This window comes from Anguilla rostrata, chromosome 1 (genome assembly GCF_018555375.3).
Source record: "Anguilla rostrata isolate EN2019 chromosome 1, ASM1855537v3, whole genome shotgun sequence".
Lineage (NCBI taxonomy): Eukaryota > Metazoa > Chordata > Actinopteri > Anguilliformes > Anguillidae > Anguilla > Anguilla rostrata.
In genome coordinates this window covers 55,699,736-55,988,093 of record NC_057933.1, presented here as the reverse complement: position 1 = coordinate 55,988,093, position 288,358 = coordinate 55,699,736, and the positions used below count along the sequence as shown (strand labels likewise).

Here is a 288,358-nt window from a genome sequence, read left to right as displayed (position 1 = left end):
CGGTGCTCCTGTGGGGCAGGCTGCACATCATTCTCTCCCATTTTATGTGAATACAAGCCACAAGGAGCTCGTCCTCTCTCAGCCTCACACTGTCTCTCACACTGTCTCTACACTGTCTCTCTCCTTTTGTCTGTCTCAGTCTCACTGCTACACTGTCTCTCACATGTCTCTCTCCTGTCGTCTGTCCAGTCTCACTGTCTCTCACACTGTCTCTCCCTCTGTCTCTCACACTGTCTCTCACACTGTCTCTCTCCCTCTGTCTGTCTGTCTCAGTCTCACACTGTCTCTCACACTGTCTCTCTCCCTCTGTCTGTCTGTCTCAGTCTCACACTGTCTCTCACACTGTCTCTCACACTGTCTCTCTCCCTCTGTCTGTCTGTCTGTCTGTCTCTGACCCTCCCTCTGTCTTTCTCTGTCTGTCTGTCTCAGTCCATTTCTCTTTCTGTCTGTCTCTCTCACTCTCTCTTTCTCTCACTATCTCTCTCTATCTCTCCCTCTCTGTGCATCTGTGTCAGTAATCAGTGTTTAATTAATGGATATCACGGCGTCACAGGCTGACAGGCCTTCTCGCTGACGCACGGCAGGGACGCGCACACAGAGAGCGGTTGCTCTCGCCATCCCTTCCTCTCCCTGGGTAGACATGTTGGGTGGGCTTGTTAGTGCTTAATTAATAAAACAGATTGAGAATGGCGTCTGGCGTGCAGAGAGCAGACGCTGGACACACTGGTCTGAGGCAGAGGAAAGGGACATCATGGGAGTCTGTGACACGACAATGTCCTAGACAGAGGGCTGTCGGACCAGAGCACCCACCATCCATTCACCACGCACCACACCTGTGAATTAGCCAGTAACGTCTTCTGAATGTGAATCACGTGACTCAATGCAGACTGGATCAAGATATCTGACTGGATGGAGCAGGCATCATACGATAATAACAATAATCATAAAAAATAATGCCACAACAGTGTTGAGAATTATTATTGGTGTTAATATTACCATTAAAGTATAGAATAATTAATGCAAAATGCCACAACATGCAGATGATGTTACCAAACAGAGTATAGAATAATGGTACTTTTGAAATAATATTTAAGTCAAGTAAAGATTTTGAAATCATATTTAACCCATTTCTTTAAAAAAAAAAGCTTAATTGCCTAAAAACTGTGAGATCAACCATTGCTCATCTTCATACACTCTCAAGTGTTCTGAATGTGTAGATAAAGAGGAAGAGTCCATAAATGTAAAATAGAGTTGTGTTGTAAAATGTGTTTATGGGCTCCATCCAAAAGATTGTCCTCTATCACAAAACTCCTGGCTTTTTTCCTGGAACAGCCAAACAGGGCCCAATCAGATGCTGACAGTAAAGTAAAGCATTGATAAGGAGGGAAAGGATGACCCTGGATGTCCATTAACCCTGAGGATCACTGGGGAGGGTCAGGGGGCACGACTCTGAGTGGCTTGTCCCAGAACGGCTTGTAGAGCCACAAAGTGCACCCTTACAGACCTGGGAAGCCCCACCCCCAAACCTGCTGACTCCTCCTTCCCCAGCAAACATGGCACTGTATCCTGAGGAATCTCGCACAGACAAACAGACACACACGCACGCACACATACACACACATACACACACACCTACACATATCTGCACTGACAGACACATGGACACACGCACACACCTACACACATCCACACAGACAGACGCATGCACACACACACACACATACGCACACACACACGTTCGTATTGCTATACTTGTGAGGACTTCCCATTGATTTTCATTCATTCAGTAACCTCTAACCCTAACCCTAACCCCAACCACTACATGCCTAACCTTAACCCTAACCTTAACCTAATTGTAACCTTAACCCTAACCCTAAGTCCTAACCCTAAAACATCCTCTTGAACTTGTGGGGACCAGCAAAAGGTCCCCACCTTGCGTAATTTTCCTCATCTTTCTATCCTTGTGGGGAAATTGGTACTCACAAAGATAGTAATACATGCCCACACACACACACACACACGCATACACGTGCATACACACTCACACACTAGGTCTATTCAATATGAGTGATAATGACACAACTTCCTTAAAGACGGATGACTCACGGATTCAGCAGCAGGAGAGCTGGGCTCTTCCTCTCCTGTGAAATCCCCAGTCACAGAAGCAGCCTTTCCCAGAGTGCATTCCTCTGCTCCCTCTAACATGGGGGACGGGTGTTTGTGTGAAGGAGAGTAATTGGAAGCCAGGATCGCCTCTTAGCCGTAAAGTGCCCACTCTCTCGGCTCCATAGGCAGGAGGAGGCTCTGCCATTTCTCACGGGCCCTGAGAACGCCCATGCCGGCCAGCCTGCCCGTGGCCGTGGAGCGGCCCGCGTGGGGGATCGCGATGAGAGACAGGGATTAACTGTGGCTCCTGGCTTCAGATTCCCATGGCTGTGGTATGTAGGCCCAGGCTTTGGGCTGTCTGCTGGGTTAAGCCCCCCGTCCACCCATTCACTTGCAGATATACACACCGCTGCGTGCAGGCCCTCCTCACCCACACATTAACAGGAGCCGCAGAAACACGTGGATGGCACGCAGAAAAATGTTTTCTAAAAGTCTGATAACTGGCAGAACTGGTTGCATCTTTCTCTTCTCTTGTATAATGATCTGGTGACACCCATTCCACATATAATCTCATAAACTACATTAAGAATTAGTTACCAGTTTTTACCATTTGGGAACTGACCCATTCATGAAAACGAATAAGTTCTCTGCTACAGTGATCAGAAGTTTTCACTAAAATAGTGTCTCTATCCATTTGTAGCTGAGGGCCACAATGAGACAATGGTGCTGGAAAGGGTTTACACTCATATGCTAAAAGGTAAATGCAAAAAAAAAACAAATCAATCAGATTTTTCCTTTTACTCAATAGTAAAGTTTAAAAAATAGGAAAATCTCACAGAAAAAAACATAAAATAATCTTTATAGCTGCTCTAACATTACTGTGTCATGCAGATTCCCTGAACAAACACTCAATGGCGGGTCAAGGGGTCATCTACTGGCTGATGTATGACGGCATAAAGTTTTAATCCCTTGCTAGCCTGCACTTGGAAGTGGGCACTGTTGGGGGCGGGGTGAGGGGGCTAAAAGAAAGAGGGACTCTAAACAGTTCTGCTCCCAGGGACGACAGCAGACTGGGGCCCTAGACTTTATCAAGCAGAACGCAGTCAGCCCGGCATCGCCGCGGCCCTGCGGGGCTCTCCACGCCAGGAGCCGGCCAATGAGAGATAAGCCCAGAGAGTGTCTGAGATGTCTTCAGCGTTCCGCGCTCTGATCCCAGCCCCCGGTCCCAAACCCCCCCCAGCAGATACGGCCCACTAAAGATACGGCCGGCGTCGTAACAAAAACATGAAAGGGAGGCCGGCGGATATCCTATTCGGGGGGGTCGAGGCAAGCAGGGCCTGCTGGGATAGGCCTCTCAGTGACGCCCCTCCAAAACTGCAGACAGTCAGACGCTGAGAGGGGGGACCGCAGGGGGGACCTCCTCCAGCAGGGTGACCGTGATCCCACGTTTTCCATCGCCGTGGTGACCCTTCAGTTTCACTGTGATCACCAATCGCATTACCGCACCGCCCTTCTGAATCTCAGAGTCTCTGAATCTCGGAGAGGACCAACGCAGCTCAAGACCAGGCTTGACATAGGGCTGGGTGCTCTCTAGACATAAGAAAAAATGGCGAGAGTAGATGGGCGGAATGGCTCATTCTCATCATTAGATATTCTTATAACCTTATGTGCCCTAATCACCCTCTCACTTGGTTCCAGACACTTTGGCTTGGATTTACATCTAGAAAAAAATGACTGAATTACTTCACGAACACAATAAAACAACATACCACTAGTTCCAATCCCAACTCGGCTGAAGGGTGTGACCTCACCAAGTTGTGTAGAGAATGAGAGTTGTTGAAAAGCAAAGAACTGACAAAAAATTATGTTCTACTCAGTGGCAGTTGATGTGAAGCCTTTGAATCTAACACGCGATTCCTAAGGTATTGATTGTAAGTGCACATTAACATACTTTTAGTTGAGCCCAGCAGAACAGAGGTTTTGTTTTGCAGCACAGGAGAGATATTGTACATGGTTACATGCTCAGCCAGAGAGCTGAGTTCTTTCAACAAAACCACTTTTGTGGATGCTTTTCATGCGAAAGTGGATGAGTTTTCATGTGAAATCAAACCGCACACAGGAGACTGCTATCCAAAGGCGCCTGGTTGCTACCCTCTGCCAGGGAGGTGATGAGTTATATTTTATTTCACAATCCCATTCAAAGTACCCAGAAAAGATTCTGTGTGTGTTGGTTTATTTTTAAGTTTGCGTCTTTCGACAGAACTTAATGAACTGCATCTCCGAGTGAAACAGAGAAAATGAGAGAGAGAGACAGCAGGCCCTGGGAAAGGCCTGGAAGTTGGACTGTGGAGCACATGAGGACAGCTCCCTGTGACTGGGTGAGTCCACATTATTCTCTGATTGGTCTGTGAAAGCTGTCTTGTCTGTATTTTGGTTTTGTTCTCACACATGATTCGCACACACACACACACACGCACATGCACACACACACACACACACATGTTCACACACACACTGCATGCACTGCACACACACACACACACACACACACACAGGATTTAATTAGATGCACAATTACCAGGGCCTCAATTGCCCCAGCATATAAGAGCACAAAAAGCACAAAGGATGTCCCCGTCATTCTCTGCATTATAACAAGAAAGGTTTCTGAAGGTTTTTCTTGTAAAGTGCTCTTGGTGGATTTTACAATGTTCTGATATGGCAAATAAATACCTCTTCGTAAGTTATTCCATTTAAATGTAGAAATATAAAGTTCCATTAGATCCACTCAAATGTTTTTTTCTGGTTCCACAGATATAACAAGTTCTGGGTCTATGTCCGGTTAAGATATCTCAGAGCAGTGGTTCCCAAAGTTTGTTCCAGTAGATCTACCATTCTGTAGGTTTTCTCTCCAAACCTAACAAAGCACACCTCATTCAACAGCTAGAGATCTTTTAGAGCTGCTAATTAGTAGAATCAGGTGTGCCAGTTCCGGTTGAAATGAAAACCTACAGGACGGTAGATCTCCAGGCATAAGGTTAGGAAGCACTTCTACAGATATTATCTGATACTTTGGCTTGTATGCACTAAAGTAAGCATTATTGTTTCCATTTTCAAAGTGAGTAACTTGGAGAAGATCCTTGAAATCAACAATCAGCATTGGTGATTGCCTATAGGACCCACTTTCTGTTTCTGTCTTCAGAATGATGGTTTAATAAACACATGAATAGTTGTTAGTCCTAATAATGATGGTAGTTGTACTTTTTGGAGAGTTTATTTGAGAATTTCCAGCATCATCACTTACATAAAATTTAGCCACTGAAAGATGTGAAAGTTGATCTAACTGTGGATTGTGCTATTGATGTAAAACTTGTTTACTTCCACACAAGTCATGATGAAACAATTAAGTTGTCAAATTTAGCCTCCTACGGAGGTTGCATTAATACAGGAGTCAAGCAAAAAATATCAAATCATTCTAGGTGAGCAAAGCTTTCATCTATTTTCTCTTTTTTTAAATACAGACAGGGTGCGAAGTAAAGTTTATTAAAACATCTTGCATTTTCCTCAAGCATTTTCTGACATACAAAATTAATAACAAGGCTAAGGTCCAGTATTTCATTTTTCCAGTGGCACAAATTCATACAGCTTCAGAAAGTTGATGTGTGCTGCTTGCCTAATGGAAATGAGCATCGTCCATATATAAATAGGAAAGTCAGTCAACTATATTAAAATACAGGATCTTAGCCTTTTACTTTATGATAATTTCTTCATTTAATCATAATTGCCTGAACAACAGACATTCACCCATAGCGGAAAGAGGGCTAGTATGGTGTGAGAACTGGTTCACTGGGGCCTAGTTGTGGCCTTCAGTGAAAGAAGAGTGATTGACAGGGAAGACCTCTCTGTTGGCAGGCAGCAGATGAACTCCAGGTTCGGGATGCCTGTCACTCACAGTGCAGGGCGAAGCCCCGCCCACAGAGATCAGGCTGAGGGGGAAATTATGGGGAGGTTGTGAGGAGTCAATCTCATTACAGATGAAAATGCAGCTGCTATTGATTTGCGGAGATGGCATTGATTTCACCCCCCCTTGCTGTCTCTCTCTCTCTCTCTGAGTCCACAGTAGATGCCCAGGCCTATTGTTCGCTAACTACAGTAGCGACATCCATTACCCTGACCTGTGAGTGCCGGAGCAGTGACACCCCCCCTTCCACACACCGCACCCTCCGCCGCCCCCCAACTTCACCCCCTAACACAGTCGCATTCCCTGTGACAGCTGTCAGACTAATGGGACCTGCCTTACGTTCTAATTACCGTATTAACCAAATAAAGGCATCCCTTTTGTCCTCTGCTGTATAAAAGGGGCAGGGGCAGCAGGAGACATGCTGGTTAATACAACCTCCCTACACACGCCCCGCCCCCTTTCCCCCTCCTCTCCAAAATTCCCCTCTGCCAGCACACTTCCAGTGGGGCTTTCATGCAGTAGGTTACAAATAACAAACAAACAAACAGAAAGTAAGGGGAAGTGCGGACACCTCGTCCCTGTGTGGGGTCTCCTAATTCCTACAGGCTCTCCCTGCAGGGGTCTTTTCAATAGAGGCGTCCCAAATATGTTGTTCTTTCACCCGCCGAAAACATTGTGCACAATGCCTTCACCTGCCAACACCTCCCCAGTGTGATCCATCTTATGTGTGGCCATCGAGGGCTTTGTCTCAAACTGCTCTCTGTCTTCCTCCTGCCGCTTCCCTTGTTGTAAGTGATCATATGCAGACTGCAGCAAGGATGGCAGTTTGCTGGAATTCCTTCAGTTTTAAGCAATTCACAGGCTCACACTGTCTCTATATGTCCATCTGAACTCAGAAAATACGATAATAATATTCCTGTATAATAATAAATAATTATATTCTTCTTCTTCTTTTTCTTCTTCTTCTTCTTCTTCTTATATTCTTCTTTTTTCTTTTCCTTCTTCATCTTATTATTATTATTAGTAGTAGTAGTTTGGTGGTAGTAGTAGTATTAGTAGTAGTCACAGTAGCAGTAGTAGCAGCAGCACTAGTAATAGCAGTAGTAGAAGTAGTAATATAGTAGTAGTAGTAGTAGTAGCAGCAGCAGCAGTGGTAGTAGTAATAGTAGTAGTAGTAGTAGTAGTAGTAATAGTGGGATTATTTCTGTTACTTTGCTCTCATTCTCACTGATTTTGCTGCTACTTTGTCTCAGAGGAGAGAGGACAGGGTATGGGGGATGAGAGGAGCCCCACCTCGTTAGCCCCATCCATCCCAACCTCCTCTTCAATTAGCTTTTTACCCCCCTTGCCTGTCAAGACACTAGCATCTGAAATTCAGTTACCCCCCAGCCCGGGCCAGAACCGCGGCCCTGGATCGCCACCGCTAATGACAGCCAGCTGAAGGCACACTCCCGAGGCCCCAATCAAATTTGCAGCCCGGTAACCGGATTAGGCCGAGCAAGGAGGGCTTTTATATCTCTGGCTCTCCCTCTCCCTCTCTCCCTCTCGCTCGCGCTCTCCTCTCTGGCCCGCGTCATGTGCCGGGATGAGTGATGGACAAAGCGAGCGCTGTCAGCGTGGCCAAGGGCTCGGGGACAGAAGGGGGCGGGGCCCCGTGCCCGGCCGCGGTCCCCAGTCGGCGGAGTCGGCCGCTGAGTGAATTGCGGCGGGTGACAATGTTTTGTTTGCAGGCTGGCACTGTGTCTATGGGGATGTAGAATTAAAAGAGGGTTCGGGGAGGGGGATGGGGAAGGTGGGGGGGTGAGGGGTGGGGAAGGTAGGGGGTGAGGGGCCGGGGGGAGGACGACCGTCGGCAGGCAAAGAGCGAAAAGTCACTTAGCTCATTCCCGCGAGGGTGGCTGTCCCCCGCTCCCTTTCTTTGTGGCTCAACACTGAACAAAAGGCATATCCCTCACCCCTGTGGTAGCGCTTCAGGAAATATGGGAGATGTCATGGGCACAAAGGGCCCCTGAAGTGAGCAGCAGCAGGACTACAATACCCACCGCTGCCCCCCACTGACTGGCACATGGATGTGCAGCTAGATTTTTGACTCCCAGCATGCAAGATTAAAAAGCACAGTTCAGATCAGCTCATTAAATGATGCTAAATGTCTATATAACAAGTGTGCTTGACAGTGTAATTTGCTGTATCAGAGCTTTACCAGGTAAAAATTTTACCATTGTACTTTCAGCCAATACACCTCTGTGAAGCACACACTGTTTTGCTCACAACTTCAACGCTACACAGTTAATTCAACTCTTTTTTGGAATGCCCAATCATATCTTTAGGTTTATGACAGTGTTATAATGTCATTTGTCAGTTCGGGAGAACACAGACAGGCATTCTGTTGTTTAAACAGCAGTTGTTTTGAACCTGCACGTCCAAAAGGCCCAAACAGCACCGCCGGTCCCATAACCTCACCAGCATATCTGGCCTCTGTCTGTCTGTCTGTCTGTCTGTCTACCAGAAGATGCAGGTGTGTCTGCCAGATCAAAGCCTGCAGCAGACACAGCCATCACCCTGTGAGCACAGTTTGAGAAACATGGACTGCTGTTTCAGATGGCATCAGTGTGTGTCTCAGCACCTCAAAACAGGCCAGGTGAGGCCTCATCCCCAGCCTGGCACACACTCAGCAGTGTGTAGGACACAGGAGGGCACAGCGCTGCCTCTGAGAGTGCAGCATAAGCTACAGAGGTCAAGGCCCAGAGGTGGGAGGGCACTGACATTGCATAGAGGTCAGCTTCTGCTCCCTTGGTCTCCTGTGCACTCCAGGACTGTACATTGCAGTAGGACACAGCATCCATTGGCATCAGTATTGTCCTTGGTCACGCCCATCGTGAATATTAAGACGGTGCATCACATTGTGTCAGTGAGCGTGTCTTTGTGCGTTAGCCTCACGCCGCCCCTGGGCTGACAGCAGGCTCGTCGGCACACTTGTCGCCTCCATGTTGTCCACAGCATCATTCCCAGCCCAATATAGCCGCCGTTGATCGGTCGTGGGAATTGGCAGGAATAACTTGCCCTATCACACGTTCACACAAGACTCTGTCATCTTCCTCAACCAGCACCTTTGCACCACTGCGATAACCAAGCCGGGCCTGTCAGGTCTAAGCCCCCTCCAGCCCCCTCCCCCAATCTGCTCTCCTCACTGATGACATCAGCACCACTCCTCACAGTATGTTACACACACCGTAACAGTGGCCAAAAACATTTCAAAAGCTTTCAATGCTGCAGGTTTTTTAAACTACTCGTCTGGCATTCTGCATTCAAACTGATGAAATATCAGAGAAAATACTGAATATTTCTTTCATGAAGTTAGAAATTCAAAATAGAAAGAAGCATTTTTATTCTTTTTTTTAATTAAAATTTTATTTTATTAAACTATGTCAGATAGCCTTGAGAAAACTAATATAATTTAAGAATGATGCAACATGCAGGGGTTCAGTGAATATAATTGTTTCATTTTAATAATAAACTTGATTTCCACAATCATTGCGGGAAAAGGCTTTGAAAAGCCTCTCCTCTTTGCTGCTGATATGCAGATGCCTGTAAAACTCTTTACCCACAGATCGCTCGTCTTGACCCCAGTAAAAACGAGCAGAATTATCAGCCAGAGGCTCCTGTTGATAAACACTTGAGCAGTTGTCATGTCAAAGCCTAGACCCTCAGACAGACTGAAGACAAGCTAATCCCAGAGCAGGCAAGCTCTCTCTCTCTCTCTCTCTCTCTCTCTCTCTCTCTCCATAGTGATAAGCTGTTAGAAAAGGAGAATCAGGCCTGCAGTTACTTTACACACGAGAGAATCTTGAATGGCAATAACTGAACTGAACTGCTGAAAAACAAGGAGTGATAAATGAGGGATTGGCTGGTGTCACCTGGTGACTGTGCCTTGGAGCCCAAACGGGTCAAAAGAGATTACTGGCCACTGTTCTGATCGTGTCCCTTCTGCCGTTGCTGTGACTGGTGAAACGCTGCCATCAACATAAAGTGGGGTGTCCGGTCCTGTGGTCTTTCAAACTCCAGGGCTTCCCAAACATAGTTTGTTACACGCTATGCCATTATAGTCACGATTCTAAAAAATTTAAATTTTCAGTCAAAATTTCCAATTATTCATTACTGAGTCAAGTCTGAGAATATTTTTGCTAAGCACCCAGTTCAGTTACAGTGGGAGTGTAGCCCACTTGGGTTCTACTCTTTGCAACAAAGCCTCACTACTACCCGAAGAATGCCACTCCCTTGTCCAGTGCCACGGCCTCCAGACCCTCCCGCATGATCCCAGAGAGTGATATTGCTAGGATTAGAAGGATAGCTTGAAACCAGACCCTCTCACACAATCTCAGAGAGAGATACCTGAGGATTAGGAGCTAGTCCCGATGCGGATATCTGTTTTCTCTCTTCCTCTGTGTCTCTCACAGCCCCCTACCCCTCTGCCCTCAGGTAGACACTTAAGCACCCATGATTCACTCCGTGGTGATAAATACAGAGGGGCTTTAGCTTGGTGTAAACACGTCCTCAGTACCACAGGGTGTTACCGCCCGTTCGGGAGTAAAGAAAATGACGTGTGTTGACAGTGGGATTATTTCACCTGCTTCTTTATAGCTTGCTTGTGGCTCTGAAGACAAACGCCCCAGATATCTGAAGGCAATATCTCCCCAGTCTCAGGGCTTACGAGGGCACCGAATGAAAGCTCTCCTCTTTGCATGTTGACATGTTTCGATGATGCCTTTGAGATGTCTATATATTAGTTGGTGAAATGTACACACTGTATGGCTGTATGTTATTCTCTGAAATGTATATAGCATACCTTGGAATCTACTGTAAGTCATTTTGAATGGCACTCATTTTTGTGAGCAGAATAATATTCATGCAAATGAAATAAATCAATCCACCTGATCATGTCTCAATTGATTAGAGCCCCAAAAGACAAATAAACACCTGCACGTACATGGATGTACATGTTCAAACTTCACTACCCACAAGCTTAAATTATTACATATGAACCTACATGAAGCTATTTATCTTCTTTAATACAGACACACACACACACACACACTTTTCCAGCTCCAGACTTACAGGTGAAACCTTCACCCAGAGACTGCAGAAGACAGACTGGACTTCCTGTGACCAGCAGATCTCTGTCATTTCAGCAGCTCTGCGGCCTGTGAACCAGCAGCCCTGAGCCCCCAACCCCACAGCTTGTCCTGTGAAGGCTCCAGGATCAGGGGAGCACAGGTAGGCCGAGGCCTGCAGATCTCCAGCAAGCCTGACCTGGCCTTTGCAAAGCCTGGGGGGATCAAGGCAAGGCTACTGCTGGACGCCCTCCTGAACTCAATCACTCTGCTGTGAACCCGGTCTGCACTGAGGGGTCACAGAGTGCACTCTCACTTCCCTGCCCCATGCCCACATTATCTACCCACAGTGTGACGTTACATTTCAGTATTCTTCTGCTCAGCACACACCATCATACACAATGATCTTACAGCCAAAATATGTCCTGTGACTATGTTAACTTTGTCTACATTAACTACTGGTTGGTTTATTCTTCACATGAGTAGACTGGCAAACTATTGGCCATTGCTGGCTTCACCAGATTGTATTTATCTAGGCAAGGATGACAGCTTCAACAAAGCCATTATCTATAGTTAGCTGGGGATATGATAGCTGGCAAAAGTACCTTATCCAAGGATACAACAATAGTACCCCAAAAGGGATTAGAATTTGCAACTTATTCAGTTCAACTCCTTAATATACTACACTGCCACTCATTGCATGAACATATGTCAATCATGCTATCAAAACTGAATACAATTACATGTGGACATATGCGACAGAAAGCATTGCTTTTTATCACGAATACTTTAGAAAACTCTGCTCCAAACAGAAAACTGTAAAAGTAAATGTAAATAAAAATCAATATTAAATAACATAAGATGCTGAAACTACAAATGCAATTGTCTATATTATTACAAGATTGACTTAAAAATCTCTGTAGACCAAAATGTACTTTTTTGGTAATTTTCTAGTATAAGCTCAGACAGCCAACCAACAGGCACCGTAGATATACATTCACATCAGCCAATGGACACGCTCACATTCACCTACACATTCCTAATCATCCTTAAACACCAGCACAACACAGAGCGTGCCAAAGAGTTGTCTGGTCTGTCTGTCCGCCCGCTGATTGCTGACAGAAACATACGTGGCCCTCATCATTCTCACACTCTCCTTCGTAGAGTGATTACAGTTTTTTTTGGGGGGGGGTAGGGGTAGTGAGTGCAGGGCCGTGTGAACTCAGGACGATCTCGGAATGTGGCCTGGACCTTGCTACCCCCCGCCCCCTTCCCTGTAGTGGCTAGTCTTCACAATGCCTCTGTGCGCTGTCTCCTGATAGGTGAATGGAGATATCTGGGGCCAGTTTGACATGCTGGGGATTTGCGCTGGATTAGAGCTTTACCATTTGTTGATTTCGTGAATGGCTTATTAAGGAGCTAATGGAGGCCTGAAGATGTCTCCTCGCCGCCGTGGCTCCGAAGGGATGCTGCTATCACCGTGACGATAGTCAGCCCTGAGAGCCGCCCCCCCCTCCCCCTCCCCCTCCGCAGAAGAGCTCCTGGGATCTGGAATCAGGGCGGCTCTGTGGCCTTCTGCCTGCTATAGCAGCACTTACTGCAGCTTTTAAATAACATTTATTCTTTCTGGCCATGATTTATGCTTACTGCATCCCTTCTCCCCAGAGAGATACGATCACATTATATACATGTAGACATACATTTAGAAATATCTTTTATTTTGGTGTTAAAGTTCAGAAAATATTTGAGGTTTATGTTTATTTGAGTACATGTTCGAATACGTTTTTTGGAAAAAGAGTTAATTTTCTGGCGTGTTCATTCTCGGACTCTAAGCCGGGTCTGCGTTGCGTGACTGGGGCGGGCTTGTTTTTTACTGTTTTTCGCTGTGGCCCACGCCATGTGTGCTGTGTCACTGAGCGCCCACAGCTATCAGCAGCCAATGCATTACTGCTGCAGACAGGTTGTCACCTCAGCATTATTCCCACAGAGCGTTACCAGGGCTTCAGAACAGATAGTTGCCGGTTCCGTTGTGACCAATAGGTGTCAGGTATATGCCTCCAGGGCATGAGAGCAAAATATTCCCAGAAGACTATTTCCCTCAGATTTATGGGTGTTTGGGTATGATGTACACACATTTGTTCCTGGTGAACATAAAGCAACACTGATGAAATGCTACAGTGTTACAGGTCTGGGAATACCTGAACTAGACTGAGCTGATCATAAACCCCCTCCTTTGAACATCTGTCATTATTAGCAGTTATTTCTTTAATGTTTTTGAATCAGGTGAGGGAGGTGAGATATCCCCCCTTTCTCCTCTCATCCACAGACGCAGCTGTGAACACCAGTAACTGGCTACAAGTCATGTGTAATTAACAGGAGTGATCCAGGAAACACATTATGGCTGCCTCTCTCTCCCTGATGGTTATCAGAGCAGGAGCTAAAGTTGATTAGCTTTCTGCACCCGCTCTCACAACACCCCTTCCTTTAAACGTGCAAACCTAATCAGGACAGCACAGTATGAAGTACACTTTAATTACTTTTTATTTTGAGAGATTAAAGTTATCATCAATGGGCTGCTTCCTCACCATATGTCATACTATAAGCACAAGAACAGTTGTTAGTAGTCGAGATGGATGCTCCATTCTTCTGGATGAAAAAAAGCAGCTGTTTGGTCTGCTTCACCCTCTGAAAATAAGGTTTATGGTTATGATTATGTTTGTGATAGCGAATGAGGCTAACACCGTTAAGCAACTGAGGTTCCAACTACCCTTCTGGCCCAGGGCACAGCAGCCTTTTTTGGAATTCTCCCCCACACTGAGTTTCTGTTGGCACACCTTTGCCACGTGCTGGTTGGATGACTGAAGCTCTACACTGAAGCAATGATTTGTGGGATTGAATCCCAGGTACCAGAACATAACCAATGGAGTACAGTTCATCATCCCCACCCCTGCAAGTCCACAGGACACCCCTTCCCTTCCACCATAAAACTTTAATCTGAGGCCTGAGTAAAGTTTTATATCCTCCCCCACAAAGCCCCCCCCCTTACAGTGCATCTCTAGTCTCTTCCTAACAATGCCTGTGCAACACAGAGCATCACAGATGCTCAAAGGTAAGGATGACACCAAGACACTTGAGGCGGCTTATGTTCTCATGCTCTACGTGCCCTCTCCAAAAATGGCAGGCTTTTAAAAGGCTTTTATTCATCCTGTACCTCACACTCTCTGAGCTCTCTCTTCATCTCCATCGCCACCTACCCGAGGCACCAACAGCCATCTTAAGATACGCTTTTCTCTTTCTTGTGTTTCCTTTAGAAAATGCATGTGTCCATGGCTTTACACTGTAAGTAAAAAGAAGAACAACAGAACTGGAGTTTGGGGAGAGGGAGTGGCAATAACAATTAGTGTAAGTCGAGGTGCAGGTTCTGACGTGCTCTCCTCTTAACCCGTCCAGACTGAGCGACTGGATACCCGGGGCTCCAAACGACGACGGCACAGCCCCCCGCGTCACTGGGCTTACCCGCTAAAGCCGCCCAAATCCCCCGACTGAAACGACAAGAGCGCTTCTCAAAGAGCGGTGAACGGGAGAGCCGCGTTCCTGCGTTAGCTCGGTCTTCAGCGCTCGGGGCCCCCCGGCAAAGCTTGGGAGGAACCGCAGTCGGGCGATAATTATAACCTCGCTCTCGCTCAACGGTCGTCTGCCATTGTCAGAGGAGTTCTGCAGTTACGTGCCGCTTCACGGTTAGGCGGTTGGGGGTTGGCTGGTGTCTCTGTTTAATTGAGTGTCACTGGCTGACAGAAATGCTCTCAGCTATTGGATTGGGAGTGGCGTGTCATAATCTGTAAATTAAAAAATCAATTGATGCAATAATCAATTGAAATAATAATCATTACATCAAAAATGATGGACTACCTAGCACCTTTTATTATTATAATCATAAAGAGCTTTACAAAGAAAAGGAAGATTTACCTGAACCACCCACATTCCACAGTACCTACCTGGATATTGCAAGGCAGTCATTTTTGAAGAAATTCTCACCATATATTAGCTGAGGTGGAGAGTTAGGGAATTATTGAACTGTAGGATGAGAAAGTGACATGGTAAACAGAGCCAGGTTGGGAATTTATGAGTACTACAGAAGGCCCGAACGCTCTCATTTTTAGTTTGGATTTAATTAAATACCATTTTTGCAGTGGTCTATTCCTGTGATGGGACGGTTTAAGGGTTTTAATGGTTGTTGGAATCCATAATTTAGTTTTACATCATATGGGAGATGCATTCTGTTTCTTTACAGACAAAATACTGTGTCCATATTGAGCTGCGGGCACTGGCTTCCCCAAGACAAGTGCTTTGTTTTGAACTTGACAATTCTTCCTCCATTAGTCCCGGGCCATACTTAGCAAATCAGTCAGCGGGGCGAATGATCTCCTCTCCAACAGAATATTAATGTTAAGTATTGACATTGGCCACATAAATCCAATTTCCTCCTCGTGACGTATTGCTCTGTGCTCTGAGGTACAATTCTCTGTTTTCTCTCAGCCACAAAGAAGCTCAGGATTTCTGCAGCACTTTGTGTTACTGCTTTGAAAGAATGCTGTGATTATAGGCAGCAATAAACTGATGTACATCAAACTGAAACTAACCCCTGAATTCCCGACTGCAGTATGTACTGTATACTGTCAGCCTGCGAATCCATGTATTGATCTGCCAGCTCGCCTGAAATAGATCAGTTCATCTGCCCATTTATCTCCCTAGCTGTCTGTCTGTATGGGCAGATGGGGTGGAATGAGGCAATGGGGTTAGACAGAGTGGGACAGGGTATGGGCAGATGGGGTGGAATGAGGCAATGGGGTTAGACAGAGTGGGACAGGGTATGGGCAGATGGGGTGGAAGTAAGGAATGGGGTTAGACAGAGTGGGACAGGGTATGGGCAGATGGGGTGGAATGAAGAAATGGGGTTAGACAGAGTGGGACAGGGTATGAGCATATGGGGTAGAATGAAGGAATGGGGTTAGACAGAGTTGGACAGGGTATGGGCAGATGGGGTGGAATGAAGGAATGGGGTTAGACAGAGTGGGACAGGGTATGGGCAGATGTGGTGGAATGAAGGAATGGGGTTAGACAGAGTGGGACAGGGTATGGGCAGATGGGGTGGAATTAAGGAATGGGGTTAGACAGAGTGGGACAGGGTATGGGCAGATGGGGTGGAATGAAGGAATGGGGTTAGACAGAGTGGGACAGGGTATGGGCAGATGGGGTGGAATGAAGGAATGGGGTTAGACAGAGTGGGACAGGGTATGGGCAGATGGGGTGGAATGAAGGAATGGGGTTAGACAGAGTGGGACAGGGTATGGGCAGATGGGGTGGAATGGGGGAATGGGGTTAGACAGAGTGGGACAGGGTATGGGCAGATGGGGTGGAATGGGGGAATGGGGTTAGACAGAGTAGGACAGTGGGGACAAAGTGGGACAGGAAGGGAACTGGGGCTGACAGGAATGCAGAGTGCTGGACCACGTAACTCTTGGGGTTTCAGTCGCATCTGCCAATGATCAGGTTCTTCTGTGCTGTGTGTACGTGTGTATATGTGTATGTGTGGGGGTGGGGGGGAAGTAATTTGGAAGCCCAGACTGCACTGCGCTTTAATGAAGAAGCATCCAAAGAATTTTTATTAGTTTAATATAATGATAATAATAATAATAATAATAATAATAACAACAACAATAATAATAATAAAACAATAATAATGACAATAACAACAACAACAACAACAATAATAATAATAATAATAATAATACAAAAATAAATAAATAAATAAATAAATAAATAAATAAATAAATAAATAAATAACATAATGCACATGTGACAGCAATGTAACAATCAACACTGTATGTGATTATTTTCACTTCATGTGCAACTGTTTCTCAGGCAGCTACAGGCTACAAAATACATCACAACTAACACTGCGTTTGTCTTGGTTTATTTTGGTTTTTTTCTTTATATCCAAATATTTTAACAATTACTATTTCCGCAATGGATGTGTGTGTCATTTGTAACTTCTACAACAATATATCTTGAATGTATCTGTATGTGTCTGCAACCCAAATGGTCAAAATATAATACAGATACAATCACCTGCTATGTAGGCCTCCTCTCTCTTTTTTCATTGTAGTTTACAGCTGTTGCCATGCATGCATCTCTCTCTCTCTCTCTTTCACTCACTGACCCATGGGAGCTCTGATGACATCACCAACCCAGTCCTTCTCAGGCCTGTAATCTTAGTGACTCCCTTCTCTGCCCTCTGTGTTGTTGTTCTTTCTCAGCAGGCAGCTGGTGTCCAACTGATTCTGAAGCTCCGCCCCCCTGGTACATTTTCTGATGATGTGGGCTCAGACCGCAGGCTGGGTCTGGTGCTTCTCAGCTGAGCTGTTTGTGGAGCCAGGCTGGAGATTAAACTGACTGCAGTTCTCCGTTATTTCTACTCTACTTTTTTCTTCTGTGAAACTTTTCCTAGCTTCCTCGACTGCTTCATCCTCCTGTCCTCTTTCCCCTCTTGTGCTTCCTCTTTGCTTTTCAGGCATGAACCTCCTCTCTGCACCTTATCATGGTTGTGAGGACTCTGGTAATTTGGTTGTCTTTTGATCGGTGGCTGGGGGGGTGGGGGGGGGTGGGGGTTGACTGGGTTGAACAGACGCTCCATACCACCATCGCCAGCAGGGGGATCTGTCTTTCTTTTCTGAAGTGCACAGTGACTCAATGGAAACAGCATGAGTATGATGGCATGGGGCCCGTGAGTCAGGATCTCAGGTCCAGTAGATACAGATGGGGGGGGGGGGGGGAGGGGTGTAGGTGAAGTGAATGCAGTGCCCCATACCCACTGCCATTGGCATGGTGCCATGTCAGTGTTGATGCTGGGGCTGGGGCTGGGGCTGGGGGGGGTTCATCAGTGCCTGGAAGGAAACAGAGCAGAACACAGCGCAAGGAGAAAACTTTCAATTGGTGAACTGATGAAAGCACTATTACCACAAAATTACATTCCAGTCCCCATATTATGAGTCAATGTATTGTGGAACAAAACAGCCATATGGCCGTTTTATCACACACACACACACAGACACACACACACGCACACACACACATGCACACACACACACACACACACCCACACACACACACACACACAAACACAAACACATGCACACACACATATATAGTGTCCAGTGATTTTGTCATATCCTTGCAGCTATATTTAGGCGTGTGGTATGTATTGCTGCACCACATGTAAATGCATAGTTGCTGTAAAGAGTCAGATATACATATACATAGTCAGTCACACATAAACAAGGCCATTCATCCATTTATGTTTCTCATTTGCATGCAGTTAAAAGGTGGTGGTGCGCATGTGAATGTGTGTGGAAGGAGGTAGGTACTTCCCTGGGGAAGAGGTCCCGAAAGCCTTGTTAGCAAAATCTAATATGCGTGTGCTGTATTTACCAGCTTTGTGCTGAGCAGCAGAGTTAGCCTCCCCTCCAACAAAACTGCCCCCCATTGCTCCTGTCTCCCAATGCATAACTCCATTAATGCTCCATTAGTGAAATTAGTGCTATAATTGTGAGGAAGATGGAGAGAACTCAGTCCTCTTAAAGGTACAGAGAGAGAGAAAAAGGGAGAGAGATGAATGGATGGATGAATCTGCCCCTGCCAGGGCCAAGTGGCATTCCTCTTGGTCTAATGGCCAATGGACCGTCATCCTATTTCTGAAGATTAGAGGGTATATATTAATGGTGAGAGCTGGGGGGGGGGGGGCAAAGTGGGAGGGGGAGAGGGCAGAGGAGTGGATCTGCCTGAAAAACCCCAGTCCTGACCTTTTTGTTTAAAGTGTTTTAAAGTAGCTGGCAGAAAATGTGCTCTTCTTGATAAGCTGCAAATTACTGAAAGCTAGCTTAGAGTAATCCCCACTTGTAGGGGCTGGGATCGTTGCTTTAGCAACCTAATAGACTCCTGTGTTCTGAATCCCAGCTCACTTCCTGCCACTTCTGCTCTTCCAGCAGTGTTACATTTCACAACGGCGCAGTACGACTCTCTCTCTCTCTCTCTCTCTCTCTCTCTCTCTCTCTCTCTCTCTCTTTCTCACTTTATTTCTGGCTCATTCTCTTCCCCTTTTTCTCACTCTCTCCCTTTCACTTTCTGTCATAAAATTTTTCACTGGATCTCTTCCCACAGCCTTCTCTCACTAGCACATTCATTCCCACTGTCTTTTAGCTTGTAATTCCTGAAAGCGCTTGTAAACACAGTGATGAACAGGTTTGCTTGATGCTGGACAGCTGCGTGTAGCACGCAGCTCTTTGTTTATGTACTTACAAATTTACTGGAGCAGTTAATGATTTTTAAAATACACATTTCTCAGGGGTTGACAGATTCAGAGATAGTGATCTACAGTGCCAACACTCTTTGGCTCCTCCCTCACTTCACTCTGGGAACTTAATAATGAGAACTGTTGTGAAACTTTCTGCCATGGTCATCATGGTCATTTACTGATTGATTAATTGATCTCCAGGCCTATAAATTGATTGCAGCATCTGTTCTGTCACTATACCTATCACCAACCATGTCAGCTCCATCTCCTGCCTCTGATAGTCTCACAACAGTGCAGATAGAATATAGCAAAGTTAGAAATGTACACTATGCTTTGTCACTCTCTGCAGGTAGAATAAGTGTTTGGCAGGTGAACAGTGGTTCTTGTTCTGTGAAACGTATCTGTTCATGCAATCTCCATGCACCAGAACATTCAGTCAAAGAGGGAGGGGGGGAGGGGGGAGCTTAGGGAGCATCTAAAAACTTATTAGAAATCAGGTGTGTTGACTGTCACCAGAGGCCTTTTGATTCTGCGGAAAGGAAAGAGAGAAGCGCTTACTCAAGTCCCATCCTTGCATTAAGTCCTAATCCGGCACTGGAAGCCATGTCTCGTGAGTAACTGTAACATGAGAAACAAACACATGAGTAGGAGCTGAAATGACTCCATGTCTACCAGTGGCATGTAATGCTAAAACAGCGGGTCTCGGTGCAGTGATACGCATCATAATGTGGAATTGAACCTGACCGTTCCAGTTCTGAATGTGGCCCAGAGGAATGGGCTCAGTCAGTAGGGCATGCCTCGTCTCACTGCACAGCAGTTACTCCTTCTGTTAATCAGGACCCAGCAGGCAGGTTTAGTTGCACTTTAAGTTGCAATGAGCGCCCAGGCCAGCTGGTGAGGAATCAGCAAAAGTGAAATTAGAGGATAAAAATTGGTTTTAAAATGTATAAATAGTGTGGGGCCACTGAGCTAACGCATGCTGTGTTTGCGTGGTGCATCCGTGTGAGAAATTCTGGGTGGGAAGCAGGGGCGGGAGCGTGCCAGTCAGCCCACACTCCCTGCCTCCGCAACAAGTTGCCAGTATTTGGGGTGGGGTGGGGTGGAGGGTGGTCCTGCCGGTGGTGGAGGTGGAGGGGGAGGGGGAGGGTGGGGGGTCCTGCCAGACTGATTTCCTCAGCTCCTTCCTGAAGGAGACACGGACGGCACGACTGGGCGTGAAATACGGCTGCGTCTTCCTGCCGCCGCGGGGGCACACGGGCTAAAAATAGGGCGTTGGGAGCTACGGGTTTACTCTGTAAACACCCCAGCCGGCTCGCTGCACCTCCGCGGTGCGGGCAGCGTGTTTTCTCTCGCAACACGCCGCATCCACGAATTGTGGCCCAAGCAGGCGGATAAATAACATCCAAAACGGGGCCGGGCCGTAGGATCCGGGAGGTGATGACAGAGAGAACGGGCGAGTGCTCAGACCGTTAGATAGATGGCCTAATTGTTTTTGCTTTTCCCCCTCAGAGTTTAGTTCTAGTTAATTGTTTATTTATATTAAGGTAAAAAAAAGTAACCCCCCTGCTCCTCAATGTCTTCTTGGAATTTTCCCCTATTTTCTTTGTGTGTTTGGGAAGGGAACTCACACATCCCACCATCCCAACATCGCAAACATCAAATGTATCGGCTCAAACACAAGACACTGCTTTGCCAAGAAGCAGAAACAACAAAGTCTATTGACGGGATGGATTGCTTTGATAAAAATAGAATTGTATTTTATTTAATTTTTTTGGGAGGGGGGAGGGTCACTTCACTTCTGACACCTTGCACCACACACAGCCTTTCTGCATATAATCCCACCTGAAACCCTAGGCTACGTGGCCCCCGTGGCCTGTATCCGGTTTTAGCCCCCTGCCCTGTACCATGTACCAAGGCCATGCCTTAAAGCTCCACATTAACAGCAAGGTGGCTATTGATGAGCACATAAAAGGATTATCCCAACACGGGGGTCACCGCATTCAGACACCGGTGATATGCTCCACGCCTCGCCCATAGTGAGGTATTAACCGCTCTGTAGTTCGATAGGGCTCCATTAGTTCCCCCCACCTCGCATTGTCCCAATTAAACATGCAGCGATAGCTGGCGAGGGTGGGGTGATTATTTCAGAGCACGCTCCCCGATCGCTCAGCAGGTGGTTAAACCGCGCAGGTGATTGATTGATCACCGTGGAGTGGGGCCCACGGCCAGCTCTTCAGCCCGCCGCGGGCGAAGTATTGATTCTCGATTAATCTCGCAGGAGTGCAGTCAGCTCCTTCCAAAACGCTGAAGCGAAAAAATGTTGGGGGGCTGGGATTTACTTTAAAAAGCATGGGTTTAGTTTAGAAATGCTTAACACAATTATTTATCAGTATAATTTTGTGCCAAATACCTTTTGAGCGCTTGGTATGAGAAATGATTACATCACGAATGCGTTGGTGACAGATAAATGCTGAAATGCACGGCCTGTTTAAAACCGCATTAGAACTAGACTTTCTATCATATTTCACACGACAGGAAAAAAAAGCATTTCGTGTCCACACTGAGCATCACAATATTTGAATGCGTGCTTCAGGGTAAAAATGCGTGCCCTTCCCAGTGAGAGCAGCGAGCGCTGGGGGAGACCTGCTGTGCCAGGCCCCCGGCCCTCACACTCCATGGATCTCTCCTCTCATTGCCGATAAATTCACCTGCGTGCATTCCTGGAGATTGGCGTTGGCGTGAGATTAGTGGTGTTTATAATGCATGGGGCCGGCCAATGCGAGAATGCAGCATTCATCCACACGTCTGACACACACGGTGGAATTCCTGCAGACGCGCATCCCTTGCAGCCTCCCGTGCTCATATTTCCCTGCTGACATAAAGCAGCAGGAACCTGGAGGAACTGTGGCCCTCACCATCCGTCAGCTAGGACAGACTCCCAGACAGCCAGCTGTGCCAGTGTGGTGGACCTGGGGCACTTGAATCCTCAACGTAGAATGCTGCTGTCGTCCACCCTTGGCGGTGAAGCAGTGTCCATGTCTAATGTCTTTAAAAATTGAATAGGTATTGTTTGTTAATTATTTTCTTTCTTTTTTTTTCGCTTTTATTTTGTAAAATGGCAAATGGATATTGACAGAACTTTCTAATTCAATCCTGGTAAATGACTACAAACAGGATTACTGGAGGAGATGGTTGGGTGGTGGGGGGTGCTGTTCTAGCCACTATCTCATCACTGAAGCAGAGATTGTCCAATGACATAGTTTAGCTGATACCATCTCTCTCATGTGCTTGGACAGCAATGTTCTAAAACTTTTCATTTAATATGAGCATGCAAAAAATATATAACACAAGGCCTTGCAAAATAACCCAGACCCTTACACAATTCTCAATTTCTGTCACTCTCCTTCATGAGACTTATTTGGGAATTACTATTTGTTAGAAATACGCCTGACTCTGTAAGAAACAAAGTGACAAGGTATATACTTTAAACAAACATTAAATAACAAATAATTAAACAATAAACAATAATTAAACAAAAAGGGAGATATGTTGATTACATAAGTATTCAACCCCTGTGCTCTAGAAGTTTATAAATGAATGCATGTGCAATCACCGTAAGAGCCATATAGTGAGTAGATTAACCTCTGGCTGTGTGCCAAAGTGATTATCATGATTTCAGGATAAAAACGTCTATTTTTAGGAAAATGGTTGGTCAGCAAGTGAATCTGAAGGAAGGGCACACAAATAAAAATGAACAAGCTTTCTCAACAAGTCAGGATTCAGGTTATCGCAGCATAGACTTGGATACAGAAAATTTCAAAATGTCTGGATATCCCAGCGAGCGCTTGTTGGCTGCATTTACACCCATTACCTGCTTGAAGGCATCCTGCAACTCGAGCAATAGAACTGTTGGAGGTAAGCCACTGTGTCTCTGTTGTGTAGCACAGCCACTGTCTCTGTTGTGTAGCATAGCCACTGTGCATCTGTTGTGTAGCATAGCCACTGTGCATCTGTTGTGTAGCATAGCCACTGTGCATTTATTGTGTAGCACAGCCACTGTGTCTTTGTTGTGTAGCACAGCCACTGTCTCTGTTGTGTAGCATAGCCACTGTGTCTCTGTTGTGTAGCACAGCCACTGTATATGTACTGTGTCGCATAGCCAATGTGAATATGTTGTGCAGCATAGTCAATATGCATCTGTTGTGTAACACCAACAGAGACACAGTCCATCCCCTGACAGCCAGGGCCATGTCACAACTGTGACAGCTCCAGTGATTGACATAATCACACATCACACATCTAATTACACAGAAAAATAAATATGACAAGTTTTTTTTTGTTTTTTTTTTAATGTGTTATGCTTTAGGGGAATTAGAGTTTGAAATGTAAGCAGTATGCATTTTTCTGTCTAACAGCAATATTATAATTTTTTTTAAACATGCCAGTTAGCCAGTTTAGTTCGAGAAATGGGTCCACTTCTAAATTACCATTGCTTTTTCTTTTTTCAGTTTAATCTCTGAATCGTCTCTTTTTCCTAAGACTTTGCCTGTCGCTCTCATTCAATGCCCAAAATGTTGTCGAATGGCTTCGTTCCCAATGTCCAGTTATAGGCAGGGGGTGTAGTGGGACTAGGATAGATACAATTCTTTCATGGGGCTATAATCAAATAACTCAATCCCTATAAAAGCAATTGTAAGGTTATTATCCTCTTAGGTCCTGCATGTTTCTGAGTGGCACTCTGAGAGGACAAAGTAGTGGGTCTAATCTCATATGTAGCTTTCTTAGTCATCAGTTTTCCCACTGTGTCCATGCGGAGTGTCATTGTAGTCCCTGGGCCACACAGTGGCAGCGGACAGCGTGACCCGTGGACGCTGGGAGCTGTGGTGAGCAGCTCCGGAACAGGACCAGTAATCACTCATTGGCACCAATCAGCAGGACCCCAGGGTCATGTTTAACTCCTGCCAGGGTACTGGCAGTGTAGCTATGACAGATGAGTTGGAGGTTAGATATGGCAATCTGCGCCAGCACCTGATAGAGTGGTTGAGGAATGAAAATGTTCGATTTTTATTATTTGGGTCTGCCCAGAGCCTCTTAAATCATGTAAAATGTTCACTGAAAAAAGGTATGTTGCAGCCGTGAATGTCTGTACATTTATAATTTAAAGAGGAACAAATGTTTTCTTGGAACAGCTATTTTTTCCCCACACAGCTCAGCTCCAATCCCCGACCGGCATCTCTGCACCTCCTCCCCTGTCCACTGCCTTCAAAAATCTGGCACTGTTGGTTGCATTGATGGCAGTGCTCAACCATCTTTGCTTCCCAAGGGCAGTAGCTGTCACAGGGCCACTGCAGACGATTAATGTCAGAGTGTCAGACTAAATAAACCGGGAGTGGGTCGCTTATTTGCGCAGCGTTAACAGCTGATCACAAAACCAAGGAGCAATGAGCAGCCAGAGCTGCCACCCAATGAGCAGGTAGACGAGGGTGATGACCGATTCCCACAAGCTCAAGAATTTGCCGGAAAAATATACACTGGGCACACAGACAATTTCCCACCGCCACTCCAAGCCTCCGTTCCACACACACCCTGAAAATGGCCTGGGCTGTATTGATCTTCCAACATAGGATTATACAGTCTGGCTCTATAGGCTTATAGAGCTTTTAATTCCCTCACAAAATAGATAGACTGACTTTGGCTCTATACATATCTGGATCAATGCAAATCTGCTTATGCCGAAAACCCGTTCAATTTTAAACGAATTCCATCAGCCATAAGTAAAAGTTTCTCGGGGTAATGTGATTACATTCCCCCTCCGACCGAGTTTCTTCTCTTTGAGCAGCGAAATGTTTTTTTTTTTTTTTTTTGCGCCAGTCACAATCTCCCTCTGTCTGTCTGAGTCCGTGCAAAGGGTGGGGGTTTTGGGGGGAATCTGACAGAAATGGCACCTACGGAACGGCATCGCCGCCGGACGCTCTCCTTCATCCCCCCCGCCGTCACCTCCCATCTCTGCGAGGGATGAGATGGTTTCCCTCCAGCCCGGCAAATCACTTTTGTTTCTGCGCCACTTCTGAAAATTTAATTTAATTCCTGAAGTAACATCAAAATGCAGACGGCCCCTCCGTAAAAGCCTCCGGTGATGGAATCAGCACCCTCAGCTTCTTCCGGTGACTTCTACGACTTCTACGTCCTTAAACTGCTCCGAGGCCACAGGAACTCGCCTCTGTTCCTTAAGTGGCGCGGAGTCCGCTCTGCTAACTCAGAACATTCCCCTTGAAGGGAATCAGGCATGAATGCGCAAAAATCAGGATTATAAAGGAACATTTCGGCACCCTTACATTAGATATCCAGCATATGGGCCCCGGCCATAACGAGGGAAATCCCAGCAATCACCATGGTTCATGGTTCAATCACCTTCCTGTTCACCATGGCCTCTCATTCACCATGGCTTCCTGTTCACCATGGCCTCTCATTCACCATGGCTTCCTGTTCACCATGGCCTCTCAGTCACCATGGCTTCCTGTTCACCATGGCCTCTCATTCACCATGGATTCCTATTCACCATGGCCTCTCATTCACCATGGATTCCTAATCACCATGGCCTCTCATTCACCATGGATTCCTGTTCACCATGGCCTCTCATTCACCATGGATTCTTGTTCACCATGGCCTCCCGTTCATCATGGCCTACTGGCCACCATGGCCTGCCATTCACTGCAGCCTGCCAAGACATACACATAGCCAGAGAATGCTGCCCCTGCTGACTTGACAAAGCAAAATAAACAGGTCCCATGGAAAAGGGCTGCTGGCTATACAGCTTTCCCAGCAGCTAGGACAGGACAGAGAGGGAGAGCAGTTATGAAGACTCAGCCATCACCTGAGCCTCTTCGTTATGTCTGTTGTTCTGGGACGAGGGTGTGTATGGCTGTTTATGTGTTCTCCGTTCTGTCCAACACTTTTTTTTTCCTATGAGTAGAATGATACACAGATGTTCTCTAACTCAGTTGTGGAGCATGTCATTTTGACCTGAGCCCAATAAAACCCGACCAGAACTCGACAGTTCAGGCCCGTTCAGGTCCTAATTCTGTTATTTTATATTGAGCTTGGTACGGGTTGGGCCCTTTCTGTTTTTTACATGAAGCAGTGTAAAACATCAGTGTTTGAACATCAGTGTTTCAACTAGGTAGACTGAGTTTTAGGGCTTGTTGTTCTGCACCCATATCAGATTTTAAAAAATAAGATTGGACCAGCAAAGGCAGTCTCAGCAGTGTCAGTAGAGGTAGTACAGTAATAGCAACACTACTGATAGCAATAGCAACACCTGAGATACTATTAGCAGTTGTGCTAACTCATATTCAGCAGGTCCTCAGCAAAATGGAGTAAAATGATTTCATTTGTATTTCATTTTATTAATATCTTCAGATTTGTAGTGGATTACACATCCTTAGTATTATCATGGTTATTGTAATTCATTACACTAGATATACAAAATAAGCATATGATACAGATCTATAGCATTGGTGTCAGAGGCTAGCCCTGGATAGACCTAGCGTCTGCTGGTTTTGGGGGGGTTCTTGGCACCTTTTGTTCATGTAAGTCTATGATTGGTTACGAATTCACAACTGATTAAATGAGAACCACAAAACCCTGCAGACACTGCAGCCCCATGGGAATTTTGTTTGACACCCCTGATCTATAGTATACAATGTCTCATTTTAGTCATGATTCCAGGTACTAGTGTGTCACTTACATGACTGTTCAACTATCAGCACCTCAGAGACATGGATCCAATCCAGTCTTCACATCATCACCCCCCAGAGGTGGAGGGGCCTAACTGCACCAAGTTCTCATACCCTTACTGCATGGGATCTGATTGGCTGAGTTGCTACTTGAACACTAGTCTGACATCGCTCAACAGTTATTTGTGAAATACACAGGTTGATTGCTGATGTTAAAGTTGAAAAGATGAAAAGATTTTTTATAATAATGACATTTCTGAACTCTTGTTTCTTCATGTACTCATATTGTACAAACTATATTCTAAGTTGCTCTGGATAAAGTTAATGATAAATGAATGAAATATTCAATGAAAACTTGCCTTTTGTTGGTTTATGTGAATATATGTAAGACCTCTAATACAAATTTAATGTAATGATGTACTTTATCATAACCTATTGCTCTAAATGTTTTCCTGCAGCATGTTACAAAATGGGAAGTATAAATACTCATATTCTGTATTTGTGTTCACATGTAAGTATCCTTTTAAGCAAACAGCTGGCAACTAGCAATGTCAAATACAACTTTTTACAGTTTAAATTAAAAATTCAATCCAACGTGACCAACACTAAAAATAACCCTGACAGTCAGCAACTCCAGAATTGAGAAGCACTTCTGTGGAGCCTTTCCCTGGAAATCCCTATGATCTTTACATTTACAGCATGAAGCAGAGGAAACCTGGGACCTCTCTGTTTTTCTTTCCAGCTTGAATCTCAGAGGCTCAACTGGACTCTTTTACCATGAGTGAGAGATTAGTCACATCCAAGCTTTTCATCAGCCAGTGGTCTCACTGAAAGCTACCTGAAACACTAGCTTTGTCTCAGCTCTCCTTGCTCTCTGACTGCTTAATATAGAACATACTGTCAAGTCATTCAGGAGAGACAGATAAACACACACTCTGCCAAACTGCCTTGAGTGTGGAACAGGGAGTGACAATCCCATACAAAGACTGGAATAAAATGCAAATAATTCCCACACTGGCACACCAGCCTGAAAAAGCCTCTTTAATTAAAAAAATTATTTAATGTGCGAAATTAGAGATATTTTGCAGAGAAAGACACACTACATGTTTAACTCATGAGGATGGCAGAATTCTTGCTGCAGGATCCAGATTTAATGTGTGAGCATGAGTATGTGTGTGTGTGTGTGTGTGCACGTGTGTGTGTGTGTATGTATGTGTATGTGAACATGTGTGCGTGTGTATGTGTGTGTGTGTGTGTGTGATTGTGTATAGCCTATGTATATGTGAATAAGAATGTGTGTATGGGTGCGTGTGTCTGCAGTTTGGATTATTTATTTGTCTTTGGTCTGTGTGCCACAGCCAGCCCAAAACACTGAGAGACATCTACCCCCCACTCCCCCAAGCATCTATGAACTGCAACAGTTCAGAGTGAGAGAACCAGAGAGAGCTGAGCTTAATATTCCAGTTGGATAAATCTCTTAGTGCATTAATACCAATACCAAAAATGTATTGGCTGTCTGCAAATTATATTATTTATATAATGTAATATATTTTGGTAAGAAAATAGAAATTCTGAGTACTAAGTGCACTCAGTGTCCTGGCTTTGCCCACATCGTTGCTGAGTAAATGATGTTTTTAATATTTGCCGTGGTCATGGGTGGGCTGGTCGATGATGTCGCGGCTGAAGCAGACAATGGTGCGTTGAAGGTTCTCCTTGGTGCTGAGAGGCAAATTGCGTCTCCTCAAAGCGCAGTGCTATTCAACAAATACATTAAGCCCCATTCCTCGCCGGAGGAGAGTGTGTCAGCAAGCCTTTGCCAAAAGCCTCCTGGCAAACCCAAGGAGGTGAAGCTAAGGTGAGCCACGGCCATTTTTGTTATTGTTACTGTTCAGGCAGTCCAGGAAAAAAAGAGGGAAACTTCACAGACGGCACTTCGTGCCAGGGTGTTCTCAGCCCATGGCTCGGGGAGACGCAGCGCTCTTTCACCAGAGGGCATGAACCTCCAGGTCCGAGCGCACGCTCGCCTGAGCCAACTCCCGAGAACCCGCTGTGATGCGTTCAGTCACGTGACGCGGTCTGGGAAACAGACCAGACCGCAGCCTTCCAGGAACAGGACCAGCATTCCCCGCTCCTCGCGAAAGCCAAACTAAACGAACAGCCACGGCTTCCTAGCCTCCAGACCGTGACCTCCCGTTCCGAAGGTGGGGCCGCTGGGGCTGCGACTGCGGCCCGCTCCCTGGACGCGGTGCGATCGGGCGTACCCCCGAGCAGCTCCGTCCGTCTGGGGAATTATCGGCGATGAAGCGGGGCATTGATTTCACCAGCTGTTTGGGTAAATGAAGGCCGGGGCGTGGCGCGGCACTGTGCGGGCGGGGGCGTGGTGATGGATGACCCGCTCCAACCTCGTTATTAACGTCTCGCTCAGGAAATCAGCCTCCCCCCCCAACCCACCCGCCAGTACCCGACTAGCATGCATCCGTCTTCCTCCAGTCGATGATAAAATAGCCATTGGGCTGAAAATGCGGGAAAGAGCTAATGGAGAGCGCGAAGCACAGCCAGGGACAATAATGCAGCGCTGTCCTTTAAATCTAACCCAGGGAAAGCATTCAGCTGGACGAGCCAAGTGTTCATCAAACGGCCTCCTTTCAGACTGCCCTTAAACCCAGTCCAAGAAAAATGTACCAACTTCTAATTCCAGCCCCAGAACATGTTGCGTATACAATAATACTGTATATGAAAAATAAAATACTCATTCAGGATAAGCAGTAGAGAGATGACCGTCGAACACACACAACTTATATTCATACAGTAAATGCTTTATGTGGCCAAGTAGAGTCTATTAGAATGGAATGGGTTTTATTTTTACAGTGCCAGTCTCAAATTTGTACATACATGCATATGTCCATGGGTGTGTGTGCATGTTGAATAATCATATTATGAAGTATGTTCATGCTCATTCATATATTACGTTCATGTTTATTTGGTACATTAAATAAAATATTTATAAAAGTGAAATGATATTATTATTTTCTGCTGCTGCACCAGCCTCCTGAAACACAGAAAGTAAAGATGCATATTGTACGAAGGCACATTCCCTGATCTTTATCTTTTTCACTCTTAATTTGCGGTTTGGATCCCTGCCTTCTGCAGGGCTGACGGAGCACGCTGCAGCCCTGCTGAAGGGAGTAATCTCAGCCAATGAAGGTGAACGTCTTAATTAGTCTTAATTACTCTTAACGGGCCAGCGACAATCCACCTTCCTTAAGCACTGTGAAAGCTCCTTATTCTAATTTAAAGAGCCTGTCACTGGGCAAATCTTCAGAAGCAATTAGACAAAGTATTGAATTTGAATTTAACAGAAATCAGCTATGAGTAATAGTAATGGATCAGGGTCTCCGGTGTTGATTATGGAGGCAATGATCCTGGCAGGTGAAGATGAATTGAAAGCCTGAAACAAGGCCGCTGCAAGGCGCTCTTCATGCCATAGCGCAGCCCTAGTCAAAATTCTCCTTGCATATGAGAAATACTGATATATTTACTGGCATATCTACTGAAATACTGGCATGGAGCCAGCGACATGGATTTTCAGAATACCAATGCCTCAGAAAAGGTTTTTTTTTTGTTTTATTTGATTGTGCTCCATTTCACATTATTTTCCATTTAGACCACACTTTCAAAAATTAAAAAAACCCCTGGGATGTATGATGCTAGATTTCAGACACAGGTCAGGACAAAAGTCATAAATCCTCTTTATTCATATGCACATGATTTTCTTGTTTGTTGACCTCCAGACTTTGCGTTAATTAACCCACGCTAATGATATTCAATAGCACAACCACTGCTGGCTGCTTATTACATTGATTCCAGTTCAAGCAAACATCTCACTCTCCCTCAACGATTTAGCAGTCAGTTCAGCACAATGATCCACACAATATAGTGTTTAATGCTTCATTTTTCTTCAGAAATTAATACATATTTTCTGTATCATGGAGCCAAGAAAAAGAAAAAAGATACAGGGCAGCCTTACTCTCTCTCTCTGTTATCAATATCTCCACCATACAAATGCAAAAAATGAACAAAAAGATAAGCATTGGCAGTAAATAAATATAATACATATATTTAAAAAAGCCTCCTATTCCGGGAACAGCAGTAATGCGTTTTGCTTTATCATTTGTCGTAAATGACAATGTTAAGTGCAACAATGCACAGAGACGCTTTTGTCAAGAGGGAGGGGCAGAGAAAGCAAGAGGGAGAGAAGGAGAGAGAGAGAGAGGGGAGAGGGGGGGTGGAGGGGGACGGTCAAGCAACTCTGCTTGGAATTCCTATGCCACTGCCATCCCCCCTTGGACAGCAAACTAAATAAAGATGTTTACTGACAGGCTAATGAACAAATGGGCCCTCTTGATTTAACCTTGATGAATGGTTCAGCCAGGTGTTTTCAATAATGACAATAAGCACTGCAAGCCACAGGCCCACTGATACAGGAATAATGCATTATTCGGCCATTAGAGGCTGGGTACGAGAGACCACTTATGCGCTGGCCTATCAATAATGCTGTGTCCCAGTCTACATTTAGGCCCGGGGAATTAGTCATACTGATATTCTATTTAATAAAAAAATCACAAGAAGACGCATAAAGAATCTCATTACATTTTAACAGGGTTACAGTAACCCAGGAGGACCGCAAGTTTAATTTTCATAAGAGCATCCATTCTTCAATTATGTCAAGCAGGGAAAATGTAAATGGCAAACGGAATGCTAACAATATCTCTACAAGCACATTGGCAGATAGGAGCCTGCAGGCTCAGAGACAGAGAACGACAGAGAGAGAGAGAGAGAGAGAGAGAGAGAGCAGTGTGTGTGTGGTTGTGGGTGCAGTGTGTTCATGTGTTTGCTTGTTTGTGTGTATGTGCATTCATGTCTTCCTGTGTGTGTTCATGTGTTTGCTTGTTTGTGTGTATGTGCATTCATGTCTTCCTGTGTGTGTATATGCACGTATGATCCTGCTAATACGTGAGTTAGAAATGTGTGGCAACAATGGCTGGATAAAAATCAGCATTTGGTACTTTGATAGGAAATGTCAAGGTGTATTCATGTAATACATATTTATAATTCACCTTTTCTTCCATAGCATGCAGATTACTCAAAGGAACATATGGTGATGTATAAATCAATTTATGAAATTCGAATTTCTTTGCTCTATAGAAGGACACAGAGAAGGGCTCCACCAGGGCTGGAAACCAAGGGGTGGTTAGCAAAGTTCTGAGCAGTGCATTCTGGGATTGTAGGCTACAGTGGCACCACTGTGCCATGGTGAATGTTTCCCTTTCTATTCTCTGAACATATGTACCAATCACACCTTCTTAGACTTGGTAAATTACTTTGAAACATTCTGCTTTTTAGAGCCCTTCCACATTATAATCTCACTGTGAAACTTTCCTTTTAGACACTTTTACTTGCAAGTTTATAAAAATCAACCATTTCTTTGGCTGATATTTTCAATATACCATGACTATTAACTACTAGTTGCATTTCTGCTTTAAATTAATTTAGCATCACGTGTGTACTTTTCCTATGTCCCCTGATAGAAATGGAAAGACATGCTGCTTGCGCTGTAACTTCTTGAATGCCCATGATCGTGTCAGCTCAGAATCCACCCCTTTGGGTGTGATTGACAGGTGTCCATCTGCACCATTAGGAGCCGACCCCCAGCCCACTCCAGGCCCGGCGCAGACAGCTTCCCACAGAAGCGTACGCAGCGGTATTGGCATGTGGCTATCAGCGCCTGGCTGCCAGGCCTCCTGTAATAACAAACTGCTAATTGAAAGCTTTGCTCAGAGTGGCTGTTAGCGGGGAGCCGGGCGCTGAAAGATTACTGCGCCACTCCGTGTTGCCTAGGTGTTGAAAGCGTCTATTACGCCCGTTCATCTCTACCTGCAAGGAGTGTGAGAGAAAACCTTGGCTTTTTAAAATGGTTATTTACGTAGCCTGGGGACTGGGGGTGCATGCGAGGCTGGGGAGGAAGATTTTGGCTGAGGGAGGCTGCTTACTCTGGTGAAAGAAAAATTGTGGGCGCTTTCAGTCTGTCAAGCATATGCATAAACAGACATGCACACAGACACACACCAGCAGTGCATATATGTTAGCATACACCCAACAGTTAGCATACACCCGCACGCAAACACACGTATGCATAAGCACAGGCATGCTCTCACTGATACATAGGACTGTATACAGTAGGTCTGTTTATTAAGTGGCCAGAGGGAGTGGTGTGTTAAGAATATGATGCTTCAATACAACAGGCAGTCTGAAGAGAAGCAGACTTTAAGAAACTATTTATAAATTATTCATTTATGCTGCTACTGGTTATTTATATTGACAAACATATATGGGTCTTGTTATCATGCCTTTGCACATGTGAAACAGAGGTCATTCAGTCTTTTTGATTACCATGTATTTATACAAACTCTAATCCTCACTTTGTGTATCTCTGATTATAGTTTAGTTGTAAAATGTTATGGTAGTGAGGGTTAAATGAATGTTACTTATATGCAGAAATCATATAAAACTATTACTAAAATAAGTGAAGCGGTATTGATAATTATTATCCTCCCATTTTAGTCACATTATTGGCTGAAATGTTTCTTTAGCCTGTAATTTCAGTTCATACTGAATTATTAGCCCAAGCCACTAAAACCTTTTTAACTCGTTTTCCATCCAAAATGTTCACAACACGGACATGCGGAAGAAGAAAAAGCAAGAATTCAAATAACAGACAACAAAATGCATTTATAAAAAATACTATACAATATTTCACATATAGGCTATATTTTGTCCATTTAGCAGGCATCCTTTTAGCAGCATTCATTTCAAACAGAATTTTACAAATGGAGATTTTTTACTGGTTTCATTATCTAATTATGAAGAGGTGGACAACATTCCCTTTACCATTCAATGACGACAAAAATAAACATCTTGACTGTTGGTTTTGGGAATTCTCTCAGGGAAGCATGTCGAGCACTACAAAGCATGTCTAGTTACTCAAGTAAATGATCCCAAAAGTTGTTAAAAAGGGTATGTAAGACATTGAGAGGCCCCTCTATGTCTGTCTGTGCCTGTGGAAAACTCCAATCTGAGCCCAGTTCAGAATACTCTTCCTGCCTTCTGGCAAAACCCATATAATCTTTTAATACTTATTGAGGCATGAAGATTAAAACATTCAAGTGTTGACAGGTGATCGAAGAAAAAAACCTTGCTCGAGTGTGTAAGCGGTCCTAGAGAAGTCACACACCACGGGTTCCTCATTCCGGCCCCTTAGACACAGCCCCAGTCCCTCTATGCTAATTAAAATAATTGGCTTTCCAGATTGTTCCGATTGTCTATCGGGTACCTCAGTCAGTAAGAGGCTTAGCTGAAATATTTCTCATAATTAGTCAGTTACCCAGGAAGAGGTGTAACTGTGTATTATGATGTGGACCCTAATCGGATACCTCTGCTTCTCTCTACTTTTTTATTTTACAAAGTGTGTGCAGGACAAATTTAAATAATGTTTGCTTGTATGAATTAGATATTACTGCTAATAAATTATCAGTATCCAATTATTTACAGAGCCTTTACTTTACTCTGTCCAATGCAGTTATGAATACAAATTTACAGATGGTCATTTTCTCATAAAATGAAACAGCACCATTTCTCAACAAAACATATACAATGAATCTGAGAAAGGTCAGAGGTCAGGAAAGTTGTAGACAAGCTCTGTCCTTGCACAAACTAGCCGAAACTACCCTTCCACACAGGCTCATCCCCCCAGTCAGATCATCCCACCAATCACAACACAACCTGATTATCCCACACAGGCACCTCATCAGGCAAAACCAATCACCTCTCTTCCAACCTGGTCTCACAATGCATTTGTATCTATTAAACAAATTTCTAGGACCCTAAAATGCATACTTATTCTGCACCACAGACCAGCTTTGCGTGTGGGGAGGGCCATTTAGGAGGCAGTGTTTGTTGTGGATGGACTGCGGGTTTGAAGCCCGTTTGAGACACCTCTGCTGTGCACTGAAATGTTTATTTTATCCTAAAAAGGTTTTTAAGAATGAAATATATCAGTAATAATAAATTGTACATATTTGTATACACATGCAATGATTGTCCACAACATAGATCTGGTCATAATTAGGTCCACTGATCACATGTTCAGTTGGTGAGCCAGAAGAAGTACTGAAACATCAGCATCTGTAGAGGGAGGTTATACGCACAGAGAGGCTGGGGTTGGCATCACTGGGGAGGAGGCTAGAAGACTGCTGGAGACTGTGTCTGCTGCTTTCAGGTCAAAGTAGGTTGCAAAGTCATCAGCAGTGAGAGAAGAAGGAGGTGGGGGAAGAGTGAGTTGAGGTGAGAGGAGAACAACAGTTAATGTGGGTTACAGCTGTGATGCTTGAGTCTTATTTAAGATTGGACTCCCGCTACATTCACATTGCTAATACAACGAGTACAGGTTGCCTCTCCTGCTCTTTCTCTCTCTCTATTTATCCCTTCAGGTCCCTCTATCCCTCCATCTCTTTCTCATTCAGTGTGTGTGATTTGAATGACAGGCTTTTCCAAACCACCATTAGTAAGACAGGAGCAGCTGGCAGCAGGGGTTTAAGCATGGTGCTCTTTGTTTTCCAGTTGAAAAGAATAACTTCATCATATTTGGGGTAATCAAATTATGGGTTTGGTGTCTCCCAGCTGGGATGGTGTGAATGGAACTGGAGAACTTTCATCAAGAGCAGCACCAGAGCTGTCTATGCATGTTTTGCTTTATAATATGAGCTGTCATTGCTTTTCAGACTTATGGACTTTCATCCAATTTCATTAGCCAGGAGGTAAGAACAATATTTCAGCTTTTACAACATCTGAATACACTATTTTGATTTTTTTGTCTTTTGATCAGTATGTTCAGATCTTGCAAAAAAAGTCAGATTAATTAAATTTTAGATTGTGTTTAGAAAAGAGTTATGGAAGCATATGTAATGTAAAATGTTTTTCAATTGTAGTGTCACAGTTTGTGTGTGGCCCTTACCAAATTAAAATGATATTATTTTGGAAGAATGAACTTCAGACTCACTGGAATACATATTAAGCACCTTGTATGTCTTTACAAATATGCACAATATATTGTTACTGATTTATTTAATTCTTAAAAACATATATTTAAGTTCTTATTCTGTGTAAAATGTAAAGCTTCCATTTTCACAAATTAAACTAGTTTGAACCGGATAGCCAAAGCGCACAGCAGAGGTGTCTCAAACTGGCTTCATACCTGCAGTCTCCCATCCACCACAAACATTCCCTCCTTCATGGCCTTCCCCACATGCAATGCCGCTCTGTTTAATCACAGTGTTGTGTAAAGCCCTGTTTCTGTGGGCGGACCTGACTGCAGCCCTTCCACAGGCATTTCCAGGTCCTGCTTCTTATTCCAGCCCTTCAGCGGTGGATGTACTGACACCATTACTGTCAACTCAACAGGTTGTCCCTTCATCAGCTTCTCACACTGAGGAGCAACGGCAGGGTAACCTGGGCCCCAGTTACATCACTTCAAAGGCCCCTGCACCACAAAATCAACTCTGGGAAGGCCTAGACATCCAACGCATTTATCCTTCTTTTGTCGGCTCACCTTTCTTTATGGTGTCCAAGCACATCTATCTTGGATTTAAAATAATAGGTCACAGCAGAGAGTAACATTAAAAGGCAGCACATTAGTAATAATTAGGAATATAGAAAGGAAATTAAATTTTTGTTCATTATGTTATTTATATATGCTTTTCTACATAGACGCACACTTTTTATTTGTAGCTGCTTTAAGAGGAAGGCCAGGAACCTCATATTCCCAATGAGATACAGGCTAACAGACTGCTTGCTGTATTTGTAAAGATGCTCCGTGTCTCCTGTTAACTATAAATGCAGACGGCCATCTTGATCCTGAGTCACATGATGTTTTTCCAGGGGAAGCTGGTGACCCTGTGACCCCTCAGTGGCAGAGTCCGCCATGACCTCGTCCTTGACCTTTAGTCATCCATTAAGCCCCGGGGTTTGCAAGATTTAAGTTCGGGTTTCCACTTTCTTAATGGATTACGTGAGACATCAAAAATGTTTTAATACATTTTTAACAGATATCCCATTTCTTAGACTGCAATATTGTTTGCAGAGTATTTGCATCCTAATTATCCATGCTGAGAAACTTATGATTCAACATGCAGTCGGAAGACAATGTTATTTAAGAGCTCTATTTTGAAATTCTCACAGCATTGAATTCTGTAACAATGCTGCGAACACCATTTGAACAATGGCAAAAAGAATATCTCTGTAAGGAAAGTTTGGGAAAAGGAAAACTGTCCATATGCACCCCTCTCACTCTCTCTCTTCATTTAACAAAAGTAGCCTCCACACTTCACCGCTATTTCTCCCCACTTTTGCCCTGGTAAGAGTTGCAGTTGTGCTGTATGAATGAGTGCAGTGGCATAAGCACATCATATGACTGCATGCTGTGCACATTGGGGTAATCATGTGGAACAGATGATCACAGGGCAGGACACTGGAGCGCAAGGCCAAAGGAAACTATCTTTCTGCACCGTGTTAAGCCAATCATGTCCTCTCTGCTCGCTTTCTCTCTCTCTCTCTCTCTCTCTTTCTCTCTCCCCCTCACATTCTTTCCCTTTTTCTTTTTAAATTTTCTTTCATTCCTTTTTCTGTGTCTGTCTTTTTCCCATCTCCTTCTCACACTCAGTCAAGCTGCCCCTCTCTGATTCATTCCCCCTCTCTGATTCATCCCTCTTTTTCTCCTTCTCCTTAATCTCCATGTCTTCTCCAACCGGCCACTCTCTCATTTTTTCCGGATCTCTCAGCTATTCTCTCATTCTTTTTCCTTTAATCGTTCTATTGCTTGCTGGAAAAGGACTTGGACCAGACTGGCCAACCCCCAACCTCCAACAAACACACACACACAAACACACACACACACGCACACACCCACGCACACACACACACGCACACACACACACACACACACGCATGCACACTTTCACAGCTGACTTTATTATGACCCCACAAAGAGTAAGTTTGGTGAAGAGATTACAGCATAGAAGCAGAGTTGTGAAAACACTGTGTGCTGGTGAATGTGTCAGCCTTGGGCCCACCTGTTGCTGTGAAAATGAAACCCACAGTAAGGTGTGTAATAATGATGAACTCCGGCAGGTCACTGTCCCCACAAGGTTGTTAACGTGGCAAGGTTGTTAAGACTGTTATACGCCAGCCAGGATGTTGTTTCCGCGGCGATATACCCTGAAGATAGCAACTCATCACTGATTGGCACGGTAAAATACCTCATTAGGCTAATGGCTTTATCTGCACTCCAAGGCCAGTCGAACCACTAATTACACGATTAAGCACTGAAAGGCACTGGATGCTATCTCTGGTGTACGAAGGAAATAAAGAAAAAAGAATCGGGCTGGTAGACCAAGTTGTTTATTTTCGCAGTGATGGGGTCATCCACAGATCTCCATCACCTCACCTGAATGGCCAGAATTTAGTGTTTTGGTTTCAGAGTTAATAACAGTGCCGCGATACTCATCGGGGACTGGCGGTAAAAGGACTCCCTGTCGCCTTCGTCCTATCTCTCCATCAGTAATTACACCAAGATGGGGCAGGTGTGGACGACGGTGCTTTGTTCCCGAGAGCCGTGAGGAGCCCAGGGGCCGGGGGAGGATCTGGCAGCGACGGGGGCCGTCGGGAAGAGGCATTACCTGGAATTACACCTGCCAGGACCTTGAGCAAGCAGGTGTGTCTGTTATACTGTTACAATAACTGCTGGCCTTCCCCTCAGAGCTGGTGTCAGGGCTCTGTGTACATTACAGTCGGTCTTTCTTGCCTCTCGTGTTTTGGCACTTGTACAAATGTATGTCTTTTAAATGTGAGTCAGTTAGATTTTTTTTAGTGTGTGTAGCATGCCTTTTGGCTGTTCAGATTTTCCACAAATATATTTTTTGCTCTTTGAGATCTTCTGATGTGTAAAGCTCCAGTGGTGGAGGGCCACAACGTCTGAAGGTTTTGCGATTTTTTTCAAATCAGCTACCAGTGAAGGCCCTGGGAAGGTATGGTGACTCTTCAGCCAATCAGTGGCTTAAATGAATCATTTAGAGATGGAAGGTTTCATCCTCCTCTGGTGAGTTGTGTGCCTGCGGTCGCCCTGTGCAGCTGTGTTCTTCTCAGACACAATGGCCGCCCAGCTGACAGCAGGCTGAAAAGGCTGGGGTCACATGCCTCAGGGGGAGCGCCCTGCGTATCTGTGCTCTCTTGCATTGAGAAAGGACATTGTAGTGATTATAGACACGGACAAAAATGTCAACAAAATTTTTTTTTTTAACTTGGGTGAAAAATGATTGCTTCCCTGGTTGACCTTGATGCTGTGTGAAATGTGTATTTTTGGGAGGACCTCTCGGGCAGTTTGATTGCCATGGGAACAGTCCTGCCTCCAGATGGTGAACCCTGACAGCTCCTCTTACAGCAGCACGGTGACACGGAAACAGGTCACACCTCACAGGGGCAGCGCATGTTTACACAGGGCCTGTCACCCACCTGTCCGCTAGCACCTCTCACTGCTCTGTGTGTGCGTGTGTGTATAGGTGTGTGTGTGTGTGCATAGGTGTGTGTGTGTGTGTGTGTATAGGTGTGTGTGTGCGCGTGTGCATAGGTGTGTGTGTGTGTGCATAGGTGTGTATGTGTGCATGTTTGCGCATGTCGTGTGTGTGTGTGTGTGTGTGTGAGTGTATGTGCATGTGTGTGCATGTTGTGTGTGTGTGTGTCTGTGTTGTGTGTGATGTGTGGGTGTCCTGCTCCAGATGGTGAACCTGAGTCTCTTACGCATGCCGGTGTGAAGGTCAATGTGGTGCTGTGTTGTGGCCTGTTGTCGTAGTTCATGCTCTGTGTGTGTGTGTGTGTGTGGTGTGTGTAGGTGTGTGGGTGGTGTATAGGTGTGTGTGTGTGCATGTGCGCGTGCACGTGTGGGTGTGTGTATAGGTGTGTGTGTGTGTGTGCATAGGTGTGTATGTGTGCATGTTTGCGCATGTCGTGTGTGTGTGTATGTGTGTGAGTGTGTGTGTGTGTGGGTGGCTGTGTGTGTGTGTGTGCATGTTCGCGCATGTCGTGTGTGTGTGTGGTTGGGTGGCCGTGTGAGTATGAGAGAGTAAAGGTGTGTGTGATAGTGTTCTAGCATGTGAATGAGTGCGTTTGAGAATCTGTTTCTGTTTCAGTTTGTGTGTGTGCTGCCTGCTACAGTATATGCTCAGGCAGCAATCTTTCAACTTCCATTGGGTACACTTCAGTACCTTCTCCAATCAGGATTTTACAAGCAGGCTGTGCAAGTGGTCAGGACAGCGGTGTGTAGTAGAGGCAGTGGAATAAATCAGTTAGTACCCCACTACTCAGACCTGAGATGTACACAGACCACCCCCACCCCACATCCCCCCCCATCCCTCACTTCAGGGTGAGTGACAGGCTGAGCTGCGACAGTCGCCCCCTCCAAAACCCAGAGCTGGCAGCAGGGTAGCTCTCTTGCCCTGATTGATGTTGTGTTTCGGGAGATAAATGGCCATTCCCTGGCCCCATGAGAGGGCTAATTGAATTGGTTTCCAGAGAATGCTAATGGAGCGTAATGTTGAGATTACTGATACCTTAAGAATAAGTGATCATTGACAGCATGTGTTTCTTGCCAGTAATAAACATGTCACAGAAATGGGAAGCCAGTTGGTGCATAATTAATACATCCCCCAACAAACCCAAAACCACAGCCCCCCCCTCCTCCCCCCCAACACACACACACACTCAGTCGCTTACTCTAATGCAGTTAGTTTTATGTCCTGCTAAGTAAATGAGTGTGAATTTAGCTGCAATAAAACTGTCTTTCTATAGCGAAGATCAGGGAGGAAGGACTACAATGTGCCTCTTGTTTTTATTGCATCACTGGATTATATCAGTGCAGTTAAGTGACTTGAGCATCACCAGAATTACAATAATGCATTCCTAATCATCATAATTCATATATTTAATGTTAATTTGTTACCCACTTCCTTGCTGAAATTGAAACTTGTTACAGGAATTCTTTGTTACGTAAACTGATGGACCCAATAAGTCCCCCAAATGCACTCTAAGTGCCCAAACCCCCTCCCTTCGTCAAGTGCCCAAACCCCCTCCCTTCGTCAAGTCCCCATCCGTCTCTCTGCCAGTCCTATGCTAGTGCCCTGAAGCTCCAGATGTGCGCCCCCCCCCCCCCCCAGCAGCCCCACTGCCACCCCCACGCACCATCTGGGATTTGCTCATATGGAAGCTGTTTGCAGGGTGACTTGGGATCCCTTCATATTTCTGAAAGGTTTTTACACAAATATCAGTTAGTGATTCACACTCTGGTTTCCCTCTGCCATGCACATGTGAGTCTTCTCAGCCGGACACGTGCACTGAACCTTTATCCCCTTTTCTCTTTATCCTTTAAATCCAGTTCATTGTGCACTTCCACCTTGTAGCGGCCAATCCCCCACCTGGGCACCTGCACATCACTCTGGAAAAACTACACCTAGACGGTAGACCTTCCACTACTCAGCAACTGGAGTCAGCTCCAAGACTGAATTCTTTTCAGGTTTCCAGTGGAAAAGAGGGACACAGAGCGCAGTATTAAACCCCTCATAAGGCTGATAGGTTTGCACTTGGTTTGGCCAACAGATCGTTTTCCCTGGGTTGGCTTTATCCCTGGGACGGTTGCCTGTGGCCCTGGTGGAGGACCAGCGGCTCTCCCGGGTTTACGGTCCGGCCTCCAGGACTCCGGGGTGTCGCCGGCCTTCGGCGAGCCGGCGGCTGCTCGCTCCGGCTGTGCCGAGCCCCGCCGTTTGTTTGGTGAAAAAACAAATTCCCTCAGTGTGGCCGCAAGCTGTGCTAACAGCGGGAGTGTTTCCCATGGCACCCAACTCAAGCGATTCTGACCCACGCCCCGTCCAGGTCGCCCACATTTAGGTCCCGCCCAGTGCCGTGAATCAGCGCTGAAAAAAGCACCACCGACAGCGTGGCACGGTGGCGGATGCAGACGGTTGGGGTGGCGGGGCAAGGAGAGGCTGGGTGAGCAATGTTGGAAGCTGACTCACCCGCCGGCGTGATGAACTCTTTTGTTTTCTAGGACAAACATTTGCTCCCATGGTTTTCTCTGGTGTGCCAGAAGGCCCTGCGGGTGCGGTGCTATAAGATCGCCAAGATCCGCCACCTCACCAAGAATGGCCTCTCGCTGCTGGGCGGCTCATTCGGTTAAGGCACCACGCTGTGGTGCAAGGATGAGCCCCGCGGTCTCGGGTTGAATCCAATGCCAACTGTGGTCGGTAGCTCCATGTCCAATTTGTGATTGTGTCACCCAGGGTTTGGGAGGGTTCAGTCGGTTAGGGGTCCACGTTTTGTCACTCTTTAGCCACCCCCACATGGTTGATTGGGTGCCCGTGGAATACATCTCAATCTGCATATAAAAAGGTCTTCATCTCACTCCACTCTACGAAAGTGTAGCTGTAGGCTACGGTGAGACAAGAAGCAGACTGGCAATACTATGTGCTTCGGAGGAGAACTGGATGTCTGAACTCTCCCGAATCCACTGTGGGGTTCATGCATGAATGCGGCTGTGACTGCAGATAGTTGGGCATTCCAAATTAGGGTGGAAATTGGAAAATGTTCAGCCCCATGTGGGTTTATAAATAAATGTATTGTATTTACAATTTAATTTTGTCGCCATTGGACAGCTGCATATATCCAGCTCATACCCTAATTTGGAATGTCCAATAATCTGTGTACACTCACAAACCCCATTGATATCCGTGGTTCTCCGAAACTACTTCTTTTCACACCACAGACTGCAGCTAAGCTCACATTGAGTGGAGTCAGGGGATCAACGATTCAACACTGCTTGGTGCCTTAACTGAATGAGCCATCTGATCGAATATACTTAAAATGTATTAATAAATACAAAATTTTAAAAAGAAAAAAAAAATTAATCTCAAAAAACAAGATTATGAAAAAGTTTGTAATGTAAGAATTCTATAAAAATTTGGAGCACCAGTTAAAATTCTATGACAATTTCCCCTCACATTCCAACTGTACGAGTATATTTTGCTGACAGTGGCAGTAGTTTTCTGAGCTTAGGGAAGGTAAAAGGATTCTTGCCGAGACAGATTTTCTCGAGCTGCATCTGCACTGTGTGCATCACAGTTCTGTACTGTAGGTCTGTTTTAATTGGGGGATGGACGGGATGACTGATTTCTAGTGAGCGCCTCGGTTCATAGATCTCTCATTTGGTTCTTCAGAAAACATTTGCTCATTTTTCACCAAAGAAACCAGCCAGCCATCTCCGTTTGGAGCACACCATCCATCCATCCGGTGCAATATTTTTTCCTATGGATGCACATCCCTCCCAGGCTAGGCTCAACAGAGAAGACATCTCTCCGCTCCATTAGAAAACAAACACAGCATTCCCCCTCCCAGACCCACGGGGACGACTCCCGGAAAGAAAGAAAAAACGCTGACCCATTCCGAGCGTCTGTTTGTGGAGATGGTGCGAAGCTGTCATGATGTCACCACCAGAATACAGCTCTCACTCTCTCTCTCAGTCCCCCAACCCCTGTTGCCATCCAATTCAAACAGATGAGATCAGAGCATCTTCCTGGTGTTCCTGTGCCACCACGACTGGCTCCCATCCCTCTGTCTTCAGCTGTATGACTGTACACTGGCGGATTTATGGGTCCCTGACAGAAAGAAAGCAAGTGAGAAAGAACGAGAGCATGAGAGAGAGAAACGAAACAAGAGGGGGCTTGGAATTCTATATCCTTGGAGTGAGAGAGGTGACCACCCCACTTTTCTCTGACTGTAATGCTGTGTCCCACAGAGAGACACCCCTGCATGGGGGACTGTCCATCAGACACTGCCGGGTATCTCACTGTGAGTATCTGCTGTGGATGATGCCAATTGGGAGGTCAACTCACATCTCTCCTAACACCATTTCTTCATTCCAGAATTGGTGACCTGCCTGCTAAAGAAACAAATAAATAAAATTAATTGAATAAATAAATAATAATAAAGTTCAATAAAGAAATAAATAAAAGCTCCTTTGTTAAAAGCGCTATACAAATAAAAATTGATTGATTGATTGAAATGAAATAGGTAATGCATTGAATTAGAATCCTTTCTATCTATAGTGTAGAAAGATATCACCACAATATATACATGAACATAAATATACATAATACTTAATACTAACTTCTTTTTTATTATTTTATTTATTTCTTTAAATGTAATGCATGGCATGGTTTCCTGACTAAGCCAAAGTGCAAATAGAGAAAATTGTATAACAGGACTAAAGAACTCTAAAAAGTGCCCTTATTGCCTGCATTGAACGTGGCATTGAGCTTCTCACAGTGCTGCAGTGATCCCTACAGGTCAGGCTGTGTTCAACAGCAGTCTAACACCATGCACCAGAAAATTATTATGACATGAAAGACACAAGCAAAAATAGTTTTGAATATTGCTTCAATTCAAGGCACTCATTATTATTAGGCTATTTTTAAAATAGTTTATTATAATGTCATATAATAATAATTATTATTTTTAAAAGTAATATACAGACCAGGACAAAGATGTGTCTCATCTCAGTTTTAGAAGCACCAGGCATCATTTGCGTAGATATGGCTTTGCTACCTTTTAAATGAATTCCTAAAAAGAACAATGAGATTTATTTGAGTCCTTTTCTTGGTGGTTAACTTTCAGGAATTGGTTGAAAATTCTTTAAGCTTCTGTTTAATACTAACAGTTCTGCTGCAAATTTGAAGAAAACTCACAAATCCAAACAACACTTAAATCAAATCAAAGAAAATGTGAGAAATTGCATTACCAGATTGCAGCAAGATGTAGACTATTTGACCTTCTTCAGACTGTATAAAACAAGAAAATATTTACTTTTTAGTTGAAATAATTTGGGGAAAGTACTCAAGCAAAATGTAGCTTGTGAGATTTTAAAAATGCAATGCATTTTTGGATTTATTAATTGATTTCATTAGTAGGCCTCTACTGAAAACATATAAGCCGCGTTTCCACCGCAGGAACTATACCCCGGAACTAGGAACCTTTTGAGGAACTCAGTGCGTTTCCACCGCAGGAACTAGGGTCTAAATTTAGTTCTGGGGGCTTTGTTTTACCCCCCAAAAGGTTCCTGCTCGGGGGGTAGTACTTTCCGAAAGTACAGGAACCTTTTGGGTGGAGCTTGCAGCGCTGAACATTTCTGATTGGTCGAGTACTCGCAGCATTTGTGTTGTATTTATTTTCCGCCATTACCCGCCATGTTTGAAAATATGCAGCGGCAAACCAATTTATTTTCATAATAACTTCAAATCAAACTTGTATGTTATGCGGCGCAGTAGCCTACTTTTGGTTATAGCCTGTCAACGTTGGAATTATAACGTGTGCTCTTCTGTTCTTTTCTTGCTTTAGTATTCGTTTTATAAAATGCTAAGCATTCGTGCTGGGACAGCATATTACGTAGGCTACCAAAACATTCAAACGGATTAATTCGGTTGCTGAATATTTTCTTCCGGATTTTCTTTGTTAGCCCGTTGTAATTGACTCAAAACGTTTGATACAGTTATGTGAGGTATGCGGTAGTTCTGCATAATTAACACTGGTGATACAGTACAAGCAAACTGGAAATCACCATCCGCACTTTTTATCCGGGTAAAATAACAGGTTAATTCTAGTAATCTTCCCTTTAGCTTTTTCAGACTGCCGTAATTTTACTCAATTTTACTGCCATTTTTCAATTCCACGAAAAGACCAGGAAGACTATGGACTAATTTATGGTGTATGGTTCGCAACTGGAGGGCACACTTCGCTGCTCGGCTAGCAGTAACTTCGAAGGAAAGCAAACGGTGGCTGTACCACTACTAATTTACATTTTCACGCAAGTCCGAGTTTTCGTTCTATTCTTGTCATTTTGCCATTAGCCTATATGCAATTGACGACGAGAAAGTAACCAAACAGCAAATTGTTTACAACGTGTGCATGTTTTCTGCTGTTGTTGCCAGTTATACATATAAATGTGAATGCATTCTGTCGCTTCGGATGTCAAGACATGAAAGCGAATGTTCGCATAAAAACATAATGAATGTGTTTGAGAGGATATATGAAAATCAATAAATACAAAAGTAACCATATATAGTCATTGTTGGTAACCCGTTGTATAAGTGGGCTAATTTGCCTAATCTTCGCGGTACTTTAGACCCCGGTGGAAACGCAGACAACCATTGGCTGAAGGAACCTTTTAGTTCCTGGTAAAGTAGTTCCTGGGACTGAAAGTTCCGGGTAATTTTGGTGGAAACGCGGCTATATATATTTCCAGTCAAACAAGCCCTGTTGTGTGTAAACATTTAACCCTGGACATTGAGTTTGTTAAATAATAATTTGGCTACAAAGGTCCTTACGAACAAGAGGCTCACCAAAGTTGTATTGGTTTTTCATGCCAAAAACGTGTCCTTCCAAACACGCCTTAAAATTTAAATGAAAGCACTTTCATTTGTGGATAAACAGCACCACCTGCAGGAGACAGTCACACATGAAATAATTCTTCATTGTGCAAGTGCACCAGCAAAAGCATCAACCCACCTATCCATCATCTAAACTGCTTGTTCGGTCACGGGGGGGGATGAAACTGGAGTACCTGGAGAAAACTCACACAAACACAGGGAAAACATACAAACTTCACACAGAAAGGACTGTGTTACCCACTGCACCACCGTGCCCCACCAAACACATAATTCATAAAATAGCCTACTTCATTTGCAGGGGCAAATTCACTGACCAAACTTAGCTCAGGGAATAGAATATTTTCTGGAGTTTTTAATTCACTTTTCCAAACTTAAATATCAAATTTTCTTTTGTTCACTTTATTTTGAGTGCAGTGATGTCATTGCCTGCACCATAGGAAACAGTCTAATATTACATACATAGAATGCCTGCCAAATTTGATTGGCTGATTCCAAGCTTGACAAGTTTATGCTAAAAAAAAAAGGTTTCTGGAGAAACATGTACCATAAACTCAGTATTAGGCTATTCTCATTATTGAACTATTTTGTATTATGGTTTCTTTCTTGATTTCTTGTCCCGAATTCTGTATTACTGCACACTACCATGTTAATTAGCGCATTCGCTGCATATTCTGTAGGTAGAAATCTGCTCCTGATACCGGTGAGGGGACATTTTAAATGCCGCCTATATGTGAAGACAACAGAACTCTTCATTTCTAGCGTGCCATTAGAGTAGCCAAACTACTTATTAGCCAGTAGGCCAAATATAATCCAGCTCGCCAAGAGGCCAAAAATCTGACACCGCAGAATAACCTAGTGTCTGATCCAGATTACGTTGAGAGCAAAAAGAGGGAAAAAATGTACCGCCAATTTTCACTTTCTAGTTCTTATTAACTTATATGAATTGGTCTTTCAGAAGCTGGTGACATTGAGGGCAGAATAACAGCTGGGGGGTGGTTACTTGCATCAGGACTTAATGAACTTCCAGCATGTCTTTCAAAAGGTTGATGTGTGATATACCTGTAACTCTGTACCTCTACACTCCATATACTTGTACTGTCTTGCAGAGGGGACTCCGTTGACTGAAATATAGCTGCATGAGCCTGGTGCCACAAGCATCACGAACGTGCAGAATGGCAAGTAGCTGCAGGTAATTCTCTATTCTAGGCTTGCACATCTGCACCATCCCAACAGAAACAGAGAGGGGGACAATGCTGGCTTTCCCTTACCACTCTTCCCCACAATGACACATGCACCGCCACAAAATAAAACCAGAACTGGATTTTTATTCAAAAAAGCTTCTCTCAACCAAAGCAATCCTGGTCATTATGCACTGAGATGTATATATATATTTATACAAGTAAATAAATGCTTGCATTTATACACACTGAGGAAGAAAAAAAAAAATACACTCAAGTCCACTGAATTGTTTACACACACATTTAGACAACAAAGCTTTGGTGTGTGTTCTTGTGTTCTGTGTTTTCTTTATTTAGTTTTTCTTTTTTTTGCTAATCAAACTATGAGAGCCTGTGTTATATTTTAAATGGAAGACAATTACCTTCTCAATCAATATCTGATCCCCCCACTGTTTCTGAGGAGCTGCATAACTCAAAACTTCCACCAAGAATAAAGATAAATGTGGCTTTTCACAGATCACCGGACCATTGGTAATGATTGGCAGAAAGAGTCCGGAGATGGCTCTTTTTGATTTGCTGCTGTGTCCTACGCATATTGACGTGGTCTAGTGTTGCCGTGACTCCCCCCATGTTCAGTTGGCAGGCTGGGGGGGCCCCTCGGGGATTAGTGAGGTGAAGAAGGTGGTGATGAAGGACCAGGTCGAGGCCAGAAATCCGGGGTACTGGGGGCCCCCGTTGGCAGGGTCTCCGGGGCCTTCCTCTCCACCGTCGCCTTCGTCTTCCTCTAGCCCCTCGTCCATGATGTGCTCCTGAAAGGGTGCAATGCAAACTGATCCATTTAAACGAGCTCTTTAAATTATCTCTGGGATTATTCTAATTTTCTGCTATATTCAAGAGCTCTGAATCCTGTGCTGTTATTCATCTAAATGTGAGGATTGTCATTGTGCTGTAGCCTGGAAAGAGTGAAAATGAAAGCCAGCACCTCCAGTCTGGGAACAAGGGTCAAGGGTCAATGTTCAGAGAGTCCACATGGGTGGGTGAATAGAGGGAGAGAGTAGAATCTGATATCTGACTATTTAAAATTTAAGGAATCACCATTTCCTGGACGTCGTCATGACGATCTGCCTCATGGTCATCCTCGTTTCCCTCTGCTCCCCCAAGGTTCTGGAGATCTGGGCGGAAGGGGAACCAGCCGACCTGGTGTCTGCGGGGGAGGGACCGAGAGAGGAAGGGGGACGGGGCGGGGGATGAGGGGAGACAAAGAGAAATAGAGAAAATGAGAGAGATTGAGGGAGGAGAGCAGTCATTTACTGCACTATAGTAGCAGCACTTCTGAACAGACACCTCCCAGAGGGAAAAATGCACAGTAAACCTGCATTTGAGCCCGAATGGCTGCCCGTGTGTGTAAGCGCAGACCGTATGTGGGATGGGGGAGCTCTGAAGGAGCGCAGCACTCACAGGTACACCAGCAGCATGGCGCCGATCACCATGACGAAGCGGCTGAAGGAGGAGTAGAAGTAGACGATGCTGAGCAGGATGGCGGCGCGCGACACCGTGTATATCCAGTCCAGCCAATCGCGATTCAGCTCATCCTCGTTCAGCAGGGCGCCACCCTGGGCATTCATCTGGATGTTGGGGTTGGCAGGGTGCTCTTCGGGAGCGGGGGCAGGGGCAGGGGCAGGGGCTGGGGCTGGGGCTGGCGCGGGGGCGGGGTTAGGACCCACGGGGGGCGGGTCGTTGGGCTGGGCTGGTTGCTGATGTGACAGGGAGGGCACAGGGGGCAGGAAAGCAGTGGGGGGGATGGTGGGGCTGGGAGTCTGGGAGGAGGCCACTGCTGCATGGCTGTGTGGAGAGAGAGAAAGAGAGAGAGGGAGAGAGAAAGAGGGAGGAGGGAGGAGAGGGGGATAGAGTAAAGGGGAGAAAAAGAAAGGTAGCAAGAACAAGAGAGAACAAATGAGTAACGTATAACCCTGAGCTGCTTCAACCACTTCAAAGACGGTGTTCAAAAAAACAAAGTTGCCCCTCTCTTTTACCGGCCCTCTCTCTGTGTGCTGCAGTGTCAAAAGTGCAACACTGAGACGTCCCGACTCCCCTCATCAGTGGAATAAACATCTACAGTTACACTCCTAAAATAGAAACACAAGTTTCGTTTCACAACACATTACTGACCACTGACCACACAGAGACCCTGCTCAACACAAATCAGTCAGCAGAGAAACAGGGGGAATGTGAATAATAGATTAGATGAGAACCAAAAAGACCTGCAGTGGAACTCCGGAAGGCTCTTCAAGCTAAACCATTACATCAGAACAGTCAAGTAAACGTGTACTAGAAGTCAATGTGGCTTGGAAAAATGTTTTCTGAAGAATGTTCTTAAAATATATGATTACAGGGCTCTAGGCTAACATTTTTTCCAATGAGCACCAAGGTACAAAATTTAGAAGCACACTAATGGACTCCAATTAGTAGATGTGCTCTTGAATTATTTTTCCAGTTAGCAGACATCGATTTCCAGGAGCAAATGCTCCTAAAAAGGGAGCCCTGCAGAGCGCTGTATTACTTCTCTAATTATAGCACTATAAATATTCTGGTGTTGGCCTGGAGTGGTGGGAGCGCAGCGCTGGCTGTTGTACGGTACAAACGGCACGCGCTGTCAGCGAGAGCAGTGTTTGGTGTGAGTGGGAATGACTGTCTGTAATGAAACCGCTCGTATCCCTCTAAATCCTCTCCTCCCCTGGCGCTCGTCAGGAGCACGCCATCCAGGCCCCGGCAGCCGCTAACGCTACGCGTCCGTGTGCAAATGACTGGCTGCTGAATGGAAGGGCTCTGGACAGGCTGAGTGGGATTAGGCCGCAGAGTGCGGGTCTTATGAATAACAGTTCTGTGAGTGTTCGTGCACGTGGAGCCGTGCGGAGCGAGCGTCTGAGAGGGACTCACTACTGCATGTAGTAGTGCCGCGCGTACGCCTGCTGCCACCACAGCACCTGCATGGGGTTGTACGCGGGGTAGGCCGGGAAGCCCGCGGGCATCCCCTGCTGCACAGGAAACTGGTCCCCTAAGTGCCTGCACAAGACACACAGACGCACATCAGAGTCTAATGCATATAACACTTCCCAACATAAATCTTGCGACATGCCCATCAAATCCTGAGGCACGCCGGTCATAGAGAAGATAAAATCATTTGATCTCGGGACAGGACTCACCCTTGCATGAAGTTTGGGTAGGCGGGGCTGTGGGCGTGGCCACCACGATGTCTCAGCCCATCAGGGTTCCCCACTGAGGAGGCAGGCGTACTGTCTGTGGTAGGCGTGGCCGAGGAGGAGGATGCGGGGCTGTCAGAACTCTGGGTGAGAGGACAGAAGGACCAATCAGAGGCCTTTGCAGGCACTCAGAGGATTCAGCAGAACAATGTAGAGGCATGTGGTCACCAGTACAGGGCTTAAGTGCAGCTCCTACAGCAGAGGGCATCGGGTGTCCAAGCACTTCAATGAGTTTTCTAGGTTTCATTGGTCACATGGGTCAAATGCCATGTACATAATGCTGTGACATTTCCCACAATGCACTGCAACAAAATGTATCTTGAGGCAATAACCAGCTAACATGTTATTTTGGGTTTAGGTTGAGAAAATAAAGCACATACACATTTTTAAAACAATACCCTCCCCTTCAGCACAATTTTATCCTTAAAAGCAGTGCATCTCTCTTGCGTTTCCCTAAAGAGAGTGGCCGCTGTTAGTTATGATACAGCTGATGTTTTTGCGGGTCAGTGGGTGATACTCACAGGAGTCTCAGGGTCAGAGGTTGTGTGCGTCCGTGTGCCAGTAGGGGGGCAGGGGGATGCAGGGGGACTTCGAGAGGCACACACGAGGTGGACCATGTGATACTCATCTTGCTGCAGGATGAGAAAAGAAAATACCTTGACTGAACATAGAAGGATTCAAAATTAGGACTTATGCCTGCATATATCTGCTAATTTAAATTTACCACTTCTGAGAGAAACATCACTCTCCCACTATAACATTGCACTGGTATTTTATCCTCATTAGGAGTTCATTCAATCAAACTTTTAACCAAGGAAGCACAAAAAATTCATGCAGCATTCTGAATTCAGTCATTTTTATTTTGAGATTGACACCATTATGATGCTTTATTGGATAACAAAAATGATTAAAATCAATTTGTAAAGGGAACACAGTGGCTTAGTGACAGCACCTTAAGTCATTATGTAGAGGGAGATATGCACATGCCTTCTAGCGCTAATGGTCAACAGACGAATGGTGCGAATCCATCGTCACATCTAACCATGTTCTTGTGTCAATGCTGTCGGTGCAAATCATGGGGCCCACCTGAGAGAAGCTGCTGGAGTTCAGTGACAATGCAAGCCTCATGATGCTTACTCTGCCAGAAGTGCTATTGTACCAGAGAGCGAGTGGAACAGGTCTATACACATCTGCCTTTCCTGCCAAATCATGCTCTTAAAGGGGAACACCCCCTGTGCAAAATCAAACTCTGATACACTTTAGTACGTTTAACGCTTGATAGCAAAGGTTGTGAAAAATAATGTTGGTGGGTACTTACAACTCATCTGATGAGATACTGGCATCTATTGGTGTGTAATCTTATGAAATCCCAGAATATCTGTGTGTAATCTGATAAAATCCTAGTATCTCTGTGCATAATTTGATGAGATCCTGGTATCTCTGTGTGTAATCTAATAAAATCCTAGAATCTATGAGTGCAATTTGATGAGATCCTAGCATCTGTGTGCAATCTTGTGAAATCCCAAAATCTCTGTGTGTAATTTGATGAGATCCTAGTATCTCTGTGTAATTTGATGAGTTCCTAGTATCCGTGTACAAAAAGATACTAAGAATGAGATTCTGGTACCACCCCATGTGTACAATAAGATGTATTAACCTCTATGACTCATCAGTAGGATAAAATACCTTTCTCAGGATGTCTCTCAGTTGCAGGTGATCCAGGAGAAGCCGTCCAGAGTACACCAACCTCTGATCCTTTGACAACTACAGAACAAATGCAAACACACATTCTTATTGACCATGTGACACATGCCTCTAATACTGTATTTAAACACAAGTTTAAACAGGCACTGGGAAAAAAGCAGGTTTGTGGCAAACAGAACGGGGGAAGTGGTCATAGTAATAACAATCAGTTTCATCCACAGAGGAAACAGTTCCAGCTAAGTAAAGCAGTGGCCCACCCTGCCATGGCAACACACCCTACTGCTCCAACAAGTTTCCCCTCTCCAGGGAAATTCATTTCAGAGGGTCTTTTAATTGGAGGCTATTCAGAATGTGTGCTTGAGTCTCGGTCCTCCATGACATGGAAACGGCATCATTACCAAACTGCCAATGACATCACTCCAACCGAAGCGGCTTCCCTGCCACAAGGATGACAGCAATGGTGATGATGATGGTGGCGGTGGTTATTATTAATATTATTATGATTGTGATGATGACAGTAGAGCTGGGAGTGAAGAAGGAAATGATGATAATGACACCCTGAGAACAGAGGTACTGTGCGAGAGCCATGCTTCCTAAAATACACTCTGTCCCTTTCTCACCCAACTGCTTCCACATACAGCACTGTGACACAGGAATCTGTGGAATTTTATGAGGAGCCTGAAAGGAATGGATTTCAAGTTTTCGTGGTAGAAATACTGTTCCTTTTGGACAACATGGTTCGTAACAAATCGTGAACTTTCCCTCCCTCATGACCAGAGAAGGTCTGAAAGACAGGGAGTCTTGCATCTGGAACTATGGAAATTGCAGCCACCGCACCACCCTGTAGCTACATCTCAAACAGGAGAGATCTAGTGGTGCTGGGATAGTTCTCTGAAGGGAAAAAAACCAGGCTGCTGCTGGATGTGGTGTTGGTGGACCAATAGGAAGACTTCTTTCTGGACCAAGCAGAAAAGCAGGGATGGGGACACTGCCATGGAAGGCATTCATGATAAAGGTTAAACCATGGTCCTGCCTCACTAAGACCACAAAAGATCTCATGGCATTCAGTACAAAGAGTAGGATGACGCCCAGTGCCCCAAACCAGTACTTTCAATCTGACCATGTAGTCATTCCTTAAGTTTAACCGACTGATTAAATATGCCTCCCTCTTTACTTCAGCTCATTCGTGGTCAGTGCAAAATGGATGTTGTTCACCAAGGGTGAGCGTACACACAAGGCTGCTTCCGGTGAGTTATTCTTTCCCTCCCACCAATGTGAAGTGGTGAGAGTTTTTTTGAATTGTGGTTTGTAAATGTGGTTGATATTACCATAACTCACCACACTGAAAGCTTACCTGGCAGGAGGATCTGCCCAAAAAAATGTCCAATAATTGCTTAACTGCAGCATCTGATGTGCACAGATTATTTAAGCGGGATAAGCCCATACAAAAACGAACTCACTCTGACTGAAGCTTTGCAATCACTCGCTATTGGGTGTGAAACTAGAACACATTCCAGTCAGGACCATTTTGCAGTCATAGCCATCCATTATTCAAGTGGTTTTATTTTTCAGTTCTTCTAGTTATATTCAGTTTGATTTCTCACTGATAAGCTTTTCCCAGGCACAGCTGACATACAGCTCAGGCATATCAATGACAGATATTGCAATACGGAGACACTGGAACTCTGGAAACAAGGCATGCCATTAAAACTTAATCCAGCTGTTAATATTAAACAAAACAAGATTCCTTCTTTAATCTTGAGTAATGATCATTTGCTGCAGTTTTACTCCCCCAGGAACACCATCATACTGTACCTCTCTCATTCCTGCTAGCTAAAAAAACAGGTATTCATTAAACTGCTTTTCATTTTACAGCACACCCAATGCAAAATGGAGTTACATAAGGCCGTTCATCTGCCTAGCCTGCTGTACTGTTTTGTGTCACGTACAGCTGGGATGCACTACACTGTGCTGGCCTGTACAGCCATGCAGACAGACATACATACGCAGTAATGCACACATACAGACATCCAGGCACAGGTTGATTGATATAACCACAGGCATACAGCTAGCTTTCTCTCTCCCTCACACATACACTCACACACACACACACACATGCACATGCACATGCACACACACACACACACACACACACACTCCCAGCTGAGATATTTTGCTGACCAGACACTCCAGCACAGCTTCTCTGATCCAGGATTAGCCTCCTCCTTTTCTGAGCTTCTGGGTCATTTCAGCTGCGGCTCTTATGGAACCGCTGTGTGTAAACCTCTTTCGCACCTCCATAGCTGCACACACCCTACACCAATTCATTCTCACAGCCCAAACCCATGGCACCACTCCTACTCACCGGCTTGCTGGGATACACATTAGAGAGGTGCGTTTTTAACTTCCCGACTGTCCAGTTGAGGAAACAGTTTATAGTCTGATCATCGTACTTCTGGTTGGGTGCCTTGATGATGAGGATGACAGGGCTGTCAACTGCACCTTGGTCCATGTTTCATAGTAAGAGCCCCCACCTTCAACAGTGGGACAGGGCAGTTCTTTTTAGCTGCACTCGCTTCTCTGTGGCCTTTATTCTGGTAGATTCCTTCAAATACTCTCCAAAGTCAGTGCCACCAAGAGACCTGGGCCAACAAGGGGGATCCACACTGAGAGGGAACTGACTGAGTTTCTCCTTGAAGAACAGAGTTCTCTCATTGGTTGAAGCACATGGGGCACAAGAAAGTCTCTTGAGAATGGTTTCCGTTTGGAGGAGTGCTGTCTGCTATCTAGCTGGGGTAATCAGAGACAGAGGGAGTCATGAGGGCAATTCTGGGATAAACACAGCTCCATAACATTGAGCAATATAGCACCAGTACACTCAAATAAAACCCACAATATTCAGCAAAACAACTGTGGTTATTTGGGGGCTGTTTCACAGGACAGAACATTTGGACTGTCTATATTTATCTGAAAGGTTAACTATTCTGAATAGTTTCCCCTAGTTTGCGAGACAAATTGGTTAGTAAATTCTCTGGTGAGTAGCAATGATCAATACATTAGTGCATCTGTATTTTATTTTCAAAGCAATCCCAGTTTTATGATGCGTCCTATGTACTGGTAACGTTAGAACAGTACTTAACTTGCGTATTAGAAAACCAGCATTCAGTTCGTAACGTTAGCAAATCACTTAGCTAGACTAGCCCCGTGTCCCTTTATACTGAATGTTAACCAACCCATTTTCCTGGTAGTTTTCTAGTTACCTGTCAACTGCATATTTCCCACTGATTCCTATTTTGGAAGCTAGATTATGTTAGCAGGAAAACCAAGATTGTAGCGTTAACGTTAAATCTTCTCTAATAAAACATACATCTTTAATGAGTCATGGCCTAGACACGAGTATTAATTTGGAAAAGTATCAAACACATGCCTTGTCTTGTTAGATGCCATAGCTTGTAGTATGATCAAATTATCAAAACAGCAACAGCACGCCACAGACAGCCACTGTAAAATGCAGCTTCTGCAGGTCTCCTTTTTAACTCTTTAACTTAAGCTAGCTAGTATTAGTTTTAACCCGCGTGAAATTAATGTAAGGGGCTAGTACCAGCTCACTGATCAACAACAAGCTGAAGGAATTTTTATCAGGCAATTTGTTGGCAATGGCTGCGTAGCTAGCCAGTTACTTCAGCTAAGAGTGGGATCAAATTTAACTATCTTGCATACCGAGTTTCTTCATAAGATATTTTTTATCCTGGGAATATAACTGTCCCACATACGTTTACCTTTCTACTGTAATTAGTCAGCTTAGCTAGTAATGCCTGGCAGGAAAGCTGTGGTCAATACACCACAAAGACTAGCAGCGAGTTAGCAAGCTAACGTTAGCTAGCAAGCTGTATGGTGCAAATAAATACAAATAAGAACGCCAATCTGTGGTTGGTCAAACAGTACACTGCCACTTACCAGTATAGACCACCACTATCAATGCTCACCTGTCAGGTTGTAAACTTTCGCTTGATTTTCATTATTGCTCCTTGACAGCCAGGTCCACTCCCCGACTTGTTATCGTACAAGATGGAGCCAGGCGTAGCACCGGATACAACGTCACCCTGTCCGATTCACAGTCCATAATCAGCTGTTGGAGGAAAACAAACTACCGAAACACCAATTATGCTTCAAAACCTCTCAACTTATTTAAATTTCTGCCATAACCAGCGTTTTCTTCTCTAGAAGCGTATTGCGCGTAGAAACAGAAGCCGCTTTGCCAACCCTACGAAAACGCACTGCGCATTCTCCCTAATGAACTAAATTCACCTTTGCGTTGTGACGTCCCAAGACGGGGAATGATGCAAAAACTAACATTTGTTACCCTGGATTGCGCGATGGTACAGTAATAGCTGCAACTGACTTCTCAAACATCAGCGTACTGGGAGTATATGAATATACGTAAATTATGTTTTCCTTAGAGCTGGTACATAGATGTTCTTCTGACCGATTTGTGACATATTTAGCGTGCTAAATGCCGACAAAAGCACCGTTTTACAAATGTTTCACATTTCTGTTCTATCACAAAATATTAGGCTACATATCACAACGAAGGCACAACGCAGACATGTTTAAATCTATTAGCCTCATCATAATTTAGAAATTGAATACACCTTTAACCCTAATAATTTAAATAAGAGCAATTTATATTTTAAATGTAAAATATATTTACAAAGATCAAGGTAGTACCCCAGGGGCCTCTGTTGGGAGGGCTGAATTGGGGCCATAGTATTTACTCTAATGGGCTCTTTGTTAAACAGCATCCTCATGATTGTGACATTGTGTGTTGTGATTGCATAATCTGTTGTACGATGCAATTATCTAGTCTGTTTATCATCACCAAGAGCCTATACTTGTTGTGACTCATAAACACAGGGGTGTCTCACTATGTTTCGGCTGTGCAATGCTATACTTTTATATTTTGCACATTTGTAGATCATGTACTCCAAAACAAATACTTCCAAAACAAAGACCTGTAATCAATCTGTGATTTTCCTGACGTCTTCTTATAAGGGGATGTGGCCATGTGGCAATCAGTGCAAAGGGTGGGACTCTATCACAATGTCACTGAATGCAGCTGTGGTAGAAGATAAAACGGCGCACACACAGGATGAAAGGCTGGCTTATTGGTACCCAGTGGCTTCAGTTTCAGGAAGATGGCTGCAGAGTGGAAATGCATTTCCTGTTCAGGCCTGGTTTCTGTGACTCTGAATGCCATGGAAATGTGGCCTGAACCCTTGATTTGACATCATCCAGCAAGTGAAAAAACATTCTAACTGACATAGACTCAGAGCTCTCTTTAATTACATGGATCTGGAATGAGTGTATACAAATAATCAATTTCTTACCTTCTTCTCACAACAGCATCAATCTCACAACACTGAGACAACAAACAGCATGCTACAGATGTGCTTTCCTTTATAAATGGAAGACTTACGTTAGGCCTGTCACTGAACAAGATCCAAACAAAAATCACATTAACAGCAGCAGAGGAAGCACATATTACAAACCACAGGAAACCACAGTAATACACATAAAAACAATCACATCTTCACCTTAGCACTGGGTCTCAAGTGAATAACATCAGGTGTGTAGCCAGTATGGATCCTGTCTGACACCTGAATGACCCTTCAAGAGAGTCATCTGTGACCTGGCAGGTTTCATAAACATGCAAGCAGTGGTTTTCACAACAACAGCATGAGAAAGCCTCAGCCAATGTTCACAGTGGACACAACAACAATAAAGTTTAATTCGGACTGTCAGTCTGCCAATTCCCCCTCTCAAGACCTCCAAATACATTTAAGGTGAGCAGAATGTGATGTGTGCTGTGATTACAGGACAATGAGCCAAAGTCAGAGTTTGCGCAAGACCTCTCTGGTCAGCCTCTTGCTGTACTTGTTGATCTTGCGGTGCCCGGGCATCCAGCCCAGCAGGAAGCGGTGGAAGTCTGTCCAGGCATAGGCAAACATCTCGCGCCATTCCGCCTCCAGCTCATCAACATTCACCTGGTCACCCACCGCACCCCTCAGCTCCAGGAAGTAGTAGTCCAGGAGGTCGGGCACTTGTTTCTCACATTCCTTTTCCTCCAAGCAGCTTCCCAAGAAGTAGACAAGATCCTTCATACCACAGCCTCCGCCCACATACTGGAAGTCCACTGCCGCGACCTCTGACCCCTGCCTGGAGAAGCAAAAGTTAGCCAGCTTGGCGTCGCCATGGACGATGGTCTTGAAACGGCAGCTGTTGAGTATCTGGTCAATTTTGCCTGCTGCAGCTTTCAGATCTTGGTCTGCCATGGCCTCCAGCTCATCTGGGCGTGTCTCCAGGTGCCAGTAGGTCCCTATTGGCCAGAGTCCCTCTGGGGCGATGCCAAGGAAGCGGGCATGGAAGTGGGCTAGCCAGCGTAGACACGCTTTCATCTCCTTGATACCAACTTTGGTCCTCCGTTGGTCGAAACCCGCCACGTCCAGGTCCTCCAGGACGATCAGCTGCTCATCCCCAAAGGAACGGGCAGCCAAACAGACAGGCACCCGGCACCCACTGTCGGTGGAGTAGTTCTGATACCAGTGAGTCTCCACCTGGTAGGACCTCACCTTGCGCAGGTGAGACAGGTCTGTGTTCCAGCCTCCAGGGTGTGCGGACTTCTGGGGAAACACCACATGCTTGACAATGACTGAGGGGCGGTCGCAGCCTTCCAAGTGAACCCTAACAATCTCCCCATAGCCACTCCAAAGGGTCTGAATTTTGTCACCAATAAGCAAAGCCTCTGCTCCCGTGGCTTCCAAAATCAGGTCTTGATATTCTTGTTTCATTCCTGGTTAAGATGGCTTCTCTCTTTATTAAAAAAACACAAACACACAAAAGGAAAAGCATGAAAAATTGTTTGCACTTGCACTGGTGTTTATTTCCCTCTGCAATAACCCCATACTCTATTCACTAAGTACAATGCCTTCCTTCAATATTTGTCCAGTTCATTCATAACTTAAAAGCTATTTATATAGGCACAATGACATAAACGCCTAATCGACTGAAATAAAGCCACCACGTACATGGTCACGAGCGCTCGAAAGCCATTAAGGGTTTCAAGACACTGGATCGTTATTTTCCTACAAAATAATCTAACATTATTGTTTTTATCAGAAACCATGACCTTTCAAATCCACTCCAGGACACGTAAAACCCCTGACAAGACATTGCGGCACTCAGGTTTCCGTGTATGTTTGTCATTTCTGGCTATAATTCTGTCAATAAATAATAGCGATATATTAACTAGCACGTTTTAAAGAAAATATTCGTTTTTACCTTTGTGTCTTAGCTGAATTATAAACGCGTGAACGTCCGTGCAGTTTAAAATTTGGTGAGAGACTAACCGAAACACTTCCTGTTACTCATATGCGCAGCATCATGGGAAATGTAGTATACTTTCTGTGGAACGCTGCAGGCTATGTAATGCTCTCATACGCTGAAATAATCATAATAATAATCACAGTAATGATAGGTTATTGTTGTTATTATTGCTATTTTAAAATTTGTTATTAATAATAAATTACATTCATAATTCAAAATTATGTGTTTTATATTCGATCTTCAAATCAACTGCAGGGTATTCAATGTGTTAATTTGTTCATTAGTGTGTGTGTATGTGTGCATGCCTGTATGCACTCATGTTTGAGGCACAGGGCAGGCAATGTTAGCCTGGGGTCTTGTTAGCCAGTAGACACTGGTTAAATGTGTCCATCAATGTTTAAATCAAACCTACGCCAATATGCCAGTTACTAAGAGTCCAAAGCCACACAAAAGACATCAAAAAGGACACCCATTCCCTCAGTGCCTCACTTTTAACATCATAGATTGGAGTAGGCTAATGACCTTAGGTAGAACTGTCCACAGGACTTACCTGCACCATTATTCCAGCACAGATACCTTACTGATCCAGGCTTTCAAGAACATTATAAGGACTGATACTTATGATGACTCCAAAAAAACGTATCCACCAAGTTCACTAGATCAAAATTTGCTTGGGATGTGATGGTTACTTCAGGTCTACCAAAATGACTTAATTACAAACTAAGTGGCCATGGCTTTTTCGCGCATGCAGTTTCATTCTGCATCCACATGGTGAATTTCATCGCACAGTCCAATAAAAATACATTCTTTTTTATTTCCGTGACTCACTTGATTGGAGTAGATTTGAATGTACTCTTCACCCTGTTAATTGATATGAATTGCTTGCATTTCCCTTACAGTGAGATGTAGCCTAAACTTCCTGGTGATTTTTCTGAAGAGAGAACATGTCTCCACTGTAATAAAACACCACAGTGCGCATTTGTGGACTTGGAGGATTGGCAAATGTAAGCTTGAGGTAGAAGTTGTCCCTAAGTACTGAGATATGTCCAGATACTCTACCCAATTCCTAAATCTTAACCATTAGGATGATAATTGCAAAACCTGCTTTGGATCAGTGCTCACAGGCATCTATCGATACAGTTGATACTATTTGTTTTTCAACAGGAAAATCTGGAGGGAAATCGGTACAGAAGCAAGGTAAAGGAGAGCTAATGGCATCACACATTAAGCATGCTGGGCATGCAGGCATTTCTGTTGCTCATTTACTCACCTTTATGATATGCCTTTTGCTTTGTTTTGGAATGATGTGTGGATTAATGTTGCACTGATATGTGAAAGCCTGCCCTCACAGACGTGTCCATAGGTGTAGTTGGACATTATGAATGAATGATAAATAATTTGCTCATTTAATCTTTCCCCTTTCCACAAGAAATAGGAAGTTACTGCAGCCCACGATAACCATAAAAGTAAGCACTGGTCTATTTGTTCTTAGTTATTATTTTTAGCTATAGAATCATGTGTAAATTCATTTCAGGAACAGCACAGTACACAGCAAACTCACAACAATGAAGTTTCATGAAAAGAATATATGTTGCTCTTAAATAATTACTTACAAAGACAAGTGAAATATATATATATATATATATATATATATATATATATACATATATATAGTACATACATAAATATATATGTATATACACACACATATACATATATATATATATATATACACACATACACAACAGAACACCTTCAGGTCAGAAATAGACTTGACTGTACACCATGCATTCCAAAATACAGTACATATTCGAGGCCATTGCAACACTGGAGTCAAATTCAGCGGTCTCTTCTCTTAGGCAGAATGCAGTAAAAACAAACAAATACATACATAGCTTTCTTCCCTTTAAATCATTTTAACAAAATTAAATTTGATTTTGGCTCTTGCTACATTGTGACAAATTTTCTATATATAAATTAAATTTCAACAAAAATAATATTAATACAAAATGAAGTTGTCTGAAAATCTCTATACAAATCTCACTAGTTTACAGTATTACATTTAGTGAGGCCATGTTTCAGAATGTTCACTCATATTCCAAGTGTGTATTTTCTGACATGATGACCGCAAGCTCCTATATTCTTTTTCATTGTTTTCATTTGATCTAAAAATATGCAGCCAGCATCATGTCTTCTCTCCTCTTAAAGGTACAGGTCCTCCCCAGAGTCCCATCTTCATTGATCCGTTGTGCCTCCTGGTGGTGGGCAGTGGTACTGCAGTCCCCCATGAGTGAGCAAGGAGTGCCTGAGGGTGGGGAATGCAGTTTCCCGCCAGCTCATGCCATCAGCAGGAGCAGAAGTGAAGGGGGAGGAGCCCAGACAGGCACTCAGGAAGCCTCGTACTCTAGAGACATCCCAATAATGCAGCGGCCATGTTAACAGCATTGCAGTCCAAGTCTGCCGCGCTGCATGCAGATTCCCTTTGGTCTCAACATCCTTCATTGTCTGTGACTGGTCTGTGAGCTGCTCCCACACCCCCTCCCCTCTCCTCTCACAAGTACCCCCGCTAACTACCCCGCTCCTCCCGCCTCGGGGCAGTTAATGTCACCGCCCCGGGCACAAGGTGGGTTTGATGCAGCGACCCTGGAACAGGACCAGGTTTGCGGGACAGTGGCAGCCGGCCACGCAGGGTTTATGGCACGGTCCAATCTCGTTCCAGTTGTCGCAGGTTTTGGTGCAGCCCGGTCCGCACGTGTCATACACTGCACCATGCCTGCACTGGGTGGCTGGAGGGAGGGCGGGGGGGAAGCAAAGGAAAATTGGGTCAGACTTCTTCAGCCCATATGCCTTACTGTGCATCACAGTGATCTCTCATAAATAGACTTTTATAGCAATAAAGACCAGCACTAAGAACATTATGTGTGATATTTAAGAAAATGTATATCAGATTCATTTGTACAGTGTAGTGGCTGAGTCTGCTTTGCAATATACAGTGTGCTAGCACCTACAATTTTCTGGTACTCTGGTACTTAACCAGGTTACCTGCAGTTGGTGGTGTTTGGCAATACAGCCCTACTGGCTGCTTTGAACGAGAGCAACCGGCAAGTGATTTCACGTGATGTAATATTGCAATTATGTGATGATTGATATTGGTAAACATTTCCAGTAAAAAATTAAAGAGATTGACCATTTTACCCTTCCCAATTTCACTGCAATCAGAACATGTAATTGAATACAAAAATTCATAGATTACATAGTGAAGTAATATTGTGTAAAGAAGTCTTTCAAATGACAAAATCCAAAGTGGACTAGTTGGGAAAAACATGATATCTATGTTATCAAAAACCAGACACCAACCCTTTGTTCAGTAATGCTTTCAATAAATAGTGTTCATATAAAGTGTTGTGATTGGCTACATCTATGTATTTTAATTGGTCAGGTGAGCTGTCCCTCACCCACGCAGGTCTGTTCTGGCCTCCAGTGCACTAGCGCCCCCTCCCGCTCACAGGCCCGGCTGTAGGCAATGAAGGACTCACAGTAGCAGTTCTTGTGAATGGGACACTCACACATGTCTGTGACACAAGACCTGAGGGGACAAACAGCGAGAGAGAACTCAAACACTGAGAGACGCACCAACCACAGACACTAAGACATGGATTAACCACAGACAGTACCACCTTCCCAACAGCAGAGCTGCAAGCAGGCCAACTCACTACATCTTTAATTTCACTGAATATACACTGATTGAGTCTATGCAATCTGGGATAAATGGGATGCATAAACATAGACTCAAATATGGCAGGCTAACTGCCATAGTAACTTGTATCTTCCTGAAATTAGATGGAGTATGTAAATAAGGAGCAAATATCAGCCGAGGCTCTCACAACAATTTTCCAGTGTAGCACTGTCTCCATCTAGTGGCATCATTTAAAATTACGAGAAAGTTTCATTCCGGGTAGTACAGCTGCTCCAGACAGTGCAAAGCTGTCACTGGAATGTCTAGTCAAAGGCAAAAATGTTCACCCAGTAACATCACTGAGCCAGGAGACTAGTATTCTTGTATACACGCGAATGCACATGTATGCACACGCACACGCGCACACACACACACACACATAACCTTTATTTTTATATGAATTACAACAGGCAATATGTCTCCTATAACTTCAGTCCTCTCTCTCTCTCTGTGGGGGTTAGGGATGTTTCCCATCTGGACTATAAAGCTGTTGAAGCTAAGGCATCATCACTCATCTGGAGATTTTCCTTCCTGCTCTGATTACATCAGCTACACTCTCCTCCTCAAACCCACGCACTGACCTGAACATTACGCTTTCATCCTTTCATCTAGTCTATCGTTTTCAGGCCCAATTTCTCTTTTCTCCATCCCATTTTTCTTTCTTGCTGTCACTGTGTGTCTGGTCAGTGGAGAGGGCATTTGCTGTCTCTTTTGTAGTAAACTTTTCCCCTCCGGGGAATCACTGCACTTTTACCCCTGATCGTTGCCCTTGTTTGCAATGTGAGTTGCTATGGAAAGAGTGTCTGCGAAATGCCAGTAAACCAAAGGTAGTAATTATGGGTATGAATGTGCTTGAGAGAAATAGAGTGTGTGAGAGTGAGAGCGAGAGAGAGAATGAGTGAGAGAGGGAAAGAGAGAGAGAGAGAATGAGTGAGAGAGGGAGAGAGAGAGACTAGGGAGGAGATGGTTCTCATTCTGTTTCAGCCAGCAGAGACAGATGCACTGTTAATGATTTTCACAACCCCCACCCAATTTATGGCGGTGCTTTCATTTGATCACATTCCCTGATCCTGCTCCAGGGCCGGCCGTCCGTCCCTTTCCCAGAGCTGCGGAAAATGCAGGGAATTCTTACGCGTGTCATTCTGATGGAGCGTCAGTGGTGTGCTCCCCCCCCCGTTCACAACACCCCGCCATCTGGCTGTTGTTGCTTTACGCGGTAAAGTGGGTTAGGGCGACGCCCAGCTTTTTCGTAAAGGGCCGGGAGGAATGCAGCCGGAATGTTCTGGTAGCAGGTAGGGGACGGTCAGACGACCCGGGACTGAACCGAAAAGAGCGCTGGGAGGCGGACAGGCCGTGTTCTCATCTGATGACTAACATTCCTTGAATCCTGCTGTGATGTCACGCTAAAACAATGATCCCACTGCTGACATTTACCAAAATATTACATTGGCAGTGTAATGCATATTTAATAGACCACAAACCTGTTGATTCGCACCATGACCTCATTTGTCTGTGGGAGTTTCAACAACAGCCCACCATGCTAGAATAATGCTGCAGGTATGTTATATCATATGTTTCTGGGTTTCGGTTTTGCACTATGCAATCACATTTTTTTCTATGGAATTTTCCCATTGTCTTTGTGTTGGCCATTGAGGCTTTATAGAATTATAGTTTAGGAAACACACTCACAGTCTCTCTCTCTCACACACACACACACACAGATACACAGACACAAGCACACACACACATGCACACACACACACAGATACACAGACACAAGCACACACACACATGCACACACACACGCACAGATAAACAGATACACACACACACACACACACACACACACACACACCTGTAGAAGGAGGTGAAGTCCACGACGGAGTGGCACTTGTGGAACTCCCAGGACTTGAGCTTGTGGCACTCCCGGTGGGCGCGGAACTTGACCTTGACGGAGCCGGGGCAGAGGATGGAGGGCGGCTTCCTGCGCGGCAGACCGCACACCTCGTTGCTCTCCACCCGCCACGTCTCGGCCAGCTCGTCCACGTCGAACTTGAAGAGGCCGTCGCGGCCGATGGCGTCATCCCGCTTGTGGCCGTTGTAGTTGCCGCACAGGCCGCACAGCTTGCCCCTCAGACGGGGCGCGGCCACCACCTCCACAAAACTGTCCCCGTCCCACGTGATCTCCAGCCCTGCAGCCACACACACAGGCACAGCTAAGCACAGGCTCCCTAAACACCCAGGATTTAAACACTGAGTACCGTATACATAACACAAACCCATTAACACTGAGAACCCAACACTGAGCACTCCTAAAGACCATGACACTGAACACTAAACCCTGAGCACCTAACCCTGAGTACAGTATGTAATACTGACCCATTAACACTGAGAACCCAACACTAAACACTATATACTTTGCACTCAACACTGAGTAATGAACACTAGAGTATTTCCAAATACTGAGCACCTAACACTTCTGTCTGTGGGAATTCGTTGTTTCTGCATATAGCCAGGAATTATGCATCTGTATTGGATTTAAGAGAAATGAAGACTATTGGGGACAAATGCACAAAAAAACTGCAGACATGTCAGGACTTGTTCTACGGTCAGGGAGTGAGAATTCCACATTGGCCCACCCTGCCACACCCAGGCCTAGCCTAAAGCCCCACCCCATCCCGCCCCACCCTAAAGCCCCGCCCTAAAGCCCAGCTCACCCGCGCTGGTGCTGAGCTTCAGCAGGTAGCCGTCCAGGTCGATGTGCACGCCGAGGCCGTGGTAGGGCAGGGCGATGCGGCTGCCGTTCTGCCGGACGGTCAGGTGCTGGTGCAGGCTGAAGCTGTGGCCAGCGGTCAGCAGCTCCACAGACTTGGTCCAGGAGAAAGAGCGCGTTCGCCGCGCATCGTTCTTCACCAGCACCTGGAAGCTGGCCGCGGGGGAGCAGTCTTTGGTGAGCACATACTGGCACGTGCCCTGGAAGTTAAAGGTGCGCCCGTCGAATGTGTTGTAGTGCGGGTCCCCAAAAACAGTGCACACCCCAGGTTCTGGTGGAGAAGGAGAGACACGGTCAGGACAGGTCAACACGCACACACACACAAGCACATGCAAACACACACATGCGTGGACACACATGCACGCACACACACAGGCACACACAGGCAGGCGCACACACACACACACACGCACATGCAAGCAAAACATATGAGGGCATTCGCTCACTCATTGCCTCATTCAAAAACAAAAAAACTCAAAGCTTAACAACAACACTCACACAGGTATTTTAATGTCAGCACTCACACTGGTGTTATCCTGTCACACAATCTGCACCTTGAGCCAAAACCTCACACACAACACCCCTGCCCACCCACTCACTTTCTGTGCTCAGTGATTGGAAGGGCTTTGGGTGATTGACAGGGCTTTATAGACTACAGCTCTACAGCTTGAAGAGCCAGCAGTAATTCCTTCTTTAGCAACTGCGATGGGATTCTCCTTCTGAATATCCAAGGTACTCCTTGCCCTCGGCAACAGATTCAAGCTGAGCTTGGCCACCCAAAATCCTCACCCCAACGATTTTGTGTAAAAATGCATCTGATCCAGGATCAGTTTCTACAAGCTGCCAAATACACCTTGGGTGTGGTGCGTGAGGGAGGAACAATAACATGCTAATTTAAAAATGAAAATACATAACTTACTCACTTTCAGTGCAAACAGGGCAGCAGCCAGTGCGGTTGAGTATTTTGTTCTGCAAGGAACAGACAGACAGACAGACAGATAGTCAGACAAGAGGAAGAGCATTCAAACTGCATCTGTGAAACTAGAGATGGTCAACAGACAGGGGAGTTGTTTCAACTTCCCTTAGAGGTGTACATCAGAGAGCCTTTTTACCCCCCACATTACCAACCCCCAGGCCAGCATTACACCCCAGCTCCCCCCCCCATCCCTCCACAGAATACAAAGGGCTCTCATTGTTTGAAGTTCTCCCCTCCAGAGATTGCGAGATTGCTTCCCAGGGTCTAAAACACAAGCTACTTTTCTTCCGTCACTCAAAACATATTTCTTTTGTCAGAATCATAAAGGTACAAGGACAGGGGTGGAAAGGGGGTCTGGTTTGGATCCTGTCAGTCTCCTAACTGGAAGGACAACATGAGAAACGGTGACATCACTGCTAAAAAAACACTTTAAACACTTAGCAGGAAAGATATAAATATTAATGACGCAGTGTATGACTCACACCATGGTCTCGGTTTTGGTGACAACCCATAAATCTAAAATGAGATAGTGTTCTTTCTTTCTAAAGAGGCATATAACAGCTGAACTATTTGCATGGAAGAAAGTAACACATTTAATTGAGTCGAGGTTAAGGACAGATTTGAACTAAATTCAGGCCATGGCGGATGAGTGAGGAAAGTGAAGAGGAAAGGCAGCGAGCCCTTATCTGTAGGCCACTCACCGAGGGACAGCTTGTGATGGGCACACACTGTTTCTGGTGGCACTCCACGTTGCCATTGACGCAGGCGCACAGCGTGCAGTTCACCGATGACCACATTTCCCCTTCCTGTCACACAGACAGACAGTGTTATCTCTCCACAGCTTACTCACATGCAACCCACACAGTATTAACCTCTCCTCAACTTATTCATTAGCAGCATACAGACACTAAATGTACTCATAAGGAATATACAGACAGCATCTGCAACCTATTCATGAGAAGCACATAGGTACTGTTATCTCCATCATGTTGCTTTGTATACATCCACACATTTTAAAAACATTATAGGGGAGACTGTGGTGCAGTCCATAGTGTGGTGTTAAATAAGAAGCTTTGTTGCACAGAAATGACCACATACATGGATATACACGTAAACATGAAGCATGAAAAAGTGAATAATGTTAATAAGAAGCATGCACATGCAGAAGCATGTCAGTTTGAGCAGACGTAAGTCTGGAGTCTGGGTCCTCCTCTCACCCTGTAGATCTTGTTCCTGACTCGACAGTACTTGATGTCCTCCACCTTAATGTATGACAGACACTCATCACAGCACTGCTCCCTGTCGCCGTGGCAACTTCCAGGCCTTGAGCACCTCTTCTTACACACCACGGTGGAATCCTGGGTAATGGAGGAAAAGAAGAAGGGTGAGAGGTGTGTTCATGGTGCTGGGAACAGGGATTCTGCGCCACTTGTTCATATGCAGCCATTTTGCCATTGTAGGACAAATTAAGCATATTCTGCACAGCACAAAGCCTGACAGATATACCCTCTGAGCAGAAGGATTACACATTTCACAAAAAAAGTTACACAAAAAAACTGGCGATAACTGATGTGCCATGCTGGAGGGGTCACAATACAGAAGATATCCTGTGAAAAAGAACTAACCAACCAGAGCCAATCCACAGTTTACATGCAAAGAAATGGGCCAATCAAACGGAGGCGTGTACAGAGTAAGGCTGTGAAGCAGAAAGGCTGTTATTGACGTGCGAAGGGAGCCTGGCGCCGAAGGCCCTTTTGATGGCCTCCCGACTGTGTCTCACCTTGCAGGTGCACGAGGTGCAGTTGTCGTACTTGAAAGAAGTTCCGTTCTCATAAACCTCGCTGTGAAACAGGCAGCTTCCCAACGACAGATCAAACACCTTCCTCTGGCCTGTCACAAAACCCAAAATAAAACACAAGCGTGTGATTGACATACATAGGATTCCTCGTTCCGTAAAGGCGAGGGTTACTTTCAAGAGCGCCTCTTAGTTTTGAGGGGGTTCTTGTCAGCTTGTTAGGTGAGTAACTCCTGTCCCGTTTATTGTGCTCTTAAGACCGCTTTTACTGAAAGATTCTCAAGAAGCCCTGTCTCCATAAAGGCCACAGCTGCATAAAAGGTCAGGACTGTGGGAACCTGCGAAATCTGGAGAGGACCCCCTTGCCCTTTGTGCAGAATGCTGAGTTCTCGTAGCTGGGATGAATGCCTCATGCTTCAGTCTGTAAAGGTGCTCACCACAAGTACAGGCTGGGCTCTATGGTGACAGGCTCAAACTTTGGCTGTGTAGATACTGATGACCAGGGAATCCAAAGTGGGAGAATACAACTGGCCCTAACCTGCCAGGGGTAGGGTGAGTGTAGGCCAGCCAGGGGTCCTCAAGGTACCACTGCATCTCCCAGTGACCCAGCAGGAGAATTCAGCTCACCAGCTATCAGCAGTGAGAGATGCACCTCTCCACCTCTGCGCTAACTCTCTCCTGCAGCAATATGTGAAATCTATGGTATTCCACTGGCTTGCAAGCGAGTGAGTTGGTGGCATGCATGCACTATAGCCACAGAATGCCTGGTGTGCGGGTGTGGCTGGTAAACAGGTAACTTGAACTTGTATCATTAAAATACATGAAGGAACACAGCTTAGAGGGGCAAAGTCACAGAGGCAGGTAGAGGGTTGCCAGGGTTACCTAGGCACTTGGGGCAGCACTGTCCGGGTGGGGTGTGGCTCAGGAAGGAGGGGCAGGAGAGCACAGGGCAAACCTCCTTCATGCACAGTGTTCTGCCTCCCTGAAACACACACAATGGCTTTTTTAAACATGAGAGAGAGAGAGAGAGAGAGAGGAACAGTGAGAGAGAGAGAGAGCAAGAACAAGAGAGAGAGGGAGAGAGTGAGAGAGAGTGTGAGATAGAGAGAGAGAGGGAGGGAGGTAGAGAGAGAGAGAGAGAGAGAATCAAAGTTAAGAATGTAATCAAGAACTCCAGGTGTTAACCAAAGTGGATCCATGAGTCATCCCTGCATAAATAGAATGTTTGAGGTTTAGAGTGACACAGTAGACAGGCCGTCAGCACAGTGTAGCCTGAGCCTGTGTTTATAATACAATTTTCATGTGTCTGACAGTCACCACAGTGCAGTTTGCAACACAAGCCACCTCCCCTAGATTTATGTTGGGAGATACACAAGCACTTAATGTCCTTGGCAGCTTTAACCGAAAAATACCATAACACTGTGCTACCAGAAAGCTGTGAGTAAGACCAGTCCGTTTGTTAGTTTTAGCTCTGCCACAAGTTTAACTCCAGCAGCGAGGTCACTGTGTTCCAGGCACCGGCTCCACTGACGAGAACCCCTCAGGTCCACCAGTGGATACCAGCAAACGCTAACAGTGACGATAACACAGCTTTCCTCCTCCAGTAGATCTCACTGGTTGACATACACAGAGATTACAATAAAATTGCTTTGAAAGCTTGGTCATAAAAGGATGGTGCGGTCAGTGAAGGAGATACAGATGGAGATGGAGAGAGTGGGGAGCAGACAGAGAAAAATGTGTATTCTGCAATGTTCTCACAATGTTTCTGCCATGTAGTGGCAGTGTTGTAACACTGACAAACCATTCCAGGAACACAGAGAGAATATTCTGTGTTAGCTGGGGTGAGATTTTGACATGGCGATGGGTAGCTACAGTTGGGAGAGGGCTGGTAGAAGGGAAGGGATTATGGAGGGTGATGGACAGACAGGTGGGGAGGTGCATGAGAAAGATGCACGGCAGGATTTTTTTCATTGTGTGACGGCGAACTGGCATAACCAGCCCACTTCCGCCCCTCCCCTTCTTTTGACAAACAGATAAGACCTGCCGGACAACACCGTCAAATAAAAAAGTTGTCCCACTAATAGAGCACACAAAGTGCACGCCTGGAATGCGTGTTTTTGGGGGTTTGTAAAGGGCAATGCTTGCCACATGAGTGCTAGATGGTAGAATTGGTGTGAGCCAGTGTGAGCGTTAACATCTGCATTGCACACAATCTGGAAGTGTTCGGGGGACGCGTCCAGCCACGGGAAGTAAGGGTGGGGGGGGGAGACTTTATTAGAGACAGCCAGGCTCACTTGATTTATGACATTAAGAGATTCCACTTCATTATTCTCGTAATGATTAATACAAAATAAGGCAATACATTAAAGTGATCATAGGATGACTGGGAAACTAAGGAATTCCTTTGAGTTTTACAGATATAGTGCAGTCCATAAGTATTTGGACAGTGACAGCATTTTTGTTTTTTCGCATCTATTCATTTGATTTGAAACAAAACAATGAATGAAGGGCTGCATTTCCTGCATGGTTTACCCGGATGTAAATACCCGCAAATGAAAGCAGACAGTCTGCACTTTAACCCCATATTCAATTGTTTTAATTTCAAATCCAATGTGTTGGAGCACAGTGCCAAAACAACAAAAAGTGTATCACTGTATCAAATACTTATGGACTACACTGCATGCTCTTCATTAAAGCTTTCCTTTCTGAAGAGCAAAGAGGAAACTGTGTGTGTAGGAGTAAGAAGTGGGAACTGTGTGTGAAAGAGTAAGAGTAGGAACTGTGTGAAGGAATAGGAGATATCAGTGGCACTGATTTAAATATAACTCCAACCAGCACCTGTCTTAGCCAGAGAAAATACAGGAAACGGGAGATTAATGTCATTAATGGCAAAGTGTCTAATATGAATGTGAGTGACATAGGCAGAATAATCCAGCACCAACCCAGCACTCACTGGAAAACCTAGAAAAAAATGCAGTGAAACCAGAAGACTGCAGACATTAGTCCCAGGAGTGATCTTGCTGTCAAAGATTATCCCTGTAACCAGCCCGTCATTTATCTATAGCATATAAATAATAATTTAATAAAGAATATTGTAATACTGAAACCTAAAACAACATCAGCACTTTGGAGGGGAAGGAAATGTTTTTTAACTGGAGGTTTTTTATGTTGTTGTTGTTCTTCTTCTTCTTCATTATAGTAATAATAATAACAGTAGTGGTAGTAGTAGTAGTAGCAGCAGTTAGTTTGTGCAGCACACTGCATATTATTAATAAGAGTGCTTTGTACAGATGAGGGGGTGGAGGGGGGCATGTCTGGGTGGAGGGTGCTTTTTTCTGGCCAGTTTGGCACAGAGAAGACCCTTCCTTTATAACCTGAGAGAGCCAGGTACTGCCAGTCAAGTGTTGGAGTGCATGGCCATGACACAAGCCTGGACTACATTCAGGATCTGGGACCAGGCCGTCTAGACAGCCTTCTGTCCCCGCAAATCCACTCGAAACACCCCTGGGAGGCTGCTGATGTCATTAATATATTTATTTGCCAACTGTAAATGATATTTTTTGGGGTGGGTGGGAGTAGGGGAATTTGTGAAGGGTGGTGTTAGGAAAAGTTGCGGTCTGCAGGAAAGCTTATTAGGTGTTTGGCCTACAGGGCCCTTCTGTGATTTAGACCAAGCCTTTCCTTCATGGCTCAAAGAAGCACGTCATGCAATGTTGCTGAAAGCTGTTGGTTCAGCACTGGCAATATCACAGCTGACATAGGTTTTTCCCCTATTCCTGACTGGTTTTGGGGAGAGGAAAGAGAGGAATGGCTGAATGGCTGTAGCAAGGTCATCAAGCGAAGCAGGACACACGAGAACACTCTGAGAGATGATTGGTCGAGACTTGTTTGATGGGAGATGATTTGCTGGTTCTCTGATGTGGGTGGGAGGGGCACAGGATGATACTCACTGTACATGAGCATCTGATACATGGCTGTCCTTCAGGATGAAACTCCTCCCTCTCTTTGTACAATCGGCCTTCGAAGATGCAGCCTAGAACAAGAGCAGCAGAAGGTCACTGGCTACATCCTCCATTCAGCCTGGAGCTTGAGTTACTGCAACACTCTGTCCGGACCCCACCCTCATCCAACATGCAAAACGCCAACAAAAAGTTGGGTTGGTGTCAGACATTTTTTAGCTCAAATAGAGACGCCAGAAACCTTTTTTTGCATTGTAATCTTAAATGTATCAGGGTATGTGCTCTGCCAGTCTAAATTATGAAAATACTGTAAATTATATAAATAATTACATAATATTGAGATGCTACTAAGCTTATTTTTTTCAAAAACAAATGACACATATCGGGGATTCACATGGGCTTAATTTCCCACACTCACCAGGGCAGGAGGGGCAGCATTTTTTGGGGTGAATCTTTGGGTTCTTACAGTGGACCACACACTGTACCTCCGCTTCAGTGATGACACCTTCCTGTGAAAACAGGAAATGGGAAATAGGAAATTATTTGTGGTCAGCGTGACCGAGATCATGATCTATATGTCCATGTGCTGAGCAGCTGAGGAACTGCAGGCCAATCCCACACATATGAAGCACACAGAAAACTCATTTTGCTTCTGGAATTATTCCTGCTTGTGAGATCACAATCCCACGTATTTCCACTCAATCTCTTCTCCGTTTGCCGTTTTATCTTTCTGAATTAGGTGATAATTTACGACTGCTTATTAAAGTAGAGCGGCGTGTATTAATCGTAGAGGAGCTTTATAGATGACAGTCCTCAGCACTGTTGGTTTGTGGGTCCAGCACCAAATGTGCACCTGCACACCATTCCCTCACATCCAAGCAGATGGGAAGACGTGACCCTCGGGCTCCCATCCCTCTGGCTCTTGTCTCGACGACATCAAGCCATAAATCAACTGGTGATTTCACTCTCACTCCCCATCTCTTCCTCTCTTCGCCAACTCCGTCTTTTCATCTTTCCCCCTTCACCTCATTTCCTTAGCTCTCCTCTCTGACAGCATTGATTAGTGGCGAAAAGGAAAAATTGGCTGGAGACCTGAGGGTTGTGGGTTCATGACCCATGCGGATGAACACATTGGAGAAGCATTTAAGGACCTGCTTATTGAATTAGGTAAATATCCAGCTGCGCAAGCAGTCGTGCATGGAACTGCATCCTCTGGAAATCACGAAAACTATCAGCAGGTGCTTCTTTCTACCACGGGTGAGATAAAGAGGGAGAGAGAGAGAGAGGGAGAGAGAGAATGAGTGAGAGAGAATGACTTGTAATAACAGGTTCGAGGTGGCGTACCTGGCACCTGCGGGTGGTGCAGGGTTTGGTGGTGGTGCTCCATGTGGTGGAGCTGTTGTAGGCCTTTCCATCCAGATGGCAGCCTGCAGATACACAAAGAGGACCAGTTAGCACTGCAAACACATCTTATTCTAATGCTCCCTTGAAAAACAAATTGTCCGTGTGTATGTATGCAACTGGGTTCATCACTTGGATACCTACAGGCTAATTCATCACGAGAGTAAGTTAGAAAGTTGACTGATTGCCTGTGTATCTGTGAATGTGTAGATTCATGGCTTGGGATTGCTGTTCAGAACAGGTCCCTGTATGAAGAGTAACAGCACCAGGCACAGTCCCAAAGTGATTAATGAACTGGGCAAGCGAGGAGGGATGAACTTCACTGACATTGACACTGACCCTCCTCCTAGACAACTTCCCTTGTTCACAAACAAACTCAGCCACACATGGTCTTGCTCAGGCACATTTTCTTGTTTGTATTAAGAAACTTCAGTGATCCTAACCATGACAAAGTGTTGCAAATCTGTTGGAAATTTGTTTGCATGGGCTTTGGCTCGCTTCCCCGAGCATCACATGAGCTGGCTTGCTTCCTACTGAATCTGCAGTAACTCTGTGAGCTCTACAGTACACAGTGCAACTGAAGCTACTGAAGTTTCTCTGCTCATATCAGAACAGCCGTTTAGCAAACAGAGTGAGCTCTGCGGCTTTGTTTATCATTGTTTAACCCTGATTTAACCAGGAGAGTCAACTCATAACTCATTTCTCCTTTCCTGAGATGACCTGGGGAATCAATGGAGTCGGTATCGATCATAGTGAGTCAGAACTCAGTTAAGTGCATCATTTCAGCGACGGTAACATGGGCTGCACAGTGTCCCATCATTACACAGAGACACTGGGTTTAACTGCACAAGAGGAAGAATGCCCCCAACAATACTGACTAAAAAACAGCACTTCCAACAGCAACCTGGTTTCCCAAACTCTCCCAGCCAAGCACGGACCAGGTCCAGCCCTGCTCAGTTTCAGATATTTGGCAGGAGGTGGATCAGGGTGTTATAGCAGCTGGTATCAACAGCTGAGACACGACACTTTCTCCCTGAAGTAAAACACCACACAGACATCTGATGTGAAAAGCTGATATATAATAAGTCATCCAGGAGAAACTGGTGCGGGGGGACCCCTTAGTGCAGTTATTTCATTTCCAGGAGCTTTTTATTTTATAACCAGGTATTTACCAAGAAATTACCCAGTAACAATCCTCATTGCAGAAACTGCGGGTCGTTATTTTTACCTTGCTGGTATGCAGTAATTACCAGCTGTGTTCAGCTATGAAATCACCTGCATTACTACCATATCATATAGTAACTTCAACACAAAATTCTAGTTGTAATTCTGAGTGTATGTCTTTGTATAATCACACAACTTTGTAGCAAGTATATGCCTTAGTGTGATTTGTTGTTGTAGTTCCAAGTGGGTAAATTTGGTACAGTGAAAAAGCACTGCTGTACTCCAAAAGCAGCCAACCAGGAATCAGGAAAGTAGTAACAATGCCCACAAACAGAACATGTTGGGGAAAGAATGCTGGTGGAGACTTTCTGAGTAGTTCTCACATTTTCAGTAAACTCTGGATCGTAAAAAAAGAGAAGAAGCCGCAAACAAAGGCCGGGGCCCCCTCCAGGGCCAACCCCGGCTGAAGCATAACACCCCCTCCCCACGCTCACCCCCCCACGTTCTGCAGCCCAGATCCTGGGCTGAACCGAGTGAGGCGCTCGTAAAAAACGCTCTATTTCCGTACCCCGCAAAGAGGCAGCTGCTCGCAGCCACGAAACAGCGCTTCAGGAATAACCATCCAGATCTGCACTCGCTGATACTGGAGGAGCCCCAGAACCACAAGGTCTGGCGCCAGAGCATCCGAAGGCAGGCTGCTCCGCACCCCAGCACGGGCCTCACTGGTCTGGATTATGGAGCAGAATGAGTGATTACGCCTAAACTGCGCCTTAGCATGCCCCGCTTAACACTGAAAAAGTGTGTGGTACGCAAGAGAGACAGTGCCTTCAGGCCACTTTATTACAGAGGATCTTAAATAGGCCCCGCTGACAATGTTTCATGCTCTCGTCCAATGGCAGTGCAGCCCATAACCAAGTCACAGGCTGTCCTAAAGTAAGGCAAATATTGGACCTGCAGCCTCTTTCAACTGCAACCTCACTGGCTTAGTCCAAGTTCATAAATGAGCACCGTACCCCCCATGGATCATCAGCAAAAAGCCAAACGCCAATAACCCCAGCACAGCGTGGATGCGTGGGGCATTGGTAATGACATTATTTTCCCACAGGGTGGCAGTAGTGGTAAAAATGCCATTCATTCCCAAGCGATGGTAATATGGAACTGATACAATTTAAGCCAAACACACAGAAACATGCAAAACCCTCACAGTTATGGTTTTGTTCTGCTTCATCAGTCTGATCTCTTAAGTAACCTTCAGGGAGTAAAACGTCTTGGTGGAGGCAAATTATTTGCAATTCATTTATTTTTCTGAATATATTCACATTGCTTATATTCTTCATATTACGCAGTAACATGGCTTTGTGCCCATTGAAGCATTTTAAGTCCTGGGCTTCATACAACAGCCCTCCCCTACCTGCCATTTGAACCAGTGACCTTCTGCAAACACGTCCAGCTACCTGAGCGTGCCCACCTGAGCATGCCCACCCGGTCTCTGAGTCTCACCTTTGCATCGCTCACAGCAGGCTCCGGTCTGCTTGACCACCAGCGCGCAGTCTTCCGCCACCAGGGGGCACTTCTCCTGCTTGCAGTCTGCTTTCTTGTCCTGAATGAGGGGGAGACAGGACAGTGAGAGTTTGTAGGGAGGGTAGAGATGATTCTATTTGTGGACAGACTCAACACCACAAATCATATGACATCAGCAGTTACACTTTTTGAAAATGTAGGAATAAACCAAGTGTTTCCCACACATCTAGGCTACGTCCAGATTGTGACATGGTGTATTTATAAAGATTAAAAATATAATCTAAAGTGCATCTCCATAATGTGTTTCAGAAATGTTACAGCACTGGGGCCTGTATCACGAATCAGGTATACTGAGTTAGCTAGATAACTGCAGTGAGTAAAACCTAGGACCCTCCAAAATCTGGAACATGGACTGAAGTAAAAAGAGCTGTTCCAGGTTTTTACTCAGAGCAGTTATTCAGCTAACTGAGTAATCCTGCTTTGTGAAATAGGCCCCAGGTTCACAAGCAGAGAAATGATGGAGGAATGCCATGTTACTCATCATCTGTTCCACAAGCCAAACCCATGTTTTAATGAAACAATTCACAGAACAATTCACACGCACATGCAGTCAGCTGCAAACACTCATACTTGCAGCTGAATGCATGTATGTGTGCAAAGCGTGAATTTCAGTTTAACACTGTAACCCCCAATAGTTCAGCAACTTAATGTGTTCAAATATTCACAGGTGTTTACCTGAACAACTCCTTCTAACATTCTTTAATCAAGCTATGGTGGCTTATGCAAAGCTGAGTCTACTCAGTTCATGTAATAGGAATGCTTCAAGTACAGTGAACCATTATATATATAAGTCTTAACAAATCATTAACAAATGCCTTTTCTAAAGTAGCCACTACTGATTGCTGAATTCATACTAAGATCTCATAAATTGTGAATTTTGAATGGTCATGAAACATCAATATAATTTGGCTGTGTTTGTGTCACCAGTATTAAAATCACTTGTAAGGGATGAGTGCAGCCAGTGTTAATATTGTTGAGATAAGTCATTATATTTCCTAATGTCAGTTGTGTATAAAGATTGCTAATCTGCATTAACTAAACCATCATTAAACATATACAGCATACTGGTTGCTTCATTTTTTTATGATTTACTTTACAGTATTAAATGTCTGACAGGAAAGCAATCCCCTACCCGTGATGTAAAATATGAGTATATGAAATGCTATTTTGTTGTTTTGCTGGTTTTTGATGAGGTGGAAAAAAACAGATATTTCACCAAAATGCTATCAAAAGTTTGGCAGTCGTTGCTCTCCTCATCCATCCTTCACACAGACTAGTGTGGAAACCAGCAGAAGACCGACACAGTCCATATTCCCAGTGGGACAGTTCATTACAGGATTCTAAAGGATTTACAGTAGTCCTGTAGACATTTTTTACAGTGGGAGGGTTCACCCCTTGTGACCCCAAAAACCAAAGGATAAGACATTCGTGGAAAGACCCAAGGGCTTACAGGAGGTGTCTGGGAAAGTGCCTAATATGGCAACTATCCAGGCCTATAGATGAGACACGTATTTTACAACCTCTTTTGGGCCAACTCACCCCACTTGAGTGCACTAAAATCAGTGGATACAGTGCGATCACAGCGTGTTTAGCTGTGCTATGAATATGGCCTTTTGACCTCACGTCTATGGTGCGGTTAAACAAAGACAACCCAAGAAGTGAGTCCCCCACCATAGAACAACGTTGGCGGTACAGAGCAGACCGTAGGGTCTGGCCTGGTGTCCTGGGAAAGCTAGGGAATGACACTGGAGCTGCTACACCTGTGTGATGCAGACATGGCATTTCAAGCAGCCTGGACACAGATCTAGGAAGCGCAGAGGTAAAACAGGAACAGCGCTCGTACCCGACCATTCACAAAAACCTCAGCACCCTCAGGATGTTTACGCCACAAATCCTAACACAGCTGCGTGCTTCCGAGATGTTCGGCCACCGCAGTCACAAACACACCGGGTTTAAAGAAAACAGAACAGCGAGAAGCCGCTTCCACAGCCACACACGTGCTGCCACGAGGTTTCTGATGACATCATAAAGGCATTTGGAGCGTGAGCAATAACACTTCTCCAAAAATGCCGCAGAACTTAGCAGAGCAGGAAAGAAGGGCCCGTCTGCATCTCTCCACACACGTCTCTACCCCTCGCCCTCCTGCGCCCGGGGCAGACAGCTCAGGCCGAGCCCAGAGTGCCATCGACCGCCCTGACTGAGGGAGAGGCAGAGCTGTGGATGATAATCGGATACTTCAGTTGTGGGGCCACACCAGGAGCTCTCCCGTCTCACAGATCTCACCAAGGTCACGGCCAGGGCCCGACCGACGGACGACCGGATGGATGGGTACGTGACGAGACGGGGGGGGGGGGAGTATTGTCTTTCAGCGGGGGGTTAAGCGGCCAGCCCATCGATCCCGCCGTAGAAAGGCTGGCTGCGGTCAATAGAGAGAATTCATTATCAGCGGCAGAGGCAGCCGAGAGCAGTTCTGTCAGTGTCAGGAATCTCTCTGCAGCTGATAATGGCACCGCTCTGGGCTAATGGGTCGGGGAAGCGGAGCGCTGGAGCGCGGGAATGATGCTGTCACTCCATCCCGGATTCCTGACAGTGATGATCCTGGAGGTGACCTCTACCGGATCGCTGCTTAACATCCTGCCCGCACGTCACTCCGTGCTCCCCGCGGCAACACCGCGTCAATCTAACGAGGAGTCGACGGCAGGTGATAAAGGGGGCTGCCAGGTGATATGAGAGGTATGGGTGAGGCCAGCCGGATAGGTGACAGGTAGAACATACAGGACTGCAGCAACCAGACAGCTGTACCAACATTACAGCTCTGATCACAGAATGCACTTTCACAGAGGCACAGGGCCAAGTGATGCTGTATTAAGACAGTGGACGGAAGAACACAGTGAAAACACAGAGGGTCCACTGATCACCCAGAGAACATCCAGGACATACTTATTCCAGAAAAACGGTCAGGCAGGATGCACCACTCATTGACCGGTAAGGTTCACACAGACAACTGCTTGGTACATATGTCACTGTCTCTGCGGACAAACATTCAGTTTTACTGTAGAATTTTACCAGAAAATATTAAAACGAGATATATAACAGTACTACAAATATTAAATAAGGACTGCCAGACATAAAGTGTTTATCATTTCAAAAATAATAAAATGAGCCAGTTGCCTCAGTGCCAGCTGGAAGACAATGTGTCACTCCAATCGTGTGATGACTGATATGGTAACCTCATCACAAGACTGACATAGCAACATCATTCTGTCCTGCTGTTGCCTGAATTCTTTGAAAGTTAGAGAGCCATTACCATTATCTCAAAGTAGCACATCACAGTCTTCAAAATATCAGCTAAGAAATTTCTCTGCTGAAGAAGACAGAACTGTACCAAAACAATTTCTGCAAGATCAATTATGCTACCATTAACAAGGGTTCAAAACCAAGAAATGAGGAAAGCCACTAATCCTCTGTTCTACTGACATTTATTGCATGGTATGATAGAAAACATTACCTTGAGACCATAACCCCACAGGGAAAAATAACTGTAAAAATGAATTCTGCCAGATGATCAGAAACTCACAAAATCCTAATCTGAACAGGATGTGGCGAAATAAAGGTGCCATATGTAATGTTTACATTTTGAATACATATCATCACTAGATGGCGACAGTTTAGCCTTTTCTCTCCTCCATTCTTCCCTTTTCTATTTCTGTCGATTCAATCAGGGTTACTATAAAGGACAGTCTCCCTGTGGAAATGAACCCGTGCCTCTGTAGCGCTTCTGTGGTACATGCCAAAATAAGGCTATGAACACACAGAGACAAACTGAGGCATGAATTTAAAAAACACAAAAATGTACTACCCTGGGGCAGAAGCCATAGAAAACAAAACAATACATACAGCGGACAGGCAAAATAGCAACAAGAATGGAACACGTATATTACTGCACTGTCATCTCCCATTTCTACCCTATCATCTACTGCTGTTATCCAGCCTCTCACTTCCTCCAAACCTTGCAAAGTACAACATGCAGTCAAGCAGATTTTATATAAAAACTTGAGCCCAAGTTCATATGAATGCTAGTGCGCTTTTAAACATACATGCATGAGATGCTTTGAAACTTTTTCCCTGTATAATAAAAAATGAAATAAAATTTCAAAATGACTGGCAGGAACTTCTGGTAGTAAGAAATATTTTAGTTCTTTGGAAAAAGCGCATATGTCAACGAGGCAGTTACAAATTTCTGAGTTTTGTCCTTGGGACACAGACAGAAAGAAGAACTTTAAAAGGGCACTCAGCAGTAAGATCCACTTACTCTCAGAGTCCTTAACCTCTGACCCCTCACCGTCACCTCCATAACCTCCATAGTGGGCCAAAAAACAAACAGGTCACGACCCCTGCAGCCCAAATCTCTGGGATCTTTGGTTGCTCGCCAGAATGCTCCTCGAAAACGCCTGATCCAGGAATCTGGAACGAGAGACGCCAGTGTCCTGACCATCTCTGGCAGGATGAAGGAGATAATCCTGAGTGGACATTCGGAGAGCCGGCCCCCTCCATTAAAGTAATCCTGCCGGTCCAGGGGCCAACGCAAAAGCCCTCGCAGAACTCGGACTGCAACGCGCTCTAATGCCACGAGTGTTCTGTCGCCAGGAAACTCTCGCGCATGCAAATACCGCCAACCCAATGCCAGCCCTCCTGCACCCCTCCCCCACCCCCTGACGGACCGCACGGTGTAGGCAGTCAACGACAGATAGGGGACCTTTCTTTGGCACCGTCTCAGAATCAAAATCAGCTTCAACTTCCGCTGCTCCACCACCACAATTTTTAAAACAAATCTGTATCTTTCTAATAGATCGGGAGGAATGTGTGTGCACTAATTTAAAAATAAAATAAAACACATGCCAGATCAAAATGAACAGGTTGCCTGAAGGAAAAAGTGAACTGTCCAGATTAAAATTCACTTGCCAAATATCCTTAGAAACGTGTTGAAACAGAAGATGAAAGCAGATCCTGTTTAGCTATTGTTTATGCAACATAAGTAAAGTTGCTCAATTGGGACCAATCTCTAAGCTTCTTTTTTTGTGAAGGATGGGCCTTTCATTTTCAGTATGCTTGCAAACTGATAAGTAGAGACAGGAGTTCTCATTTCTGTTATGGCAGATCACTAAAACAAAACACAACAGGTGTTTTGTGAGACTTATCTGCTGCCACTGCAGAAAGTCAAACGAGGTGGTAGACATTAAGCGGGTGGAAAAACAAAACAGAATCACTACTCTACCATCTCAGTTTCCGACAGATGAGACCATTACAGAGGGAGGATGACGGCAAATGAGTGACATTGGCTGCTGGGTGGTAGGCCCGGTTGCTGCCACGAAAACATGGCAACGTATGAACACAAAATGAATGTATTTCCTTCAACACACTCTGGTATTTTGGCACAAAATGCGAGTACAGACCAACTGTGACCTTTCTGAAGCCTTGCACTTGGCAGATCAAAACCGACGTTAGTAAATGAGACCAGGAAAGAGAGGATGCACCACGTGAGGTATAGGAAAATATAAAAGCGCATATTTTTCTGGATAAATCCAATGATTCTCGTAACATTGCCTTCATATCCTGTATATCATAACGATGTAAATGTAAATTAAGTGACTGAATAGTTTGCGCGTAGCTTACAATCATTTAGACACATGGCCACAACATGAAATATTTTAACAGACTGCGTACTGAAGACAGCTATAGTTAATCGCACTAAAAGTGCCAGGCGATAACTATCACCACCGCTGTTCGCTGAGCATATGATTTACACCACATTTTGGGAATATCATGCATTGTAACATTCACTCATGAGTTCAGTGTACATTCGGGATACAGGCCAACCACATAACTACTCCAAAGAATCTTTTAATCCCCTCTAAAGATTCAACTCTAAAATTCGTAAAAATTGCATGATTTAATCACTTCTTAAAAAACATCTCACCGTTTACAACACCTTTGCAAATTGACTGGACACTTGCAGTCATTGCTGAGACTAGGAGTTTTAAAGTACAGTCGATAGCCTACAGCTACGAGTGATCACACAATGAAATCTGGGTGCTGTGTCGTTCTTTTGAAGCGCTGCCGTGGGGTTAAAAAAGAAAGTAACCCTCCATTTGTACTCCGTGTGTATAACTTGTAGCCGGCGGACATGGTCTTTTAGTCTACCCCGTGACCGCGGACACAGTTAACGCGCAGCAACAGTGAGATTATTTTCTGATTTAACTATCTGCAACGGCGCTGAAAAGAAGTTAATCACACCCATCAGCTGTGGAGTAGAAGCAATCTGGACGAGGGTCTCAGTAGCCTGTCCTAACAATGCATTCAGTATTCATTTGAATAGCAAAACTTAAAGTCGTCAATGCGTAAACACAAGCATCTATATCTGTATGTCTCCAATGACTGATAAAAGTAGCCTGTCTCACCAAACACACGCAGGTGATGCAGGGGTTGTCTGTAATGTTGGGTATGTGCAACACCTCCCCTTCGTTTTCGCAGCTGGCTTCGGTACCTGCGGGGGGAAAAAACAATATTAAAAAAAAAAAATCAGTGAGCTCTTTAATGTAACTATCTCTTCTGATTACGCTATATAGCCTACTGTATCCTCAATATGATACAGTGAGATATCAAATGAAGCGCCTCTATCAGACGGTTCGTATTCTGACAAGGATTATCGGTCTTTTGTAAATTGATTCAGCAGTAGTGTTTTAGATGGAAAGTGCCGTTAGTAAAACTACAAAGGAGCGAAATCCTTAAAATAAACTCACGCACGCCGGTAAAAACAACCGTCTCCAAGAAAAAAATATTTCCGCAAATGTAACTGCACTGCAAAATATTTGTAATTAATAACATACGCTTTATAAAGTTTCAATTCCTTCCCATGGGAGTGAAACACCTGAATCAGACGCAAATTAAAACTCAAGACAAGAAAAATTAGCAGAGACGGATATACCGAATGGGGATAAATTGCGCTATTTTAAAAGTAATGCCTGAGAAAACATTAATTACTGTTTACATGCTGTTGACTTAAACAACTAGGACTCGCATCATGCCCGCCTCAACATACACAGCTTCACGTGAATTAATTCAATTTCGTTTTTATTTAGCCAATTTTTCTGTTTTTCTTGCTTTATTTCACACATTCCCCGTGGAATATCCATTAAAACTGGTCCAATTGCCCCCCTCAGACTCGGGGACTGCTATTAAATTTACAGCCTTTGCGTCTAATTAAACCTGTACCGCCTTTGGTGACTGTCGGAAACCTAATACTTTTGCCTCCAACAGAGGTGACTTTTCCTCTTTTTAATGCCCTAGTTGTTCGCATATAAATATTGGATAACACCAGCCTCCACCTGCTTTTGACGTGATAGGTGCCTGAAAGCACTCTCCTTTTTATCGCCGCTACTTTGTTATTCCTCATAAAATACCTGCTTAAATTAACTATACAGAAAACACTTCTCGCGCAGGTGAAGAGGACAATTGATAGGCGATACTCCGCATATTTAAAATACCAGGTAGCAAGCCACTTGCAAAGAAATCTGATCCAAAAGGATTATAGCCATTGTAATGGCATTCAGTTGATACTCCTATCAAGTTAATTCCCCCCTCCGCGTGAAACGTTCTTGTTTGAATAATGATATGCTCCAGGCTCGCTACCGGCTGCTTAAACCCACAGTGTACAGGAGTTTATTTGAGTTTCCAGCAATCAATGTGATGCAACGTCCTTGTCGGCGATTTGAAATAAATACGGTTAGTGGCAATTCAATTGCAAATGTTGCAGCTCACTAAGCTCCGTTTCAATCACCCTGTGGGCAGAGCGAAATGTAGACCTCTAAAAGATCACAGCGTTAGGCGACCGAAACATCCCTGAACCTTCAACCAGGAGTTCAGCCTGTCATCAGCCGCGCGCATTAAATAACAAAACAACTAAGCAACCGTTTATATATGTTCAATAGTATATAGGCCTATACTGTAGTAGCCGATATATTTCCAATGCATAGCGGACACATTACAGAAAATAATAATAATACTAATACTAATACTAATACTAATACTAATAATAATAATAATAATAATAATAATAATAATACTTACCGGTAATTAAAGTTGAGATGGAGTGAGGCATTTGAAACAACAAAAGCGCGAAGAAAAAGCTACAGGTGAATTTGTTGGCGAGTCTCATAGCCAGTACGTTTAGGCAGCAATATAGAAGCATCCTAATTCAATCCAGGTAAAAATGTTACCAAATTTTAAAATGGAACAAAAAAAAAACATAAAGAAAAACACGTCCTTTCTGTTTATGTTTGTGGTTGTAAAATTGTTTTAAAAACGTGGGTAATTTCCAAGAAAGTGCTCTCATCAACTCAGTACCAGTCTCGCCACCCCTAACCTTCACTTTATCGAAATGCAAAACAGCATCGGGCGCTCTCGCAGGAATCTGCCGACAGACCGGACGCATGGAAATTATAATGACAAAGCAGCGTGGACAGACAGGCGACAATCTTCATTCCAATGATAGTCCTTTCACTAGATCCATGTCCCCAACAACGCAAAAAACCACTTCGAAAAAACAATAGACAGCTAAAAATCATTTAGCAAGGGGCTCGCAAAAATAATGAAAGAAATGTTAAATGTACAAAATAATTAAAACCTGAAAAAATTTAGAAATAGGCTACATGAAATTAACGCAATAAAGCTGTCCTTAAAGAAGTATTCGTGTAAGCCATTGCCTCCAAAACGCAGAAGTTAGATCTGTTGCGAAGATCACCAGGTGCAAAGTGTATGTACCGTCCAGTCAATACCAAGATGCTGCGGGGATCTTGCGCTGTTAGGGCGATCGACAGAATGTCGAATCAGGCCAGTAAAACAGGTACCGTTTCCCTCGGTGCAGCAAAAGTATTGCAAGCATCAAGCCGCCAAGTCCTACCTTTAAAAAACCAAGACACCGAATGATTCCAGTGAAATACAAACGCCGCCGGTCCAGTTAAGCGTTCCCACAGGGGGAACCTCCTACTTCCACGAAGAGATCGGCCCCTCAATATTTAAATGGTTGCCGCGAGATTAATAATCCAGCTCATTTGGCGATCAACCTGGCCCACAGTTCCCAGCTGTCCACTGCTCGTTTGTAATGAAACCATCCGCACAACGAGACACACATACCTCCGAGGGAGATCCACCTACCTAATGCTGTCGTATCTTGTTTCACTAGTAACAACCCTGAATACAAAACGCGCAGGCTACTTCACGCGTCGTTACTGTAAATCTCTGGTTTTTAAACGCTATAATTGGGAAGAAACAAAATAATGTAGATAGTTGGCTACGTTAGAACGTTTTAGCCCCCGTGTCCTCTAGTGTTAAAAGGGTTCATTTGTATTATTTTTGACGACGGCAACAAAATATTTCCACTTGCAGCCTCGTTCTCTATGGACCAGGTTGAGCGCGTGCACGGAACAAAAATATATAATTATAGTCAGATAGACTAATTTATTCTGTAATTGTGTTTTATATCAGATGGATTACTTGTAGTTTAGTAGTTAAAATGCCTCATTCGGTAAAGACGCGGAGAAATGTTGAAATCTCAAAGTTAATATAAAGGAAACTAAGTATTTAATACCACCCTTTCAAAGTATAATCCCAAACATGTCTCGTGTTTTTACAATAGTAATTGTTTTGCTGTCACAAACTTTTCATTACATCATTTGAGTCACATTGTGGAAAAGAAAAGAGTGTCTTCAAAGCAACAATTATGAGCCCACCCATTTTTATTATATTTAATTGCCAGCAATGGAAACAGCGTTTTCCTCCCTTACAACGTTTTTTTTTAATACTCGAAACATGTCGCCACTTACTGCAAACGCCTTGCATTCGGGCACTGCGCTAAACCAACCGGCGATGAAAGTTGGTACCAAGCATTGATTTACAACTGATCAGTTGCGGTGACGACAGTCACTAGATGGCACCAAAGAGCACTATTAAGAGTGCGCACGATTTCCTCCTGCGCACAGGTGATTATAACGCGTTTAGTTTGAGATTGTAGGCCTATTAAGACAGCGTGTGCGAGTGTTTAAATACAAACATAATTGTAATGAATCTAGATTCCAAAGTGCAACGTCGGAATAGCCCAAACTTAGTGTGAAGATGGGTATTAAAATGTAATTTGTTTTCATTAATCACATCAGAATCCAGTGAATGTACTTTCACCTTCCCCCCTGCATTAAATTAAAATTCTACAAATCTGTAACCCAATGGTCAACTCTGTTGACCAATCCAACTGCTGCAGACATGGCTATATTGTCCATTTTGTATGTTATTGTATATTATTGTACCCTGACAGTCAGTCAGTCAGTCAGGCAGTCGTCTAGCCAGAAGTCGAACAGATAAGCAGTCACAGTCCCCTCTTTGCAACAGGCCGTCAGCTGTCACCCGACAGGCAAGCAGCGGTGAAGTTCTTCTTCAAGGCCCAACTGTTCCTGACTTGCATTGAACCGAGGCTGACCTTTCACCCCTGCTGGAGGTTGGTGCCAGCAGTCGGCTGCCATGGTGTCCCCCCTTAATCTCTGTTTAGTTAGTGACTGGGAGGTGTATTCATTTCGACGGTGGCCCGGAGCTCAGAGTCACATAAAGCAATGACCACGCTCCATTTGAGAGGGACTGTTACAGGAAATATACTACATTTCACTAGAAAATAAGAGAGAGGGGGGGGCGGGCGGGGGTCTGGTGGCACACTCAATCCATTCACAAAAGACTCCAAACATTTTTCATTTTCTTAATCTAATCCAAATTTTTTATTTGTTAACAATCATCTGTCTCAAAACTTTGTGGCACAGTGTAACAATGTTTTTTTTATATACTGGAGAACAGTTGGTCCCGTCTTGTATAGGAAATGTACAGTGTCTGTAAACATGGAAACGACCACGCATTTTGAGTAAGCTCTAAATTGTAAAAAAAAAAGAAAAAAAAAGAAGAAAAACTAATGGTTATAACACAGATTCTGTTGGAGTGTCATGATGGTTTTATGACCAACAAAAACTGGCAAAAATACAACAACAGATCTCAGCGGCGACAATTAGTATAAATGCTTTGCAGCCTTTACTGGTAAACTAGACGGAATCTGTCTAATGCCCTTTGCTGGAATGAGTGGACAACGGAGGTTGATAATCTTCAGAGATTCTCAGAGATCACTGACCCGCTGACAACATGTACAAGTGGGGACTTAAACAGGTCAAAGGCAAAACAGACTATAAAGAAAAGACAGGAGATGGGAAAAATGTGGGGGGGAAAAATCTGGAGCTCTTTGTGTTTAGAGTTGTGAAACGTACTGTAGCAGGTGCCTGGTACAACAGACTAGCTGGCACCACTACAAAAATCTTATCTAAGCCTTCCCTGCTGAAGATGCAAAAATTAAGTCACGCACATTTTCGACAAATATGAATGGACAACATCGGAGATCTCCACAGACTGGGATAAAGTACTACAGTCCCTGTACGCCTTCTTCCTATGGACTGAAAGATGAGTGACATTGATAAATGTGCCTCATCCCTTTACAGCGTGGCTGAGCAGAGCAAGCATTCACTCTCTCTCTCTCTGCCTGCTTTTCGTTCGAAGGGGTCAGGGGCGAGGGACAGCAGGTGTCGTTTCTCCACGCTGCGGAGGCTGCTCGCTGTAAACAGCGCGTTACCGTGAATCAAAGCTGCGGGAGGAGCGCAGCTGTGGAGGGCTGCATCGCTGCTCTCACGTCTGCAGACCGAGCCACAGGACCCGCTCCTGTCTGGCCCCCTCTCCCTGAAGCACCCAGACTACTGTCTCTGACCTGAAGTGTGTGTGTGCGGGACAAGCTAATCCCAGCCTGATAAGCTAATTAGCTTGGAGAGGGTGCTATGGACAGACTCGGCCCCCACACCCGCCCACCACAACACTGGGGACAGGGACACCTCGAGGTCACCCTGAGCAGGCAAGGGCAGGGGGTAGGCGAACTGGTTCCACTTTGATTGGTGGGCACTGGGCATTGCGCGCTGGTGCTCTGGGTCCCCCCTCCCCCGGGGTGGCAACATGTCCCCACTTCCTGAATGTGCTGAGCAGGGAAGAGAGGAGGCCGTGTGGTGGCGGGCGGGGGGAGCAGACTGTGGATGTTATTCTTAGTTGTGGCACGGCTGGTGGGGTGCCACACGTGAGGGGGCGAGCGGGGCTGGGCTGGGGGGGTGGGGGGGTGCAGGGGTGCGGACGTCAGCACACCGGAGCGTAGGCGGGGGAGCGGCGAGCAGAAGAGACGGATTATGGGGCGGGAGGCTGTGGGTTTGGCCCAGAGACGGGTGTGGATCTAAAATAAATCCCGTGGTGTAGCACTGGGCCCTTGTGCTGTTTGCCTTGGAGGAGGGGGTGCTGGGTGGAGGAGGGGAGGGGAGGGATACGCCTGAATCTGAGGCTCAGATTCCAGGGCTGCGTTACAAGCCACTAACGGAACCCACCGGCAGCCTGATCTTCTGCAGTCTGGACATGAGAAAACCCCTCAGTCCGCCTGTGTCTACAGCCGACCAATCAGACGAGCCCAGGTGTGCGTCTGCGATCCTGTAGAGCACACGTGGGCAGTGACTGTGCCAGAGCATGTGTGTCTGAAACAGTGTGTGTGTTGAGCAATGTAAATGTGTGTCTGAAACAGTGTGTGTGTTGAGCAATGTAAATGTGTGTCTGAAACGGTGTGTGTGTTGAGCAGTGTGAATGTGTGTCTGAACAGTGTGTGTGTTGAGCAGTGTGAATGTATGCAACTGCCAGACAGGCCGCTTTTAAGTGTGTAGGCATGATCGCTTTCATATGTGTATGTGCAATCACACATGCTTGTGTGTGGAGGCCGTGGTTACGCGTGCGTGTGCGTGTGCATGTGCATGCATTTCAGACACAGCTGCGTACTTGTGTGCGTGCATGTGTATGCATTACATGCAGCTCAGTACACATCTAAAACCAGCTCTATACAGAGAATTCATCGATCACTGAAACAGGCGGAGAGCTCAGGGTGCTGAGAGGCGATGAGCTTTCAGAGAAGCATATTGCAGAGGAGAGGGGTGCTGTCGGTGGAACGGCCTGGTTCAGCACTGTGTAAACTGCCTGAAAGCCACACCCTCCACCCACATCTCAGTGACAAATGGACTCTTCCAGCAGTGAGATAACATACGTACATGTACAATGGAGAGCGTGATGGCAGTTACCTGAGAGAACGCTGAATCAGGACAAAAGCACTAACTCTTGTCAATGCTCCCAGCAAGTATACAAGAGACACTGGCAACAGCTACACAAGTACGGCACACTCAATTCACACCAGACCTAAGTACACTGTAACTGAGTTACTACTCAGAAACTCATACATGAAGGTATGCATAAAATGTCACGTGACAAGTGGAGGTGGGAAACAAATGGAACAGAGAGAAAAGGAGGAACACAGAGAAATGGATTAATGTAGTGGAGTGTGGAGGAGTGAAGGGTAGTGTAGTGTAGTGTAGTTTAGTGGAGTGGGATAGATTGGGTCACTCTGGTTCGCAGTGGCCAGTGTTCAATCACAGCAAGAGGTAGAACCCACCCATGTCCCTCCACTTTCGATGTTCCTGGAGTGTATCTGTATGTGTGCGTATGCAGAACAGTGTTTCCCAACCCTGGTCTTGGGGATTTATTGTTCCAGCTGAATGAATGACTGAGCTTTTAATTAAATACTGCCAGCTCTACATTTAAAAAGCTCAAAATGATTACTTCAAAGAGATCTACGAATGGAAGTTATTTTGCATTAATGCAAAATTGTTTAGTCAAAATTTTGTCTGCTCCTCGAAAAAATAATCAGGGTAGTTAACTCAATTGCTCAATCAAGCCTAACTTTATAGTAGAGTAGTTCAACTATTTTTCCTGGACCCATCTCACAACTAATTTACGCCCTCTTCCCTAACCGAATACCTATCTGTGTTACTGCAATTCAACCTCAAAGAAATACAAACCTAAAGACATAACCTGCCATAAAACTCCCAGCAACCTGTATTCTCACCAAAATAACCGAAGGAGACAGTATGTGAAGTATTGAGTGTTGACTTAGCAGCTCAATCAAAGCCAGTGAGCTGAGTGCTGTGCTGGAGCCCGCCCCAGCGGGGACAGTGTGGCCCCTGGGGCCTGGCCAGGGGACCGCAGGCTCGCACGCTGGAGAACATTCTCAGGGTCTTGCGTGGCTTTGCTCTGTAGGCCCGTTAGCCGTCTGTAGCCTCTGGCTCCTTCTTCTTCTCTTTCACCTTCACTGATGCCTTCTTCGCAACTTTCACTGCAGCCTTTCCGGGTTCCTTCTCTGGCTCCTTCTCCGGTTCCTTTGACGACTCCTTTACAGAATCCTTTGCAGTCTTCTCAGAATCCTTAGCAGATTCCTTCCCAGACTCCTTTGCTTTCACTGATGCCTTAGTTGACTCCTTTCCAGAGTCTTTTGCAGGTTCTTTGCCAAGCTCCTTTTCAGATTCCTTCCCAGCCTCGCTGCCATTGGCATCTGGAGAGTTAAGGGAGCAAAAGGGTGTTAGTCTTACAGTCTGTGAAGAACACAGCAGGAATGTGCACGTGTACGTGTGTGTACGGACAGCTAGGCCTGATGGGAAATGCAGTGAAGGCACTGCGCAGAGCTTAAACAGTCAGAAACAGCATTCTGATAAAACTGCAATGGGGTCATCCTGACTTATGAGCCATTATTAGTGTCCTGGTAATTAATCACTGGGGAATGAGTGCTTGCAGTTAGACACGGTGTTTACTCCACTGACAAACGCTTCTGCAGAAGGACAAAAACAGCCATCTCGGAATGCGCGACCGCAGGAGGTGGCTTATGAATATGCGAATACCAGGCCCAAAACAGAACAGCAAAGTGGCTGGATATTTCTGCCAACTCAACCAGACTCGAGAAAGACTTCTGGCTGAAGTCCAGCCCCTCATCTTTGTGTCGAGGACAGTCCAGGCATCCTTTTTTCTCACATACGCACAAACACACACACACACACACACACACACACACGTGTGTATGTGAGGAGTCAAGATAAATACGATGATTAAAATCCACCACATGCTCCTGCGTTAGAAAGCGCTAACGTCCTCTGAAATGAAACAGCTCTGAAGTGGTACTCCAGCTTGGTCACACTTGTGTTGGCAGAGCCCTTTTTCCCCAGTGTAGCATGGCGCTGTCCAAGAGCCAAATAACAAATAAGCATTCTGACTGCACTCCTTACCACAGAAGCCCTCATCTCCCAACCCACACCCACCCAAACAAACACACAAATGTACATTCAAAAACACAAGTCTCTCCATCTCTCAGACACACACACACACATAACACAAACCCACACACACACACACACCCCACACACAAACACACACACACACACACACACACACACACACACACACACACACACACACACACGGTTCACAGAGCCTCCTGAACCCTGCTCCTGTGTTGTCAGGGTGAGAGAAGCACAGGCCCCTGCGGGTGCTGCCAGATCTGTCCCAACAAAGCCCTGCATGTCACATGAGTGCATCTGCAGGGCTGAGGAGGGAGCTGCACCTGCCACCGTGTGCATTGAGAACACACAGTGGGGCGTTACTCAGCTGGCTGTGTCCCCACACCTCAGGCCCACTCTTCCATGCATCTCAATACAGTGCACTGAGAGGTCGGAAAGAACAAGCCCTACTGGACTGTGCCATTATAATCACATCAGGCACTAACAGATAAACACTACTGCAGCTCACACTTGAGGCCAGACACACACACACCAAGTGCTCTCCAGAAGCAGGCATGCTCAGTGACACTGGAACATAAAATTATGGGGTATACGTAAAAAGCATAAGAGAGCACATTAGTCAATTACAGTGAGCCCCGAAAGGTTTGGCCCACATGCGTGATAAAGACGGGAATGAGGACTGCGGTCAAGATACGGAGCAAACCGGGAGGACTGCTGCACCCCTCCCTGGGGTCAGCGTTTCCCTACCCGATTACATGCTCAAAAACAGAGCTCATTACTGCCCATAAGCCTTCACGCGATTCACCAGCTTCAGCCCTATCGTCTCCTAGACAACAGCACCATTAGATTGAGTGATCACGGTGTGCTTGTACACCTGCGCTGCTGATTGGTCTGTCTGGGCTGGAGAGGCGGGGTCAGGGGGAGAGAGCGTAGCTGGTGCTGGGGAGGAGGCTGCAGCTCGGGCTGTGCGGGGAGCACGTTTGAAATCGAGTTTGGCGGTTGAGCGCGGCACTGGCAGCCTAATTAAAGCCCTGTCTCCCGCCAGGCCTCTGGGAGAGAGAGGCGTCGGGATGATGAAAGCACACTTCACTGGATCAGCCCTCTGATGTGACACGGAAAAGAGCCACGGTATCAGAGCCAGGAGCAGGCCTGGAAACGGAGGGAGGGAGAGGGAGGAAGGGAAAGAGCGAGAGGGGAAGAGGAGGCATGGAGTCAGTCTGAGGCAAAAAGAGATGCAGAAAGAGGGAATGAAAGAGGTGGAATTTGGCAGCTCTTCAGACAGTGTTTATTATGCTAACATACCACATACTTCAGAGACCATTTTGAACTTTGAACTACACACACACGCATACATATACATGTAAGTTCCCATATACACACACAGATACACATTTTCCCTACTTTTAAATGATGCTCTGAATTCAAGGCACGGAATGGATCGACCAAAAAGCTCGATTAGCATCAGAAAGAAAAACAAAATTCAGATTTTTTCAGACCATTTATCATTATTGCACATGCAACAGGGGTCAGAGGACAAGGGAGTACGTCCTTCCCATATGATTAAGCAGCTTCTGGTGTGCAGGCTGCCAAGCATGTTTTTAACCAAACAAGCAGGAAGCAATTGTAGCTGTAGAGGGAATGGAAACCAAGTTTTGAGCCCTATGATTGGCAAAGCCAGCTGCTATTTGAGTCATGTGGTTTTACATATTGGTGATTCCCCAGCTCCACTTAGAGCTCATTCAGGTTGGGGATGTGAAAAAGGGCTGTCTGCCAGCGAGGCTCTGGGTGGACCCTAATAGAGCTCTTTCACACTGGACAGAGGGACCCTAATAGAGCCCTTTCACACTGGACAGAGGGGCCCTAATAGAGCCCTTTCACACTGGACAGAGGGACCCTAATAGAGCCCTTTCACACTGGACAGAGGGACCCTAATAGAGCCCTTACACACTGGACAGAGGGACCCTAATAGAGCCCTTTCACACTGGACGAGGGACCCTAATAGAGCCCTTTCACACTGGACAGAGGGACCCTAATAGAGCCCTTTCACACTGGACAGAGGGACCCTAATAGAGCCCTTTCACACTGGACAGAGGGACCCTAATAGAGCCCTTTCACACTGGACAGAGGGACCCTAATAGAGCCCTTTCACACTGGACAGAGGGGCCCTAATAGAGCCCTTTCACACTGGACAGAGGGACCCTAATAGAGCCCTTACACACTGGACAGAGGGAGGATCCTAATAGAGCCCTTTCACACTGGACAGAGGGACCCTAATAGAGCCCTTTCACACTGGACAGAGGGACCCTAATAGAGCCCTTTCACACTGGACAGAGGGACCCTAATAGAGCCCTTTCACACTGGACAGAGGGACCTAATAGAGCCCTTTCACACTGGACAGAGGGCCCTAATAGAGCCCTTTCACACTGGACAGAGGGACCCTAATAGAGCCCTTACACACTGGACAGAGGGGCCCTAATAGAGCCCTTTCACACTGGACAGAGGGACCCTAATAGAGCCCTTTCACACTGGACAGAGGGACCCTAATAGAGCCCTTACACACTGGACAGAGGGACCCTAATAGAGCCCTTTCACACTGGACAGAGGGACCCTAATAGAGCCCTTACACACTGGACAGAGGGGCCCTAATAGAGCCCTTTCACACTGGACAGAGGGACCCTAATAGAGCCCTTTCACACTGGACAGAGGGACCCTAATAGAGCTCTTTCACATTGGACAGAGGGACCCTAATAGAGCCCTTACACACTGGACAGAGGGACCCTAATAGAGCTCTTTCACACTGGACAGAGGGACCCTAATAGAGCCCTTTCACACTGGACAGAGGGACCCTAATAGAGCCCTTACACACTGGACAGAGGGACCCTAATAGAGCCCTTTCACACTGGACAGAGGGGCCCTAATAGAGCCCTTTCACACTGGACAGAGGGGCCCTAATAGAGCCCTTTCACACTGGACAGAGGGACCCTAATAGAGCCCTTACACACTGGACAGAGGGACCCTAATAGAGCCCTTTCACACTGGACAGAGGGACCCTAATAGAGCCCTTTCACACTGGACAGAGGGACCCTAATAGAGCCCTTTCACACTGGACAGAGGGACCCTAATAGCAGAGTAAAGCTGGTTATGGAGATACAGGTGGAGGAAGAGGGGCTGGGTTCAGACAAGGTAGGTGTGTGTGTGTGCATGTGAGAGAGAGAGAGTGAGGGAGGGAGGGGGGAGAGAATGAGAGTACTCCTCACAGTATCTGCACTGAATGAGGCTGAGACACCAGGGCCTGTTGTTGGACAAAGAAACACCGCCTCCCCTCATGAGCCCCCCTTCCAGGCCAGCTGATGGCCCTTGTTGATAAGGTCAGATGACTGTCGTCTCTGAGACCTCATCTGCGTGTTAATTGAGGAGATTTGGGGGGGAGGGGAGGGGCTTTTGCAGACGGTAACCTTTACGTCTGGGAGGGAGGAGAAGAAGAATGGAGAGGACAGGCGGGTAGGCAGCTCCTGAATGGACCTGCCCAGCTAACACAAAACGTTGTTGCCATGTAGGGTCAATGTTATAACACTGACAAAACATGCCAGCAACATTGTGAGAACATTCTGCGTTAGCTGGAGATCTGCCTGTTCATGAGAGGACTCGTGGACTGGCCCACACCAGTCTCACGACATACCCGTAAGGAACAAAACAGATAAGGAATGAGCAGATTACTGTCAGCTGGGACCTGTATTTAATTACACAGCTGTCTTAATTGCACATCATCAGACTCAAAAACAAAGGTACATTTCAGCATACACTGCAGATAGTAAATGTTAAACCTTTTACTATCTGCAGTGTATGCTCAAATCAAATATAAATGGTTTTAGATTAGTTCTGGATAAGGGTTGGCAAGAACAAGGTAAAAAGCCTGCCTTTGAATACTCCATTCCGAAGGCTCAGAATGGTGGCATTTCTGTGGCACTGTGTGTCACACCCAGCGTACTGCTATTTACGACCTCATGGAAAAGACTGACAAAAGAGAATCAGGTTGTTTGATTCTAAATGTAATATTCTGGGAGTCCAAGAGGGTAAAGCCAAGCCATGGTGATCATGTATGCCTGCCTGCGTGTGTATGTCCCTATGTGTGTGTGCGTCCCCGTCTCTCTCCGTGTGTGTATGCGTGTGTATATTTTTTCAGTGCTTCTAAGTGGAAGCGGACATGGAAGTATGTGCGCGTCTAAGTACTTAATCCTTTGCTGTCAGGTACAGACAAGGCTAATCCGGGGCCCTACACACAGTCTGTCAGTACTGGGGGGGTGGGGGCGGGGGTGGGGGGGTGAGGGTCCTTCAGCAGAGTCAGGATTAACGGCAGACGAGAGCAGGGAGCAGGTATCAGAGCGGGGGCTGGGGTGGGGTGGGGGGGGGGGCTGGGGGTGGGGGTGGGGGTGTGGATCTTGTCTCCTCACTTTTCAACAGCTGTCCTCAGGGAAGGGGTGGGAGGGGTACGCTGAAGGCAGGGCAGAGTCCAGTAAGCTAGGTGTGTGTGTAATTGTGCGAGACAGTGTGTGTGTGTGTGTGTGTGTGTGTGTGAGAATGAAGTGCAGTGGAGACAAAATGGTGCTGGACCTTACCAACAGCTCACAGGCACAGGAGATCAACTGTAATACGGAGTTAATACGGAGGTACAAAGATTCCAATAATCTGTGGCAGACCCAATCAGAATACAGCAGGAGGTTCCGATACACAGTGACAAAGTCAGTCAAAATGCAGCATGAGGTTCTGATAAACTGTTGTACAGCCAATCAGAATACAACAGGAAGTCTTGAAAAACTGTTGCAGAGCCAATAGCCAATCTAAAGGCAGCAGGAAGTCTTCATAAATTGGTAGCAGCTGGGGCCATATTGTCAAAAATTAATGTCATTAATGTCATCATCATCTTTGCCCACAAACAAACTGGGGGAAATATACTCAGCTCCTAACTTTGAGCTGTCTTCATCTTTACTTACAGACTAATGATAATGAGTGGGTAACTATATTCAGCTCCTAATATTAGTGTGCTCCCTTGTAACTGGCACACAAATGCAGGAGTAGGGCAACTTCATATTAAGTTACATTCAGGAAGTGAGTACAAGTCACATGGAAAACCTCAAAGAACATTTCAAACTTGTCACATTTCGAACGAAAGTCCTTCCCTGGCAGTGTATTCTGAGGACAGCTGGGTGTCTCATGAATTTCAGTGATAAATCTTACTGATTTTATTTACTCTGCACTTTGATACAAAAGAGGCTAACCAGCCCTACAACCTTTTAGACTAAACAAAGATTGTATGAGGAGCTGTTCTTCACATCTGTACAGGAAAATGCTTCAAATTACTAAGACATAATTGCAAAGCAAAACAGTCACCACCATATATCACTTGCCTAACAAATCAATTTGAAACTATTTGTATATCTAAGTTTCAGAGAAATTAGCAATTTGCTCCAATTAGCCGGCTGACACCGGAGCTCGAGGACACGTCGGAGGTAACGGCCAAAATCGAAACTAAACAAAACATAATGAAAAACACACGCTATCAAAATGCAAACGCAAACAAACAAGGAAGATAATGTTTTACCCCCTGGATAATGTGCATATCAGCTTTTTCAAAGGGGGAGGTTTTCCGCTTGACTGGGGTCTGTTAAAGCAGGACAGCAGGGCCTGCTTTAAGTTGTGGAAGGGAACAGTCATAATACGGGGAAGCGAAGAGGCCTCCCGCATGCTCCGCTGTGCGGGCTGCCTGTCTGCCCTTCTCCGCTTTTTATAGATACCGCCGCGGCGTTTGACCGAGCGCCCCGTGCCCGTGGGACGCTTCTGATGTCGCGCGTTCAACAAGGGCCTCCATTTTGGGACAAAGGGGAAACAGAGTCACTAAAGAGAGGCGAGAACAGAGGAGTGTGGGAACAGGCTGCGGAGCCCCTCGCTCGCACGACACGCACCGACGCGGCCGCTCCGTCCGAGGCGCTCCTCGCCTCAAACAGCGCATAAGACCCGGAGCGTAGACCCAGAGCGGTCAGGGAGAGCCCGCCGCTCGCCTCCCCTCCAAACCCTCGGCCACCGCGGCTGTGCCGTGCCTGACCTCGGAGACCCCTCGCACGCTTCGGTGGGTGGGCGGGGGTGATTGCGTGACAGGTTGTGAACAGGTCCAGGGGTCTGTAGGAAACAGGCGTACAGACGAGCAATAAAAGGACCCCCCCCCCCCTCCCACACACACACACACACAACCTCCACCCCCAGCAATCATCAGCTGGAGAACCTGGTTAAGAAACATGGAACGGCTGTGTAAACATTCCCCTTAATCCAGGAAAGCCGTGGAGTCTGAGCCTGGTGAACCGGTGCAAGATCAAGCAAATTAAACCGAGAAACAGGGGTTTGAGGCCCCGACCCTCTCCCCACCCTCTGCCATCCACCAACATGTGAGGGGGGGGGGGGGGGTGAGGCACTGGCATCGTTTGGAGGTTTTCAGCAGAGAGAGAAAAGGCCTTGACGCTGCTCCCCCAATTTGGCTGGTTGCTGCCCGTCATTTTGTGTGAAATGGCAGAACATTCAAAAATCCTCAGTCCTCCATGGACAAAGGCCCTCACCACAAGTCCAGGCCAAGCCCTACAGCCTAGACATCACTAGACTAAGCTTGGGCTATACAATTAGCTCACTATGACTGCTAGCTCATAGTACCAGCTTTGGCTTTCTCATGCTGGATAAAGGCGGGCTGCATCAGCCAGGGTTCCTCAGAGTACTGGTGTCTTGGCACCTCCATCCTCTCACCAGGTGCCTACAGATTACAAGCTATCAGCAGAGCAAGGCTGTGCTAGCTCTCCTGTATACACGCTGTGGCTTGAAATAATACATGGGCATATGTGCGTGTGTGTATATCTGTATCATATGCAACCAGCTTGTCTATGGCCCTTTGCAGTGCACAGCAGTAAAACCAGTTAATAAAACAATCAATCGTCCCAAAACACAGGAGGTGGGGGAGTGGGGGAGTGAGTGAGTGAGTGGTAAAATAAACCGACAATTCCAACATGTATTTAATAAGCGGCGGCAGACAGAGTCAATCCCTTGTGATGTGGGGCGGGGGGGTGTTTAGAAGCTGGGGCGACATGGTGATGCCCCAGAGATAATTTAGCGCAAGCACACTCCAGCCCTTCGTCTAGACTCCGGGCTCCACCGCTGCTCTCACCAAGGCCGAAAAGCTGCCGCTAATTTTCTGGTGGCCCTTCTGGTCGGAACGCTGAAGGAAGTGGAAACACAGTTCTGACCTGGAATGAGGTGGCGGCAAGGGGGGGAGGTGGGGCGCTTGATAGGGGGTGTGGACATTGGGGATGGGGGCTGGCATCGGCCAGAGAGCTGACCAGTCTGCAGTGCCTTTGCTGGCCCCAGAGCTACAGACAGCCCCTATAATTCAAACACACTTGGAACGCTCCCAAAGCGTCTGCCCCAAAATGGGCACGTGCCTTGAGCCCTGCGCCCAGACAACGGGCTTGAGTAGAATATCATCTGCGGGCATTGCTCAAATGCACCTTTTCATGAGGAGACAGAAGCGACACGCCATTTCTAGTGGTTGAATAATGAAAGCTGTAAGCCTTGCCAAGATTTCTTCAATGGAAAATGAAAAAAAAAAAGAAAACATTTTTGGTTGCTAAACAGGTGACTTGTGCGGGGGAGGAAATTGTCCGAAATAAATTTGGAAACAAATTTTTAAAAAATGCTCCCAATATTCTTTTTCTAAACAGCACATGGTAATGGTCTTGCTGAAGTGTTTCAACAGTGCTGCCAAGCTGGAACTGGAAAATTCCACCTATGCTATAGTTCACAGTGATCCTGAAACAGGAGCCCGGGACAATAAAACATAAATAAATACCGTCGTCATCCGGCTGTGTAATTTTTTTCTGTGGGAATAATTCAGTTTGGAAAAACATATTCTTCTGATTTTAAGGTTAATCACACTAGAGCAAGAAGGCATGAGACGCTTGGGCGATGGCCAATGCAAGACAAAGCAAGGATTTCTCCGCTGAGATTAAAGCCCGCAGCTCCGAAACTAAACAGTCTTGATTTGCGTGTTTGTTTGCATGAAGACAAAGAGTAAAAAAAAAAAAAGCAAGCGGTCCTGAGGAAAGCTGTGTTTGTTTGCTTTACTGCAGACTGCTCCATGGCTGGGGGATTTGGGGATGCACTGCGCTGATCTGTCGGCATACTCCAATAACAGTCCGGCCTCAGCGTAATTAAGCACAGCGGCGTTTCAAAGAGGGACGCAATGCCCCCGCTCCACAAACCGCAGGCTGCGGCTCCCCCCCCCCCACGACCCCGTCTCACACTGATGATGCGGAACAGCCCGCCGCCCTCCAGGACATTCCCCGCGCTCGGTTCGGAATGAAACCCGAACCCATGTGAGCAAGTGCACGGCGGCTCTGGGAGACGCAGGGACTGGCCTCGGATCAGATGGAAAGGAAACAAAAGAGAAACGAAAAGCAAGAAAAGACTGAATTTCGTTTGCTTTCCGTCCCTCTCATCTCACTCATCGGTTAGCCATCAGAGCCTTGACCTGCTGGCGTATAAACCTTAAACTGAGTGTTAACTTGATAAGAAGGCAAATTCGGCCCAAACTGAACCCTAGCCGAACACGGTGCTGCACAGAAATGCGGGTCCCCATCGCAGCTTCAAACTGTGCGTTCAATGACCCTCCATGCCAGTGGGGGGCGCACACTGGGCACACCAAATTACATCACTTTTTGTCAAACTGAGATTTAAAAAAAGTCACACCAACATGCAAATTCATTGGCTTACTGTGAGCATGTTTTTAAGCATAACAACGTTCTTTATGCTGGGATATTTATGAGTGGATGCTATATCCCAAGGTCCTTTCAAATCGCTCAAAGGAGAAGGAAGACATAGATTTGAAGTGCTCTTTCATTTATTCAAAACGGCGGTAAATGTAAAATGGTAGGCTGGGACCTTAAGGCAAATTTATTCTATGAGAGAAGAGGGATATTATGGCATTAATGGCAAACAGAGCAGGACTTCTAAATTAAAAATGTTTGGAAATGTAAAAGATTGCTATACTACCACCATATGGCCAACTGGCACCAAAGTTGGACAGTGGTGGTTGGAAGGTACCCTCTGTTATTCAAAAAATTCTAAATGGTGGAATATCCAACCATGCATACTTTTTTGGGTACTAACAGTTCTGTTCTATGAGAGAAGAAAAATTCAGCAAAAAGTATTTTGATTCTAGGTCAAAGGGTTCAGGAGTTATGGCCTGTCAAAGTTGGGATTTTCAACTGTTTGCCGTAGCGCCAATTAAGACCAGAATTGCTCAATCACCATTTTCAGTACCGCTCCATCAATGTGCAAAGTTCGGTAAAAAACCGACCAGCCAGCTTTGCCCAAACCGCAAAAAATGGCAGAAAAAAAAGAACACTAAGGAATACAAGGTGCCTTCGCACCTCCGGGGCTCGGGCTCCTAAAAAACCTAATAATGCTTTATTTACCGAAGACATTTCTGTACAGTGAACAATTCACAAGCCACTCTGCTGACAATACGCAGAGCAGAAATCTGCAGGCAGAAGCTCGGAGGTGAATTACAGAAGGATCTGAAGGAAATGTGGGTCAGTGCAGAGCACAGCTGTCATTTCTGGAACACGCTGGTGGTTGCCGGGCGTCTCATAAATTCAAATAAACAGACGGATGAGCCATGGCAGTGGTGTGCCGGCTGATACTGGGAACTCCAAGCGAATGTGGCGTGCATGCGGTGAGAAAGACATTTTGGCTCAATTCTCACCTGCTGTTACAGAATATGGTGGTCCGCTTCCAGCAATGAGAAACTGACATTCTTATACAAAGGCTCACCTGCTGTGAGTTTAGGCTGAAGAAGGAAAGGACAGAGGGCAAGAGAGAGAGAGAGAGAGAGAGAGAAGAAAGTGTTCATCCTATAAAAGAGGGGCGGAGGAAAAGTGGCATGTGGCTTGTGAGGGTGTGACTGGGGAGGGATAGTTCTGACAGTTACCAGGGGTATTTTTTTTTCCTCTGTTTGTCTACACCCTGGTATAAAATGTCTCCCAAAACAGCAGTGTGCTGTTATACACTTCATCTGCACACGTGCAGACGTGCACACGCACGCACAGACGCACGCAAGCAGACATGTACACGCTGAGCCCACAGACTGGCTGTTTGTTTCTCAGTAGCTGTAGAACCTCTTTGTTGTGGTGAACCAGGCAATCTGTTTGGAAAAGCCAAAGGAATCTGACAATATTGCTCAAACCCTTGTAAGGGCCAGTCATTCTTTGTGCCTGTCTCTCCGCAAGCAACTGGGCAATTTCACAGGAGTCAAAAGCACGCTAACAAAAAGACAAACAAAAAAACGCTAACAAAAAGACAACAAAAAAAATGTGTGTGTGTGTGTGTGCAGCTGAGACTGGACTGTAAGATATACATAATGTATTAATTAATCTACAATGCTGAGATTGGACTGGATCATTCAGATGGTGTGTATAACCAACACCACTGAGACTGACCTGCACCATATCGACTATGTAAGCTATTAAATCAACAATGCTGAGATCAGACTGCACCATGAATCTTAAATCCACATTGCCAAGACTGTCATCCTCATGTCAGACAGCACTCACCCCATCTTTTCCTTGTCCTACCCCCCCATGTGTTTTTGAGTGGTCCAATGATCCACTTCCTAGTGGAAGACAATTACCAGAGGACCAACAGATGTAGAAATGTGAGAGAAAATAAGAAAAGCAAAAAGAAAAAACTAATCCAAGAAAATGTCTGGAAATATTTTAATCAAAGATACGACGGAGAAACAAAAGAGGCTTTGTGCTCAGGAGTCGTCTGAACCCAACCCTGGTTCTGTGCGGCGGAGTAGACGCACAGTTCCTGGAGTCCTAAGGGCAGGAACGCTGGACCATGAGTGACGTTTGCTCAGTCTCTCTTCCCTCTTAAAAAAGAAATTTCAGGCTGCGATCGCGTGCCGAGAAAAGCTGGAAGTGTGAGGCGGTCATTTTAAAAACAGCGCCTGCAGCAGATGAGTCTCTTCTCACGGTGAACTGCTCTGGCTCGAGGGTTTCAGTGTGACCGCGAGGAGAAAATAACCATCCAGCGAAATGGTCATCCTGACCGCTGCACCCTGGGTGTACAGACAGAAGTACAGACCAGCTGCTTCCTGCACTTTCGCCTGGGCTGCCTGACTGGCTCGCTGCTGTCTATCAAAAAACTACAGAGAAACAACTGGAGCTCAGTGGGAAAAGCTCTCTACACCCTAGTACAAGGTGTTTGATTCACCTACTCAACCAAAACTCATACTTCACTCACATGGGTTATTCTGGGTCAATGCTATGCAGGTGGTAGGTGTCCTGGCTATTTCTGCTCCAGAGCACTGGAATTAACACCAAATTGATATAACAGAATCACTGCACTGGTTTGAAACACCTAATCTCTAATGACTATTAAGATTTAGATGTATACACATTTTTCTCCAGGAAAATTATATTCCCCTCCTCTAATCCCATCAAAGACTTGACTGGGTGACAGTGCACAGGTAGCCGACCCCAATGACTAGCGGGTGGGGGTGGGGGGGTGGTTGTGGTTAGGACTGGGCAATTGTGAGCTGGCTTCTCTGAAAGCCACTGGCAGAGACAGAGGAATGCAGGGTGAATTCCCCCCCCCCCCCCCCCCCCCCACGGAGCGGCCCCAGTCTGGACCCAGAGCATTCAACAGCAGAGGGCCTGTCATCGCTTAGTTAAGATATATCCTCTCCTGCCGTTTCGTACAGTGCAGTGGAAAGGACTATTAGTCGATCTCTCAGCCACCATTGATGAAAAAACCCGGCGCTCCAGATTCCTGTCATTTCTCAGACAGACGGGCTGCACACAGCGGCTAACGCTAGCCTGACCTGCTGCTCACCGCTCCACTCCCTCTGTGTCCTCAACGTCTGTCCTACAGAGGCCAACTTCCCCAGCGGGCCGACGAGAAACGTCCCTCACAGAGCACAGAGCTCAAAGCCAGCAGCACCCGCGGAGACCTCACACACCCCCTCACCCCCGGCCTCTGGCTTTACAATCAGCCATCTTTAAAAAAAGGAAAATCCGAAGAAAAACCACTAATGCATGCGGACCACATGTCTGCTAACGAGAGCACAGGCCCAAGTCGACTACAAAGCATGTCGACGATGGATATAGACCCTTCTTGGTTTATATCTAAAGTCACTTTCAAAAACCATGTAAACGTGATACTTAGCAACAACTGGTCCACAACATCTCTAAAAAACCCCAGCAAAAGCCTCATCAAAGACCATCAGACGAAGGGCTCAACTTTTTTTTTGTTTTGTTTGTCATTATGAACTTTGATCTGTCATAATAAACCTAACCCCCCACTAACATGACTGGCTCTTAAGCTCATTTCTGTATACATGCGCTTTACATCCCAGAATATGGACGCCACCCCGCACTGGTTAACCAGAAAGTCACATTCTGTCTAAATAAAACTTGGCCTAAATGAATCCCGTTTCAAAGAGAGAGCACAATCACGCCAATCTCCAAAGCCACCAAGAATGTGCCATTGTCCGTACTGGATCAAACAGACTGATTCGCTTGTAAACATGACATTTTTCAGCTGTGGTGTGTTTATGAGAGGTGTGGGCAGACTGTGCCCTCCTAAAGATGGAGTCTGTCTTTCAGTCTGGCCACTAACATGCAACATTTAGACAGCTTCCATCACTAAGCAGCAGCGAGCAGCAAACCTCCCCACCAGTGTGCTTAGCGCAGGGGTGACGGATGTGGTTTTGGGAGAAAGAAAAAAAAAACGGAGTATAATGATACTGTCAGCCTTGTGTTAAGCCTAGTTTACATTTCAAAATATAATTGAAATGTAAATGTTGGAGAAAGCATTTGGTTTTAAAGTTCCCCCAGTGCTTTGGCCCACAGAAGCACTGGAGAAATGTGAAGTTGGTGATTTCATTAGCAGCACTAACATCCCCAGGCTTGGACTCGACTGGAAAAACTCCTTTAAAGGCCTTTTCCTCTCCACAATACTGCTGAGGCTCCCACACTCTTAGAACCAGATGAGCACTCGTGCCTGGTTTCCCTGGCTTTTCCTCCTATGAAAACAATCTAAATATTTCGTAGTCACGTTTCTTCGCGGCGCAGTTGTCCGACGTCCGCTCTAAACATCCAAATTCGTCTTGGTCGATAGGTCCTCCGCTTACTCAAAAAACTAGAATCATTTGCAGTTAATTGTTAACAAGTGACTGCAGCTTTGAATTAAGACTGTAATGGCACTTGATAGATTAACTTCACGAAAGACTGGAACGCGTCCATTTTTGCGCTAGGCTAATTAGCTTCGCAAATGATCCGGCGTGCCGAGAGATCGGCGGCGGCTCACCTTGCGTTTGCTAAGCGTGTTATTCCCGCCGGGTGAGCTCGGTCCAGCGTGCGGGCAGGCGGGGAGCGGCGTTACTGCACAGATGTGAGGAGCTCCAGAGCGGCCACAGTCATGCTAATGCTCCATAAACATCGCACAACACACATGCACGTGCGCACACGCGGGCCGGGGGGAGATTCGTAACATCTGGGCACGTTAGCTCGCTATCGGCACAGTTCAACCGCGGCCCTCATTAAGTCTGCTAAATTACGCCGATAACAGGGTGCTGATGTTTCCGTCCCCATCCCCGCTACGCCCAGGGAAACAGCGCAGTGAATTATCGACATTTCGCGAGTGTGCTCAATCTTACGATTCCCCCTCCGTTTCTGAAACGAAGCCTGAGATGTCCCGCCCAAAATCTGAGTTTAATAAAAGGGGGATTTTAAACACGTGTAGCTGTGTAAACACGGCGGGCTGCGCAGACCGTCATTTCTGCGTCTGAGGCGTCTGCGGTGGGCTGAACAGAGGGGGCTCTGTGCCCGGCGGCACGTACGTATTAGAGCTCAGATCGGAAATATCATCAATGAGGGTCGCGTACAGTGTTCGTCCTGTTAGGCAGCGGCGACTGACTGACAAATTCAAACACACCCCGTCAGTAAAGGTCATTATAATCTCATTTCCTCGTTGGTCTAAAAGGAGGGGGCGGGACACGAAGATCGCTTTTCGCCCGTCTTGTTCTAATGACCGCGGGAGAGGAGAGAATGCCCGGCCACACGAGGGGCTGCCGTAATGACATTTTCATAATGAATCAGAGAACAGAGGACTGTTTTCACATGGTCAAATGACCATGGAAACACACTGACCTCTTACGCAAATGAAACCACAGACCCTGAGGTCCAGACTCCCTGGTGCTGGGACGTTCTACACAGAGCAGCCCTGGTGAAGAGCAACACCTTCAGGCGTGAGGCTGGCTGGCCTCTCCACCACCACTCCCTGCCATCACACAGCCTGCTGTGTTTTCAGCTGCTGAGTTCCAGAAGATTCCCTGTTCCTTTCTGCATAGGTACATATGACAAACGCTGCCAGCCCAGTGTCCTAATTCACCACACACCAGGGGGTCTATGTGATAGTGACGCCCATAACTGTACAACAGACACATTTTGAAAGAAGCGGAAGAGCCGCAGCAACACTGGCTGCGGTGGCGGCGCTAACAGAAACGGCCGTGGCGTTTGTAGCCATGGTGACGGGAGCGGGGGGGCTCAGGGGTGCGAGCGCAGTGGATGCAGGCCTTTTGTTCGAGCCCTCGTTGTTGCCCCAGGTGCAAACAGTTAAAGCGCATTCTGTGTTGCGGTCTGGCAATGCTGGCAATGCTGTGCTTTGGGGGATCTGCAGCCGCACCCTGTCCCCTCCTCGACCAAACCCGCCAAAAGCGGAACTTTTGAAACTCCGCGCTGGTGCCAGTGAAAGGAAATGGCACAAGTCAAAGAGTCGGAGGAGCTTGGCCCAGACATGGCCGCTTCTGAGGCAAACCGAGGCGGAGGAATGTTGGGAATTCCAAAGTGACGCTAAACAACGTCCCATCCTCTCAACTCCGTGGCACCTGGGGGACGTGGAGGGTACCCATTTGGCGGAAGACATAAACTGCCACAGTCCGACTGGGAGACGAGTGTTCCCAGAATGCAGTGGGGTCTGATATCCCTTAACCCAAAAAGCCACTTTGGATGTTCTAACTGACCAGACTAATCCTCAGCTATAACAGTCACAATGACACACACGTGTCTCAATATGTGCCCTCACTGGGGGCAGGAATACACTCTAAAACCAGTGAGTGGACACGTCTGGCTTTGACTGAGGACTGTATGAGTCATGACAATCCGGTGAAATTAGCAAGCTCATGTGAAGGGAGGTAAAGAGAATGAGCCATATTTATGAACAAGCTCACCTCTGACAAGAAAATTCCATCCAACACCACTTAGCCGAATCGAACACACCTCACCAATATTACCTCAGAGACCAAAGACAAGCTGTTTCAGACGTCTAATGTTGAAATAATGTTTGGAACAGACACCAGGAGGAAGGCGGAACAGTGGAGCTTAGACAGCATGGGCAGTAAGCTTCCACTGTGTGTATCCCGCGCACACACACACACACACTCGCTATGAGGCTGGAATCCCATCTAAGCACAGGGCATGTATCAAAATGTGATTTATTATGTGGATAAAATCATGAGACAAAACAAAACCACTTGTTTCTCTCTTCCTCCCAGGTCATGAAGAAGTAACTCAGGGCTGTTTCTCGCGTGTTTAGTGTGTGCTTAGCGTTTGCTTAGTGTTAGCCACATGTTCTCCATGCTATCTCTGTTTAAATATAAGGAAGCCCGCACACATGTGGTGCTGTAAATTCAGAAAGAAGCCACACTGGCATCTGCCCTGCATTGGACTGTACCTGAGGACTGTCAGTGTTGCCACACCGGACAGACTCAGAACATCATGATACTATGAGCAGGTAGGCAATCTGAAGAGAGAGGTCTCGTGTAGACAGGGCTCCAGTTGGGACACAGGTTCCAGTGAGGGGTTTGGGGTCGGGCGGGGCAGTTGGGACACAGGCTCCAGTGTGGGGTTGGGGGTGGAGTAGGTGAGGGGTAGGGGTGGAGCAGTTGGGACACAGGTTCCAGCGAGGGTTGGGGGAGGGGCGGGGTGGAGTAGGGGTGGAGCACATGGGACACAGGTTCCAGCGAAGGGTTGGGGGTAGGGCGGGGCAGTTGGGACACAGGCTCCAGTGAGGGGTTGGGGGCGGGGCGGGGGTGGGGTAGGGGTGGAGCACATGGGACACAGGTCCCAGTGTGGTGGCATCTCTCTCCTGCTCCTGTGCCTCTAATGCCTCAGCAATGACAGACATCTACTTCACTGCAGACTCATGTCTCCCATCCATGAGTAAAAAAGGGCCATCAAAGCAAGAGATGCCTGTAATCCCCCCCCCCCTCTGACTGAGGATATCAATCACAGCCCAGACTAAAGACTGAGCAGCCACCACACAGCACAGAAACACACACTAACTAAGCATGCATGTACAAGCATGTACACACGCACGCACCCACGCATACAAACACACACAGCACAGAAACACACACACAACTAAGCCTGCATGTACAAGCATGTACACACGCACGCACCCACGCATACAAACACACACACGCATGCACATACACACACACAGCACAGAAACACACACACAACTAAGCATGCATGTACAAGCATGTACACACGCACGCACCCACGCACACAAACACACACACGCATGCACATACACACACAGCACAGAAACACACACACAACTAAGCATGCATGTACAAGCATGTACACACGCACGCACCCACGCATACAAACACACACAGCACAGAAACACGCACACAACTAAGCATGCATGTACAAGCATGTACACACGCACGCACCCACGCATACAAACACACACAGCACAGAAACACACACACAACTAAGCATGCATGTACAAGCATGTACACACGCACGCACCCACTCATACAAACACACACAGCACAGAAACACACACACAACTAAGCATGCATGTACAAGCATGTACACACGCACGCACCCACGCACACAAACACACACAGCACAGAAACACACACACAACTAAGCATGCATGTACAAGCATGTACACACGCACGCACCCACTCATACAAACACACACAGCACAGAAACACACACACAACTAAGCATGCATGTACAAGCATGTACACACACACACACCCACGCATACAAACACACACAGCACAGAAATACACACACAAGTAAGCATGCATGTACAAGCATGTACACACACGCGTGCACACACACAAACACACACACACACACGCACCCATGCCCATAGCACAGAAATACAGACACATGTAAGCATGTACACACACACACACACACACACACACACAGAACATATCCAGGCTGCTGGCTGCTGAAAGGACCTGCTCTCCACTTTCATGCCTCATTTACAAACAGAACGGATACCAAACCACTGACTGAACACTCTATCTCTCCCCATTTTATGAAATTCCCTCTCGTTTTTTACGGTGCCGGGAAACACACCTGTAATTACTTATTCCCGTTTCCTTCTATTGTGCAAGAGAATCCCAGAACATAAACAAACAAAGAAATAAATAAATAACCCCCCCCCCCACCCTCGCCAGAGGGAAGGCGGGAGATAAGATCAGCATGTATCGTCTCCGCATCATGCGGGCCTCAGCGGGCGATAAGGCGCTTTATCCTGAGAACAGGTCTGTTTATAACGCGCTGCACAATGGGCAGAGCGAGCCGTCTCCATCGCGGCCGATACGTTTGCGCTCGGCTGACAGCGACTTCCACAGACGGAACCCTGGGAAACGGGAGCCCTGGGCTGACTCTGTCTCCAGAGGATCTCATCTCCGCGGGATCTGCCCGGGGGCAGCACACAGGAGCCGCCGCGGGCGCTCCAGACAGACGGGCAGCAGGCTCCGTTTGGGTAGGCTTCTCAAAAAAAAAACACCAGTAAACCGGCATCTTCACCTGTAACTTCAGGATTGGTCAATATTAACTTTGTCATTTCTTTAACAACAGAACTGGAGGCCATTTCTGATATAAACCGAACACAACTTCATTCTGATGTTGCTACGTTAGATTTATACATGAGTATCTGTTTTAAAATGACTAACTTTGCAGTCGACCACAATTATAATTTGCTCATGCTCGACTAATTGCCTATTTGTGCCCATTAATCTGACAACAAAAGTGTGAAGAATGAAAGTGAATAACCAACAATCAAGTTTTCAGCGTCTTAAAAATAGCTAATCCAAAGGGAGTGGTTGTCTGGATGCTGGTTGCCAAGGACTAGGTCTGACAGACAATTAGAGGACAGTGGGAGGAGCCTGCAGAACAGACAACTAGGGGCCACAGGCAAACAATGGGAGCCACTGATAACACCGGTCTAGAAAGCCACAAGCTGCCAATTAATTAAAACCCACCCAACTCTCCATTTAGGCTCACGGACTGAAAGCTCGGCTTTTGAGTGTAAATTTCAACCATTTTTACTGTGCAAGTCTGCATTCCATTTGCCATTCTAAAAATGAAAAACAAAGGAAAAAAAAACAAAAAGCAAAAATAATGGAACAAGTGTTTCCCAAACGTTTTTCTTGTTCCTTTCACCATCTCTGAGAGCTGAAGGGGGAGTTCTGAATTTGAAAGCAATTTGTCTGGCATTCTTGCGTTTGTGGTCGTGAGCTCCATTCGTACTGAGCCCAGTCATTTCCTCTCCATGTGTGCTCTATTGTCTTTTTAAACACTGGGAGATGATGGCCTGTCTACATTCGTTTGGCTGAAGAAGTACAATGTATACGGTTACGGATACACAGGCATTACACTGAGTTAGAGCAATTACGCATTAAATGTCACCACAGTTACATGGATTAATAAAAAATAGAGTAACCACAGAGAAGAATACATGCCTACACTGAGTCATGTCGTGTGCACTATGCTAATTAAACAAGCAGGAGTGACTGCAGGTCGTGTGTGCCATGCTAATTAAACAAGCAGGACTGGCTGCAGGTCATGTGCGCGCTATGCTAATTAAACAAGCAGGACTGGCTGCAGGTCATGTGCGCGCTATGCTAATTACACAAGCAGGAGTGGCTGCAGGTCATGTGCGCTATGCTAATTACACAAGTAGAAGTGTCTGCAGGTCGTGTGCGCTATGCTAATTACACAAGTAGAAGTGACTGCAGATTGTGTCCGCTATGCTAATTACACAAGTAGAAGTGACTGCAGGTCGTGTCTGCTATGCTAATTACACAAGTAGAAGTGTCTGCAGGTTGTGTGCTCTATGCTAATTACGCAACCAGAAGTGTCTGCAGGTCATGTGCGCTATGCTAATTACACAACCAGAAGTGTCTGCAGGTCATGTGTGCTATACTAATTAAACAAGTAGAAGTGACTGCAGGTCATGTGCGCTATGCTAATTACACAAGCAGGAGTGGCTGCAGGTCATGTGCGCTATGCTAATTACATAAGCAGGAGTGGCTGCAGGTCGTGTGCGCTATGCTAATTACACAAGCAGGAGCGACTGAAGGTTGTGTGCGCTATGCTAATTAAACAAGGACTGGCTGCAAGTCGTGTGCGTCATGCTAATTAAACAAGGACTGGCTGCAGGTTGTGTGCGCCATGCTTATTGCACAAGCAGGAGTGACTGCAGGTCGTGTGCGCTATGCTAATTACACAAGCAGGAGTGGCTGCAGGTTGTGTGCGCCATGCTTAGTACACAAGCAGGAGTGACTGCAGGTCGTGTGCGCTATGCTAATTACACAAGCAGAGGTGGCTGCAGGTCGTGTGCTATGCTAATTACACAAGCACAGAAAGCCTGGTGCTTTTCTGCCCTCCTGTCTGTGCTCCAAACCGCTGCGGAGCAACAGAGACCAAAGCACAATCGTGGCGATTGGGGGGGGGGGGCACATTCTCAGCAGCTCCCCCTCCCTCTGCATCACCCACAGGTCTCTCCCCAGAGCCGGATATCCTCCTGCGTCTCCAAACTGCTGAACAGGATGGCGCGCTGCACGAGTGAGGGTCTGTTATTTTCCAACACTGGAAAAAAATACCCTCAAAAACAAGAAAGAAAAAAGGAAACAAATAAGGCCCATTTGACTGCTGGGGGAGGTGTGGGGGGGTGGGGTAGGGCTGCCAGTTTCTACCTCCTGCCACATGGTGGTATAATTGTTTGCTGTGGGAACACCCCACCCCTCCACCCCACCCTCCACCACACCCCCCTAGCCTGGATGGCAGATTACAGGCTGGCAGCATGTTTCCCATTCCAGGGGCATATCTAATCTCAGCCCGGCCCACACCGGTTCCTCTGACGACCCAAATGCAGGGCACATCCTCGCAGACGATAATAGGGTCGCTGCGGGTCACCGTGACGACAGCCGCGTGTAACCGTAACACAACCCCCACCCCCCACCCCCCACCACCCCTACCCCTGCCCCGGTTAAATTTACAGCCCGCGATAAAAAAGCGTCCGCGAGCGTAAATAAGCAGAGCCGAGGGAACAGGAAGAGGCAGACGAGGAGAATGCGCTGCTCGCACCTGGCTGGGGAAGCAGGAAGGCCGTAAAATGGCTGAGCTCTCCACCTTTGTTTGCTCCCCAGACCTGAGATAGCAGGTGACATTTAACTACAGTCTCCCAGTATCCTCACACAGCCCCATCTAGCCCTATCAGGCCACGGAGTCATCCGCCAATAGCACCACCCCCCCTCCTCTCCCACCACCGAGGGTACGCCAACACTCCCCTGGAAAATATCTTTGAAAAGTACACAGAAAATATATAAAGGGGAGTAAAATAAATGTTTTAGAATACCGTCCATAAAAAAATAGAAATAAATTTCACACCTTGCCCTCTCCCACTGGCAATAAAATCTAAAACCCACCAAAAATGTTGTGAAAGTCACGTAGGGTTGCGATGTCAATGTGCCGTGTGGAGAAGCGCAATAAAGAAAGCCCTCGGAGGTTGCCACGGCTCCGGGTAAATCCCCCAGTCCCTACTACCCCCCCCTTATCAAAAACAGCATGCGGCACAGGGTGGCCAGTGTGTGGCCCGACTGCAGAGGGTGAAAGGCGCTTAAGTTTGCGGTGACAAGTACGACAACAAACACCACCGTGCTGCTAATCGCTGGAAACGATTTCCCCCTCTCTCCTTCTCTCTCTTCCTCCCGCCCTCTCTCTCTCTCTCTGAAGAGCTAAAAAGAATTACAGTCCAACGCCTGCGAAAGCAAACAAAGCTCTGTTTATACTTTCATCAGGGCTCCCAGTCATTCATTCTCCAGAGTGTCAGTAAAAGGGGGGGTCACGGCGACCACACTCGGGTGGAGGTGGGGGGGGGGGAAGAGAGGCTTCTTTCAGGTGGGGGCGATGGGAGAGGCAGACAGAGGGAGAGCTGTGCCCTATCACCACAGAGCATTTATCACACTTACAAAAGCCACTGCAGTCAACTGACATTGGGGTTCATTGACTGGGCCCCGAAAACCAAAACAGTGCAAGCCAAAACCCCCCACTATGCACATAGTGCTCCGGACTGTTTCAGACATCGACCGGGGGGGGGGACGCCCACGCGGGCACATCTAGGTGTTCCGAGAAAAGACAGGAAGCGAGTTCAGGGGGGGTCAATCCTTCATGTGTTCCTGTTCTGAGCCTCCGTTTTGGCCGTCTCCTCGTCGTGCTCACAGTGGAAAGAACGGGCCTGAGTGAATGGCTGAGTGAGAGGGCTGTTCAGAGCCTGAGTGAATGGCTGAGTGAGAGGGCTGTTCAGAGCCTGAGTGAATGGCTGAGTGAGAGGGCTGTTCAGAGCCTGAGTGAATGGCTGAGTGAGAGGGCTGTTCAGAGCCTGAGTGAACGGCTGAGTGAGAGGGCTGCTCAGAGCCGGAGTGAATGGCTGAGTGAGAGGGCTGTTCAGAGCCTGAGTGAATGGCTGAGTGAGAGGGCTGTTCAGAGCCTGAGTGAATGGCTGAGTGAGAGGGCTGTTCAGAGCCTGAGTGAATGGCTGAGTGAGAGGGCTGTTCAGAGCCTGAGTGAATGGCTGAGTGAGAGGGCTGTTCAGAGCCGGAGTGAATGGCTGAGTGAGAGGGCTGAGTGAATGGCTGAGTGAGAGGGCTGCTCAGAGCCGGAGTGAATGGCTGAGTGAGAGGGCTGTTCAGAGCCGAGTGAATGGCTGAGTGAGAGGGCTGTTCAGAGCCTGAGTGAATGGCTGAGTGAGAGGGCTGTTCAGAGCCTGAGTGAATGGCTGAGTGAGAGGGCTGTTCAGAGCCTGAGTGAATGGCTGAGTGAGAGGGCTGTTCAGAGCCTGAGTGAATGGCTGAGTGAGAGGGCTGTTCAGAGCCTGAGTGAATGGCTGAGTGAGAGGGCTGTTCAGAGCCTGAGTGAATGGCTGAGTGAGAGGCTGTTCAGACCCGATGAATGGCTGAGTGAGAGGGCTGTTCAGAGCCGGTGATGGCTGGATAAGGCAGTAGGAATGCATGATGTGGAGTGAGAGGGCTGTTCAGGCCGAGTGATGGCTGAGTGAGAGGGCTGTTCAGAGCCTGAGTGAATGGCTAGTGAGGGCTGTCAGAGCCGGAGTGAATGGAGTATAGAGGGCTGTTCAAGCCGGAGTGAATGGCTGAGTGAGAGGTCTGGTTCAGAGCCGAGTGAACGGCTGAGTGAGAGGGCTGTTCAAGCCGGAGTGAATGGCTAGAGTGAAGGGCTCTCAGAGCCGAGTGAACGGCTCGAGCGAGAGGCTGTTCAGAGACGGTGAATGCTGAGTAGAGGGCTGTTCAGAGCCTGAGTGAATGGCTGAGTGAGAGGGCTGTTCAGAGGCGGAGGAATGGCTGAGGAGAGGGCTTCAGGCCTGAGTGAACGGCTGAGTGAGAGGCTGCTCAGAGCCGAGTGAAGCCTAGGTGAGAGGCTGTTCAGAGCCGGAGTGAATGGCTGAGTGGAGGGCTGCTCAGAGCCGTGAGTGAATGCTGAGTGAGGGGCTGTTCAGTAGCCTGAGTGATGGCTGAGTGAGAGGCTGTTCAGAGCTGAGTGAATGGCTGAGTGAGAGGCTGTTCAGCCTGAGTGAATGGCTGTAGGAGGGCTGTCAGAGCCTGAGTGAATGGCTGAGTGAGAGGCTGTTCAGAGCCTGATTAATGGCGTGAGTGAGAGGCTGTTCAGAGCCTAGAGTGAATGGCTGGTGAGAGGCGTTCAGAGCCTGAGTGAATGGCTGAGTGAGAGGGCTGTTCAGAGCCTGAGTGAACGGCTGATGAGAGGCTGTTCAGAGCCTGAGTGAATGGTGAGTGAGAGGCTGTTCAGAGCCTGATGAATGCTGAGTGAGAGGGCTGTTCAGAGCCGGTGAATGGCTGAGTGAGAGGGCTGTTCAGAGCTCTGAGTGAATGGCTGAGTGAGAGGGCTGCTCAGAGCCGAGTGAATGGCGAGTGAGAGGGCTGTTCAGAGCCTGAGTGAATGGCTGAGTGAGAGAGCTGTTCAAGCCGGAGTGAATGCTGAGTGAGGGCTGTTCAGAGCCTGAGTGAATGGCTGTAGTGAGAGGGCTGTTCAGAGGCTGAGTGAATGCTGAGTGAGAGGCTGTTCAGAGCCGGATGAATGGCTGAGCGAGAGGGCTGTTCAGAGCCGGAGTGAATGGCTGAGTGAGAGGGCTGTTCAGAGCCTGAGTGAATGGCTGAGTGAGAGGGCTGTTCAGAGCCGGAGTGAATGGCTGAGTGAGAGGGCTGAGTGAATGGCTGAGTGAGAGGGCTGTTCAGAGGCTGAGTGAATGGCTGAGTGAGAGGGCTGTTCAGAGCGGAGTGAATGGCTGAGCGAGAGGGCTGTTCAGAGCCGGAGAGAGCAGCTGAAGATCAGAGCAGCTGAAGATCAGAGCGCCTCCAGTCTATCGCAGGTTCATCTGAAAGGCCTCCCTCTCCACAGACGGGCGTTCAGGCCGCAGAGTTCCTCTTAGTTTCCGAGTTCTGTTTTTACGCTGCGTAAACATACTGCGCAGATTAATGCACGCTGCCTTGGTGATGAAGACCAAAGCTGTTCGTACTCCGAAATACCGAGTAAAACCCAATTATTTTCACCGCGTGTAATTTACATCCTCTTCAACCAGGGGTGGCGACAGAGCTTCGTTTCTCCAGCCCAGCTAATTCCACTAGCCGGTGCATCTTTGGCTAGATGAACTGAGGGGTGTCAAACAAGATTGATGCTACACACACGATGCTCAGGGACCTGCAGGTAACCCTGGAAAAATGGGAGTCTTCCTTACACTGAACGCTGCATGTGCATTATTACATTACATTACATTACAGGCATTTGGCAGACGCTCTTATCCAGAGCGACGTACAACAAAGTGTATAACCATAACCAGGGACAAGTATGACGAAACCCCTAGAGAGAAGTACCGGTCCAAGTGCAGGGAACAACCGCATAGTTCAACTTGGACCCTGGTGGTTAAACTGATTAACACTAACAACGAGAACGGCAACAACGCAATCTATGGAAAAATAAAAATAAATAAAAATACAATTAGTCGTTAAGACAGGCGCATCAACTAAGTCACCTATGAAACAGCTGCCTAGTTACAACCCTAAGTTTAGTCATTTACAGGGGGGAAGGGAGGGAACAGGGGGGAAGGGAGGGAGCCTGATAGATGCTACACATTGGTGGTGGCTGAGGTGAGGCACCCCCTGCTCTGTGAAGCTCTTTGACATCATGAAGGGTTACATAAATGTCAAAAATTACTTCTTCATTTTCAGATGGTACTACAGACATTGTACAGGTTCAATTTGAATCAGTTTTAATTTTTCAATGAAAATCTGTCTGACACAGTCAGATACTCCCAGTGTATCAAACAGGAGGTCTGTAAGTGAAGTGATGTGTAAAAATCACACACTCTGCATGTCTAAAGCACAGAACCCTCGCTGCACGCGCCTTCCCCGGCCGGCTGGCGTGCCAGCTCACCGCGGTGCTGACATCTCCGGGTTTGCAAATTCCACGGGCCGCGACGGGTCGCCATCGGCCGCTGCGTGGCGGAACGGAGGGGAGAAAGGGAGCGCGGCTCCACTGCTATCTCTGGTGCTGAAGCGCAGGCGTGCGGCTCACCCAACCAGAGGTCAACCGCACGCTCCTACAGAGCGCAGCCCCAAACCCCGACCAGAGGTCAACCGCACGCTCCTACAGAGCGCAGCCCCAAACCCCGACCAGAGGTCAACCGCACGCTCCTACAGAGCGCAGCCCCAAACCCTGACCAGAGGTCAACCGCACGCTCCTACAGAGCGCAGCCCCAAACCCTGACCAGAGGTCAACCGCACGCTCCTACAGAGCGCAGCCCCAAACCCCAACCAGAGGTCAACCGCACGCTCCTACAGAGCGCAGCCCCAAACCCCAACCAGAGGTCAACCGCACGCTCCTACAGAGCGCAGCCCCAAACCCCAACCAGAGGTCAACCGCACGCTCCTACAGAGCGCAGCCCCAAACCCTGACCAGAGGTCAACCGCACGCTCCTACAGAGCGCAGCCCCAAACCCTGACCAGAGGTCAACCGCACGCTCCTACAGAGCGCAGCCCCAAACCCCGACCAGAGGTCAACCGCACGCTTCCTACAGAGCGCAGCCCCAAACCCGACCAGAGGTCAACCGCACGCTTCCTACAGAGCGCAGCCCCAACCCTGACCAGAGGTCAACCGAACCTTCCTACAGAGCGCAGCCCCAAACCCTGACCAGAGGTCAACCGCACGCTCCTACAGAGCGCAGCCCCAAACCCTGACCAGAGGTCAACCGAACCTTCCTACAGAGCGCAGCCCCAAACCCTGACCAGAGGTCAACCGAACCTTCCTACAGAGCGCAGCCCCAAACCCTGACCAGAGGTCAACCGAACCTTCCTACAGAGCGCAGCCCCAAACCCTGACCAGAGGTCAACCGCACGCTCCTACAGAGCGCAGCACCAAACCCTGCGAAGACGCCGACAGGTTTCATTCTGCGCACGTGTGGACATGTTCTGGACAGGCTTTCCACAGGAGGGCACATGCACAGTGAGTGTGAACAGATGAGGGTTAATACAGCGGCACTCACAGGGGCCTACAGAACTCCAACCTGGGAAAACAGCACTGGGCTCCCTAGCAACATGTCCTGTTTCAGTTTTTTCCTCCTAAGCAACACGTTCATAAGATGCGTCTGAAATTAAGAGGGAAGAAACTGGCTTCTCACACGGACGGCGGAAACGCGTACGCGGCGGGTTTCGGGGCCAGCTTGCGCGGGGGCCGGCCGCTACTCCCGCGGGTCCGGCGGCCGCCATTCCTGCGTCGGCCCTCCGCGGGCCCGCCCCCAGGAATGCGGCGAGTCAAAATAGCGTCTCTGGTCCCGGAGAGCGCCCTGTCAGAAACCGTTACCATGACGAGGTCTCGGCGGCGGGAGCGAAACCCGCGAAAAGGGGGGAGTGGGGGGGGGGACGGGGGGGGGGGGTAAAAAGAAGCGTCTCGCACCCCAGCAGCCTCTCCGCTCGGCCGCGGCTTCCCCGGCGGCGGTAAAAATAAAGAGTGCTGACTGCCAAATAGCTCAGGAGCTGACCGCAGCCCCGCGGGGGGGGCGCTGCAGATGTGCGCCAGCCTCCGACGCGTTCATTTATATTCCTGCGATACGCGCTCACATGTGCGCGTGTGTGAAGGGCCTTTGAGGGCCTCGCCCCCCTCACCCCCTCACCCCCCCACCCCTCTTCTCGCGCACCGCGCGGTTAACCGCCCAAAAGCCTGTCGCCTCGCGTCGGCCGCCAAATTTTTATTTGGGCTGTTAACCGGGAGACAGAGAGAAGCCCTCGCCCAGGACCGCGCTCTCTGTGTCTCTGCACCGCTCCCTCCTCTTACCAAAACAGCCCTTTCCATTCCGCCAGGCCGTCAAAGACGCACAGCGGTGCTGGCCGTGGAAGACGGATGATGAAAAGATGGGGTGGGGGGTTCGGGTTATGGCTTTATGATGGATATTTCTGATGAAGAGATACGTTATTTTTATGAATATGTTGAATATATTGCTATTTTTTTTCTTTCTTATAATTCAATTTACGGCAGGTTATTTTTTAAAGCTGTTTATCGTGTCGGTCGTGCTCTGGCGATGTAAGCGTACTCCTGTCATGCCAATAAAGCCGACTGAGCTGGACCGAGAGGGAGGGAGAGAGGGAGGAAGGGAGGAAGGGAGGGAGTGAGGGAGAGAGAGAGAGAGAGAGAGAAAGCGGCCAAACCCAGCGGTTGTAAAGTGTTTGACAGGGTTCAGCGCTCCAGAATGAAAGGCACAATTTGTGACTGTAGGATAAACACAGGCCCTCAGTCCTGGAGCCAAGTGTCAGGGAAGGACAGGCCCCAGCGATCGTTTAATAGCGCCATTTATCAGTCGGGCTTGTTTGGGAGCTCGGACAGGTCTCTAAAACGGGACGGTCGGGGCCAGAAACAGGGCATTACACGCAGAAGAAAGGGAGGGGTGTTGCCGCCACTTAAAGACATGACAAAAAAAAAGAGGAAACAAATAAACAGTGTGGAAAGAGTAATGGATACCAAGCGACAGTAAGTCATTCCAGCGCACACAGACTGGACACACAGCTCATAGCCGCTGCCCCGCCCAGACACAGCACGGGCAACGCAGATGGCCCTACAGACCCTCCCTGTGTCTCTCTGAGTCTCTGCCACGAGCACAGGGGGGGGGGGGGGGGGAGAGAGAGAGAGAGAGAGAGAGAGAGAGAGCACGAGAGAGATTAACTGATACAAAGGTTCCACAGCTCCCTGAACAATATAAAACCAAAAAGGTGCCAATTGATCAATATTATTTACAACTTCTGCTGTGGTTCAGATTTTTTGTTGTTGTTACTGTTGCCATTCATGTTGCAATTCAATGTCATCGATGCATAATTCATTGAAGTTACGACTGTAAGTGACTTGTTCTGGCAGCACTTCCAACAGCGTAGCCATGCCAACGAAGCACATCTGATTCTGAATCTCAGAGGGGGAGAGAGCTTAGAAAACAGGGGTTTTTAGGAGTTCTTAAATGCGTTCCAGGCTTTTGTGACATATTAAAGTATTTGTGTCCCGGTGAGTGTATACCCACCGTTGGCCTGGTGACGGAGCATTATCACCTCCACCAGGTCCCACAAGGGCCCCCGCTCCCGCCCCCACCCCCCCTCGTCTGTGGGCTGCAGCCCGTCTCTGTAAAAACACTGTTCATTTGTTCATCTGGAACACATCTGGGAAAGGCCTCACAGCGGAGGATTCACAACTCCGCAGCAGACGGCTTCCCAGAGTGCACAGCGCTGGCGTGTGAGGGTGTTTACGTGTGGAGAGGGGTTTTAATGAGGATGGTGTTTTGGGGTGGGGGGGGGAAGCTCCTCTCTGCTGTGTCCCTCAGGTCAGGCTGAGAGGGGGACTCCAGTAAGACTGTTCGAGGGCAGGGCTTGTGGCATGCGCATAGCCACGATATGAGATATAACAGTCACCTGAAGGGCATCCGAAAAAGGGAAGTTAGGCCAAACCTCCCCCCACCAGCCCCCCACACCCACCCGGCTCCTCGAAACCCCCCACCCCCACGCCCCTGCCCCTCTCCTTCTTGGATTACACACCTATTTGATTTTCTGACGTGTTGTTTAAAAGATGAGGGCAGTGGCTCTTTGGCAGCGCGGCCAGCAGGAGCCCTGAGGCTGTTCACACCAGCAGTATGAAAACAAACGGTGAGCGCTGCCGCCCAGGACCCCCCCCCCCCCCCCGGGCCCCCCCTGCATGCCCCCACCCCCCAGGCGCTGCATGTTTTCTTTTGGTTCAGCGGGGCTGCTTTCCCCTTCTCAGGCCCTGTCGTGTTTCTTTTTTTAAAACACGCGCTCCCCGACTCCTGGGTTAGGGCCACTTGAAACCCACTTGCGGGCCCACAGATCACTGCTGCCGACGGGGTGGGGAGGGCACCCGCTGCGTGTGGGACGGTGTTCTGTGTGGTCTTGGGGGGGGGGCTCAACAGACAGACTGGAAAGGGGCTTCCGGGTTGGCAGACACCCATCGGACTGTCACCCCGAGAGAGTGTAAACCTACCTGACATGGGCTCTCGCACCTCTCCTTTCCCCCTAAAAACCAGAGCGAGTCACGCAGCTGCCTGTTAACCAAGAACAGGACGCTGCAGAGCCGGGCGTGGGGATGGAGGGGTTAAAAGTCTCTGCAGTCAGGCGGTCTGCGTGAAACGGCCTCGCCGAGCGCGGGGAAACGCGTTCGAAGAGGAAACGTTCCGACGTCTATTGCCAGAGCGGGAGGAAGGGCTGGTTTCCTGCGCGAGGCTCGGGTTCGGGCATTGTCATCAGCGGAGGGGCCCCTCCTGTCACTGCGCAGGGAGCGGGCGGGGCCCGTCGCCTCGGAGCGGGGAGCACCGTTCCTACCGGCCCGTTTGCTCAGCCTGCTCAGGAGTCACGAACGCACGCGACGCCGTACCCAACGCGCGGAAGCCCCGCCCGCCTCGGGCTGAATTAAACACACACACGCCGCCGCCGCCGGCCTCTGCGTCTGCGGGAACGCACCGCCTTGACTGACGGGTCCCCGGCTGGAGATGTCAGCGGCGAGCTCTGCGTCTCGCACACGCCCAGTCTTAAGCACCGATCCACAGGCGGGAACCATCAGATTTCTCCACGCTCACTCTCAGAGGGCGGGGGAAAGGGAAGCCTTTTCTAAATTGACACGTTTTTTTTTTCAAGTAGCAGGAATGAATGGATCCTCCAGATGTACCGTAGGAGAGAAAGCTAAAACGGGATTTCAGTTTGCCTCCGAGATCAAAGCCTCTGGAGAATGTGGGTTTCGGCTTGGTTTGAGTCTCCAGAGCGTTTGTTTTGGTAAATTAGATCATTGTGCACTCCTCCTATTAAAGCTAAGAGCTGCGGTTATTGTCAAGTGTTTTTCTTTCATTTCAATTGACTCATCATTTTTGGAAATGAACCCGAGAAACGCAAGACTTCCTATTTATATTGCTCTGAAAATAAAAAAAATAAAATAATGATGTGCTAGATGAGCCTTGGAAAAACAAACAAGTTCTGGAAAAGTAAAAATGAAGATGAAGTCCGAAACGTCTGGGAAACCTTTAACTTCCTACTAATAAACAAGAACGGGAAAGGAAGTCCGTGAGGAGAAGCTTACCTCACTTGACGTCTGTTGAATCTGGAAGTACGGCCTAGCGAAAGCTGACGTTAGCATATAAATCTCCGTCAAACTGCGCTAGCCGCTGAGGCTAAGTAAACGTTCCGCGTGCGTTTTGCTCGCGGACAAAGGGAACAAAGGGAACTTTCTGCTGGAGTGAGGGCGCATGAATGCTTCGATGGCTGCGGCTCGTGATTACTCCGCGAAAAAAACAAATGTATACGTACGACTGAGTGGGTGCCAAGCGGTTTTTTACATCTGCAGTGAAATCAGTTACATTAGAGCTCAGGCATCTCACAAACACTGGGCAATCAGGAAACTGCAGTAAACTGACGTGTGACACGCATGTCGAAGGTGGGTAGCGTTGGGTAGGGTAGGGCTGCTGGAAATGAGAATAGGAGGATTGTGGCAATCTTTCAGGGATCTGGGCATCTTTATTTAATAGGCTAATCTTTGCGCAAAGCATTCTTATGTAATGAAACAAGGCCTTTACAAAAGACGCATCTTCGACTTGACACTTATGCCTGGCGGACTCAGGAATTCAAGTACCTAGTTTGAGATAGCCACGTGCTAACACAAAGACACATGAAACAATACAAGAAGCAGAGAACCAAGTTCAAATTCAGGTCTTGCAGAAAAAGCCACTCTGTATAATGAGGCTTGGACGGTTGCTCAGTTTGTCTGCAAGGCATTCGGTCACACTTGTCTGATCAGGAAATTCATAAACAGATACAAAACCAGAACAATAACAACCGCCTGCCTGGGCTGAGTTGCCTTAAGTTTCATCTGACCGCGTATGGGAAATCACGGTGTGTTAACATCTAGTCAGACAGATCAAAATGAACTGGCAGCTTTCGCCTGAACACTCAGTTTAGACCCTGTGCCCTCGGCCTAGCTTGGCCCAGTCTCTCAGCACAGTGAAACCCCAGTTATGATGTCTTAAACATAGCAGAACAACATGCGCCGCTGAAGTTCTCTCATCACTCATTAGGAAACAAGATGAAATACAAAACGCGAACACACCCTATCCGCTAGGAAGGGACAAGCCTGTAAAAGTAGACTGAAACAAGAAGAGAAAAAAGCTATTTTCAGAAACATAAAGACTCATAAATATGGCTTTAAAAGGCGAGAACATGTCAGCACATGAAAGGAAAAACAACAACAAAAACAGGAACAGAATCACTTCCACGTGATTTCAGAATTTCCTCCTCAAGACCGTGCTTGGAAATTTCCAGAAAAAGAAGTGGAGCAGTGGAGCATATTTAGCATGGGAGAAGGAGGCCACATAGGACACAGTGACGTCACACGGCTTCAGTTTCACTCGGGGGAGACTGCACGAGACGGAAAGGACAGAAGTGCTGTGACTGCAAAGGACCAGGTCATCGCCTGATCCATGTTCCTGTTGACCACGCGTGTCCTATGGTCAACCCCGTGGAAGGGGGGGATTGAATGTTATTTTTTGGGGGTTGGGTCATATGCGTGTGCAGGGGTGAAACAGGACTGTTTGTACGGGGGGGTGGGGGGGGGTGGTTAGGCCTGTTTCCAGATGGAAGGGGTGGAGCCTCAGGGAAAATGAACACACTGCGGTTACGATAGGGCCTATCCTTGCAAGACGGCTGTGGTACCCAGGGAGACAGGATCAATGACATAAACAGACTTCTCCCCAGCTATAGTCTCCTGCACAAAAACACTCAGGCAGCTTATTTGGGGCGGGGGGGGGACACTGGCTTTCACTCTAAGATATATTTCTACCAAAATAAAGCTAAAACACCAAGATCTTTCTTCAGCTTTGCTTAAGAACAGACTGCCATTTAGTTTGACTGAGGAAAAACTAGCAGAAAATGAACTATGAAAGGTAGCTTTCATCTATGCAACTGATGAGGGAGGTTAAAACCAGCTCGTTGTTCAATAAAAAAAATTAAATCAAATCTCACGAGGTCAGCTCAGCTGAGGTTCCCAGATCCACCATGGACAACGTACAACAGAATTTACTGTACTATGTGCTGAGGAGGGAAGCAATATGACAGGTTTACTGTCTTGTCTGAAAATGCAGACATATATCCCAGAGGCCTGCTCTACACAATCACATATATTTTGATCTATAGAGTGAAACTAGACAATCACATGTGCTGACCCAGTCATCACATAGTCATTCCATCTCTGAAATGGATTACACGCTACTAAGCCCTGCTAAAAAAACATTACAATAGTCTAGCACAGCCTAATTGAATATAAACGAAAGGCGTGGATTTATGGATCGCCATTAAATGTAAAGAACGTATTAAAGACTACTTAATGTTCCCCCACAGCTGCAGAGCTGAGGGAGATTGAGGGTGGTCCAAATGGAGATATCTACAGGCTCAAGGACACAAACAAAAAGTTACTCAAGCAACCAATGAGCCAATCAGAGCACATCGACCAATCAGAGCACACTGTCTCCACCAGATCAATACGCCAATAAGGGCACATCACTAACAGTGATAGTGTTTATCAGAGTAATATTCTCACAGTCTGAAAACACATTTTGGGTATATAAACCGTTTTCTGTGCTACACTGTGTGGTCTCCATGATTGCTGTCCTCTAAGACCTTTCTGGAAAGACACTTCCTGGGATGTTCAGGGTTCAGTGGTGAGGAGTTCCGGTTGGAACAATAGGGTTGAGCTTCACTCCCGACCTTTATCACCAGCAATGACTCAAGTAGGCAGCGTACTCAACGAAAGAACTGTACGAAAAAGAACCACCAGCGACCATGTGTGAGAGCACCATCGTCAGTATACACAATACAAATTCCATGTTCTTTGTTTTAGGTCACTATTGCCTCAACAAAACTGAGAACATGTTGGTGGTGGTGAAAAAAGCACAATTGTGGCAGAGTGGGGATTTGACAGTGACTTTACTGTATTTAGCAATGCAAAAAAGAAGAAGGCAGTGGAGATGGTGGCGTTTGTCCTCCATGACCAAGACGATGCTACCACAGGAGAGTACAGGAATGAGATGAATCGGAAAAGAAAGCTGGCTGTAACGTAACCAACCAAGTGATATTTCGACCAACTGTCGAACCTAGAGGCTGCAGGTTTAGTGTCCCAGTGAGCAAGGTACATAAAGCCCTGATTTATTCAATAATGCATTCAGCTCAAGCCACTCTTGGCAGAGCAGAGTGCTGAGCAAATGAAAGCACTCAAGCAGAAGACTGCCGGTTAAACAGAAGAGCGGGGGAATCCCCATGACACAGGCACATCCAGTCTGCAGATGCTCACACAGGGTCTGGGGGCAGGGGCCAGAGTGGGGCCGAGGACAGGGGCCAGATTGGGGGTGGGGACAGGGGCCAGAGTTCGAGTGTGGACAAGGGGCCAGAGTGGGGGTGTGTACAGTGGCCAGGGTGGGGTGCGGACAGGGGCCAGGGTGGGGGTGCGGACACGGGCCAGAGTGGGGGTGCGGACATGGGCCAGGGTGGGGGTGCGGACAGGGGCCAGGGTGGGGGTGCGGACAGGGGCCAGGGTGGGGGTGCGGACAGGGGCCAGAGTGGGGGTGGGACAGGGGCCAGAGTGGGGCTGAGCGCAGAGTATTCCCACTGTCTCAGACAGAAGAGACCAGGCCGGTGACTCCCCGCCTTACTCACTGTCTGCGTGAGAGGCTCACTCTGGTTGCATGGAAACCCCAGGGTTATGTACGTTTCGGATTAGGCCCAGACAGCGATACGCTTTCCTCCGCTCCCGACCCAGAGCGTGTCCAATTTTGGGGCGGCTGCGGGACTGGGGACTGGGGTGAGCGGGCCGCCGGGTCCCGTTTCAATCGCTCGCCTGTCGCTGGCCCTGAGAACCACGTCCCCCTCGGTGTCACCCCCAATCACGCCTTACACCTTGCAGAGGGACCCGATACTGCACAGCCAATCCCGGGCCACTTAATACTTTCCCCTTATCCCCTCCTCTTCTCTGAAAATAACACTACACTGTTCCCATGGAGACCGTTTCTCTTTAGTCATAATGAAAAGAGAATGCGTAAAAAAAAGAATGGCGCAGGTCTTGGAACAGAGTATGGGAAAGAGCAGAGCGTTTTCAAAGAGCTGTTGGACAGGGGTGTGAGGCTAGCAGTGTAATGGGAAGGGTAGGCCTCGGGGGGGGGGGGGGTTAGCATTAGCGCAACATCATACAATGCAGTAGCCCTGGAGGTGGGTCTGCAGGAAGTAATCTGATCCCCCATGAAAACCACTGCCTCGATGTTCACAGATTACTTCCTGTTGTACAGGACCTAGCGCTGCTTCAGACAGGAACACCACCCCAGTGATATGTACGGCTTTCCCCAGCAACCCTTGTGCAGCAACAAAATCCCATCTGGTCTGTTTGAACCTCTTTTATTGTCCAGACCTGAGGTCATTTGAAATATCTGCAACGGAATATAAACAATGAAAAACAGCAACAAAGGGCTAGAAGGTCATAAATGCAAGGTTGCTAACAAACAATGTCACCTTCACCTCTTCACCAATATCAGTTTTTCTGATCTTGGCCAAATACTTCCTCTCTTCCGGATACCAGCAGTGGGAACTTCGCAGAGGTGTTCTGTGGAAAACCGGAATGCTGACTGCTTTCCTGGGAATTCTTGAAGATGGCCTACCACCCCCTACCCATGAACCCACACTGACACAGCTCCCGAAAAGTACTATTTCAGCTGTCGTTATGCAATGGGAAGTGAAGGGGTCCAAGGGGGGGACGTCCTGTTAGCACTGACCTGCCTGTGAGCCCTGACCCCTGCGGGGGGGAGAAGTTTAACATAACACTGCAGACTGCCTGTCCCAGCCGACCCAGGACACAACACACCAAAGGCCTCACGCTGGGGCGGCCCCAGCCCCCCTGAAAGGGTCAGTGGTCAGGGACTCCAAATAGACACTGCGTCGCTTGCGCGATTCCCCCCCATCACATGCTCTCGGCTCTGTCCCCGGGCACCATGACATCACAGAGACACTCTGGAGATGAAAACAGCAGGTGTCTGATTGGACCAATCACGGGCAGCTCACAGAGCTCCGCCCCCTGGTCCAGATGCTCTCAGAGCTCAGTGCGGTGATTGGTGCACAGAGTGCTAGTGTAATAGTGTATTACTCCCATTGCACCACCAACCTGGCCCTAAACTCCCAACACAACCAGCTCCGTATATCTACACTGCAGTCAGCAGAACAGGGACAGTTTTGCTGAAGGAAAGTTTTACAATTCCACCGGTCAAGGGTGCTCATTGTAAACCCACAGGAGCCACACAAGCCACTCCCAATACACTTCCTTCCCTCCATCTCTGTCCTTCCATCTGTTCATCTCTCTCCCTCACTCACTAACTCCCTCTCCACTCTGTGGGGTGATAACCTGGGAGCTGATTTCTTCTGCCTCATCCTCCCCTGTAAACATGCAAAGAAGAGGAATAATGGACAGAGTTAAAGGCGGCCTGGGTCCTGCCCTTATAAGAACCCTGTATGAACATGAGTAGAGGACAGGCACACAGTGAACAGCGGAACAGGGCTGTGTCTTTTTGGCAGACCCCCCCTCCGACCTCCGCCCTACTGCCGGCCCTGCCAGCTACCTCTACACTCCCTGACACGCAGAGAAAGAGTTCAGAACAAACGGAACAAAGAAGCTCCTTTCTATTCGCAGACATGGCGCAAAAAGGAAAGGTTCAATCCCCCTCCAGATTCACAGGATAAAAAGGCTGGTGTTCATTAAATGATTAATTAGGTTCCTCGAGAAAAATCACAGTTCTGCCAAACTTTCTTCCCCCCCCCTCCCTCAAGAGCTGTTCAAGAGCTTGCCCAGGGTGAGAGGAAGCTGCCAATCAAGGAGATGGACGGACGGATGAATGGAAACCTCTAAAAAACAGGAAAAAAGAAAGAACCATCCGAGAGACAATTTAGGTGCACACACTGAGTGGAGAGAGACCATCAGGACCTTCAAAGTGACCTGTCCTGCGTTCAAGATGACGAACGTTCGTGGTGAACTAAGTTTGCGGCCAACGGTTAGAATATGTTAGCGAACTTTCGCCGTCTTGAACGCATGTCAGGTGCTATTGTATTCATACAGTGTTTTTATTTATCACAGCACATAGAGCCTGCCTCTATAGATTTGAGGCCCTAACCCCCCCCAGAGGGACAGGAATCTGAGAGACAGCCACCCCCACCACTCAATCTTTACTGGAGACCAAAGGATTTTCTCTTTTAATATGAGAACCGGAGGGGTGCGGGGCAGTAAATTCTGTCTCTGAAACCCGCGCCACAGGACGCCCCCCGAGGGGGGGACGTGCTTGCGCCTCGAGAGCGGGTTTCTGGGGGCAACGAGGGGGTGGGAAAGGTGGACAAATAAATCAGGGGAGCTGGATGAGGAGATAATAGGAGAATAATTAAATCTAAATGGAGCCCCCTTATGCCCCCCCACCAACCTCTAAAACCCAGTGGGCCTGTGAAGCTGTACCTGCTGCAGCCTAATTAAAACCCCCCCGTCGCAGACAGTCACGCTGGAAAAGCAATAAAAAGCGGGGGCAGAGAGCCGCTCCCCGGTAGCTCCGCCCCACGGCAGCGGGGGGCCGAAAGGGAGAGCCCGGCAGGGCCCCGGGACCCACAGCCTGGCCCGTGATGCCGCTTTATACCCCGCACTAAATACCGGAATTACAGCAAAGGCCCTCTGCCCCGCGCTCAGTTCTGACCTGGTTCAGGGCAAAGGCCCTCTGCCCCGCGCTCAGTCCTGACCTGGTTCAGGGCAAAGGCCCTCTGCCCCGCGCTCAGTCCTGACCTGGTTCACCCGCCAGACGGGCGCATACCTGGGCTCTGAGTCACCCTCCCTCTTTTACAAAAAATAAAATAAATAAAATACCTACAAATAAATATGAGAAAAGACCCATAAAAAGAGTTATGCCAGCTGTGGGCATTCACAGCAATTCAGTATTTGGATGTAATAGGATAGGGAAGTCTAGTTTCTATTGGCAACAAGAAGTCGCTGATATCGCTGTGCAGCAGGGTGCTGGCGCCCAGGAACATGAATATCCCCCTTCAGGTCTGCTTCTGGCTGTGGCTCAGCCAGAATGGCTGAAGCTTCTCTAGCCGCGTTTCCACCAAAATTACCCGGAACTTTCAGTCCCAGGAACTACGTTACCAGGAACTAAAAGGTTCCTTTAGCCAATGGTTGTCTGCGTTTCCACCGGGGTCTAAAGTACCGCGAAGATTAGGCAAATTAGCCCACTGACGTTGTCGTCGGTCCATCTGTCATATGATTTCTTCTGTAACCCCATATTACCACCGAAGTAGCCTACATTATTTTCTAATAACCGGGACAGCCCGGAGGGGTTTATTCCACTTATATACAACGGGTTACCAACAATGACTATATATGGTTACTTTTGTATTTATTGATTTTCATATATCCTCTCAAACACATTCATTAACAGCAGAAAACATGCACACGTTGTAAACAATTTGCTGTTTTATTACTTTCTCGTCGTCAATTCCATATAGGCTAATCGCAAAATGACAAGAATAGAACGAAAACTCGGACTTGCGTGAAAATGTAAATTAGTAGTGGTACAGCCACCGTTTGCTTTCCTTCGAAGTTACTGCTAGCCGAGCAGCGAAGTGTGCCCTCCAGATGCGAACCATGCACCATAAATGAGTCCATAGTCTTCCTGGTCTTTTCGTGGAATTGAAAAATGGCAGTAAAATTGAGTAAAATTACGGCAGTCTGAAAAAGCTAAAGGGAAGATTACTAGAATTAACCTGTTATTTTACCCGGATAAAAAGTGCGGAAGGTGATTTCCAGTTTGCTTGTACTGTATCACCAATGTTAATTATGCAGAACTACCGCATACCTCACATAACTGTATCAAACGTTTTGAGTCAATTACAACGGGCTAACAAAGAAAATCCGGAAGAAAATATTCAGCAACCGAATTAATCCGTTTGAATGTTTTGGTAGCCTACGTAATATGCTGTCCCAGCACGAATGCTTAGCATTTTATAAAACGAATACTAAAGCAAGAAAAGAACAGAAGAGCACACGTTATAATTCCAAGACGTTGACAGGCTATAACCAAAAGTAGGCTACTGCGTCGCATAACATACAAGTTTGATTTGTTATTATGAAAATAAATTGGTTTGCCGCTGCATATTTTCAAACATGGCGGGTAATGGCGGAAAATAAATACAACGCAAATGCTACGAGTACTCGACCAATCAGAAATGTTCAGCGCTGCAAGCTCCACCCAAAAGGTTCCTGTACTTTCGGAAAGTACTACCCCCCGAGCAGGAACGTTTTGGGGGGTAAAACAAAGCCCCCAGAACTAAATTTAGACCCTAGTTCCTGCGGTGGAAACGCACTGAGTTCCTCAAAAGGTTCCTAGTTCCGGGGTATAGTTCCTGCGGTGGAAACGCGGCTTCTGTCAAGCCTGCATCATGCATCCTTATCGAAACATGCCACACAGCCCGGTCCCACTGTATTTCACCATTAAGAATGAGACAAAGGCACCAGCAGCCCGGTATTCAAACCTGCAACCCTCTGTGCTGGCAGAGCTCTAGGCTTTACAGTATGTTTATACCATTTTGGTTTAGAAAAATGAAAAATGCGGTTCACTGCATAATAATCTAATGTTTACTCCTGGATCTGAATGAATTAATAAGACGTTAAACATTAAACTCACATTGAAGAGGAATTCCTCAGCATATAACTATGTAAACTGAGGTCAAACCTGACATGATCGTTAGAAGGTTAGAAGGGGGGGGTTAATGTACTCAAATGAGGGAAAATTAAAAAGTAGCGAGACCGGCATAGATTACGTAATTTTTCACAGTCCATCGTGTTTCAAATTTTATGTTCTCCCCACTATAAAAAGTAATCAGTTTGGCTTAAATCACCCCTCTCAGGCTGTCAGAAGGGACTGGGGGAGAGGCTGGCTCCTCCAGCTGGTGTGCAGGAGAGAGGGGAGAAAGGGAGAGAGCTTTCAGCTTTCACCTCCTGTTACCAGGGGAGAACTATGCCAAGCGGAGAGAAGTAACTCTGACCGCGCCGGCCCCTGATCCAAACGATGCTCGTAGCCGCGTCTGGCTGGGATGCCTGTGAGCCCGCGCAGAAACGAACAGCTGCTCTGCGCCAAGCGAGGGCTCCTCGAGCCGAGCCCTTATCTCCAAGCCCCACATTCTCCGGCCTCATGTGGGCGGGCGTCGGGCCGGACCACGAAGGGGTCAGGTGACTTACGCAGACTAAACAAAAAGGTTCCCTCCTTATCAGCGCTCCTGAGTCTGGCTACGAGACGGCTCTGTAGCAGAGATTTCGCTCTGTGGTGTTTCTCTAAAACGAATCGGAACAGACCGCCTGAGGAGCTTGTTTGTGTGTTTGGCACGACGTGCCCTCAGAATAACCACGGAGTTCAAATCAGTGCTTCGGCCCGCAAAACGAGAACTGAAGACATGCCGGCCCCAGCTGGAATCAGACTGAACCAAACGATCACGTAGCTGTTAGGTCTTTCTGAACACAGTGAACACGGAATAAAAAAGTGTGTGTTTGTGTGTGTGGGTGTATGCGTGTGTGTGCGCTTGTATGAGTGCATGTGTACGTACGTGTGTGTGTATATGTGTTTGTATCTGAGTGTGTGTGTATGTGTGAATGCGCGTGCATATGAGTGTGTGTGTGCATGTGTGTGTGTGAGAGAGAGAGAGTGTGTGTGAATGTGAAGGTATATGTAAGAGTATACGTGTGTGATTGTGTCAGTGTGTGAGTGTGTGTGTGTATGTGTGTATGTGTGTTTGTGTGTGGTTGTGAGAGAGAGAGTGTGTGTGTGAATGTGAAGGTATAAGTAAGAGTATATGTGTGTGATTGTGTGAGTGTGTGTGTGTATGTGTCCATGTGTGTGTGTGTGTGTGTGTGTGTGTGTGAATGTGAAGGTATATGTAAGAGTATATGTGTGTGAGTGTGTGAGTGTGTGAGTGTGTGGCAGTGCTGACTCAGGCCCTTCTCTGTGCTGTACCCAGGCTCACTCCGCAGGGACAGAAGCAGGCGTGTGGGGGGGGGGGGGGGTCTGAGCTCAGAACACAGCCGACAGCTGCAGGCTCTGCAGGCTAAAGCCCCCTAAAGCCCTGGAGACCTGCTCTGCCCTGCGACCTCACCGCTCTCCAAACGCCCGAGCGCAGTTCAGCTCCGCGGGGCCTCAGGCTGGAGGGCTGACTCAATCTGGAGGCTGTTCACAGAGCCCCGGGGCTTAACGCAGCCTTACACCCGTCTGGAGGGTCTGACGGGAGAGCTAGCGCGGGACGCGAACCCAGAGCACCGGCAGGGCGTTCTGATCCCGACTCCTTCCTCTGTGCAGGCACTGGTATGACAGAGGATCAGAGCACACTTGGGGTGTCACTGTTCTCATCTCTTACAATGTGTGTTTGTGTGTGTGTGTGTGTCTAAAGGTGTGTCTTCATTCTGTAAGCTGGACAGGGAGAAGACTCTCTGACAAACATGGTAGAAATGGTTTATTTTAAAGACACTGATAAAGAAAGCAAAAGAAGGAGAGACATTAATTCCCTGCCGTGGTTGAGGAACGCTATAAAGTCCCAGAAGCACCGGCAGTAGAATAACACAGGTTCCCACTAACGCTGCACTTCTGCTTTCCCCTCCTTAAACAATGCCTGCGCTCTCCTGGCTGTGACAGAGGCGCTGGGGGGGGGGGAGGTGTTTTTGTTTGAAATGGCAGGCGGACTCCGGGTCCTTGTTGATTTAAGATGAAGTGATTTGCTAAGTTAGAGCGGCCTTTAGCCGGCTGACATTTACGCGCGGTCCGGCCCGCCGCGTCCCTTCTGAGCAGATGCCGCCGCGCTTCAATGTCAGGGGCGGGACATCAAAGGCAGCTCACACAGAGCGCCGCGCCCCTCCCCCCAACCCCCCACCCCACCCGCAGTCCGTCCGCTCGCTCGGCCCCGCTACCCGGTCACTGAGAAGGGGTCCCCCGGGTCCCCCGTGACCCCCCACCCCCTCCTCCCCCCGCCCCAAGAATGCGCGCTTGGCGTCAGGGAGAGCGGTCGGGTCAGGTCAGGTCACCGCGAGCGAGAGACGGAAGGACAGAAGGTTCGCACCGCCGGCTGCCCAGGAAGGCCGAGGAGGACTGAACAGGAGAGGAAAAACCACTTCAGACCCCCCCCCCAAAACCCCCCCAAACCCCACCCCGCCTCCCACGTAGCCCCCGGCAGGAAACACGGGACCCGCGACCCCCGCGCCGAGACGCAGTTCCTCCGGCGAAGGTCGCAGAGGGCCAGAGATAAGCCGGGGGCTTACAGCCCAGCAGCACGCGGGCAGCGGCCCATAAATAACAGCGCCAGGTATTCAGGGCCACTTATCGGACGGGAAATATGCAGCGGGGAACGCCGGCGACCTTCGCACGCCCTCCGACCGCAGCCGCTCCCGGGTACGACCCGCGAAGCTCAACGAAAAAACACAATCTAATCACAGCCCTCCGCGCACTCGGAAAGGTCTAGAATACGTACTGCATTCATTCAGAATGCTACAGCGCTAGGGCTGCGTTTTACAGAGGGAGTAAACAGAGTTCCTGGGGGCTGCAGGATGTACGAGGCACATGATAAGAGGAAGGCCAGTGCTCAGGCTGACGGGCACACGCGCGATACGCGCAGCCGAACACCTTCGCCGCGTTTCTCTCTCTCTGAGGAACGGCCCCGGCTGCCCTCGAGCCCCGCGCATTAATCAGCCCTGGAACAGGAACTCACGCTGCAGCCACCGGAGAGCCGAGGTCAGCCTGACAGCTCTAATGCTGGGGGGTTAATGGGGGGGACGTGAGGCATTTCCTTTTCCAGAGCAGCGGCAGCAGCCGAGGCAAGCGCGCGGTAATGGCCTCCGCTCACCTGACCCCGCGAGCGCCGCAGACTCCGCTCCGCCCATCTCCCGGGAGAGCGGCACGCGGCGACTGGGCCTCCGCCGCCCGGTCCGACGTCTTCAGCAGTCTGCCGATCGGCTCGAGGCCGTGCCAGGCCGGCCGGGGTGTAGGGGAGGGGAGGGGAGGGGCTGGCTGGGGTGCAGGGGAGGGGAGGGGCCGCGCTGACTGGGGGGGGGGTGTGGGGGCCGCGCTGACCGGGGGGAGGTGTGGGGCCGCCGGGACGAGAGGGGAGCCCGGCCTGTTATCGGGGCGACGCAGCAGAAACAGGAAGCGCTGTGTTTTCACTGCGTGTTGTTCTTTATCAGTCTGCTGGGTGAATGCAGCCGGCGGCTCGGGGCCTAAGCAGAGGTGGCGCTGGGGTCAAGCTCTCTGGCGCGAGTCGGCTCCTTAACCCTTTCACACCGCCGCGGCGCTCCCCCCCCCCGCCCCGCTAGCTAAACACTGCCGCGCCAGCGCTAGCGCACAGCCACGCAGCCGTATTTTTAAGCACCGTGTTTAGACAACGCAGGGAAGTCACAGATCGCACGTACAACGCCGGCGCTGTCGACAGAAAAGCTCCGGGTAGGAAACGCGGAGGGGGAGACGCGAGCACGCCAGGGCCTAATTAGCATCTCCTCGCCTGGGGCGGGAGACCAGGCCGCGAGCCGCCTCGCTGCGGTCAGCCGATTGGCCGGGGGGGAGGCTGCGCAAACGCTCCCGAAGACGTGCGTCGCGGCCACATCCTCCAGACCCGCCACGCAAAAACCAAAATAAAAGCGCCGTTTCGCTACTTTCCCTCCCCCTCGCTTTCATCCGCGTCTTTAACTGCTCTCCCTCCCTCCCTCCCTCCCTCCCTCCCTCCCTCCATCGCTCCCTCCCTCCCTCGCTCCGTCCGCTTGGCTGTCGCAGGGAGCGGCAGCCGTGCTCCGTGGTCGTGTTAGAGGGAAATAAACAGAGGGAAGAGGCCACCCACCAGAATCTCTGGTTTTCTCAGAGACGGCCACACCCTCCAGGGCAGCCACGGCCTCCTCCAGATTCCTAGAAAACGATTCCACACCGCGGACCAGTGGTGAGACACACAGAGGCAGAAAACATGAGTGCACAGCCTATACGCACACACACACACACACACACACACACACACCCACACACACACACACACACACACACAGACACATAAACTCACCACACACACACGCACACACAGGCACACACAAACTCACCACACACACACACATGCATATACACACACACACACATAAACACACCACACACACACAGAAAAATGAGCCAAACAGGCAAATCTGCACATAGCCAGCGTCCCAACAAATGTGGAAAATAAATGACTGTCCTTACTTAACTGGAAATATAGGGGTGTGTAGTCTGAGAGGGACAAAATTAGAGTGCGTGCGTCAGAGTGTATATGTGTCTGCGTGTGCGTGCCTGTGTGTCTGTGTGTATGTGCTTGTGTTGTGTGTGTGCGTGTATATATGTGCATGCGTGTGAGAAAGTATTAGCATGCATGAGTGAGAGTGTGTGTGCATGTGTACGAGCGTGTGTGTGCGTGCGTAAGAGTGTATGTACGCGCGTGTGTGCACATGTGCACATCTGTGTGCTTGAGAGTGAATTAGTGTGTGTGTGTGTGTGTGTGTGTGTGCGTGCATACGCGCCTGTGTGTGCTGGTGTGTGTAGGAGCCTGTGTACGTAGCACAGACAGCAGCAGAAGCAGCAGTGACAGGGCCAGGCTGGGGCCGGAGGGGGTGAGGGGATGAGGGGTCAGAGCAGAAGTGCTGACCCACGGAGCGAGAGACAGCCACAGTCAACAGGAAAGTGAGAGGGGAAAACGGGATTTAATAAACAAAGCAGAGAGGGCCAGGGCAGGAAGTGGCTTTGTGAGGACTGACCAGCTCTGCCCACAGTCAGACTTCTGCGGACATAAAGCCCAGTTGTTTATTGTAGATGCTCATCTGCAATGCATTACCCTAAAATAAGAACTGAATAAAGTGCACAAAACCATGGACTGAAATAGAAATGACAGATGGATGGACTGTGAAGGCAGGGTCTTGCAGAAAGAGAGGAACAAGGCACCATTAGCGTTAGCAGTGTGAGAATATGCGTAAACTCAATTTGTTCCACCAACAGAGAAATCAATAAATAACCAGTGATGACAGACAGACAGACAGACAGACAGACAGGGCAGACAGGAGGATGGCCACACAGATGTCAGTCAGAGTTTGGAGGGGTGTGACTGGATGTGAGCAGCGCTGGGACTCCCGTCAGGAATAACGGAGCAGCAGGCAGCGCTGGTCCCAGACCTGCTCGGAGCGCTGCTCATTAAAAACACACTGCAGGGTGACGACGGGTGTGAGAAAGAGCGCGGGGCCGTCGTAAAAAAGGAGGGAAGCTGGTAACGTGTAACCCGAGCGTTTCCGCGGTGACCGTTAAAAGGCCATCTCACAGCGCAGGCAGTCGGGTTTCTCCTGACCGGTCCGAGCGTCAGGGCACTGAGCCTCAACTGGACAGTTTAAAAACGGACAGGAGAGAAAAAAACGAGAGTGATCTGAGGTGTATCAAAAACATATAGTTTTGATGCCTTTATCATTTTTGCGGATGTGCGTATCCACAGTAACACACAATCAGGCAAACTGACCCAATCGCCGTGCCGACGAAGGTAAAACAACCTGGTTCCCACAGCGGTCCCTAGAGACTTTTTAATCCACCAGCTGCCAATCAAGAAGTATGACAACTATGCCGTCTCCTGGAAGTAACATGATATGAAAGAAAAACAAACATGCATGCGCATGCGCGTGATTCTGTGCCACACCTGTGCACACGCGTGCGGGGGAAAACAAGGGAGGGCGTGGAGAAAAAAAAAAAAAAGAGGAGAAAGGAAACTGTAAATGAGAGTAAAGAGTGAAAGTGAGAGAGCGAGAGAGAGTGAGAGAAAGAATGAGAGAGAGAGAGAGAGAGAGGGAGAGAGAGAGTGAGAGAGTGAGAGAGAGAGAGAGAGAGGGAGAGAGGGAGAGAGGGAGGAGGGAGGGAGAGAGAGAGGAGAGAGAGGGAGAGAGAGAGGAGGAGGAGAGAGAGAGAGAGAGAGGGAGAGAGGGAGAGAGAGAGGGAGGGAGAGAGAGAGAGAGAGAGAGAGAGAGAGAGAGAGAGAGAGAGAGAGAGAGAGAGGGAGAGCGAGCGCGAGGGAGCTGAGAGTGGCGTAATCTCTGTGTTTTTGGCAGAGTGGATAACACCTCGCTTGCAGCTCACAGAGCAGCTGTGTTTATGTGCTCCTCAGAGGGCCGCTGGCTGGGGCCGCGGTACCTGGGCCGGCCCAAATTACAAACAGCGCAGCGAACGCAATTACGCCGACCGCACAAACAGCTCGCGAGGGCCGACCGTGATCTTTCCCCGAGCGCGCGAGCGAGAGCGGGAGGGAAACGGACGCATTTCCCATCCGCCGCCGAACGGGGCGTGCTCCCCACCGCAGCAGCTCCAACCCCGCGGCCTCCGCACACCTGACCAATCACGCACACACACGCTGCTAGGCAACAACACACTGTGAAACACGGAGAAACACATTCACACCAGTGTACGATACGAATCCCTCCAGCTTCGTAAGCAGGAACCTATGAATGTGCAGGGCTCCCTCCCCCATGTGACCGCTGAACGCCATCCATTCTGTGAGAAAATAAAGTCCATTACGTGCAACTGCGGTGCAGATACCATCAGCATGCCCTCATCAGAAACGCCGCCCTCGGTTTGGGCTCAGCTAGCCTGTGGTTCTGACCAGGCCTCAAAGGACTGGGCAGTATTAGCCATGCTTCCTTTTTTAAAACCTTACGCGAGCGCGGGCAGACGACGCTTCTACGCAGCTCGTCTAAAGGGCGTTGTTTTCTTCAGCGCTGAGAGCGGGCTCTCACTGGGGATTGGCGGAGCGTAATGGCTCGTGTGAGACGGATTGGTGGAGTGTAATGGCTCGGGTGAGACGGATTGGTGGAGCGTAATGGCTCGTGTGAGACGGATTGGTGGAGTGTAATGGCTCGGGTGAGACGGATTGGTGGAGCGTAATGGCTCGTGTGAGACGGCCGCGGTTAATAATGCAGCTTCGTGCGGAAGCCGTTAATGGCCATGACTCACTTTCCTCGCATCTGGTAGCGTGGCCATGCCGCGCTGTAAGATTAATCGCGCTAACAAACAAAAGAGGACTCATAACACGACGGTCTTCCAGCGCTCATCCATCACGACATCATCAAAGGCCGACTTCGCTGCGGTCCCCGTTTGATGATACGGCCCGCGGTATCTTTCCAGGAGTTTCCTCCCTCTTCACAGAGCCAGACGCGCTCTCTTCCTCTCGGCACATCGAGACCGAATCACGTATCGCGCCCTCGGAGGTCCCGAAAGACGCTATATAAACAATCAGCTCACTGTTTTCTTCTTCGTGGCTCACGGTTCACAACCGCTGTTCTCTCCTTCCGTCCAGTGTTTTCCATCATCACTGCTCCTACACCTGAGCAAACTGGCAGAGCTGCACAGGAGATCTGTATGCATTATCACGGCCCTGTAAACATTGTTTATTTAAATATTATTTACAGGCAGCAGGCTCCAGTCAGTGACTTCTCCAGGTCTTAAAGGACGGAGAGAGATCTGTGACAGAAGCACAGATGAGACTGCTGGAGCTCTCTCAGAGGGAACGCCCAATCCCTGGTCCCAAAGCAGGGGAGACCAGGCCCGGCGCTGGCCCGGCGCTGGCCGCGCGTGTGGAGCGCTCCACCGGTGGACTGACAGACCTACAGCCACACCGCAAGGCCTCCAGCCTTATTCTAAACAGGTCCTCTCCCCTGGCTGGCACACACGGGGGTCTTAAATGAATCACAGGACTTCCCCTCAGAGCTATGGCCGTACATTAGAGGGAGTGCAGCACACTTATTCTCCATTGCAGGGTTTTGAACGAACTGTGGGAATATAAACAGATACAGCGAGGCTGAAAATGAAAGGGAAAAGTGTGGAACGGGCACTTTCTCCCGTCTTCTCCGAGATGAAAGGATGGAGCCGGAGGACTGTTCTTCAGCGAGGCGCTGGCTGAGTGATTCTCCAGCTGCTCTCTCGAGCTCTCCAAACAGAAACAGGCCAAAACAAACAAGCCGTGCGGTGTGTGAAAGTGTCTGTGAGTGCGTGCGAAGGTGTGTGTGAGAGAAAGAGCGAGCGAGCGTGTGTGTGTGTGCGTGCGTGCGTGTGGTCAGAACTACGCTGCTTTGCACAGCGTTCTGGGGCAGCAGCCAATCAGGGCCTGAGGCTGGAAACTCCTGACTCCTGGGCTTTCCTGGTTGGCTCTGCACGACATCAAACTCCTGAGCTCCGGCTGCCTCCCCCCCCCGTACGACAGACCGAGGCACCACAGCCATTTCAGTCTGCGAGTCAAATTTAATCAATTAAGACAATTAAAAACATCTGTCGACAGCTCTGCCGTCAACACTTCCTCCTCCTTTGTCGCTACGCTTTTTTCTGGCTAACTGGAAATGTACCTCATTTCCAGCGTTCAATATTTTGCATGGACACGGTCCCAGCTTTTTCACCAGCTAATGAAAGGAACCAATCAAGTCAGCAGTAATTACACACTGACAGGCTTTGCATGGCTTTCATAAGCCTACCGCTGCCAAAGAGGAACTGAGAAAAAGAGTGAGTGAGAGAAAGAAAGAGTGGAGAGGGCGTATGGTGAATCTGAGAAAGTGGGCCTCGTTTCCCCTTTTGTCTACTCTTGATTTTCATACAAGTGACCTGCGACCTCTCCCTGTTGCTTAGGGCTCAACAGTAAATTAAAAAACCCACCCTTTGCACATCTGCATCACAAGCTCCACCCCACCCTCTCCAAATCCCTGTTTAAACAAAGAGGGGAAGAATGAGATTTATTTGTCTGCTTTTGTCCTGTTGTCATGTCACAGATCCACCTTACGCACGGGGGAGAGACGGCCCGGCTGTAAGTTACAGCCGGTACAGAAACCCTGGCTCAGACGCGGCCTGCTGGCCTACCAGAGGCCTTTCTGCTGGCGTACCAGAGGCCTTTCTGCTGGCGTACCAGAGGCCTTTCTGCTGGCGTACCAGAGGCCTTTCTGCTGGCGTACCAGAGGCCTTTCTGCTGGCGTACCAGAGGCCTTTCTGCTGGCGTACCAGAGGCCTTTCTGCTGGCGTACCAGAGGCCTTTCTGCTGGCGTACCAGAGGCCTTTCTGCTGGCGTACCAGAGGCCTTTTCGCGAGACCACAGAACTCGTAGGGCTTTTCCTCTCGCTGCGGACGTCTGCCACGACGCGTTTCCCTCCTCACGTTCGAACCGCAAAGCGGAGTCTGCATCCTGGCGCTCCCGCCAAAAAAACCGCTGCGAAGAAGAGCTGGATTCCTCTCGAGCCGAGGCTTAATCCCTTCTTCTGATGTCTCATTAAAGGGGAAACGTAATTATATCTCCCACCCATTAGGTAATGGGAAAGGGAAGAGCAGCACCAGGCACTTCTCACCTTTTTTTTTTTTTCTTTAAAAAAGAGATTTATTTCCACATGACAAAGGAATGTGGATGTTTTCCGTTTAATTCCGAGTGGATCAATTGCAACAGAGCGAGCGCCTGGCAAACAGACAACCCGGAGACGAACGGCTTGGCTTTAATTCTGCGGTCTTTGCAGAGACGGGTACAGCACTGGGAATGCCACCTACCCTGCTGAGCGCTTCCTCAGGGTCCAAACAGGTTTCATCCCCTAAGTCACACAACAGCAAGGAAAACCATTCTGCCAGGTCCTCAGGTGTACCAAAGGTAACTTGATAAAAAAAGGCAAGAAAGAAAAAAAAGCTGGAAAGGCCTAGGCCTACTTCCCGCGTATTCAACAGAAACAATTTGTAGTTGTGGTTGTAAGGGCCAGGTAGCCAGCAGCTGCTGGAGGCAGGCAGCTGTCAGCCTTCCTCATGGCTTTGATTAAACGGGGGGGAAAAGCAGGGTGATGTAACCCCGTCGCTATGTGCACTGTGGGGGACTGACGGCAGATTCCCAGGGTGCCCTGCGCCCCGGGGGGGTATCAGCCCCGGGGGGTACAAGCACAGCCCCCAACCACCAGCTTGCACTCCCTGACCGGCCTCGGATTACATCTCAGACCCTATGCCTCCTTTCGTTCGGGCCGGCGGAAATCACAGAGTCCTGGAACCACGGGGGGGGGGGGAGAGGCGCTCAGTCACGTGTTGGAGGACCACGCTCTGAACCCCCCACTGATGGTGATGTATGACTGGGTGAGACATGGAAGAACATCAACCAATGAAGCCTGTTTTCACTCTATAAAAATACTGTAAATCACGTTTAAAAAACTGCGGTACGTTCTACATATTTTCCTGGAAACAAAACGTACATTGAGGGTGGTGGCTGGCTTTGATCATTGAGAAGAGCGCGCACACTGCAGGCCAGTGGCCATCAGGACTGAGACACAACTGCAGAAGAGCTGTCTATGAGGGAATACCTGCAGGGACAGCTGCCTCAGGGAGCCTGACACAGCGCAGGGCTCACAGGTCACTTTCACATGTTCACGCTTCGGGCTCAGCGACCTCAGGGGATTCCATGTTTTGGCTTATTGCATGTGACAGCTGATGATACTGCCCCCCAAGCCCCCCCCCCCCCCGCCCTCACTCCACTGGCTCCTCCCACTGAGAAGCTCAGCAGCTCATATCCTGGGCAGAGCTGATGTCACTAAGTGTCCCCAACTCAGCAATAACCTTCTACAAGGCCTGGCCAAGGGCCGGCTAATTCAGATCGCTGCTGCTGCTTTCACACGCACACGCAGACACAGACACGCACATGCACACACACACACAGGGCACACACACACAGACACGCACACGCACACACAGACACGCACACACACTCATATATATATATAGACACACAGACAGACACACACACACACACACACACGCGCACAGACACGCACATGCACACACACACGCAGGGCACACACGCAGGGCACACACGCACACACACTCATATATATACAGACACACAGACAGACACACACACACACACACGCGCACGCACACAGACACACGCGCACACACTCATATATATAGACACACAGACAGACACACACACACACGCACACAGACACAGACACATGCGCACGCACACACACTCATATACATAGACACACAGACAGACACACGCATGCACACACAAACACACAAAGACACACACACTCTGTGGAAAGGCTCAGACAGAAGGCGAGACTGCAGTGGCTAGCTCTTGCCGGTTGGGTTACATACAGAGGGTCCCAGCGTGCTCCCTATTTTGGGGGATGCAGAGGAACAAAGCTGGCCCTGTGGCAGGGGTCTTGGGGGTTGGGAGCAGCGGCATGAAGTGACAGTGTAGAAGGTGACAGCTGAGACTCGGCCCCGAGGGGGACAGACTTTAATATAAAGGATGAAGGTGTGGAGGAGGAAGAGAGGGGAAAGGGGAGAAAGAGAGCACGAGCGAGAGAGAGCGAGAGAGGCTGGTTTCTCATGCACCTCCTGTTCCACATGTGTTAGTCATCTTCAGACCCATAGGGCCCGCGCAGCCACGTAAAGAACACACTTAACAGTCAGTCTTGAGAAAAGTATACTTTACAATTCATTGCTTCCTTCTTGCAAAAAATTAAAGGTCTCTTGTTAAAAGCCGAGCTGTCAAACGAGAGCGGCTTTTATTACCCAGAAAACCGACAGGGCCCCCACTTCCGGAAAGAGAGAAAAAAGAAAAAAAAAAAGCTTTGTTTTTTTTCGGTGAGGGATACCATGGGTGTACTGTAACGGCTCGGCGTCTGCGCCGTGAGCGCTCGTTGTCACGGAGACTGCTGATGGATGACCACGGCGTGCTAACGACTTCAAACCGCATTTTATTCCGCTTCGTCCTCGCCTTACTGGAGGCTTCGCAGGAGAACATTCCAGAACGGCAGACGCAAACAAAAAAGGTGAGGCCGCCATCGAACCGGGCACAGGGAAAACTCTCGGTCGTTCCGTACGCTCAAAACAAGCGGGACTGCTGCTCTTATCTCTGAGAGCTGGCCCGCAGGTCCGACGTCTCCTGATCGGCCTTCCCAGGAATGCTGCATTGTAATGGGATTTTAATGGGAATCTAATGGGATTTCCGGATCTTTAAGAAAGGCCGTGCTGATCCGTTCTGATATGGGGGGAAACAAACAACCTGGCCGCCAGCCCAAACGCATTAAATACATACTGCGCACACAGATATCAGAGGAGGGAGCTGAGTCGTTCACATTGGACATGGAGGAATCCAACGACAGACCGCGAAACAGCCCCGAGTCCGACTGCGGCACGTCCGAATACCTAAAATACCACGCCAAGCATCGATCGGGACGGAGAGACGCTTCTCCTCACACGCAGAGCGGAGGAGGGGGCGGAGTCTGGTCGGACAGCGGTCCCGCGGTCGGAGGCAGACATCGGGGAACTGATGCGGCAGTCCCTCCCCGCACCGCCGATCCCTTCCAGCGCTCAGCCGCACGAGGATCGATCCGAAACGCCGTCCCGAATCGGGCGAACCGCGTGGCAGCGGTGATTTACGGCGCGGCTGCCGAATTTCGCTCGGGCGGCGTGATTACCAGCAGCCTCAGCAGAGGGAGCTCAAAACAGCCGATCTGATAGGGGGAGGGAGAGGGAACATTAACGACCGCTTGGTCCATACGTCCATACGGGCCGAGCCACGCATCAGAGTTATCACTCATCTGAATGCTGCACCCCGCCATTTAGGAAAAGGGAACAGCTACGGGCCAGCTGCCAGGCCGGGGTCTGGCCAGCATCCAGTTCCATACTGACCCGGCTACCCGAAATCCACACAGGGACCAAGGGGTTACCCTTGAGGCACAGAGCACCTACATTAGGGTGACCAGACGTCCCCGTTTTTGGTGCCCTATTTTCTTTTCTCCTGGGGAATTAACTGAACAATTAGTGCTACTGATTGGCCAGACTGTCTTCACACCTGACTCCCAGGTAAAGGGAGGCTGGAACACCAGCACGGCCCTCGAGGACCATGATTTGAAATCTGGTCACCTTAATCAACATACATGACAGGTAAGATTACAATTGATTAGATAAGACTTTATTGTTCACTTACTGATTTTTGGCCTCACCAGGAGGAAATGCAGCGAACTGTGGAAGTGGACTATGGACTGTGGAAGTAGACAGTGGAAGTGGACAGTAAACTATGGAAGTGGAATTGGCCAGCACACTGTGGAAATGGACTACGGACTGTAGAAGTAGACAGTGGAAGTGGACAGTGAACTATGAAACTGGAGCGATGATTAAACAGGTAAGTGGAAGATGGGAGTAAGTGCTGAGAGGTAAGGGGAAGGTGGTAGTAAGGACTGCAGACGTTCTGCCCTGAGCTCCATGCAGAGCGGTGAGATTTCTGGAAGAGCTCCCCCTACAGGCCCCTGCAGTTGCCTCTAAGCGTGTTAGCAGATGGGGGTGTGAGGAATCTGCCCGTCGGACAGCACTGAGCTCCTCCGGGGCCCAGCCCCCCAGCCAAATAAAAACACATAAAAATGAGGCATAACTCGGACACTTCCGCGCTCCGCATCCCCTCTGCCCCCCCAGGCCCGCCCCGCAGGAAGGGCCGTTGTCGTAGTGACCGGGGAATCTCCGTGGCGCTGGGGCTATCTGTCTGCTGGAGCACTTTGTGGCGGTTCCTGTTTTTGACCGCGCGGTTCAGCGGTCCTGGGCAGGCCTCGGGAGGGCACGGCGGGGGGGTGATCGGCTGGGGGGGGGGGGCGTGTTGAAAGGAAGTTGACATCAGCTCTTCCAGCTCACTGTAGCTAACCTCATCTTACAGGTCAGGACTGCTGGAGTGATTTGGTCACGTCCTGGTGACCCATTCCCCCTGGTGAGGACAGGGAGAGGATAGGGAGGGGGATCTACCTGATACTGCACTTTCTGGAATGGGATGATGCTCCCCTTAGAGAATAAAAATCCAGAGTAATAACAGGAAATCATGTCACTGGAGTGAAATATCAGGGTGCTTCGGGGGCTTTATTCATTTTCTAGCATTTTGCTTTTTTTCAATTCAATTTCAGTATTTGAGAGGAAGGGGGAAAAAAACAAACACACCAAATATGGGTAATAATGGATTTGGTTTTGTTACATACCCTTTGCTTGACATTAGGTAATTGAATTTCATTTGTTTTAGCTTTTAAACAAAAAAAGGTAACTGACCTGTTGCATTTTTACTCTCTTCCTTCATGGCAGTAAATCTTGCTTCCTAATGTAAAGCCCCCCAACCTCCCCACAAAATACTACACTTCCCATTTCAGTGTAATATTTTATTTCAGTGTCGATATTTCAGTGCAAGTAGCTGTACAAGGTTATATGAACACTAATGTATACACGCAAAGTGTATACATTAAAGCAATAAAGCCTTTAATCCAATGAGGTAATACCTTAAGTGTAATACTTAAGTGTGTGTATTTTACAGTGAGCTCAATAAATTTTGGGACAAAGACGTTTTTACTTGTGGTTTGGCTTTGTAGTACATTATAATCAAACAATTTACACAGAAATGACACTTCAGAATTAATTCAGCTGCTGCTATTAGCAGTTACGTTATCAATGAAGACAAGTGAGCCGGTATCTGTGGCAGCCAAACATGCCCAAACTAAAACACCCCCACCACGTTTCACAGATGGGGGGGGGGGGGGGCAGGGGATCATGGGTAGTTCCTTATTGCCTCGTCTTTCAAGTACTCAGTCAAGCACTTATTCACGCCCATCCGTAACACAGAATGCCCTCAACACACACTGCCTTCAACCTCTCTGGTGTAAAGAAAAACTGCACACCCAGCCGCAGTAATATTCCAGATAGATGAGACATTCAGCCGCAGCTAACCGGGAAACGTGTGCCGCTTCACACTTTCGAGCGGTGCTTTATTAAATATCCAATCGGGGCCGATTTACGCTCATTAAAAATGGATGGCCAATCGCTCAGGTTCGTTCCTGCCGGCTTTCAGACGCTCTCTCTGCCGGCGAAGCCCGGCCGTGTGAGAACGCGGCGCGCGCCGCCGCCCGGTCCCCCGAGCTCGCCGTGAGTGGGCCCATTACCGGAGAGGCCATTACACCTTCCCGTCACTACGGGAACGCGTCCCGGAAAGTCTCCCGCCGGCCCGCCGGAGCGCGCCCCCCGGCCCGGCGTGTGATGCGAGCGGGGCCCGTGGGAGGCGGCGCCCGGCGAGAAGCACACTCTCCCCCTCTTTTATCTGCCTTTCATCTTAATTGCCCAAAGTGGCGCGCGAGCGAATATCCGAGAGGCCTTTTGAAGCCTTTCAAACCGCATAAAAGATGCTTCCTGGATCTCGCCTGCCCGGTTCTGCCGTGGTTTTCACCCAAATGATTTTTATGTCATAGAGGGTGTCTGAGATGGTTTGTTTTTTCTTCCTTTCTGATCGGTGGGGCGTGTTTGGACACGTCCCGTTTCCCCTCTGAAGGAGAGCAGAGCGTGGATTCCTTCTGAAGCTGTCTGTTACAAACAAAATTAATTGGGGGATTATTTCCGTTTTCCTTTTTTAATGATTGCTGTGGGGAGAATGTGGCTTAAAGCTTTAAATACCAGGTTGCAGCTTGATTTTCTGCCCAAAGGGCATTCATACAGCGAGATTTCCACTGCTGGTCCCCCCCCCCAAAACCCCCCCGACCCCATCCTGTTCCTCCCACTTTGACTCCCATGATGGGATTTTGAAGATAAAAGCTCAGAATCAGAGGGCTCAATGACTAAATGATGACTAAAGTACATCTAGTTTTGCTGTTTTTCTGTAATATTAAATCTAGAGAACCACACGTCATCTAAGGGCAGCTCCAGCCCAGTGCCGCTGTGTGTTCTGCATTATTAAACCTTAAGGGATTGGCCAGATAAGTGAATGTGAACATTTGCAAAAGCACTAGATCTGCCTTTCACAGTTTGTGGTCCGCTGAAAACAAACGCTTTCTGCATTTTGAAGCGTTAAATGGCTCGAAGAGGAAGTTTGCGCACAAGACTGGAAACTACGAAGCTTCAAGTACAAGAAGATTTTTGAGAATTGCCATTCTTACAATGTTATGTTAATCATTAAACTGCCATTGTTTGGCCCTAACAGCTGCAGACCTACGGTGACTGAACTCAGCCCTGTCCTCGCTGGGGTTAAACAGGGGGAAAAGCAACCCCGCTGTCCACACTCCCAGGGAGGGGCAGACACGGCACTAAATACTGAAAGGAGACCACAAGACACTAAAAGGAGACTAGAGGAGTCCATTAAACAGGGGGCACTGCTGTCACTGCATTATTTCATTTTTACTGCTGTCGGTTCCAGAAAGATCCACTGGTAGGCGTGGCCTAAGACTTATAGCCCTACCTCTTCCGCTGCTTCTCGGCAATGATTGGCTCCTCACAGTAAAGGTTTCACAGGTTTGGTTCTAACAGTTGACACGATCCATCGTATTTCATCCCCCCCACCAACATTCCCCCGCCCACTTTGCTCCTCTCCCCGATCGCTCTGTCCTGAGCTGAGTGGAGTTAAATCAGTAAGGTGATCGCACCGCAGGACAGTTTCTGTACACATGTGTGTTAGCCTCAGACGCGAGGGTTATTGAGTTTAGGACAAGGGGTGAGAAGTTTGCAGTCAATGGGCTTTTGCTGTCCAAGTGAGGACAGAGAGAGAGAGAGAGGAAGAGCGGGAGGGAGAGAGAGCGAGGCCAGGGCTGAACCAAAGGGGGTTCAGGGGGCTTCCCAAACCGACCACGACCGTAATTCACACGCCGGGACAATTTTACGAGGGGCGCTTTTAGGGAATAAATCCATCACGGCCAGCTGACCTCCGGCCCCATTTCCAAGTCTGTTCTGGGTGCGCTGGTTTGTCAGAGACGATTAGTCAGGACAGACGGCGGTAGAAAAACAGTGCAGGGGAGACAGCGGCTCGTGCGCTGTGGCCCGGACCCACTTTGGCAGCTCGGGTTTCGGCTCAGCGGGGAGGGCGGGGTGGGGGGGTGGGGGTCAGGACGCCCGCGTGGCAGAGCGTGCAGCGGGCACAGCCGCCCGAGGAGGGGGCTGTTGTCGGTAGCCTGGTATTCATCGTAACAGTTAATGAGGGAATAGGGGGTTGTGCACTTGTTTGTTTGTTTTCCTGTCCGGTTCATTCCTTTCGGGCTCATATGGTGAAGGCATTTGATCTTTTGGGGATGGAGACATGTTGGCTCTCTTTCCCCACCTGTGCTAGTCTTTAACACTGTGTACACCCAGCTGCTGTGGAGCCCCTTACCTACCTCAGAGCCTGCAGGGATCACCTCCCCCACCCCTGAAAGCATATGCAACGCAGAAAACGACAAAGGCGGGAAAATAAGGGTGAGTGATGTAACCGCTCCCTTCAAGGGGTTTGGGAGTGCACCAGTGGCCGGTCCAGTCACACCTCGGCTATGCCGTCATCTCACTACAAAGAAAGACTTCAGCACATTATGCTGCATGTACTTGCATTGTTGAAATCACAAAAAGGTGGCGGTTTGATTGACTATCAACTGGCTGATGATTGGTGGTCCGAATCAAGCTGAGGTGCACCTACAGGCCCTCACAGGGAATGTGAACTGAAAATGATGGTTTGATGAGATTCACAGCAATTTGGAAACCACTAACGTGATGCTGCAGTGCACAGCAAGCCAACGCCAGAACGTTCCGCCATTCGCACCAGGTCAAAAAGAACAGAACAGTTTAAGGGGGGAGGGAAGTTGAGTAGTTTTAGGACCACCGCCAAATCTCGAGAGCAAAAATGTTCTCACTGGGTCTGATGTGCTTGTTATTGACTGACTAGGCCACTTCCTACTTTCCTCCAGATCTACACTTGATTTAAATAGCCTTTGCTTTTAGATCTACTCACTTTCTCAACGTAACAGTTCTGTTCTAAAGAAAGAGCTCACCCTAAAAGGCACCATTTCTGGGGACAGAGATTTGCATCATCTAGAAAGGACACACATAAGGTTGGCTAATGTAGTGATATAAGACATATGTATATATATATATATATATATGATATAATCAATAAGAAATGCACTGCTATGAAGTATGTGTGTATATTCCCTTACTTTTGAAATCATGCTTCCTGATATCTCCTGATCATGAAGAAACAATTCAATATTAGTTATTTAAGCAAAAAACTTTGATATATATTTTTATTAAAGAAACCTTTTGAAACAATCTAGCAAAACCATATTATGAACCATATTATATTAACACAAATAATGGGGGAATGTGACGAGATTAACTCGAGACCATGGATGGAGGAACACTGCACAAGGACGGAACAGAAACATGGATTTTGAAATAAGGAGCTTTAAACTCATCTTAGATATTCCTTTTTAAAGCAAAGTCTTTGGATCACCACACCCGGACCATGGCTGCCAATTCTACCCTTTTTTGTTAGCAGAAACAGTTTGTGTTCTGATTCTTAACATTAGCAGAGACAATACTATAATCAGGGAGATTGGGCCGATAGGACTGTCTGCTACAGTCTCCTATCACTGCCCTATCACCAACAGGCCAGAGACATCTGTTTAAGAGCACGTACTCATGGACACACACACACACACACACACACACACACACACACTTACAGATACACAGACGCAGAGTAAACACACACACAGACGTGCACGTGCTCACACAAAATAACGCCACACACACACACTTACAGATACACAGACGCAGAGTAGACACACACACAGATGTGCACGTGCTCACACACACACACACACACACACACACACACTTACAGATACACAGACGCAGAGTAGACACACACACGCACGCACACACGCACACACACACACACACACACACACACACACACACACTTACAGATACACAGACGCAGAGTAGACACACACACAGACGTGTACGTGCTCACACACACACACACACTTACAGATACACAGACGCAGAGTAGACACACACACAGACGTGTACGTGCTCACACAAACATACACACACACACACACACACACTTACAGATACACAGACGCAGAGTAGACACACACACAGATGTGCACGTGCTCACACACACACACACACTTACAGATACACAGACGCAGAGTAGACACACACAGACGTGCACGTGCTCACACAAACATACACGCACACACACACACACACACTTGCAGATACACAGACGAAGAGCAGATACACACACAGACGTGCACATGCTCACACAAACACAATTACAGATGTACAGACATACAGACGCAGACCAGACACACACATATAAAACAAAAAACATCACAGCGAATTGGACAATGTTCAATGTGACAATTTGATAATGGCAACGGTTGCTAAAAAGCTACTCGTCTCCGGCTGAATTCCACAGAAATAAACAGGAAAAAGAGGAGCGGGAGGTGGCTAACACAGCAGTGCACACAACTCATTAGCGGCAGCTACAACCAAGAATTCATACTTGTTTTAGCACTGAAATGAAGCCATCAGCAATTCAATGGACGTCTGGAAATAAAAAAGGACCTCGATTTCATGCCTTCAATTTGTTATAGAAAGCCCTGGAGCCCGGCAAAGTTATTTATCCTGTTAAAACTACACAAATCTTTTCTCACTAGAATCGGCATGTTTGGTGAAGGAATAAAGATGATGACACAAAAAAGAGAGAGAGAAAAGGGAAAATAAAAACAGGCTCCACCAGCTCCCCGCTCACCCTTTTTCATAGCCCGCTGAAACGTTCAAGCGCGGCATTTAATTTATTTGATTAAAAAAATAATCTAAAGTGCTCCACCGAAATCTCTGTTTGATAATGACCGGAAAAATTGCAATTCACCAGCTATTAGATCCAATCAGGAGAGAGGCAAGGGAAGGCCCAGAGTAGAACCAGATGTCCCTGTAGCACAGAACAGAGCGCGCTCACACAGAGGCCACACACCCAAGAGAGAAGTTACAGTGCTTACACACAGGCCACACACCCAAGAGAGAAACTACAGTGCTCACACAGGCACTCGAGCACAGAAAGGCCACCACCAAAGAAGTACAGTGCTTCACAAGGCCACACCAGAGAGAAACTACAGTGCTCACACACAGGCCACACACCCAAGAGAAAAGTTTCAGTGCACAGACCCAAGAGAGAAGCTACAGTGCTCACACACCCAAAAGAGAGAAGCTACAGTGCACACACAGTGGCTAGGGACCCAAGGGAAAAGGTACAGTGCTCATACACCCAAGAGAGAAGCTACAGTGCTCACACACCCAAAAGAGAGAAGCTACAGTGCACACACAGTGGCCAGGGAGGAAAGTCATGCCATACACCAAGGGGAGTACAGTGCTCATACACCCAAAAGAGAGAAGCTAAAGTGCACCACAGTGGCAGACAGGAAGGTACAGTGGCTCAACCAAGGAGCAAGGCACATGCAGGACAGGGAAGTTTCACAGGGCACTCTAAAAAGTACGTGAAGGCGGCAAGAGCAGTCAAGGAATAGAGAGGAGTTACTGTGCTCAGTCAGAGGGCCACAGACCTAAGAGAGGAGCTGAAGTGACCACAGTGGGTATCCTTCAGTTTAGGTAGGTAAGACAACAAACCAGACCTTTAATCCACTGAGCAAAGAATGTGAACCACATATATATATGTATATGTATACACACACACCTACATACACACACAGACAAAGCCGTGATCACATTAGGGCTAGAGTCTGGCAAGCTCATTATTCTGATTGGCTATCGCTGGCTGGAGGATGGCTTGTCAGAGTCAGGTGCTGTGCTGATTGGGAGACGGCTAATTGGCTGCAGTGTTGACAAGGCGAAAGCTGAATGGCTGCTGGGTCAATGGAGAGCGGTGGTCCACCTAGCTTATGTGTCATCCCCCCAGAGAACACGCACGCAAGGTGGGGCGGCTAGGCACTCACGAGGGCTGGCCGGGGCAGGCTCTGTTTTACAGCACAAATAATGACTTATCTGACACAGAGCGATATTAAAGTTACGGCATGAAATGGGAGCTGCATGGGAAAACCCGCGGCATTAAAAGAGCCGGGGATGTGGTGGTTGGGGGGGTCTGGGGGGTCCGGGGGTCGGGAACATGCTCCGCCGGACCGCACGGGCCCGCTTTTAAACGGGCACCATCCATCAGGGCCAGAGCGAGCGCAGTGCCCGCGCTAATAAAAGCCCTCCTGTGGGAGACCTGCAGCCGGGGAAAGCTGAGCCATCCAGCCCCTGGCACTCAGTCAGAGAGTGACTACCGTGTGCGGAGCCGCGATGGGCTGGGCTGGGCGTGGGACTGGGAAATGAGAGAAAAGGTGGAATTGGCAGAGGTCTAGGAAAAAATCGGTTCTGGGCTAAGTGTGCGTATGTGTGTGTTAGTGAGTGTGTGTGTGAGGCCATTGTATGGAAACACAGAATATTCTGTAGCTTTGAGCACCTCCCCTTGGTTATGCCCTTCTGTCTCGCTCCAAAGGCTCAGTTTTACACTCAGTTGCTTTAGTCCATGGGCATGTGCAATGGCATGCCCCCCCCCCACCCCTTCCTTGTGACGTACTGGCGAAATGCATGCATAATGGATCGCAATATTGGCTCTTTCTACCATTTCTTCATTTCTTTTGGCTGACGGAGCAGCTCCCACAATGCAGAGGGGGATGTGAAAGGTGGCAGGGGAGGCGGCCATCGGGGCCAATAAAGCCGCCTCCCACTACAGGAGAACATAAACAGCGTGTTCTGAGCAGCTCTTAACCACTCCCTCCCTCATTTCCTCTGCCACTCACATTGAGCCTTTTATTAAAAACCTAAGCATCTCATTGGGCTGTTGGCCCGACTGGAACTCCATGACTCTCTCAGACGCATTGTGGGAGAGGAGGCATCACCTGCTTCTCCCGCTTCTTACCGGTTTTGGTCTTGACCTTCTTGGATGGCTGCCTCTTCTTGACAAACTTGGCCACGGCCTCCTGCTCCGCGGCGGGCTCTTCCTGGTCCAGCTCAGCAATGGGTTCACAGCTCCCTGAGAGAGCAAAGAACACAGACTGAGCGCACAGCTCACAATCAACTGGCCATAGAGCTCATAACCTTCTGGACACAGAGCTCATAACCTGCTGAAAGATCACAGCTCATAACCTGCTGAGCACAGAACTTACAACCTGCTGGGCATTGTGCTCACAACCTGCTGTAAGTACAGAGCTCATAACCTTTTGAGCACTGACCTCATGACCTGCTGTAAGAACAGAGCTTATAACCTGCGGAAAGCACAGAACTCACAACCTGCTGAAAACACAGGCTGGACAGACTGGCCCACCCTACCAAACCGGATCCAGATGAACGTGGTATAACAGATTGACATTAACATTACATTACCAGTTAATAGGACCAGAGTAGTTCTCTCAACAAGGGCAGCCAGCACTGGATCTGAATGGGTCTGCTTTCTGTAATCCTGCAGCAGGTCTGGTACGCTTCACTGAAAATACCACATTTAGCCAAATTACATCAAATCACCTGAAATTAACCGTTTGAACAGGCTGTTTAGTCCAAATGCACCTATGAACCCACAATCCCTTAGGCCGCGCGAGTCTGGAGCAGAACTGCACTGACAATAAGGTGCTGTGTTCATTGTTTCAGGCACTGCAACGTGCGGTTTCCAGGACACTCCTGTAACGTGGGCCAAAGCGGGCCAATGGAAGGGGAAAACCAGCATCTGAACGTGTGGACCCTCAGATGTGAAAAGGAGAGCTTCTCAGGTTAACCCTGTCAGAGACATCTCAACATAACCAAAAAACATACATGCATACAGATATCTAGATACCTTTCTGTCTGAATGAGATGACATTATTTCCAAAACTGCTGCAGGAAACCTTCAGAAATGTTTCTTTACAACTTGCCTTTACTCAGTGGAGGCACATACTGTATATGTATACCTGCGTCCAAACAGAAGCTTGAAAAAAATAAATTAAAGGGTGGTCTGCATGAAAAGCTGTGGTTTTTGGTCTGCATACAGAGCACTGGTCCTGACAGAAATGTGACTGTGTGTTGGTCTGAGCTGCGAGATTATGGGACTGGGATCTTTGTCACCCCACTCTCTCTCAGGAAAGCTGCCTCTGAAGCGCACACAGTGAGGTCACTCATTCCCCACCAGATATTTCGTAGGCATCTGTCGCCGGGCTTTCTGTTTGCTGGGATTGACCCAGCCCGCTCACCCAGCTGCACTACCTCTGACTCCCCCTCACGGGGGACTCCTCAGCCCATACCGACTATCAGCACCCACCATCCCAGCCCACCCCACCCCAGCCCACTAACCCACTCCACCCACACCATCCCCAGCCCACTCCACCCTCAGCCCACTAACCCACTCCCAGCCCACACCATCCCCAGTCCACTCCACCCTCAGTTTAATACCCCACTACCAGCCCAGCCCAGCCCACTAACCCACTCCACCCTCAGGCCACTGCACCCTCAGCCCACTACCCCACTACCAGCCCAGCCCACCCACCAGCCCACTAACCCACTCCACCCTCAGGCACTGCACCTCAGCCCACTACCCACTACCACCCCCAGCTGACTCCACCCTCAACCCACAAACCCACTCCCATCCCACCCCACCCCCAGCCGCCTACACCCTCAGCCCACTACCTCACTACCAACCCAGCCCACTCCCCCAGCCCACTAACCCACTCCACCCTCAGGCCACTGCACCCTCAGCCCAATACCCCACTACCAGCCCAGCCCACTCCACCCCAGCCCACTAACCCACTCCACCCTCAGGCTACTGCACCCTCAGCCCACTACCCCACTACCACCCCCAGACGACTCCACCCTCAACCCACAAACCCACTCCCATCCCACCCCACCCCAGCCGCCTACACCATCAGCCCACTACCCCACTTCCAGCCCCAGCCCACCCCCAGCCGACTCCACCCTCAGCCCACTACCCCACTCCCAGCCCACCCCACCCCCAGCCGACTCCACCCTCAGCCCACTCCTGGGGCACGGACTGAAAAGGGGGCCCACTGTCACCTTCTTCCTGGTTAGAACCCCCACGGACTGTTTCTTTTACATACTGCTCTCATCTAACACACACACACACACACACACAGGGCAGGGGCCTGACTTTCCTCCACACGGATTAACATAATCCCCACATAATATTTATCCTTCCAATAAAACCAATCTGTTCTGTTAGCAAAGACCAACTGCTTCTGATGTCCCACTGTTTACTTTAGCAAAAATGTAACAGATTTTTCTTGTGTCGCCTTTTAAACAGGAGTGGTGGTTTTAATTACACCCGGTGTTTTCTTTAGCGTGTCGTTTCACGGTCCCATGATTTCGGGTTGGGTTGGGGTTGAGGCTGGGGTTGGGTACGGGGTTGGGGGGGTTGGGGGAGTGGACATACATCAACATCATGCAGGAGAAACTGCGGTGAAACATCTTCCAGTTTGAAAGACACTACAGGGACAAACGGTGCATCTGCCTGTTGCAGTCCCTGTATTCGTTGTGACCAAATGCAGTTTGGTCTGCAAGAGTCAGGGCTACGAGATGCATTTGGCTGTGCTATGGGCCTGACACCCACCACACACGCTCTGAGCTTCTCCCTCACGGCAAAAACCCACCACACACGCTCTGAGCTTCTCCCTCACGGCAAAAACCCACCACACACGCTCTGAGCTTCTCCTCCACTGCAGTAACCCAGCACACACGCTCTGAGCTTCTCCTCCACGGCAGTAACCCAGCACACATGCTCTGAGCTTCTCCCTCACGGCAAAAACCCACCACACACGCTCTGAGCTTCTCCTCCTCACGGCAAAAACCCACCACACACGCTCTGAGCTTCTCCTCCTCACGGCAAAAACCCACCACACACGCTCTGAGCTTCTCCCTCACGGCAAAAACCCACCACACACGCTCTGAGCTTCTCCTCCTCACGGCAAAAACCCACCACACACGCTCTGAGCTTCTCCCTCACGGCAAAAACCCACCACACACGCTCTGAGCTTCTCCCTCACGGCAAAAACCCACCACACACGCTCTGAGCTTCTCCTCCTCACGGCAAAAACCCACCACACACGCTCTGAGCTTCTCCCTCACGGCAAAAACCCACCACACACGCTCTGAGCTTCTCCCTCACGGCAAAAACCCACCACACACGCTCTGAGCTTCTCCCTCACTGCAAAAACCCACCACACACGCTCTGAGCTTCTCCCTCACTGCAAAAACCCACCACACACGCTCTGAGCTTCTCCCTCACTGCAAAAACCCACCACACACGCTCTGAGCTTCTCCCTCACTGCAAAAACCCACCACACACGCTCTGAGCTTCTCCTCACTGCAAAAACCCACACACACGCTCTGAGCTTCTCCCTCACTGCAAAAACCCACCACACACGCTCTGAGCTTCTCCTCCTCACGGCAAAAACCCACCACACACGCTCTGAGCTTCTCCTCCTCACGGCAAAAACCCACCACACACGCTCTGAGCTTCTCCCTCACGGCAAAAACCCACCACACACGCTCTGAGCTTCTCCCTCACGGCAAAAACCCACCACACACGCTCTGAGCTTCTCCTCCTCACGGCAAAAACCCACCACACACGCTCTGAGCTTCTCCCTCACGGCAAAAACCCACCACACACGCTCTGAGCTTCTCCTCCTCACGGCAAAAACCCACCACACACGCTCTGAGCTTCTCCCTCACGGCAAAAACCCACCACACACGCTCTGAGCTTCTCCCTCACGGCAAAAACCCACCACACACGCTCTGAGCTTCTCCCTCACGGCAAAAACCCACCACACACGCTCTGAGCTTCTCCCTCACGGCAAAAACCCACCACACACGCTCTGAGCTTCTCCTCCTCACGGCAAAAACCCACCACACACGCTCTGAGCTTCTCCCTCACGGCAAAAACCCACCACACACGCTCTGAGCTTCTCCTCCTCACGGCAAAAACCCACCACACACGCTCTGAGCTTCTCCCTCACGGCAAAAACCCACCACACACGCTCTGAGCTTCTCCCTCACGGCAAAACCCACCACACACGCTCTGAGCTTCTCCCTCACGGCAAAAACCCACCACACACGCTCTGAGCTTCTCCTCCTCACGGCAAAAACCCACCACACACGCTCTGAGCTTCTCCCTCACGGCAAAAACCCACCACACACGCTCTGAGCTTCTCCCTCACGGCAAAAACCCACCACACACGCTCTGAGCTTCTCCTCCTCACGGCAAAAACCCACCACACACGCTCTGAGCTTCTCCCTCACGGCAAAAACCCACCACACACGCTCTGAGCTTCTCCCTCACGGCAAAAAACCCACCACACACGCTCTGAGCTTCTCCTCCTCACGGCAAAAACCCACCACACACGCTCTGAGCTTCTCCCTCACGGCAAAAACCCACCACACACGCTCTGAGCTTCTCCTCCTCACGGCAAAAACCCACCACACACGCTCTGAGCTTCTCCCTCACGGCAAAAACCCACCACACACGCTCTGAGCTTCTCCTCCTCACGGCAAAAACCCACCACACACGCTCTGAGCTTCTCCCTCACGGCAAAAACCCACCACACACGCTCTGAGCTTCTCCCTCACGGCAAAAACCCACCACACACGCTCTGAGCTTCTCCCTCACGGCAAAAACCCACCACACACGCTCTGAGCTTCTCCCTCACGGCAAAAACCCACCACACACGCTCTGAGCTTCTCCCTCACGGCCAAAACCCACCACACACGCTCTGAGCTTCTCCCTCACGGCCAAAACCCACCACACACGCTCTGAGCTTCTCCCTCACGGCAAAAACCCAGCACCACACTTTCAGCCTCTCCCATTCTGCAGTAACGCAGCAGATGCTCTGAGCTTCTCCTGCGCTGCAGTAACCCAGCACACCTCCCATGACCCTCTCGCGCCCTGGGCCAACAGGGCCAATCACAGCGCAGGAAGCGGCTGAAGCCTGCCATTTCGGTGTCGCGGTCTGAGAGGGAATCAAACAGACACCTGATCCCTTTCAAGGAGGGGAGAGGGGCAAGAGGAAAAAACCTATTCACTACAAAGACGACTCCCAAAGAAAACCACCAGCTCTCGTTTTTCAGTCCAAAATCTACTTTTAAAAAATGGAAATTGCTTTTTTAAAAAATTCTTTATGAGTTCCACATTTTAAAAATGACAAAATGGGAGAGCGGTAAGGGGATCGCTCTGAACCCGACAGCCCCGCATTTTCGCGCGTATCCCAGCATGCCGTGCGAGCGCGGAGCAGGAGACAGTGGCTGAAATCACACCGTGACTCCGCGGAGAAAAATGTGTTTTCTGAGAAGGGGAGTGGAGAACATAAAACCGCTCGGAATGGCGGGACTCGGTCCGCTCGGCCGGGAACGTCAGCGCTGAGGATAAATCCCGCTCCCTCGCTCGCCCCCTCCCTCCAGCGACGCCCGTCTGCAGAGACAAGTGCTTTACTGCTCCCCCCCTCCCCCCCAGCTCTCCCCCCGACTGGAACGGCCCAAACCACACGCAGCTGGAGCCCGACCAAACATCTGTAAAACTGCTCCTCCGGAAAAAAAACTGCGTCAGGAGATAGTCCTCTCTCTTCAAAAAACACATCGAGACCGGAGCAGACAGAGTTAAGATATCTATATGGGGCCGCTTTCTGAAAGGAAAATATTTGTGGTCCAAAGACCGTATACATGCGTACATTACTTCATGCCCAACCAAACACCAGCGAGCACGTTTTGTTTTCGGGAGAGCGGTATTTAGAGGCCGAAGTGCTTTGATTGGCCGAAAAGACGACAGATAAGCCCAATTAAAACCCCCTCTTTTCTTTTTTTAACGCGCGTCGGGGACGCTGAATGCGGAGGGCGCAGGAATGCTCGGCGCGGAGCGAGGGAACGCTGAGATTGCGCTGCGGACGCGGAGGTGAGGCCTGGTCTCCCGGGCGTCCTGCCCAGTAAAACAAACACATTACCCAACCTAAACATGTTTACCTCATTCCTGGAAGCCCCGGAGCACAAAAAATGCGCAAACTGCCGGGATCTGTGGTTCCAGCTTCCCCTGGCTTTCCGCGGGACAAGGCGAACACTGGCATGTAGGGGAGGGGCACAGAGCTCATTTCTATAGCAAGAACTGTGCCATCAAACCAGGGATAGGGTGCAGCAGACGTGACATTCACATTTCATGTATCACACCTCGACTCTCAGGGACAGCGTTCACTTTGTAACCTACGCTCAGACACGACCAAGCGATCTGTTCCCCATGGTTTGGCGGCTCGGCGCTCGGCCTCCTGTGCTGTCTCAGCAGCGACTGTGGTCCGTAACCCCAACCTCTCCTTATCAGCCCCGGCGGTAAGCTCTCTCGCCAGAGCGCTGCCGTCAGCGGATTCCAGTGGAAATGAAAGGTAAGACAACAGCAACAGGACGGGGGAGGGGGAGGGGGAGGGAGAGAGGGGGGAGCAAGGGGGGCTCACCAGCGGCGTGGGCCATTTCGTACAGGGCAGTGGCCCCGCCCCGCTTCCCCAGCTGAGCCGTGCAACCCTTAACAGGGCATGTATTCACGGTGACTCACCCGCATTACTGACCGAGTGCGCTTTAATAATTCATGCGCTGCATTTGTTTCCAAACGTCTCATTAACTCAGCCGGCAGATAAAGCTCCCGAGATGAGTGAGGTGTAATGCAGGATTTTAAAAGGCCCTGCGAAGGTCTGCGGGTCTGGAGAACATAAGCAATGATTAACGCTATCTGTAGATCGTCAGCGACGAAGCTGCCTCCCCGTGGTACTGATCCACCTCAAACGCAACTCCAGATTTCAGAGCACACAGTCATGCCCCGTCCAGTCATGCCCCGACTGGTGCGATTCCTTTCCAGGCAAAAGCATTCCCTTATTTGTTGCTGCTAGGCACCGGCTGACCGGGGTTAACTTCTTCCATTCCTTTAAGAATCTTATCGGCGCAACGGTAGCTGGTTCCAAAGGTAAAAATAATAAAAAAAGCCAAAAGGAAAGCAAAATGAATTTGCGGTGACTGAAAGCTGTTATTTTTACTCTGCGGCCAACAGGCCGATCATGGAGCCGGGCTATCTGCAGATCTTCAAAGAGAGAGACGGAGGCCGGGCATGAAACTCCCGAAACGCTTTTCTCTCCCCGCCGCTAAGAAAACAAAGCCTGAGGCGAGCAGCGCGCGGTGAGCCTCACAGATGTTTATTCCCAGAGGCTCTGCTGCGCTATCGAACGCTAGGCGCACGCTAGGCGCAGGCTGGCACAGGCTGGCGCAGGTGCTGTTTCTCCGGCCCAAAGCACACACACGCTGCTGGGCTCGACGGTCCCGACTCCCAGAAGCCCCTAAAAACCGCTAACTCGCCGCCGCCACCCCCCACGGTGCACATACACGCGCACACAAACCCCAGCACCTTGACCGAGCAGCCACACACAGACCGACCCCCTCACCCCTGTTTAATTGCACTGTACGCCACATATTTTCACGGTAGTTGCGATTTTCAGTGCGACTGTGGACTCCATCAGGATAATGACCAGGCCATGAAACATGCGCTCTGCTCCACTACACAAATCCCCACAGGAGCTAAAACAAGTTCACAGTGAGTGTGGGGTCCACATTATTACACAGGTAGCAGAAAAAGACCTAAAATCTCAATCAAATACCAATCTTTTTCTTCAGACCTGCTCAATCAGTCACCTATCTGCCCAAGTCTTCTAAACCAACCCGCCATCTCTAACAAAACGTAATCTCAATCAAACACCTATCTACACTTGCATTCATCACAAGCGATCACCCATGAAACCTGGGTCTTCACAGATCATTTCTAAATATCCTCATCATTCCATTTTAATGTGGCGTTCTCTTTTACTCAAATACATCCAAAGCTTTATTTAGCACTGAAAAGACTGGACAGAGGATAAGGCGCAGGTTTATGTAATGCAAAAACACTTGATGGGGGCTGGAAGCCCTCACTGACCGGAATGAAACTCAACTGCTGTCCTAAACGTTATATATTTTGAAAAGTTGGCGAGCGGCAGGAGCGGGAATAAATCAGCGCTGCGGAGAGGACGATAAGCGGCGGGAAGGCGATCAATCTCGCGGCGGAAGCGCCAGCGCGGGCCAAGAGCAGAGGACGACGCGGGGAGGAGAGAAGGGGCTGATAAATGTGGCGAACACATGGGCCGGTCACAGACAGCACCGCGCGCTGCACCGCAGAGAGAGACGGCCCGTCCAAACGCCGGAGCGGGGAGCGAGGGAGAGCCGGAGATTTACCGAATTCCATCTGCCTCTGCTTAAAACAAACAAAAAAAACAGAGAAACCAGTAAAAAAAAAAGAAAAACCAAAGGCTCCTTTCTAACTGAGTGTGTGGAGGTGTGCAAAGGGGGGGGGGGGAGGGGTAGCAGTGGGGCACAGATATATCATCAAATGCTCTCAGGGGACTCACTAGACTGCAACCCACTGTCTCTCTGCGCGTTAGTGCATCTACCTGCATTACACGATAGTTAACCCATTACCCGTTACCCCATTAACAGGGTAAACGTTTATGTAATCACGCAGGAAACATGCTGACTCTGCGTGGCAGGCATTTTGTCTGGTCCCGCAGGGCAAAACCCTCCGGTTCAAAAAACAGACATCCTGCCCTGCAGATTACAGCGCAAAATACCCAATAACACACTTCAAATGACAGAAATGTCACACAGACACTGTAAACACTCCAAATAAGACATCACACAAAAATCCTAAAGGAAAGATGATTTATTAATCAGTCCGAAAGTCTGCTGCCAGAATTGCTGACATGGCGTTAATTCACCTTTTTAACAAATCATAAATCTGCAAACTTGCGTGGAGCGTGGCCATCCGTCTAGGGAGGTGAGGTCACTCACACCTGCCACACCCAAAATACAACAGCAGGCAGCGGCTCCACTCTGAGGGGTGCTGAAGTACGTGGCGTGTGGGACACGCCTGGGCTGGGAGGGGACGGGGGGCTGCTCAGAACCGCTTAGGCAGCTCTCTCTCACAGCGAATGAAACTGGGCCACAGACGTGTGCAGTCAAAAGCACCTCTGTCACTTCCACTTCCACTGCAAGCTGTCAGACCTGTGCCTGGAAGACAGGCTGAAAGCCAGGAGACGCAGGGAGGCCCCGTGGCTGGCTGAGGGGACGGCGGGCCCCATGTGACGCAGGGAGCTGTGCTGGGACAGGGCCGCTTGCCCAGAACAATCTGACCGATACGAGTACCAATATGGACTAAAAACCTTGGGGGGGCGGGGGGGGGGGGCATGGAGCACGCTCCCAAAACGGGGGGCCGCGGCCAGCTGTGCCGAGTGGGGAGGACGGCCGAGCGGGATCGGGTGATGTCATCAAGGCCAGACGCGGCCTCTGGGAGGAGGTCAGGTGAGTTCCGCCTCCGCTCCCCAGGGCCGCGTTGCACTGGGCTGGAGAGGCGCAGAGAGCACTCCTGTGGAGCTCTGAGCTCAGGAAGCCACAAATCAGAGAGATAACACCGCAACACAGGGAGAGAGGAAGAGAGAGAAAAAAGGAGTGAAAGAGAGAGGGGAGGGAGGCGCAGATGGAGACCGGACGCAGAAACACAAAGGGTCCGTAAGCTCTGCTGAGAAAACACAGAGGCAGACAGACAGGCACGTTCTGATTGGCTGCCAATAATGTCATGCTAATGAATGCAGAAAACTGTTGTGTGGTCACTGTAAGAGAGAAAGGGTATGGATTTGATGGATAAATACACCCCCCCCCCCCAGCCCCATCCTGGTCACCTGACCAAGTACAGAGCACTTCATCCATCCCGATGGCATGAAAGGGGCGGGTGGAGGAGGAAAGAATGATATCATCCGCTATCTACAGAGCCCAGCTGCTGCAGAAAGGGAGGAGGTGGAGAGAGAGAGAGAGGGAGAGGGAGAGGGAGAGACGTGGAGAGGACAGTGAGATGGTGGTGGGCTTAGGTGAGAAAGTGAGAGAATGGGGCCACAGGACAGGGGGGGATTCTGGGATATCAGGGGAGAGCCAGACTCAGGGACTGGAGGTAAGAGCAGGGTGATAACATAACCAGCAGAAAGCACTCCCCCCTCCACACACACACCCCACACAAACACACACATACACACACAAACACCCATCCCCCCAACACACACACACCCTACACACACACACCCTACACAAACACACACACACACAAACACCCCCCCCCCCCACCCCACACACCCCACACACAGCTGCGAAGCGGGGCCTGTTGGAGGTCAGCGCAGACCGTGTTGGACGTTTGCCTCCGGAGCTGCTGGAAACGCAAACACTTTATGTTGACGACTGATTGAAAAAGCAACATCTTTGGGGCTTATAACAAATTAATGTTTACATAAAGACTGACAGCACTTTGCTTATGTATGAGCCCGCTATGTACTTTGGCGACGGACCAAAGGTGAGGAGGAAGAGCTGACCGTGAGGACCTGGTCCCTGGAGGAAGACCGGGCGGGATGAACACAAGCGGTCAGCTGTTTGGGGACCGCAGCGCATTCCTAATCACGAGTGCCACAACGAGGCTGTTGTCAACATACTTTCACTTAACAGAAGGCAGATTGAGCAGGAAACGATCGTTCCTAAACATGTCAAAATAAAAATAATAATAAACACCGCTAATGCACTGTATCCATATTCATTAGACAGACCGCTGGTAATAACACACCTTTCACTGCTCAGACACAAAGTCTCACTGCAAACCAACACCCATTCATCTCTAAACTCCTTTGAAGACTTTAAAGCTGCAATGATATACATGCTGCAGGGCTGAATGCAATGTTATTACAGGACTGGATGTCTTAGACAGTAAGGCACTGAAGTTTTAAATCCACTCAGCAAATCGATAATTAACTATTTACTATTATTTACTGGGAACCCAGTAGCACTATGGGACTGGTTCTCATATGACTGACACCTACCGGACCGAATCTCACAGATTTCGGCACCACATGCCTTCACACTAGCTAACTTTACAGTCACTCTGTCGACTCAGTCAGTGACAGCAGGTACTGTTAGCAAGCTAGCGAATGTCAAACTTGGTCAAAATTATATTAATTATAAGTGTAATTATAAACAATTAAATAAAACAATGAAACAGTTAAATTGCTTTGATTTAAAAAAAGACTTTAATGTCTTGTTTGCTCTTTATTAAAAAAAATAAAATAAATAACGGTTCAGGCACTGCACCATTTTAAAAGGATCGTTTTTAGCATCAGTATAGACAAAATCTAAACGATACCCATCCCAAATTTAGGCATTCATTTACTTTCCATACCAGCAATTCCGTCTTCACGGCATTACAGCCAACAGCAAACCACTGAATCAGCTGGAGACTCGAGAAGAATAGGGACTGACAGACAGGGTCAAAGGTCAAGTGGGGAAGGGGGGGCGGCTGCCATTGTACCGCTTTATTGCTTACCTCCACCCACGCCCCCCCACCCCCAAATAAAAAACCCTCAAGCACCTAAAGGGCTTGCGGCCGACACAAAGGGGAAAGAAAGGGACGTTTTTAAGAGGTGAGGAGAGGAGGGCAGGAATGAGGAGAATTCGGGCAGCGGGCCCGTTTAATGGGCGGTAAACGCGCGGGGCGGACAGAGCGCGGGTCAGCAGGCCGCGGCAGAGCGCCCCATCCCCATTGTCCAGAGTTAACGACCCGTCCGGACGGCCGGCTCTCGGGGTCAGCTGCCGGGACCCAAGAGCCAATCAGGGCAGGCCGACCGGCTCGCTGACAGCAAACAGGCAGTAAAAGTGGCATCAATGGGAGACATCTTTTTTAACGCCGGTCTTTAAACGCTTTTACAAGGAGCGGGGGGAGGGAGCTGAGCTGGGGTAGACTGTAGCAGCTTTGACCCATGACCGTTTTAAACCTAAATAACCAATAAAATAAATAATACTATTCAGGAGGCATCAGTCCTGGATTACGAGCAAATTTTAACATGCTAATCACGATTACAGTCGATACAAATCTGTAAGTCACGTACAATGCCGGTTTCAGGCATCCAAAGCTTGCAGAGTTTGATGATACTGAGCAGGTGCGTATGTGTGTATCACAAAACTTTATTTGTACACCTCTAGATGCGCGTTGTATTCTATCCTGAGGTCAATGCTCAGCAGCTAACCTGCCGCTGTTCACTGTGGGCGAGCAGGGTCCAGGGGCCCGTGTGACCTGCTGCGGAGCGGCGGGGCCGGAGCGGGCCCGGCACACGGAGGCGGAGGCTCCGCCCCCTCGGCGCGCGGCCCGCACGTTGCGCGGCGGCGGCTGGAACATGCCCTCCGGGCAGACCGCTGCGTTCACAGGCGGAACATTTTAATCCCGCATTCTTTCGGCGAGGAGTAACCTACAGCACCAGCCGGAGAAGACTCTAATTACGGGCCGTCTGAGGGCACGCGTCAAAAATGCGTGCGTGGGGGGGGGGGGAGGAATCCAATCTTATTTATATATAAGGACATCCATAAACCAGTCTGCGTGAATCTGGGAATGCGCAGCCAGGGATCGCCTGCCGCATTCCGTCCTGGGCTTTTTAATTAAAAGCAGTCCTGCGGAATATCCGATGGCAGGCCGAGCATCCCTGAGTCTGCCAGACTCTGTGAGCCCTCCCCGGGACTCCAGCTACTGCCTGCCTGCCTGGGAGAGAGCAGCAGGTCCTCCTAGCCTGGCCGGGACAGTCCCGGGGGGGGCGGGGGGGCGAGCGACCACTTTGCAGACACAAACAAGCCCCCGCGGGTGGAGCACATTAAAAGCCGAACGTGAGGTCAGCACCCGTGACTCATCCCTCCCGCTTCCTGGAGAAGCCCCTATCAGAGGAAGGCGTGGGCGACGGAGTGGAACAGACAGACACAGGTCTATTGGGGTAAACAGTTCATTGGATAGAGATCTAAATGTCCCTTTTTAAAAATGTGGTCGCTGTTCAGGATAAAGTGGTTCTGAAGTGAGTTCCTGCGATTTAATTCATATGCATCCATAATGCTGGCACCGAGGTGGTATAGGCTCAATGCCAGCAGAGCCAGGGATGTGGGTTGGGCGCTATAAGCGAATAGGGGAGCTTCACCTGGCTGATGACGCGTGGGCGTGGATGAAGCGCAAAGGCGAGCTTCCCTGGCTGATACGGGCGTGGTGTATGAAGCGAAAGGACTCTCTCACTGATGATGAGGGCTGGGGTGTATGAAGCGTGAGGCGAGAGCTCTTCACCTGGCATGATGACGGCTGGGCGGAGGAAGCGTAAAGGGCGGAGCTTCACCTGGCATGATGAGGGCGGGGCGTGATAAGCGTATAGGGCGGAGCCTCTACCTGGCATGATGACGGGCTGTGGCGTGGTGGAGGAAGGGCGGAGCTTCCTCACCTGGATGATGACGGCTGTGGGGGCGTGTTATGGAAGCTAAAGGGCGGAGCTCTCTCACCTGGCATGATGACGGGCGTGGGGGCGTGTATGGAAGCGTAAAGGGGCGGAGCTCTCTCACCTGGCATGATGACGGGCGTGGGGGCGTGTATGGAAGCGTAAAGGGGCGGAGCTCTCTCACCTGGCATGATGACGGGCGTGGGGGCGTGTATGGAAGCGTAAAGGGGCGGAGCTCTCTCACCTGGCATGATGACGGGCGTGGGCGCGTGTATGGAAGCGTAAAGGGGTGGAGCTCTCTCACCTGGCATGATGACGGGCGTGGGGGCGTGTATGGAAGCGTATGGGGCGGAGCTCTCTCACCTGGCATGATGACGGGCGTGGGGGCGTGTATGGAAGCGTAAAGGGGCGGAGCTCTCTCACCTGGCATGATGACGGGCGTGGGGGCGTGGGCCTCTGAGGACAGCGACAGGCGGCCGCCCTTGCCCAGCCTGTCACACAGCAGGGTGATGTGCTTCTTCAGGCGGGCCGTGTCTTTGGGCATGCTCAGCTGGCCGGTGCTCAGACTCAGGGCCTGGTCCTTGGAGCTGCGCGACAGACACGTCCTCAGCAGGTGAGAGACGGCAGCGTCCACGCTCTCCTCCCAGCCCTGCGTCACCACGGGAACAGAGAGAGACACGTCACACACACACACACACACAGATTCTTATTTCACTTTATACAACTCACACATCAAACACATTAACAAATCCTGATGTTACCCAAAATTAACAAGGGGGCACACAATCTTCCACTGGAATGGTGAAATTAAAAAGTAACACACCAGAAGGAATGAGAAGAAAAAAAGCCACATGAACACAGAACAGAGGAGTTACTGCTTAAGCGGTTATGTGACTGCTTACAGTTCTTGTGTTAAAAACACACACACACACACACACACACACACACACTCTCCCTGAAGCTGGGAACCTTTTGCGGTATTGTTCAGCGCCCCCAGTCGTAAATACTGGCACCGCTCCACATTAGTTGACCCACTCAAGAAAGATAATGGTCTTGTTTCATGGTTTCCTTTACAGCCGTGGACTGTTTGGTACTTTTTTAATGAGCAGACACCTTTAACCACCAGACAGTGTTGTTTACCCCGCCCGTAAATTATCTGACCACTGGCCTGGGGCAGTCTCAACACTGCCAGATCTCTGCCACGTGTAGGAGCACCTCGACCCACATCAAGCCTTTTTAAAAAGAGAATTTGACAAAAAATGTAAAAAATAAAAAAGATTATCTGTCAGCTTCCATCACTGAAATACTGCAAAACTTTTGTTGACAAAAACATACAGTGGAGATATAAGTAAACAAGCATGCGTCATTGGGGGGGGCAGGTTGCTGACATGATTTCGCTTAATTTGACCGAGCGTCAATAGCGCACACTCAAACAGCCAAAACAAGGAAATGCCTCTCCTGTGCTTATTTACTTTATTACGAACTGGTTCCAGGGATGTCCTAGAGAAGGCTCTTTTCCCACACACACGGCTTTATTTTTGGCACTGTGTACGGCATAAACACAATCTTTCTGTGAGAATAACGGAAGTCACCGAAACCCCTCACAGCGGTCAGGTCTGAAACGTGTTTGCAAAGGGCCGGAACAAACAAAACTGCTGTTTGGAGGTCACTTTAAATGCAAATTCAGGCTTACTCTTTTTAATAGATCCTTTCTCATTAGGCACCCTCTCATAGGGACTGCGTGAGCCTCTTTGGGACAGTGGAGAGAGTGACTGGACTGCTAAGTGCACACAAGGAGAGACAGACTGAGGCTCTTTTATGTGGATCTGATGGACTCTAACACAAGCCATTTTTCCTGATACTCATGATCATTTCCTTTTACTTCCAATGGCACCCCATGTAACTTAGACTGTACTTATACTGAGCAGACTGAGCAGGATATTCACAGGTGTCCATATAAGCATTGGCTGCACTAAGGAAAAGGCTGTGTCTTAGCGACCACTCCAGTGGTAAGTAAAACTGCCCAGACTCACGGCACGGCGTATAAGGCGAACATTTCAGACAGTTGACGGGGGGGAGAGCAAGTATCACATCCATGTGGAAAGTTGGCTTTCAAAACTAAGGAAAAGACAGGTCTTCATCCACCACTGCTGTGAAATCAAACTCTACGAGGAGGATAAACTGAGAAGAACAGGACGGCGGCCACAGAGTGAACAGGTTTGAACAGTAATGGGCCAGCAGCAAGTACACCCCCATCAGCGCACGGGAGTGGGGGTCAGCCGAATAAACAGGACCCTGTCTGTGCCAGCGGTGCCACTGGGTGGGGCCTGGCCCGTCTTTAAACACCGGAGCTCTGGGCCTGACTCTGAAAACGACGCTGGAATGACGGGGCTCCCTGAGGGCGGGGGGGGGGGGGGGGGGGGGGGCGCTGCTGGTGACATTCCTGGGAGAGAGAGGGATGATGGGACGGGGTGTTGACAGGTGCCCTGACAGCGGGGGCCAGCGGGCTGGCCCATGCCGCCATGCAGATAGCCCATAATGAGCCCTAATGACAGGTAATCAGCCCTGTAATGATGATGACAAGGAAGAGGCTGAAATTTATAGCGCTTCTGCTCCTCAATTAAATAGGGCAGAGAGAGGGAGGGAGGGAGAGAATGAATGGCAGAGAAAAGCAGGAAAACATGCAGTACGAGGGATACAGAATAAAGAGGTGGGCTGTGTCGTGGGGGAAGGAGCCTTGCATTACCCCTCCCTCTCCCTCATGCTTCTGAACGCTTCCTGCAGGAGAAACAGGCAGAGGGTGCAAATGGTTTTATGACAGAGAGAGAGAGGGGGGGTGGAACAGAATGATTCCTCTAGAGAAATGGCCAATGACTTTAGTACAGGCACCTGACAACTCTCATCTTCTTGTGGTAAATATTTACACATATGCCTATTTTGTATATGGATGAACAATTTACATCAATGAAGTGTGACCGTGAGAACACTAAACTTATATGAAAGGAGCGATGCAGAAAAGCAGGAAGTGCATTTAAAGCCTTTTTATCCTGTGCTGTTCTGAGTCATTTGATGAAGGAGTTGATACTGGGAGTGGCAACACCTCAGTGCAGCAAAATGACAGCTTTCGTGCCCCACCTGCACTGGCCCTGCTGAAGTGCAGTAATACTGACATTCTCCTCAACTGCCAGCTCTGTGCACCACAGAGACCAATTCTTCTCATATATCCATTTTTTATTTATCTAACTTAGCCCAGTAATTTTGTTCATAAGAATTCAATGCAGAATTAGACAATTTTTTTTACACCATCCATTAAACTGGCAGGTTGCAATTTGACTTGAACTAAATGAGCCATCAACTCTGATGCCATAATGGATGAGTGCCCGCTGGTTCACACAGTCTCCACGAAGAGCTCTGGAATTCACCCACCTGTCTGTCTGAAGGCTGTCTTTACAGCAACGAAAGCTCATGACTTCAGCAGCTCAGCACAGATTTCCACTGCAGCAGTTAACATCAGCAATGAATGGGAGGTATTTACATAATACCAGTTACTTCTGCTTCCTGTTATTTCATTTCTAGTAAGTTAAGAAAACTTCCTTTTGTTCAAATTTCCAAAAGTAAATAATTTTTGAAAGTTATGCAATAATAATACTTATGTTGAAAAAAGCTGAAAGGCTGAAAAAGCCGACACCAAATACATTAGTGTCATTTGATGCATTCCTGATGACAAAATAACATTTCCCCATTCAACATGCATGAACAATGTTTAAAAATCCTGGCAGTATCACATGCGCATAAAATCACTCTTACATGCCAGTTCTCTCCGCTGTATCATCAGAATACAACAACCCTGCAATCAGAACAGTAACAGAAACCACACATCACAACAAAAAAACTGCACAACACACAAAGCACGACACAACACACATGCATAGCAACTGTGCACAAAACAAACATCCATCGAACAGCGACAGAAACACACGCATGAACACACACCATGCCACACACGCAGACACATGCACGCACAGAAACACACACACACACACATGCACACGCACATGCACACACAGACACAGACACATGTACGCACAGAAACACACACGCATGCACACACACACACACACACACACACACAAACACACACACACACAGCAGTAGCAGGACAGCTGCATGCTAGCCCAGGGCTAATTACACTCCTCTCTCTCTCTCTCTGTGTTCCCTCTCTCGGCCTCGCGGCTCGGTGACAAACGGCCCGATTCGCCGTGACGTGCGGCTTCTGGCCCGGGCCGCGGCGCACAATCCGCGCCGCGCCGCAGAGCCGGACAGCCGTCGCCATCGCCGCGGGAAACGCGGCGCGGGAGCAGCACGAATAAAAATAGCGCAGAAAAGCAGGGCTCAGCGGCGGCGGCCCCCACAGCGCCCAGCGGAGGGCGGCACGGCTCGCCACACCGGCCGCCCCGTGAGCCAAGCACAACCAGCGCTCCGCAATTACGCCCGGGAGACCGGCTTCCTGTGCGGACGGGGCGCCCACGGGCCTCCCGACAGCCGGCCGGGCCGGGCCGGGCGGGGCAAGAGGGGCGGGCGGGGCGGGAGGGGCGGGCGGGGAGAGCGGGCGGGCGGGGGGCGGGCAGGCCGGCGGGGGGGCGAGGGTGAGAGGACGTTTACGTGGCGCTGGCGGGAGGGCTGGGCGCGCTGTCCGCGCTGCGCAGTCGCAGCTGCAGCCTGCAGCCTGAGCTTCACGTGGCACAGAGCAGCGAGGACAGACCCTCAGGACAGCAGCTGGGTCTCTCCACACATCCATCTACTCACCCACCCCAGAGGGGCACAGAGAAGGCACATACACCCCTCTCTCCCTCTCTTAACCACATTCTACCCGTTTGTGCGGCAACTTTTTCTCCAACCCTCTTCAATTCCCCCTCCGCCTTTCTCTATAAACACCCCTCCATCGTTGTCATATTTTTATTTAGAATATGCTTTACTAAAGTTCTATAGAAAAAAAAAAGCATGCAGGAGGTCAGAAAAAAAACAATTGCCACCCCCCCCACCACCACCACAGAGAGATAAAGGTCTAATAGGCTGCCCCTTATCACTGCTATCTGAAGGCCTGTTTGCTCTAAAGGTAACAGCCTCTGTTAGAAGGAACAAGGGGAAGGTGACCTAAAACAGGGGGAAGGACAGATCTGGAATTTGTGAAATTCCACAGGTGCAAAGTAATTATTTAGTTTGGGAGATTAAGCTAGTTAAAACAAGAGGGACTAGCCTGTGTGCGTGTGTGCATCACGTGTGTGTCTGTGTGTTTGTGTGCGTGTGTGTGTGTGTGTGTGTGTGTGTGTGTGTGTGTATCCTGGCAGGTACAGGGCATCCACACAACCCCACGCAGTCATGTTGGGGAAAGGGCATGCAGGTGTTGGATACTCGTCTCCACGCTGCAGTGAGATACCGGCTGCAGGGCTGGGGGCCTGTTTGCTAGGAGAGGGGCCGGATGAATGCTGACTCCTGGGAGTCTACGCGCCGGCAGACAGAGAGGGGGACGTTTCAAGGGCCCCTTGTGTGCGCGTCTGGCGTGGGACGGGCCGAGCCGGCCCCAGTGTTTGCCCTCCAGATTAGTGCAGTGACGGCCCCCGCCCTCCGCCTCCACAAAACGCCGAGCCCCCTCGGCCCGTCTGACAGAGCCACAGGGGGCAGGCCTGTTCCGCTTACCCCGCGCTGAACACGCTCGCAGAACACCTAACACGCACGGCCCAGACACGCCACCACCCGCCAAAGCAGAGCCAGTGGCGCTTCCTGCAATTATGCTGCAAAAGAACCGTGTGCAAAATCAGCAAAACACACAGCGTATTGGGAAGGAGGAATGTATTTACGACAACAAGATATTTAGGATTTGTATTTCATTTTATGGCGTGCAGGTTTACATGGACATAGCACATGCCTGCACTATGGAAAGGAAGGTTCTATGCATTTTCAGAAATGGGAAAATTTATGTGAGTATTGTGCTGCATTGATTAGCTAAAAGATGAATTCCCTGCACAACAGCCACATTCAGAACAGAAAAATGGGCTAAACAATCAATTGGTATATTTCAGTAACGCAGAGCAAATTGGGACCTCAGGTATTGTTACTGTTGATTCACTCTGAAAGAAATTAAATACAAAATGTATAAAACTGTAAAAACAGTAACTTACCAGCTCAGTCGTGGATTCTGATTGACATTGATGTGGGACAGAGCAAGCAATTTTGTGTGTGCGTGTGTTTGTGCGTGTGTGTGAGTGTGTGCACGTGTGTGTGAGGAGAGGCAGGAGGGACAGTTTGGTAGAGCAGCTCTATAGAGGCTGAAGGGCTGTGCTGGCAGCTGAGCCATCAGTAGAGTCTGAGGTGAAATACAGGTTGGGGGGTGAAACTGCGGTGGGTCTTGGAGTTAACCCAGCCTGGCTATGCAGGCGTGGACACACACACACACACAGACGCACACACTCACACACACTGCCACGTCTGTGTTAGGCTGCCCATGCTTCGTACACCGGTCGGGGGGGGGTAATCTGAAAAACGTGGCGGGGCCAGGTAATGAGCTGAAGTGAAGTGTGAAGGCTTGGTGACAGGGCCCGGCCGGCTCGGCGGGAAACCACATCTCTGCTTCAGCCGAGGGGAGAGCTGGGAAAGGGGGACGGGGGAGACCGCGGCACGCACCCGCACCCCCCCCCCCCACGATTCAGGTTTCACCGGCTTTAACACAGGCCTCTCTTTTACCCCACTCCTTTCAACTGAACACTCCCCCCCCCCAAGCCACGCGGACACGACACAGGGGGGAACTTGTGCAGGCCCGGCCTGAAGAATCCCCTTCGGTTAGGGGATGCTTTGCCCGTGTGCAGTCGCTGCCTGTGTTTATTCATTGTTTTTCTTGTCAGATGAAATGGAAAAACTGCGGCGGTGGATGACAGCGGGGGTGAAGCGGAGGTCAGCTCAATAAGTGCAGCTTTATAGCAGACGGTGTCTCCCCCCCCCCTCCCCCACATTCCCGCTCTGAGCGAGCTTGTGCTCGGGTGCCAGCAGCGTGGAACTGATCCAGCGAGGGCATCCACGCGCTCATAAAAACTCTGTTATTACACAGCGACGTGGGAGTGAGGATCAGATGTACCTGTAATACACTGTTTCTCACAGTAAGGGCCTGTGACTGGTGCTGGCATGCGAGGAACAGAACATCCCTTTTCAGGCAGAAATTGGAAAGGCGCGACCCCCCCTCTGACCGCTGATGGCGCTCGGCGAACCCGACACTGGAGGTGCTTTTTCGGCGGCAGTCGGTGGGTCTTATGGTCCCGACCCAGCGGGACTGACCCAGGGGTCTGACACTAGCAGGTGGGTCACAGCTCTGATTTAATCTGGGCTTCTCACACAGAGCACAAACATCTACTCTAAACACTCAGCGGCTCCCTCTCTGGCAGTAACAGGAACTGCGTGGATGGATGCATGCGCTCTGGAAATCACACACATTATGGCACCCCTATTAAAGACAGGCACTGTTCATTCATGTGAGTACTGTGGATGTTCTTCCTGAAGAGCTTAGAGGGGTGTTTCATCTTGGTATAACAGAAGTGATCTTCAGGAGCTTCGCCCAATGTATATGCATAGAGTATTATTATTAAGTTTAAGGGGCCAACTACTTTCTCACATGGGTGATATGGGTGTTTGATCACTTTTTCATTAAATAAATGAAATAATAATTTAAAAATGTGTTTTGTGTTTACAGTTTCCCTTTGTCTAAGATCTAAAGAACTGAAACCATTCAATGTGATAAATACATATACAGTAACAGGAAAAATCAGAAAATACTTTTTCATGGCATTACACTGCTCAATTAACTCACTGGATGGAACGGTAAATGCTCTCTCAAAAACTCTGATTAGCCTCAAATCCTGTGACTGGGAAGGTTGTGCCATAGGGATGATAAGGGAAATATTAGGCTCCTCAAGCCACTGGGTGACTACCTATGCTTTGCGGATGGGGGTATTAGCATCTTGAGAGACAGACCTCACTGCAAGACGCTGATTACAAAATGAGGATAAAATTTAGTTAAATAATTAAACATTAAATTAATAAAATAACGGTTTAAAAAATGAAGGACTTGCATGGAAAATCACACATGTATTAACAGCATTGACCTTGAAGTGCAAAGCACATACTGACAGGGCATACTGACGGTGCATTAGCCTGGCCTGTAAAATTAACTAATTGGCAGGTGAATGTTCATGACAGAAGCATTCCACTGCGTGCCCAGGCTCATTTTGCCCGTTGTTGGTGCCCCATTCGGTTTCTATTCATATTGCCACTCCTGCTAAGAGATTTAAAATGCAGGCCTAAGATCACAGGAGAGATACCAAACAGCTTAACCGGGATTCCAAACTTTAACGAGGTATACCGAGGTGAACTTTCCTGGACGTGGCAGGACTGCTGCAGCATCATGTGTCCAGAGAACCCGCAGAGCTGCTAATGTGAAGCCTTAGTGCGGCCTGTGCATGTGACACATCACGCAGCGGCACACAGATGGAGCAGTCCTGAGCACCAGCTGACCCGACGCTTCAAACTTAAGCTTTAAATGTACGGGCTGTGCAGAGCCCACAGAACTGAGCTCTCTCTGTGAGCAACACGTGGCTATGCGCTAACTCATCTTCAAGGTCATTACCGTTTTAATGTTCAAGACTGGCTCTGCGCGTACTCCCGCATGTACACGTGAAAGTGATTTCCACTTTGACACATTCATTAATGGGCTGCACGTATATTTTTAAATAATGGGGGTATTTTTACATGAAATGAGCTTAATGGACCAGCTTTAAATAGCAGCCGGTGCGTTCCACAGTAATGCAGGCCGTTGGATGAACCAGGCCAGTACCTCTAATTAAGAGCCTCACAAGTCTCCTCTTCCAGAGCTGAAAAAGGGCACTTGTGTCACAGAAAGGAACGGGCTCATTTCATCAGGAGGGAAAAGGAACGGTAGATGTGTCACAACGCCCGCGGCAACAGACCCTCACCCAGTCTGCCTCCCGCCCCCTGCCCCGCCCACTTTCCCCATCCTTATTTATTTCACTTCCATCCCAAATGCTACAATACATCTTTCATCAGGTTGAGGGCAAGAAAAGACTGTTTCTCTGAGTTTGTTTGTTGACATGGCGCTCTAAATTAGACTGTGCGGTGTGAACTGAACGCCCCCCCCATCTGCGTGTACCCACACATAAACACTCCCCCTGGGTGCCACAGAGGCCGGCCTGGTGTGACGGGGAGCACCTATCGGAGAGGAGCTCGGGGGCGCCAGATTCACAAATAAATCACAGAGCGGGGGTGTCAGGGTCATCCTCCCGTCCGTCAGCGAGACGCGGGAGAAAGTTTTCTTAAAGAGTGGAAACACTTAAGGGGCTTTTGAGCAGATTAGAGAACGGGCTGTGTATTTACACTGCCAAATGGAGAGGGGGGGTGTGTGTGTGGGGGGGTCAGAGAGGTCAGAGGCTAGATCTGACGTGGGGGGGGCAGCTGCTGGGTAAGCGGAGTGCCGGCGCTACTTCGGGTGACCGGTATGGCTGCAGGGTGTGGAGGGAGGGAGGCCGGTCCCAGGGGTGTGCAGGGGGGTGGAGGGGAGAGATGCTGAGTTCAGGGAGTCTCTTTTCAGGACAGTTTGCTTTTCTTTAAACCAGGGCGGGGGCATGGAGGTATGAGAGCATTCAAATGAAAGAGAAATACCACAAAAACAAAAATAATCACTAAAAAACAATCAGCAAATGACAGATTCACATACTTTCATTGACACTTCTGCATGGATCATAGAAATAAAGAGGAGGCAGGGAGAAGATACCTGTTCACAGACCGTGTGTGTGTGTATGCGTGAGTGCGTGCACATGTGCTTCTGTGAGTGTGTGTGTGTGTGTGCACTTCTGTGAGTGTGTGAGCGTGTGCTTCTGTGAGTGTGTCTGTGTGTGCGCGCGCATGTGCTTCTGTGAGTGTGAGTGTGTGTGCGTGTGCACTTCTGTGAGTGTGTCTGTGTGTGTGTTTGTGTGTGTGCGTGTGTTTCTGTGAGTGTGTGAGTGTGTATTTCTCACCAGCTGAGGCGTGTCCTGCAGCAGGGGAAGCAGCGTGGCCTGCAGGATGGCGGTCTGCTCCGTGCCCAGGCCGTGCCACAGGGACAGCAGCATGATTAGCAGCTGTGTGGCGCTGCGCAGGCGGGCGAAGGCCTGGCACAGCTTCATCCGGTTCTCCTCGGCCGCGTCCGCCAGAGCGATCACCTGCACACAGCGCGGATACAGAACCTCAGTCACAGAGCTGCCCCAGGAACCTCACCACTCACTCAGTCACAGAGCTGCCCCAGGAACCTCACCACTCACTCAGTCACAGAGCTGCCACAGGAACCTCACCACTCACTCAGTCACAGAGCTGCCACTGAACCTCACCACTCACTCAGTCACAGAGCTGCCCTGGAACCTCACACTCACTCAGTCACAGAGCCTGCCACAGGCGATACCTCACCACTCACTCAGTCACAGAGCTGCCCCAGGAACCTCACCACTCACTCAGTCACAGAGCTGCCACAGGAACCTCACCACTCACTCAGTCACAGAGCTGCCACTGGAACCTCACCACTCACTCAGTCACAGAGCTGCCACAGGAACCTCACCACTCACTCAGTCACAGAGCTGCCACAGGAACCTCACCACTCACTCAGTCACAGAGCTGCCACTGGAACCTCACCACTCACTCAGTCACAGAGCTGCCACTGGAACCTCACCACTCACTCAGTCACAGAGCTGCCACTGGAACCTCACCACTCACTCAGTCACAGAGCTGCCACTGGAACCTCACCACTCACTCAGTCACAGAGCTGCCACGGAACCTCACCACTCACTCAGTCACAGAGCTGCCACTGGAACCTCACCACTCACTCAGTCACAGAGCTGCCACGGAACCTCACCACTCACTCAGTCACAGAGCTGCCACTGGAACCTCACCACTCACTCAGTCACAGAGCTGCCACTGGAACCTCACCACTCACTCAGTCACAGAGCTGCCACTGGAACCTCACCACTCACTCAGTCACAGAGCTGCCACTGGAACCTCACCACTCACTCAGTCACAGAGCTGCCACAGGAACCTCACCACTCACTCAGTCACAGAGCTGCCACGGAACCTCACCACTCACTCAGTCACAGAGCTGCCACAGGAACCTCACCACTCACTCAGTCACAGAGCTGCCACTGGAACCTCACCACTCACTCAGTCACAGAGCTGCCACTGGAACCTCACCACTCACTCAGTCACAGAGCTGCCACTGGAACCTCACCACTCACTCAGTCACAGAGCTGCCACTGGAACCTCACCACTCACTCAGTCACAGAGCTGCCACTGGAACCTCACCACTCACTCAGTCACAGAGCTGCCACTGGAACCTCACCACTCACTCAGTCACAGAGCTGCCACAGGAACCTCACCACTCACTCAGTCACAGAGCTGCCACTGGAACCTCACCACTCACTCAGTCACAGAGCTGCCACAGGAACCTCACCACTCACTCAGTCACAGAGCTGCCACTGGAACCTCACCACTCACTCAGTCACAGAGCTGCCACTGGAACCTCACCACTCACTCAGTCACAGAGCTGCCACTGGAACCTCACCACTCACTCAGTCACAGAGCTGCCACAGGAACCTCACCACTCACTCAGTCACAGAGCTGCCACTGGAACCTCACCACTCATTCAGTCATCAAAAACAACCATCCCCACCGTCTCTGTGCGGGTTCACATTTATACTGAAGCAGGGTGGAGCAAGTATCTGTGTGTGTGTGTGTGTATGTGTGTGTGTGTGTGTGCACAAACATCACTCCACTGACCACACCTACTTTTAGAAAGAGCTGTACTTCCAACCTATTAGAGAGGAGGAACTGCAAGGAAGTCCCAATGAGAAGACACTTTATTGTACACTGCCAGGGAATATAATATCATTACGAGGTGTCGGTAAGTGACCAAGAAGTAGTATTGTGGTAACATGATGGAATCTGAGCGGGAAGTCAAATGCTGTAGGGGGGGGGGGGGGGGGGTGAAATTAAATCTCTGAAGGCAGGAAGAGGGGGGGGGCTGAGGAGGAGGATATGAGAGGCTGATGACAGAGTGAGACGGATGGGGAAGAAGAGAGGTGGCACTGGGAGGAAGGAGAGAGATGGGAACGCCAGCAAATCAAAACAAATGAATCAACCTCAAGGACGACTTCTTTAACATGAGGTCTTAACAGTAGCCTGCATTAGCTCACGTAACACAAATACTGTCGAATGAATAAGTAATGAACAGGCTAATGAATCCTGTGCTATCGCAAATGTGATTATCCACTGTGGCCGTGTTCAGCCCCTGAAAGATTTCACAGCACCTTAGGTATGGACATAGTCTTGGTTTCAAGAATCAATAACAGGACTTAATTTTTTCCCAGGACAGGTATGTGAATTCAACACTGGGATGGGCGGCAGTGTTGCGGGCGGCAGTGTAGTATAATGGCTAAGGAGTTGGTCTTGTAACCTAAAGGTCGCAGGATCGATTCCCCGGTAGGACACTGCCGTTGTACCCTTGAGCAAGGTACTGTATAATTGGATAAAATGTAAGTCGCTCTGGATAAGAGCGTCTGCTAAATGCCTGCAATGCAATGGGTGGACTGGTAATAAAGACCACCTCCTAACTTCCACATTCTCTCTCTCTCCCTCTCTCTTGCACACACACACACACACATACACACACACATACAAACACACAAACACACAGAAACGTGCCACATGCAGCTACACGATTTATGCTAAAAATAAATCGCCTCCTCTGTGCTGGGCGTGCTCAACATCCCCAGGGTCTCCCTCAGAAACCCCAGTATACCCAGACCACCAACGGACAGGCAGAGAAAAAGCCAAAGGAAACGAAACGAAATTTCAGATGAAAATTTGCTAATAGAGATGGACCTGTATTGATAAAAAGGGCCGAGCTGCCAAGCTAAATGGCCAGCCACTAAAAGCCTTTTTGTAAGGGCGGGAGCGCGCCTGATTGATGCCAGCTGACAGAACAAAGGCTCATTTAGCCCGAGCCGGGGGAACCGGCCCAAATTTGTGTCATGTTTATTCAAATCGGTGTTAAAAGCTTCCCATAATGCCGAGCGGCTGGCCGGGGCTTTGCGGCCCCTGGGAGAAAGGCCCTGTTTCAGAGGCCCCACACCCACAGGGCAGGCCTGAGGACAGAGAGCACAGGTGAGGGGAGAGACGGGGCCTGAGCTTCCTGGATGTGAAGACTGAGGAAGACACAGCAAGGCCTAAATATACTACAGCTGGATCAGCCCACTCCACAACACTGCTTCTGGAAGGACAGAGCCAGAACATCACTCAGAACAAAAGAGCTAAATCTCTAAGAATAAAGCTACTCCTACCCAAATTACCCACTGAACCACTGCAAAAGCCTCAGTACACTGTGTTACACAGGGGCTTGATTAATAGAACAGATCTGGAATAAGCTGTTTACAACCATGTATTAGACAACAGAGAGCAGGATTCCTATTGACTGGCCGTATTAATGGGGTGATATATTCATGGCTGTGTTAAAGGCTCCTGAGAGGCTCAGTTGGTAAAGGTACAGAACACACAGATGCAGGCTGGGCTCAATGGCTCTCCAGCAGCACTGAGTACAACTGATTCACTGGAGTGTGCACTGCAGGAGTAAGCATGCTTCACTGGAGAGTGCACTGCAGGAGTGTGCATGCCTCACTAAAGAGTGCACCTCAGGAGTTAGCATGCTTCACTGGATAGTGCACCTCAGGAGTTAGCATGCTTCACTGGATAGTGCACCTCAGGAGTTAGCATGCTTCACTGGATAGTGCACTGCAGGAGTATGCATGCCTCACTAAAGAGTGCACCTCAGGAGTTAGCATGCTTCACTGGATAGTGCACCTGCAGGAGTGTGCATGCCTCACTAAAGAGTGCACCTCAGGAGTAAGCATGCTCCACTGGATAGTGCACCTCAGGAGTAAGCATGCTCCACTGGATAGTGCACCTCAGGAGTGTGCATGCTTCACTGGATAGTGCAGCTCAGGAGTTAGCATGCTTCACTGGATAGTGCACCTCAGGAGTTAGCATGCTTCACTGGATAGTGCACTGCAGGAGTATGCATGCCTCACTAAAGAGTGCACCTCAGGAGTTAGCATGCTTCACTGGATAGTGCACTGCAGGAGTGTGCATGCCTCACTAAAGAGTGCACCTCAGGAGTAAGCATGCTCCACTGGATAGTGCACCTCAGGAGTGTGCATGCTTCACTGGATAGTGCAGCTCAGGAGTTAGCATGCTTCACTGGATAGTGCACCTCAGGAGTGTGCATTCTTCACTGGATGGTGCACCTCAGGAGTTAGCATGCTCCACTGGATAGTGCACTTCAGGAGTTAGCATGCTCCACTGGATAGTGCACCTCAGGAGTTAGCATGCTTCACTAGAAAGTGCACTGCAGGAGTGCGCATGCGTCCCTGCGCTATAGCACACGCTGCACAGGGTGTGGGTGGCACAGCTGTAACCTGAGAGGCATTATTACCCATTCCAAATTGGTGAGAAAAAAAGGGGGGAAAAAAAGAAAATTGGCTGTATTAATGGGTTAGAGTTTAGGTAAGGACTGTAATCTTGTCCAACCCTAAATATAAATAGCACAGAGTAGAGTAGGTGTTCCTGAGCGAGGAGAAGAGAAGGGAGCGAAGAAGATAAGATTATCCTCTCCTGGGGGGTCCCTCGCGACCTGGGCGAGATCGCCATGACCGCAGGATCACGTCACCGTCGCTTCGGGGTTCACCGAAAAATAAAAATAAAAAAAATTCATATTTTACAAGACTAAAAATACAATCAGTTGGAACATAACACTAACAGGCAAAAATGCCTCTATCCCCAGTGCCAAGGCTCAGCCAAGGTATATATATATTATTCCTGCAGAAATCAAGCCTCAAATTAAGGGGCAAAAATACATCTCCGTTCTGAATAAACACAGCTTAAATTTAGCAGTGGCGCAGGCTAAAGCTGGACTCTTGCGGCATGGATCCCTGTTGTACCTTGAAGAAAAAAAAAAATAAATGGACTTTCCCACAATGCAACAGTCCCCTTAGCCCTGGGGAGGGGGGGTCTCTGGAAGGACTGCACCTTCACAGAACAGTACCTCACTGTGGAGGGGTGGCACTGGACTTCCGAAGCCCAGGAGATCACCGCGTGGAATTGCAGGTTAACGCCTCTTTAAATGCCCCTCTGCCGCGTTCTGTCCATCAACGGAAAACCGGCTCTCCGTACCCGTTCGCTCACACGGTGGCCTGTCATCATTTGTTCCGATTGGCGCAAAGCTAGCATGCGATTGATTTTAATTACAGAGCCCTGTTGTTTTCCTTTTTGTCCTTTTTCCTTCCCTTTTACATCAGCTGGGACGCATTAGAAGAGAGGAAGGCGCATGTAAAAATGCAATATGCCAGAACTAATCTTAAAATAAGTCCGGCATTGCTTAATCGGTGCATGGCTCGCCACAAAAACAGCAAATCGTTCCCATGTCCCCGCTTCGCTGCGAGCCTCAGCTCGGCGTTGGGCCTCCGGCTGCACGGACGGAACGCGGGTCTCTGTCCAGTGCCAGAGCGGAACAGCGGTCGGAGCGCCGGGTGTCACGGGTTCAAATCCCACAGGGAGGCGCTGCTGGACGAGATTGAGATATTTTCCCTCCACTGGTTCAGTACAGGTCATTAGACATTAAAGGGTGACAGAGCATCAGGTGTCCCAGACAAGGTGACATTTTCTGAGAGCAACGTGCTGTCCTCATCAGAGTGTCGAGAATAAAAGGGTGGACCCATGTGAACGTGGACCAAACAAACAGGCATTGTTCTGCACAGAGCAGTCATCTCATACCGCATGCAGTAAGGGGATTTCTGGATTTTAAAATTCACAGGCTAAATGAAAGCTCCTCCAGTCTACGCGTGGTGGCACAAGGCTCCATGAAAAACCACACCAATGACAGGGAGATAGAGAGAACTACACGCCTGCACTCTGCGTGCGTATGCATGTGCGTATGCGCGTGTGTGTGTGTAGCTCTACAATGTGGGTGGCATGCAGTGGCTTGGAGTGTGTCCATGCTTGCTGTAGATGCACTGGAGCTCACAGTAGGGTGGACCCAGGACAAGGAGGAGGAGAAGGAGGAGGGACATGAGACCGGACCTCCAAATACAGTCATGACAGCACGCAGTATTTACACATACCCACAAATTACAGTGACATGTGCAAAATCAGACACAATCTCCTTACGCACAGAAATGAGAAAAACAAGATCTATGTAATGTTATGTTCTCTGTAACCAAGTTTTTCTTATTTATAAAAAAAAAAAAAAAAAACACTTCAGCTGCAGAGTGGCTCTTTCTGATAAAATGTGCTCACAAACTAATAATGGCAGACCCCAGTCTTCCTTATATGATTATCAGCAGTTATGACTGAGTCCACAGTGATGGAACACAGTAGAGCTCCTCCCTCCACATGTAGCCTGGGTTTCCCGCTTCCTGTTAGTTCCATCCAATCATACAACAGGAAACCAGACTACCAGCGGTCCTCTGTGATACATGCTTCTCCTCCTATTACTGCTAGCTCACCCCTGTTGCGCTGCGTGGCCTTTATGGTGTAAAACGGTCACTGTGTTACAGGTGACCACCTACTCAGGGAAGGGCGTGCGCTTTAGAACCAGCAGGCTCTCCCAGCATGACAACAGACAGCACACTGACTGAGGCTCAGATGACTTGTGTGAATTGCTTTCGCGTTAAGACCTACTCCTGACATTAATGTTAACCGACAGCTAAACCCGTAATTTCGTGTAAGTATATATATGAAACGCGTAACACCTGCTTAAATTCACTGCGCAGGGGATCAGAGAAATTAGACGCGGCTGCGCTGGCAGCGGCGGGGAAAGCTCCAGCCCTGGCGAACGCTCAGACGCAAAGCGCCGCGCCTCCCGTGGAGATAACTGCAGCCGGTATCATGGCAACAGCGGCGGGAGCAGGTAGCGCATGAGGAGGCCGTGGGCGCTTGCTTAGCCCTGCAGCTGCCTATTACAGCACGAGATGAGAAACCCAGAAATCCCACAATCACCAGAGACTTAGAGAAGCTCAAGAAACTAAAAGCACTCAAAACAACCAGGCAGCCAGCAACACTGAACTGACATAATGGGAACTAAACACTTGGTGTTGGGAGTTGCATGAATGTCGGCTGTGAGCCATCAGACCGACACGCAGGCAAGGTGCAGAAGTAAAAAAATACAGGGCACATCAGGTCCTCTAAAGGGAAACTGTCAGCAGCCTGCAGGGCTGGGTCACTCGGGTGGGGCTCCCTGTAATGAGGCTGCCACTGAACCCCAGCACTGGCGCAGTGCTAGCGCTACAGGTGAAAGCTGTCATTGCCTGTGTCATAATAATGGCCTGACAGCAGTCTTTTGGTTTGGGTGACACCTGCCTGTAGAGCCCCTCCACACACCAGAGGGCCGGCCCAGCTTCCTGCTCTCCCTCCCCACGCCCACCCTGGCAGAGCAGCACAGCGGGCTGAGGTGCACTTAGCCGGCTGCTCCCCAGAGCTGCGGCCATTAGCCTCCCAGTACCCTTCCGCTTCGGGCGCTGCTGTACGCACAGGGCCGAGCCAGGTGGCCAATCGCGTCTCTCTCTGCCCCTCTCCCTCTCTCTCTCTCTCTGTGAGGCCATTGTGCTGGAGGGAGAAAGGGGCTTTAGCCAAACTTGACTGAAGCCCTGAGAGACCCTCACCGCCTACACACATTTACACAGGTAGAGAAGTCCTCTGCGGGGAAGAGTGAAGAGAGACTCGAGTTCTGTTTTGCGGCTTGGCTTTACAGCAGCTCTCAGTTTAACTTGTGGCCCCTGGGGCCGTGACTGTATTTATATACGTACAGTTTATACACACACACACACACACACACACACACACAGAGAGAAGGAGTAACGTCAGTTAAAGCAGCGATACTGCCTCAGCTGCCCTGGCTCACAGGGAGCTCCCTTTCTGACGTTAGCAGAGGCCGGGCGGGAGCGGCTGTGCTGAGATCACAGCAGACGCTCCGCTGACAGGGAGCCACGCTGCGGCCTGGAACATCTGGCCGCGGCCCAGAAAGCCTGCAGAGATCCGACGGTCACAGAGGACACCTGTCACATGACCCGCAGTGGCACCCCCCCAGGGCCCAACGCGGAGATGGCTTCTGTTACACATCAAAGCCCCAAAAACTGCGATGCGGTCGGGCTGAGGCTCTGCCTCCAGCATCTGGAGACATCCTCTTCTCTCAGCATCACAGGGATGGCGGGGATGGGGTGTGTTCCATTTTACTGCCACGGCCCATTTCTTGCAGTAAAATGACAAAACTATGTTGGGATGTTTTTTTTTTTTGGTCTTGCCTGAAACTTGCACAACCTTCCGATGAACCTGAGCGGGGGAATCCTGAGTTTCGGCCTCTTGAGTCATCCAGCGTAAAGGAGGGCCATTAACCGCATTTTTTAAAAAATGGGTGGAGATTATTTATGCAACCCCGCAATCCAAGTCTCAATCTCAGATTTTCCAGGTTATCATTACAAACGGGATTGAAAAAAAAAGAAAAGGAAAAATAAGAGGCTAATTGCCGGTGTAATTAATGGATCCATTTCCTCACTTGCCGTACCCAGAGGGCACTGTGCTACTGAGACGGTGGCTGAATGCAGCTCTGTGCCGACAGGCTGGCTGGCACTGCCTGTGTTTTTGGAGGCTAGGCAGCTAACACACCCACATGTTTCCACACTGACAGGCAGACACAGCCAAGCAGACAAGCACACGCTCAAACACCGACACGCAGGCAGACAGTCACAAACATCCACCCATGTATGAGCACACACAGACTGACACATGCACTCTCACAGACAGTCACAAACATCCACCCATGTATGAGCACACACAGACTGACACATGCACTCTCACAGACAGTCACAAACATCCAGCCATGTATGAGCACACACAGACTGACACATGCACTCTCACAGACAGTCACAAACATCAACCCATGTATGAGCACACACAGACTGACACATGCACTCTCACAGAAACACACAAACATCCACCCATGTATGAGCACACACAGACTGACACATGCACTCTCACAGAAACACACAAACATCCACCCATGTATGAGCACACACAGACTGACACATGCACTCTCACAGAAACACACAAACATCCACCCATGTATGAGCACACACAGACTGACACATGCACTCTCACAGAAAGACACAAACATCCACCCATGTATGAGCACACACAGACTGACACATGCACTCTCACAGACAGTCACAAACATCCACCCATGTATGAGCACACACAGACTGACACATGCACTCTCACAGAAAGACACAAACATCCACCCATGTATGAGCACACACAGACTGACACATGCACTCTCACAGACAGTCACAAACATCCACCCATGTATGAGCACACACAGACTGACACATGCACTCTCACAGAAACACACAAACATCCACCCATGTATGAGCACACACAGACTGACACATGCACTCTCACAGAAAGACACAAACATCCACCCATGTATGAGCACACACAGACTGACACATGCACTCTCACAGACAGTCACAAACATCCACCCATGTATGAGCGCACACAGACTGACACATGCACTCTCACAGACAGTCACAAACATCCACCCATGTATGAGCACACACAGACTGACACATGCACTCTCACAGACAGTCACAAACATCCACCCATGTATGAGCACACACAGACTGACACATGCACTCTCACAGAAACACACAAACATCCACCCATGTATGAGCACACACAGACTGACACATGCACTCTCACAGAAACACACAAACATCCACCCATGTATGAGCACACACAGACTGACACATGCACTCTCACAGACAGACACAAACATCCACCCATGTATGAGCACACACAGACTGACACATGCACTCTCACAGACAGTCACAAACATCCACCCATGTATGAGCACACACAGACTGACACATGCACTCTCACAGACAGTCACAAACATCCACCCATGTATGAGCACACACAGACTGACACATGCACTCTCACAGACACACACAAACATCCACCCATGTATGAGCACACACAGACTGACACATGCACTCTCACAGAAACACACAAACATCCACCCATGTATGAGCACACACAGACTGACACATGCACTCTCACAGAAAGCACAAACATCCACCCATGTATGAGCACACACAGACTGACACATGCACTCTCACAGAAACACACAAACATCCACCCATGTATGAGCACACAACTGACACCCTTACAGAAAGACACAAACAAAAATGTATGCAGCAACCACACAGAACGACACATCACTACCCATCCACACACAACTCACAACATCACAACCAGATCACAAACACAACTCATTCCACACAACCACGCATTCCCATAAACACACACAACACATCCCCCCACACCTGACACACACACAACACACATCACTACTCAATAACACACTAAACACACATCCCAACACATACACACACTGACCCCTCCCCCAACCCCACACAAACACACCAGAATACACACACACAACACACAAACACAGAAATACACACAACACAACACTAGAACATCATAACATACACAACAACACACAAACACACATCACAAACACAAAATACACACACACAACACACAACACAGAAATACACCACCACAAACACAGAAATACACTCACACACACACACAAACACAGAATACACCACACCACACACACACCACACACAACACAGAATACACTCACACACACACACGACAATACACACACACCAAATACCACACACAACACAGATACACTCACACACCACACACACAATCACACTCACCACCACCCCCACACAAACACAGAAATACACACACACACACACACACACAGAAATCACACACACACACACACACAAACACAGAAATACACACACACACACACACACAAACACACAACACACACACACAACAACACAAATATACCACACACACAAAACACAGAAATACACTCAACACACACACACAAACACAGAAATAACACACACACACACCACACACACACACACACACACAACACAGAAATACACACACACAACACACACACAAACACAGAAATACACACACACACACACACACACACACACACACACACAAACACAGAAATACACTCACACACACACACACAAACACAGAAATACACTCACACACAGTCATTATCCTGCCACCGCCGCGCTTTGTTTACTGTTCGTCAGCCCCGGGGGAGACGAGCGTCGCTCGCTCTATCAGACCGCCGTCCCCGCTCGAGACGATATTCAAACAGAGCGAGCGCTCTATCTCCCGGGGGAGAGGAGAGTACAAAGAGGCAGATTAGTAGCCGTGCCCAGCCACTGATCCTAGACAGTAACCGCCTTTGTCTTTAGCCAAGGCGCGGAGATAGCGGAGGCCCTGATAAGAGATGGTGCTTGGCAGAAACAATCCCTGTTTATAATATCGACCGTCGAGTGAAGAAAAGCCTGCGGGAAAAAAAAGTAAAGTCAAGGACCGATAGCATCTGCTAGCCTCCACAAGCAACCTGAGATGGCTTATCTACCTCGAGGGAAGGCTCCAAACCACACCATCTGATAAACAAGCTATGCTCCTGCTTCTCGGCCTGTTTTTTCTGCCTGATATTCCTTGTACTTTGTGAGAGCATTTTCAACACTTACAAGGGAGCCTAAGATGTATGCAGCACACAGAGAAGCCACAAATGAGCATCTTCCCTCATTTTAATGGCACATTAACATAAAAGGACATGAATAAGCCTGCTTTGTTCCAAATGTCACACAGGTATTTCAATAAATATTTGGAAATGCACCATAGCATGTGAATTTCAATAAATTCAAGCATAAAAAACTCAAACTACTGGTAGCAGTTCATTTTTTAAAAATGACTTTAATGGCTTAAAGATATTTTATCAACGTCTGTGAAACACACTTACCCATATTTTACGTTGGGATTTCATTTTTATGATGACCAGATGAGGAATACATTCAGTGTATGCTCAGTATTCTGGTAAAAATACAATAAATTAGCTGGAGAGGACACTCAAAAGGATTTTTCTTCGTAAAAGAGGGAAACATGAGTAACTATCTTGGACAGATCAAACGGTATCCATTTTTTCATTTTTATGAAAAAGTTCTGGACCACCATCTAAAACAGACAAACACAAAAAATAAAATACGCCAAACCAAAATAAAATGGATCTACTGTGAGCTGGAGAGGGACAGTGGTGTTGAGATTCACTCCAGAAAGAAGGTGAATCACTAGAGGCCACAGCGCTGCTCGGAAGCCCTGGCTATGAACTCCACATGGAGTCTTCACATCAGAGGGAGAGGAGGACCTTCTCCACCAAACAGAGACACAGTAAAAAAGAGCCATCCTGGGCGGAGATCACCAGGTCACCCCATCTCGGCTCTCAGATCCCAGGATGGCCTCCTCAAATACGGGGGAAAATTTGAGATGCACCTGAAAGTGGTAGTTGGCCTGAGGTAAGATTCATAAAAAAAGAAATAAAAAAAAAGAAAGAATGTGGGGGAGTTTCACATGCACAGATGCTAAAAGCCAGTAGTAGGAGTATGAGCTGGTGGACCAATGTGGGTCCTAAGTTAAGGGGTCTGAAGGTCATGTTCTGCTCCTGTTGGTCACACAATCGATTAGGGATTCAGAAAGCAGGGAAAAGCAGCCTATGTAACAGGCAGAAGGTTGTGGAGCTGTGTTGGGAAGTAGGGTTGTAGCCCACACCATGTTGAGCGGGGGGGGGGCTGGGGGATAAAACACTGGTGGCTGCAGTTCCACATCTATACGCCTGCTCACAGCTTCCGGGAGTGACTCAGGCATAGACCCTCCGTACAGGCCCACCCTCTTCCAGGTTATCAGCCCCCCCCCTCGCGCAGGAGCAGGGAAATTAGCGCAGGACAGGTGAGGACAGACGAGGCGGCGAGGGACAGGCAGGCCCCACACTAACCCGCTGTAGCAGGATGAACCTGAGCCAAGCCAAAGAGCTCGCCAGCCTCTGCTCTGCTGGAGGAGGTCTCTGCCGAGAGGGGGGGGGGGGCCTTCCCTGCTCCAGTGATAGCTGGAGAGGAGCTGCATGACGGCCTTGAATAACACTGAGGGGGGCGTGGGGGGATCTTAGCTGAACCACCGTCAGCAGCACCCAATTCACCCAGGGCACAGTATGACTGAATGAAGCAGAACACTGCCAGACAGCCGCACTTGGGCTCTTTAAAATGATGATGATATTCTGACAATTCAGCAGCTCCATCATACGCACAGATAATTACAGGTGAGTATGATGCCAGAGGACTCGCGAAAACAGCCAAGGGCATGCAGAGTTATTTCAAAGGAGGAGAAAGGAGAAAGAGATGAAGAAAGAGAAAAAGGACTGACGACTTATCCATTAGCGTTAACACATCTATCTGAAACAGGACTGGAGGCTGTCTGCGAATACTGCTTGCGCGTCTGCTTTCTGAAATCGGAACCCACAGGTGTTTGGTTTGGACGAGCGAAGCCACACATGAAGAACAAACTCCCAGTCAAACACTTTCCCCGTTTGCCTCCCCCCCCCCCCGTTTGAGACTCTTTAAACTGCTGGCGGAACAGTCCAGAAAACGCGACTTGCGTCGCGTCGTTTGCTCGTCCACGGTGAATGATGCAATCCCTGCAGACTGATTGGCTGCAGTGGGATGAAATTGGGCGTGCTCTGCGCGCAGTGATAGATGGCAGAACGGATTGTGTTTGTACACTTATTTATACTGCAGGCCTGCTTCTATATTGGGATCCCGGGTTGCCTTCCTGGCCCTCTAATTACTATGACCTTTCTCTACTAATTTTAGTCGCTGCACACAGAGTCCCTTTAATTAACAGTTCCTCTGTGCTTCAAATTCACGTCCCAGCCTGTGGTAATCCAAAAGCCAGTCGACTTCCACTCCGGCCCCAATTCTATAGAATTACACATCTAATATTAGTGCTTAAATGCTAGTGAGCTGCAGTCTATGAGAAAAAATAAAGTGGAAGGGTACGGTCGGGGAATCTGCGATGACTATCTGTCATCTTTTTTTCTGTTCTTTCTTCTGTCTCCAAAAGGAGAAACAAAATGATTAGCAAGTTTCTACCTGAAACATTCAAGCACACAGTTAAAAGATAACATTCTTAAATTCTTGTTTGTTTTTGTCTTGCTGTTTTTGTCTAAATGTATTTAAAAAGTATACTTATTTCCCTGCTCTGTTTGTCATACTGTATGAGTTTATGCCAGGGTGAGATGTACTGGGGGGAGGGGGGGTCATATGTTTTGGGGGCGATGATATCGGTCCCTGCTCCCACGAGGATATAGAGGGGTGCTGTGTGACAAACGTGGACATCAAACACACCCCAGACACAACAACCTCGGCTCCCAGCCTCAGATAAACCCCAAACACCCATAGAAAACACAGCGCAGCCCAGCACCTGTGTGCGCGTCCATTTAAAAATATACGTACAACATTCAAAAAAATGTGGTTTAATTAACAGGTTTATTAGGGGAAGATGGTTTGCTGTGGAGAAAAATATACAGCACTATCCAGAAAGAACAAGTTTGGCTTTTAATTACATAAACAGCACTTATTAAAGTACTTTCATCTCTCTCTCTCACACACTCACAAAACACGTGCATTCGCCCACGCAGAGCACCATCTCACTATGGAACTACAAGGCACTGCTAATTTTCTTCATTAAAAGGAAAATGCACAGCTAATATTTCACATATTACCTAGTTAAAAGCCTGGATAGCTATTACAGCACTCTGGGCTCACCTTGCTCAAGGGTGAAATATTGGTGCCCCACTTGGGAATAGAACGCACAATCATCTGATATATGCCCAGTACCCAACCACAACACCACATTTTCTCCAGGACATGTGCGTACACGAACGAACACACACACACACATACACACACACATACAGGTTGTATGACATCTAGAGGCAACCCTCATAAGAGAGATCAGTTACCAGTTTCAGCAACTACCGTATGCAAAAGGTACTCTGGAATTACACAGAGCATGAAAATCTCCAGGAACATAACTCCTTATGTGATGGACAGCCGAACACAGTTCCACTGTTTAAATCCAACACTCCAACCAAGATAATCATTGAATATTAATACTGTTCTCCAGGGAACTTTGTGCAAATTTGTGCAAACACATTTCATTGGCTACAGAAATGAATAATAATGTACCATTTCATTTTCTGGTGTTCCCTACATGTTTTTAATTGGCCTGGGGGTCTTTAACTATGAAACTAGTCATATTACTTACAGAGACAGCAATGCCCTTGGTCTTGCTTCTGTAGATATCGCAAAGAAACTGTTTTCTCTATTTTATGACCTGTGACAGGGAATGTCATGCTTGAAACAGAAACTTTCTATGAAATATCCAACCCACCATAGGGGGAAAAAAAACTGGTACTACTGTTGAACACTGACAACTCTGTGCTATCTACACCATTTCCAGTAGACCTGAGAGTTATAAATATGTTTTCGCTATTTTACGAGTGAAGGGAAAGTGGGGCTCCCTGAGAGAATATGCACCAAGTCACTCACTGAGTTGCTCTACGCATCCAAATTCTTGTTAGTTATAGTATAGGCAAAAAAAAATAAAAAAATAAATCACTGGCATTTATGCAAGAACATAAATATTTAAATATTTACTTAATATTTTAGGCTGTGGCCTCCACTGCCTCACCCCGTCATCTCATGAAAAGGGAGGGGAGTGAAACCCACTTCTTTTTCTTTTCAGTCCCTTCTTTCTGTATCTGTAATGTGAAATTGCCTTCACAAGCTAGTCTCACTGCAAAGTCCTCTGATAACTCAGGAGACAGTGTTCAGAAAAGCCATCTTCTGCTGCTTCTTTACACTCCACAGTCCACCACTGTTTACACAGTCACCGTGTTGCAGGAGTTCAGTTCACCTGCGGCGTATGCAGGTAGCTTGTGCAACGGGACACATGCCGCCCAGCGAACCCTTCTTCTCTGAACGATGCTATAGCTGATTATGCGTCTCCCTGCTGGTGCTACTGGCTACAGACAGCGCCGCAACGGTCTGGAGCCGACACCAGACCCTGGGGCACAACCACTGGAACAGTGCCTTAGCAGGATGAGCCACCCAGCAGTGTGAGACAGCAGCACTCTTTGCCAGCGGGGTATGTAACACACGCACGCACACACGCACGTAGAGTCTTAAGCAGGGAGGGTCGCAAAAAGAAAAAAAGGGGGATTCTGAGGCAATTTCCCTGAGTGCATCGCAGGAACCGAGAGGGTGAATGCCATCGCTTTAATAGGCTTATTTATGTATAAAAATGTTTGTGGGCACGGCCAAATGGAGGGGAATTCATTAGGCTGGCAAGTTAAATCAAATATACTGAAGGGAGGCATTTGGACGAAGCCAGTGCCGCACATTTATTAGAAGCACAAACCCAGGCTACTTCCCCCACTGCACTGTAATGACTTAGTATGACTTACATGGCGTACTTAGGATGCTATCACATTTCCTGAAAATGGACCAGTTTAACATTTTCCTGACCTCCTGAAATGTGTTTACGCTGGTAATTCTACAGCGGCATGCAATAGCCAACACAGTGCAGCCTCGATTGGGAAAAATATATAAAGCGCATACTGGTCAGACATCTATATGAATGCCGAACCTTTTGACTGATGAGATTCTATTGGGAAAATGGAGCATACAGAAATAAATGCACATAATATTTACACACACACACACACATACAAAACACACACATACAAAACACTTCCATTAGAACGCTAGGGCAGGGAATCATTTCTTGGGAATTTTCCACTTCAACAAACCAAACAGAAGTACCGGTACACATATACTTTTGCAGATTACAAAGATTTTTGAAGGATTGGATTGATAGAGAACATGTAATTAAAACCTGCCTGTTGCTTCTGAAAACTGTGAAACAAGGCCCTCCATTTATCTTTGTGTGTGTGTGCATGTGTGAGTGTGCCCGTGTGCGAGAGTTACATCAACATAACTGCTGGAAAAGGAAAGGTAACTCTTTTACGATCTGGACAAACAGAATGAAAGACAATAAAATTTCTCAAAGACAAACATAGTCTGCAATCGCAGTGGTCAGAAATCTTTCAGGTAATAAGAAGATCTACTGAAGATCTGGAGCTGGGAAGCCTGCATGATTAGCTGTGAGGTCTGAACCTACTGGTCTCTGGCCTGGTTCTTATCGGTTTGATCTTGATTCATTAAGAAGTAGTGGCCCCCCCCTTTACACTTCCTTCCTCCCTTGGCTGCAAACTGACCTGGGTCCAGCATCCCTTCCCAGGAAGGCCAGCTGATCTGGACTGCATCAAACAGCCGCTTCTTGTTGGCTATGCGCTGTGGTGGGGGGGTGGGGGGAGGGGGGGGGGGTGTAAGGGTGTAGGAGGTTCACACCGGGCCCACACATGCCCCCCCCCCCCCACTCCCCCCAACTCTCAACTCTGCCTTCGCCAATGATCTGAGCTTCACACGCTTTTCAGAATGCTAATCTGGCCCAGAGTCACAGTGCAAGCATTGTTCCCGCCGCAGCCCCGCACACCGTCCCCGTACTAAAATGCGCCCTGTTTGCTCCCGTGTCGTGTGTTTGGCTTTCTCTCCACCCCCTGCCCCCACAGGAAAAAAAAAAAAACACTTTGAATAGTCTCTTTTGAACAGCCACGCTTGGTTAGAAAAAGGGTCAAAATTTACGGCAACAAGATAAATATCCTCAATTTGCCACTGAGGCAGCGGCCTTGGCCATACAGAGATTCTAATTACAGAGTAAATACGTGTAATCTTATAAAACTCCCCATTGTTCCCTCCACTGGCGCAGCGGAAGGGCTTTCTCACCCCCCCTCTGCAAAGGTGCAGTAGAGGACATGTTGACTTTAGAGAAAGCGCTTGGGAAAGTAATCATTCAAGTCGCAAAGCGGGCTTCATGCAGGGTTTTAATCCCTTTGGCGGCTTGGCTCATTCAATGTTTTTTCTTTCGTCATTTACACACACTCGCGCACACACACACACACACACACACACACGCGTGCGCGCACACACACAGACACACACATACACGCACAGATGCACGCATACACATGAGCACATACACACATACAAAGAAAGAGACAGAGCCCCATTTGTCGACGTTGCATCGCCCAAAAGGACACTGGCGTCAGAGGGGAAGTTTATCTAGCCAGGTCTATTCACAGGGATACCAGCTGAGGACTAAAAGTACATAAAAGAGAATTCCCACATGTGGGGCAATGTTCTCTCTCTCACACACACACACACCCTGCAAGAAGTGCACAAGTCCCCAGCTGTCATTCTGTTCGCGTGAAGAAGTATTTTGTAATGTTAGCATCGGTTGAAATGCAATAAGCACTACGGTCTCCTCAGCAACACTTCCCTATTCACCACCCAACCGCTGGGCAGCCAACTTACAAAACGGCTGGGACCCTCACTGGGGAACATCAGCAGGTCTATTCATGGTTCCTCACTGAAAACCATACAAATCTGCTTTTTCCCCTACAAGGTATGGCAGTAAAGGACTGGGGGAGAGACGGCCAAAATACGCAGCCTTAAACCCCAGGAAGGCTGTTTTCCTCTGCAGTGACGAGACTGGACTCTCAGCCCTCCCTCTGAATCACCTCCACCCCCACGCGACCGCCAGAACACAGTCTGCAGGCAGCGGAACGGCGCTGAGGAACATTACCGTGACCGTGCTTTGACCAGGTTGGTGCTGCGCCTCATCGCTCATTTTCCATTGGTACCACAGAAACCAGGGCAACTCTGGCCTCATGCAGCCTCTGGCAGTAGACTGTGGCACAGTGCTGGATTGTGAAGAGCCAAACATCCCTTCCCCTCAGAACACTGATCACATGCAGCCCATAAACGACACGCATTATCTCAGTTATACACACCAGTCTTTTTGAGTAGGTGGTTGAGAGGGCTCGGGACAGGCACCGCGTCGGGTCATTCACACAAGCTTGATACAGGAGTTTATTATTCTTTAGCACAGTCTTTACTTAAGGGTTGTCTCCATTACTCTCTGTCTCTGTCTCTCCCTCTCTCTGGCAGAGTAGCAGAATGAATAATGGTAACAGAATGCATAATGATTCTGGTTCAGTTAAAATGGGATATCGTGCCCAAAGACGTCCCTCAGACGGTCTGGACACCTGTTCACCTCATCTCTGTATTCCTAAAAATTCCTTAAAGAGGATGAGCCTGCATGCTGAAGCACTTCATCACAGAATTTACTAAAATAACAGGAAGCCCACACTTCAGAGAGGGCTGGGGGGGGTGGGGGGGTGTCCACCTTCGAGTTTGATCTCCCCACAGGTGCGGAGGACGGGGTGCGACGCGACGCACGCGGAGAGAGAACGAACACAAACAAAAAAAACTAAACGCCGGTTCGCAAAAAAGGAGGGAGACGAAATGCCTCCTGAACCAAAGGACAAGACGCCCTTCAGAAGGCCTTTTCCTGTCAGACGACACGCGATCCGTACCACAACTCCCTGGAAAGGCCCTTTAAATATGCTAATGCCACCCATAAAAACAAAAGTAAAAGTGATTTATGGAGGAATGGAAGCGTATCTGTGCCTAGTTTCAGCACACTTTGTGCGCAACTCTCTTTTTGTCTCACCACAAAGGTGTAGAAGGCCCTCAGGCTGACAGACTCAGACAGACAACATTTGTAAACATTTAGTTACCCCACAGTTAATCGCAAAAAAACACACCTAAAATATGTAATCTCAGGGAATAAAGGCACTCCATCTCAGACAGTGATAATACCCGCACACTGGGATTTGGCCTGTAAAATACAATTTTATATTACTATATAATCAGATTAACATCCCTGCTGCCATACAGACGATGCAGCTAAAAGAACTGTCAGATGTAGCTGCAAAGTACTATGATTAAGTCATATAATAACTCCAGCTATTTTTAATTTCAAAACCTTAAAGATTTGTTTTTTGGAGGGAGCGAATGAATTCCTTCAGCTAATTGCCCTCCCCCATGCAGACAGGTATATCTATTCACATTCCATAACGGGTTTTGCTCAGTCTGTCAGACGACAGCTAAATGAGAAGGTGGAGCGTAAAAAAAGAGCTTTCTGTGAAGTTGTGAGTCAGTTGTAGGGCAAGGGTGGGGTCACGTATCAAAGTGGCTTTTTATTTATTTTATTAAAGAAAAGCATACAGTAGACATCTCAGCTAAACCTACCCATCTCACAATGCCATTGGCCACTGTCCTGCAAACACCACCGGGGGTCTTCATCCTGACAGTACAAACAGGCACCGTGGCGACTCCATGGCAACGCTCGCCTCACTGGGCAGAGTAAAAGCCCCTGGCCCCTCCTCTTTTTTTTCTTCCCCCTTTTAAAATAACTGCACCTATCAGCCCATTTCCTCCGAACCTTTGAAATCCCCTAATAAAGTTGCCAGGATTAGAAGCGGGGCTGCGCCATGGAAAACTGGGAGCTAGCTAAGCGTGAACAAACACACAGGCTGCCAGGCCTGGGGCTGAGGTCAGCTTTGGGTGCTCCAGGGGCTGGAGGACACAGCAGGGCCACTTAAGGGCTCAATCACAGCCATTTCTGCAAGACAAAACGCTTTTTGTCAGGACCAGATTTAAACGGCCTTCAGAGGAGACTAGGCGAGACTGAATAGGCTGAAATGTGAAACAAGAAGAGCCGCAGCATGAGTATTTAAGGGCCAATATGGCTGTACATTTCTTGGCATGGGTGGCCATCTTGCTACCGCAGATAAATATGCAAACAAAATGTCGAAACTGACTACAGTGCAATTGGAAGATGCATGAGCGAGTGAGGGTTGGTTCTCCAGCAAGCAGTGAGCCCCTATTGGGCAGACAAGAGTGTGAGTCAGGGCCTGGTTGGTTCAGGGGCTTGCAGTGAGCTCTGATCGGGTATACAGATGTGTGAGGGAGGGTTTGAGACTGTGGGAAGGTCAGGCGAGCGGGGTGACGGCCTGTGGCTCCTGCCCCTGGAAAAACACGGTCCCGTCCAGCGGATGGATGGCTCTCAGAAGGGCAGTGTCGGCACTTTAATTGGCGGACGCTATAATCCCATTGGCCTCCCACTAATGGCTTTGGGCTACGGACGAAAGGTCAGCTCCGGAGCTAACGCACCATTTCCAACTGAAATCCTAATCAAACTGACATCAGAGTGGCTAATCTAATCAGATTAGCCCCCACCCCGAGGTCCCATTGTTATTCTGTAATCCCTCTTATTAAGTTGAGATATTACATTTTTCGTTTAATTTGGGGCTTGAAACAGTGTGCACAGGAGGGGGACGTAGAGGAGCATCACAGTACGATGCCATCACCGCCTCCAGCAGACTCCGGGGCTGGCTTCTCAGCCGGTTTTCCCACCATTCTGAGGACACGTGAGCTCTAGCTGGAAAGAGGGAACCCGTGAACCTCCTCATCCGTGTGCACGTGAGACGAGAACTCAATCGCTCCACGCGCACGTGTATACGTGGTTGCATGTGTGAACGTCTGTGTGTGTCCATGTGCATGTGTGTTTCTGTGCACGTGTGTGTGAGAGAATGGGCAGGTAGTACTGTGGATTGAGGGCACTGGGAGAACAGAAGTAGCATGAATTGGGCATTGTATTCCGTCTTAAACAGAGGAAGATCCACTAGTACAGACACATGCAGTGTGTTTTTGTGTGTGTGTGTGTGTGTGTGTGTGTGTGTGTGGGCCTGTGTGCGTTCGTGTATGTGACTGGGAAGGTAGTAGTATGGATTGGAGGCACTGGGAGAAGAGTAGTAAAATGAATTGGGCATTGTATTCAGTCTTAAACAGAGGGAGGTCCTCCCTAGTACAGATACATGCAGTGTGCTCTGCCCCATCTGTCTTGCCGTGGCACACTGGAGGGGGACCCCCCAGCAACAGCTCCAGGCTCCTAGCATGGTCCCGTCGAGCACCTCGCCCTCAGCTGGGGATCGGGAAGGCATGTACCCCATGCCCTCATCCCCACAGGGGGGTCGTCTGTGCCTTTAGGGGGTGTTCTGCTCAATGGCCTCCTGCAGGCCCTCATACTGTAGGATCCCATTCCTGTTCTCCCTGTGTGTGTATGTATGTGTGTGTGTATGCATGTGAAAGAGGGTGTGCCTAGGATTCAACATTTCAACTGGCCTACTGGCCCAGGAATGTCCTCCAACCCCTTCCAAGTTAATGAATCTTCGGCGGACCAGTGGATTTCAAAATTCCGAAAACAAATAAAAAATTTGAAATAATCTCCCAAAACAGACTGTTGAGAAATTCACTTGAGAAGATCCCAAGAAGATTACAATATCAGCATGACTGAAGACGTTGCGTGCTTGAAATGTTATATATCTTACCAGGCTGCTATTTCTGACAACAGGCAACAGGGAAGCGTGTGTGTGTGTGCGTTTGTGAGTGTGTGAGTGTGTGTACATACACATGCATAAAAAACACTTGCCTATAATTATTTGGTAGAAGTAGGCTTGGCTATAATAAACATCATGGAAATTGTAGTTGGAATAACATGCTTCGCAAAGCTCTTTGATGCACAGTAACATGGGACTACACATGCACTCATTACAGAATTATACACATTCAGCAAGTAACTGCACGCTCTTCATAATTCCAGACATAATATCAATCTCAGGCATCTCAGACATCCTACAGTCAGGTTATAGCCGTAAATGTAGGTTGTTCATCCATTTGGCAAGTCCGAAGCAAGTTCCCTGTGTGTCATTAAAATAGCCAAATCTATATTACTTAGGCTATAGTACAGCATAAACAATAGTGATGACTGCCAAGATTACACTGGGTAAACAATGCTACCTTGCTGGAGAAAAGCAGTAGGTGGATTCATTTACCTCAATGCTTGTTAAGCAACTTCACCAAGATCCTCAATAGCTAGTAAACTATTAGCCGAGTCAGACTGAATTGCACCCCTCAGCTACTTGTTGAGACAGAAAGAAAATAATGATTGAAATTAACCTAACCACAGGCACTTTTAGCTTAGAGTACACTTTTATCTGCTCTTACTGAAGTACATCCTCACAAATTATACTACAAATTATGAATAGGCTTGTCGCCTGAAAAGCAATGTCAAACTTCACTGCTTAGAGCCAGTAAATTTGGAAAGCCACTTGTTCGCAGGGAAATTTACCTTAATTTAAAACTCCTGGTTTGTGTGTGTGACTGAGTGAGTGAAAGAGTGCATTAGAGAAACAGAGAAAAAGAGTGAGAGGAAATATGTGAGTGATATGAGTGTGTAAGCTCGCTACCCAGCAGCGCATCAGATGAATGTGAGAGCCCAGGGCTGCTGGCCCATGAGGCAGCAGGCTCAGATACACAGTGAGCGCAGTGTTTACAGGCCCATTCAGGGATCCATTACAGCACGCTCAGTCCGGCAAACAGCAGAAATAACAAAGCGTCAATCTGCACCCGGGCACCTCTCCGTTTGAACTGCTCTAATTAAAGGGAACCCGAAAGAAAGCTGTCGTTCAGGGGCGGTTTGAGAAATAGTGGGGGTATTTTCCCTTCGGTGTGGAAAAATATTTATGGAAAGGCAGCTTCCACGTTTCATCGCGTACGGGTCGTTGGCGGAATGGGCGACGGGGCTGCCGCTCAACCTTCTCAACGCATCAGGCTCCGTGGCTCACGGTGAGCGAAGGCAAAAACAAAAGCCAAGGAACTGGCTTTGCCGTTGTACACAGCGCCTGAGCGCTAACCAGAGAGCTGGTTGGATGTTCTGGAAAAAAGAATGGCTTGGTCAAGCAAGTGCAAGCTTGCGTTGTGCAATACTCATGAGGAGATGGGGATCTTCCTTAAATTCGCAGGTTGCGGGGAATAAAAACGGGACTGGCTGTCACGCACTGAAATACAGGCCGACTGCAAACGGCCAGCAGAGAGCCCTGGTGGATTCCCGCGTGTGGTCATGCCGTGGCACCTGGCTGATGCGAACAGCAGAGAGATCTCCTGGAAGGCTGCTGCGGTTATTGCGGCCATAAAACAAAGGACGGGCGGCGGCGGCGCGCATTCTCCGGCGTGATGGATGCGTCTGGAACCCCGACGCGATAGCTGCGTGATATCCTGTACAGCGCGCATCGCGTGTAACTCCCTGCAGATGAACTCCAGCGCCATCCATCACCCAGGACCAAAGAGCCAATGAAACAAGCTGGAAATCACGCCAAACTGCATGGCTGAATTTCCAGCAGCTATGTTGGACAGTGCTGTTTATGATATATCTCCTCCCCCCCCCCCCCCCCAAAACCCCTCAAATGGAATTTACTGCTTTAATGCGATGCAACGGTGTTCCGCTCAGAAAGTAAGAAAGGTCAGCTTCCATTAAGCTCTTCTCTCCTGTCGGGTGGTACGGCCCTCTGACCCAATCGGACCCGGGTCCCGTTCATTAGAGCTGTAGAGGCGTGGTGCCACGCCGGAACCCTGCGCTGCTCAACCCTGGATGTTTTATGTACACTTTAATGGCCTTCCCTTCATTCCTTCCATTTCCATTCCCTGTCCAACATAAACCAATTCAGACTGAACGAATGCACTTCTCCTGCTCAGTCCACGCTGGTGATGGTTTAATGAGCGCAGTGAAGCGTTCTGTAGCATTACTGGCATGTAGTACAGGAGTAAGCACATAAACTGACTGCACTGCTACGCTGCCACACGAGCCAAAGCAGCGGTAAATTATACTGAGGGGCCATCCTAAGCATAATGACACCCCACCTCAGACTTCTGACACTGACAAAGGAAAAACACAGCAAATTCATTCCACTGCTGTTTGATAGTGAAAGTCCTCATGGCAATGGTAACATGGCACATTTAAAATAAACTTGATTTGAACATGAAAAATAGAAGCAGGTCGTTGAGAATTATAAATCTGGCAAGTAAGATCATTGGCAAACAGCAGATAATATCTGCAAGAAAGCCGTAAGCAGTTTAAGTTACATTTCTAATCCTTTATATTTTTATTTTGAATTGCTTCTATCAGAAAGAAGATGCAGACAACCAAAGGCAACCAAGAACATTAAAAAAAATATATTGCATACCAAATGCAATTTGCATACTGAATTCAGGTAATTAAAGGTATCATAAATGAATACATACAACTGAATTTTGTACTGGATTTTTATGTATTATTCATTATGGGTGATGTGCAATAAAAACCTGTGTTATTTATGGTGCTGAATCCTAGACCTATGAGGCAGCCGTATATAAATTTTAGCTCGTCATGTGAAGGTCAGAATGCTGAATGAGATTCAAATGTGAATGGTGATTGGTTAAGTTTTTAATGTATGTACGTTTTAATGTGATGCCGAAAAAATAAATTCCACCTAAGTGTGGACAATAAAGTATAAAGTCAAAGTCGTAGACCAGATTCCCTTACAGTGGTAGTGATGGACTACAAACAGTGCAAGAAGAAAATCATCTTTCAACAGTGTGTACTTGTCTGTATGTACAGTAAGAACTTATAAATACAGTAATATAATTTGTACATGACCAAGAATTTCAGTGGAGATGAGCCTGTTGTTTGGGAAACTCCTGGGCCTGTCTCTAAAGCTCCCTGGGAGGTGAGCAGGACTGGAGAACTGTGCTGTGCCGCACAGAGAAAGAGAGAGAGAGAAGGGGAGAGGGAGAGCGAGAGAGGAGAGCTAGAGAGAGAGAAGGACAGAGGAGAGCTAGAGAGAGAGAGGAGGGACAAGCAAGCAGTGTGGACGCCATCTCAGAGGCAAACACCGGGACACCGCCACACACAGGCTAGGCCCCGTGCCACACACAAAGGGGGATAAGGTTACTCTATAAATAATAAACGGAAGCACAGAAGAGAAAGAGAGAGGGAGAGGGAGAGAGAGAGAGAGAGAGATGGATGGACGAGGTCAGCTGATGCATCTCCTGCCTGTGCTGCGCATCACTGGCTTTCCCATCATCTGCGCTGTGCCAGCCTGGCTGTTTACGCGCTTACAAATGAGGCACATCCATATGGCAGAGAGCACTGGAGAAACATCTAGTGCTGTCAGGGGGAAGTCTACTCAGAGGGTGTGTGTGTGTGTGCGTGTCTGTGTGCATGTGTGTGTGTGTGAGCGCGTGTCTGTCTGTGTGTGTGTGTGTGTGTGAGCATGTGTCTGTGTGTGTGTGCGTGCGTGCGTGTGCGTGTGTGTTTGTGTGCATATGTGTGTGTGTGAGCGCGTGTGTCCGCGTGCGTGAGGGCCTGCTTCCCATCAGCCCCCAGCAGGGAGCAGTGTCTGATCCGTGAACCCTGACCCCCCCAGCGCCGAGGGCTCAGTCGGATTATGGCGGGCGGGGCTCCCGTAACTCGGCGACGGGGTCATGTCTCAGTCGCAGCCCCGGTGCCCCCGCGCCACGCCGCCGTCTCCGAGGCCGCGGGCGGAGCGGCCGAAAGGCTTTCATTAGGCGCGGGCTCGGGCGACCCCCACGCTCGGCGCGCTGAAGGGCTCTCCAGCCGTTTGTTTGGGTGGAGCACAGGAAGGGGATCCTCACAGAATCACAGTGTGAGCTGAACTGGGCCTGACCCACGCCCCAGACACACGTTTCTGTTCATCAGTAACAACAAACAGCCACTATTTAAGGTCACGTGAAGGTCTGTTTACCGTTTCTTTATGTGCCCTTTCCACAAGCCACTAACCTGACCCTTGGCTGGTTTGGGAAGGGCTGATCAAAGACCTCTAGCAATGACTTCCACAAAGCACTGCCTTACAGTAGTATCCACTTCTAAAATTATGCCAACGTCAGGAGCAGATTGAAAAAAAAAAAATGTCACTCCATCCTACGGTTAAAAAAAGCACGAGATTTATCGCTGTGCCAGTTTTGCTGCCTACGGACGTGAAAACCATTTCCCAACTATTAATTATTAATTCAAATGTACATCACGTTTAAAACCTATCAATACTATCCATTATGGTGTGTATACATTACACTGTGTATAGAGTATCCCACATCCTTTCGGTAAAGCGGACAGGATGCAAGGAGATCTGATCGTCCGAGCTCCTCCTGCTCGCATTCATCAGTCTAATACTCCTTTCTGATATCCTGCCCTGTAATGCGTTTGTCTAATACGTCTGCATTAGGCCGGGGAGGAGCAGAAGAGGCGGGCCTGTCGCTGCTGATGGAGGAGCCACGGCCGCGTGCCTGCAGAGCCCTCGCTGAGCGGAAACTCTAGATCCAAAATGGCGGGCGCCCAGGGACAGGGCTTCAGAAAAAGAAGAGGGATGTATGCGTGTCCCCCTCTCCGGACCTCAGCCTGCTGTCCGCAGTCACTGCCGGCCTTGGGCGGGCGGCAGGTTCAGGGTGGCACGTGTGTGTCTGACATCCTGTCGTCTGAAGCGTTACTCCGCAGTCAGCTGCAGACAGAGCGCTTCCGCTCCGAACCCCAGCTCCGCGGTGGCGGGGGACTTTTACAGAGTCCGGCGTTTAACGACTTTAGCATCCCTTCCTGCAGGCAGCTGCTAGGGGAGGAGGGCAGCGCTTAGCGCGGCGGATCAAAAGGGGGCGTGCTGTAAACAGCGAAGGCAGGGGACCATCACATCTGAGAGGAGGAGAGGAGAACGCTCTCTGCCTGTGACGATAAACAAGAGCCTAACTCTGAGATAAGCATCTCATTAGGCCACAGCCAGAGGGGGCGTACGCACTTACTGGGCTCCAAGTGTGTGTGTGTGTGTGTGTGTGAGAGACAGAGAGAGAAAGTGTGTGGGTGTGTGTGTGTGACAGAGAAAGTGTGGGTGCGTGTGCGTGTGTATGTGTGACACATAAATATATTTAGAGTGTTGATGTGTACAAGTGTGTGACCAAGTATATGAGAGGATAACTTACTATGTGTGTGACTATGCCTCCTTTGATCTGAATGACAGCTACACACAAGGCTATCTCTGCAATGAATCTGGCCACAGTTACTACAAGCAGCCAACTACAAATCGAATGAATGATTTTAATGGCAGCTCTGAGTAATGCTAAAACTAATTTCTTTAGCAGCTTGAATCACACTACGAGCAGAGAGATACAGCCTGACAAGAGCTTTGGCAGCAATAGGACTCCAACTGCATGTGTGTTAATGTCAATGCAATTCCGCCCCACTGGTTTTACAATGGTGACATAATAACTTGCATCTGCTGTAATGGCCAAGCAAAATGCGACTTTAGGCTGCCACCGCCATCAAATCAACAATTACAGCACTGACCTCATAAATCAACACGTTGCATATGACACCGGACCTGCCACAGTCGCAAACTCAGCAGGTCTTACACACGTTGACCTGTGTCTGATGCTGACAGAGGGAGAGGGGGGGAGAAGTGAGGGGGGGTGAGAAGAGGGACAAAAGAAAGGAAACGAGAAGGAGCAAGCAGAAGTGAGACTGAAAGAAAGGAGGGAACACAGAGAGAGGGAGAGAGAGAAGGGGGGTGAGAAGAGAAACCAAGGAGGGATCGCAAAGAGAAGGACAGTGGTAAAAGAAAGAGTTAGCAGAGAGAGGAGGGGCGAGGGGTTGAGGGGAGGGTAAATGTGAGACCTGACTTCACCGCAGCAGGTCCCACTACAGCCCACTTCACGCCTGGACAGGTGTCAGGACCGACCCGCCGGGACACCAATCAGCCCAATTAAGGCATTCTGGGCGCTGATAGAGTGAGAGTTATGAGAACGGGGCCAACAGGGGGCCCAGGCTGGTTTAAGGGGAAAAGCACTGCATACCAGCAAGGTGAACGGGGGGAAAATACCACTATGTCATATTCACATGAAGCATCGACTGGAGCTTTTATTATTTCCTCATATTTGGCTAACTGTAGTGCTGAAAAGCGTAGGGCATCAGAAAACACTCCTCAGCTTTATGCAGACGCAGGGACACAGCGTCCCAGGCTCAAAGTGAACCGAACTCTCATAGCCTCTCTGAGCTCTAAACTTAGCACACACACACACACGCACACGCACACACACACACACACACACGAGCAGCTTCGCAGGGTTAATGAATGGCGTTTGGCTCTGTGCGCACAGTAGAGCACAGCACAAAGACACAGGTGTGAAGAAGTGCAGGGGAGGAGATGGGCTCAGTCACAGCTGTTTAACATTGCTACCGGTACACATTGCGGTTTCTGCACAGGCCACGCTGAATAACAGGCGTAGGATTGAGTTTCCTCGCACCCCAAAACGACATGTCCTGGGGAGTGGAGGGAATAAGAACACCACCACCCCCCCCCAAAAAAAAAAACTCCACACTCAACCTCAGCACTGGAGGATATGGGTGGGACAGGGGACAGACACTGCAGCGCGTTTAACAAGACCGGACCTTGAGGCAGCGCTCTGCTCCAAAAGTGACAGCTAAAATTACAATCTGCTCACTTCAGCTCCCTGCACTTTTATTTTTAGGTTCCTTTTTTCTACTTCAAACCACTTTTCAGATGGAACGAACAGACCCTCAAATCAGACCATTGTGGCCAACAATAATTACCTTGTGTTCAGTGTAGCCAAAGGAGACAGATTGGGGAGAAGAAAGAGACAGAGACAGCGAGAAACAGAGAGAGAGAGAGAGGGAGGGAAGAAATAAATAAAGCGTACAAGAAAGAGACACCCTCCTCGCTGTGGTCATTTGTGCAGCAGGTTTTCACAGGTACGAAACACATTTGTGTGGAGCGCTCATTCATTCACACCAGTGACTATGGACAAGTAAAGGCTGGTGGGCTGGAATGTTAAGGAGGCATGGTCTGGCAGGGGGAATTCGTATAGAAAATCATAAAGTAACAATGGCTGTATTTGTGTAACTGACAAGTTTTTGCACATCTTAAATTATACCACAGAGAACAGAGTGAGCACAGTTTCACATCCTTTCCACAACCACCAGGGGCTAATATCTGAATGCAGCTAACTAGCTAAATAGCTGTAAAATACTGATTGTATTATTGTATTTATATAGTTCAAAGATCTTTTTTTATTTCAAGGAGCAGTGGCCTGTGCCTCCTTTCCCGGGGTGGAACAGCTTCCACTGTTAACTGTGTGTGTGTATGTCTGCGTGTGCTTCTGCGTAGGTGTGTGTGTGTGTGTGTGTGTGAATATATACATGTCTTACAGTATGTGAGTGCTGAAGCACAGACCTGTCTGTAGGTGCCCTCCATCAGCGTGTCCAGGTTCTGCAGGGGGGCGGGGGTCTTGTCCTTGAAGCGCGTCAGCAGCCGGCGCTGGATGGCCCGGAACTGGACCGCCCTCTCCGCCAGCAGGTCCTGGTACTTCTCCGCGCTGACCCGCAGCTGAGCGCACAGACAACCCCACATTCAGACAGACAGACAGACAGACAGACAGACAGGGAGGGAGGCGTTCCCGGACGCGGCCGTCTGGTTGCGTCCCAGGCCGGATTTTCCATCTCCTGGCGCTCGGGTGTGGTTTTTATCTGACACATGGAGCGGATTAGGGGCTGCGGGGAACGTTAAAGCCGCTCTCCACTCGAGAGCGTATCAGGTGTGCCGCGCGCGCGGCCAGCCAAGGGGCCCAGCGTTCGGTACATGTCAGAGACGAGGGAGGGAGGGGAAAAAAACAACCCACGAAAGGGTTCTGAGAAATACACTTCAGCCTGTTCTGGCCGGCCGTCTCCGTCCTTTCGGCATGAACATGGCGCGGCACAGAAGGGCAGAGGTTGTTTGTGAACAGAATGTGGACCGGCTGTGAAGTACCGCCATTCACAACACCGTCAGTGAAAGTGATGAGGACATACTTCTGAAAACCTCATTTGGCACGGAAAGGGGCTCCATTTTTTTTCTGCTTCGTGAAAGTGATTCTGAAATGTGTCAGGTGCTCGGTGATGTCAGAGTGGGGGTCGGCTTCATCGAGAAATAAAAGGAGAATGTGATTGATCGCCTCAGTTATGGTTGGAAAATACTCTTTGCATTATAATGCTATTTTTTTCTATATCAGGAGTTCATAACTCTTTTCATCTTAAAAGTCCTAATATTAGAACCTTGTTTGAGGCCCTTTTCTGAATAAGCAGTTGCTATTGACATGTCTGTCTCTTTGTCCAAATAGGAATAAAAATGAAAATGATTTTGTTGCGTAGACATTCATAATCTATATCTATTCATTAAGAGTGCTGGCTCCCGTCTTTCCTTTCTATGTAATATATTAGTACACAAAAGAAAGGGCAAATAATAGTGTCATTATATAATGGGTCTGGCTATTAAATATATGAAAAACAAAACTTTATGAAGAGGAAAAAAGACATTTTTAAACAGGAAAACAAGGAGGTCTAAGCAACTGCTTATTGACTGAGCATTGTTATGTAACAGCAGCAGACAGCAGGTGTAGACACTCAGGGACAGTTTTATGCATATTACACAGGACTGTCTGCACCACTCCCATACTGAGGTTAGAGATGAGACAGACAGAACACAGCCCCCAGGCATTCCGGCATGCAGACACACCGCCAGACTTTTGCAATGGCTACTCCTGTTAGCGGGAAGCTGTCACTTTCTGTGGGGGTTCTGCGCCCTTGACTTCTAACGGCTTACTCTGGGGTGTGTCAGGTACAGAGGCAGAGGAAGATGTTTGTGTGTGTGTGTGAGAGAGAGTGAGTGAGTGTGTGTCTGTGTGCGCACAGGTGAGTGTGTGGTGAGTGTGTGTGTGTATGCACAAGCGAGTGTGTGTGTGTGTGTGTGTCTGTGTGTGTGTATGCGTAGGTGAGTGTGTGTGTGTGTGTGCTGTGTGTGTGTGCGGAGTGGGTGTGTGCGACTGTGTGGTGTGCAGCGAGCAGTGTGCTGTGTGTGTGTGTGTGTGAGCTGCAGTGAGGCGAGGTGTGTGGGGATGGGAGGAGGAAGGCGAGCTCACCTCAAAGTGGTGATCCACAGCCTGGAAGTACTCGGACAGTGGGAGAGGGCCGGAGAAGCTGTTGCGGAAGTCTTTCACTCCCTGCTTGGCGAAGTGCCGGTCAAAACGCTGGACCAGCTCACTGGCCACCAGCCACATATCCTCAAAGCTCTCACTCTGGATCCTGTAGCGCTCTGTGTGTGTGTGTGTGTGTGAGAGTGTGTGAGAGAGAGAGAGAGAGAGAGAGAGAGAGAATGAAAGATTGAAAGAGAGAGAGAGAGGGGAACAGGGTCGTTATTGGCTCGTTGTCACTCACTAACTTCCATTCCTCTGATTCCGGTTTGTTTTAAAGGCTTTCGGAGAAAAAGAAAAACCATTCATCATTTCCTATGGAAATAGCAGACATCGCTTTTATTATTCATTTCACATCTCCCTGCATATCAAAGCTGGCTGGCCTTTTCAGAAATGGTACGTCAAACGGATTACCCATCAGCCATTACTCAGAGAAAACAGGTGAAACCTGCCAGTGCATTCACACTCCCACATGAGGACCATGTAGTCATCTGTGTCACCAATCACCTCTGAGTACTGCAGAGTGCAGGAACATCTGGACTGTAAATCGATGCCAGCAGTGAGTGAAAAGTGAAAATGGCTGTGCTGAAGCTGGAGTTAAGTGTGCATGATATTCCTTCCTGCCGCTTCCATTCCAGTGCCAGAGAGAGGCTCTTGGCCCAAAGCTTCAGTCTGGGTTTTAAAGCCGAGCTGGAGGAAAGGAGAGGCCACCTGTTCATGCTGTATTACCTTGTAAGGAATTACAGTGAAAGGGATGAGGTTATTGCCTACTTGGTCTCTAACACATTCAAATGGACTTGGGGCTGAAGCGTCTGCCTCTGATATGCATGCGATAGAAAAGCGTTTAGCTCTGTAAGGTGCACAAAAAAAAAAACAATTCCAACCCACATGCTGTGAAACGCACCCTATGGCTTTTACAGGAAAGTAAATTACACTACAAGGCATGTGTAATGAAGATATTTGTATGCATTTTACTCTCTAAATGTGTCTCTGCATACAGGTTGTACCTGCGTGTGTGCGTGAGTCTGTGTGCGGGTGCGTGTGCGTGCGAGTCTGTGTGCGGGTGCGTGTGCGTGAGTCTGTGTGCGGGTGCGTCTGCGTGAGTCTGTGTGCGGGTGCGTGTGCGTGAGTCTGTGTGCGGGTGCGTGTGTGTGAGTCTGTGTGCGGGTGTGTGTGTGCCTGTGTGTGTGCGTGTGAGTGTGTGCGGGTGCGTGTGCGTGCTTCACTCACGGGACGTCTTGGAGGCCAGCACGGTGACTTTGGCGCCGGCTATGAGCTGGAAGGCCAACGCGTTCCCATCCCTGTCCTCAGACTTCTCCAGGAAGTCTTTCCCACGGCCGGAGAGGAGGAAGAGAAAGAGAAGCACAGCACGGTTAGCTCAGCCGCCGGGCCTCAGCGCCCTTGTCCTGCTCAGAAAAAGGTGAGTGCTCGCAGCCTTGTTTTGACAAATCTACAAGAGAGGATGACAGACAGAGATACGGCCTCCCTGTAGTCCTTATCTACCGCCAGGACGCCATGGAAGGTGAACCGCGCACGACGCCATTGTTCTTTATCTCCCCGGGGCTATTTGCTTACCACACAAGCGCAAGCTCAGAATTTATTTTTATTTCTCTTTTGTTTTTTGTTTTTTATAATAAAAGGGCAGAGACGCGATTCCTAGGAAGAGATATGGGTCCTCCCAGAGTGAGGCAGGGATGCCAGCAGCTCTGCAAAACCTCTCATTCAGGGACAAGAGGGGACCTAAATAAGAACGTCACAGGCCTTCAAACATGGCATTTGTTGTTTCTTATATATTATAATGTCAAATGTCAAAGAAAGTCATTTAAAAGAAAACATACTGTGCTCCATCCAATGCATTTGATTTGCACATGCACATATGATGAAAGTAACTACAATGGAGCATGTGCATAGTAGTGCAGACCATTTTCTCTCATTTATCTTTCGGTCCTGCACCAACCAAGATTAAAAGTACATGTTACATTACATTCATTTGGCAGATGCTTTTATCCAAAGCGACGTACAACAAAGTGCATTTCATGGTCGTAGACAACTGCTGAACACGGGTTCAGTAAGGTACAATTACTTATTTTGTACAGCTATTTCTAGCCGAGAACAATGAACACTATTCTGGTCTAACATCTGCAAAGCCAACTAGGCAGAAGAATAAGCTACAGTATTAGGACAAATACAAATTACCAAGAAGTGCAGGGATGGGGCAACATGTAACAAGTGACAGGAAAAAGGGTTTTTTTTTTTTTTTTTTTTGTGACTATATCGTTTTGAAAAAAGCCATTACAACAAGCTTATGATCCTGAAACATATTCTGACAGCATTACATGATCTTTTATTTCCGGTCGCGTACCATTCTGTATTTTCTAGCATGAGCAGAAATGACCTTTATGAACTTCCCATAGGTAGAACATCGGAAGTTAAAAAAAAAACTTTAAAAAACCACTGTATAGACCCACGTGTTGATCCTGACATTGTAGCTGTACACCCAAACTTCTCAATGTTTTTGTATTAAAAATACAATGATTAGGATGTGCTTCACTGCGTGCTGAAAGAGCAAAGCCTATGCTTAGATTTTATGGCCACTTAAGCATGACTGAGGCTCTGAATCCAGGGAGCACCATTTCCCTGTGTGCTGTGAACAGGTGCTCTCTCTCCCAATCTCACCAAATATAGCACACACCTTCTCTTCATGGACTGGACTACCAGGGCATGGATTCAATGGCAGGGATTCAATCAACATTCAGCCTTAATGTTGACTTACTAATAAATGCAAGCCTTAGTCCGTCCGTCCCCCGTCCCCCCCGTCACACAGTTGAGCGAGTTCATTGTGGTGGTACTTGAACTCACTGAACTGTACCCGTGCAAAACAAAACAAAAACAAAAAACAAACAAACAATAGCAAAACACTTGACAAACGCTGATTGAATTCAGCCTTGCGCTGTGGAACCAGTGGTGTAAGCTGCAGACTCTACCTGGGAACACCTCGTTGAGGTTAACTGGCGGTTTGTTGGTGTCTACTGTGATCTTGAACTGGGCGTTCTTGGAGGCCGAAGACAGGCAGCAGGCCAGGCGGAGGGGCAGAGCGAATCTGCACTGGGCCACCCTGGGCACCCCTGAGGAGAAGAGGGACGATGTGCGGTCACCACATGGATGAGAGCGTTTGTAAAACACGTTCCAAATAACTCAATGACAAGTCGACAAGAGGAACACTGCAACTGATAAAATTACTATGGGGGGGAAGCTTACCAAGAGCAGAGTGCTTTCACCAATGAAAACCACAGCATACAGCTTTTACTGATGGCATGTGCGCGTATAGATGTATCCATGCACATGGGGTAACGCAAGGTTACCAGTAAAGTAAGGGGTCTTAGAACAAAGACATCAGAGCACACATTCCTCCAGAATAAGAGCTAAAATACTCAGGAAACTTGATTTTGTTAGCATATGAAAACATGGCAGCAGAGAGACAGGGCTGTAAATTCTGCCCGTATCCTGGCAGTGGTCTCCGTATTGAATCCAAGGCTCTGGGGCCTGCTGCTCCTCTTATTGCTCTCTTCAGTGTGTGACTACAGCTTTGTCCATCAGGACAATAAATTAGCACAAGACCAAAGGATTCTGTTAGAAGCATGGTGAGTTTCTTGGAGCGGACTCTTTGAAGTGTACACGACAGTAAAGTTTCTCGTGTTGTTTGGCTGCTGTCTCTGAACTGAATTCAGTGGAGCATCTGCAAAAACCCAAGGAAGGTGTGTGTACAGAAGACAAACACATTTCATCTAGTGTCTCTACACACTTTTTTTTTTTTCCTTCCAGTTTTCAATTTCTGGCTCCAAAAACAGCGACTAATTATGGAATGAAAGTGGCCCATCGTAAGTCTTCTCAAAATTCCTGGTGCTGCCATTGCCAGAGAGACCACTGGAAAAACACAGCTCTGGAGTAACTCCTATACCCTTCCACTGGCCTGCTAGAATCATTTGAGTGAGAGATGAAGAGGCAGAGGACAAACTCTCCAGTAGCAAGTATTAGTTGCCAGCAGTTTACTAATCCTTTCCTGTTATGTCTGGACAGGTAACTTAACCCCCTTTCTGGAAGGTTTACCCTGCACTGCTCATTTGGCTTTATTACGGCTGGAGTGTAAAACTTTCTTTCAGTCCCTTCTTTCTCGCTTTCAAGCTTTAAAATTAAATATGTATGCTCAAGATACTGTCAATAGTACCTCCTTTCAGTAAACAGGGTTTGTGTCTGGCAGTGAGACTGCTTTGAGGGTTGATGTATGTATGTACTCATGTATGACCAATTAACACAGAGACTGCAGGAAAAGCAGAAGAAGCTTGTTTATGCACATTTCCCATCATCCTTTTGCCAATGTTGTCTGGACAACGACTGATGTTAAACCACTAATCACAGCACAAGGACTTTTTCACCATAGAAAAAAGATGTAAAAAAAAAAAAACGTAGATGACCCTGCCTATGGAGAGGGTTCATGAAAATCACACATATCCAGCCAGATTAACATAGAATCACTATGTGACTTTACTGCAGCATTCTGAATGTTATCTTATCTCTACGCTATTGCAGAAAGTTATGCGTTGTCCATCAGACATTTTAAACTTTTTTCCCCAGCTGTCAATGGCGAATGTGGCCTGGACATTGACAGAGAGTCCAGACTGACAGTCCAGGATCTATCAGAGTAAAGTGTTTTTCCCTCCAGCGTATGTAGCTAGCGTTTGCTCACATTTCTGAGGGAAAGCGAATGTGGTCAAGGAGGCCCCCCTGCCATAAATCTTCCTGATGCAAAACCTAGAACATTTTTCTTCCACCATGGTGAACTTTTTACCTGAATCCCCAAAAGGAACAAGACCCCTGCCTCAGTAACCCAACCTGCTGTCTGTATTCTTAGGCCACAGTAGTAATTTACCTTCTGTCTGCGACGGTCACTCACCTGACCAGTCCCCCCCCAAAGCTACATCCCAAGCCTCAAATGGCTCTGGGTTTCCTCCTGCCAAGTTAACTTGTCCCTACTGTAATCAGCACTGACTGATGACAGCAGATCTAAAGATTTACAGTTCTACCTGAATTCCCATCCCTGGCTGCAGTGTGCTGGGAGAAGGCCAAAAGGAGATTAGAGGGCAGACGCAGGTCTATAGCGAGGGCATTGGAAACAGGAACAGTAACAGAAAATTCATGGGCTGGGGCTGCTCTGATGGAACCCCACATGCCGGTGATCCCGGGCCATGTCCGAATAAGCGTAAGCACTTGCCTACGATTGAGAATACAAGTAGTACACAAGTTGTATACTTAATATTAGGCAAGTGGGCTGGTTTGGACATGGCCCTGGTCCTGGCGGGCCGTAGGGTCGACCAGTTTTTGGAATTAAATGAAAGAGAAAGAAATAGCAGCTCTAGACAGTGGATCATGGAGCACTCAGACAGCTGAGCCCTCTACAGATTCTGTTTGGTCACCCTTGGTGCTGGTGCACCCAGGCTGTCGGTGTCTTTACTCTATGGGCAGCTATGGGGTTTCTATTGCCGAAAGCCTTCCTATATGGGTGTGACCTAGACAGAACACTACTCACCTGCTGGGTTCAGCTCTTCAAGAGTGGCGGCAGCGCAAAAAAGAAAAAGAAAAACTCAATTCAAAATGTCTTGGGCACAGAAGCATAGTGGGGGGAAAACAAAAGGAAAGAAGAACTGAACTTCAACAACCGCACGACTCAAACCACAAAAGACACAGGGAACCATGACGACATGCGGAAATATGAAAGGAAAGACGAGATTTCATCTGCACTGAAGCACACAGACAATGCATTAGGTTCGTGAATTGCCTTCTGTTTGGTATCCTCTATTTAATGGTACAGGTATTTAGGACTGTTCATTTCATAAGAGTATGTGCCTCCCAGAATGCAGTGTGACTACAGTGCCCACCAAAATTATTTATACCCTTGAAAAAGATGAGCAAAGGCAGTAATACAAACAGGAAATTAAATCTGTAAGAGTACTTCTGGAGGTACTACTACTGTACGTCATATAAATGACAATCAAGATATCCAGCCAGAAAATTGTTGTCAGCCACAAATTCGTCTACATTTCAAACTGGAGAAAACACCCCAACTGATCTAAGATCAGATTACCCACCCCTATTCTGACATCATAAAATGCAAGAAAAAATATATGCCAGGGTCAATGCTTGAGTGGGACTCTTCCTGTGGACACACATGGGTGAGGATGTCTGTTACTGACAGATGGTTAGATGGCCTATGGTCATTAGAGCACTCATCACTTTCATCAATCTCTGAATTCAAGCAGGCACTCAGTGGAACCACACAAAAGCTGTGTCTTGCCTGTACAGCCATAGCCCTCTATCTGTCTACACTGTCTACGCACAAATAAACTAATATGCATTCCACATATAGATGATTTCCTTTTTCGAATGCATCCATCTCTACGAGGGCCATAGTTGGAGACTCAATGCGTCAAAGGTCAAGGAGGCCTGGTCACCCAGGTCCCCTAAGAAGTGCTCTTTCACCCAAACACCTATTCTGTGCAGGCTGCCAGAAAACGAATCATCAGTCGTATTCAATTGATGCTGTGCGCTCTGCTTTTAACAGCACAAAAAAAACAGAGAAACACAAAGCAAGGTAAAGTGCAGAAAGTTCCGGGAAGAGCTTGAACAGCAAGCTGCGGCCAGGAGGCTTTCACACTTAAGTAAGCGCGTGAAACATACGCTGCTCGCTCAGATTGTGCATTTCACGCCTGGTTAGCTCCGATGAAATGTAACATCTCTCCCTGGCTGTGTGCCGCCATCTCAACAGCCAGAAAGGGGAAGCGAGGCACCCTCCATGGCAGTGATCCATGCACACACTCACGTCTACCGTGAAACGCGTCGTCTGCGTGTGGCCAACGCAGGGGAACAGTGGGTCGATGGAAACGCCTTTCCGTTTGAAAACTCGGTCCTGCTCTGCCTGGAGGAACTGATGGGCAGGTCTGTGTGCGTAGAGGCCACAGATTTTCAAAAAGAACCCATATACAATATGAAATACACTACATGACCAAAAGTATCTGGACACCACTTGGTCTGAGACATGAGTTTTTCATGGTTTGGGCTAGGCCCCATTGTTCAAGTAAAGGCAAAAGTGAAAAACTAAGTCTTGCCTGAGTAGTGCTTCTTTACATGTAACAAACTTTTGATTTGTCCTGCCGATTATGTAGAAGTGAAGTGAATTGAAAAACACACTCACTGCCTGCTCCACTACAGGGCCCACAGTCAAGTACGTGGTCTTGACAAAGCTCCAGTCTACTATGTTCCAAAACTTATTTTAGGTTCACCCCAAGGGAAAATGTGAAAATAACCAAAGTGAGAAAACTCCCATCACCCTAAAATTAGCTGGCTTACATTGTTTAATACATTAATTACTCCCCACATTTATTACTATTCCTGTTACTGATGACATCATTATGCACTGGCAATACAACACCCAGCCTTTTTTCATGCCAATTAAATGGATTAGATTTGAGCTAAGACACAGAGAGGGAAATCCAGAAAAAACAAAGAGAAAGATACAAAGAATGAGGAAAGGAACTGAGAGGTTGAGGGACAGGGAGAGAGTGAGCGTAAGAGAGGAGAGGAACTGAATATGAGAGTGTGAGTGTGTGCGTGTGTGAGAGAGAGAGAGAGTGAGAGAGAGAGAGCACACGCTGTATCACTGAGGGGGAGACAAAGCAGAGCAGCCGCTACTGTAAATCCCATTAGGGGGCGTTAAAACCTGGTAATTACGAGTCCGAGACCCAGACATCCGAGAGTGAGGATGCCCCGGGCAGGACACCTGCATTCCCCACATTCCTGCTTTCATTGGAGAGCCACTGAGGCCAGCGTCAGCCAAGATTAATGCGCCCACAACATGAATAGAAAGCGAGGTTTTACAGGGCTGGGGTGCAGGAGGATCCTCAAACCGTGAAATCACACACAAAGGAAACTTAATGACGAGGGGGGGGGGGGGGGGGGAAGTTGGTCAGAGTTTTGGCTTGTGAGCAGACAGAATTCTTTTCTCTTCCCCCACGACAAACTATCAAAGGAACTGAAGAACTGATGTTATACGGTCAGCTGTAGGGAGGCGGTCGCTGATCGGAATGGGAATCGCGAGAGGCGTAATCGTGTGACAGTGAGAGCCGTAGGAAACTGAAATCTCACATGAGAATGAGAGCCGTTTAAGTTTCAGTGTCATCGCAAGTGACTGACGCATGTGTGAGTCCCGCATTTCAGGCTCAAGAACAGAAACCGTGATTAACGGGCGAGACATTTCAGAGCTGGCGACGGAAATTTCCGGACAGCGACGGCGCTTGCGTTCAGGTCGCGGGCAGGTCGAGGGGCGCGTGATGGATCAGGGTTTAGGGGTCAAACGTGGACCGCGGCGAGCGCGTCGGCCTGAGGTTCCACGCTCCGGCGGCCATTAGACACATTTTCACCCCATAAAATAAACACACGCACCGCAGACCCCAGTCAGCCAGAGCCACCGCTGCGCGCCCAGCTGGGCCAGGGTCTCAGGGAACAGCGCAAAGCAAGAACCGCTAATTCATCACGTCTCAGCCTGACACTCAGATAAAATCAAGAACTGCAAAACAGACATCCATTTCATTAATGTTTTTGTCTCTGCAAAAAAATCCATCTATCAAACATGAGCCTCTCGAATTGTGAAGGTAAGCTGTGAAGAAACTACCCATAAGCCAGTCTTCTCAATTGATGAATTACCTCCACGCAGTGGTAAGTCTCTTCTGTAAGAGACTGATTGAGAAAGCAGTGCAACGGAGGATGAAAAAAGGCAGAAAAACATTCTGCATTTTTTCCTGTGGGCCCAAAACTCATTTTTACATCTGTCTTGGAAAAATAAAAAGGGAAAAAAAAGACAACGTGAGTAACTATTTGTCGTTTGGCATTCTCACACAGTCACAGTAAAACCAAGCCAAGGCAAACAGTTTGGAAGCGGAGCTCTTTTCTCTCAACAGACAGTAAAGTCCCTAAGCCAACACACATGCACACACACACGTACGCACACACACACACACACACACACATGCATGCACACACGCACAAACACACACACACACACACACACACACACACACACACACACACACACACACACACACACACATGCATGCACACACGCACAAACACACACACACACACACACATACACACACACACACACAGACAGGCGCATACACACGCGCACACAGACAACACTCACAGACAGTTTGTTTTTTCCATTCTTTCAAACCAAGCCATTCATTTTTCATTCAGCTGGTGTAAACAGAAAGGTACATATAAGATGTGTAAATGGGATTTGGACATTCTACTGAGAAACAAATGAGCATTTCTGCACCAGATGACAGAGGCTGAAGCAAATGCGCTACGGCTTGTTAAATAGACCATTGTTCAGCAACAACAGAATGATTACTAACCGCCATTTCTTCCATTAAAAAAGAGAAAAAAACTTTCTGGGCTCAAATGGTCATAAGACACAGAGAGGAGGAGGGTATAAAAAAAGCCCCTACGTTAAAGTCGCTCTATTTTTGGACTTACAATAAAACTGGCCAGAATTTTCCTAGCCTTTTCAAATTTAATGCTCTTTTAGGAACCTTTCCACATACGGCTGCCAAAATAGACACAGTCCAAGGGAAACAATAGCACAAATGCTTTTTTTGCCTTTTAAAAAACCAAAAATCTCACGACAATTTTATTTTAATAAAGAGGGCTTTTGTAAGAAGAGAGGCTAGCTCATTCCAGCAGTAAATGCAAGCTGCTAGCTGATCGATGCATTTCCATGCTTTCATGTTTGACTGTTCTGTGTGGAGCATCTGTTTATCAACCCATGATTCAGCAAAGCTTAACCCAAGCCCTGGGGAGCCCTGCCTTTCCTCCCAGCTGCGCTCAAAGCCAATTAAGTTCGGCTGAGCCGTTAATCGATTACTGCTCTGGATGTCACACATAAATTATCTGTTTGTTCTTAGTTCTTTTTAGATATGGGCTAGTGGAAAGGTTCATGTTACCAGAACACAAACAAAGATGCTTCTTTGATTCATTTCGATTAACCCAAACCCCTTATTCCCATGATTAATAGAAAGGTATTCAGTGAGTTGATCAATGGGGCGGTACTCATTCAAAGGGCAACTCCAAAGCTGTTGCGATGGCAGTTATTTATAAAAATGAGAATAAACATAATCTTTGTATAAGCACAAAAATACCTCTAAGAGCACAATTATTTCACAATTGATTTATGGAAGATTATGTGTAGAGATACAAAATACAGATCGGCCTGTGATGATTTGCTTAATTACACATCATTACTGGAAACAAAAACATGCCTGCACCGCGTACTCCCATGGCCAAGACTTGGAAACAAAGACGGACAAACCTGTTCATCCATCAGTTTATCCATCTATCCAACTGTTACTCCAGACAACACTACAGCAATTGTTCAAGGCATAGGTAAAACCGGCACGCTTTCCAATCACAACAGTACTTCTGTTACACTGTGACCCTTTTTGACACTGACAGTTAGTCAGTCTTGTTCATGTTTCCCTGGAATTCAAATATATTGGCGAGACCGTTGGGAAGTCTTACTCAGAGCACACAGGGGTAGTTTATCTGCACACAGGGTGTATATGTGTGACCTGGGGGCCTGGTGTAGGACAGAACAGGTGTGATGTACTTGTGGGTGTGCTGTAGGACAGAACAGGTGTGATGTACCTGTGGGTGTGCTGTAGGACAGAGCAGGTGTGATGTACCTGTGAGTGTGGTGTGATGTACCTGTAGGTGTGCTGTAGGACAGAACAGGTGTGATGTTTCTGTGGATGTGCTGTAGGACAGGACAGGTGTGATGTACATGTGAGTGTGCTGTAGGACAGAACAGGTGTGATGTACCTGTGGGTGTGCTGTAGGACAGAACAGGTGTGATGTACCTGTAGGTGTGCTGTAGGACAGAGCAGGTGTGATGTACCTGTAGGTGTGCTGTAGGACAGAGCAGGTGTGATGTGCCTGTGAGTGTGGTGTGATGTACCTGTAGGTGTGCTGTAGGACAGAGCAGGTGTGATGTACCTGTAGGTGTGCTGTAGGACAGAGCAGGTGTGATGTGCCTGTGAGTGTGGTGTGATGTACCTGTGGGTGTGCTGTAGGACAGAGCAGGTGTGATGTACCTGTGGGTGTGCTGTAGGACAGAACAGGTGTGATGTTTCTGTGGATGTGCTGTAGGACAGGACAGGTGTGATGTACCTGTGAGTGTGCTGTAGGACAGAACAGTTGTGATGTACCTGTAGGTGTGCTGTAGGACAGAGCAGGTGTGATGTACCTGTAGGTGTGCTGTAGGACAGAGCAGGTGTGATGTGACCTGTGACGGTGGTGTGATGTACCTGTGGTGTGCTGTAGGACAGAACAGTTGTGATGTACCTGTAGGTGTGCTGTAGGACAGAGCAGGTGTGATGTACCTGTAGGTGTGCTGTAGGACAGAGCAGGTGTGATGTGCCTGTGAGTGTGGTGTGATGTACCTGTAGGTGTGTTGTAGGACAGAGCAGGTGTGATGTACCTGTGGGTGTGCTGTAGGATACTGCCACATTTCCTCCTAGGTCAGCTGGGGGGTACTGCCCATTCAGGAAGGCGGAGAACATCACTGTGGTTGTAGCTCCCGCACCTGAAATACACACAGATCTCCATCAACAACAGCCCAGCCCATTAAACCATAGCTCTAACCACTGAACCACAGCCCTTACCACCAACTGTACATCTATGCACTTCTGACCAGTACTGACAGCATTTACTGGGCCCCAAACCCCAGCTCTGCCACACTTGTATACACACAGCCAGTCTTCTCTAGAACAAAATGGCCTCACACACTGGCTGAGAAGAGCAGGCTGGGGCAGGTGGGGAGGGGTGATGTCTACATTCACGATGTGACCGCAGTTCACATTTTTGCCCAGTGGGGAAGTATAGCCAGTGTTCCAGCAGTGCGGAGATGGCAGGCATGGGCACAAGCTGGCAGAGTGGAAGGCTTTAAGCGGGCACATAAACTGGGCTTATTTTATTAAGACACACCACAGACACATTAGACTCCATCCAAAACCACTGCAGCCCATTTACTGCTTAACAGTGTCGACGGAGAGGACAACGCAGATACGTACACACACACTTCCACGCCCACACAAAACGCCTTTATGTTCACCAGGCCTGTCCAGAAACAGAGCGTGATGATTTCAATACTGCTGTCCTCCCCAAACAAGCCGTGTGGGGAGAAGAGACCTCGCACTCCACATAAAAAAGGAAAACGGCACCAGCACAGACGGGCCATATTTCAGCTAATGCGTCTTCAAAAAGCCTGCCAGACTAGAGCAGTCAGACAGAAGTTCCCCTTTGATGATGAGTGTTTGAAAAAAAAGAGAGAAGAACTTCACCATACAAGAAGTTGGCTTCCAGCAAAAAAAAAAAAACATTTCATGCCTTATATTTATATAACTGTACATCCACACAACCTGAACAGGTGACGGACGTGCGGTTATTAGTGGGGAATCGGTGCTACTGGGTAAGAGCAGTTGAAAGCCCAGAGAAGGCTTCTGTTCCTCAGCCTGTCCTGTGAAAGACGCTCCATTAATGACCCTGGAAATCTGAGCGAAAGACTCCAACAGGCAGGAACGGGGTCCCGTCCATCCGTCCGTCCGTCCGTATCAGCCGGGCCATCGCACGGGCCGCGGGCGCTTTATCTGCGCCCCGTCAACTCCCCTGACAGGGCGATGTGGTGGTGGGGGGGGCATTAGGCAAAGAAAACCCTGCTTTTAACCTTTACACCCCAGCGCATTTGACAAACACGCTAAAGTGAGCTTTCCAGCCACTTGGCCCTTCTCTGCGAGAGGCCCGGATTACTGCTGACACCATTAGTGGACGCAAAAACAAAGGATGAGCCCCCCCTCCCTTCCTGCCCTCCTACTTTTAGTGGTTGTGTAAACCAGAGACATCTTAACCGACCCCTTTTGACCCTTCCTGACCTCTCTGTCAGGCTCAGAAGTGTCTGGGGTTTCTGTGGAGCCTCTCACAGGCACATTCCTGAGACGGAATATATGGGGGGGGGGACGGGGGGCAGTGCCACCCTCTGGTCTCCTTCTGTCAGAAGAGAGCCTTTTTTTCTGCTGCTACTGGCCACTGATTCTGTGGGACGCATGCAGGGTTACACCTTCACCACTTGGTGGAGCTAAAAAAAAAAACAGACTTTGGGCTGCATCTGATATTCTTGATCAGCAGCCTCTGGTGCTCAGTGAGGCACTTGCGACTTGACTATTCGAACAACAAAAGGTCCATTCATTCGTGGTTATCCCAAGCGAGAAAACTACCGAAAAACAACAGGTTCAATAAGGTATATTGCGTGTAAATCATTCACTCTCTGATTTACACACAGTGCTCTCTTGGCCCTCATCTACAACCAGGTGTACTACAAGAACTGATGCAAGTTAAGCGCTGCTACATAATTTCCATGCAAAACGGAACACCCAAATGTTCGGCCCAGAGTAGGAAAAAGAGAAGTAGTCATAACTCAAACTGTGCAGCTTGGTCCATTCTGCATCATCTGTAGTGAGGAGGAGGCTGTAGGCTGGCTGAATGGGTCTGAGGGCACTTTAGCAGGCCTAGCGCAGTGCAGCTGTTACTGCAACAGCAGGCTTTGGAGCGTACGTGCAGGCCGTACGGTGGACTCGGGCGTCTTCAGGCAAAGCTGCAGACATTACTGAGGAGGCGTGGGCCGAATACAGGAGCAAGAGCCCAAGGCCCTGAAATGGTCCCCACAGGGGAAGACGGCCTTTCTCCTTTAATGGAGGAAAGGCTGTTTTCGGATTTTGAAACTCCTTTGGCTACGACATGGATAAACTCCTGCTTTGGGGTTTCAGTCACACTTAATTCACTGTTTCCCAACATCAGATAAGCCACACCCCTCTGATGAAGCCCGATGAAGGGATAGTTCCCCAACACTCTCCGTCTCTCTCGCTGTCTCTCTCAGTCTCTCTCTCTCCATCAGTTTAACTCAAATAATTGTTTCTGACATGCAGAAATACATATATCGATATGTTTTTTGTAAGGGGTGGTACTGAACACATTTTTACTCATGAGAACAGCATGTCAGATGTAACTCGCCACTATTATCCGACTGCCTCTGAACTGGCACGATTTGCAGGGCTGCAGAGTTTCATTTTCTTATTTGCATTAGTGCATCTCTGGCACCAGCAGTCTACACTATCAGGTGTGCAAACAGTTTTTGTTTCCTAACACAATGAATAAACAATGAAAATTAGAGTAATAAAATCATAATAACACGATAATAACCAAGCACACAACTTCACAAACCATCTAATTGTAGGAATGTCAAGACATATTTGCCTATTCAATGTCCTAGGAGCTACAGCAGCTCTCTCCCTCTCCACCTCCGGCCCACTGTTGACCACTTTTCAGAATCTTCAAAGGGCAATAAAAGAAAGTATGGAGCACTGGGTCTTTGGGTGCCATCTGAGAATAGTAAAAAAAAAAACCAATATTGCAAAACATGGACTGTTCTCCTCGATGATGTATCCCAAGCAAAGCGAAAGGCGGGAAAACTGACGAGAGCCCTTCCTAATTACAGAGACACACGGCGAAACATCCCAGGCCAAAACATCCAAAACATCCCAGGCACCGGCGAGTGTGTGGCCAGGCAAGAGCGCCACGGCTCCTTGAGAAACTATGCCAGGAATGCCACACGGCGGCTAATTGGTTGATTGAATGCATTCCCTGTGATGAAATCTGTGGGCTGAAGAAAGAGATGTGTGTGTGCGTGCGTGCGTCCATGCATGAGTGTGCATGTGTGCGTGAGTGAGAGAGGGAAAGAGAGAGAGAAAGACACACCAAAACAGAATGAGAGAGAGACAAAGACAGAGAGAGAGTAAGTGAGAGTGAGTGAGACAGAGAGAGTAAGAGAGAGAGAGAACGGTTTTATGTTCTGTGCCAATGCAAATCATTCCCATATAGCTATAGCTAAAAAAAAAAGCACGGAGGTGTCTGAGGAGCCTTTGTTCCCGGGACCGTCGTCATGTGAACAGCGCAGGGAGACGTGCCGGTTTCTGACAGCAGCGGATCAGCTCGGCCTCGTCTCATTTTCGGCCAGAACGTGCCGGAGAAACGACGGCTGACAGCAGGAAGCCGGTCGGGCAGAGCGCAGAGCCCAGAGCCCAGCTTTCACGGGAGAGCCTTAACGGTCTGGAGAGATCAGTCCGCGCTGCTCAAAGCTAAAGAAGGGGGATGATCCAGACTGTGTGCTGCAGCCAAGAGGAGACATGTGAAAATAATAAACACTGAAGATAGCTCTCTCTCGCCAGGACTACGTTAAGGACCGCGTGAGAGGACGTGTGCGTCCGTGTGAGGGTATGTCCGTCTGTTAGCCTACGTGCAGGGAACAACTGCCAAATTGCACTTTAAAGGCTATTTTCGTGAAGGGGGGAGTTGACGTTTTGAGGTCACCTGAAACCCTAAACTCCTGAGAGTTAAAAAATAAATAAAACCTTCGTGTCAATACCGGAGAAGTGTAGTTTGTAATTAATGTAATGATGCATTTGCTTTGGAGTGGGTTGAGTCAGCGCAGTACACCGTCTGAGTCGCTGAGGGTTTCCACTGACCTCGGAACAGTCCTTCACCAAAGGTCTGAGAGCAAAGGAGTATAATCACGCACACAAAGGCCCTATGTACTTACCCAAAGTAACAGCATGCACGTTATAAAAGTCGCTCTATATTACACACGCAAACTCAGTCGCACATGCACACACGCACATGTGTACAACTGAACATACACACACCATGTGCATTTCATTTGTTGTGTGAATCGCCTGTGCCCTTTCCCATAATCCAGAACCAGCTGCAGAAGATCGGAGTCCCTCTAGATAGTGTCATTTCTGTCATTATTGATCTCACATCAGTGTGTACAGGCTCTAACCTGCTCACATGCTCTCAGGTTGACAACAGCAATTAGAGACTAGGCCTCAGAGTTAACTCCCTCTAATTCGTGGAGTTAGACACACACACACACACACACACACGCACGTACGCTCACACATGCACACACATGTGCAAGCATGATTGCATAACCCTGAGGGAAGACCTGAAAAAATAGTTCATCAGTAAATGCACCAGCGCTTCTGAATTCCACTGCAATATACACAAATGTAAGCAGGCAGAGGAGTTCAGTTAGAAACCCAGATAAGTCACTCTTAAAGGACGCTCACAAATTCTGGTGCAAAGTCAAAGTGATGGACTAACACAGTCACAGTGGTCTGATAGACCCAGTGCTTTTTATGTTCACACTATTTTCCGTTGTGACTGATGACGGTTTTCATTCACCAAAGCTCCACCCATTTCCTTTCTCCAATCCTCCAGCCTTGGCACAGGAAGCCGTGCGGTCAGGCTATGCAGGTGATGTGCAGACAGAGGTGCTGGTCATGCACAAGTGCCAAGCCTCGTGGTGGTTTATGTCCATTAGACAGCACTGCTTTCAACAGGGCTGATAACCACACTTAAAAACCAGTCTCTCTCCATCTTCCCAAGTCATATTCTCCTTCTTTCTCTCTCTCTCTACACCCCACCACCCCCAGTAAAACCAACAAGTGTAAGCTAAGGACTTGGTACTAAAGTACATTACTGTACAAAGAGTCAAGGTGGAGCATCTAAAAGAGTAAACCGTTCTGCTGAGACAAGAACATTCTAGAAGGTATTCATTGCTGGGTTTGCATGTGGGAGCTCTGGGTACATTTAATGTTTATTGGTCTTAAGGACATTCAGATGGCTATTAAAATGTCCCAGTGCAACAACACGTGCGCTCTTGGACGGGGGCATTACTGTATCGGGCCACGAAGTGGTTTGAGCGCGCACACACACACACACACACACACACTCACACACGCAGAAGGGGCGACGCAGCAGCGAAGCGTGCCGGATCGCGGGGGCTCATCTGCGGACGCTTACCCATGGAGTCCAGCACAAACTGCTCCTGAGTGACTGCGAGGGGAGGCTGCACGCACACCGTCAGCTTGGGGCTCTGCACCGCCGAGCGACACCGCACCGAGATCTGAGAGAACGACAGGGGGGCGGGGCCGGACGGCAGGAAGGAGGAAAAAAGAGGGGAAACACAAGGACGATGTAAAAGAGAGTGAGGGGGAATGAGAGTTTGTAAGCAGTAATTGACTGAGGCTGGTTTCTTGCTGGTAAGAAGGTAGAGACGTGTCTCTACAGTCAGATCTTAGAGACACTGTCAGGGCTATGACCGGCTGAACCATCGTGGATCTGGCCTCTTCCAGGAACAGCCAACACATTCATCTTCTCCATGCTGACAGGCCTACAAACCAGCACACTTGCTTCAAAGAGCAAAGAGCATACAAATACTCCTTTCAGACACACACACAGACACACGTGCGCACACTTGTTAACTAAGGGACAGTACAGACACTGTTGTTACCTTTTTACAGAAAACCTGCTTTACTGTCTCCACACAGGCTAAATCTTGCAGTCTGCAGTGTGTGCTTCTCATTAAAGCACCACTCCGGAGACAGATTTGGGTCTTATTAGCATCCCTGGGCTCCAGTTACACCACAGAGGAAGAAAGGACAGGAGCCGTGCACGCACTGTAGCTGATTACTGAGCTAGTGAGCTCATCGCCTCTTAACATTTACACACACGCACGCACACACAAACACAGAACTCAAAACTGTACCTTCACAGTGACGGAGGGGACAGGTATACCACTGATTTCAGGAATGACAGCTTTCTGTAAAAGAAACAGAAACCATCAGCACAATTACAGCAAAAGCTGTTTTTGACTGTGCGCTGCACAGACATACACTGTAATAGCCTCTTTACTGCGGGTGCTGGGGCTGTGTATCACATCGCTTCCACACCAAGGTTCATAATCCATCTTTATTAAGATAGATTATGAAGTGTCATGTGACATCACTCATGACATCATTATGACATCACTGCCAGAGTCAGTACCCCCTGACTGACAGAGGTTAGCACGGGAAGCAGGGATTTTCACATTTTGTGCCGCGATGGGTCACTTCTGCTTGAGTTGGGGGGGTCTTCTGAATGACAGCTCAGTCTTCTGAATGACAGGGACTTAGCAGCTGCAGCCAGTCTTGCATGTCCACAGACACCAAAAGAATGAGGAAGCAAACTATTCTCTGCCAAGAGAACCAAAGAGCCCGGGCAGTTCTGAACCCAGCATTTCCTCTGTGGCTTTGAAATTAATTCAGATTTATTGCGCTGATTCAATAAGACACAAGAGGGGGTCTATTCCAAATAATCATTTTGAAAAAGAACACTAACAAGACCTTAACCCACTTGCTTTTCAGTGGTCGCTTTTGATTACTTGAATTTACTTTTTCCTTTTTGTTTTTTTTAAAGAAGACCATAGGAAATGAATTATCTGCGCTCAGATATTTTTCTCAATGGCCAGGGTTACTGTAAAAGTATGAAATTAAATACTGTGGTTATCGTTCATTACTGAGGAAGTCCGAAGCATCTGGACCCTATCTCTGGTTTATTTAGTCTGAATTTTCTCGGGACTGTGGGAAGACCCGGTTCCTGGCTTTGGGAAACCGTCCTGCTGTTCATTTCTCTTGACCTTTCTTCTTTCCCACCACAGACAATGTGCTCAGGAGCAGTGCATGTTTGGAGGATCTGGACACCTGGCCAACCCCTGCCCTGCCCTCCCTCTGGACCCAGGCCAGGCGAGGAAACTTGGGGGGGCCCAGGCATATAGACGAGTAAATGAACACATTCACATATACATACATGGCACATATACTGCATAGGCATATATATATATACACTGCACAAATACTGCATACACATATACTGCACACATGTATACTGTGCATATACTGCATTCACATATACTGCACACATACATGCTGTGCATGTACTGATTATACATATACTGCTAATATATACTGTGCATATACTGCACATATATATACTGCGCATATACTGCATACACAGATACCGAATATACTGAATACACATGTAAAATGCGCATGTACTGCATATACACGGAGGTCTGGAACACTTTTACCCAGGTCCAGCACTGTTTCTCATAAAACTCAGGTCAATGTATTTATGTTCTTTAATACTGTACGTCACTCTGGATAAGAGCACCTACTAAATAAATGTAATGTAAGGTAATGTAAAACGAGAGCAATGGCAGCAGTATTGACCTGCAGCCACTGACCACAAGCCTTTGCAAATCTCCACCTTCAGATCTGGCCTAACCAGCCCCCATCTGGCATGTAACACGCCAGGGATCAATGGATGATATTCCCTGACTCCTGCGGTCTGTGGAATGGCTGAAGCAGGGACTCGGTCAGGGGACTGTTCTCTGATGTAGCGCCACGTACCGAGACGTCATCCAGGCTGGCAGACACGCTGGCCGTGACCACCAACTCCTCATCTGCGTCTGCTTTAGGCAGGATATCTGAGAACGTGTGAAAGAGAGAGGGAGGGAGGGAGAGAGAGAGGGGAAAGGAGTGCAAGGTGGTTAGGCTAGCAGGGTTTTGTGGTGGGATAAGGATCCCTGCATACACAGACACAAACACACACACCGAGCCAAAACCACTCATACACAGACACAAACACCGGGCCAAAACCACTCATACAGACACAAACACACACACCGAGCCAAAACCACTCATACACAGACACAAACACCGGGCCAAAACCACTCATACAGACACACCACCGGCCAAAACCACTCATACACAGACCACAACACACCGGCCAAAACCACTCATACAAGACACAAACACACACACCGAGCCAAAACCACTCATACACAGACACAAACACCAGCGGCCAAAACCACTCATACACAGACAAACACACACACCGAGCCAAAACCACTCATACACAGACACAAACACACACACCAGGCCAAAACCACTCATACACAGACACAAACACCGGGCCAAAACCACTCATACAGACACAAACACACACACCGAGCCAAAACCACTCATACACAGACACAAACACACACACCAGGCCAAAACCACTCATACACAGACACAAACACACACACCGAGCCAAAACCACTCATACACAGACACAAACACACACACCGAGCCAAAACCACTCATACACAGACACAAACACACCAGGCCTAAACCACTCATACACAGACACACACATACACCAGGCCAAAACCACTCATACACAGATACACACACACCAGGCCAAAACCACTCATACACAGATACACACACACCAGACCAAAACCACTCATACACAGACAAACACAGCACCACCACCAGAAACACACCCAAACATACACAGACAGAACAGCACACAGCAACATACACGACAGACGACAAACACACACACCATGTCAAACCCACTCATACAGACACATAGACAGACAGAGGCAGAGGAGCCCACAGACACACACATTCCAGAGTGTCCTCGGACGCCCAAACACATTCCACAGACACGCGTCTCCTGGAGGGGGCTTTCCCAAACATCCCCGGGCACTCCTCCTCCCCCATCCCCATCCCTCTTCCCAGGGCGCAGAACCCAGCTCCACCCGTCTCGGAATCAGAACCCAACGCACCCCGGGCCTGGGATTAAACCTGAGCCACAGCCGCGGCCGACGCTGATGCCGCTCGTTTATAACCTGGCTTTGGGGCTTTGGACAGCAGCACACACGGCCCTGCCTTCAACAAACAGCTCAACGCCGGAGAGAAAATCCCCCTCTCAAAGATTACGGAGGACCAGATCTGCGTCAAGACGGCGCGAGTGCCTGCCAAAGCGAGGGAGATTAGAGAAACAAAGAGGGGAATTTGGGCTCTTCTTCTCCCGTGTGTGAGGACAGCATACCACCTGAAGTAAGAGAGAATAATGATGCCTGCCTGACTCCTACACTCCTGAGCATGAGGCTGAAACTGCAACAGCAGTACGGCAAAAAGCAGGCAGAAGACTGGGTTTGGACGAGCCTTACACAAGGAAGACTGTAAGGCTGCTGTGCTGGAGCCTGATTGTCAGTGAAGCGATATGTACTTCGTTTAAAACTGTGATACACTGTGGTAAATGTGATGCATTCTGAGCTCTCAGGAGACACTCCACTTCTGTGCACTCCTGCTCTGAAGCAGGATTACGATCATTCGCTTTTGAAAAAAAAAATACATGTGAGGAGAATGCGGGCAGCAGTGACTACAGGACAGCTGAAGTGATAGTGCGGTTGATTCATAGGTTTACCACTCTTTTCTAATCAATGAAAAAACACTGGGGGGGTGGGGTGGCATAACTGGATAAACGGCCAGAAGGTAGGGGTTAAGGAGTTCCCACATAACAGAGTTAAACGCCCCCCCCCCCCCCATAACAGAGTTAAACGGCCTGCGGGATGGGACGTAGCGGAGATTAGCGGCCCCCGCTTCAGCGTGGAACGCTGCGGGACCCGGTTTATTATGAGAGAAAACGCGCTGGCGCGGCGGTTTGTTTGGGTGCGCTCTTCCACAAAGCGGGGTCCCACGCCGCAAAGCCGATAAACCGCCATCGAACCCTGCGCAAACACGGCGCGTTAATGCCGACCAATGCCAGCCTCCGTCTCAGATAGGGCTGTGACGGTATGGATTTTTTTCTTACCGCGGTTCGGCGGTTTACCGTGGACTGACTGTGTTCCGTAGCCTACACTTGGCGCACATCAGGGACCATTCATCCGTCGCTAGGAGCCAGACAAGCATGTTTGTGTGCTCATTCTCCGGGGAAATGCCCATTCTACAATCCACACTTTGATTGATGTGTTTTGAACCAATGGTATTCCAGAAAAGTGGGAAAAACTACCTTCCCCGTAAAGGGACACCTCGGCCTTTAAAAGAAAAAGTGCTGGTATACAGTACGTTGGCTAAGTAGATAGATCGTTTTCTCATAAAATGTAGTCTATAAAATAGTAGCCTTGACTAGCCTACTTTGAGACGTAAAAAAAAAAAGTTCCGATCAGATTTTAATCTGTTGAGCTTAAATATTGAATATATTTACATGAAAATTAGCGCATATTTAATGAGCTAATAGCGAATTTGTAACTGCTGTTTTGAATACAATTCAATAGTTAGCTAGCTAGCTAGCCGGGATAACAAGCTCTCCGCTTCCCAGCGAGGGACCAGAACAGCGCACAGCGCACCTGCCTCTCTCACCTGCTCAAGGGCTCGCTCGCATCACACGCTCGTCACACAGCAGCTAGCGCGCTGCGCTAACGTCCACATCCTTAAACCCCACGGGTTTAATAAAAATGTCTTCGCCTCGGCCGCATCACCACCCCCGTCGTACATTATTTTCCAATAACGGGACAGCCCGTCGTGGTTTATTCCTTACGTATTGTGTGTGTATATTTAAGCAATATCTCAGGACAGGCCGTGGTGTATGGTTATTATATCACAGCTAAGGGGCGTTGTTCGGCCTGATGCACAGCGGGGCCCCTTAGCTGTGATATAATAACCACATACCACAGCCTGAAGTGAGCTACTGCTTTTATGAAACGGTCACCAAGTATGGCAATATGAAAGTAATAGACACACTTCAGTGGTTAATAGGAGTGTGTCTATTACTTTCATAGCGCCATATTGTTTTTTTTTTTCTCAGACGCGGAGTGATACTGAATTGTGCAAAGGAATTAGACGTCATAGCTGTGGAATATGGTTAATATATCACGGCTATGAACCAGCCAGATTGCTTGATTTGAGCTACCCGTTTTATAAATTCAATTTAATGTTATATCACAAGTACTCAAGCCTAGAAATAATTAATAATCGGACACACACAAAATAAATCCCCCATATGTTTAACGGACTGACTGTCCCACCCCCTTGCACTGAAGCTGAAGTGACAAGCAACTGAAAAGTTTTGTTTCTCCAGAAGCCCTTGAACATAGGATGGAAGACAGTCAATGATGATAACTAAACAATGATTATTGTGTTTATATGATAAGCTTACATCTCATATCACACACACCACATGCACTCCTGTAACTTTCAAGAAAAAGAAATACAAAAAAAATAAAAATTTGCGGTGATGACGGTACTGAGCTCAACCCCGCGGTAGGCATCACATGACCGCGGTATTGCGGTAATCGTCACATCACCACAGCCCTAGTCTCGGATACCACTTAATTTCAGAATGGCTTGTATTTGGGTTTCTCCGTAATCTTTTTATGTTGAAAAGCAAAACAAAAGAGATGAAAAAGAGCAAAAAAGAGCGGGAGGATTTCAGATTTGCTCCCAAAAACACCAGTTGGGTGAACTCTAGACAGGGCCCTTCCCACGTAAGTCCTCGCATGTGTGAACAGTGCCCATTTCGGTCCACTGGGCCCTTGCCTTTATATGGAATACATGAGCAAGCACATTTAACTAAGAAGCCTAACACATGTGGTGTGTATCTGGGGGCAGCTCGCTGCCTGTAAATAGATTGCGGGGGTGGTGTTTTTTCAGGTTTTTTGCCAGGACCTCTTACCCTGGGTCCTGGCGGCCTCGCGGATGACCTTGTGCAGGGTCTTCAGCTCAGCATCCACCTCCTCGTAGTTCACCTCCCGCGCCTCCACCTTGGGGGCCATGAAGAAGGAGGGGTCGGTGCCCATGTAGGAGCACTGGAGGTGCCCGTCTCCACTGAGCATCACCACCACGCCCCTCAGATCCCTGCAATGACCAACCAGACAGGCTTTACACAGTCTCACTATACCACCCCATACAGACACATTTAATTCAGCACTACAATGACCAGCAGCCCCTACCACCTCAGCTACACCAAGCAAGGTAGTCCTTCATAAATATAACATTCATCCATATTAGTAATTCAACGTATTTATTAATGTATCATATCATTATTAAATGCGTACCCTTTTCCTGGAAAATCTAAGATTAATATCAAGCTCTAATTGGATAAGAAATAATGATTATAAACTGTAAAAGAGAGAACAGCTATTGGTGTTTTGTGAGTGCTCATATATCATCAGAAATAATCCCTCATGTACAGTTAATGACACATTTTTTCCCATGGTTCTGTTCCTGTTTTTAGTCCATTGCATGAATTTTTCAAGCGTGAAGAGGTCTTTTTTTACTGACCTCCCACCCACAAAGAGTGCAAAGATGCTTCTTCAAAAGAGCCTGCACAACCTGATTTAGCGACTAACCACAGAAGTTCAATTAAACTGAGGGAAAGGCTTGAAGGCTTAAGTTGGCCAAACGGCCTTCGGAACGCTTGTCTGCATGCCACCGTCTATCTGATGAGCTGACATTTTATGGACCAGGAGTCTGGTCGCACACCAAGACCGTAAAAAACGGTGGTCACACGGTTATAGTTGTGACCGCATCTGGCCGGTCAGGGAGCCCCGGGTTCAGGAACACAGACACACACAGCGGAACGCAGAAAAAGAAAAGGTGGTTTGGAAAATCCCGGGCGAAAATGATAGCCGCGCTGTCTCTCAGTGCAGGGGCGGGCCGGGCCAACAAAGGGCAGAAAACCCACATCCCGTCTCAGTGTTTATCTGAGCGCTCTCATTGGGCCCAGCCCACACTGTGAACGCACATCTGTACCTGCTCAACACAGAGGGGAATTAAGGGTAGAAACTCTAACTGGACGTGTGGCGGAGGCAAAGCAGAACCCTACAGCCACGCACGAACACACGCGCACAAAGGGAAGGCCAAAGGGTACACAGAAAAGCAAAGCGTAAAATAAAATCAGGGGTCAGCAAAAACGTATGCAAAATCCTAAACAATTTAAGGGCTGTAGATTAGATAGTACTAAACAAAACTGCAGAGGAGCTCTGAAATTAAGCTAGCTGCCAGAAAGCCAGGCAGAATCACACAGCCAAACGGTTCAAATAAACATCCTATGTTAATTTCACACACGCATACATCCACAATCAACTCAACGCACATACACACAGAAGGCCAAAAACATATTTCCAAATAATCATATGAAAAGTCAAACGAGCCACTCCTCAGCCACTGTAAGACCCTGACCAGTGCGTGAAAAGGCGCTGTAAGGTGAGCCCGCGGATGCTAACCGGCTGCAGATGTGCCGTCTCTGCAGGGCAGGAAAGCCATAACTCCGCCAGTAAGGACCCAGACCCACAGCGGCAGCAGAACGGGGCTAACGTCCCCTCAGAGAGCACCGTGCGAGGAGGGTTAGGGGCGTGTGGGCGAGCCTGCCCCAAATCCCCCCCGCTCCAGTCCCACGGTCCCCCGACCAGCTGCCCCAGTGCCCCTGGCCAGGTGCCCCACTACCCCCAGCTCCAACCCTACAAATTAAAAGCGCCTGTTAGGGTACCCGAGGGTCCAGCTGGAGGTTATCTTTCCAATTAAAACTTCTCTTGTTATATTTTATTTCCTGCGTGTTTCCAGTTTCAGGGCATCCAGGTGTAATAAAGCTGTTTTCCATAAATTGTTTTTGATTACCTGGTAAGGAACCTGGTCAAGGAAAAAAAAAAGTTCAAGAGAGCATGCATTTTCTGAGAGCATTCACCACTTGAATGCTGCAGAAGTCACATCATCTGGCAACAAATTTGGAATGGCGACAACACTGGGATAATGGGAGCAAAGCTACAGCAAAAAGAAAAAAAAAACAGCGCAGTTCATAACTGCACATGAACTGAGGGCAGAATGAGCACGCTCTCACACACTGATACACAAATACAGATTACGTTCCGCTATGTGGTCGGGGTTGAATCAATCCAACCCTAAACCTCAGCGCCGTGTGCATGAAATAAAACATCTGGGCCTGGGTACTGGTGGCAGCATTAGAGATCTCAGAGCCAAGAACCTAAGTGGTACCATGCATTACATACCGGCACTGATACTGCACCATTAAATAGTGCCATCTGAAAAATGGATGCCGGCTCAAACCCTACCCTGGTTTCCTAAGAATCTGCAATCTGGTTTACCATTATAACAAAATTTACCCTGCGAGTGGCTCATTAGCTGCACAGATCTGTTTGTAGTTACGGTCACATGGGGTTACCCTCTGGCTTCTATGTGCTCCAGAGGTACCAGGGAGGTTAAAAACAAAATGGCATAAATCAAGCATCTGCCATCCTCCTCTGATTTTCCTTAATGTGTCCTGGAAAAAAGTACTTTACTTCTGGGGGGTCGGAAGTTCACAGAATACCTCAGGCATTTGTAGCTGCAATATAGCTCTAACTATAACTCTAACTGTAGCTCTAACCTCCTTGACTTTTCCATTTCCCTAGGGGACACCGTGGTGTCATCATCACCCACCGCAAAAAACCTTGGAGTGGTGATGTACAACAGACTGTCCCTCTCCCAGAACATCACGGCGGTGAGTCGAACGTGCAGGTTCTTCCTGTACAACATCCGGAGAATCCGCCCCTTCCTCACCACCTACGCAACCCAGCTCCTGGTTCAAGCGATGGTCCTGTCCCGCCTGGACTACTGCAACTCGCTGCTGGCTGGTCTGCCAGCATCCGCCATCAGACCCCTGCAGCTCATCAAGAATGCTGCAGCGCGTCTGGTCTACAACCTCCCCAGACATTCCCATGTCACCCCCCTGCTCACTGACCTCCACTGGCTGCCTGTTATGGCTCGCATCAAATTTAAGACGTTGGTGCTTGCATACCAGGCAGCTAAGGGGTCAGCACCAGGATACATCCAGAGGATCATCAGACCCTACACACCAGCCAGACCTCTCCGTTCTGCCACCTCTGGACACTTGGCACCTCCCCCTCTTCGCGTCTGTACTTCCCGCTCCCGTCTGCTGTCTGTCCTGGCCCCTCGCTGGTGGAATGACCTCCCCGTGGCGGTCAGAACAGCAGAGAATCTGACTACCTTCAAACGCAGACTAAAGACTCATCTCTTCAGGCTGCATCTCTCCCCACCCCTCCCTAGCCTATAGTTTAGCTCAATGTACCTAGTTAGGCTAATACGATCACGTTAGTATTTGGCAGGACTGTTTTTGTCTGATTCTGATTAGGCAAATGTGATTTCAGTGCTAGTTTGTACTTGGCAGGATGGTGGTTTGTTTGCTGAACAGGTTACTCTACAGGGTTGGAGTCCTGATCTATGTGGTCACTTCTGGCACTACGATCTTTACTTCACTCTAGTGTGCTTCTTTTGCACCTCTGCACCCTGAACTAATGCACTTGTTGTACGTCGCTCTGGATAAGAGCGTCTGCTAAATGCCTGTAATGTAATGTAATGTAATATTTTATTACTGTGATGAGCTGAATTCACGCGTAATTACATAACCATGAGCGTGGATTTTTCCTGCCCACAACTGATCCGGAAAGGCAGAATTTAAAGCTCTCCGCCACCCCTGGCCAGCGGCTTCACATTTTCACACTTTAAAGTCTGTCACTGAGGTCTGGGCTGAGCCAGCCGCTGACACGGAATGGCGGACTGCTTCGGGCTTGCTTGTGCGAATGAGAGTTCGGTCCGGGGAGAGCCCTCTCTCTTCGTTATCGCACTCTTTCGCCGGGGTCTCGGCCTGGGTCCGCAGCTCTGTGAGGTCTTGGCTGGAAGGCCGGCGGAGGAGGGGGTCTGTCTGGGTGGTATTAATCCCCAGCTGCTCCCAGCCCAGGGGCTGCAGAGGCTGAGCGTTCTGGCGCGGAGGCAGGGCCTGGTCCCCCAGCCCCCCCACCCCATCCAGCTGTTTCAGCAGTTCTGTGTCTGATAGAGCCTCTTTCACTGAGCATGCAACTCTGCAGGTGCAAAAAACTGACTCAACCAAATTTGAAGTGTGATCCCTCTAGAGAGGACTCAGTACACAGTCTGCCACGGCACACCCCAGCTCTTCCCGCACTGAAATCCATAGACACACAGTCCCCTGGCCTTGCTGTCTCACCATTGTGTACGTTTGAAGGCTTGATTGCTTTTCTCCTGAGGTCAGGACCAAGCAGAAAGAGATCGACGTTGCGCCATCAATCAACACAAGATGGATCTGAGAAGCCAATCACATCACATTTCCACAAAACAAATTCCTGTATGGTCCTGTATGCAGTGTAGACGAAACGTAGATTAAATGTTGTGGGAACGTTGTAGGATTGTTGCAGGCCAGGCTTAGAGTGAGTAGGCTTAAATGTCCCAGGGGTGATGGGCTGCTCTTGGCCAGGGAGTCTTCCTCTTTGAAGTGTTCCTGCACCTGAAGAGCTCAAACGCGTCAAGACAACGGCCACCATCTTCAGCTTCTCGAGGGCCAGTCATGCCCCGGACTACAAAGGGTTTTCACAGAGAGGAGTACCTCTACAGCGCCCCCCTCAGGTGTGCGTTTTATCTGCGGTCATAAACAGGCTGACTGAGCGCGCCCAGTGAGCCTGCTTCTGGGAAGCACGCTATGGGGACACGCCTGCTCATGCGTCCAGATGTCTGGCCGTCTCCCCCGTCCTGCCATTTCACACACTGTTCCCGGGTGGGGAGAGATGGAGGGAAAGAGGGAGAGAGGGAGGGAAAGAGCAAATGCGCTCACGTACAGCTCTTTTCCAACCTTTCGTGAAGTATATCCCAGTACGGCTGGAGTGCCAGTTCTGGAACATTCTGCCCGTAAGCACGGAACTATGAGACAAAGCAGACACAGAAGGGTCAACTTCACTCCTTCAGACTCCTTCACTAGAGCCCCATGGGTTCAAATCTCGGTTTGTATGCTCTCTAACTTTAATGCAGTTCACACCAGTTGCTCCTGTAATCAGACAAAATTAAACACCTGCAACATAAAAATGGTTCTTTAAGCCTGTCCGCACGCACACTGTCACAACAAGGATTCAAACTCGCAACCTCATGGTCCAAAGGTAAGAGATCAAACAAAACCTCTGCCTCTCCGCATAAACCTCAGAGGCATATGGAATCTCTTGGATTAGCCCAAATAAAAAATGATAAAAGGCCAGTTTTATTTCATAAGATTAATTTCCCAACTCAGACTGAAGATAAAAGTTCTCAAATTGCATGCTACGTTTTATAAAAGCCAATATCAAATGAAAAAAAAAGTTTAACTTGGACGTAGTGCACTTCTTAAAAAATAAAAAATAAGAAATGAGTGGAGCTGTTGAAAGCGTTATGAAGGCCAGATCTGAGCGAGCGCACTGGGGCGCCAGGGCCGCTATAAATACACGGCGGGGCGAGCGGAGCGGGGCTCGGCCAGGAAGGGGCGGGGCGCGGCGTCCGGCGAGGCCGAGGCGAAGCCGTGGCGAATGGGTCGGAAAAAAACACCCTCCTGGACACTGCGCGGCATTGTGCGATTCTGCGCGAGGCTCGCCTCTGCCGTCGACACGGCCGACCGCGTTGGGCAGCGCACAGCCGACCGTGTTGGGCGGCACACGGCCGACCGTGTTGGGCAGCGCACGTCCGACCGTGTTGGGCAGCGCACAGCCGACCGTGTTGGGCAGCGCACAGCCGACCGTGTTGGGCAGCGCACGGCCGACCGTGTTGGGCAGCGCACGGCCACGTGGCCGCAATCACGTGTTGGGCAGCGACGGACCGTGTCGGCAGCGAAGCGACGGTTGGGCAGCGCAGCAGGCGAGCCCGTGTGGGCGCGCCTGACCTGACGCGTTGGGATTCAGCGCAGGACTCGCGGTTGACACGCATCCGCCGTTGGGCAGCGCACCGCCGCCGTGTTGGGCAGGCACATGGGCCGACCGTGTTGGGCAGCGCTGGCCGACGTGTGGGCAGGCACGCGACCGTGTTGGGCAGCGCAGGCCCGACCGTGTGGGCAGCGCACAGCCGACCGTGTAGGCAGCACGCCGACGTGTTGGAGCGCCGTCCTCGCGCTGGGAGCAGTTGGGTTACGCGGGCAGGGGAGGCCGCGGTGGGCGCGCCTATGAGCGCCGTTATTCACGCAAGTTATCCTCGCGGTTGAAACGTTTTCTCCTCTCTCTGCCGCTCCCCGTCCTCTCGGTCGGGAGGAGATTGGAGGAGACGCTTAGCTGGCGCTGGCCTACAGGTGGAGCGCGGCGTCTCCACGAGAGCCCTGGAGCTGCCGCTGCCGCTAGCCGAGCCTTGTAGAAACGCCATTACGCTCTTACGGTCGTCTGCTTCGCGACTGTTTTTAATTGCGATTTGATGACTGCTATTTTCGCAGCATATAAAAATAAAGGGACTTCATCTGCTTGCATTGGCAAGAAGTTGTAAAACTCATCATAGCCATATCCCTCTGAGAATTCCGCTAGCTTTGGCACAGTCTTATCCACTGCTGCAAATGGCGGAGCTACCTACGCAGATTGAAAAAAGAGCATTTCAAAGGATCTACCGATGGGTGAAATTGAAGTGCCACTATTTAAGGGTCTGCATACTCCATTCCTATTGTGTTTTAAGAGCAAACACAGAGCGGTTCTGGAAGATTCCAGACATGTTATCTATTATCTAGGAACCTTTGTGAAACATGACAAGCGTCCCGGTAGGTTAAAAAAAAACAGGGAAGTTGCTAAATAGAAAGGAAACTGGATCCAGGAGTTTGAGTTTCAGATTATCATCACTCTCTGCTAAAGCACAGACTGGTCAAAGAAGAGAAAGCGTTGTGTGTGTGTGTGTGTGTGTGTGTGTGTGTGTGTGTGTGTGTGTGTGTGTTTGAGTGCGTGTGTGTGTGTGTGTGTGTGATTGAGTGCGTGTGTGTGTGTGTGTGTGTGTGTGTTTGAGTGCGTGTGTGTGTGTGTGTGTGTGTGTGTTTGAGTGCGTGTGTGTGTGTGTGTTTGAGTGTGTGTGTGTGTGTGTGTTAGTGCGTGTGTGTGTGTGTGTGTGTGTGTGTGTGTGTGTGTGTGTGTGTGTGTGTGTGTGTGTGTGTGTGTGTGTGTGTGTGTGTGTGTGAGTGTGTGTGTGTGTGTGTGTCTGGTGGGGACATCAGGCTGGAGCTGAGTGAGAGTGGATTGTGTGCTGATAAGAGATGAAAGCGGCCCTGCAGGACTGGCTGATTAAAGACAGTGCCGCTCCGTTTGACACTCACAGGCCCTCTCAGAGGAGAGGTCATTTGCGGGTGCCATCACTTTACCTCATTCAGAGAGCTCACTCTCCACAGACCTGCCAATACAGACCTGTGTATGTGTGCGCGTGCGGCTATGTATGTGCGTGCGTATGTGTGTATGTGTGCATGTGTGTGTGTGTGTGTGTGCGTATGTGTGCATGTGTGTTTGTGTGTGCGTGCGTGCGTGTGTGAGTGTATTTGTGTCTGTGTGTGTGTGTGTGTGTATGTGCATGTGCGTGTATGTGTGTGCATTAGTGTGTGTGTGCGTAGTGAGGGTGGAGTGGGTATAGTGAGGGTGGAGTGGGTGCAGTGGGGGCGGTTGGGGTCAGGGCACTAAAAGCGGTGCTGTGTTTCAGGTCCAGTGTGCCGTGGACGCGGTGGCGGCGGTATCAGATGGAGCCGCCCGCGCCACAGCGGCACGCTGTTCCGGCCCAGCTGGGAATTCTGGGAATTCGTGCCACGAGACGCGCTCTGGCGGGGTGGGCGCGGAGGAGCACAAAAACCTCGTTTAGGCCCTGCTGACAGACAGCCTCTTTAGTGTAAGTAATACAGAGGCAGGGAGAGCCCGGGATGGGCCGCAGCACAGAAATCACCCCCCCACCCCCCACCCCTTACCGCTACACCCCACCCCACCCCACCCGCGACGCTAAGCCCCCCGCCCACCTCCCACGCCATGCTCTTCAGCAATATCCCTTACGTTATCAGATCAGGAGGAATCTGAAACGGTCTGTTTTGAGTGCAGAAAAACACCGCGTGCTGGGGGCCTGGCGGGAAATGGAGGGGAAGCCGCTCGCCGTTTATTTATCTGTCTGAGCGCGCTTAAAACCGGCACGGCAGCGCAGACGAAACCACCTGCACCCTTCAGCCCTCGCCGGCTCTAACTTAAGGCGGGAAAAAATCCTTCTGATTACATGAGCCTTTCGATTAAATCCACCGAAGGCAGAGCGCGTGTTTGTGCAGGAGAGAGCTCGAGCATAAGTGTGTGTAAGCCTGTGTAAGGCTGTGTGCGTGCCTGTGTGTGCGCGTGTGTGTGTGTGTGTGTGTTGCGCGTGTGTACGTGTGTGTGTGTGTGTCTGTGTCTGTGTCTGTTGGAGAGTGTTCCGGTTCCCTTTGACCTCTCGGACCCCACGCACTGGGGTTTGCTGTTGTTCTAATAGTCCCATTGTACTGCGCTTCCCACAGCTGTACTCTGGCTGACGCTGAGGCTGTCTTTTACAATTACCCCAGCGTCGCTAACGCTACGCCCGATACGAGCTGACAGGCCGTCCCGGCCCGGCCCGGCCCGGCCAAGCGCTGAGAAAACGACCCTTTGGCGTTACCAAAACAAAAACAATAAGGCAGTTCTGTGAGATGTTGTGTGATAATCTGGACAGAGGTGGAAAAAACAGGCAGAAGGTCGGCCATGTTGCTGCAGAAGGGTACTTCAGCGCTTTAATACGCAAACACACGCAGTGCTAACACCCGGGCCAAACATGCGTCTCCCATCCAATCTGCTCTTTCAGTCTCTCCCAGCACAGCGTGGACCCGGAGCACATGTCTGCCATGAACCCTGTCTACATGGACTGGGTCCACGCATGGCCCACTGTGTCACAGCCAGTCCTTGCCATTTACAGCTTTTGTCAGGTAACATCAGTTCAGGTAACAGCCGTACTCACTGGAAGTTGGCGACTCGGACGGCGACGGGCACGCAGGACAGCTGGGCGGCCCACTTCAGAGTCACGTCCTGGTACACCAGCAGCATGTTGTTGTGGTTCGCCAGGAGGGTGTTGGTCGTCCCTTCACTCACTGCGGCACAAGACAGACCAGAACAAGCGTCATCTGCCACATCATTGCAACAACAAGATCACAGGAGCAGCAAGTCACAAATATAAACTTGAATTTCAGCTGTGATGCAGTAAAGAAGTGAATTCTATAGAAAGGTAATGCAATGAATTTGTTTGTATACAGTGATGATGCAGCAAATTAGAATTGTACACAGCTGTGATGCAGCAAATTAGTGAATTGTATAAACATAAAACTGCATTCCTGGCTGCTCCTTGTACTTCTGTAAAAGCAAGGCTACAATAAAACTTGTGAGAGTTACTATCACTACCGTACAGAGAAACTACTGTTTCAGCAAGAAATAAACATATTAACATGTAAGCTTGTTAAAATCGCACACTGTTTAAGATTTTACAATTCTGCAATATTTATGAGGTTTGTATGAAAAATTGCATTGATGATTGGCAGGCAATGTTATGATGAGAAGCCTATTCAACAGAATCAAACTCCTCCCTCCACTGTGATTGATGAAGCTGATCAGGGGCAGCTGTGAGAAATATTTCAGAAAATAAAGCACACTGCAAATACCACACCAGCACACCTGCGTACATCATGACAACAGCAACAAGCAAGACATCCTGAGTCTTTAAGCGATCAGAGACGTCACAAACAAAAAAATTTTTTGTCAATATGATAATGTTGCACTGGCTTCACAGCTCAGAACTAGTTAAGCCACAGTCAACATATTATTATAGGAGGTGACACAATAAGCACACAGTCACTAGGAACTGCTATGTAGACACAATCATGTGCTATTTGCTTCTCTGTTTATCTCTATCAGTAAAGCCAGTTTTTATCTGGACTTCATCGCTTTCACACTCTACGTCCATAAACCTGACGCTGGTCTGGCATCAAGTGAATGGGACGCACCACAGGGTAAAGTCATTCCACCCCACAGAAAGAGAGATAACCTCTGACCCTCTGAGCCAGTCACCAGACGGCAGTGTTACCAGGGTAACACTGATTCTGAAGCCGTGAAGGAACAGTGAGGATTCACGAGCCTCACAGTGGGGAGAGTGATCAGGAGTAGTCAGCGATACGCCCGTAAAAAAAGTGTGCCGCTAAGGGGAATTCTGATTGGTTAATGTGAATTAGTGACTGACAGCCCAGAATAGCACCTTCCACTATGAGGTGATTTCATTATTATAACTCAGTCAGCTCTGAGAGGATGAGGCAATGTGCTGGTGCTGTGGGGTTCTGATAGGTCACTCAGCTGAGGCCCTGACTCCAGACCCCTGCCTGTGATGACTGAGCCACTCGGACTGTGAGGGAGAGACTCGGCCAGACAGCAGGGTGCACTGAGTTTAGTGATGTCACACGCCGCCCTCCCCCCAGCCAGCACAGCCAGAAGCAGGGTCTCTCCAGGGTTGTGTGTGGACTTGCATAACACTGCTGGCACACACGTCTCCATCGCTTTCCTTTGCCAGATATCCCACAGCCGGCTGTAAAGGGGGGGCATTTACAGGAGTCCAGAGTCAGAACGAAGCTTGAGTACGAGGGCCCTGCCAGCACACCAGGCCTTGTGATCACACACACCTACAACCGCTCTCCCGCTCCCTTCAACTCATGTGCACTCACTCTCTCTCCCTTCCACCCACATACATTTAATATATCTCCCCTCTACCAGTGTCTATTTGCTCTCCCCTCCACCCGTGTCCACTCTCTCTCCCCTCTAGCCGTGTCCACCTGCTCCACTCCCCCTCCTGTTCCTGTGAAGTTACGGTTGCCGTGCTGTTCTGGAAGGAGTGTTATTTCAAACGTAGCCTTCTCTGTGTATTTCGGCTGAGGGCTGTGCGTTATTACAGCCTGCGCTCGCACCGTCGCCACAGAGATCTGAGGCCCCAGCTCGCCCGGGTGGCCAGAAAATGACAGGCGGCGGCTGCCGTGCGGCCCACTTAAAAGCGCTTTTACGCCGTTCCTGCGCCCCCCGCCACTGAATTAGAGAGCGCATTCCTCTACCTTAAGCTCTTTCAACTGGTTCCCTCACTGGAACCCCCCCAGCCCCCACCCGACCGACCCCCGCGGTCCTTTCGCCTCCGTGGCCCAGAATGTATAAATAGCTCTTTATCTCAGACACGTGGCAGCGGTTTAAACGGTCCAGCCTCACCTGGAGAGTGACCGCATGAGAGGGACCGTCCCGCCAGAAACCCGGCAATTACACACTCTGGGGCTGCGCAGAGGAACTATCACACTGCAGAGAAAAGCACCAGCTGCTTTCTCCTGGGATTCTGCCACACCTGCAAAATATCACGGCTCCCCCAACAAACCCCGCAAATCTCCACCGAGTATCGGTTAGTAAGAGGTGAGCGAGGAGATTGGAGACTTCGCTTTCGTTTATTTTTTCTGACTGGCCGGATTACGCCGGCAGGAAAGGATTCCCCACCGCACGGACTCCTCCGGCGATCTTCAGCGGGAGAAAGCAGCTATAAACGGAACCGTTAGCGCAGTTACCCGCAGGCATTTTCGCTGGAAGGGGGTACTTATGACCAGCGGCACCTGTAATCCTCGGCTCAGAGAGATGAGCAGCAAACAGCCCCGTCACTGGAGCGGAGTCACCTCCGCCGCTCTGGCAGGGAAAGACGAGCGCCGCTCGCACCGATTTTCCTCCAATCGCCACACCGCATCGCGCCACCCTTCAGCTGCGAGCCGCTCTAGCCAGCGTCGGCTGGAAGCCATTAAAACGTTCCGCTCGGAACCCGACTGTGAATCAAGGTGTGAAGCGGCACCTCGCCTTCCGCAGCTCAACACGTTCAGGCCGAGGCGGGAAACGGATTACGAACGCTCCGTTCCTCCCGTTTCTCCAGACAAAAGGAACACGGGCTCTGATTTTTATCCGGCTCGGCTGGCGTAATTAGCGGCTGCTGGGCGCATGCAACACGTGCTGGTCTCCATGCGCCTTCGCCTGTGATAAATGCACAAGCATGGTCGCCAATTTGCACAATTCGCTAATGATTTACATAAAATCTTGAGCCGGCTGCAGCTGCTGGCCTCCAGATGGGCTTTCCTCCTTTCGCGCGGAGCTGCTAAATGTGTATCCATAGAAGCCGCAGCCTGGACTGATATTTTGGGTTTTGTGGGGTGAGGCTCTGGGCGCAGCGCTGAAAGCAGGCCCCTCAGGATGTTTGTCGTTAGAGGAGACAGCCATGTTCTGTCGCTTGAGGGTGGTAAATTGAGCCTGGAACGCGGAGGCCTTTCACGCTATCTGATGAATCGGATCCGATGGCCAAACAGAGAGCACCGACTCGCGGGGAAAAGGCCGGCCGGATGCACGACGTCTGGTTCCGCGAGGCCGGGGCGAAGAGGGAGAGCGGTCTGGAGAGGAACTTCCCATTTCTGTGACAGGAAGTAGGAAGCACCTGCTCCTGGAGGTGCCTCCCAAAGCTCAGAGGATCTCCTGCATTTTCCAAAGACTGTTGGAAAGTGTAAGCACTCACTCTCTGGCAAATGACCATCACCATGTCCAGTGATGACCATGTTCTAAACTGACAATGAATGTGCAAAAGCCAAGCAACCAATCATCAATCAAGCAACGATTCACCTATCTAGTCAGTGTGCAATTTTAGCTTCACAGTAACATTAAAGATGTTTGATTGACAGGCCAATCCTGAGACAATTGCTGCTTTTAATGAATCAATATGATCCTCACCACCACCATCAGTGTCTTGACTATAATTAGACAGCAGGAAGTGGCGAGGGTTTGGTGTTACCTGAGGCGTAGGGGAGGAAACAGCTGGGGTTGAACTCCAGTTTCTTCATGAAGCGGATCTGCCCGTTGTCCTTGAGACAGTACAGGTTCCTCTCTCCCAAAATGAAAATGGACGCGGACGGGGAGAAGGACGGGATGCAGATATCCAGAGCCTGCTCGCCGATGACCAGGGTCCAGTCAGCCTGGGGGGACAGGCATGCGTTTGCACGCGCATGGACAGTGCCCTGCGCTCACCATGGGAGTAAAATACAGAGTACAGCCTAACAACCCTAAAGGAGTAGCATTAAATGTGCTTATGCAGTTACTTAAGGGAAGATGAACAGCGTGAGCGATGACATCACGCTCACCATTAGCCTCTTCCCTGAGCTCTTCTTCTGCTGCTCGGCTTCCTGTCTGGTGTCTGCATCTGTGGCCACAGCCAGGGTCTCATACCTGCAGCAAAAGAGCAGTGGTCAGAGCAGCAGTGTGGAGAAGTGGTTAAAGGAGCAGTGGTTAAAGGAGCAGTGTGGAGCAGTGGTCAGAGCAGCAGTGTGGAGCAGTGGTCAGAGCAGCAGTGTGGAGCAGTGGTCAGAGAAGCAGTGTGGAGCAGTGGTCAGAGCAGCAGTGTGGAGCAGTGGTCAGAGCAGAAGTGTGGAGCAGTGGTCAGAGCAGTGCTGTGGAGCAGTGGACAGAGCAGCAGCATAGAGCAGTGGTAAGTGTGGAGCTGTGGTTGGAGCAGCATTGTGGAGCAGTGGTTGGTTTAAAGTCAACATCTTTAAATTCAGTAATATGATCTGAGAGCATACACAGCGGAGGCCACAAGCGAGCACACAAACCAAGGGAAGCTGCCATTGTGGGCAGTACTGACAAATGTCAGGAGGCTTCCTAATAGAAGCAGACAGACGGGGCCTTGTGGAGAGAGAAAAGGGTACAGAAACGCAGTTAAGGAGACAGGTCCCCGGCCCCGATCCAGGAACCCCAGAACGTTCCTGAGCCCGCTGCACAGCACTCGTATATTTCTAACTACTGGCCCTTGTAACACAAATCGCACAGACACTCTCCGTCACCTGGAGGCAATTGGCGAACATAATACCCAGGAGAAGAAAGGAAGAAAAAAAATCATAAGAAAAAATGAAAAAGCCCTGCGAGAGCAGCGTTTATCAGATTACAACGGCAGGAAGCTATTTTCCACAGCCCCCCGTTCCCCAGACCGAGCCAGCGAATGAAAGGGGCTGCAGCGATTGAGCCTGTGTTTTTATTTGTGGCCATTTGCACTTGAAGGGGATCCTTAGAGCTGGTGTCATCTTTAATCCCCTCACTTTGAGCGGGAGGCCTATAAAAGAGGGGCAGCGGCGGGAGTGTCGATTCACATGAAACAGGGCCACTGGCCAGGGTCGCTCACAGAGGGCCTGTAATGCAATCACACATCTTAACCATGCAAATCACCCACTTCAACCAGAGACGCTTACGTCGTTAAAAGCAGTCCCCAGCATATTCATCATGGCCTGTGTGTGTGTGTGTGTGTGTGTGTGTGTGTGTGTGTGTGTGTGTGTGTGTGTTTTGCATGGTACAACATGCTGAATCTGAAAGACTTGAGAGTTCCCAGGAGACTAGTAAAGATGGAGGAGAGCTAAGGAGCTGTTAGACCACACAAATAACAAAAAAAGCAGCTTCAGTCTGGCTAATAAAAAGCCTGACTTGGATAAACGATCAAAAAAAACCTCACAAGCTCGCAGGTTCCTCGGCGCGGACGCCGCTAATTATTCATGAGCACGCCCCGCGAAAGTGAGGCGGTGTTCGGGGCGCTACGCTGCGACCGCGAACGTGCAGGCAGACCGCGTGCGAGCCCCTCTGCAGCGGCCGGCCCTTCCAAACACATCACCGTGTGAGGGGACTCACAGAAGCCCGGCGGGGAGAGGCGGAGAGAATTCCCCTCTCGCCTCCCGGCTGTTTATTCACACCGCCAACGCTGTTATTTCAATCAATATACCGGGGGGCCCAACATTTCACAGGGCCGGTACAGTGTGTGCGGAAGACCGGACTCTGAATTTTTCCGTTCGGAATGTGGGAATGTGCGGGAGGGAAAATGACAGGTGCGGTGTGGGAGAGGAGACTGGCACTAAAGACCACACAGGCATCTGCGCAGAGATTTATTATATAATTACAGAGAATTATGTCCACATTTAACTTGGGACCTGGAACAAGCTACAGCCATCGGTCGGAAACTTTACCCCGCTTTAACGTGTATTTAACTTACTTGTTTGTTTTCCAGTTTATTCGGTTGTGAATTCCACTCAGGGAACTGTTTGAATGCTCGCGTGTTCGAGGTGAGTATTGAATTTTTGCTTGCTCAAGCAACTTGCTTGAGGTCACTGCAGGTACACATCCACGTGCAATCCTGAAATTAGCCTATTTCATGTTTCTTTAAAGCGTTTTATTGCTTGTTTATACACTCGTGCTTCTTGCAATCTAGAGCATTGCAGGCGCACCAGTACGTAAGTATCAGTGAACTGTAATATCCGGCCGCAATAACCTCTCCTCCTCTGGTCTGCCTCTGGCAGCTATGCATGAAGCGTGCACGGCAGACGCCATGACAGTAGGGTTCAGCTGCGAGACTGTGAGAGTCAGGGAGTGGCAGAAAATGCTTCAGAGAGAGCTTACTTGGGATCAATGAGAATGGTCCACACATAGAATCAGGTATTCCAAATTAGGAAAAACATTTAAATGATTTTAAATAAGCTAACTGAAGGGGCACCTGGGTCAATGATTTCACCCCGTTTCAACTCTGGAAACAAGGTGCGTGTAGGTTTACTGTCTGCATAGGCCTGTATAGCCAATCTAGCCGTGCTGTAAGGACAGTTGAGCGGCCAGAAGTACCGCCAGAAATTTATGTGGAAAGAACATCCTGTCCGTGACCGGCTCAATATATACATAAATCAAACCTTCACAAGGGCCCAACCACAACCAAAAAACTTATAAGTTAAATAAATCCTGTCCTAAAATTCCCCATTCAGACCAACGCCGCAGAGATTCAGTGAGGGAGCGACAACTCCGAGGCGTTTTCACAATCACCCGAAACTCGCCGTCTTCACTTCAATAAAACCGACATTTTCACGGCTCGGCTGGGTCTTCGGCTGCAGCGCGTTAACCTGAAAGGGCTACTCTTCCAAAAATTATTTTCACTGGGAACTAATATATACACTCAGAGCGGGGGGGGGGAGGGGGGGCGGCAAGTGGGTGAAGTTAGCGTTTCCACAACAATCTCTGGTATACAGAATCTCTGGATATTAAAGACATGGCGTAATGTTTACAGCTAGCATAATAAACAGGATAGCGGCCCCATATTTCCTCTATCTCTGCAGCCGTTCCTTCAGATCCGACACGTGTTTTGAATGAAACGCGACTCCCGTTGCTGCCGCGGCGACGGGTTCGGGCAGAGCGAAAATAAACGGGCAGAGCGCGGCCGATCAGCGAGTGGAAATTTCATTAGCGCGCGAAAACTTTCACTTATCGCGCCCGTAAACGGGATCAGCTGTGGAAACAGGGCCGGGGCCGGCCCGACGCTCGCCCGATCGGCGTTTTCTACCGTATCCGATATCCGCTATTTTTACTTCGCCCGTCCCCCGGCTCCGTCCCGCGCTTTTTTTTATTTAAACGTCGTGGAAGTCGCGGATGTGGTTCTTGGCACGAGACGGGAAAAAAGGAAATGAAAAAAGAGAGAAAGAAACGGCAAAGCGTTCTCCTCGCCGCAGAGGCATTTAAAGCTCTGATCTGCGGGGAAAACGATCCGCGCTGTAGCGGACGGAGATGGAGGAAGTAACACCGGACGATAATACCCTCTCTCCCCGCCACCTCGCTCGCTCGCTCTCCCTCCCCTGTGAGGACACGGCTGTATTAATCGCGGTGATATAGCGCCCTTCAGAAGGCAGTGCGCAGGAGTGGTGAGAGAGCAGCTGGGCGGGCGGGCGGGCGGCGGCGGAGGAAACCCCGGGCGGGCTGCGTGCCTCAGAGGTGATGTCAGGATACGCACGCGGGGGGGTTTAGCCGCGCTGCGCCGGCTGCACCTCGGCGCGTTTCCGTAGTAACCCACGCAGAGGCGTCCCAAGGCCGTGCCGGTCTCAAACGCGACGAGCCAGACACCCACGACTCCCAGAGCTTCTCCCGCAGTCCCTTCCCTATTCAGCACCTGCCGCATGTCAGTGGCTGAGTGGCCGTCGGTCACAGCCGTATTCCAGGCTTGTGTTTGTGATAAAGCTGCTTAGCCTGCTGGTCCCCAGCAAAAGCACTCTGGTAGGCTGCACTGAGCTACATTCATATTCTTGAAACCCCGGTATCACCATTATACTCTGTACATCTTTAGTTAGACAGAGAGAATTGCAGCATTTTAATTATATTCTTTTGCATAAATATTCCCTAAGGTTACCACCAGTATTCCAATTCTCCCCCTATACATCGGCTACTATTTGGTGACCGATCACAAAATTTCCATTCTATTCCTCATTTCCGAATACATTCACATTTACAAAGGATATTTCTAGTTTTCCAGCGCTACTCCTGTGCATTAATATCTACGTATGGGCCTTCACGGCACTCCCATTCCACCCCGGACATGCTGATTGGGTGCAGGGCGGCGCTCACTTGTAGCTCTCCACTTGGCGGCTGGAGGACACGGTGAGGAAGGCGTCGGTGCGGGGGCAGTAGCTGAGCGGGCCGGGGAGCAGGAAGCCGGGCAGGAAGCGGCCGAAGGCGTAGCTCTCCTGCTCAAAGAACATCAGCATGCCGTCCATGGACTGGATACAGATGAAGTGGTGACCTGGGGAGACGAGGACACAAGAAACGTGTCACAGAGTGCCACAGGCAATTCTGGTGTTGTCCGCTAGAGGGCAGTGTACAGTGATCTCGATCATCACACTGATATGGCATAGACTATTGTACACTCTGTGATTATGAAGAAAAACCTCAGGGGAAATATCTGGCTGGATAATTTATGAATGCAAGGACAGTCATGTAGAATAATGGTTATGGAGCTGGGTTGAAGATTCCTAGGTGGAGCACTCTCCTTGTACCTTTGAATGATGAAATTACCTCATCCGATAGCTTAAGTAAATATCCAGCTGTTTAAAAAGATTGCATGTACAGAATGTAATGTAACCTGTGTAAGTTGCATTGGATAAGAGTGTCTGTTAAATTCTTTAAGACTTCGCAGGGGATTTAAAACCTGGTGTGTGCTTGAACATGTGGAGAGTGTGGAGCAGATCAAGTAAAAGGACAGAAAGACAGCAGAGAGATGAGAGGGAGAGAGGGAACGGAAGAGTGATGGCCCAGGAGAGACAAAGAAGAAGCAAAAAGAGGCAACAGAGAGAATTACAGACAGAAATGGATGGGAGACAGGTGTTCGTGCTTCTTCCCCATGTTTCAGGAAGTTGTGACAGAACACGGCATTAGAGCATGTCTGGGTCAGCAGAGATGGAGAGAGCGGCGAGGAGCATGCTGGGATAGAGGGGAACACTAGGGGCTCCAGAGACACGGAGCTGAAAGCCTCCAGTTGTCTGTGAAACGCAGCTGTAGAGCAGAGGTCCTGAACTCCTGGAGCCGCTCAGTCATTCGTGATGCGGTCCTCTGGCGCGAGAGAACGTTACGGCTGTTTAGGGAAGCCATCGTTACCGTTTGGTTGGAAAAGTGGGCAGCTATATTCCATAGGCAGGGTACCTATACACCGCTTCACCCAGGACCCGCTGCCTGTGCTGATTATAATTCACACGCAGAGTTGTTATACTTGGATCTAAACTTCCAGACGCTTCACCGCAAACCTCTTACTACTTCTCCCTCGCAGGGTTTCTCGCAGGAGTTCACGGTCGACACGTTCACACTTAAGCGTATTCTGCGTGCTCGAAAAAATTCCCCAAGTGTGCATTTGGAAATGATATTTTGAACGCGCTATTGATATTTTACATGTGTTATTCCATTCATAGTTTCAATTTACTCAAGTAAATTAAATTTCGGTGCAAACTGTATTTGAAGAACTCCAACCAAGAGGTTGCCATGAATATTAACAAAATAGCCCACATCAGTTTCTAAATGTCCACATTCAGAATATTGTTTCTATAGACTGTTTCAATGACAAAGCCTTAATTATATTTCTTAAATATTGCAAATTAATAACAAGCAATGATGGCGTGTGTAAATTCGGTCACTCACACCACAGTACACCATTCATTCATTCTCTCTCACACACACACACACACAAACACATACACACACATGCACACGCACACACCTACACAGTGCATGAGGCTACATGCACACAAATAAGTGCATGCAGGCATAGAATCAGTGTCAAACAGAGATAAATGCGTGCACACCTGCAAGCTAGCACTGTCTTTCACTCATACGCACCAGTATACTGTCTCACAGACAGACAAACACACACATAACACACGCACACACACACACACACACACACACACACACACGCGCGCACACGCGCACACACACACACACGCACACACACGCACACACACAGACACGCGCACACGCGCACACACACACACACGCACACGCACACGCGACACACACAACACGCGCACGCACACGCACACGCACACGCACACGCACACACACCACACACACACGCGCACGCACACACACGCAGCCCACAGCGCACAGCTCCATGCTTGACGACGCGCGCGCCCTGTTTCACGGGGAAGACATCGGCCAATCGTTCCTCGTGCAACAATCATATCTACATACACACTCCGAAAATCACCCCACCTCTCCTGACGGTAATGGTTCCAAAATAACAGCTTTTACGGCGCTTCCTTCCGCAGGCCTGATGGCCCCGGAGCGTGGCGCCCGCTAACACGCAGGGTTTATGGCACATAAAATCAGAGCCGGCGCTGTTCTGAAGACGGAGGGAAAGCGGGCAGAGGACTCGCGACCGGCTTCAGAGCCGAAACACAGCCGTTTGACCGGCGGGCCCTAATTACACGGCTCTGCCCGTTAGCCGTTAGCCGTGAGGGGTCAGAGCGCACCAGGCAGCCGGCAACGGAGCCCGTACTGCACGGCCACCCCTCCCGCTCTCCGCCACGGGAAGAGAGCAGCGTATAAACACGCGGTCACATGACAGACGGAGATCCCCGTGCCAGATCGGGGGGATTATTTGCCGGTGGTCTGGCTTGGCACTGCGCTCGTCAGAGGAGCTGGCGGATACAGCGCCCCCCCCCCCCCACGCGGCCCACGTTGCCCTGGCAGCACCCACACCCACGCTAACTTTAGCTGGGCCCGGGGGCGGTCTGAAGGCTGTGACAGTGTGCGGTGAGCTGGGGGTTCTGTGTCTGTACGCATGCACAGTGCGAACCAAAAGTCTGAGGACACTCCCAAGAACTGACTGTTTTCATTATTTATCAAGGGCTAATACAATCACGATACTCCATTTATACTTCTTATTCAACAATATAATATTTTTAATAATATAAAATTTAAAAATGCTGATATTTACTGAAGGTCAAAAATTGTAAGTAGTTGGTGTGTCAGCTTCTTGCCTCTATTCACCTCTAACTCTGCTTGGCAGTGATTCCACTAGCTTACGCAACACCTCATCTTCCATTTCATCCCAGAACTTTCTCAACACTTTCCATAGATGATCTGTGGATGTTACTTGATGTTTCGCCATTTCCCTCGTCGACTGCTCTCACAGATGTTTGATTGGTTTCAGGTCCAGTGACTGTGGTGGGAATACCACTCTAATAAGCTCCCCTTGCTCTCAATAATGTATTCTTGAATAACATGTAATTGGAGTATCATAATTGCACTATTCCTTAATAATGAAAACAACCAGGACTTGGCAGTGTCCTCAGACTTTCATCCCCACTGTATATGTGCAGTACAGCTGTGAGCGTGTGTGCGTGCATGCATGTTTGTGTATGGCAATGTGTGTCTGTCTAAAACATGTATGTTTGAGTAGACATGTCTGAGTATGTATGTGTGTGTATGTGAGTGAGTGTGTGTGTGCCTGTGCCTGCATGCGTGCGTGTGTGTGTGTGTGTGCAGACAGAGCAGCTGGTCAGTGGGCCCTCTCACTGTCTGAGAGTCAGGGCGGATCTCATGAAGACCAGGAGCGCATTCTCCTCCAGTCTTGAAAAGTCATTATTATCATTACTAATATTATTTTTGGGGGGTGGAAGTCCACTAGGGCAGGTACTGTACATTCTTCTGACTAAATGCTTCCACTACAGCCAGCATAACAGGGCTGTTTCCCCTCCTTTCCAGCCAGCTCTGTGTTTCCACCAGCCCCTTAAGGAGACTAACGAAGGTCTCCTGAGCCACAATAGCCGAGAAGCATGTCTGATGATGTAAGAATATCCAAAAAAAAACAAATAGGGAAAATGATTCATTAAGAACAGATTAGATGACTCTTACTACTCAACTACTAACTAGGGCTACACAATATGGACAAATTATAGTATTGACAGATAGACAGAATATTCTGCTGAGTATTGCAATTATGATATGACTTGCAAATATAACAAATTCGGGTGAACAAGATGGGAGATGGTTAAAAACACACATTCAGCAAGCCTACTTCCAAGATCATAGGACATACCTGTACTACAGCACACTAACTAGAAACAAAGATGAACTCAAATTATTTCTGAAGGCATTTCACTGAACTGGCTGGACTATTTAACTGACTTTAATTTAAATTGACTCTTTACAGCTGAACAATACAGCTGTCACAACATCTCTCAATATCTGGAAAGTACATAACCTCTCAGGGCATGCTTTTAGTTCACATCACAAAAATAGTGAATCTAATTAGCTCCCATTAGAATAGCAAACAGATGACCACAGTGCTTGAAAAAGTAGATTTTCTTTATGTTCAGTCTCCTCTTTAACATTCAGACTGAATGGCCCCTGTCCTCCTCTCAGGGTACCCTTTCAACAGGACCCTCCCCATTGGTCAGAATCGGCACCATGACTAATCCAACACCTTCCATGTTTGGAAATCCTATCTTCACACTGCAGCAAGTAATGCTTTTGAATCCTGCATATGAATGCATTTGAACACAAAACATAATTCCCCTTGACCTTATTTTTTTGGGGCAGAGAACAAGAAGCTACAGAAAAGCAGAGAAGAATTGAAGCACTGTCACAACTTGAGATTCCACAAACAAAACCAAGACGTTTCCAGGCTTTCAAGGACTGTGATAACCCTGCACCGGACTGTGGTCCCAGGCGAGCCTGGTAACCGTTTCCCGGGCCTGCTTTCCGCCCAGAGGGCCAGCAGAAGCTCAGCCAACACCTCCCACACTCCAGCGAATAGGCCGTCTCGCCCGATACCCAGAGAGCCAGCCAGGGGGCGCACGCGCTTGGTTCCGGTCCATGGATTTAACGAGTCGTGACAGGTGCCAAAATAAACAAAGGGAAACAAAAACAAAAAGTGCAACAGCAGCCGGGCAGAGATGCCACAGGCCGCTGTAATTAAACCCGCCCCGCCGCTCGCTGCCTGCTTGAGACTGCAAGAGCGCTGTGGGCCCTGGACCGAAAACAAACACTGGGATTGTGTGTGTGTGTGTGTGTGTGTGTGTGTGTGTGCGTCTGTCTGTGCCTGTGTGTGTGTGTGTGTGTGTGTGTGTGGGGTTTGTGTGTGTGTGTGTGGGTTTGTGTGTGTGTACATGTGTGTGTGGTCTTGGGAGTGTGTGTGTGTGTGTGTGTGGCTGTCGCCTGTGTTGTGTGTGGTGTGTGTGTGTGTACTGCTGTGCTTGGTAGTATGTGTGTGTGTGTGTGTGTGTGTGTGTGCCTGTTGTGTGTGTGTGGTTGTGTAAGCGGAGTGTGTGTGTGTGTGTCTGTGTGTGTATGTGTGTACACAAGCGAGTGGGTGTTTGTGTGTGCGTGTGTCTGCACTTTCAGACTCGTTACAAGGCAAAGCTGCACTTGGTCTGGATAACGAGATCCTTGTGCCTCACAGTGGTGCAGAAAGCCTGTGTTCTCAACTCAGCGCTTCAGCAACGCTGCCCTCCTGTGAATAAAACGCACTGGCCCACTCACTGATGTCACCACTAATACAAAAACACATGGGATAGAAAACAACCAAATCTGGGAGTTCACACCATGTTTCTGCACTGTAACTGCTTGACAAACGCCCTGGTTAAAGTCAATGCTTAATGTTTACAGTATGAGAGACAGCAGGCCCCATGCTCAAGTGGGCAACTGCAAGGCTTGGCACTCTGGCTACTACACTCCACTGCTTGCACTAATAGATCAGCTGGACAATGGCAGCAACAGCAGGACAATGCCAAGTTTTTAAGTAACATGGCAGCTGCTTCCTTTATGCAATATCACATTGTATTTGTGTAAAATATTAGAAGGCAAAAGCAGATTTATTTATAGAAAGATAGATTTCTTTCCCACTTGGGTGATTTTAATTTTAAAAAAAAAACTTATTGTATGCCAGCAACCGCAACTATGTACCGCTAGCAGCATGAGTTCTGAATGCGCTCGGTTCAAATGCGGAGATTCTCTGAAAAGAGAGCTTATGTCGCCATCCTGTGGTCACATGCAGTATGTCTAATACAGAGGATTACCACACCGTGATCCTCCTGAAGGAATGAACATATCTAAAGAAGCACAGCATTACTCTACTTTTCATTTTCAAATTAGGCAGAAATATAAGGAACCCCACAGCGGCGTGTGTCAGTGATATGAGAGCCTTTAGCAAAGATAATGTACACTACCAATGACTACATGTAGCTATCCTGCAGAGAACTCCACATAATTTCACAAACCACTAATAGACAAATATTATTATTTGATTATTTTCTTTAAAAATGCTGTAAGACAGTATGGGAAAAAAATTGAATGCCATTTAGCAGCTGTGACTAATTTTCGGGGCATAGACACCGTTTATCCCCAAGTAAAACACTAACTGCTCTGAGAGCCATTCAGGCAGTCAGTCAGCCAGCCAGCCACCTTCAGGGCCTGCTCGGCTGTAGCCAAAAGTTTAAAAACAGTTCCATAACTTTACCCAGGGACACATCGCACAGTACCGAGCACACAGATGACTTTCATGGGCTGGACCTGTGAGCAGAAGGCGGAACAGGTTCAAGTCCTGGGCATAGAGCCATGACTATAGCGCTCTTGGGCAAGATGCTTAACCTGAACCACTCTGGTTATGCAGCTGTGTAAATGGATAATGTAAGCTATACAAGTCCCCTGAAAAAAGCCGTCATCTTAGCAAATAAATAACGTAATGAAATATGATATCATGCCATGGCCTGAGGAATTTGGGGGAAGTTTAGTACAGACGGGAAGAAAGGAAGCTGCCGCCTATCAGACAGGGCTGAAATGATCATCTGAGGTGAGTCTGGGTTATTTAATTGTGTATAGCTGCACAATTGTAAAAAGAGAAAGACAAAAGGTAAGAGGGTAGGAAAGGCCATTCCCACCTCACATAAAGCACTCAGGCTTCTCCCTGAGGTTACTCATAATATGACAGAGATACTGCCCATCCACTGGGCCTGCACTATATAATGTGCCCCAGTTACACACCCCTCAACCCCTTCTTCCAGTCATATCACTGACCTCTCTCACAGTATGGCTGAAAGAGCCAATCCCACGCCAGAGAAAGGGAAGGGAAACAGAGCGGTTGGAAAGAGTTATTCCTGCTTGCACTTTATATCCTTCTGGCTGAGACTGTACATGGAAAAAAAAGCTATGAAGGCCTCAAAGGGCTCCTACAAGACAAGCCTAGACTAGAGTCCTCAACACCTTTACTAAAAACAGGAAACACCAAAACTTCCAAGATCAGCCGTTTGAGGAGCGTTTCCTGTGCAGGTATGTGGAACGGTTTCATGTGGGCGTTTTTGGCGCTCCGACCATCGGTCCTGAGCCTGAACTGGCGCTGGGAACAGTTAAAGAGTTCAGGCACCCCATCACCAGCCCACTATGTCATTTTTCACATGGGAAATAAATACAACTGAAGCCAGGGTCTGTTTCGGCAAAATGTATCATAATGCACACAATATATCTGTGGCTATTAAAAACAAAGGGAACAAAGAATTGACTAATGTGAGCACATAAAATAACATTTAAAGCAAAATCTTTTTATGCGTCTCATTTTTTCCCTTGACACATCCATGAACCAAAGATTATAATTCAAGTGACTTTCACCAGAAGAGTTACTGGAATCCTTTAAATTTATAGTGAACACAACACAGTGTAAACTGTGGGTGAAAGTAAAAAGTAACATGAATAAAAAAATGTGCCATTTGGACTGAGAATACACAAATGTTTGCATTTGTGTGTTACAGACCGCAGAGGAGAATCCCTAACGTGTGCCTGGGATGTGAGGCCTGGAATGTGAGTTCTGGGATTTGAGCCCTGGGATGTGAGGCCTGGGATGTGAGGCCTGGGATGTGAGCCCTGGGATGTGAGGCCTGGAATGTGAGCCCTGGGATGTGAGCCCTGGGATGTGAGCCCTGGGATGTGAGCCCTGGGATGTGAGGCCTGGGACGTGAGGTATGGGATTTGAGCCCTGGGATGTGAGGCCTGGGATGTGAGGCCTGGAATGTGAGTTCTGGGATGTGAGGCCTGGGATGTGAGGTATGGGATTTGAGCCCTGGGATGTGAGGCCTGGGATGTGAGCCCTGGGATGTGAGGCCTGGGATGTTGTGTGTGAGTAAAGTGTCTCAGAGCAAAGTCACTGTGCCATGTATGAGAGTGCAGACCCTCACACTGAACAGAGGCAGGTGTCTCAGAGAGCCATCTGAGGGCCCGTACCTGTGACGCCCCCAAAGGGGCCGTAGGTCATGTTGCAGGCCGTCCTCTGCAGGTTGTGCTCATACACCAGTCTGAGCTGGCACTGAAAGCCATGCTCCACATTCCCAGCGGTGCCTGGATACACACGGGGGGGGAATCACACATTAGCATCACAGAGTAACAGCCATTTCTTTAAAACTAAGGTCTGCGGTCGGCACGCTTGCCAGTTGCGTAATTGACATAAGCAGCAGCAGCGTCGTGGTGGCGTGCAAGTCTGAGACACACTATGCCAGGTTATGCCAGGTTAGTTATGTCAGGTTATGCCGGGTTATGTCAGGTTATGTCAGGTTATGTCAGGTTATGCCAGGTTATGTCAGGATTATATCAGGATAATGTCAGGTTAGTCAAGGTTTTGTTGGGCCGTATCGGGTGGAGGTGCTGTACCTGTGATGGCGTAGACAGAAAGCTTCCTGGGGTGAAGCACAGCCAGGTGGAGAAGATCAGAGCACCTGAAGGAGACACAACACATGTAGCATGCAAATGAATCATCAACGCGAATGTCTGAAAGGGTTAACAAATCATGAGTGCTCTCTCAATCTTTAATTAATCACAAAGTCTCAAAACACCCAGCCCATGTGAGCAAATAAAACATTTTCAATTTCAACATGAACAGAATAGCAGTAAACTGATCAAGAGCTTTATACACACTGGCGAATAACATGCATGAAGATGCACTGGTGGAGGTGCATGCTATGTGCAGCTGGTGTTCTGAGCCCCAGCCCTACACAGGGTCCTAACCTCCCGATTCATGTCTCCGCCAAGAATGAGGCAGCACAGCTTCAGCTAGGAACCTGTACTGTAGGGGCACAGAGGCCGACGCGTGCGTACTGGCTGCAGCCAGACTATTTTACACCCTACAGCACTCTCATCAGTATGGAGAGAGCTAGCGCTGACTGGAAGAGAGGTGTATCCTGATTTATGATAAGTGGTAGCCTGTGGCCCTGTTGGTGTGTCGCTAGGAGGCGCTAGTGCAGTCACAGACTAAGGACCGCTGGCCAGGTTAAACCCATCGCACCACTAGCATTACTAGCCGAAATGAGGCGAACCGTGTCTTGCCGCTGTGGACTCACTGCCACTGGAGCCTGTGACCAGAGCTTCCTGCCTGTGCTCAGTGCTCAGTGTTCAGGGAGACCCCCTTTACTGACACAGCCACCTGGAAGCTACACGGTTCGGTTCTGAAAATGTTAATGTGCAATATATACATGAAAGCGCCATAAAATATATGAGCAGTATATAGTATACTCATACACGCACGCACGTACGCACACACACATTATATAAATTCATAACTTACAAGAGAACGTGACTCTCACAGCATTAAGCAAAGTGTTTCAAAATGAAGTGCTGCAAAATGAACAAATGGAACTAAATTGAAATAACATACTCTAAGGTTTCATTTCCAACATAACTCTGAACACTGGCATTGTGATGAAATTCAAACATGTTGTCAGTGACATTTACACACGCGCCCAGTGGCTCTGTAAAATCACACAGCGTGCCCTGTCTTTCAGTGCAGGGGCCTGGCTTGGGGAATAAGGCAGGTTCGGAAAGCGCTGGAAAAAGCTGCAACGCCTGCTCGTTTTACCGTCGCTCACGCAGCAAAGAGGAAACAATACTTTAAAAGCGTTTCCCTCCAGTCTGCAGCTGCTCAGCCGAGACATTTCAACACCAATTACGAGTACCAAAAGAGAAGCGGCCGCCAATCGGAAAAAAAGAGCGTTGGAGCTGACTGGTGAGACGAGCCCGATCCGGACTGAAGCGAGCCAGTTCCACCCCTCCCTCACGGCGAGGGCGAGCCCAACCGAAACCAAACGCTCCAACAACGTCCCTGCAACGGCAACGCAATGCTGTTTTACAGGGCAACGCAGCCAAAAACTATCACTTCTGCACAACATTCCCAAAACATTATGACAAAGATATTTTTTCGTTTTTTTTTGCGGTAGAGATATGTGGAAATGCTCAGATGAGCACAGCTGACTGAAAACAATCTTGTAAAAAAAAAACTACTCCTGCTCACATCTGGGAAACTGGCAAAACTTTCAGTCTTAAAAAAAGGATTTATTTCATTTAATTTCACTTCAGTTCATTTCCACATTCCACTTCATAGTCAAGTGGTCTCAACTGCTTGCATCCTGTGAAAAAGTGAACTCATGACAGGGTCTGCTCTCACTCCTGGAGACGTGGACACCGAGCCAAAATGGCAGACGGCTCGGCCGGAGAATGCAGATATGAAAGCCAGTGACGGGTAGGTTCTGTGACTGAGCAGGACGACATAGAGCTGCCCCATTTCTCTCTGGTATCTCTGGCATCAATGGCCCAGCTCTACAGTATCCGGCCAGCACAAAAAGGGCTGCTGTTTTTCACAAGAATCCTGACTGAGTGCAGTGGCACCTCCCCCCTAACACCGGTTCCTAACGTGCTGTGAGCACGATATCTGAGTTCAGGCACCTATGCACACGAACCTTCATCTTGTCTTAATGTTTCCATCCACACTCCAGCAAAGTGATGATGTTACCTCAGGGTTAGAGGTACACAGTGTAATTGCTACTTAGCCCTGCAGTCTGTTTTAATCATTCAGATTACAGGGAACTGCAATAAAAACAACTGTGATGCGTGACAGCACAAAATATAGAAACAGCTAATCAGATGCAATACTTAATACTGAGAATTACACAAAGTATGTGTGTGAGTTTTCGTGAGTGATGTGTTAGACCACCCTAACAATGCACAAGTTCATTCGAATTGGCCTTCAATTTTATTCAAATTAGTTATGACTAAAAAAATTTAAAAAAGGCAAATGAAAAGTGCAATGTAATGTAAAAGCGTGTTTTGTTTTTCTTCTCTATGCAGACGACACACACAGCTGAAGAGCAGCTATGGGAGCCACTGTACTCTTATTTTGAATCGAGTGCCCTGTGGTGAGGCTTTGACTTACGAGACAAACTTGCCCACTTCCACCTGTATGATGGGGTCTTTGAGCTGCACCTCCAGCAGCTGGTCCTCCGCCTGGCTCTCCCCTGATGAGCCAGCGTGGGGCAGGAAGATCCGCAGCAGACCCATGTAGCTCCCCACCACGATCTTATCTGTGTACGCACAGATGTACGTAAGCAAGCACGGAAGCACGGAAGCAAGCACACACATGCACACATAGACACACACACACACAAACACACTTTAATTCTTTACTTGAGATAAAACATAAGAAACAGGGGCTCCAATTTTTATCAGGAATGTAATTAATGTAATGTCTTGCACTTTTCTTCTACCCAATTTCAATGTTAATACACACACCCAAGCCAACAAATGTAGAACACAGCATCTGCAATATACACAGTACTGGCTGTTGATCCACCCGGCAAATGCAACCAGCGGTACAATATGGTGGACTTGAACACTCTGACTTTTCTTATTATATACAATGAGCATTTGTTTCCAATTGGTCCAGACGCTCCAGACAGCATTCAAAGTGTGAACACGGGGAGAAGCCTCAGGAGGCCCTGGTGTGCCACGCAATAGGGAACATTTCCTCCATTTAATTAACGCGCGTGTTAATACCGCATATTACAGGCCCCAAGTGACAACAACACTGCAGCGACACGAAAATACATTCAACTAATGTGACTTTCCTTCTCTTAGCAACAGCCAAACAAGATAAAACAACACTTTGGCTTTCCCTCCGCAGCGAACGGCTCGTGTTCCACGAGGACTTTGGCGGTGGAAACACTCTCAGCGGCGCGGGGCTGTGCGTCTGGGGGCCGCGGTGAAGGTGACTAATTAAACGCATCTACCAATAAAATCAGCAGGGGCCGATAAAAACACAGAATGACCGGAGAGACCCCACCGCCACCAATCCCTGCTTGTTAGACGCTTTCCTGTTTAAACGGCTGTGTGTAGCTGGACCTGCTACGCTGGGAGGCTGGCTCGGGCCGGCTCTAGCACGGGTTATGGTTTCCAGCCGGGCTCAAAGCGCTCAGCGCCGGTCGTCCCGGTGGACCGGGACCTGCTGCGGTCAGGAGGGGCCCCGAACTTCAAAGAACAGCTGGAGGAGGACGGATAAACCGAGACCCTGCGTGCCGTATCCATGGCGATCACCCACACCTGGGAGCCCAAAGCGAGACTCTCAAATCCTCCTATGATTATGAGCGATGGTGGGGCACCCGTAGCAATCCAGCTGAGAGTGTGTGTGTGTGTGTGTGTGTGCGTGGCATGTGTATGTGTGTGTGCGCATGTGCGCATGTGTATGTGGTGTGTGTGTATGCGTGATTGTGTGTGTAAGTGACTGCATGAGTGTGTATGTGTGTGAGAGTTTGGATGCTCCAAATGCACTCCAAAACATGCAAGGACCCATTTTGATTTCAGCTGTTCAGCCTCAAAGATAAAAGACACTGAAATAAAATAAGACACTGAGATGGAGTCTGCAGGAGTGAACAGGACTGGCCACCTACAGTACACCCCCACAAAGAGAAAATGAAAACTTACTCTAACAACATGGAGAACACATTTCAATGTGAGCCAATTTATCCATGTATAGTGCGCAGTGCAATTAAGTCCAATAAAATTAACTGAAGAAAACTGTAAAACACAAAAAGAATTGGTCACTTTTCAGCCATGTCACTCACCATGTCCGCTGCCACTGTTGTCCACATCGCCGACGCACAGACACCCCTGGTCAAACTCCTCCCCCAGGCCTAGTGTCACCGACCACCAGTCCCTTGCTTTGAACAGAGACATCCTACAGACCTGCACACATGAGGAGGGGGGTGGGGGTTACCACCCAGCCAAGCTAATCCATGCCCTTTTAACCCAGCACCAGATTTGACACAGGGTCTCACCAACTGTGTGCCAAACCTGCATTCTCTCACACCTGTCTGGCGGGGACCACACGGTTAACAAAGATAGCAGTGCTCACACATCCCGACTGCTGTGATTGCATATACACTACACCTGGTAGGCCAGTTGGCTTTTTACATTATTTAGCCATTTAGTTCAAAAATGGATGCATGTCTGCATGTGTTTTTGCCAACAATATTTTAAGTGTGTATTAACTACATGTATGAAGTGGTTTCCTGTCTGCAGTCAGTGGCAAGCTGAATTTCAGAGTAAAAACCCCATGGCAGATTGGCATCCAGCCCAAGGGACGTTCTTGGAATCGGCAACAGAAATTGGGATGTGGTCCTGTAAGCCACACAGTTCCTTTAAGCCAGCCTTAATAAAACTGCACAGTGTCCCGCACATAGTCTTCAGGGCACCTTTAAAGGCATACTATGCAGGATTTTTACAGAGTGCAAAAAGTGGAAGATGCAGTACAAAACAATGGTTTGTTAATGGCTGGCCTGTGGCATAGGACAGCAGTGTTAAATTGACAGAATTTTAGTAGCCAGAAGCAGCTGTGGGAAGGCATGATTCCATTATCATAAGTGATTGCGGCTCCTCTGTGCAGAAAAAACCCGAACACTTGGCTGGTGTTAGCTGCGCTTCTTACAGGCCACTCGGCAGGTCGCTGTCTGCACTCAATCGCTGCAGGATCCCATCACTGAACCCTACTTCACAATCAGCCGACATCTTCATAAGTGGGAGTTATGTACATCTAATCAAAAGTTGGTTACTCCTCCCCGCACATGTCTCACGACATGTACGTCTGGCCAAGTGCCCTCCAAAGTAATCTGACTGATGAGTCACGTGATCGAGTATTCTGATTGTGCTAAGGACGCCAAGCGGCTTTTCCCTAATTGCCACTGCTGAGCAGGTGGAACAGACAGCTAATCCGCCAGGCCTCTACATCAGAGAGGTACAGAGCCCGAATTGTATCCCCGTTTTAAAAACCTATCGCCAAGGAGGCGCCTTTCATTAAAAACAACCGAGGCTAGAGGTTAGAGTTTGGGGGCTCTTCCTTAGTCAAACAATCCTTCACGAATTCATTCGAAAAGGTGAACATCCGCTATCTGTCCATATAAAAAGCCAGCTTTCTTCACAGCTACAAACTGCTTGCTGTGTCTCCTTTTCCATAACATAAATTAATGTAGCACACCCTGTCCTCTGAACACAATAATGTGCCGAGAGAGTCCGCAATCATATTCACATAGCTATCTAAAAAACCTTTGAAAGGAATGATATGCGTATTATATGCAAGTTTTATTTTTGACAGTACTATGAAGTGCGTTGTACTTCAGAAGTTATACATCAACAATGGTATATTGGCGAACGTTATGTAACATGGACTTCAAAATCTGCTACACATTAAGTTACATTGTTAACTCCATAACTAACTAATAGTACTGTATACAAAAATATATCAATCCGTAGTCTGCAGTTACTATCAAGCTTTAAATTTGAATTTCATTTTCTCTGGAACTGAGATGACACGGTAAGCAATCAAATTATTGATCATAGCTTGCTCTCTGCCAACCGATCTGCAACTAACTGTTATTTTCCCAAGTTATCTAATTAAGGTTTTCTTTGGTTAGTTGATAGCTATTTAGCAGGACAGCAGCCAGCTAACAAAACAACTGTTTTAATCCTATTTAAATCACTTGATGTTGCAGTTAAGATGCCAAGCGCAAGCTAGCAAAGTTAACAAGCATTTGCTATGCAGCGATAACCAATAACACAAGTAGATTAGTCTATGATTTAACGAAATTTCTCCACCGTGTTCAGTTCGAATAAAAGACCGGCAAAATGTTAGTGTCTAACATTACTTACATGCACGGACCATGGGTATCGAGCTAGCCAGCTAGGTACCTACTCCTTGAATAAGGTTGCCAATTAACGTTAGCTAGGAAAAGGCCATGTAGACTAACGTTACTGCAATAATGAATGAGGACCAAACAGGTAACGGCAAATCTGTGTCTCGTGTAACTTAACTTGCATTCTTTTAAGTAAACGAAATGCACACTCTGTAACGTTACCTCTTTGAATATGTGTTTTCCTTGATGAGACTGCGATCCACCAACTGCAGTTCATGAAAAATCACATTTCGCTCCCACGTCTCCCCAACTCGATACCATCTTTGCTGTTGTCATAGCACTGTCTGACACCAACGAACAAGGCGCAAACAATACGCATGACCGGATATCGCTTGTTAAACTGAACTGCCTTCTGGGAAACTGAGTCAACAGACCGGGGTGTTAAAATAAAGTTTTCAATGCTTGCTTGTAAATACGAAACGTTAATGTTAGCTGCCTACATTAGAAATACAGAGAACGAGCTATGCTATACGTTTACAGCAGTTTACATTTCGTAACTTTCAATGATTTTGAAAAAATATATATTCTTACATGCAGAACATACTTCTAAATCACAGCACCTAGCAATACATTTATGCTTATTTATGAATCACTTCTCTCGCTATCTATTGAATCAATCAATACAATTCTAGTTGCCATTGCAGTAGGAGGAATAAATCTTCACTGAAACCAAGCATTATATCAAAACAAAGTTTTAGTGAAAGTAATAATGTCCTCCCTCACACCCCACACAATAAGCGGCTGTGAATGAGATACATTAGAAGTTAGACCGCTTATTCTTCCCTGACAGCTTGCTCAATGAATCATATCATGCAATCACCTATCTCAGACAAAAGGGTTGGGCTCGTCCGGGATTTGAACCCGGGACCTCTCGCACCCTAAGCGAGAATCATACCCCTAGACCAACGAGCCACGAAAAACATGCTCAGAAGGTATTTTAAAAAATGTGAATGCCACGTTGTACTCAGACTGATGGTATTTTTATTTTCTTGCAAATACTTTCTTGTACGTTGCTGCCACCTATTGGAAACAATGTGCACTATAACAGTGTGCGTAGTATATTGGGGTGAGTAATATGGAAGATCCATGGGCTGATTTCAATAACCAATTATTGACTGGCCATATTGGCTGATGTTATACTGTCCTGTTGTACATTACAGCACAAATTCAAACTGCAACCATGTCTTATGAATGGAAGATCAGCACAGATTTCATATTATGGCATAACCAGGCTCAGCTACTTTAGGTTTTATAGCCATTGCCCAACTTGTGGAGTGAGCATATGAAATATTCAGCCTGCTGACTGACCAATGGTCTACTCACTCATGTATAAATGGTGAAACCATTTTTTAAAACTTCTAGGTTGTTTTGGGCGCTTCTATTTCATTTAGAGATACAATAATCTAATTTAAATAACATAAAGCCTTATTTCTCTGCAGTTTAAACATTGCTGAGAACACATGCAAACAGTCACAAGACCATATCATGAATATCATGAACAGCTGGATGCCACCGCATTTCTTCTTTTAAAACGTGTAGCTTTTTTAAACATTTAATTTATGCTCAATATACCAAATATTGAACAGATTTCATTTCATAGATTGCACTTAAGATCCAAAAACTCAAAACACACAATGACAAAAATCATTTCAGTAGTTATTGCCTGTTTTTATTGTTGTGGCTTCCCCCCCAAACATCATTTCATTATTTAACAAAAGGCAACATGCAAGTGGCAACAGCACAGAGATCCAATAGGTTTAGTTTCTGTGACATCATCACCATCAGCCAATACATGGACAAGACACACCGCAATGAATACATAACCAAAAAAGTATAAAAAGTAATACTTTAGGAGGTAGTGGTAACTATAGACCCCAAATACAGCCTACTGCCTGACATCGAAGGAACGGGAAAAGAGCTTTGCACTTTAGATCCAAATTATTCATTTCGGTTTTGCTTGAATTCAGCAACTGAATATTTCCACACAGTGGTTATTTAACTTGTGCTATGCATGCATGTTGTCTCTTATTTTATTTATGGCTTACATCTTTCACTCTGGTTGCATTTCTGTACTGTGTGATCAAGGAGAACTCCTGATCAACACAGTGCTGAACATCAGGTGAGCTTGGGTGCACACTGAGGAGGGGCCTAAAACTACATGTTGGATACAGTCTGTCAGGCCGGCCCAGGACAGTAAGGTCGTTACAGAACCTTTTGTGCCGTCCTTCTGTAATACACATACACAAGTCAGCGTGACACACACCGACTCTGGAGTGGGAGGGGTGAATGTCAGCACACACACCTCACTCTTTCACTGTTCCACAAATGTCCAAAACAAACACATTAAAATATAAAAAATAAAATTATTAACAACGATAATAATAGTACCAATAAGAATAATAATAATAATGTGCAAATTTGAAGAACGTAAGTTCACATGAACAGTTTTTTTTTTCTTCGTTTTTTGGTTGTTTTGATGAGCAGGGACAATGAGTTACAGACATTCAGACGAACTTACAAATACCAGACAAGTCTGTGCATTTTAAAACAGTTCATTCAGAAAACCAAACGTCTTTTAAAAAGGCAGGGAGGGGGGAAGAGCCGGGGGCCGGAGTGCGTTCATGGGACTGGGGGGGGGGCGGGCGGTGACGGAGCTGGTGGCAGTCAGGGTGCGATGCGTCAGGGGTTAAAGAATCTTCTGCAGAATGGAGTTGGGCACTTCCAGGGTTTCGTCTTTCACCAAGACAATGTCGTAAGAGTCCATATATTTCTCCAAGCGCTCCTCCACCTGGGCCCCAAGACAAAACAGACAGGCACTCACTCAGCGGTCATGCAGACGAGCGCACACGATTGGATCAGATACAGAGAGCGCATTGGGGAACTGGGGGGGGGCGGCGGCGCACCTTGTCGTTCAGGAAGCCGATCTTGAGGATGTTCTCCACGTTGGGCACCCCGTCGGCCATGGTGAGGTCCCCCAGGGAGTCCCCCAGCAGCACTATGTTGCAGTTCTCCTTCAGCTGCTTGAAGTACTCGGTGTTCCTCAGGGCTCCGTCGTGCTTGTTGTAGACGTGGATCAGATCCCCTTTGAACCCCCGCAGCACTCCCTGTGGAGGAAGACGCAGAGCGCCTTCTGTTAATTCTGGCAGGTATGGGAGCCCTAAAGAGCAGCCCGGAACAATCCTGGGTTTACTTCAGTCATGCGCGTGTGAGCTATGATGTCAATATAAATGCCTTCTCAATCAGAACCAATCGGGTTGTGTTTTGCCATGGAGTGAAATGAGTATGAATATCTGACTCAGCTACTGCCAGCAATATGGGTGCCCCCCCTTAACCTTGACACTGTTCAACATTAGACAGCGTTAGACAACAGCGTTGCACCAGCTCTCCAGTCATAAGCACTTCAAACGAAGTTAAAAAACCAAGGTCCACAGACATTTGGACTTGAGACATTCTTCAGTGCTGGAGAGTACAGCAGTCAAACAAGCTTAACAGCAGGCCCTAATGAACTTCTCTTATTCTCATGCACCTGGGTACTTCTTGTCTTTGCACTAGTGTCAGCATGTGAGCTCAAGTGAACAAACAATTTAATTGGGAAATAATGCACATTTTACTTGTAGTGACGACACTACAATACGGGCGGCAGTGTAGTATAATGGGTAAGGAACTGGTCTGGTAACCTAAATGTCTCAGGTTCGATTCCCAGGTAGGACTGCCGTTGTACCCTTGAGCAAACAAAGCATTGCTTCAGTATATATCCAGCTGCATAAATGGATTATGTGTACATGTTGTTGTAAGTCGCTCTGGGTAATAAAGTCTGCTGAACCCCTGTAAAGTAATTTAATGCAATAACACTAGGAAGCCTCGGGTGGGACGATGTTACTGACCCCGCCCTCCCATCCAAAGGGATGCTTAAAATCCAAATCCAACCATATTTCAATTTACTGTGATATCAGCTTCATATGGTTGTAAATAATCCAAGACATAACCTTGGCTCCTCCACTGTAAAAGATCAGTGTGGTGCGTTCTGTGTGGATGAACGAGGGGCGCGTGTGGGGGACTCACGTTCTCGTCGAAGTCCATGAAGTTGGAAACCACCTTGACGTTGGGGTGGTAGACCCCCGCCTGCCGGATGATCTCCTCCAGAACGTCGCCCAGTCCGGCGGAGAAGATGAAGACGGGCACGTTGTGCTCCTGCAGCCTGTCGAAGAACTGCTCGTAGCCTTCCCTGTGACACACACGCACATGCACCAACACACACACACACGTACAGCAGGTATTACAGTCAGGTAATCCATATTTGTGTCGAGAGAAAGAACAAATCATTCACATTTGATTCTAAGGTTATGCATTTCATAAATATCTGAACTCTCTTAAGTCGGTGGGTGTGATGACTGATCCAAGAAGAGTAAGGACCCCCAGAAATCGTACCTCAGGCCCACATCAGACTCCCGCACCACCTCCGGAAGCTTCTCCCTCTGTAGCCTCTGCTCCACCAGTAACGTGTGTGACTTGAAATACCTGTGGGCAGCACAGGAGTGAGTCAGCCTCAGGAGCCTTCGAGCAGCGTGGGCTGCACTTAACATCACCCACTCTGAGCAGCAAACTGCCTCTCACTCCCCGCCTCAACACTCGCTTAATGATTCATGGGTGTGTGTGTGTGTGTGTGTGTATCTACATGTGTGCATGTGCGTGCATGTGTTTGTTTGCGCATGTGTGTGTGTCTTTTTGCCTGTGGTGTGTCTGTGTTAGATGGCACACTAGTGTGTATGAGCGAAAGACAATGCTAACTTGTGTGCCTGTGTGACACTGCTTGTGCGCGTACGTGTGTGTATGTTTCTGTGTGTATCTGTGTGCGATTACTCACCACTCCACCATAAAGGGGTACTTCTCCTCCATAGTGAGGTTGGGGTCGATCTCAATTGGGTAGTACTTCTCCTTCAGCTGCAGGAGCTGGGGTGGGGTGAGGGGGGTGTGTGAGTGTCCCCTCAGATTCTCTACAGTAATCATTCTCACTGTTACATAACAGTCTATGATTATTCATGAATTATTCATGTTTCATCACGAGACAGATAGAATTCTTAATGTTAACAATATGGAGCCCACACTCACACGCACTCACCAGTCTACATTTTACTCTGTGAAATAATTTCAGTCAAATAACCCATGTGCACTGCACATAATATCAAAGTAGGTCTATGGTGTCCAAGCTTGTTGAGATGTGATTGAAGGGCTCACTTTTCCCTGCTTGGCCATTTTGGACATTTTGATTATAAAGCTGAACCCCAGTCGAGCATTCGTGTTTAAAAAATAGAAAGGGAAAAAATGAAGAATTGATTATTCCGCACCTTCTTCCTGCAGTCTTCTGTGATAAGCTTGCAGTTGTCGATGATGTCTGGGCAAGAGAAAGAGACAATTTGGCTCGAAGAAGTAGTACAATCCTGTTCATATGCATACAGATAATAATACCACATTGTGGTAAATGACTGAATAATTAACTACATTCCACGATGTGATTCACCTCATCTGGAAGACTGTTACAAACTTATAATTTAATAAAACCTCAAAGTGCTCAGTGCATGTCAACTTCTCTCTCATTGTCACCTGTAATGCATGATGTATGCAATCAGACTCTACACGTTTACCATTGCACATTTTTATTTTAGCAGGATTTTTCAAATTCAATTTTAGTCAATTTATTGTGTTTCTCCCTGCCATAATTATATCATGCAATACTAATGTATTATTATTATTACATTACATTATTTGAATCCAAACATTTTACTCACTGTGGCAGGTAGGGGACCGTTTGCCATTGTTGGCAAACCTGCTTAATGTCATGTCAAAGTCAGTGATGATCTGCAAAAAAACAGCACGCCAGTTTGAGCAAGAGGCATTCCACCACCAGAGGGCGCCACAGCACTTCAGGCACAGGCAGGTGCTACTTGTCAAGGCACCGGAGGCCTTACGGCACTCTACGACTGTTCTAGGGTCAGTTTCCACAACCCTGAACCTAATCCCAGCTGCTATGTGGAGAGAAAAAAACCAGACTGTTCTAGAATTCGTCTGTAATGTACACCTGTTTTCATACCTGGAGCTTGGCACCCCCACCCTTGATAAGGCTGCATATGACCTCCTCCACCCGTTCAGGGTCCTTGATGTGCACTGTGTTCTTCTCAAACTCCGGCATCTAACAACAACAGAGACAGAGAGACAGTGAGTCCACACAGAGCCTGGTTACTGCATGAGCCTTTTGCTCTTGGTTAGGGAATTGACTCAAAACGGTTTGCTAATAGAACCGAAGTGTTAGGTCCAGTGTGTCAGCCATTTATATGGCAGCTCTCAACGGCAGTATCAATAATTTAGCAGCAGTACTGGATGATAAAACATTATCACCACAAAATACGGAGTGCAACTGCATTACTGCAGTAACCGAGTGTGCCAACAGCACATCGCTGACGGGTTTTGGCAAGACGCAGCCGTGGGGTAAAGCCTGGCTCCTCCCCTTTGGCCTCAATAACCTGAAATCTGCTCTGACCCGGTCCAACCCAACAACCCTTCTGTACCCACCCACTCCAAAACCCAAACACAAACAGCCACCCCGCACCTGCGTATGTGAGGAGGGAAACGGGAGGAGGCTGGCGGCGTTCCTTCCCCTTACGGAGGCAGATGAGACGGGCCGGGGGCTGGAAACCAGATACCAGCCAAAACAACCGGCCGCCTTATTCAGCTGGGCGCCTGCGGGCGGGACCCCCCGCTCCCGAGCCTCTTACGTAGCAGAGCGCCGAGCAGCTCCTCGCAGGGGGGAAGGGCAGCGACGCCCGCCAGCGCCGGGGCGTAAGAAACAAACAGAAACGCACACTGCGCCGGCGGGGGCAAACGGGGGGCACTCCAGGCCAGGCTGGCAAAATACCCTCGCGCGACGTCGCTGGGAATGTTCCGGCAACGCGAGAATACGAAGAAATGATACAGAACTGCCACGGGCAGGTCACGTGCGCCGGGAGCAAACTGAGCTGGGAGGATCGGAGATGGTAGTTTGACGTACTTGAGAGGATCAGGCATCTCTGCAGGGAGGCCATAAATTGTGGTCAATCAGCACCCCCGAACCCAGCACCCCCCAGTGCGAGTCCTGTCCAGCGCGGGGCAGATCTATTCCTGGGAGCAAGCTGGCTGTGGATAGGATCACTGAGAGACTAAACCTGTGACCTTTCCTGTCAAATCACCCCCCCCCCCCCACCCGCATGCTGTCACCCAGCGCTGATTTATATATTTACCCCACGCTCCCACAAAATCTCCGGTCCTGACCTGTGGCAACTGAGACTGTGGTGTTCCTGATGGCGCCACAGCCTTGTCAACCCAAGGTCACATGATCGCACGGTCACACTGTACAATCGCAAGGTCTCAATGCATGATTGTGCATAAAGTACAGTCTCTTTCCAGGTCTGTACTCCAGGAAAGGGGCCTGATACCAGTGGGTTGAACACCAGACAACAAAAAAAAAGGTCTGAACAAGCACATACACGCACACACAGGCACACACGCACACAGGCACACAGAAATGCCTCTTCACTGCACACAAATAATTTGCCATACTTCCCACAAACACATATGTGCTTCTTTAATATACACAAAAATATAACCAGCTCCCATATGCGCACACACAGTTCATGTGAATGAGTCCCCATTTCGAAATAAACACAAATCCTCTTGGGTTTCACCCAGTACACTCTCCACACTCGGGGGGGGGGTTGTTAGGTAATGTGTAACCGAGAAGGGGTGCACTGCAAAAAAAAAAAGAAAACACACCACACGGATTATTGCGGGTGTGTGTGTGTGTATGTGTGCATGCATGTGTGCAAGTGTGTGTGTGCATGTGTGTATATACATGTGAGCATGCATGTGTACGCGTGTGTATCCGTGTGCATGTGCATATGCATATGTGTGTGTGTGGGTGTGTGTGCGCGTGCATATACATGTGTACATGCATGCACACGTGCATGTGTGTCTGCAGGGGGGTTATTAATGAAACAGCTTAGGCTGGGGCGTGTGGCTGAGGAATGCACTGAGGGTATGCCCTGCACGCACGCAGAGCTGAGGCTTCCCGCTCCAATGCCACCCAGCACCGCCAGCCTGGACATCCCATCCGTCTCCTCCAATCCACATAGCCCAGGACTGACCAATCAGGGCCCGAAGTTCCCGGGGGGCAGCGGGGCCACTGGCTGAGGCAGGGCATTGAGCCCACTGCTTTTACATAATTACCAGCCCCAGTGCTCTGTTGCATAACTGGATTTCATTTCCCTAAAGTGCTGAGGCGGTGAGTGTATGGACAAGGACTACCCCATCACCCCCCCCCTCCTCCTACTCCTCCTCCTCCCCCCCCCCCCCCAACACCAACACCCCTCCACCTGATACTCTACACCCCTGACAGAACCTGTGGGTGGAGAAACATACATGGAACAAACAAAAAACCCTTACAGTGCACTTAACTTCTACACATATATTAGAACAGAAATATGAGCAGGGGCATATTTAAAGAACTGTTCGAGGCTGCTTAGAAAAGCAAATGGCAGCTGTGTGTGTGTGCTCAGCTGTAACAGACAATAGAGGACTCTATAACATTACAACCCCAATGCACGTGTATACATACACACATACACACCCGAACACACACACACACGCGCGCACGCACGCAAACACACACACATGGACGCGCGCACACTATAAAGAGATATAAAAAATATAGAGCTATAAAAAGCATGTTTAAATTATTTATTAATTTTATTGATTATCTGCTGAATCAAAAGTAGTAGCCTACTGTGTTTTGGATCTGCAGTACTTAAAAATATAAGCATTTATGGCAGGAAGAGGAAAACAAACAGATCATACCGATAATTTTAATCTTAAAAGAGAGTGCACAAAACACCATTAACAGACGAGCAGAGAACAACCAAGGAGAAAAACACACAGGATCTTTCACTTTCCCCCTCTCCTTCTCTCTTCCTCTCATTCTCTCTCTCTCCCTCTCTCTCTCCCTCTCACTCTCGCACACACACACACACACACACACACACACACACACACACACACACAGGCTTACCTCTCTCTCTCTCTCTCTCTCTCTCTGGTCTTGACAGGGCTGTGTACAACAGGAGTGGGGAAATTTGCCTCAGTCAGGAGCCAGCTTATATAGCCCCTGCTGCTCAGGGAGGCGGGCCAAGAATAGACTCGCTAAGCCACGCCTCCCCAAAACAGATGAACAAGCAGACAGGAAAACATACACACGCCCGGTGTCAAACGCATATAAGAAAAACAGGCTACCGGGTATGCACACAGTCAGCCTCTCACGCACACACACACACTTACACACAAACGCATACACGCTAGCATGTGGAAACACCCCCTCCCACTGTGCATGGTCAGGCATGAAAGCCATTAAAGTGGCGGAGTGGGGTAAAGGCATCGGTCAGAGCGAGGTTTTTTTCCCTGCCCTTAAACGGCACAGACTCGATCAGCGGTGACAAAGGTCGGCACACGCCTATCCACTGGGGTGATTCCCGCGCAGCTTATCATCGTGTCTGAGGCAGTAAATGGCCAGCAAGTGCTGACCACACAAATGGCTTGGAGAGCTCAGACGCCGCTTAATGTCATCCTGGAATGCTAAAGGTCAAAGGTGAAGCGTATGAAAAATGAAAAACTGGACCAGTTGCTCTGGAGTTTCCAGCGCTCGTTACCTGCTGTGAAGCTCACAGCACAAAGGAGGCCTTCAGCGAAACAGCGCTGTTCTTACCTTCATTTTCATTCATTTAACAGTCAGATGAATAGCCTATTCCTCTGACTGTTAAAAACAAACATTACCAAGACATATTACATGTCTAAAAACCGTACATTAGAATATTTTTCCCAAGGGATTGTACATTTTGGAACATATCATCACACACACGCACTTCACCATCCACTGCGACAAATAAAAGCCAATTCTTCTATTATTTTTTACCTGAAATTTTTTATTTTAACATGAATTTTTGTTCGAAGCCATTATGTTGTTCATATCACCTGGAGGTATCATGAGAACCTAAAGGGTATGAGTGTATGAGATCTGCATTAACACAGGAAAAGGCATGAGACCTATCATGTCTTTTTTTAACGTTGATACTTGAATATTCAATATCCGTAATACAATATATTCCCCATCTTTAGCTTTAGCAGAAGCACACATGCACACACAGGATCTAAGGACAGAAATGACAGAGGTTGAATTTTTTTCCCGCTTTGTTTTTGAAGTGTATGGTGGCAGAAACGCTACATGGAATAAAACGCGAGTGATTGGCATCAGCGAGGGGAGGATTAGACCCGAGAGCAGCGGAGCTGCACGTCCCCCAGGGGAGCTGCAGCTAAGTCCCCCTCGCTGCGGCCCATTACAGTGTCCTGCACATCGTGTGCAATAAACCCCCAAACACTCAGGACCCAGGTCAGCCTCCTGATACAGACAGACAAAGCCCCAAAGTGTGCACACACTTCGCATGTGAATACAGACAGGTCCATTAAAAACAACAGAAGACCGTTACTGCCCTCAGAGCCAGTAACAGTGCAAAACAAGTGCCCAAAAAACCCTGAAAGACCTGTTGTCAAAGTAACCTGAATTAATTCCAGCAATAAAATGTCATATGATTACGACATCATAAAACATTTAAATATGTTAATCAAACATAAAAAAGCAGATTCTGCCTTGTTATTGTGTGCGGGCTGAAGTACGCAAATATGAAACCCTGTCCCTAGTAGTCTAGTAGACAGGCTTCAATGCTGGAGAGAGCACAGCTGGAGATGCCGTGAGCAAAGAGCTTCATCTGAATGGCTTAGTAAATAGCACACTCATAGAATGTAAAATCGCCAATTCAAATCATTGTGGATGAGGTCTTTCTCTAAGAAAACAGACTACAATAATGTAACGCAAAGTAAAACAATGTCATATCGAGTACCTAATGCCTATATTCCACTTGTAAGGGCCATGTTTCCAGAGAAATGATGCAACAATCTACAAATTTTATGTTATTAGAAAATGAACTGAAACATAAACTGAAGCGACTCAGATGCAAGTTTTTTGCTTTACAAACACAGCTTAGAAATACTCCCTACCCATATGTGCTTCTTTAATACACACAAAAATGTAACCATCCCTCTTTTGCACACGCCCAGTTCATGTGAAGGAGTCCCATTTCTAACTCAATACAAATCCTCTTGGGTTTCAACCTGTATGGTCTCCACACTCTCCATTATTTATTTATTTCTTTTTGTTTTTTAGAACAATGAATTTGGTGGCCAACATGAAGCTATACATGCAAATGAACTCTTTATAAAAAAATATTTTTAAAACCCTGTTGATTGAATCCAGGCTTAAGAACACAGCGGTCAGGGTTGTGCCCATGCAGCTTCCAATCATCTTAAGGCGTTTTCTTGTTGCTATGCAGCCATAGGACTTAATGCAACTCAGACCCAGCCTGTCTCTCCCTGACAAAGCCTCTCCCCTTGGGATTGGTGACCAATGTGTGGCCTTTGGGGGGGGGGGGGGGTCAGCGAAGGCTGTAGCTGGAGTTTAATTACAAGAGGAGCTTCATCACTTACTGAGGCTGAACAGGTAGTGGCTGTTGAAATGGACAAGCTTGTTATGTTTCTGACAGGTGCAATGGGGGTGTTCAATATGCCAAGCTCACATGCTCACTATTTTACTTGTGCTTGCCTAGAGTTTGGGTCCATAAGGAGCTGCCTGTTTAACATGGGACAAAAGAAACGCATTCTCAGAGCCCAGGAGCAGCTAGCAGCTCACAGGTGTGCAGACAGAATGCCACCAGTGCACACGGTGCAGGAGTCTGCAGAACGGGGATGTGCTTTCAGTCTAAATTTGTCTATCAGGTTACAAAGTTTCCTGTTTTACATTTGGTCTGCATAGTCATTTACCTGAGTAACATAGCAGGGGGTGAGCAGCAGTGTAGCACAATGGGTCGGGACCTTGGCCAGCAACTCCAAGGTTATAGGCTCAATTCCCAGTTGAGGCATGGCCATTATACCCTTGAGAAAGGTATTTAATGAGAATTACTTTAGCAAACCTCCAGCTGTATAAATGAATTATTACGTAAAAATTTCATTTGGAAAAAGAACATCTACTAAACGCAGCAAAAAAAAATTTTTAAATGCAAGCGTGCCTGCAGACTATGATCCGTGTTTTTGCATGTAAGTTGCGTGTTTAGCAACATGACTTTAAGCCAGAAACAGTCTTGTTTGACGTTTATATTTAAGTGTCTGTCTGGATCTGTTGTTTTTCGAAAGCCAAAATGTTTTGGTGATTAAGAAACAAAACCCCTTCAAATGCATCATATATAGCCCAATTCAAAAACAAATGAATGAGAATTCCAGACAAACACACATTTTCCAACTCTAGGCATGAGTCAGGACCAGGTAATGTAATCATATTCAGTGTAAGGCAGCATTAATCACCCAATTGCAAAGTTAAGCACTAATGGATGAAGCGAGGAAACATGCACCTCAGAAGTGTGTGAGCTCAGCATAGCTGGGAGAGCACAGAAAGCGCTTACGTTCCTCATGTCAGGATCAGGCCCATAATGAATGAGGCTATGACATGGAAAAGGAATACTGACCCTAAATCAACACTCCTACTCTGAGATGCATCATGAATATGGGCCCTGACCTCTTTTCTTCCTCTCCAACAGTGAAACTTGTATTAAATAGGTTTGAAGTAAATCAATCCGCTCACAAGCAATGCATGCATTGCATCGCTAACCTCATCATCCACAAGACCAGCCCCACATCTGAACAATTGAGGACTGAATATTTTCCATTTCTGGCGTATTCCGGTTTCCTTTTTGCTGTTTTTAACAGTTAAATTTAAGGAAGCCACTGTATGAACAGGCAGGGACAGTGAAACATTTTCCAGAAGTACGTAATTCTGGATTTTTCCCCATGCAGAATTACTCTAATGCTGTGCAACTGCATGCATTATGGAAAACAACAGCTGCAAAATGCATGTTTTTTAGTGTTGGACACTAAACCAGGGTTTCTATGATATTTCTTTGTGTTAGAATTGGAATAAATAAAACGACCGAGGCCTATATTATTTCAACGTGTGTTGATACACAATGACATTTCAGTATATTTGAACGTACTGAATTTCAGCTTTGCCTGGCCTTTGTCATCGTTCTTGTGGTGAAATCTCACTGCTGCTTCAAGGTCTGGCTGGTTGGTGTTACTACATTAGTACTGAGCGTATCTGAACTTCATGACCGCGTCTCTTCATTGTTGTACTTATACCCAGACCTGCTGACTCCTGCTCGCAATCTAAACACAAACCCTTATCGTTGGGTCAGTGTGTCCGCTCACCTGACCCTTGTGCAGAGTAATCCCTGTTCACACATTGGGCTAACCTATTGCCGGAACTTGAGTGAGTCCCATTTCTATGAAGCTGAGCGATGGCCAGCGACCCGAGAGACTGGGCAGCAAAAGCTGCCAGAGAAAGGTTTTCTGCGGATTATCTTTTTTTTCCCACAGTTTACCGTCCGGCAACAGCCAATGAGAGTTTCTCGCATCCTAGTTCCTACTTTTCAACCAATATTTAAGGTATAAACTATGAGGTACTGGGGAGGACTGTGAGCGCCAGTTCACTGACCTTAGTAAGATGAGATATGGCTTACTAAGAAATAGCCTAATTATGTTATATGGTAATGTTTCTATCCCTTAGATTAATGCTAAGGTTAACATGTTAATTGTGGTGTATGAAACCGTACATAGGCCTAACTGTATCATAATTTTATCAGATGCCAATTTACTGAGCTAATCAGTTTTAACAAACTGCTTGTAGTGATTGAGTATGATTCTTAGCCTGAAGGAAAGCATTGCACTGAGGGGCAAAGCTTGATCGCAACTCTTCCTAAGTATTTGTGCACATCAGTTACCCCTGACTCATGTCACACTAATAGCAGGATAGTATAAACACTATAGAATGTAATCATGCATTTTCTAGACTCAGAATGTGTGGCAAAGCCAGTGTTTATTAGTATGCAGTGTTAAGTAAAGTCAAATATTGTGGGAAAAAAGCAAGAGGAACAACCACATTTCATCCTGCTAGGCTGCCTATCCCCCATGCCTTTCAACACTCTCCTCCAATCAGAAGCCATCCCTATGCAAACTTCCCTGTCACCAAGCAACAGTGGGTGCTCTGAGGGACATTTAAACTCATGGAAATACCTTCCATGTGTCTGGTGAGTTGCCCATGAACCCAATTTTTTGGTTTTTGGATGTGGGCACCCAGCCCTTGGTCCAGAGTCTAATTCCTGTATGTTTAAATCTTAGTCTGGCTAATCTAAATTGAACACGTTCCAGTCCTGACTACACTGCCATTTTACGAGAACACAATCAGTTATCACAGACAGGAAGGAACTGAGGACTGCCGGGTCTTCATAAAGATAAAGGTTGTTGAGGCCCTACACTACACAGATAAGTACAGTTAAGGGCGAGGCTGTTGCTAGGCTGCCACAGAACCTGACCTTAACATGACTTAGCAATGCACACAAACGAAATGCTATGGCTAGACAGATTCTGCATAACAGGACCCTCGAATGAGTCACCGGGCAAAAATAAAGAAATAAGACAGCAGATGCACCAGGGCGTTTCTCAGATCATTGTGCAGAACATATGCCAATGGTGCTTCTTGCTTTTCCTCTTTTTTAAATATAATTATCGGTGCAGTGGTACTGCTGGGAGGCTCCCCCAGATAAACACAGCGTTACCACAGCGACAAGCGCAGAGAGCTGGGATATCATACAGCGGCACTGTGCCCGCCTCAGCGCCAAGCCACCAGTTGGTCAGCCAGGCACCTGCTGCACATGAAGGTACACCTCTGATGTAATAACAGCAGAAGCTACGCCATATGACCAAAAGTATCTGGACACCCCTAGGTCTGGGGCTGGTTTTCATGGTTTGGGCTAGGCCCCTTAGTTCCAGTGAAAATAAATCTTAATGCTACAGCACACAATCATTTTATAGACAATTCTGTGCTTCCCCAACAGTTTGGGGAAGGCCCTTTCCCGTTTTCCTCACACACAGCGAGGTCCATATATAAATATTTCTTTTGAGAACAATGTGGAAGAACATGACCGGCCTGCAGAGAGCCCTGACCTCAACCCCATCCAACACTTCTGGGATCAATTAGAAAGCCAACTGCGAGCCAGGTCTAAACGCCCAATCAGTGCCAGACCTCACTAATGCTCCTCTGGCTGAATGGAAGCAAATTCCTGCAGCAATGCTCCAACATCTAGTGTCAAGCTTTCCCAGAAGCATGCCAGTTGATATAGCAACGAAGGGTGGACCAACTCCATATTAGTGCCCAGAATTTTGGATGAGATGTTGGATGCCAGGTGTACTTTTGGCCATGTAGTGCATACCATCTCTGTTCAGGGAAGAATAAAACAAAGTGAAATGTCCAGGTGTTTCAAAAAGGAGGACAGGAATCTGCATTTTATAACAAACATTACGGGTGTGAAACAGGCTTACACTACACATACCTCTGTACTTACTCAGCGTGCTAATAAAACTGTATACCTGCTCCATACCAGGTTTGTGCAAATAAATACAGGCCAATACTTGCACAGGAGGACACAGCACATTGTGATCTGTGCAGCCAGGCTGCTTTTCTTTTTGCAGATTGTCTAGAAGTTCCAGTTTTAACCTGGCAGTACTGGATTTCTACACTATTAACAGCTATGTTCAGCACCCACTCGATAATGAGCTGTTAGGAGGGACAGTGGGTGAATACATCTAACTTATTCCCGAAAATGATACCCTGGTCATCGAGTGAGTCCTTTACAGCCAGCTAAACGTCTAAAGTTGTTTTTTTTTTTTTTGGCACAGGCAGGCCAAATTCAATTTCAGAGCAAAAGTATGTGAGGATTGAAACAACAAAAACTCATAATTTAATTATGTTTTAATATGCAATAGCACCGCATGAAAATGTCTGAACTGTTCAAATCAAGCCCGCTAAATAGCACAATTTCCTTAGCCCGCAGTGTCGACATTTCTAGTATGAGCCTAGCAGCCGGTGCTGTTATTAAAAAAAAATCTTGTATTTGACTGCCCCCTAGTGGCCCTAGTGTTTATTTGCATATAATCGTTCGTGCAAATCGTTTTCTGCAAACTGTAACTATGATGCTGCGCCACTTTGGAAATTTGCAACACCACCTTGTAAATTTTCCCTTCAGCCCATGTATGACAGCCAACTCAGCACCACTCTCATAAAGCCCTGGTTACAACAGAACAATAGAAATGATATAGCCACTCAAAACAGATACTAAATGGTTCTGACAGAGTAAATTATATACATATATATATATATAAAGCGGTGTATTCTATATATTTGCAAATAATGATATAATGTAGAATACACATGTAGCTACTATCAACTTGAAGAGCAAGAAAGTCTATAGCCAGCTAACAAATTATAAAGGTTATTTATTTTTAAAATCAGGTTTCCTGAAAATACGAATTCCCAAGCATTTCATAAGAGCTCGGTCTCGCAAATGATAAAATGCAAATCGGGAACGAGTTTTGTACATTATTTTGGTCAAATGCTCTATAGTCAAAGGAGTTGTACACAGCGTGCAATCTAAAAAAAACGATGTGGATGTATTACCTTGCTGCCGAGCCTCCGTCACTACGCTACTGATGACGTCAGGTGACGTAAAATGTTCAGTGCGTTGCCTGCCTGTGACAGATATACCCACTTCAGCATTTAGCAAGGATTATTCTCCTTATCAACAATCGTTTTGACATTGCTCAGCCGACCATAACTAACGTTAGCTGTAGATCTGCGCTAACTGTAGCTTCAGCTGGAGCTCGCAATGTTTGCAAAAGGACGAGCGATTAACAAATGATGTCATAACAAGAGAACATAAGTAATTTATGGCTAACGCTAGCTGTACAGGCTGTGAACTTGTACTAGAATAAAAAACATGCACGCTTCCGCATGGTAAGCAAATAAACAATGGAGTCTGCATACCGTGTCTAAATCATAACAGTAGACGATCAAACTGGCAAGCTGCGACATCGTATCGTACTAGACTAGACTAACAGTACTTGCAAACTAAGTGAGCCCAAACCGGAAGGTTGGCATAGCTTGGTAGCTATCTAGCTAGGTACCCGGTCACACACAGCGGTCAACACCAGTAATTTTTACTGTAGAGTATCTAAACAAATTAGCACAGTCCAGCTTCGAACAAAGTTTACTTTCATACTACACGTCACTTCGCGTGAATTCCTTTTGTGTTAGCTAGCTACACACAGTGACCTCTATATTGACGGTTTCTATTTTTGTCCGCGCGACTACAGTACGATATGCGCACGAGACAGCACGTGAAACTCACCATTTCAATTATCTTGGTTTTCCTACCCGCTCTCTTTTTCTTTGTAAATATGTACTGCGCTAGTACAACTCCGCCGAAAAGGGCACACACGCTGGCGCTGGCCACGGCCCCAGCCTTCACTACGGCGGTTTTATCCATCTTTCCTTTTCCCAGTGATTGCTACAAGCACAACTAGCAATGCGGCCACTTAGGTCAACATGGTCCCTCCTTCTACTAACCCTGTCATGAACTACGTCCTCGGAAGCTGCTACCAATGAGTCGAAAATTGAATATTGAATTCTTAAAAGAAACGTTTATGAAGACAGTGAGACTAAATTGTTCAGTAGTCTTTGAATCATTCAGTACTGATTATGTGACGTTAACTCATGTGGTACACGACTTTATAAATCATACGAATCACTTGGATTGGTTACTTATTTCTGATCTAAATGGTATCGTCTACCGCCATGGAAACACGTCCCAACAATAGAGGCAGTTCCGCGCCAACACTACTACCGGTAGTTGGATAGCTGTGGCTAACTTAGCAACAACGGTGAAATAACACACATAGAAGTAACCAGTCTCTGGAAGTAACACGTACAAAAATTCTAGCTAGTTCCCAAACCAAAGGCAGTACATTTCATTACCCAATATATGAGCGAATTTACGAATACGTCTCTGCTGATGACGTGTTTACTTTCTAACATGCTCAGGAATGCTGCTTGAAAAAAAAAAATCGACAATTTGAGACAGACCAAGTAGATTATTTTACGCTCGTTATCAAAGATGTTTGTGTTTATTCTGAACACACATAAGAGCAAAATGTTTAAGTGATAAGATACCCCGCAAATGTATTACAATACACCGACACCCTGTCATGCTCGATATGCAGACATGAACGTTCACCATTTAAACCTGAGGAATATTTGGGGAGGACTTACCATGATTTTAGAATACACAAAATGAAATCACAATACATAATATGAACAGTATAGTGCCGTGAAAAACTTATTGCCCCCTCCCTGATTTCCTTTATAATGGAATGTGTCACACTACATTGTCTCATATCTTTAGCAAAATAATATTAGACAAAGGGAAACAGAGTAAACCCGTTAAAAAGTGAATTTATTTAATGAAACATTTTTCAAACCACCACCCATGTGAAAAAAGAAACCCCCTTGCACCACCTATAGTGTCAATCACGGCAACCAAACGCTTCCTGTAATTTTCTACCAGTCTTTCACGTCGCTGTGGATGAATGTTAGCCCACTCTTTGCAGAACTGTTTTAATTAGCCTAATAAAAATTGGTAGTTTTTCGAACATGAACAGCTTGTTTCAGTTCCTGCAACAGCACCTCTATTGGGTTCAAGTCAAGGACTTTGAAACTTGTTTTTTTTTCCAGTCATTCAGATTTGTGGAGCGACGTGCTTGGATCATCGGGTTTACCAAGTTTCCTTATTACATTTTTGTCTCAAGATCTGAAACCATTCAGAGTGACAAAAATGCAATAATAGAGGAAATCAGGAAGGGGCAAATCCTTTTTCACAGCACTAAGTAGACACAGTATGAATGAGCAAATAGAAACATTTCAGGAAATTGCTATCATATTTCTCACCTGCTTCGTGTATACAATGTATTCCATTCCATTAATACATTTCTTTTCCACAAAAAAGGGTAGCCTTATTCATTTGCTGTGGAAGAAAAAAAATGAAGAGGCCAAAGTTGAAACTTATTTTGAAAGTTTATTTGCATCCTTCTTTTAAAAGATCTCAGTAGTGTTGAAGGGCTTTGTGGGACCCTTCAGGAGCCAAAATCTTCCCCCGAAAAGGTTTAGTTTTCCACTCTAGGCCTTCAGACTAATACATGTAAGGGCTGACCATTTACACCATAACTCAGCAGTCCCCCAAAAAGAAATGTGTCTGATGCAAGTGTGTGCAGTCCCAGGGTCACATCAGTTCTGGTGATTCCTTATCCAGAAAGGCCTGTCAGTGACTCCCAAACAAATGAATTTCTTCAAGCGCCCTAAAATCATCATCATTATTTAAAAATAACAATTACATTTCCACAGTCCATTTCACTAATTACAGTCATGAACACCCTCCTCTCCCATACAAACTCAAACAGAATGCCAAGACAATCATATAAATAATCAGATAAAATGAAATATTATATTTTCAGACAGACAACACACTTTCATGTTGGAAGTACTATTCAGATAGAGAATCCAATTTCCTTTTGCACACAGAACTGGGCGATATAAATCAATTTAAGGAATAAGAATATCAGTAACACCTGGGTCATGAAGTGAAGTGGTAATGAGGGGGAGGGATTAGGTCTGGGTTTCCCTGGTAATTAAGGTGACATAATGCATACCATCCCCTGAAAAGATAACCCTTTCATGGCGTGTTGCGGTAACATCATTACTCCACGGGTTTGACCTGCGTGGCTCCCTCTAGCTGCCGAAGGGTTTCATCCCACTGGGTGAACTGCTTGGACAACAGGAACATCTGCAGCAGGGTTAAGGTTCAATGGTTCAGGGGCAACGGTCAAATTCCAGACACACAACCGAGTTAAATCACATCTATATGCTGCATACCACAGACACAAGCAAGTTGCTTTTGCTCTGTAGGATTTAGTTTTGTTTGGGTTTTGTGATTACCTGTCTCTTATTTGTCTTATGATCACATGCTTTATCTAATTACCCTTGTTTTATAATTAATCTTTTTCAGTGTTCTCTGAAATTTCTGTCATGACCTTTTCCTTGTGCAAGGATGACTGAGCTGTCCAATACTATAATATTTCTTTTGGGTACAATGATAACACAAATGAAAAACAGCAATCTTGCATTCCATTTCAAACACTATGGGCCAGTGGCAGGAGAGGTTGATTGCAATAACCAGGTCATCACCAAGAACCCGATTGTGACACATATACCAACTTTTCAGCCTGAACCTAAAAAGGTATATAATGAATCCACAGGGTCCAATTTGTGTTTGCTGTAAGAAAATTTACAATCTGAGCTTTACAAGACTAAATTGGTCAGATGTCTCTTTACAGACTTTACTTTGAGATCATGAGGAAGGATACCATCTTGTTGTACTCTTCAAACTGCTTCTTCACCTCCTTGGACAGTGTCTCACTCTGGTTCTATAAGAAAGCCACATAAAGGTGCACACACACACACACACACACACGTTAGTGTTGTTGTGATAGCAAAATCAGGGTTACCCCTGGGGAAATATTTAATGGAGGGAGAAGTGCCTCAGACAGAAAGCAGCAGCGGTGTGAAGCGGCAAGCTGTGGTATTCAAATAGTATACTGTACAAGTTTCTCCCAAAAACATGGGCCAAATAGGCCACAGGCAGCCTTTGCATGACCAAGTACCACCATGCTTTTTCCCCTTCCATGGACAGGGCTGCAAACCTTTGAGGATTTAACCATGTACGGGGGTCAGGGTTATCCTCCACCATAAGAAAATTTTAACAACTTGCACTCTGAGAGGAAAACAACTGAGCAGATGAAATGACATGCAATTCACTACTTATCATTTGCTCTTTAAACAAAATAGTGCAGTAGTTTGCTTCTGGTCCTTGTTTTGTGTAGAAGCATGGAATGGCCATGAGTTTTCACTTTTGCTACTGCCATGCGGGTGTTAGCTGCCCTTTCTTACCTCTCATATACACCTCATGTTGTTTTCATTCTCAGCCACTAATGCACATCAATGCAGCACACACACATTGGTGGTGCACTTGTGCTCCATCATGTGAAGATGAAGATAAATGGCAAATTTTGATATTCTGCTCAGCTTATAGAAAACAGGGCATGAGACACCTTTTTATAACCATTTTTCAAATAATGGTTTAATGATTCTACTTCAGAGCCGGTTCCCCGTGCAGCACTAGTTTGCACAACTGGGAACACCTCAGCCCAACTACATGGCTTTGCGCTGCTATGCTGAAAAGCATTCTGGGTACAGAACATTCCTGGAAGGCGAGAGGAGTGGAGCTGCGTAGGGGGGTCTACTCTTGCGGTGAGAGGTCATGAGTTACAGAGCAGCACTGACATTTATTTTACTATTCAGCAAGGCAATTAGTTTTTATTGCCCCCACAAAAAGCCAGCTCTACCAATTTGTCACAGAATGCTAACATCGCTAGATAAACCTGTGCTGCAGATATCGTAAAATGTATTTGCAGAAACAGGGTAATTAATGTAGATGCTCACAAAGGCTCATAAAGTTTCTCTTCGCGAATTATGGGCCTTCTCTTATGAGGCGGCAGAGAGGCAGACCGAGAGAAAGGGGGACAGGGCAAGAGAGGCGCTTCATACCTGCTGCTTGATGTGGATCTGAGACAGGCGCTGGAGTTTGGTGGTGTGCTCAGGGACGTCTGAGGGGAAAGCAGGCGAGAGTTCAGACAAACAAAGCCTGTGTGACATCACGCAGTCCCACAAAAAACACCATCCTGCGCCCAACTGACGCATAACTACTAACAGCATAGCTTCCCATAGAACACATCGTCAAATGCTGTCATACGTGATGAGACAGTGTTCACTCTTGAAGGAGTACTTCCTTTGCTGCGTTTGGTATTGAATTAAGATTCTCATCTAAGCAGCACAGCAACAACTGACTCTGCTGAGATGCATTCATGCATCAATCAGAGGCTACTTTCCACACCATGCAGGAGTCATCTCTGGATGTCATATTAGACTTATTGCCATCTGATATTACCCAAGTGGTACCTTAGTGTACAGTATGTATCCTGGCACTGGAATCATGTAATCTTCTGTCAGACTGACCCCACTGGCCTCACTATCCCAATCCTTCCCACTGCTGATTCAGACAATTCTGCCCCTGGCAGGCATACTGACAGCTTGTTAGTATGGCACACTGCAGAAAAGCACACACTAAGGTTGTCAGAGCAAATTTAATAATTTGAACATAATATGAATGTCAAAAAATGATTCATTTGACTGGAAAAATGAGCATAAAAAAGTATGAAAAGGGCAATTTTTTGAAACCTTATTGCCTGCTAAACACATTCACCATCCATTTAATTATACTCAACTATAACATCCCATTTGTAAATATATTCAAATGGTTATCCATTTAAGGAAAGATTCTTTGATAGGCATTTCTGTGGGACAGCTGACAGCTATAGTGCACACTGCAATCCATGAGTACACTTCTGGTAGGACTGCCTCCTCAGCACCCAGGACACGGCAGGCTTGTTGTTTTGTAACTGCACCGCATGTTCTCCCAGGTTTTTCATGCAGTCAGACAGAAAAATCCCCCTCTGAGAGTCTAAAGCACGTACTTCATAAATTCTAAAAGTTCCAGAAAACTGGGCAGGCTTCTAAGAACTTTGGCAAAAGACAAGCACCTAGTATTGTGCGTACTGATAAGCAGTCAGGGTTTGTCCTGCATAGAGAATTCTGTGGCGGCTGCCTCGATCAAGTTTTGTGCCACCTCCACAAAATTCTGACCAGTGTCGGCATGAAAAAACATGATAAATACAAATGGTACACTCAGTGGATTTCTATCATTTGTTACTGCAATGGCAGCATTACTGCAATGTGGTGCTGTGTCGTAATCAGCACAATGCACCAGGAAAGGCGCTACCAAAA

The 288,358-nt window shown here is 47.9% G+C and overlaps 6 protein-coding genes and 1 non-coding gene across 18 annotated transcripts in view; all 7 read right to left on the bottom strand.

Moving 5' to 3' along the window:
* Window positions 1-48,158: 48,158 nt before the first annotated feature.
* herpud2 (HERPUD family member 2) lies at window positions 48,159-57,315 on the bottom strand. Of its 4 annotated transcripts, none has more exons than XM_064343427.1 (9): window positions 56,953-57,315; window positions 55,361-55,785; window positions 52,978-53,055; window positions 51,813-51,923; window positions 51,235-51,374; window positions 50,969-51,094; window positions 49,490-49,873; window positions 49,127-49,235; window positions 48,159-48,840 (listed from the first exon to the last, which is right to left on the bottom strand). In XM_064343427.1, the coding sequence occupies exons 2-9, from the start codon at window positions 55,505-55,507 to the stop codon at window positions 48,664-48,666; spliced, it is 1,272 nt and encodes a 423-aa protein (XP_064199497.1). In that variant the 5' UTR covers window positions 55,508-55,785; window positions 56,953-57,315; the 3' UTR covers window positions 48,159-48,663. The 4 variants fall into 4 exon arrangements, with proteins under 4 accessions (XP_064199497.1, XP_064199507.1, XP_064199477.1 ...); XM_064343437.1 differs by having other exon boundaries at window positions 55,361-55,781; XM_064343407.1 differs by having other exon boundaries at window positions 56,982-57,315.
* A 1,001-nt stretch (window positions 57,316-58,316) lies between these two features.
* pkdc (protein kinase-like domain containing) lies at window positions 58,317-60,475 on the bottom strand. Its single transcript, XM_064343452.1, has 2 exons — window positions 60,334-60,475; window positions 58,317-59,865 (listed from the first exon to the last, which is right to left on the bottom strand). Exon 2 carries the CDS (start codon window positions 59,841-59,843, stop codon window positions 58,887-58,889), a length of 957 nt encoding a protein of 318 aa, XP_064199522.1. The 5' UTR covers window positions 59,844-59,865; window positions 60,334-60,475; the 3' UTR covers window positions 58,317-58,886.
* Window positions 60,476-61,949: 1,474 nt separating this feature from the next.
* bmper (BMP binding endothelial regulator) lies at window positions 61,950-86,963 on the bottom strand. The gene is made up of 15 exons (XM_064343395.1): window positions 85,891-86,963; window positions 84,222-84,307; window positions 77,683-77,782; window positions 74,962-75,044; window positions 74,036-74,126; window positions 73,609-73,691; window positions 70,541-70,640; window positions 69,644-69,753; window positions 69,081-69,221; window positions 68,565-68,669; window positions 67,811-67,856; window positions 66,832-67,158; window positions 65,970-66,306; window positions 63,834-63,964; window positions 61,950-63,164 (listed from the first exon to the last, which is right to left on the bottom strand). The coding sequence occupies exons 1-15, from the start codon at window positions 86,009-86,011 to the stop codon at window positions 62,983-62,985; spliced, it is 2,043 nt and encodes a 680-aa protein (XP_064199465.1). The 5' UTR covers window positions 86,012-86,963; the 3' UTR covers window positions 61,950-62,982.
* Window positions 86,964-88,549: 1,586 nt separating this feature from the next.
* On the bottom strand, window positions 88,550-265,653 carry bbs9 (Bardet-Biedl syndrome 9). 4 transcript variants are annotated; one of them, XM_064343356.1, is made up of 23 exons: window positions 265,498-265,653; window positions 263,212-263,332; window positions 261,528-261,675; window positions 258,977-259,041; window positions 258,554-258,667; window positions 250,415-250,589; window positions 246,145-246,229; window positions 245,799-245,979; window positions 241,926-242,055; window positions 232,825-233,006; window positions 228,726-228,802; window positions 227,045-227,098; window positions 226,300-226,402; window positions 220,865-220,969; window positions 214,862-214,876; window positions 212,262-212,402; window positions 210,508-210,603; window positions 209,227-209,399; window positions 207,507-207,659; window positions 177,343-177,525; window positions 167,690-167,915; window positions 153,832-153,945; window positions 88,550-92,299 (listed from the first exon to the last, which is right to left on the bottom strand). In XM_064343356.1, exons 2-23 carry the CDS (start codon window positions 263,321-263,323, stop codon window positions 92,013-92,015), a joined length of 2,919 nt encoding a protein of 972 aa, XP_064199426.1. In that variant the 5' UTR covers window positions 263,324-263,332; window positions 265,498-265,653; the 3' UTR covers window positions 88,550-92,012. The 4 variants fall into 4 exon arrangements, with proteins under 4 accessions (XP_064199426.1, XP_064199435.1, XP_064199445.1 ...); XM_064343365.1 differs by lacking the exon at window positions 265,498-265,653 and adding an exon at window positions 264,075-264,262; XM_064343381.1 differs by lacking the exon at window positions 88,550-92,299 and adding an exon at window positions 152,442-153,231.
* Window positions 265,654-266,175: 522 nt separating this feature from the next.
* trnap-agg (transfer RNA proline (anticodon AGG)) lies at window positions 266,176-266,247 on the bottom strand. Its single transcript has one exon. It is a non-coding gene; the product is annotated as a tRNA-Pro (tRNA).
* Window positions 266,248-266,982: 735 nt separating this feature from the next.
* On the bottom strand, window positions 266,983-282,982 carry nt5c3a (5'-nucleotidase, cytosolic IIIA). Of its 6 annotated transcripts, XM_064343318.1 has the most exons (10): window positions 282,756-282,896; window positions 282,026-282,097; window positions 271,424-271,522; window positions 271,122-271,191; window positions 270,681-270,727; window positions 270,200-270,285; window positions 269,764-269,853; window positions 269,398-269,560; window positions 268,239-268,439; window positions 266,983-268,123 (listed from the first exon to the last, which is right to left on the bottom strand). In XM_064343318.1, exons 3-10 carry the CDS (start codon window positions 271,520-271,522, stop codon window positions 268,022-268,024), a joined length of 858 nt encoding a protein of 285 aa, XP_064199388.1. In that variant the 5' UTR covers window positions 282,026-282,097; window positions 282,756-282,896; the 3' UTR covers window positions 266,983-268,021. The 6 variants fall into 6 exon arrangements, with proteins under 6 accessions (XP_064199388.1, XP_064199352.1, XP_064199361.1 ...); XM_064343282.1 differs by lacking the exon at window positions 282,026-282,097 and having other exon boundaries at window positions 282,756-282,982; XM_064343291.1 differs by lacking the exons at window positions 282,026-282,097; window positions 282,756-282,896 and adding an exon at window positions 274,434-274,562 and having other exon boundaries at window positions 271,424-271,524.
* A 1,475-nt stretch (window positions 282,983-284,457) lies between these two features.
* Window positions 284,458-288,358, bottom strand: part of dctn3 (dynactin 3 (p22)) — a 6,362-nt gene continuing 2,461 nt past the window's right edge. Inside the window, exons 5-7 of the mRNA XM_064343343.1 lie at window positions 287,063-287,121; window positions 285,823-285,882; window positions 284,458-285,242 (exon numbers count right to left, since the gene is read on the bottom strand). Coding sequence (XP_064199413.1) covers window positions 285,156-285,242; window positions 285,823-285,882; window positions 287,063-287,121 — 206 coding nt within the window. The 3' untranslated portion in view covers window positions 284,458-285,155. The remainder of the gene's footprint in view (window positions 285,243-285,822; window positions 285,883-287,062; window positions 287,122-288,358) is intronic.

Excerpts from the sequence above, each read along its gene's own strand:
- herpud2 (XM_064343427.1), bottom strand. The coding sequence starts at position 55,507 with ATGGACCAAGGTGCAGTTGACAGCCCTGTCATCCTCATCATCAAGGCA. Across the intron at positions 53,056-55,360 it reads ATGTGTATCCCAGCAAGCCG|TTGTCAAAGGATCAGAGGTT; the intron begins GTGAGTAGGAGT and ends TTTGTTCTGTAG. Across the intron at positions 48,841-49,126 it reads ATGACGACGTCCAGGAAATG|GAGCACATCATGGACGAGGG; the intron begins GTGATTCCTTAA and ends GCACCCTTTCAG.
- pkdc (XM_064343452.1), bottom strand. The coding sequence starts at position 59,843 with ATGAAACAAGAATATCAAGACCTGATTTTGGAAGCCACGGGAGCAGAG.
- bmper (XM_064343395.1), bottom strand. The coding sequence starts at position 86,011 with ATGCTTCTATATTGCTGCCTAAACGTACTGGCTATGAGACTCGCCAAC. Across the intron at positions 74,127-74,961 it reads GCACCACCCGCAGGTGCCAG|GAAGGTGTCATCACTGAAGC; the intron begins GTACGCCACCTC and ends CTGTTTTCACAG. Across the intron at positions 63,165-63,833 it reads GCCAGAACAGACCTGCGTGG|CCACCCAGTGCAGGCATGGT; the intron begins GTGAGGGACAGC and ends CCCTCCCTCCAG.
- bbs9 (XM_064343356.1), bottom strand. The coding sequence starts at position 263,323 with ATGTCTCTGTTCAAAGCAAGGGACTGGTGGTCGGTGACACTAGGCCTG. Across the intron at positions 242,056-245,798 it reads TTTCCTCCCCTACGCCTCAG|TGAGTGAAGGGACGACCAAC; the intron begins GTAACACCAAAC and ends CTTGTGCCGCAG. Across the intron at positions 153,946-167,689 it reads CACGCCCGTCATCATGCCAG|GGAGCTGTGAACCCATTGCT; the intron begins GTGAGAGAGCTC and ends TTGCTCTCTCAG.
- nt5c3a (XM_064343282.1), bottom strand. The coding sequence starts at position 282,893 with ATGGATAAAACCGCCGTAGTGAAGGCTGGGGCCGTGGCCAGCGCCAGC. Across the intron at positions 270,728-271,121 it reads ACGGTCCCCTACCTGCCACA|ACATCATCGACAACTGCAAG; the intron begins GTGAGTAAAATG and ends TCTCTTGCCCAG. Across the intron at positions 270,286-270,680 it reads CAGAAGACTGCAGGAAGAAG|CTCCTGCAGCTGAAGGAGAA; the intron begins GTGCGGAATAAT and ends ACCCCACCCCAG.